This window comes from Thunnus maccoyii, chromosome 14, assembly GCF_910596095.1.
Source record: "Thunnus maccoyii chromosome 14, fThuMac1.1, whole genome shotgun sequence".
Lineage (NCBI taxonomy): Eukaryota > Metazoa > Chordata > Actinopteri > Scombriformes > Scombridae > Thunnus > Thunnus maccoyii.
The window spans coordinates 7,713,683-8,002,040 of record NC_056546.1 but is presented as its reverse complement, the minus strand read 5'-3'; the positions used below and the strand labels follow the sequence as shown (position 1 = coordinate 8,002,040).

The following is a 288,358-nucleotide window of genomic DNA, read 5'->3' as shown; positions in this document are numbered from 1 at the left end:
TGCATCTCCCAAGTTTTTCCCTCTTTTGTGGCTCGGTGACAGATGCCTAATTGAATGATGAATGTCCCTTTATTATTCTCTAATTGAACTGCAGGCTCTTGGATTGGCTGGCGCTCATGCCGCTGGGCTTGTCTGATTGGTCGGACGGATCGTATCGAGGTTTCAGGGGTAGGGTGCCGGTTGGATGAGTGCGAGTGGCGGCTGGCAGCAGTGGCAGCCCTACTCTCCATCTGGCTTCTAACACACACGCACACACACACACACATACACACACTCTTACTAGTGATGAGCAACCTACCCCCCATCACCCCAGCCTTTCTTCTCACCTCTCACACAAGGGAATGATGTGGGTGTTACAGAGTGCACATGCTCTTGTGAATCTTAATAAATTATGCAAATGCCTACTGTTGAAGGGCCAAATATTAATTATAAGCATTTGTGGTATTTTAGTGTTTTCTCCAGTAATGGCTGACGTTTTGCCCTTGTGTTCATGCCTTTGTACTTTTGTCCAGCCTGATGTTACTCGACTACTTCAATTCAAACACCTCCCCCTCTCGTTTCTCCTCTTCCTCCCACATGCACTAGAACACACACACACACGTGCATTTAATCTCACACACAAGCAAGGACACATACATGCACTTACGCACGCGGGAACACATGCAACCTGCATCGCAACACACACAGACACGCATTAAATGCACAAACATACGGATACACACTGGTGGGTGTCTTGGACCGGCCCTGACCTGACAAGCAGGCGATGAAGATTAATGCGTCCTCTCTGAGTGACAGGCTGGGGAATTGAAGGGCAGAGGGCCTCGTTAATCAAGAGCCTGACAGGTGCCATTCAGGCCCTCTGAACAATCGCAGCTCCCACCACCCACCCACACACACACACACACACACACACTTAAGAGCACACACACACACACACACAGACACCCATTAAGACACAAACATAAGGCCTCACCAAAGCAAACCTACACACATTCCTCACTATCACAACTCTCACTTTCTCCTCCTTTTCCTACCGCATCCACTTTTCCAGTCGAGCAGGTCGGTGTTAAGCACAAGCAGACTTAATCATGCACCGCCAGAATTAAAACTCATTCCTCAGAGCCAGGCTGCCGGCAGGAAAATAAGAAAATCAATCGGGCGCTTGGCAGGACTGCCCATACTCACTGACTATGGGTCTTTTCTGCTGTCATTTGTAGGGGCCTTGGAGCTGAAGGGGCCTGAATGGGGCCAGGCTTTATGATGATTCATTATAATTTACCAATAACGCCAAGTCCCAGGATCGTTACTGGCCAACCATTAATGATTAATTTGCTAATTTGCCCTGTATTTCATCTTGGAGTCCTGTCCAGAGACGTAGCAGGGAAGAATGCATCTGTATTATCTTTGGTTAAATGAGCTGATTTGTTTGATTTGATATTGTTCGAGCAGAGAACGGTTCCTAATCAGTTTCACCTGTTAGGTCAAATTCTTTGGTAAAGATAAGGGTAAAGAAGGAGTTTCAACCTATGAGGTAATTGAGACAAATTGTGCAAAAAGAGCATACATCTCAGTATTTTGAGCCTGCTTGTGTTATTTTATAAAGTGTTCAATTTTTCATTGTAAGTTAACTGCCAGCATGCAGCATAAGGAGGAGAAGAGGATGAAGATTGCCAGGAGAAATTTAAAAAAACACCTCAGAAAAAAACAGCTCCAGCTTTTACAGTAACTACAGAATCCTCGCAGTTAAACATTAACACCTCAAACGTTATTTGGGAAATTTATGTTTTAGTAATAATGTGGGAAAAGAGTTCTGTCTCGCTCTTGATAGTTAAGTTGTAATAATGAAGAGGTGCATTTTATCATTTCTGCTCCCAGCAATAAAAACCGAGACCTTCTACTGTATCTCTTTACCTGCCTCTAAATGCTCCAGTGAGCCTGCGTTAGTTTTTGCAGTCTGCTTTTATTAGCTAATGGAACTTAATATTTCATGAGCTATTAATGGAAACCCAGCTTGTAATTAGTATTGTGTCAGAGAAATACGGGCATGTATCTTCATTAGGCATCGGAGCAAGTCTTTTCATCTTCATTACAAGCGCTCTGCATCATTTTTCACTCTCTTATTACGCCTTTGTTTTTGTTACGCGGTTGTTGCCGCATGCTCGTTATGCAGTGGGATGGCGGTCGACGACAACAGAGGGAGCCAGGAAAACATGGCCATCTTCTGCGGATGTTGAATAAGCCCCCTAATCTTTATGAGGAGTGTCACTTTCTGCTATTAAGGTGCACTAGATTCTTTTTTTTTCTGGTTTAATTTGAGCAAATACTGCTGATGACAGCAGTGAAACTACTCATTATTTTATTCAGAAAGGGCAGTGGGTGGGTGCTCAGATTTATACTCTGCTTCACATGGATTGACAAAAACTATTGTTTATTTCCATTCTCAAAAAAAAGCCTGATGGAGATGAGAGAGGTATTAAGCAAATTGTGTTCGGATCATTCAGCACATAAGCTCTCCATCTCGACGACGCAGCCGCGTAGTTAATGACAGACAAGATCATTGACCTTTGCACTCTCTACTCACTGTAATAGTATTTGAAATGTCAAACCCTCATGTAATAAACTATGGAAATGCTTGTAGATGCTGTTTTGACAGGACAAATTACTCCATGGAAGGTAGAAGAGATGTTTTAAGCTTTTTTTGACATGGAAGCATGAAGTCCCATAACAATTGTGATGGTGTTATCACTAATATTACATAAAAAAATGTAATATGCTGTCTTAAATACTAGTCTAAAGGCTCTCCATGTGCAGTAAATCCCTTAAACTTCCATATTTTACAAATGTCCTTTTCTTTCAAGCCTTCATGTGTGATTGTTAGGAGTTAATCGCTGCTCATATCTGGAAGAACACAGCCAATTTCTAGCCAAAGGCCTCAAGGGCGCACATCATTGTAAGGCGGCCATTGCTCTTTACCATGGCGATTCATGGGGCCTCTATTTCCAGTTGTATTATCTTAATTGTCCTGGCAAGTATGTTCAGTGGTTATATTATCAATTTATGGCCCCTCTTGCCACCCCATTAATCCAGCCGTTAAAACACTGTAACCAGTGGCTCAAACTCCTCTGCGAGAGGAGCATAAACCTGTCCCAGGATCGCCTGTGGCTCTGGAAGCAAGATAGTGTTCCAATAGAGGAAGGAGGGATACATTTTTCTTAAACATTTTTCTGCAGGTATCTTACTGGAGACATCCATTGGAGTTAAATTATTATACGTTGAAAAAGAGGCGATATAGAAAAGGATAATTTCTATTGTTTTCATGGCACTGGAGGAGTTCTCATCATTCCTCAAGGTTATAAATACACACATTGAATGATAAGTAAGAGGGAACAAGCTGTTTCTTATCACAAAAAATATCATAATCAGATGAATTATGTCTCATTATGTAGTAGAGCTGAACTGCAACCTCAGGAAACAAATCCAGTAAGATTGTTTTTCAGCAGCAAAAATGTTGTTATCCAAACAATTTGTTCACTCTTGATCTTGGAGCAGTAGTTTAACTCAAGGTCCACTTACTAGTTTTTTTTTTTTTTGACACATTCAATCACATCTCACGGCGATAAAGGAGGTCATTCATATACAACACCAGAGACCATGCTTGAACAGAGACAGGTTAGTAATCCCCCTAGATGGTCACATGTTATCATGACCGAAGTTGACATCTGAACTCTATCTGCTGATGAAGACTGTGAAGTGTGGTTGATAGCTCTGGAAAAAACTACTAAGCAGGAATGTATGTAATGTAATTTTTAAAAATATTTTTTTCCCTAACTTTGGTTATCTGAGAATTTGTTTGCAGTAATAAAATATTCAGCCTTTTAATGCAGCACTGACTAATCCGAACTTAGTGTACTATAAAACCATATAATAACATTGATTTCCATTTAACAGGTGGTATTGAAATAGACTGTAAATGGATGAAAGTTTCTATTGGAACAGTCCTGTATGTTTTGTGACCTTGTTGTGTGAATCTATATGGCTGCTTGTGGTTAGAACTGTGAGAGACACACATACGCAACCTCTTGGTGATGTCATATGCCAGAGGTCAAAGGTCCGATGACTGATCCAATTACAGGCTTGTCATATACTGCACATGATCCAGGTGACTGTGAATCCTCTCATCCAACAATCAGTGCAAGAAACTGCAGCTGTAGAAGCGAAACTAAAAGCATACTTTATAAAATAAGTGAAAATTCACCAAACAAAATTATTGATAGCCTATACATAAAAAAACATACTGACTGAATAGAATTACAAATATATAGAAATCGACCTGAAAACAAGTTGAAATTTTGGAGATGCAAGATTTTCATTAAATAGTGATGATACATGAATACTGAACATGCAGGCAGCCTATGTGCGCGTGTTTGTTTGTGTGTGTGTGTGTGTGTGTGTGTGTGTGTGTACTATCTGTTTCGCCTCCATCCCTCTCAAACCTCTTCGCATCTCCAGGCTGAAAACTGCACCAGCAGTAATTGCCTGACCTTTACGGCAGCAAGATAGTCTCATTAAGCCTGATGGATAATGATGGCGCCTCTCCATGCTACGTGAACCTCTGTGATAATGAAACAACAGAACAGTCCTGCTGCTCCACCGGGGGGTCACGGGAGAAGGCTGATAACCCAGAGAGAGCAGCCCATTCCTGGCTAACGACAAGACCCAGAGCCCCCTGTAGTGTCACCCTTCTCCCTTACATCCACATGGGAGATGGGCGATGTCATGGTAATGTGCTGTTCCCGTCTCCGTTTTCGCATTCCTGGATTTGATTTGAGACCTTGATATTCCTGTGTTGATGGATCTTCCCAGTGAGGAAGATGAGTCTGTGGACAGTTTGGAAGTGAGAGAGTTTATATGCAAATTAAAGGGTCTGACCGGAGTCATTTTGAGCTGTAGCTCATTTCCTGTCTCCGTACCAGTTCCTGCAGTTGTTTTGCAGTGTGCGCCATTTGCAATCCCGTTGTTTTGACATAAACACTTTGATCAAGTTTTACCAATTCAGACTTTACAGTTTATTCCTCAAAAAGCTTTAAGTTTTTGATTAAATCTTTCCTTAGTGGAGACTTCCATTTCTTCCTTTGAGTGTCACACATTTGACAGGAAGAACGCCATAACGTAATTTACACACTGGTATGAAACCACTCAACTGTGAAATAATAAGGGCAAAACAGAAATAGATAACTAAAACACTCTGATCTTTACGGTTTCTTGTGTTAAATCTGGACCGAGCTATGCTTCACATTAGCTGAGGTGATCAAACACTATGCGCTTAAAAATAATCACTGAGGTGTTAGTTTAGTTGTTCTGTTCTAAAGTATGAACACAGGAGGCATGTGTCAAGCACAGGCTGTACAATATATTGTACAGACTGTGTATAGTTCAGTGAAGAGGGTTAATCAGCTAGTGTAACTAAAATCACCTGTGTCAGTCTACAGAGCGTTTCATGATTAAAATTAGATTAAGACCCTCTTTATCGTCATTTCTCAACACTCACATACATTGAAACTAAATCCATCCTCCTGCATTTGACCGATCCAGTTCTTTATGCCAGTGCCAGTGGTCAGGGGCACTGACAGGAGTATTATCCCTAACATACATGTCTTTGATTCACGTTCATGTGTTGGATCGTCTGTTTCGTTCCATTTTAAAGTCTATGAATGATGTTTTTCATACTGTTCAAGGCTGCACCGCACTGACTGCTATTCCCCACTCACTGCAACAGAAAAGCTACACTCCCTCATAGCAGTTACAAGGTTTCAGTTGGAAAATTATGTGATGTGAAGGAATTGCTGATAAAAAAAAAAAAAATCCAAGTGGCGACTCCTGTCTCTAAATATCCGTGTACCGTCTCATTACTCACTCCGCAACATTGCTCGTAGGCCACAAAGTATGTTTACCTCTTCTTTGTCAGCTGTCAGTTGTCAGCAAGCGTCATTCATTGTCACAATGCAAACACTTTTCTTTAAATCACCTGAGGGAATTGTGGTTAACTTTTTGGCATGTCTTAGTTTTTTTGTGTGAGTGTCCAAACCACTAACACATCCTAACACATTTTTATAAAACCATCCTGGGATAAACCTAAATGATTGGAATGAACTTTAAACTGGAACACAAAACAATAACGCTGTGGTTTAGTCTTCCAGTCGTAGTCATGACACTCGAGTTTTCTTCCTGACCATGAGTGCAGACATTATGTTTATGACCACCTTGCTAAACTCATATCCCCCAATCATGAGAAACTGTAAAATGAAAGCTACAATACAACAATTTAGTAGGTTATTGACGTGTATAAACCCTGTGGGTTTTTATAGTCTGGGTTGTATTTGCGATGTTTGTTGAAAGAGAGCTGTGTAAATGGGATCGTAAGCTCTATTAATAAACAGCTTATCTTGAACATGACCTTAGTTAAGACACGAAAGAGTACCAAAGTCACACACACATGTAACATGATATATGGGAGCAAACATGTCATTTTCTATTGCAAGCTTTGTAACATCTAACATCAACAGAGGAAATATCAAACTTGTGTTATTGAACTGATGTGCACCCATAGATACACGAGCATTTGTAAAATAGAATCAATGACAAATGTACCGAAAACTTTCATTAAGTATCAGCATTTGGTCATCAAACTCAGGCCCAATACTGACCAAAAATGAACAAAGAGCAGGCACTCGTTCATCTCTTTATACGGCATTAGCTCATGATTCATGCATGTTTGTGGCAACAAAAACCTCTTATTGAATAGTGACTCGATTACATAATGAACAAGTTACTGGTCATTGGGTCTAAATTTAGTTTGTTTTGATGACAACATTGTTGTCATATTAACATGGTGAAAACCTTGTTTATTCGTGCATTTTTATTTTTATAATCAAGTTTTGAAGACGTTAAATTGTCTTAAGTATTTGCATTAGTGTGCTGAATGCGGGACTAAACACTGCTTTAAAAGATTCTTAAAAAAAAGGAAAAGACAGAAATCAAATCAGCATTTTCTGCATTTATACTCTGCTACACTGAATGTTTTTATCTGTCCTGAGGGGATCTGAGTCGCTATAAAGTCCTGTAGCAGTGGAGAGTTTGGTGGGTGGGTTGGTGGGGGGTGTGGGGGGTCGACAAGAGGGCAGATGTCCCAGTCAAGCAGCCAAAACCAGCAGGGGGTGCTGACACCCTGATAACCATGTGCTAACTCCCCTCCTCCTCCTCCTCCTTGTCCTGCTCTCTGAATGTGGCTTGTGGTCCACAGCTTCTCCTCTGGCTCTGTGAATCTGTGGATGTTGAAGCTTGCTGGATAGTCGGAGTGTAAACCGACTGCAGCGTGTTTAGTGTTGACACAGAACAGTACAAAAAGCAACAAGATCTAGAGGGAGGTAAAACTGCAGAGCACATTATTTTATTCTTTTTAACCTCTAATAAATTGTTCTCCACATGGACTAATTGGAATGAGTATAATTAGTGAGTAAAATAGATTTACAGGATCAGATCTTGCAAATTCTCATTTCATTAAGCTGCTCTGTGATTTCTGAGTTTCTTTTTTTTTTTTCAATTTTCTTTTTAGTCTGGCAGAAAAAGATGTGAGTTCATGTTTATCCGTACAATTTGTTAAATGTCATGTCTCACACTATTCTCTGTTCATGATAAAAATTATTTACAGATTACAATATAATGATGAAGTGTGTTCTCTGCACTGTACATACTGAATGTGGTAATAAGTTGAAATATCAGGTCACATATTCACCACTGAAATGTTTCATTAATTATAAAATAATAATTATTCATCTGAAATGCAACAATTATTAAAACAGTATTGCTAATCCAGCAATAATTTCCTAATTAATATTGTAATTATCATACAGTTGAGGTGTCAAATGCTCAAACATATCTGAATTATTTTAATTGTAGAATCTCCATGAGGTTTAATACAATAACATAAGATCGATGCAGCTGATTATTAAAACTGTTGTTATATATCAGAACTACAGTATAGAAAAGAATGAACAATAATATTTAAAGCAAAAACAATTATGGAAATATAGTTTATGTTTGACATTTTAATAATAAAAAAAGATTACAGACAACATGGAAAGAGTGAAATCACAGCGACATTATTAAATGTACGTGAAATTCTTTTAATTTAGTTGTCCTACATGTATAATTCCTGAAATCTGATTCATCAAAACCTATAGTTTATTGTTGTTGTTTTGGGTTTTTTTGTCTTTTAAAATATCCCTCTTGCTGAATTGATATGTAGTGATCAATGCTGCAGCAGAAATTCTAAACTTTATCTATAAGTAGAGATACACTGTATTGATTATTTCACTGTTGACAGATTTTGATGATAGATGGCTGTTACATTTAAACCACCAGACTAATAATTCCTATGCATAAGCCTTTCATAATGCAGTAATATCAATAAACTTTCATCGCTGAGTTGTTTCAGTAATTTAAAGGACCGACCTTTCCAATGAAAATGTGATAATTTCATATTTGTGAGCTTGTGTGGTAATATTAAACTATACGGTCTATTAATTGATGTATTATCACAATATTACTTTTATGAGTTAATTTGGGCTCATTTAGAGATGTAAACGTCACAGTGACTGCTGCGTTAGATGACAGATGACATATGTTTAATGTGATGTCACACTTTTAGCTGCATTATGGCGATACTGTATCAGTGAGATCATTGGAGGCCTATTGAAGCAGATTAGCTTCTGCAGTGAGAGCTACGTCATATGACAAATATATTCAGCATATGAGGAGAAAAATAGGATTGAGCACTCAAAAATGAATCTTACAGCAATTATGGCAAATCAGCAACAGGGGAATAAAATGAAGAAAACATGTTTGTTTTATCTTTTGCACCTACTGTTTCTGTACTTTTTGCCAATTGTGATTATACTCTTTTTAGAGTGAAAGAGAGGGAGAGAAAGATTATTTACAGCATCTGGTAACATTTAATAACCTTTGATTTAGTTTTTTTTTCTCTATGGCTTTGTCTTTTATTGTGTACCACACATCCTCCGAATTTCACAACATTTTTTATAATCTTTATCGTAGAATTAAATTTCCAGGATCATATGAAATCCTCAGAGAGAAAATTGCTCAGTGGTGTTTTAATGCTGCATCATAGCATGAGCTCATGAAGCGCTGCTGTAAGGCGCTGGGGCTGTACAGTGAGTGCTGTGTGCTATGTGCCAGCTGTGGGAGTGGGTGGGCAGCCCGGAGCTCGAGCCAAACCAGGCAGGCTGGAGTGGATCAGCTCTGTGATACTGCAACCCCTGGGGCCTCACGCCCCAGGGAGGGGTCACAAGTTCAACTCCCTCGTCTGCTGGTCACACAGGAACACCGGGCCTCCCTCTTTGTGTGTGTGTTAAAGCGAGAGTATGTGTGTGACTAGGTAGCAATAAAGCAAAAAAATCCAACAGCCAGGCATAGTATATTGGATTACCACAACACTTTTTGCTCATGATTAAAGACACAAGTCTGTGATGTACAATCTTTTATTTATTCATTTTATTTCAAATCGCTGGCCTCAAGGCTCAGAGTCGCTGGTCCTGTTTGCGTTTCACATCATCTCCAATCTATTTCAACATAGCTGGGGTGTGTACATCATCGCTCTGTTGAAATAGCTGCGTTACAAATACCCCCCGGTTCCCCTCGGAGGACAGCATGTAAAACATATCAGGACCTCTGTATATGTATTCAGTTTCTCCTGAGGTGCATGCAGCAGTGAAAATGCCATGCCTTTTCAAACCGTTACATCGGACTGCCCGACAAACGCTTATGGGTTCAAGGTTGTCATCTGTCGACGTCTCCGAAACGCCGCCGCTGTTTGACTTTCACATGGAGGTGCTAAAAGGAGATTTAGAGTGGGTAATCCCTCTTTGGAAAGCATCCATTTGGGAAATTGGGATATCGTAACTTGAGAGAAACACAAAGCGGTTTGCGTTACAGGGTTATCCTGACTTTAAAACACTGAATGTGGTTATGAGTTTCTCCCTGTTGACTCTTGATTAACTGATAATGATTGATTCCAACTTGTACCTTCGTCTTATAATACTGACTATTGTGTGAAATGCACCACTGGACAAAGACATTTTCATCAGTGGTCTGGTCCACTGGTTCGTCTGTGATTTGAATAAAATTTGGTCAGCTAGTATGAGTTTGCGGTTTCTGTCTCCATGGTCCAAATGCTTTGGATAAACTTTTATTCTACATTTTCTGCCCTTTAATAACAACACAGAACTTCTACCAGAATACTTATAATCCAATTTAATAGAGTTTTTACCAGATCGATAACTTATTTGAGACGTTCTAATTGTCTTTTATGTGGTAAATCCCACTGATGTGGTTACAACAAACTGACAAATATTTACAAAGTGACCCGGGCTTTTCTACAATATACTGCTAACTTTCTCGAAGATGATGCATCATTATATTAGCGGGAGTCTTTTTTAGTGTTGTCTCAGTGTGGACCGCTGCTAGAACCAGACAGCTCCAGCTATTAATCGCTCACAACTGCTCCTCCTCTTAAAGGAAGGAACATGCTTACCAGAGGCACCTCTACAGTGATAGATATCCACAATACTTCACCGGCCAGACCTTTGCAAATAGAATACCCTGCTGTGCTAAAGAAAACAATGTGTTTCTGAGGAGCAAAATACTATCCATCACCAAGTCCGTTAGGACCGAGAAATGGGAGCGAAGGAAGAAAGACAGGAGGCCACAGAGTCGGGTGGGGGGTTATGGGGCTACCTGGTTTTCACATCAGAGAAGTTTGGAGGGGTAGAAGGGTTTGTGGTGTCTCAAGGGCCCACGAGCCACGAGTCCGGCACTGAAAGGGCCGAGCCATTCACACAGCTTCTCCTGTTGGTGAAACTCTAGCCAGGTTCAGCCACTGCCACGCCAGAGACAGCTTTAATCAATCATCGGCTGTGGCTGAGGTGAGAGGAGGCATTCTGGGAGATTAATTGTAGTCCTTAATTCAGGGCCTGATGTAAACAAGGAAGGGCTCTAACACCGTGCGATTAGTATGCAGCACAGGGGGTTGTGGGTGTTTTTGTAGTTTAAGGGTTAGAGAGCAGATAAGCGAATAGCTGGAAACTTCAGATGTAATGCAAATGCACGTTGAAGGACCGTTTTATTCCAGAATGTGAAAAAAAATAAACTGCTCCTGTTATTATTTATTATTTATTATATGAAACAAAACCCTCTAACTTTTTATCATGTACAGAGGGATCAAACAGATTCAAGATTCAAGACCTTTATTGTCACATGCACAGCAACACAGTGGGTGGCAACACTGAAGGCAGTGAAATTTGGCTTCTTCGTGCTCTAGTTCCCATTAAAGTGCTAAGTAAATATTTACGACTGGAAAAAAGGAGAAAGATGAAAAGAAGTTGAGAGAGAGTCGAGAATGAAAATATGTATGTAATATACATCACATTGCACGTTGGGTAGGCAAGTGTGGTATTATGATATATAAGTGTTAAATAGTTATGGTAAAAATATTAATATAAATATAAATACAACAGATTTAAGTCTGTGTTATTTAAGTAATTATTTAACCACCTCCTGAGGTTGCTGCACATTCAAGGTCTGTGTAAGGAGGATTTCATTTGAAATGCTCAAAATATCTCCAAAAGTGTACGACTGCATCTTATGAAATGTACTTCTCTCCGATAAACTCTCTGTGGAGATGTGAAATATAGTACGTAAAGACCTCAGATGGATCTCACACTATAGTACTCTCAAGAAACTAACTTGATTCTTTACGTGTAACAAATATTTTACTGTAAAATATGAACCCACATCTTGAAATCCACATATTCTAATTTATTTTTTCATTTTGCTACACAACAGCATACAGCTGTATTGAAGGCATAAATTCAAAATGGTCACTGTTTAGTAAGTAAAGGATTCAAGATAGCTTAGAAAATTTGAATGCTGCTCTCACTATCATGCCAGCAACCATTTTATCAGAGAAGGTGTCACATTAGATTATATCGTGAACAGCACAAGGACAAAACTTTCAGTCACTGTCACTGACTTCTTTTGATTAAACCTCCTTTAGCCTACTGTGCAGAGGAATGGTATTTCTCATTCATTATCTCCCTCACCTAAAGACCTCTGTCTGGACGACAGTACCTACTCTTGTCTCCTTACATTTGCCCTGAACGACCTCCCCTCTCATTTCCTGAGGGTGACCCCCCCCCCCACCAACCCCACCAAAAACATTATGCTGAGTTTTCTTTACACCGACCTGTGGGGACAGGCAAAGACACCTCAGTCATTACCCATGATAACTAATCTATTAATGTTGAATGATGGCCTCATTAAAAGGTTCAAATATAAGTCTAAGCTTATGTGTTAATGACATGTTAATGCTTCTGTCAATTATAAGCTGGGGTAATGACACCTGCAATGAGATGATATCGCTGGTTGAAGTCAAACTTGTAATTCCATCCTCCGAGAGGTTAAGTGGAGCGTTGATCCTTGGGCGGCGAATATAAGATGAATGGTTCACTATGGTTGAGAGTATCATTCCCATGCAATCGTTGGGGAAAGTTTCAAGTTATAGTGGGAAATATTTTGGGAAAAAGCATGATGAATGGAGGGTTTTGGAATATATATGTGTGTTTATAAATGTTAAACATGAAGATCTGTATACTCGTCATGAGGAGTACTACTCAGCCTGTGAAAACAGTTGTATCTTGTCGTCTGTGGCTCTGGAGAAGCTTGTCTGGTGATGTCATAGCGATGTCTTTAGGTTATCTTGGTTTGGGTTTGAGATTTCATATTCTTGAAGCCTGCATAACAAAGTGGGGATGTAGAGTTCAAAAGATGTGGGCATTTACCAGGCAAGGAGGCTCTAATTAACTTATCTAATGAAAGATGCTACTGAGGTGCATCATGGGAAGTGTAGGATCCAGCATTTTAGAGCTTCACCCTATAGGGACTAAAATCAGACTATCTTTACTATCTTCTTGCCTCAATTTTGACCATTCCTTTTATGTCTGTTGCAGGTTCCCATTTACTATGTTAGTGCATTACTAAATCACCGGTTTTTACCTTAAATTACTTTTCTAGTCTCCATATTGTGGGATTTAAAAAAAAAATCTTCTGATAACTGAAAAACTAAATTCTCATTTGTGGATTGAGAAAATTTTCCTACGTATGCATATAAAAATCCACCGAATTATCTAAAAAAAAAAAGTTGTTACAAAGTTTAAAACAGGTTTGTTTTCTTATTTTAAATCAACATTTTGGAGATAAATAGTATCAATTGGACAGCAACAAAATGCTAGATTTGACACATGTGATACTAGAGGTCAACGAGCTCCATGTTTAGTAATATTTTTTGGGTAATATTTCAGGGAGAAATGATTTATGATGCACTACACAAATTTGAATAACTTAAGTAAATGGCTTAAGTTAAATGATGTAATATTTTGTACAGGGTTTTTACTTTATACTTTGCAAAATCTGCATACATAGCATTAAGAAAAATATTGTCCTCTCTTTTCCTGGCTTTCCCGTCAACATTCATATGCAATGTTATAAATCTGATCTCAGTGTAAAATCTGCTGCCACATTTTGACCCGACAAGACCCCACGAGTCCTGACAGCCGTGACACAGCCACTTTTCTAAAACAACGTCAGCCAAAGTTGAGCAGGTAAAGAAAAAGCACAAACTTGAGTCCATAGGGGATTTACTTTCAGGGCAATATGCAGATGTTAATGAAATGATTATTGGATTTGGATTCAGATTTATGTCGGGTGTTAAATCTTATCTGTAAAGGTATGGCACCATCCTGAGCCTCCCTGATGCAGGCCTGTCTTCATGTCATATGGCGTTCATATCATGAGCCTGTGCCAGCTGTGCGATCAGTGGGATTGATCTGTTGGCAGCAGGACCATATTCATCAGTCCCCTCTCTCTCCCCTCTCTCTGAAAACCCTCTCTTCTTTTTTCTTCTCTCTCCATCTTTTAAGCCCCTCTTCTCTCCATCTCTATCCCTCTCTCTCTCTCTCTCTCTCTCTCTCTCTCTGTCTCTCTCTCTCTCTCTCGTTGCTTTTTTTCTGGCCAGGCAGACCGTCTCAATGTGAAATCATGGTTAATGCGCCATGACAATCTGACACAACGCACAGTCCAGGCCCTGCTCCATCTGGTTTCAATTTAATTTGGTCAGAGAAGTGGGGGTGAGTGTGGTGCTGGTGAAGGGATGGAGGGGGGTGAGATGAAGGGATGGAGGACTGGGTGCTTGTTGGAAGGGGGGTGGTGGGGGGGGACAAGATGAAAGCTTGGCGTGTTATTCACCGCCGAATCGTCTCACCATCCTTCATTCTTCCCAAATTGCCCCCTCCCCTCCTCACATTTAGCATTAACTCCCCCCCAAAAAAGTTTAAAATGATAGCTGTTCGATCAAAGGTCTCCAAAAATATGTTAAAGATCTGTAAGGGGAACAGGCCATGGGTTGGCTCATTAAGACCATTAGAAAGAAGTGTGTATGTGCGTGTGTGTGTGTGGTGGTGGGGGGGGGGGGGCGGTGATGGATCAGACCATGTTGAATGGACACAGGAGGGCTTTAGCCTCGGTGCAAAGAGTTAATGGGGACATCTTCTGGCAGTTTGCTCTCGTCAGAACGAGATGGAAGAAATGAGACCATTACTAAACGGCGGACCTGTTAAGAGCAATTTTCCTAATTATGGGGATGGAGCGATGTGTCAGTTGCCACGGCAGACGTGTCAACCCATCGGGTTGGGGAGACGGAAAGTGTTAACTCTTTAATGTGACTAACTAACAGGCCCCGCTTAGGCCGAGGCTTAATGACTTAATGGAAGTAATGATCTAAGGAAAGCCATATGTGTTAATGCTGAAGGGGCATAGCGGTGGCAGCAGAATACTGTATGATGGGTTCAATGCACTCATACAGCATGGTGGCAAGTAACAGTGTGGTGTGTTCAAACAGCTTAAAATAATTTTGGGGCAAAACACTTAAAATTTGAAAATTGATACCACTGTGACTTCCTGGAATCTCCACCGGTTGCCTAGTAACATCATGGTAATGACAAGACTCCAGGAAGTCACTGCCCCCAGCCAAGAAATGGTCCAACATAGCTCTTTGTAAAACCGCAACTTTTGACTCAAGATATGACGTGTAAATTATTTAACTTTAGAGGTTCCATTGGGCACATTTTGCTACCGTTGGGCAGAGCCAGGCTAGCTGTTTCCCTCTGTTTTCAGTCTTTATGCTAAGCTAAACTCAGCAACTACTTGCTATATAGCTCATTTTGGTATTTGCAAGAGAGGTGAATAAAAAGTCCTCATACATAAACAACACTATAATAGGTCCCATTCATCACCCTGACCTAACACTACTTCTTGCTTTGCCACTGAATGTAAACAAACGTCAGTAGGTTTTAAAGATCCCATGAAATGGGCGTTTGATTCTTCATCTTGCATCTTTCTGTCAAATCCAACTGACTCTCTCTCCATAACTGAGTTTGAATAAGTATTTTTCATGGGATCTTTAGACAAACAATGGTGCAGAGAGTGGAGACAGAGGTCATGATACAAATGAAATGAATTATAAAAACAAATGATTTTTATTATTTTCATCATGATTAGACAGCAAATACATCTAGAATATGTTAGTTTTGGCCTGATTATTACCCAAAAGAGCCATAGCGACTGATTTTCAGTCTTTCCCTTTTAAAAAAAATCAGTCGCAAAATAGAGATGCAAATAGACATTTAGCACATGTGATGATACAGCGTGGGAGTATTTCTCTCTCCTCATGAGTGAACATCAGACTAGACTTCAGAGCCTTCATAATTATTTCCAGCATGTTTGATTTTTACGACTGGAATCTGGACAAAGTTGAATGTGGTCGGATGGTTTGAACTGTGATTAAATATGACGTGTGAAGTGATGCTGTCTTTTCAAGTAAGTCTTCTCGCGTGTGTGTATGTATCCGCCTGTTTAGGTAACTGCAACCAAACTCTATTCTTGGATTTATTAATCTGTGTTTCTTTCCATTAATTTGTTGACTAATTTGTTGTATCTTGCAGGCGTTGAGCCTCTTCCTAACCTTCGGCTCTTCACCTCTACATTCCACCACATGAAGCGGCTGCTCAATGATCTGTTGGCTGAGACAGAAACTCCCTAAACCTGCTACAGAGCCATGCCTGCTCCCTAAGGGTGAGGGCCTGCACAGCATGCAGCTGTAGCAACAGCGCCTTGTTTCCTTATGGAGGTCAGGAATGCATGCATGTCTCTCCTTATCCCAGTGGAAGGAGATGGAATAGGCCGCAGAGATTGAGAGTAAGAGAGAGAGAAAGGGCAGGATTCCCACCTCATCCATCACTTTTCATGCAGGGTCTGCCTCCTCACCCCGGCCCAGATTTACACACCAGCTATCCTATATGACCGTCTTTATGGACTACTCTTCACTGTCAGCCAACGATAGTGAAGGGATCAGAGAACGCACCGGAAGAAATTAGTTCACGTCAGCTCTCATTTATGATGCGTTTAACTAGTAGGCGCTACCGAGAGGAGACGGATTCGTGCAGCTCCATATTTCTGCCCGACCCATTTCTCCCACTCCTAGTCAAATACACACAGCCATTTTCATCTAAGGTTATCGGGTCAATAAAACCTGGCGACCTCGTCCAATCATAAAACGGTCAATGCAGGAGAGCACGGATTGATTAAGTTCATAACTCGATTTGAGCTGCGTGGAGCCCGGACAATAAAAATCGGAATGAGTATAAATCTAATGTGAGGACATAATCCATAGAAAATCAAAATGTAAAGTAGATGTTTTTAATGGCATCTTTTTTCATCATGAGAATGTGGCCTTTTGACTGGAAGACTATTGATATATTTGATCCTCAACCAAGGCTTTTTCATCAGTTGTACTGGATTGTTGAAGCTGGGAGTTTAACGTGGCGGTACAGTTTTACATCCTGTTAGTGGGGGTCAAGTGACCTCGTCTTATCACATGCTCTTATCAGCTCTCTGCAGCAGAGAAATCCACCAAAGTTATCAGCTAGGATAGATTGTTTATGCTTTCAGGGGGTAAAGTCGGCCAAATCAAGTCTATCCAAGCCACATGTTAGCGGTGCAGCCCCATTCTCAAAATTATGTTCACCTAACCTTGGGCTCTGACTACCTCAACTTATTCAATTAAAGAGGTCAAAAGTTGATGGCGCCAATTCTCCCTAGTAATTAAGCCTTCTTTGGGGATTTTAGATAAATATGCTTAAGTCTATGTCGCAAGGCTTTATACATAAAAATAATAATCAGATAAGCCAGTAGACACTTAGAAACACAAAGAATACTGTTTTGGGTAAATATGGTGGTTGTATTAAACAGTTTGATTAAAAACAGAAATGTGGTGAAAATAATGGTAATTATTAAGACAAGTCACTTAGATAAGTGGCACTGCACTCACAGCAGTAATGAGATGAAACACCTACCTGTATTTCAGTCAAAGGCATCTCCTGTATCTCATTACAGTTGTCTTCACTTCCATCACTCATTACCTCTACTCTCAATTAAGCACGCAGAAACAAGCAACCTCTCTAGATGAGAGTTCTTGGGGGATAATCAATAATCTTTTAGAAGAAGATATAGTGCACTGCTGTTAACATACAGAATAAGTATCTCACCTTATATTAACACATTTGATGGGGTGTTTTGGCATGGTGCACCATGGTAGCCTTGTACCCATATACCCACAATGATGGTGCCCATCATCCAACCTGGCAGATGGCTGGTAGCTTGAACAGCTTTCTGGTTTTTAATTATGATCATAATCAAGGGAAATAAAGATCAATTAAAGCGCAAGTGAAACTAATGAAACGCGAGCGCCATGAGCAGCCGGACAGTTGTCCAAAATGTTTCTCATAATAAATGCAAACTGCGTCCAGTGCTCGCCTTAAATAGCATTAGTATGAAGTGCTGGGTTGAACATAAAACACTCATGTTGATGGCTTGTGGAAGGGAATATTTGTTTGATGTGAAAGCCAGTGTATTCCAGATTCATATTACAGTTATGATCTGCAACATTCACACATAAACAATTTGCCCCTCTGTGAAGCTGATTGATATGACACAATAATGATTTCATGAATAAGACACAGAGAGGAGTTCTTTGACCTACAATTTTTTTTAACACAGAAATAAATGTACATGAATATTGCGACAACAGGTGACTTCATGGCTTTGTTCCCTCTATTAAACACTTTATGGAAGTTTTAAGATTTTCAGCTGCCCCCCACTTTGAAGGAAGTTAAAGCATATTCTGCAATTTTTGTCCATTTACTCTTCAGAGATGGAAATAGCCAGAGCAGCATGTGGCTGCTGGCAATGATTCAACTGCCTTTCACTGAGCTGTGTGTCATACTACAAGACTGCACCTTCCATCCGAGTGAGATGGAGAAGAAGGACAAAAAGAGAGGAGAGGGGGATGGGAAGAGGTGAGGTGGACGGGACAGGCGGCGGTGGGGGGAGAGAGGTGGAGGAAAAAAAGGGGGAGGCCTGAGAAGACAGATGCCACCACTGTGGCCGTGGCATTGTGGGATATTAATAGTCCAGAGCCACATTGTGCCAACCTTATTGGAAATGTGAGCGCTGTCATGCTGTGCTGCCATCACATGCTAGCATCAAAATGAAATGAGTAGGGGTGTGAAAAAAAAAATAGACCTGGTCAGAGGAGATTTCTATAACCACTGTGGGGAAGTGAAATGTTATTTTCCGATACGGGTTACACAGTAATGAAAGGTATAATCTGGTTTAGTATTTATGAATGAGTCCAATGCATGTCCAAAAATAAATTCCATTTCCAAATAACATGTAATCTGGCATTGAGGCCTCATTTTAAAGAGATGAGTGATTGAACAGCTGCCAATAAAATGTTAGTATGTTGAAAGTAAATGTGGGTTAAAACAGAACAACAATACATGCAATAATATTATATGGTGGATTAGACTTTTTTTTTTTTTAATAGCATTTTGTCTCTTCAGCTGTGGTGCACATCTGATTGGAGAATAAAACCTCAATCGCAGGAATTTAACATAATCCTAAATATCCTGGATAGTGCAGCGAGGAAAAAAAACATGCCTGTTCATAATCCCTCAGCTATAGTGGCACCCTATGCAATGATGCAAGACTTAACAATATTATCCTTTAAAAAAGGGGGTAATTAGTGGCATTTCCTTTTAAACTCAATGTAACTCTACTGTTTTCTAAGCGCACAGTGTCTTAGTTTAGAGTAGTAATGGCATAATTTATCTTTTTAGAGCCAGCAGACAACTGATTGAATCACATTGGAATGAAACCAAGTCTTCTGTGATACAAGATCAGAGGAGGTATGTATAATAGTTATAACCATTAAGCTCTAAAGCTGTATACACTGAGCATACAAAATACACTCACATATGGCATACACTGTAGGTTTTTGTGCACAACTACCATGCACTGAAGCCATATGCTGCCAACCGGGCTCACACACCTCAAAGCATCGTGTCTGCAGGCAATTCATCTTCCTTTACCAGGCTTGTGGCACAAGCCAAAAATAACATTTTGACCTCAAAGAAGTTTGCTTGAAAGACAACAAAGATAATAGCCCCAAAATGTGCCAAATAAACTCTTTTTGGGGTGATATTTTATGACTAAATAAGGGGCAGATTCACCAAGACGTGGAAAGGGGTTGTCGTCCTGTGTTTTTTGTTTGTGTTCTTTTTTTCATTTTCTTCATGAGTTTTTGGGAATTTACAGATATTGAAATGTATTGTAAGCTTTTATTGCTGCGTATGAACATAGGGGACAGGGCTGGCTTGGGTAAATTAATGTGATTCATAGTAAACCTCTCTATTATGTTATGAAATATCTGCAAAGGTGACAATAAGAACCGGAAAATGTTTTGTCTTCTTGGGAGCATTAACATGCTCACTGAATTTCATGGCAATTTGCATGAACACATGGGAATTCTGGCCTGAAGCTGGTGCTACACAAAAGAGCAAGTGGTCTCAAAAATGCATTAAGAATTATCCTTTGAAGATCCTGAATAATCATGCCAAATTTTGTGGCAATTGAGTGAGTAGTTGTGAAAATATCCTGCTTGAAAGTGTTTGATGGATTGGTCAAGAGTAGTAGTAATGGAATTAGCCTTCAAACATTCATTGATGTCTTATATAATCTTTTACTAGTCTCAAAACTCATATAAAACTCATCAAAGTGTTACTTACTTTCATCTGTATTATAAAACACTCATTTAGCCACAATATTTCAATCTCTTAAATCGCAAAAATCACTCACATGGCACAGATTGGGTCTTTTGTGAGAGCTGGACGGGACAGATTAAGAGACCCAAGTTGCTTTCTCCAGCTTCTGTTTTACTAAATAAAGCTTTCATCTGGATCTCTTTATTGTTTCTTTTCCATCTCTCAGTATGTTATAAAAGCCGGTTTACATTCTGACATGGTGATCTTCTGATGATGTCCCTCACAGGACCCCTTACAGCAGTGCAGTATAACACAGCCCTGTGCTGTTATCCCCACTACCCCTGAATAATTCAGCCATGCACCACTACCCCTCACACACTGTTTGGAAAATGCAGTAATGAGAAAAGCTATAAAATGCCTCAATGGTCTTTGCTGCTGAAAAAAAAAACCTGGACACAGTCTTAAATGAGAGACACCAAAGAAGGTAGCTTACTGGGTGCTTTTTCCCACAGATTTACAGTAAATGGGAGGGAGAGCAAACGACCACAAAGACAGAACACTTCAAAAGGATGACCTGCATTTTTTTACCCAATTAGATATTTCTAATGTTACTTTTGAGGTGTGATGTTCAGTCGAGCGTCCTCTGGCAGAACAAAGGAAGGGAATGCGTCGGAGTCTCTTCCCTCTTGATCATCCGACGATTTCCAAGGTGTAAACATGAAACTGCTCAGGGAGGAATTATCTAGATGGGGGAAAACGTTGGCAGGAGTTCAGAGGAGGCTTTGTAAAGTAAACCAGATTTGTTCAGGGGTCTGTGATCAGTTTATTTTCCCAGTCCCCCAGTCTTTACGCTAGGCCTTCTTGTAATTGTCCTCATGTTTCAGCTAATTTCACATTTCCAGAGAGAATAAGTGATGGATAAAAGGAGGGAGGAAAGGAATTTAGCAGTTTGAGGGAGTTACACCCTCAGACTTTTATATTCCTGCTGATGTCATTTTGAATGGATTTGGGAGCTTCTAGGGGCGGCTCCACCACAAAACCTCTGGGGTTTCAAGCACTTTTCTACCCCTTTTTCAAAGATCTTGTCATTGGTATTTTAGGATTTTAATGGGTAATGTCGCCTCAACTAAGCTAATCCAATCTAAAACTAGTTAGTCTATTATTTAGCCTTGTTTTTTTCTTCAGTATAAATGGATTATCCCTGCCAGTTCCTGTCGATTAAACACATACATTTTTGGTTTTGCCTCACATTTAGAGAGAGCATCTTTCTAGATTTACCAACATGTCATTGAGAAAGAGAAAATATAATACATATAAAACTTTCAAAGGAACAAACAGAATTCATAGATACATTTTTAAAAATTTTCTTCAGCAGGAGAAACTTTCCATTTCCTCTCGACAGGACAAAAGTGACCCAACAGCCAGAAAATCAGCACCTCCTCTCAGAAACAGGCCGGCAAGCGCTTTGAAACCAGTCCAAGTGGACCAGCACACTACAATGTCGCAAAACTTTTCAAGGTCTTCCATCTAATGTTTCCTTTGATAGTCTCTGGCCGGATTAGGGCACATAATGTGAAACCCAATGAGGCGTGCTTGCAGGTCCCATGCGCAGACAGGCCAACCTAAACCAGCGTCTCACTCCACAGTCATGATGTAACTGCTGTTAGAGCTGAACTCTTCCTCAGTGTGGATGTTGTGCAGTCTTTCATGTGTGAAGAACTTGGCTCTCAATGAAAGGGCAACAGCAATTAGCAAGTTTTTGGACACAACTACCTCAGTGATGTCATGTAACGGCATCCCCAGCAAACTGCAAATATTTTGTTTCCAATGACCCCGATACGAGTCTCTAGCATTGCTGCATGCTAAGAAATAATTTGTTGTCTCCTGATGCAGTTAACAGTAGGTACATGAAGACTGCTTAGAGGTTATGGGATAAAAACATCATGTTTCCTGTGTTGCCTCACAATCAGCAGATTTGACAAGCAACATTTGATACCCATTGCACACACGGACACACCATACAGACAAAAGAAGCAGCCAATGAAAGGAAAATCCATGGAGTGAATGTGATAAAATTAGCTTATTTTTTAACGAAAGATCATAGATATGGCAAATAGACCATGGATGAGTGTCTCTGACATACTACACATCCATCCACCACCCCAACTTCCACAACCTTACTTTTTGCCTTGCTACTGTACATGAAGGGCACGCTGCTTTCTGTATTAACATTGAAAGTTGGCATTGGATGGAAATCATGAGGTGTAAAATTGTCCAATATCTACATGATTCCTACTGGGCGGTTTCTTGGAGGACTGTTCTTAGTGGTGTATCTTGACGCGGTGGTGCACATCTTGATGCTGGTGTTGTGTGGGCTTCCATAGAAAACAATAGGCATGGTGTTTTAATGCATGTCACATACTGCCGGTGTGTGTTTCCCTGTAGGTACACCAGAAAAGTTCAAATCTGTGTTCATCCAAAATGTCTTTGGTTTGTCTGTGAAGATTCTCAGTCATCCAGGTCATGGTTATCTGAGGAGGGTTGAATCCTGGGCAACATCTGTGGGGTCGTTATCAAGGTCTAACTCCAACGACTTTCATTTACACCTGGCCTCAGGTGACTCAAACAACTCTTAACGATTGTCGTTACAACAGCCAGGAGCACTAACGAACCAAGTGGTATAAATGACCTTGATAACGATCCCACGGAGGTTAAATACCCAGGCCTCCCCACCAGTCAGTTAGAACTGAAGAAGCCCATTGGATGAGAGGTGAAACGTCTTCAAGTATCTACAACCAAGTCCAGTTGCCCTCGATTCAACCCTCTTTGGATGTTTTTGGTTTAGTTTACAACAATCACATACACTTGTCATTTACCTGCTATCAACTGTAAGATCCATGATGTCCACAGTAGGGAGCTCATGATACAACCTATGAATATTATGTTATTAAAAGATATTTGGCACAGAGCTGTTGCTGTGGACCCTAGTATGGTCTGTTGTAGGCTACGCTGACTGTTCTATATTTATCTTTAGTATCACAATCCAAAATACTGTGTAATAATATTGTGTAACTGTTTTTCTTGGCTTGAAAATTAAATGTATTGCAACAATGGCTCCAAAGTAGACTTCATACTGGAGAGGCGGTTTTGAAATCAGGTCATCTCAACTCCTAGAAGAGTCATTGATAGTAAACTGTTGCACATTTCCTATGATGATTTAGCTGGAGCTGTTAAGCTGCAAGTAGATGACACGAACATAACACAAATGGATGGGAATCACATTTGCTACCTGCCAAGCTAACCGATACATGAACTACCTTCTTTAACCTGGAGCATTTACTTTGCTGGTTTTGTTGTTGAATCAAAAAAGCTCCTGTAGGGCTTTGGATAGAACTGAATGAATGTTTTATAAATACCATCACTCCTCACAATCAGTTAAATCCTTCAGGCAAACACACTTACCCTCAGTGATCTCAACTCAAACTCCAGGGATAGAAGCGAAGGAGGCGGGAGGGAGGATGCCTTTTGAAATCGAGAGGAGCTTCTCTGAACCATTACCCATCAGCCCCTCCACTCTCAGAGGGCTAATCCCAGGGGGAGAGTGGGCGTCCGCGGAGGATACGTTGTCTCGTACGCGCTAATGGGGGATTACACATGTTAACATCTATCTCACAGTGCGCTTGGCCAAAGGGGCTCTGCTATAGGGGTTTAGCATATGAATAAGGAATAAGGGGATGATTGAATAGAGGCTATGGTGAGAGTGAGAGCTGCCACTCGAGGTGGAGCGATGGGGGTAGAGTGATTAGGATGAGACACAAAGACCTAAATCTCTTGTTGAGATGGAAGAGCTTGAGGAGAGATCGCTCTCAGCTCAATGATTTTCTCTGACTTCATGGCTCCAGGGTTTCAGTCGGGAAGGTGGATTTTGTGATTGTTTGTGAAAGGTGGATTGTAAGATTGCTCCTGTGGCTCCACTATATATTAACTGACTTTAATAAAATTCTTTAAGAAAGGCTTTTATAAAACAAAATGAATAATTAACTAAGTTTACATAAAATATTTTTGTCATTGGATAAAATATACATAATTAGCTTTTCACAACATTTGTGATGATGTTCAAATGACAAGAAAAACAAATGTGAAAGACATCTTGGCAACTGATATGCTAGAAAAGTCGGCACTTTATTCAACCTTCTGTACACGTTTTAACACAGATTTGTATTCTGGCATTATTTTTTAACAGAAAAAGGGTAAACGCACAGCTTATTCTCTATCTTTATCAGTTATTCACAGTGGACTAGACCACATATTGCAGTCTAGTGTATACACTGTTTGTTGATTGTGGTCAGTAAGAAAGCCTCATTATATTGTCCATATGACAACACTGACTAGAGGATTTTAATGGCCCCAAACCAAAACATTTGCTTAAATCTGGTCAAAAGAGCGTACAAGCACCATATAACACCAGCTGTGGGTTAACTGACAAAAAACATGGAATTGTTCTGTGTTTAATTTATTATTCTGACCTAAAAAGTTTATTTTCTGAAAACTCTGTGTAATCGTTTTAGTTCTGTCCTGAGACCCAGTGATGGAATTGAAATGCAGTGCAGACATCAGCAAAGCTCTCTGGGAGAGCGAGGTGTTTATTTCCTGAAGGTCAGGCCTTTTGTGTGGAGAAACTTCTTGCCAGATGAGATAGGGGAGTAAATTGCAGATCTATCATTCCCTCCCTCCCTCTTTCGCTCTCTTCTTTCGTATTCCCTCCTTCCCACACCGTCTTTCACTCTTCTTTTCTCCTCTTTCTCTCTAAAGTGTTGTCTTTCTCCTGTACGCTTACATTTTCATCCCTCTACCGCTCATATTCGAAACCACATTCCCCATACTCTTTGTGCTCGATTCCTCTCCTCTCTCTGCCGCTTACACACTCCGTCTCTCCTTCTGTGTGTGAAATCAGTGGAGTAACCGTTGGCACTGTCTGTGATTTATGGCTCACTCTGAGCGGACCCTTATCAGGTGCAGGCAAGGCTCTCTGTGCTGCTGCCTGCGTCTGAATGACAATGGAGAACCAGTCGCATTATGCTCCGCAGCCTCGCCCCCAGCATTCTGGACACTGCAGATTACATCTAGCTTCTTGATTTATGGACGCCATTTTGTGTGTGTGTGTGTGGGGAGGGGGGGGTGGTGGATGTGGTTTCCAAGGCCAGCGTCTGCACTCGACCAAACATAATTTTGAAGGGAACCTGGTGGAGGTGTGTTTTATATGCACGTGTGTGTTTGTGTGTACAGTATTTACGTGCTTAGATATGCACGTGCGTGTATGAATAGGAAGGTTTAATTTATCATTTTGTCAGGAGTTTAGGAGTTTTTCTGCACAGATATTGACACTGTCTGTTGTTGGAAACGGTGTGCGGGCGTGTCGACATTTAAAGCTCAGGATTAGAGCAAATAAAACTGTATCTTTATTCTCCAGTGACTTCCTGTGAGACAATGATGTTCAATGAGAGAAAACAAATAAATAGAAACTGGGGTGTTCAAATATAAAAAGTGAGGCAAGAGTTAGCCAACTACATTATCACTGTTTTTCCCCCTTTTATTCCCCCTCTACTCTGTAATTGAATCATTGCCATGCGCATCTCTGGAGATAAGATATGTTATTTGGGAGAATTATTTAAATTTTAAAAAAACCTGTTAGCTAATGTAATTAACAGGGAATTATCACAGCTGCAGTTCTTCGTAGGAAAGAAGTAATTATGTAATCTAACACATTAAATGAGGGAAATGAGCATCACATCTCTGACTTAAACACAGCAGACGTTTTGCATTCATTTCATTTAACAGTCAATTTTTATTGCTCACATATTGAGAAAAGACTATGAAATGTCACTTTAGTCTTTTGAGCAGTCCTTGATTCTTTTGGGGTTTCAGCTGTATGTTTGCATCTTTAGCAAAGATGTCATTTAATATGAGGAGAGAAGCAGCAAAATGAGAAAAACTGACACCTACCCAAAATAACAGACAGCACAAAAGTAAAACAAATCTCTCCATCTGTGCTCTATCTCCCTACACGTAGACGCCTAAGCAATGGAGCCAAGCAGCTGCACACACACTATTAGACTTGGAGGAGCAAACGTGTGCTTTTGCATCCTCACTTTTTGATCATAAAATGTTGCAATTTTTAAACATTTGAGCTAGTTTGCATCAAAAACAGTTATATCTGGCCATTTCATATGTTTTATATTAATTAAAAAATGCATTTGTAGCGTCCTTACCTAGTCTCTTACAACCGGAGAACTACGTAAGATACGCTAACTACGTTACTGCGTTCTGTTGTTTTGCTGTTGGTGCAGGCTAAAAATGAAACATCAAAGTGTGTTGAATTTTTTCAAACTGCCCAGCAAGAAGGTGAGACATGATGATGCCGAAGCAATGTAGATTAGATAGCTTGTGGGATGTCAACGCTAAGACAGCCACCCAAGTCTGTTAGCTATGTAGTGTGTTATTGGAGTAGCTAGCTAGCTAACATTAGCTAACTAAACAGCTTGCTCTCTCTCATTCTTTACATGAGTAGCCAAAGTAAAGTTCATTTATTCAAACCAGTTCAGTGTATTCATATGTGTGTTGCCCTCCTTAATGTAGAATGAAGTGACAGTGAAGACTCAGGGAGGACAGAAGGAGAACTAATATTTTAATATATGGAGCAATATAAACTGAGCTTTATAGTGAAAGAGCAGCTTTATTGGTCATGATTGAAGGCTCTATATTGCAGGAAATGGCACTTTCAGGGGTTAATTAAATGACAATTTCCCTGCCATACCTCCCATTGCCTGTCACTAATCTTGCACCCCCACTTTTAACTGTAACTAGGTGCCCATGTCCCTACATATACTGTATTTATATTTGATATTTAATAGTATGTTAAAGATAAGATAAACAACTCTTACGGTCTGGAAATTGAAGGTTTGGTGGTCAAGTCATTGTATCCAGACAATGAAGTCCTGGCTGCTCCACAGTTTTCTGCTTCTTGACTGTATTCATATCTTTCAAAAGCAAGTTTAATTTTCTTTCTCATCATATTTCTGGGCGCCCACATGTCCCAGAAATAACTTTTCTTTGCTTGCTTTTGGTAAAAGACCCTGGATGTGTCTCAAACAAATCAATCCAAACTCAGAAAATTATTGCGCACTTCACTAAACGTGGCTCACAAAAAGCTACACTTTAAACAGTCTCCACTTACCTTACTGTAATATCTTTACAAAATATGTAAATCAACATATTAAATCTGTGTATAATGATACAATGTCATTTATGTAACAATAGTTTGACAGTGAGAGAAAGATTACGTTTAAAGAAGCGTCTGAGCCGGAGAAACATTTTCCCATTTGACTGTACAGGTAGATGAGGTGCTAAATGCTAAAGCTAAGCTAATAAAGTCTTAATACATGCATGTGGCTGTGACCTTTCTAGTTTTTCCACTCACGTCACCTGGGGTTGCTTCCATTCGGCAACAGCTGTGAATAAATGTAAATATACATGTAAATGTCATTCTCTTACAGTGAAGTTCTCTTTTCCTGTTTTCCCTGACCAGGCCTGTAAAATGGCCGCCAATGCGGTCTCCAGTGGCAGGCAGCTTGCTGATAAATGTCTCCCTGAATACATTTCTACAGCGATGAAAACCAAAGACTTTTAGAGGAGGAGGTCTTGGAAAGGGCGCAACTCGGCACAACCAAAAAGGGAGTGAAGGTCTGGAAAGCCCTGAGCGTGTTTCCTCTTGTTCCAAAGGCAATAAGAGCTGTGGCTTAAAGTGGGTTTTCATAAAGACTGGTTGTTATGGTTCTTGCAGTTGCCAAGTGGCGAAGGGCTAAGTGGAGATAATGTGTCCTTGTAGCTCATCAGAATGTGGAAAGGCAATGTGGGCGGCGTGCTCAGTGGACAGATGGCCAAAAATCACATGTAACACAGTACAGAGCCACCCTCCCCGTGCTGACATGCCGGAGAATCCAAACAGTAGCACAAATTATTTATAAGTTCATATTTTGGTGTCATTGCCATTGTTTTTATGTCTTTTCATTCTTCGCTCCTGTGTAGCTTCATAAAAAATGTTCTGGACATTAGTATGGAAACTTTAATAACCCGAAATGGTAAGTAAGATAAGATTTTGCATGCCTTCACTGAAGTCCCATTGTGCGTATCATATTCAGGATCTGCATCCATTTTATCCAGGCTGTTGTAAGTGGCATATGGTGTTTACCCACAAGCCAAAACATCAAATGAGTGTCTAGGAGAACATCTCTGTGAATCTAAAATAATCACTGACCAAAATGAGAAAATGCATATTATTTAAAACATTGCTTTTTATATCATGTACTGTGCATGTCTATGTGTCTGTGTGGGTGTGTGTGTGTGTGCAATAGTGGTGGCATCGTGGGTGGCTACCCATCCAAATCGGGCTGTGTGACTACTTTTTGTACAAGATGATTTCTTACATGGACAGTTGTGAGAACCCTCACTGACACATTGCAATCCCTAACCCTAACCTAAACCTAAAACCTAATTCCAACCCTAACCCTTAAAACCAAGTCTTAACCCTCAAATAGCCCTTTGAAGAAGTGAGAACCAAAATATCCTCAAATTCCAAAAACGTCCTCATTCTGAAGGTCTAACTCAAGGTCCTCAAAAAGATAGAAGTTCAACAGCACACACATTCACACATACTCACACACACAAATAACTAATTATGACATGAAGATAAAACGGACCTCTGACAGACACTTCCAAATGTGCATTAGCACATACACCTACACACAGATCCTGACACAAACAAACACTAATACAATAGATACCACATCATGTACTGTATCACACAGGCAACCAAGCTCACTGATACACACACTCTATCTATCTCACACACACACACACACACATATTAAGGGGCACCAGGCAAGACTTGGAAGGGGTCCTGGACACTGTCATGGGTCCACACGTCAAATGAGCCGGGGAGCCAAACAACAACAATAACAACAGGAGTTAGAGCATATGGGGCTCTGTACCAGCTGAGAAGGGCCACCAAGGTCTCTAGTGTGTGTGTGTGTGTGTGTGTGTGTGAGGGGGATAATAACTGAAGACTGGTGCCTAGAGACATGAGAGAAAGGAAAAAGTGTGGTTGGGAAGAGGAGGGAGAGTAAAAGCCGAATACCGCAGGGCTAAAGCCTGAATGCTCTTTTCTAAGGTGCTCTCCACATCTGATAGTTTTGGAAAACTGTTCAAATGTATTCTAGCATGGAAATCACATCCAATACTAATATATACCAACACTAATGCTGAAAAGACATGTGCATGTAGATTAACTAAAGACATCACATCTGTTTTTGTTCCTAGAGTCCTTTGCTTATTTTGAACACATTTCAGCAAAGGTTTGTTCCTTCCAGGTTTGACTGAATTCAGGCATCACGGTGGCCGTTTGTCTTTCTTTTCCTTCTTGTGACTTGTTATTTATGCTTATGCTGAATAATAACTAGCGCTGAAGCGATTTGTCAAAAAACAGATTAGTGGATCAACAGAAAATTATTTGACATTTTAGTGATTGATAAATTGTTAGACAGTGTTTTCTCTGTTTTATATCATTGCATATTGAGAACATTTAACTATTTTTCTGACAGTTTATAGAGTAATAAGTTAACTGATTAATCAATCTCAAATAATACCAGTCTCACCCTCCAAAGACAAACACCTGTTTCTTATAATTTTACATCACTGACAAAACAAAAGTCACATAGAAAGTGATTCAACAAACCTGTTGTCATTGACTAGCAATAGCAAAATTAGATTTTAAACTGTAGGTCTATCTCCACAGCCCTTAATGCCATACTGAAGGCTTTTCTGACTCATGCTTGATAAAAAATTTGATCTGTTGGTCTCTAGAAATAATCTGTAAGACAATGCTACATCACTGAATATTTCTAAGCACAAAAAGTTTGCCCCATTGAGGAAAGCTGACGAAAGGACATTAACGGTTAATGTTCTAACCTAAGTCTAATGTACAGCAGGTCAAATTTCATGAAGTCTTGAGGATTTTGTGTCAACATCTTGTCTACAAAAAGAAATGCCACAGCTATTGTTATTAGAAACCATCGGATCTCTGTGATATTGGAGGGGAAAACCTCAATTGCACATAGCCTGAGAGACAAAGTCAAAGGCAGAGAAAATGTGAGGGTGGAAGAGGAGGTGTAATGGGGCTGAACTCTGGGCAAACACTGCATGGCAGCAGATTAAGGAGGTGCAGAGCAGGGATTACCCACCATGAATAAAATAGTACCCGCTGGGCTGGTGTTTGTCTGCCTGCCTGCTCTGTACACACACCCCACAGCGAGCACTCACAGTAAACACACACACACACTGAAGCAAAAACAGGGTTTAGACACACACATGCTACATATCGTACATATAAAGAAAAAAATACAAAGAGAGAAGACGACATATAGTACATATATCATCGCCACTGAGAATTTTCTATACTGACTGGCGGGCAGGTGTCTATTAACTTCATGTATTAGACACCTTTGATGCAGCTGTTTGCCATCCTAAATTAATCAGAGAAGTGTGTCTATATCTCTGATGGAAAGATTATTTAAAGGTTACTTATTGGTGATATTGCCAAGTAGGATGCAGAGCTATTCTGTATGCTTATAAGCTAAGTGTGCTCACAATATGAGAGCAGATAATCTGTGAAATTTCTCTTAAGGATATTAAATAGTAGAAGGACAGTTGTCATTCTGAGTCGGAGATGGGAAGAATTCTGACAACTGCTATATTTCACACTTCGAAAAGAATCAGTGGCACATCACTCTTATTCCTTTCAGTCTAATTAAAGAGGAGCTGTTCACCGTTTGTGTCTGGTGAAAATATGTAACACAATAAAGATGGCTAATCTGTGATTTTCATTTATCCTGCATGACTACACTGCTAATAGTGGGGGTGACCATCTTGGACTAATATTCAAACACTCCCAAACTGGGATAGTGATCATTTTTCTCAGTATGAACACAGTACGAATGCAACATTATAACAAAAAAGGAAGTTTTGTTATATAAGTAAAAGCAATAACTGATATTTCCATTTTGAATGCTGCCAGGTATGATGTCTTGAGAAAGGTCCTTGTGACCGAAACATTGACACTTTTAAATAAATCACTGCAGAGGTTATAAGTGTGTGCGGGAATTGACTTTTTTAATTTGGAATAGTGCTAGGTGGCCGTGGTTTAAGTGGGAGGATACTCTCTGAGTTGTACTTACCAAGACTGTAATGGAGGCCAAGAACCACCCAACGCGAACACACATCTCATCGAGTATTACCCCTGAAGTAACACACAAATATACACACTTATATTCAACATATGCGGACACAATACTGAATAAATGCAACATCCAGAGGGTCTGTACAGTATATGCTTGCACAATACATTTTCAGTCACATTAATATATTTTATGTATATATAAAGACGTAGTTCTCACACAGTGCACACACACACACACACAGAGTAAGAGAGAGAGAAGGAGAGAGCTACACAGTGTTAACCAAACATGTGCCAAAACACCAGCATACAGTACACACTCAACCTCTTATTTCAGCTGAAAGGCCCACTTGTAATGCTATCACTCTCGAAGTCAATTTTTGCACTTTTGCTCCTATAATCCCAATTACGGAGCTCGTTCAAAATGATGGATAATGCCTCTCGTAGTGCCTAGCGAAAACAATTTGGCCGCTGTACTTGGGGAAACCTAAGAGGAGAGCCACGCCGCACACATCATTTTTCAGCTTACATTTACAGGGCTCATAAGAGCACGGGTTGTAAAGTGACTTCTGGGTGAGTTGATTTTGGCCAAAATGGGCTCTCGTTTTCCTGAAGAATATGGTCACACACACACGCACACACACACACACACACACACACACACAGAGGGAAAAGAGAAAAGAAAAGAAGGATGGAGTGGTGAGAGCAATGGAGAACGGGAATAAAATGATAAGATAGGAAGGAAAAAGAGAACAAGGGGGGACCAAACATTTAGAAAATAAAGGTAAGGATCAGGAGCAAACTTTGAGCAAAGATACCGAAAAGAAAGGAATGAAACAAACCAACGAGAGACTGTAAGGATGCTGAACCACAATTGCAGACTCCAGGAGTCATAACTTAGATTGAACCTTTCAGCACGAGGCTGGTGTGGTGTGTGCTACAGACAGGGCCTGTTACACCAGGTTCCTGATGACATGACTACTGGGAGTGTGTGGAGTAATTCCTGCAGCCCTGGTTAGCTACCAGGGGTTTGGGGTTTGGCACGTGGGGATGTTTCCACAGCACAAGGATGTTTTCATGTGATATACTTCTGTTCACTCTGTGGGTCTATGTATATATATATATGTGCTTTGTCTACTGTCAATTTACATCTAATTGTCAAGTGAATATTTGCTAATGTTTTAAATGTTGCAATTTATAAAATGCTGTCAGCTGGAACAAATAAATATGTTAATGAATGGAATATGAAAAAAAAATACACCCAGAGAAAAGAAATACGCACAGGTGGCAAATTACAAGTAAGAAAAAAACTAAATATTGAAAACAGTGGGAAGAAATATCTTATGTAATCAATGCAGGGAAGCTAATGTTTTTTTTGGGGGGGGGGTTTGCTTTGTGCCAGGTAGTATTACACACATTTTACACCAAGCAGCAGAAAAAAATGCACCATCCAAATGGCCGTAACAGCAAGCCTACCTAGAGTCACAACATGACTGACATTTCTGTTAGGCAGCGTTGATTTCATTCAGTAACTGAGGCAAAACTGCAAAATATGATGATATAAAGGAAAAAAGAACACAGCCTGGTGGAAAACTGAGGAACTATGATCATAATTTCATCACAGTTTGATGATTGTCCTATCATGGATTTGCAATTAAGGTTTTTATTTAACTTTTTTATTCATGGTAACTACAATTTTTCCCCAACCAAATATTTTAATTGCATAACTATACCTGATATGGTTATTATATAATCCATAATTTACTAGTGGGTGCCATAACGGTGTTCTTTAACTACCAAACCAAAGTACAAAATGATAATGATTCATACTCTTTCTTCCATACCAAATCTTAACCATAATATAGTGGCCATGTGCATATATTGTAGAAAGCAAGATATTTTAAAATGTTGGCCTTAGAGATTAAAAAAAAACATTGTGGATCATATTCCAGGGTTTTGCAGAATCATCTGATATTTACCTTTTTGTCTGGCAGTAGAGTCATAGAGATACAGTACAAAATGCACAAAGTTGATCTATTATTATTTACAATAAATTGAGTGAAAGATGTGGTTATCACAATTAGGTGCACAGCAGCAGTTAATGCTCTACACCTAGCTTGGCACTGTGGGACTGTGAAGCATCTGGACATCTAATTCAATTCATCAAATTCTGTATAACACACTTAGCGAATGCTGATTCCTCCCTTCTCTCCTCCTCACTCCTGACTCTACAAAAGCTTTCTCTGCTGCTTTCTCCTTCTACAGATTTTTTTTCCTTTCCCCATTGGCTTTTTACACCCTTGAATTCTCTCCCTCCATCCACTCTTATCTTGTTTTGCTTGTTCACTCGTCAACTTTAATCTTCTCTTTTACCCTTGCATCTCTCTGCCCTCCTGTTCCATCTCCTCCTAACCTCTTATCCTCTCGATCTGTCTGTGTCTCTCTGTTGTTCTGAAATTTGCCTTCCTCGTCCTCTCGCCAGACCCCCTTCTCACCGCTACCTTCTCTCACTTTACTGTCTCTACCGTCCCCTCCTCTCCTGTTTGCCTCAGTTGCTATGGGGATCTTCTGTCTCACCCCTGTTCCCCACTTCTGTCCCCTCTCCTTAAACATTCCTATTTCATCCTTCCTCTTCCCTCCTCTGCTCCCTTTGTCTCTCTCCCTCTCCTTTCCTCAGTTGTCCTCTTATGCATATCAGTACATTATTTTGACCCCCACCTCTTCCGCCTCTCTTCCCCTTTCTCCCATATCTACGTCTCTCCTTCAGCCTCTTATCTCTCTCCCTTCATCCTCTCTGTTCTCCCCCATCTCCGCTTGGTTCCTCACTGTCCTTTCACTCCCATATTCCAACCACTCCTCTCTTTTTTCTTTCTCCCACTGTATCCCCCAGATTTTACCCGGGCTGTTTCTTCTCTCTCTCCCCCATTATTACTCCCCCCCACTCCACCCCACCCACCACCACCCCCCCGCATCCCTGTGGCCGTTCCCCAGGCGGTTCGGTGCGGAGGGCGCTGGCTGGCGGGGTGATGGATGACCGTTAAGGCAGCTTATTGGAAACAGTCTGATTTATGGGCAAGCGCTGCCTCGGCCTAATGGCTTCATTTCTTTCTGCCGCCACATGATGTCACAGCCAAGGTCACCGCGGCAACGGCCCCCCTTTGTTGTGGTTTTGCTCGCTGATGACCTGAGAGGGATGGAGGGATGGAGAGAGAGGGAGATGAAGGAGGGGACAGAAAGGGGGTTGTGAGGTTTGTTTGTGAAAGCGGAGAGGTGATGTATGAGTGTGTGGAGGTGAAACGGGTTGCGTTTGCAGAAATGCTTTAGTACAAATTTTGTTAGCTATGGAAAATGTGTTTTTACTGCTTATCCTTCACCCCCTTTCCTAAAGTCTCCCTTTCTCTCACTCCACCTTGCTCGCACTTCCTCTCCTTTCTCCCCTTGCTCTCCTGTGCTCAGTAAATTAAAACCTCCATTTCTTTTCCTCTCCTCCGTTCTCTCTTTCTCCTTCCTCTCCTCCCTTTCCCTCCATATCCCAATGACGGGGTATGATAAAACACACACATACACACACACACACACAGCTTTACGGCCTTCCCTCAGACAGCTATTACTCACTTCTACTTTAAATGAGCGCCGTCAAATATATGGGGCCCGCCATTAAGAAGCCGATCAATAAAAATGCCATTAGAGGTGGAGTAAAAAACGCTGATATTAGTGAAGCTCAAAACAAAATATTTGATTTTCTCTCTGATAGTTAGCGAGATGGGGTTCTTGGATGAGGCTTCGAGCAGAGATTAAGTCAGGGAGATCCGGGATTGGGCGGTTTGGAGGTGTGTTGTGTGTTTTTACCCAGGCACGTTTATTCGAAGCTCTGTGTAGTATTCCCATCTGCCAGTCAGCCGGTTTCTCATCAAATTCTGTCTCGGGAGGCATCAGTCTGCTTGGAGGTTGTGGAGACTTTAAGCAGCAATTCTTCTAAACATTTAATTAGCTTAGGGAAAGTCTCAGATAAAACTTGGTTCAGAGTACAGAGAATTGATATTCTCATTTTCTCTAGTGATCTGTAGACATTCTTTACTGCAAATAAAAATATGAAGTGTCATCATCTGATAATGGAAATCTTCCAAAGAGCATCATGAACACCTGATCATTTGGTAGAGTACAGTAGCGTTGCCACAAGGAAGAGTGTACCATCTCCCCAAAATTGAAATTTACCCTTATTGGACACATCATATTTTGGTTTTGGGTGTGTTGATTTGTTGTCGTTGCATGAATCACAACTAAAAAGTAAATTACAAACGAGAAAAGTTCAGTTTTTAGAGAACACGTTTGGATTGATTCGCACCTCTCAAGCTTGTGCATGTGTGTTTTCTAAGATTAGCTCAGCGTGTCCGTGTATACGTGTGTACCTCGCAAGTACACATGTGTGTGGGAAACCTTTGCACTCATTTGTTTTGTTTAGGTTCATTTAAGCGCCTCGGCTCGTGAGTTTTAATCACTGTGTAAATACGGGAGTCTGACTTCACCGGTGATTTATTTATTGACAACAGACGTTCGGTGTGGACCACTGGGTGCTGGGAACCAGGGATCCTCAGCCTCTCCGACTCGTTTTGACTGACCATGGGTTGATGTAGTCGGGGTCGAACTCACATCAGCTTAGTTTATGTACCCTTTTATCTGAAGAATAGAGTTCCCCCACCTTGTGAAGCTGATGTACAGTATGTAAAACCAAATATGGCTCTTCACTGGTGAACTAGGAGAACTTATATAGAAGAAGCAAGAAATGAAAACTTCCCTCTGTCTACTGCACTATTCTGCTCATGCTGCCTCTAATTGTTCATGTCACAAAACTGTAAGTCTCTCATTCCTCGTACGCTGGGTATTTTAGGACTTTGGCATTTTAGGACACATATTCCTCATTATTTAGTGGAACCTGGTTGGCATGCAAAGATGAAGTCCGCTACTTATGATTTTAATCATACAAATGAACACTTACACTATGCAATTTTCAACCTTCTGGAACCAAATCAGATCCCATGTTTAACATTACATTTCCAACCCATACACTCCCTTCATATCATTCACATTCAGAGTAGATGCAACAAACACACATGCATTAAAACATACAGTAGTACATCTGGCCATTTTATCATAATATTCACATTCCCAGCAGATGTAGGCACCACACACACACACCTTACAACACAATGGGCATCTCTGCTCTCTCTCTCTTCTGCCCTGTTCCTTCTCCCTGTGCCTGTTTGTTTAGTTGCCATGATGGATGGAGTCTGTCTTCCTCTGCTTATGTTTTTGGCCACCTCTTTGTGAGTTTTACCCGCTTTTAGTCTAAAGGTGTGTCTGGCCTCTGAGAACATGCTCCAGACATGAGACATTGTCCAGAGTGGTCCCAGTGTTCCCAAAATGCAAGCAGCGGCAACACCACTGGGAAAAAGACACCATTACAAAATCCTGAATATTATGAATATCCCACTGTTGTTCGGTGTATGCACGCATCCAACTTCTAGGATTTGTGGCTGATATTGTTTTGTCCTGTGGGCTTTGTGTTGAATGTATGTATGTGTGAAGAGGGGAAGTTTAACTTTTCAGGCTACAAAATACAAAATCTTTATTGTGTTGTCATTTCTAAATACCTTTTAATGTCTTAAATACTATCACATGTATGAAGTGTATCTTCTATCCATCCTTTGTACCTCTCTGATGCTGATACAGAAACAAATTCCTTGTTTTCTGGTCTCTTTCTATTAGACACTTAATGAAGAAAATTGCTAATAGCTAATTGTGTTGACTGGTGTGATCTTAAATAGTACAAGAATGCAGTAATTTCAGTAAAATGTAATACCATATGAAGCTTTCTCAGACTATACAGAAATCTGTTGCAACAATGAAAAGTTTTCTGCACATTTCACAAATAAGTCTACATTGTGTAACTGCTTGCCACATGATTTGCAAATTGCACAATTTTATAAGAGGACAGGAAACCGTACAGTGTTGTAGAATAACAATATCATCACTGTCATTTATGATGCAAAGAAAAGAAATTCTACACATAAACTGCCCCGGTGACAAAAAAGCGCTACAGAAAAAAATAAGCAAGAATAAAGACTTTTCCTTTCAGCTAGTAGTCTGTTGAAAATAACATACATCTCACAGGAGAGTAGCTGGTAAAGGTGTGGCTGCAGGCTCCAGACTAGGCAACAACACACTCCTAAATCTCAGGCTGCTGCCCACCAAGCAATTCTCTGGGTAGGCAGCGCAGCCTGCTTATGATTTATGATGAATCCCTCTCTCAATTTGTCACTGATGGCAGGAATGTATAATTCAAAACATTTTCTATTTTGCTGTGTTGGTTCCCTCCCTCCTTCCCTCCCTCCCTCCCTCCTTCCCTCCTTCCCTCCCTCCCATCTCTCTCTAACACCCCACCACCATCACCACACACACACACACACACACACACACACACACCAACACCCCTCTTGCTTTATTAATTTGGTACATGTACACAAAAGGGTCTTAAGGCAAATTAAACAAATAGCATGTTTTTGACTAAAGATGTGTGGTGTTGGAAAATGGCTCTGATATATGAGAGAATGTCCCTGAAACATGATGATATTTGTCTTCCTGTATGTTGTGAAGTTAATTTGTCTATTACTAATGTTTCTACTGTATATGAATTTGTGTGAATGAGCTGCATGCATGTACATCTGTCTCTCCTGCAGGGACACATGTCCATGCGCGCTTATATGTGCAATAGCAAATACGCTGGGAGAAAAACATAATGCCACCTGAATACAGAAGAAATAGAAAACATTTTTAATTGAAGGTGTCTTCCAAGTTGCGACACATATCTGCAAAATGGTCACTGACAGTATATTTTGTTTCTTTTCCCTACAATATCCATAGCTAAGGCAGGATTATTATTTTTAACGTAATTTGATTAGACCGCTCCCAGCACTCGGCTGATGTTAGGGAAAAGGTGTGGTTTTGATGAAATACTGAAAAAGGCAACAGTGACTTGAAGAGTGAGACACATGTCTGCCTCATTAACATTTATCGCAACCATGATCTTTCATTATTCTCAACCAAAGTGCTTTCGCTACCCAAACCTAACCACACGCAGGACTCAGGATGCAACACCACAGCCTCCAGTATTTAGTTCCTGTGTTTGTGTGTGGTACAAGAACATAGCATTCGTTTACTGGAAAAACATGACCACTGAACCTAATCCTGGCAGCACTCATGTTTCCCTAAAAAGCTGTAATATAAACATGATTTCTTTGAGAAGGGTTAAAGGGTTGGAGAGAGTGTGTATAATAAAGAAATCGCAGCTCTTTTCTCCACTCCGCTTACGTGCAGGGTCTAATTTTCCCGTCTCTGAAGTGTGAAATTCACTTGTAAAAATGTATATAAATTCTGGTATTTATTGGCAATTTAATCATAAAACATTTTTAATGATGCATTTTATTTGTTTCTGACTTTGTCAACACACATAATCAGCAAAACTAGTTTTTCGTGTTTGTTGTTAGTGAGAAGGGGAGAGAAGGAGAAAAGCAAGGGAGGGAGGGAGGGACTTCTCTCCTACTGACCTACTGTTCTGATCACAAATACTGTGCAGCCAAATTCACAATACAGTTGTTCTCATTTGCATATTTTCCTCTTCCCATTGTCAGACAACGGAACAAGAATGAAATTTGATTGCAACGCATAAATACTATGTTGACCAGCAGTCATTACCAAGCTGCTGAGCTGCAGTTAAAATCATTATTTTATGATCACGATAGAGAAAATTAACAAAAATACAGGTTAGTGTCAGCAGCTGTTCTGACGTTTGAAATGAGCGATCAGAGAAAGTTAAAAGCAACAAAAGCTTATCATATTCAAGTACAGTCAGAAAACATCTGTTATGATATGTAAATGAGCTGCAAATGTGCATTTATGCAAAACTGTATTATACTTGCGGCTGCTGAAACGTTTCCTGTGAACATTGAAACCGCATCAAAATCATGACTGGGCTTGCACTGCTGGATCCTACATTCAGCGTTACTGTAGCTTGTGTGTGTATAATTCTTCTCTTTTTCTTTCTCTCTACAGGCACGCATGTACTGTATGTTTGTGTGTGTGTTTTATATGTGCCCTCCCATCCCCCCAGCCTGCTGATAGCAGCAGCCAAGCCTTATCCCAGTGGCGAGGTAAAGATTGATGCTGCTCATCTGCTGGAATGGGGCTATAAAAGACAGCGCTGGACTGTACACTTGCTCTCCGCCTCCTTTCCTGCTTCTTCTTCTTCCCCACTCACTGCTCATTCTTCCCATCTATCTATCTATCTATCTATCTATCTATCTATCTATCTATCTATCTATCTATCTATCTATCTGTCTGTCTGTCTGTCTATCTATCTATCTATCCCACCACCACCACCTCAGAGACACAAAGAGCTGCAGTAAAACCAGACCCTGTCATGTTCCAAGGTGAGGACTGATCTCATACTGACTTGCCCCCTTCGTTAACACTACACACCCCCACAACCTGGAACATTTCCCTGCAGTGCTAAGTGCTCCTCCGACCTCAGCCGTGGAAGAACCACCATCACCAGCCTCACTGGTCCTCATTACAGATGTCCAATAGCTTACTACAGTAAACTCAATGTTAATGCCAGCTCAGTCTAGTCTTTCATAGTGAACACCAGCACTTTCTTGTCTTTGTTTGGAACAAGGAACAAGGAACAAATGTGAAGGAACAACTCAACAACACTAAGCTGACTAAGTGGAAGAATTGGCATAATATCGCCATCACATTTCGGTGCAGGGCCTTTGTCACAGTGATTTTTGAAAAAAAAAAAAAAAAGAGATTTGTCCAGATGTTTCAAAGCTTTCAGGGACTCACAGTAAAATACTTGAATCTTGGCTGATGAAGACTTGAGACGGCCTGTAACAGACTGGAGAATTGATTTGGACTTGTCTCAAATTACAGTACTTGAAACTTGACATGGACTTGCTCCAAACCTACTTACTGTAAAACCAGCTCTGGTAGCTACTTTGCTTCACATTCATGCTGTTACAAACATTCACTCCTGAGACTTTTCCATGAGCCTCCCAAATGTTGCAACCTGAGGACTGAGATCAGTGTCCAAGAAGATTTTAAACTTTATTAAGGAAATTATTTTCAATGTGCATGTCAGCTTGGGAGGGAAAAAAATATAGAAGGATGGATAATCAGAGCAAATGCTGACGGGTGTTTTGCTGATGTTATGCTTCAGATAATTTAATGATCTAATTACTAATTACTAATCACTGCCCCAAATCCAAATCCTGATACAGTGCACTGAAGCAATGACCATTTAATGTAACACACACCCAGAGTTTGACATCCTCAGTAAATGGTAACCATGGTAATACGTTCAATATGTCGGATGTTTTGGTATCCCCTGTGGATGGCTCATGGTATAAAAGAGAATCACCATATTGGCGAAGAGTTATGTATAGATTGAGTAGTGGAAACAATATCCACTGGTCTGCTTCGCAATCACATGCCCAATCTGCTTATTTCCCATGGTGCCCTTGGTAGGTCAGTCACCAATGGTGCTCCAAGTGCATCCTCACTCACAGACTAATTTTGCATCCTTTAATATTGCATGGAGCTCATTTAGAGGATGTGCAGTTGGGATACACACATGGACGCACATACAAGCATGCAAACACACTTTCTCCATCGTAATTTTCCCTCTCACCCGCTCTCAAGGGTGTATTTTAGGATGTTGTAGAAGGTTTTGGATTGATGTGGTTACACATGGCAAATGAGCGTGTGTGTGTGTATGTGTGCATGATTGTTTTCGTATTGTTTGTAGACATGTGCGAGGATATGTGTGCGTTTGTGTACATGCATATTCCCTAGTTCTAGAAAAAAGCGATGCAAACATCCTTTCTGCTGTTCTCTGAATCATCAATCACACTGCCACTTTAATTTATGTGTCACTTCTCGTTCCATTGTCATTTTTTGGGGGGGAAGAATATCACCGTTACACAGCTCTGGGGAGAAGTTGCTTCTGTTTGCAGCATACATATTGCTTTTTAACCCTTTGTGGACCAAGAGGGAATTACTGCATTTCCTGAAAAGTAAAGTGATACATTCTGTAGAAATGCTTAAGAAACATTACACAGGCTTACACAGGTAAGAGAAGACTTACAATGGCTACTATAACAACTTTCAGTAAGCATTTTAGAAATCACTTCCAACAAAAAGAACTTATCCTTAATGTAGGTAGGCAGCTTATTATAGAAATTAACTCCTAAAATCAGATGTGAGCTAAATAAAAACAAATCCAGCTGTTCCATAATTTTGACCCACTTTTATTTATGTGTTGCAGGAACAGGCATCAAAGGTCAAGGGTTGCAAGTTGAGGGGTCATGCAAGTCATGACTAGATGAGGTCAATGTGAGGTTACTTCCGTTTGGGGATTCCAGTCCATCACATAAAGCAACCTAAAAGACCTCTTCCACCCGGAGCCTCTGCCCGAGTCCCTGCTGTCAGGGTGATGTAGAGCAGAAGGCAATAGATGCTGAGAGTGCAAGAGATTGAAGGGAGTCTGTTGGGGAAAAATGTGCATGAACAGAGACACACATGCACACAAACACACACAAAGATGTACAAGCTCACACACATATACAGCCGCCGCTCCTCTTTCAAGATTTTACACATTCCACAAAAGGTTTGCAAGGTTATTTTCAAAATGTATGTCATTGGCTGCTCAGAGTGTATTATTCGCAGGGACGTACTGATCCAAGACCTATCCGATACTAAAAGACACAGCTGCCTGGCGCACACTCATGCTACATCCTGAAAATTAGATAATACAGAGCATATTAATACAGATGAATTAATTCATCCCAAAATATTTTTTGTGCCAAAGACGCTGAGTATACTTAATAAACATAGAGTAATATCCAAGGAACAGACCATGCAGTGTTGATTAAATACATTAAAATAACAAATTGAGCCTAAATGTAGCACACCTTATTATTCACAAGCAACTTACTGGAGACCCTGTTTCAAAACTATTAGAATCAATCAGCTTAAATTATTGATAAAATATTAATGAAAGTTTAAGAGGAAGAAAGCTACTCCGGAAATTAACGTGACGTGATCACCTAGAGATGAGACATATCACTCTGATGGACTAAAACACTCTTGTGATTGTACGTTCGTGTTACAGAGTGGAGTATCTTCCCTCACAAATGATCTTTGGCTGAGTGCAGACACACAAACCCAGCAACACTTGATGTAACCTGCCACCAGCAGAAGCAACAGTCAGTGCTGACTAAAAATAAGAAAACACGGTAGAGTACAGTAAAAAAAAAAAGGATCGACATTTGATCAGATTTATTCTAGCAGATACTGATCTTTTAAAATATGCCCAGATTGGCTCTGATACCTTTCCTCAGGATCATCTCAGGACATCCCTAATTGTTCATATAAACTACTAGATAAGTCAGTTTTAGCAACACACTCATTTTTGTGGTTACACTGTCAGTTGATAGGATAAGAGTTTCTGTAGATGATGTTACTTTCCTAAATCTGTTCAGCTATTACAGCCAGCATCAAAAGCCAAACCACGGTCACAGACAGGAGCAAAACAGAACTTTATTCATGTCAAATGCTCACTAATCATTTTAAACATTTTTGTGGTGTAGACTTACATTTTTGTTATTTACAGAAAGTCTTTTTGGCTTAATATGTGGTGTAGAATTTGTTCATCTTATCTGTATTTTGCTGTATTTGTTGGCGCATTAATGTTTGCCATGAGCCCCGAGAGTAATCACCAAAGACAGGAAGCTGTTTTCACTGCAACATTCCCAAAAGAAAAACAGTTCAAAATGTGTGGAAGTGTCAGACTCTATCACACAGACATACTTAGCCATCCCAGCCTGGAAGGCACTCTTTATGAAAGCACTTGTGTTGTGTTGTGACAGTTTAACCTATGTGAACAGCGTGATGCAATAAGCCAACCTGCTTTATTGACTATGTGAATCACAGTCAGCCTTGATTCACTGTAGCTAGCAGCTAAACGCTACATGCTACGCGCTAATCTCTTGAGTATAACTTGATACAGGCATAGCAGATCTCTCCACCCTGCTCCAGGGATCTTTATCTTTGCAACACGATTGAATTATTTCTCCTTGCTCAGCTGGAGGAATTGAGTTACAGTGACCATAATGCACAACAACAGACTGCTTGTGTCATAGACCTGTGTCAAGAAAATATGAACAGAACACATACAGTAGCTAAATACTGATTTAGCAACAAGTGATGGCCTATACACTCCTTCAGAGTATATGAGGGAAATCAGAATGACACAAAAAAACAAAGCAAGAGGAAGAAAAATATTCCCCATATTCTTTGGACAAAGACATTTTCACAATGGCTTCCAAAGTTAAGAGGATTGTGTGCAGCCTTATTGATTTTTTGTAGCAGTGTCCGGGAGATGGCGCCGAGAAAATGAGGTCTGGCTCGAAGGTTTATGTCCTGCCACAGTTAGTAGGAAACGTGAGCCGAGGATTCAGCTGGCCTTTTATTGTAAATGTGCTCCCTCTAGATGGACTTAAAGTGTCTGTTTTCCTGGCTATAGGAGGGGAATTAAATATGAAGGGTATCAGTAAATGGGCAGGAAGACTCCAAACGAGTGCTTAGGGACAGTTTCCCATTATTGTCATCTATTATCTTGGACAGATAGTGATGTCGGCCGCTGAGTCGTCGATTGCAATCCACTGCACATTGGTGGCAGGCAGAAAGGTTATGGGTTATGTGAAAACAAAGTAGAACAGTTAACTGTGAAAGGGATAATTTGGGCCTACTTTGCACTGCGATCAAACAGAAAACATTCATAATTAATACAGAATATGAGACAATACACCAGAACAGCACAACAGAGCTTCCAGGTCATGATTAAATAACCAGCTCATGTTGAACTGCTGTTAGCATACTGTTTTACAATAAATTTAACCATATTCTCAGTTATGCCAAACATGCACATCCTTGTAGCTGGGATAATTTGGTCCTGTTTCAAGGAATTCTAAATTATCTGAACTCTATCTAGTGCCATGAGATTAGGTTGCTGAAAAATTAATTGAAGCCATGGCCACATATTCTTGTCAGGCATCCACCACTTTAGCACCACGTGATATGTTACTTATAGTACTCTTACTGGATGTTAAGCCTGTGTCAGATACTAGCTTAGTTCTGGGCTCACCTCTGCGTAGCTGCTGTAAAACGCTGGTCTGTACACAGACAGTCACTCTGAATAATAGGCCGGCAAGCCATAAATGTCAGCCCTTTAAATCACACACAGGCCAGCGCTGTGTCCCAGAGAGAGAATGCTTCATCACCGCTTAAACTACAGCCGCCCATTTATTATGTGTATGTTTATAAATCACTAAGGAGACCTCACATTCCTGAAGCCTGTAAAAAATAAAGAGAGAGAGAGAGAAGAGAGAGGAAGATTGGAAAGAGGGACTGAAGTGAAGATGTTTGAAGAGTGAAGAGTGGTCAGAATGAGGAGCTTATTGTTTCATATTCTCAACTATGATGAATAGTTTTGGGAAAGGTCAAAAACTCTGCATGTTGTTGGTTGCAGAATTAGAGGATTTTGTATTCGGTTACATGTGTCTGTAAAGCCTCTCTGTGATCTCAATTCTTATGTTACGTCAGAGTAACTAATGGTCAAATGGCGCCAAGGTGCGTGCAGATATGAAAAGGTTCTTACCTAAATGGACTTACAAAAAGTGAAAACATTACACTTTGACAGGTCTCAAGCTCATATTGGATGCTGGCGAGATCAAATATGTGAGTTTGCATTTACAAGAAATGACTTACAGTACAGTGCTCCTGCCAGTGTGTTTGGAGAGGCTAGAAAAGATACATTGGTGCATGACTGCTCATTGATTTGTAAAAGTTTGACCAATAATTGTGTAATGTCGGCATGCTTTTTACCTTCAGCTTGTTTAGAGTTTAGTGTGCTAATGTAACGACAAGGCCATCAACCTAAGCGCTACAGCGCAATTGTGCATTTTCATTAGGATGGTGTTCAAAGAAATGACAGCCAAAGAGGAACTACAAACAATGTTACCAATGAAAGAACATACTTGGCGTAAGGACATTTTTCTGACATTCAAGAAGTTTGTTGACAAAACCCAGCTCCCAATGTCTAAGTTAGTGTCAATCACACCAATGATGCACCTACGATGTTGGGCCGTTCTAATAAATTCATTGCCAAATGCAATGAGGAGGATTCATTTCCCGACTTCACTGTATAATACACCAACAAGCTCTACGTGCAAAAATGCTGAATATGAAAGAGGTCATGGATGTGGCAATGAAAATTGCTTGTTCTATTCGGGCAAGATCTCCTCAAAGACGGCTGTTTCTGTGTATCTGGAGGAGGCTGATTGCAACATCACTGACCTCTTGCTTCACACATCAGATGGCTGAGTAAGGGCAAATTCTTGAAGAGATTTCGAGAGCTCCAACCTGAGATAAGGATGTTTCTCCTCGACACTAAACATGCAGAATACAAACAACTTGATAACGATCGGTGGCTGCTAGATTTGGCATTTTTAACAGGTTTGACCAACACGTTGAATGAGGTTAATTTAGAGCTGCCAGGAAAAGACAAAACTGTGGTCAACATGATCAGCTGAGTTAATGCTTTCAAACGAAAACTACAACTGCCATCTTCAAAGCTGCAGCGCCACAATTAGGGAAACTTCCAAAACATTGCATCTAAGCTGGAGAAGCGAGGGAAAGAACATGTGCAACTTGACAGTGTGGGCGCCACACAGAGAAGATTAAAAATATCTGGTCAGACTTTGACAAACACTTTCAAGACTTTGCTTTACTCGAGCTGATTGCTACATTCATGTGCTGTCCATTCGGAGAAGACACTGAGGTTGGTCCCCTGGCCTCAAAAATTGCAACACTTTCACATGAACTCATCTGTGCTGGAGGGATCTTGAGATCTTGTCACTGCAGGCTGACGTTCAAATGAAGTCGCGGGCCCAAGCTCAACAGTTTTGGAACTTAGGAGGGAAAAGTGTCCAAACATGAGGAAATGTGATACCTCATTGACTGTATTTCTCGCCTCGACTTATTTATGTGTTTCAGCCCTTTTCCCACATGAAGGTTATTAAGTCCAAATACCGTTCAGCCATGACTGATGATCATTTGGAGGCCTGCTAGAGACTAGCTACGAGCTACTGTCCGGATTATGCAACCCTGGCTGTCTCCATTCAGTGCAAGTCATCAGAATAAGATAGGAACCCTAAATCTATTGAAATGTATTGTGCTGTGGAGGGTCCATTCAGTAATGCAACGTACATCTTTTATGTATTTTCAGCAAAGGGATTTTTCTTTATTTTTTATTTTTTGGTAGATCGTGTCGAGCTGGTCATTTTAAAAATAGCTCGCAAGCCAAAAAGTGTGGGCACCCGTTGTGTAAATGAACTAAAACTCCTGCACAGTCTATATAGTCTAAATGAAAGACATAACACACATTTTACTGCGTAACCTATAGCCATAGACATACACACTGTATGCTCCTTCAGCTGTGATATCATACAGGTGTGTCTGCACAGTGTCAACCTACACCACCTTTCTCTTCAGACTAACACTCTTTTGTTATGGACAGTTAATATTAACACTCGGCTGACAGTGAATTCCCAAACGTCTGCCAAAAAAAGTCAGTCCACAGGCAAAAATAACTCTTCTACCAAAGATCAGTCAAAATAAGCCAATCAGGTCTTTCATCTTGGCCCTTTTACAGTCCCAGCTCAGAGATTTATGAGTTACAGCAGCGAGATGTACAGTTATCCAATATGTGTATATACATGCTTTTTATGAAGCAGAGTGCTTTTACTCTCTCCATTCCCCCATAAAAGATGGCGCATTCCTACATTTTACTCAACCAGTGGTCCCTTTATGTGTGGCTTGAGGGTTTGGGTGAAGACTGACTCTTCTTTTGTTTGTTCCTCTCCAATCTGGTCTGATTTCTGTGTCCAAGTAAGATATAGAAAAACTGATTAGGTATAAATGCACAAAAGAACATGATTTATATAATGTATTAACGTTTGTTCTCTTGTGTTTTTGTTGGTCTATAATGCACTTAACACAGTCAAAGGTGATGTGATACAATATTTTAATAACTTCACTCAAAGGTAATGCGATTTTTACTTCTTTAGTTAATTCAATCATTTTTAAATCAAGAGGTCGACATTAGTGGAATGCTAAATATATAAAGTAGTCGATAAATGTAAAAACTAGCTGCAGCTGTGCATATTCAATTAACATACAGTATACATTTACAATGATTATTCATGTTAATCAAGACATCAGTATGTCTTTGTGAGATGTTTTCAAAGAAAAATAAAAACCTGTGGTAATGGGAGTTTTTAACTATGGCAAACACTTCAGTTTTGATAATTAATAGATACATAGATTAACATTTACACGGGTTTCACTGCTCTGGAATAGACTAAAAATCTATCAGTGCATTTTAAAACAAGGATTTCCAAAGAATGTCTTAAAAACAAACTTACACACACACGCGCACACACACTGAATAGTATTCCATTCACACTAACTATATAGTGTACCCCTCCTCTGAAAATACAATCACTGGCCCACTTTCTCTTTTCCCAGGCTGCTCTGTTTTCCCTCAGGTACTGTGGCGAGTTTGACAGCAGAGATTGAGGAAACCAGTGGGCTGCATTGGGACACACTTCTAGCTGTGCCCCCTCCAGATTCCAGATTCAGGTTTAGCTTAGTCTATTTTTGTCTGGAAGTTGTGGCTTTGACCCTTGAACTCCTCACCACTGGGTGCCTGTGAGGTTGCCAATTTAGGACTTTTCCCTCTAGACTGTCTCTAAAGTAGCCTCTGGAGAAATAGCATTAAATTACTGTGTTTGAATACAATCACCAATCCTCAAGTCCAATTCAATTTGGACACGTATTTATTTTGTCGGGGTGGTTTTGTATGAGCCAGTTTCTTTTCTCTCATATTTGTTGATTTTTACCAAGGACATGTAGTAAATGCATTATATTGCTGTCCTTGGAGGAAGAGGAGGACTGCTGAGCAGTCACTATACGAAAGGAAATTTAGAGTTAGGACATCACTACACATGAACATGCGATCAGAAGGGGAGGAGTTGAGGTTGAGGGTGGAGGGAAGAAGTGGCATGCAGCATAAATATACTTTCTCAAAGTTCTTTCTCAGATTACTGCAAATTTTGCTCCATTAGGTGCATACCATTTCAAAAGTGATAGTTTTTGAGTTATTAAATGATGAATTGCATGCTATGTTTATTTTAAAACAGAAAGCTCATTGATATTTTGAAATTAATTACTTCAAATCTTTACCAGATATTCCTTTTGAAGATTTGGGCATCATTTACTGTACAAGTTAGCACATTTTATATAAAAACAGCCTCTCTAGTTCATGCTAAACTTCTCTCTGGCAGGTTGTATTTTTTTGTTGCCCTCAGTGGTGCTCGGCTTTGAAGCCAGTCCACATACATGTCAATACAGACCGTGGCCTGCTCTTAATTGAGACGTATCTGTATCGAGCAGTCAAATCTACAAGTCACTCATTGAATATGAAAAATGGAGTATGGGAGGGAGAAGGGAGGGTGGGAGAGAGATCAATGATATGGATCTGCATGTGCAGACTGATCCTCCATCCTGTGTGTGTTTGTGTGTGTGTGTGTGTGTGTGTGTGTGTGTATGTGTGTTTATGTATGTGTGTGTGTGGGCTTGCATGTGGGTGCTGGGGGTGCTGCAGCGTTATTGGACATCTGAATGAGTAATGACGTTGTCCCAGACTGGGCAATTACCACCAGCGCTCGTTTATTAAAGAGGGGATGGAGAGATGGAGCAAGGAGGATGGTGGCTTTGGTGCCAAGGGAATGGAGGATGAATAGGTGACGGAAATGACTGAAGGAAGAAATGCAGGAAATTCTACATTTATTCCATATCATTCACTGAATATTTATTTATTTTCAGCAGTTTCAACACAAGGCCTTATTTATGTCCTATGCAGTTGGTCAAAAGTGGTTGTGTGTTTCTAAAAGATCTAAAAAGATGTGGATGATTGTTGTAGGGGAACAACTCATTTCCCCTCAATACATCTGATTGATTTTGAGTTTAGATCATTTTAGCTTGTTAGCTGACAGCTATCCATCACTGTCTTGTTATAGCATAGAAGCTAACAGATCAAGTCGAGCCAATTATTAGCACTACAGTATCAAGCAATCTCATGCTAACATCAACAATGAATGCTTTGTTAAATTAGCCTCCCAGCTAGTTAGCCAGAAAGCAGTTTTAGGAACAGAAGAGGACCAAAGGACAAGAGACGAGACATGGTGGCCTCCAATATCACTGATATTCAGTGATATTGGAGGCCACCTTTTTACTTACAGACCACCTTTTTACTTACAGTACTGGCCTGATAAAATACCAGACCTTTTCAGTTGCATCCTCTAGTAAAGCTAAACGGTTATAGATGCATTTAGTCACAATTTACACATATGCCAGTTCTCCAGCTCTGTAATGAACTATTCTCATGTTCAAACACTGACGAGGGACCTCTTGCAGTCATGCAGTGTCTCTGAGTAAAGGCGGAAGCAGTGCGGCACCGTTGTACTGTCAAAAAAAACCTCTCAGCAACTGAGGGTGGATGGTTGGGTGTACCAAAAAATTTGCATGGTTTGCATCCTGTTTCTTACCAACAGTCAACATTAGTTTCTTTTAAAAGGTGATGATTTCCTAACCGCAACCAAGTAGTTTCAGTTGCTCTAACATTACTAGACTTTAATCATAGAGCAATAAGGGCAGACAAACACATCTGAGCGATTTTTAGTTAAAACACACTGCAAAATGACCTACTTTGTCATTTGCTTTTGAATAATTGTTGACCGTAATTGCTGCTTAGAGATTTTTGATGCCATTGCAAAACCTCACATTCATTTTTCACTGCCCATATTTTCCGATTTGGTTCAGGGATTCATGACCTTTTGGTCAAATATCTGCCCCCAAAACTATCAAGCTTCAGCTGCCCCCATATTTTTTTGAATAGCAAACTACGCAGAGAAACTCTCCCCCTCCCACATACTCTCTCCCTGCCCTTTGCTTTCAATTTTGCCTTCTCCTTCCCACTTCTCACCTCCTCTCCTTTCTCACCCTGTCTGTCTGCATGTCTGAAATGCTAAGAAAACATTGTGGCTATGTTGGCTATGCTGAGAATCAGTCAGCAGCTGCTTGGTGATCAATGGGAAAGAAAACAAATCATGGCCAAAGGAATTTGGGTTTTGAACTTTCCCCACTCTTTTCATAACTCAGGAACGATGCCAGGGAGGGAAACCAGCGTTTGACAAATGATAGTCGATATAGATGGTTGTGTGCGTACATGCATCCATCTATCTATGCATGTGTGAGCATGAAGTAAATCTGTGCTTCTGTATATATACTATCTATGCATCAATGTGTGCATTCTCTGGTTTCATTGTTATTCTTCTGCAACTTTATCAGATACAGGAAGGTGTATATTTATGCATACATAGCTACTGTATATAAAAGTGTATGTATGCATTTGTATCTGAGAGAGAGAATGAAATTGTAGATAGGGCCTCATTTGCCCTTCCAATTGAACCACATCCTGCCCCAAATCCCCCACCCGCACCCCCCCCCCCCCCCCCCATCCTCACATGAGTAATCTGACAGTAGTGCACCCGCTTTGCTATGTATACACACATTCATGGATTGGCAAGACGTGCTTGACTCATGACTCAACCCCAGACGCTTGCCAATGCCACTGTGTTGGTCTAGTGGTGCCACAGCACTCGGAGCGTCCTCACTTTGTCCTCGCCGTGTCACGAACCCACATAGAGGGTATATTGTTCGCCAGGCTTGGGAAAGACCAGAGTTCAAGGACATTAATAGCTACAATGTGTAATTTCCCTCCTCCTCTTCCCCACTCCACATCCTACTCATTCAGCTTTTAGGAAATTTGCGTTTTGGAAATGGGGATATTTCATCTGGGAAAGTACCATTGACAAAACTTTTATGTACATGCTGTTGAAAAGCAACTGTTAATAATTATAATTTATGTATTAAGTGGCAAGGTTTGTATTTTTTCAACTTCACCACTTGAAAATACATAACTTAAACTGTTATATCAACAGTCCTTTAAAAAAGAAAGAAAACACTTTAAGAATGCTACTGTGTTTCTATTTTAAATAATAATTTACAACATGTGCACAGTTTAGCCTGCAATTAAGCCAGACTGACACAATCAAAATTAAGCTTAAATAAATATGTTTATTTTTTTCTTATTTTCTGAAATGTTCCTCACCTGGCTTTGTTGTATATTCTTGTCACTTCGGTAAACCTTTTACCTCCACATCCTGGTTTGTTAGAGAGATTGTGTGCAAAATGTAATGTCTCCTTCTCTTTTTGTGTCACAGAAGAAACAGATTACAGTTGTTCATTTCCCAAACAAGCTCTCATTGTCTGCTCTGGTATCTCTATGTGTTCATGTGATTGTGTGTGTGTGTGCAGGTCTTTTATGCGAGTGAAAGTAAGGAAGAGAGAGTGATAATAGCTTCTTCATTATAGTCTAAGCTACAGGACAGAAGAGCAAGACCAGCACTTACACTCATTCACTTCTAAATATATACACCCTTTCTGGATTCAAATCAACATACAAGGTTTGTCTCTGATCATAAAACAAATGTTTAACCCCCCTCCCCCCCACATCAGTATGGTGGGTGTGCTACTATGTGCCAGCATCACATCTTACGTGCCACCGAGGAGCCTGAGATGATTAGCCTGAGCTTGTCTCCTGTGCGCTAATTGCCAAACCCAGCATCACCTTCGCTATTGTCTAATTAGTCTTAACAAGATAACCGAACACCAATTAAAGTGACCGAATCAGGGCTTTGATAAAAACACCTGCAAAGAATGTTCTCTGTTGTGCGGTTCAAATATGAAAGAGGTAACTTTTTAAATAGCTTATTGTCAAAGATGCACAGATCTGTTGTTTTTTTTTTTACAAAGTGAAGTCTAATTAGAGGAATCTCATTTACTGCTTTGTTGTAAGAATGTATTTATTTGCTTGCTTGAAGTTGGTGGATAATGCAAATGTAAATTGTGGTGTCAAGAAATGAGAAGATCAATCAATCAATGTGGCTTTATTTGTATGCTGACTTTTTTACAGGTTAGTGTCGTTCAAATGTGACTGACAACCAATTTGTCAGACAGCAGAAATATAAACAGTAAAACAACAGGAGACCAATGCACACGAGATTAAAAAAAAAAGTGAATAAAGTAATATGATAAAACTGGAAATTAGATAAAAACATGAATATTAATATTTAAATATATTTAAAGTGGAATACAAAAAAAGAAAATTCAGTTATAGCATCCAAATACTCTAAGTTCATGTTTTTTTTAACATCTATTTTTAGATCCTTGAATCCCCATGCAAAAAAAAATCCATTTAAATATTGTCAGTTTTCATTTTCAAATCATTCTTCCTTTGTTAAACAATAGTGTTATTTAATTTTAAAGAGATATAAGACACAGGTAGCTACTCATACACACATGTACGGACTGTGTGTACATGCCTATAAGCTCTGAACTCCCAGATATAAAGACATACATAGACCAGAGGCCACTTTTTCATTAGAGGTGTCACAAACATGAATTATAAATCAGCATCCTCCCTCACCTCAGTCTTCAGGCTTTTACTACCCCCTTCTTTTATATTTATGTAAAACACATTGTGAAAGGTCAGCGGAGAGAGGCGGCAGAGAAAAAGTGAGAGCATGAGAGAGTCTGGTATGTGTTTCTATGAATGTGTGCGCATGCATGTATGTATATATGCGTGCCTGTGATTATGAGTGTAATTCCTTCGTGTGTGTGTGTGTGTGTGCGTATGTGTGTGTTTTCAGCAGGGGTGAAGCTCTGTCTCCTATGCACGCTGTGCTCATTGAGAAGTGGTGTCTTGTGCCTGGGGGGGGGCAAAGGAGGAGGGGGGGGGGGTGCCGACGAGAGGGCAGGCGGGCGGCCAGGCGCCAAAGAAAGAGGTCACATCCATATTCATCGCATTGGACATGCACATGTAAACCACTTTTAATATGCCGTGACAGGAGAAAGTTGTGTTGAGGCGGAAGGAGATAGAGAGAGGGAGAGCAGAAAGGCAGAGATGGTGACAAATGTGGAAGAAATAGTTGTGAGAAACGTCCACATGTGCATCTTCATTGGAACCTGAGTGACTTCCTGGTGAAACTGAATGGCCTGCAAAATGCCATGTTCAGATAGGCAGTCATGAATAATTCTTATTATTGAAAAAAAGAGATTCATTAGACCACCAAAGGATTCATTTTTTGCCAAAAAGCGTGCCTGCTCACTATATATTTATACACAACATTGCAGGCACCTATTTGAAGTTCTGAGATCACTGCATCGCTGTTATTCAACCACAGTAACAGAAAGGGTAATTAAATATTATTTCACTTACTTAAAAGGCAGTGAACCCCAACTGCCGAGTATCCAAACAAGCTACAATAAACCAGAAAAGTCTGTGGAAAGTTTGGCCCAAAATATAATAAAATGTGTTGATGAAATACAACAGAGCAGTTTCAGTCTTTCCTGAAATCATTCATTCACACATATTGACTCTGGCACACACATAGATAATCAATCAGAACATTCAAAAGACCCTGAATACTCCCAACTGACCGTTGCAAAATGGTTTCTATACTGAAAGCTGAAAATGTTGCGTTGGACTCATCAATTGTGCTAACTTTCTAAATGTATCTGATCAAAAACTCAAAGTAAGTTGTTTCATCATCCAAAGCGTAAGAGCTTGCAATCATTTGTTTTTCATTCTTCTCATAAAGTGAAATGAAATGACATTAAACAGTATGAAAAAGTATGTATGTGGTACGTGTCCAAGGAGTATGACTGATTAGGTCCTACCACATAGGCTTATGCATACACAGCTGATGTATAACATACAGCACAGTATCTACAGTACAGAGATTTTCAGCTAATTCAAACAAGAATTCAACCTGCATCGAAAGGCTGGAGAACAAAAAAGGAATGCTTGTTATAATAGGGTACTTTGAGGTCAGTGGGGGCGTATCATCTTCACATCATAACGGGGGGCCCAGGTAGCTAGTTATGACAATGTGGCATTATATGGCAGCGTTTGAAGTCGGCCAATGACAGCCTTTCACTGTAACTGTCTGCTACAGGCCCTTACTTTGAAGTCGGTAGTGATGAAAAAGAAAACAAAAAGCAAGAAAAAAAACACGATCTAATCAGTTAAGGGGTCATGTCAAAGCAGCATCTGAGAGACTTTGAGAAGGTGGTACGGTTGCTGTGTGTGTGGTGTATCTATAGAGGAAAGGAGTCTGAAGGATTGTTGCAAATGTATTAAGTGGTGGGATGGCAGTTTAGACAGAATTGGAAGAATAGGACCTTTTTGCAGGACACTTAACCTCCTGATACTCTGCTGGTCGGCCCTTTTGATGATGGCATCGCTTACTGCCTCGCTGTCATGAAGCGCCGTGTTCATTCCTTACCTGTATGGACCTACATTGGACCATCCCCGGGGGGTGGGAAGGGGTCACGGTGGGGGTCGGACTCAAGGGATAGGATTTTCTAGTAACCCTACTCCTGACTTTTCAGACAACACTAGGGTCCCCTGGGCATCCCCACCCTCTATGGGCCTTAATTCCAACAAAGCTTTAGCGGCGACAGGAGCTTCCCTAAGCGGACAAATTATGCTATCGGTTTCCCCTGCTCTTGTTAGGGAATGAGAACGCCTGGCTTCCCTTAAACTAGAAGAGAGGTTCTCCATCTGGAAATGTGTTTGGAGTCAATCAAATCAAAGTTGACCTGAATTTGCTAGCACATTTGTTGCCTCTTGAGTATTTAGATGTACTTTGATCCATTGTGCTTAATGGAAGACAGTCAGTTTTAATCCAAGCGCATATTACCACTGGCATTGTTTTTCGGGGGAATCTGGGTGACAGGTTTATCCTGTCCAGCAGAGCGGTGTACTGTGAATCTTTCTGAGTTCTAACCTCCAGCTTGCCTTGAACAGTGGGGAATCCTCCTCAATCACTATAAGGAGGTCCTCTCAGCCTCACTCATATTTTAACCACCAGCCCCACACCATGGGGCGCTGTGTAACGGCCCGTCAGTGGCTGTAACCTAAGCGCCAAAATTGCTTTTTGACGATGTACCTAGTGTTGTTTTAAGAGCCCCTGTCTGTCCTGCCCAGCCCCCACCCCCACAAAATATGATTTAATAATTTTTCTCACTTACTTTTCTCAGCATGAGAGCAAAGAGAAAGAAAGAGACGGAAACTGAGAGGGGCTGGGGGGAGGCAGAGAAGAGCATTCCAAAGTGGTGAAGAAGGGGAGACATTACGGCAGTTATTTCCGCAGCGAAGAGGAGAAAACCTCTTACAAGGCAGTTCTTAATAGGATCTGGTCGCCAAAGCCAGGCTACTCCTCTTGAGAAGTCGTCCGGGTGAAAATCTGAGCAGGCTTTTAATCAAGAGGCAGCGGACGTTAGACAAACAAGAGCCTGTGCTGATGTCATGCTGAAAAATCTGTCCCTTTAAAACTCAGAACTCTATTCCATTAGTGTGCCGGGAATGGGATACATTGCAGATCATATCTCACACAAAATATAGCTTACAAAAGTGAATTCACCCATTTGTTCCACTTAAAGTGTTACCCCAAACTGGAAACAAAAAATAACATCTTTTCATTTTACTGTATTGCGATAGAACATGACTGCAAATTACAGTATCATGCAGAGGCTTCAGTTGCATCACAGATCTCCTAAACACTATGATGGCTGCCAAGAAACCTCTCTATTTTAGCCCTGATCTTGCATGTAGCTGAAAAAGTTTTGATACACTGCCAAATTAAATGCTAAAGGCTAACATGTTAGCAAACGGTCACCTATTTACACATTCACCAGATACAGGTTTGTTTTGCATTGTAGTTGTCTCTCTCACCATCTGACAATGTAAGTCCAGTATTCATGTCTTTTAATTCTAGTTTGGAAAACCTTGTTTCCTAGAAATTATGTTTGTTTTGCCAACTACGTGTTGAGAGTAAACAAACTGCTGCCTGGATTATATCTGACATTTTTTCCAGTGTAGGAAGTGGTGTTTGTGCTTTGTATGCAGGATTTTGCATACAAAGTGCAGGACTTGGACACTGGAGATGAGGATTTGCATCCTGAGTCCCATGCGGTTAGGTTCAGGAGATAAAAGCACTTTGGTTAACGTTAGGGAAAGATTGTGGTTTCAATGAAATGTTGATAATATAAACACATCCTGTCTCGTGTTTCAAGTCACTTGTGACTTTTTTAACATATAATCTACTGACTTTCCCTACCATTAATGGAGTGCAATGTTTCTTTCAAAATGTATTCAAAAACATAATCTCTAGGAGAAAGGGTCAAGTTTGATCTGCCATCTCCTGGGAAAATCTTTTTGTCTTGCAGGATGTTCAACTTCACCGGTCACTTGTGTTCTCCTGCTCTTTGTGAGACTCATCCACCATAATCTGACTAAAACCACTTAATGTAAAATGTGTTTCCTTAATGTAATCAGTTAATGTGGGGAAATGTTTTGTTTATGGATAATATTTATAATTTAAGAGACACTGTTTATTTACAGAAACTTTAGGAGATGAGATCAGCAGGAGTTGAGCGGAGATGAGAAGGAGTGGGGTAGAACAAAACAGGGTTGATCGCAGTAGAATATGAATGAGTCAGCCTGAGCCCTGCTCCAGGCCTGCTGTGGACAACCATATTTAAAACCTCAAGTAACCTCAATCTGTTTAAAAGTTGGAATAGCTGCCGCCCTGGCCAACACCCATGTCTCTCATCTCCTTGCTCATCTCTTCCCATCCCACTCTGCTCCTTAGGAACATATTGTTCCCACACCCTGCCTGCATCAGTGGTTGACACACACTTGAGAGCTCTGAAGCACTGTGTACATATGACCACAAGTGGTGTTACTGTTACCAGGGATCACCTTACCCACTGCCATCAGTTATAAGTCTGTCAAAGACCCAGTGTGGGTTAATGTGTGGGCTGCTGTGGTAATTTTCTGCCTCATCATGATGTTGGATTTCTGTTGCATACTGTAGTTAAAACACAGTTTTTCCTAGAAAGAAAATATGCTTACATTATTGTAGATAGCCGACATAATTTCCCAATTTGTACTTTAATTGTTTTTCTAGCTTTACTGTACTTTGTCGACACTTTATTTAAAGATGAGCTAATGCAATGATTTTGGCCATTAGGGGGCATAAAAATCATTAAAACAAGGTGACAGACACATCACCATATCAGCAGCTTTAAAACGTCATCAGGGTGCCATCATGGTGGGTTTTTGGGTTGTTGTTTTTTTTTGCTTCTATGTGTATATTAATGTTTGTCTTTGTGCAACATAGGAAGATTCATCTGTCTGCAGTTCATGACAGTCAGGGGAGGTAAGTTTGACTGAAAGGTCTGCTGGGGAGATTATACTTCCTGTTTCTACCATGTTTGAGGATAGAGGTAAGATTATATGTCGATTTTTGATTAAAAAGATGTTTTTAGAAGTTGGCAGTTACAGGATTGTCTGCTTTTGTAATTTCTTGGTCATTTCTTGGTAATTTGTGACAGAAATTGTATTTTGAAGTCTCTATTTAAATCTTTTGGGCAAGTTTATATGTATATGTATATATGGATCCCCCCCCTCCCCACACTGGTGGTTTAGTCCACTTCAATCATGTGCTAGGAGAGTATATAAGGGGTGGTTGTGTGAGTTGTTGGTTGCTGCTGCTTTTTTGTTTGGTTGCTACCCACAGTGATTAAAAAAAGGCCGAGAGAAGGGCTGAACTAATCTTTAAACGTCCTTATCCTGAGGCCACTAAAGCAAACAGTTGCCTATTTACACATCAAGCAGACACGGAGCAACATTTCCAATCATTTGGAGGCGTGTTTCTGCCCACTTGACAAATGTAAGTGAAATGTTTATTCACCATTTAGGTCTATTTTGCTCTCCACCAACTCCTGAGGGAAATATCTGGCCCTTTAGCCACACCACCACCACCAGCTTCTCAGCTGATTTGTCTCTCTGCCATTTGGTGCTGGACCAGTAGTGTGCAGTGGATTTACCAAGCAACAAGGCTTTGTATGGTTTAGCTGCAGAGATGCTAGCAAGCCTTTGACAGTATAGAGCCAATATCTTACAACTTTGTGCATTGCCCTTCATGTAATAATGTGTAGCCTCCCTTGAGCTCTCTCTGTCTGTAACTATGATAAATGAACAACAGGTAAAGGTCAACACATAATAAACTGTACTGTCTTTACATTAGGTTTGCCTGACATTATCAAGATGAGATATATTTATTTTTCATTGATCTCAGGCTGATAGTTTGCCTCAACAGACTACTCTGTTTGAGGTGAGCTGTTGCCGTTTAGTCATTCACATCAGTGTTGTCCAGGAACCGAGACTTGATATTGCCAATGCTCGCTTCTTGGAAACCTCATTTGGATGAAAACCTACTCTCACTCTCTGCACGCTGGAGACACATGTATCCTCATCACTTTTATGGGTCACCACAAAAAAAAACATCATTAATGCCATTGTCCTTTCAGCATGCCCTTGCACCTTCACACTGCACAGCTCCTTCTTTCACCCCTCACAGTGCCTCCCCAACCCGTGATAATAATGACGAACATCATTTATGCAAATGTAATTAGGCCGAGAAACATGATAGCGGAGCGCAGGGCGCCAATGGAAATTTATCACTGAACACTCAGGCTCTAAACATTCAATTAAAATATTGAATTTCACCGGATTTAATTTAAACGTAATAAATTAAGCAGTGGAAGAAGGGTTTGCAGTACAGCAGGCTGACATTTGGCTGTCAGTATCACACTTGGAGACGGTCATTGATTCCACTACCAGCCTTTTACGACGTAGACTGGTAGACCAGGAGAGAAGATGATGTTTGCTCCTAATCTCTGTATCTGGGTCAGGGTTTCGTTTAGCTTGGAAAGGTGAGGTTGGGCTACCCTGCTGAGAAAAAGTAGTGCACCACCAAAAAGAATGCAATTAAAGTGCAATTAGATATGTAGTGTTAACGGTCACATGGTCTGACTGCTGTTTAAGAGGTTTTTATCTTGGAAACTGCTGTCTTAAAGGGAAACTTGGGTATTTTTCAACCTGGACCCGATTTTCCCATCTTATTGTATCTAAGTTATTAGTAGTTTGTTGAGTTGTTGTTGAAATCAGCTAAATATTCAGCCATGACAGAGTTGGAGAGAAGGGTTTTTTGTGTTGGAGCACAGAAAGCTTAGTTTGGTGTTATCTAAAAGATTTTCAACGTCATGGCTGAATACTGAGATTTCAGAACGAGACTCCCCTTGAGCAAGATTTTGATTGGTCGGATCAACCGAAAGGTAAAGAAAAATCTTTAATTTTTATTTCTCTGTATGGTCCTTTCAATAATGTTGCCAGACATTTATAATAACAATCTGAGCCTGTCGGTGGCAAAAACAAGCACTTTTAGTGGAGGTACATTGACAGGGTGCTATTGCCTCATCAAATTACATTGCAGCCAGTTTAGCACCTGCCGGCTGAAATGCTTTAGCTCAATACTTCAAAAATTGTTGTACCTATTAGTCACTTAGAAACAAAAAGATGGAAAAATAGAGTCTAGGTTGAAAAATACCTAAGTTTCCCTTTAACACTGTGTCAGGGAAGCAACATGAGGTGGGTAAAACAGATGTATGGCAATGAGGAGAACACAGAACACTATCAATGGACTGAAGAGGCGGGAGTTTGGATTTCAGGAAGTCATCCATCATGAGAGAGCAGGAATGGCAGAGCAGTTGGCAAACATGGATCCAAAACAGGTTTGGATGAGACCAAATTACAGATGGAAATGGTATTTGTGCAAACATTTGTCAGAGACAGTAATAAATTAATTCGTGTTCAACCTAAACAGGAAACCAAAAAACACAATTTGTTCTGTCTGACAACAAAGCAGGTTGAGGCTGAGGCCAAGTGCTCCTGTGCTAAAAGAAAAAAAAAAACAATCTCAACATACCTAGCATAGGAAACCTTTCATTTTCAAATCAAGTAATCACAATAATTCTGACAGCAAAACAAAAAATTGTGTGAAAATAGACAAATCCAACTTTTTATTCATATTTAAATTCAAACCTGCTTTTTTTTGGTCACTTGGGGGTCATGCAATGAGCTGGAAACACAACATTGGCATATTATCACCTTATAAAATTAATATTCCAAACACAGAGAAATGTTATTCTGGTGGAATCATGTTTCTAGCCACCTGATAAATAAACAGTAAGTCAAAAATTCCCACTCTTTTTAGCTCTGCATTTAGTCTCCACCGACTCCTGAGGGGAATATTTGGCTCTCGCTGCGTCTGGAAATGAGATTGATACGAGTGGTGAGAATGAACAAACACAGTAAAGTTTCAGGCCGGAAAAACCAAAACAATGAGCTAAAAGATTCTAAAATGCCCCATGGAGTTGTGAGCTGCAGAGTCGGGTAATAATTCTCTCTAGGTTTCTCTCTACGAGTGACAGCTTTCACATTATACTAAATCATTTGATCCATTGTTGATTAAAAAAAAAAACATATTGATGAATGCAGCTTTAAGTTTTATAAATGTTGTGTACTTTGGCCAACATTTCTTTGCACTTCTCATGAAACATGATAACAACAGATGTTTGGTAAATTAAGTTAAACCCACACTGAGAGGGCTTTACAGCGGTGATACTTTGTGGGATTTGTATGCTACTCCAAATTCTCAAACAGCATGTGTTTGTTTTCATCTAATTGGCTTTTTTTTTTTTTTTTTTTTAGAGTTGGAAGATGGTGAGGAATGAGACGTGTTGCTTGTAGATGTGTTTCCAAGGTGATAAACTTTTCACTCCAAAAGTGACGAGAGGTTGGGAAATTATTGCGGTGGCTCACACTGCTTTGTGTAAGTTCATATCCACATACAGAGTAATTTATACTAGATGTAAATGAGAAATATTTGAAAACTATACAGTAGGTACCATACCACAGTGAGGTCTGGTTGAATAGCTTCATACCTTTATAAAAACAAAAATATGCTGTATATAATTTACATTTATGCACATACAATGTCAGGTGAGGTGAACTGTGTAACCAGCTGGATGCCCTCGCCTCGTCTCTGGTTAATGTAGCGTGAGTGCTTCTTGAGAGTCGATCCTCACTCAAGACTAAAGCTGCAATTTCAGCCTCCGCTCGTACAAACAAACTTAGAAGCTGTGTGAATACAGATCCAAAGAATTGCTGCACTCTAGAGAGCTGTACTCTCAGTGCTCGCTGTGAGACAAAGTCAGAGTTTGCATCTTGTAACGTGTTCTGTTCATGTTTACATATGAAGGACATGGCCGCCTGCCTGCCTTGGCTTCATGGTAATAAGCTGCCATTGTCCCAGTTCTCTTAATATCACATTAGAATTTCATCTCAAGGGGGGGATTTACCACGACTGTGAGAACTTTGTATGTTTAATGAATAAGACTGGGGAAAGAGCCTCTTAATAGTTGCATTAATGCTCTTTTTTTGTCCTCCGTCCGTCTGTACGAATTGTGCATAATATCAAACATGACCTGATTCTTCCCCTATTTCCATAACGCCCCTCTGGATCTTGGTGGTATTTTGTCTCATTTTCATATCAGTCTATGTCTATGAATATGTGCTGAAATCTAGGGATACATTTCAAAGATGTCCTTCAAAGATGCTTTTAATGCAGACTTTGGCCACTTTAAAAGGTGTAAGTAATGTAAATGCATTTCAGACTTTTTCCACAACATTTTATCCTCGCAAAATCCAATTCTAGACGGCTTCTTTTTTCTACCCTGTGATGTTTAAAAGGATCATAATGATGATAACAATAACGTTAATGTTACCCGTGCCAACTTTACATTATATGTCTGAATACAGGGCCAAATGTATATGGACACAAGATTGTGCAGCCTGGCCGTAGGGATTTGCTCTCGTTTAGCCACATGAGCATTAGTGAGCTTAGCTGCTGGTGTTGGGTGATTAGGCCTGGCTCACAGTCAGCGTTACAGTGCATCCCAAAAGTGTTGCATTGAGGTCTGTGTAGGCCAGTCAAGTTCTTCCACACCAAACTCAAAACTTATTACTTTATGAATCCCTCTTTGTGCACTGGTGCAATGTCATATTGAAACAGAAGAGGGACTAAACTGCTGCCTCAAAGTTGTAAACACACTGTTGTCTAAGATACAATTGTATGCTGTAGCACTAAAAATAGAAAGGAGACATAAGTAAGTGGGCACTGCATCTACATACATTTGACCTTGAATATGTGCATAAAATATATTAACAAACTGTCCAACGGCAGGAACAGATACGTAACGTTGTCATGCCAGCGGGCATTAACAAAGCCCAGACGTGTTGTTTGCAATGCAGCTGGGTGTCTACTGTGTGTACTACGAGCACTTGAACCAGTACTTCTCTAAATTTAATCCATTATTAACTTTGATCTGGACCTTGCAGTGTCTTGGATCTACCAACTGACACCAAACACCAGCCCTACAGCCACCGATAGCCCGCCATGATTTATTTATCTCTAATTAGCTGCTTTTCATTCAAAATCATGAAACAATAGACCGGAATTGACATAACTCATCCCTGCATCTAGGCCAATGTTTAGTCTGGGATACCGAGGTCGATCTACCTCTCTGTATTTGATAGTGCCGCAATCCATTATTTACTAAAGATCAAGTTTTAAAGCAGGGCAGTTGAGCAGTTTTTTAATTAGATTTTTTAATGCTCTCTCTCTTTCAACCAGTCTGACAAAGGTGTCAGATTTGTGCAACTCAGAGTCAACTTTTCTTCTCATACTCATGCTATTAAGCAGACACCTCAAGAGATGATTATTTGGTGTTTCCAACCAGGCATCCCAGGTTGGTTAGTCTCAGTTTTTATTTGCCCTTCAAACATCCATAAGTGTCTATAGAGGGATTTAAATATCAAGTGATGAAGGACAGGACTCTGGACAGCACTTAAAGGGAAACTTTGCCGATTTTCAACCAGCCTGGTATCATTACAATGTGGGTAGTCTACGCAAATGAACAATGTTTAACTTCCCTCCATGTTGCCTGTACCCAGAGCTCCCCGCTCATTTGCTGGCAAGAGTCCACGGGATGAAGCAAAATGCAAGCAGACTTTGGAGATCTACATTAGACTATAAACTATATTTCCTCATTTTCAGTAGTGGTGCCTTCAAGGACAGTAAAATCTGGGTCTTCCAATAGGGACTTTAAAATACCCGTTTATTTGAGCACAATCTTGTCTTGCTCATCGTCATCCAAAATAAGTAAAAGAAACAGCGGCTAGCGTTAGAAACCAGTACGATATATCCAGACTCCATGAGGAAAAACATTTTGTAAATAAGTCTCAGTAAATATATATAATGCTGCTCATTTTGTCTTTGATAACCGGCTGGTCTCAAACACACCGTGAGTAGCTCACAGACATACGCAATGCATTCTGGATGTTGTAGGATTCCCCCTAATGAGCAGTATGAGGAATCTACAGCCTTTTTCTCAGTTTTCTCTAGTCATAGGACACAAATTGAAAAAATAATTGCACATTTATACTACATAGAGGTGACCTAGTTTTAAGAAATCATCATATTTACAGTGGTGAATTTTTCCTTTAAAACCCATGCAGGACCAGGTGCTCTTCCAACTCCCTTTAAATCTGAAAACAGTGATTATATCTGACAATCTCTTCTCATGTGAAGTCCAGCTTCTCCCAGGAATAAGAGTTACTTTCAGTGTTGTTAAATTCATTGGAATTGGCCCAAAACGTGGAATACCGTATTGCCATATTCATTTATAGTATGTACTGCTGCTTGACTGTCTATCCATACACCTATTTCTATGCATATACAAAAAATAGGTAGTTTCTCATTCTTTTAGCTCTGTTTAGGTATAAATATATTTGCTCTTGATTTTGTGTGACACTGAATACGCATTCATTCTCTCACTCATATCCCGATCCTTTATTTTCTCTGCTGGTTTGTAATCTGCATTTTTGTCTTTCATACAGTATCACCATGACAAAAAAAAAAGATCACCTAAAACTTTTAAAAAATGAAAACATAATATGACAAAAGTAACACCCGTGAGAGAGATGATGAGTATAGATAATGCGTGAAGCTGTTTTTCATGCTGTATACTTAAATAGTAAACCCTATCCTGCTAGAGAAAAATAAGTATTTTAATTGCCAAAAATTTGCAGTGTCTAATACCCTTGCAGCTGTTTTCCAGGACCAGACTTTATGACTCACTATATAAATATTTTATCTGCACCATAAATATAGCTCCAGTCTATGATGTTAGCTTTGGTCAAGTGCTTATTTTGGATCATCAAAAGAGCTACGGAGACTGAATTGGTTTTGGCTCATCTATCTTTTTCACTTTTCACCTCTCAGTCTCTGTTACTTTTCTTCAGCTGTATGAAGCGGGTGATACAACCAATTTTTATTGGCAATTCAAAGGGAAACACTCATAGCAACGATCAACAATGTGAAACAGATTATCTTTTTAAAAATGCACTGAGGTGTGTCCTCGGCACACAATGTGGCTATGCCATGAAAGTTGTAATTCTGGGCAACTTCTTAGCATCTAGATATGCTCTATGGACATTTTTTTGCTGTTAAAGTCATGTTCAATTGTGCAAACCATAGATATAAACTAATGTCTCTGGTCTTGATGAATGATTTGTAAAATCCAGTATTTTCCAGTGTTACTGTGTTTACTTTGGATGAGTAAGACTTGCAGAGGTCTGATGATAGTTAATTTATCTTTTTTGTCATTTTCAATTTTGCATCCCTTCCCATTACTTTGACTTTCTTCCAATGTGAATCCACCTCCAAAGGATTACTCTGCAGCTGTTGTAACTGTACATTCCTACTACATAAACCTAACACATGGACTACCCGGGTCTCTCATAATGGATGTCCTTATGTTTTATTTACCTGACGAGACTTTAATCAGCTCCCTGATTTCCTCTGTTGTTACACACCTTACCTTGAAACATTGCCTGTGTATATCCTCTCATCTGACACTGTCCACTGTGCTTGCCAGCCGGCTGCCAACAGGAGAGCTGGAGGTGGCAGACAGGGTTGGGGAGGATGTGTTTGTGTGTGTTTCTGCAAGTGTGTAAATGTGAGTGTTTTTGGATGGTGCTTTTGTGTAGTACTCATTTATACATTTGTGTGTTTGTGTGTTAATGTGTGTGACAGGTGCCAACTCCTATGTCAGGGGTGAGGTCACACCCTCCCTCCTCAGCCTAGGTGTCTGCAGAGGTTCATATCAACTCAGCAAGTGATAAGGTGAACACCTTTTACCCCTCAACACACACCCCTACCAACATGCGTACACACACCCAGCCCCCCAGATATCATTAGCCTTTACGCTAACAGCAGGCCCCAAGACAACTTGGAAAAATAAGGGGGTGTTATGAGCAATACTTGAGCGCACGTTTTTAGTGATGCATGCAAATGTAGTGAGCGTTGCGCATTTGCTGCTAGGATATCAGTAATGTCAACGAGGTTTAAATGCCAAGTTATGTGAGTTTATTCCCATTGGCAAAGATGTTTCAGAGGAATACATTTAGGTGATGTGTATCAGCTGCTTAGAATGAAATGTGTCACCACTTTAATTAATCAGCATTTATAACATCTAAGGCTGCAATCACACCGTTAGTGTGTGAGTGTGTGTTTGAGCAGTAGAAAAGTTTTATTTTTCTTCACTGTGTGTATAAGAGAACAAATCTTGTAAACAAAAGTGATATAAATTCATATAAAAGTACCTTTTTGCACAGTGTTTTGTCCTTCTCAGAGTTCAGAGATTTTGATAACTCAAAAGAAGAACTTGTGTCTTTGCTTTACTGACAGAATGAGTTACGAGTCACATAAAAAGTCACACTCAGTGAACAAAGCTCTTTGGTGTCAAGAGCCCAACAAATATAAAAAATAAAGAAAATTCCAAGGTGCTGCAATGGACTTATCTGTGATCTCTGAGGCTTTTACACCAGTTCAGAAAATATGAAGAGATGCGAGCATCAGTTCACACTCTAACTTTCCTTTCCAAGTATTAAGTGGACTGCTGACAATCAGATAGTTTAACTCACGTCAGCCTTTTGTGAACCTTTCCACAGTTCAGTTGGGAGAGAACAATCCTACATCTTTAGTCATCTTTGTGCAGTTTGGCTAAAAAACACATTGTTCATTTCTGCCTCAGCTGCTCCAATCCTGCTCAACGTGAGTGCAGTCACTAAGTCTCAACGTCTGGATCTCTCATATTTTACCCTTTTTCTTTTGTCGTCCCCAAAAAAGGTGCTACAATAGGTAATTTTAATCCTCTGCTGTGATCTACTCTTACACATATCCCAGTTGTAACGCCTTCTTTCTTTTCTTAATATAAACTCACTGAGCAAAGATATGTGTAAAACCCAAACACAACACTGGATTTGGCAAAGACATTTAAAGTGTGTCCCAGAAATCACACTCCATGTGGAGTATGGTTTATATATGATTTACACTAAAAGTTGTCATTTATATCATAAACAGTCAGGTGGAGAAGTGTATTTTTTAACGAGTTCCTGAACTCCACACACAGGCCACTGCACCATTCATGACCTAATTTGGGTATACGGGGCTGGCATTAAAAACTGTGAGCCTGTCACGTCCACTTCAAGTATCCATATCCTGATTTAAGTCTCATTCAGTTTAAGCTTTTATACATACACCACTGATGTCCTGTGATGGAGTAGCCCTGCTGCCATGAGTAAACCACTTAACAGAAACACCCCAACTGCAGATAAAGCGGTTCACCAGCAATAAAGTTTGCAGTATTTGACTGCTACTTTACTCCTGATTGAGCTTGGTTTAATGCAATGAAGGGTATAATGGTCCCAACACTGACTGTTATGTGTTTTGTTGACATCAGATGAAAGAAAACTTGAATTAATTCACATTTCCATCCACATGTTATGTGAATATTAGGAGTTGGATAATCAAGATAGAAGAAGAGGGCGCAACAAGATGATGTCATTAAAAGAGCATCAGTCAAACCTCAAACAATGAAAAACAATGTAGAAAGAATGATGGAAAAATGACGTTTATGTTAGTGTCATGTATTCATTTGAGGAGCATTACAGTCTCCTCTTCTCTCCGCACAGATCTAATGTTTTTGTCTGCTGCTATTTTTCATCTCCTCAGTGGACGTTAAAGTCACATGCTGCTCATGTGCATCATGAGTTGATTGCGAAGTCTGTTTCCATTGCACTTTGTCGCATTTTTATTGATATGACAACTTTTCCACCTCAGCCAAGTGTAAAAACTTTTTCGCAACATTTTTTGGCATTTCCACTCAGGTTTTTTTTTATGTACAAAATGAAAATATGAATAAAAACAGGTGAATGTAACGTGTCACTTAATACTTCACAAATGTTTTGCCTGTTTTATGTCAGGTCCACGGGGCCAAAAACCTCCTCTTAAATCTCAGGGGGGAAAAAAAATAACAAAGCAGTATGACTTGTGTTTGTCATTTATTACTTCCTGTTTTACATATTGGTTCGATCTCAGCTCTAATATATGTGATTTTAATGTGAAAATGCTATGTTAAAAGGTATTGTTAAAGTTCCCTGGTTGCCAATTACTTTTTGTATTTCACGTCTCATGTTTATATATTAGCCAAAACTCAGTTACTGAGTATGGGGGTGGTGACACTTGATGAATTTTTGGCAGTGACTCAGCTTTCTCTGAGTAGCTGTAGTGGACTTGGATTGTTTTGTTTTGCTCGCAGTACTGGATGTCATTAAGTGGTCAAAGTAAAGTGTTGAGACTGCTACAACTAGTCACAGCATTCATTCAGACTGCAACAAGGCACTGTTTATTGCTATTATCAATGTTAGGTCTAGTGATTAGAATTTATTTATTATTAATGGCAGTTATGTCTACAGTTTTGAGAGGAACCATAATTTGACTCAACTTTGTTTCTTGATTGTTACAATTGATTAAAAAATGGAAAAACAACCAGAAAAAAACCACTACGCGGATCATTTGGAATCCAGTGTTTTGCCGTTCTGTTTTCTTCTGTCTCCATTTTCACCTCCGTACGTCTCCTCTCAAACACTGAAACATCACATTCACACAACAGCTTGCTGTCTTGTTTCATGCGGAAATTACATGTCAAACAAAGCTGTGGCTTTTTTTAACCTGTTATCGGACTTATTTGTCTAACCTTCACATTTCTTGTGATGTTTTGGAAGTGAAAAAATAAAAAATAAAAAAAAATAAATGCACAAAGAACCTCATTATTGCGTTCTTGAGTATAGTTCCTATAATCAACCCATATATCAGCCTGTGTCTGTGTACAGGTTCAATTAAATATTTCTCATCAGAAGACAGAATACTCAGACTCTGAGCTCCAGCATATGTTTGATATTATTTTCTACAAATGTAATGCACACATGTGCAGGTGTATATTTAACATTTAATTTCAGTTTTGTCCATTGATCTGATATAGCTAGACTGTGTGTGTGTGTGTGTGCCCATGTCCATCTGTCTGCATGTGTGTGATAATTTATTTATATCAAGTACAAATGGTGCGTAATATCCATTTTACAAATGAAACAGGTGTCTAAAACCATTTCCAGTGTGTTCTCCAGGCGCCAAGGTCAATTTTTTAAAATTCCTTTTCTAACACTGGGGTCTCCTCTGGCTGTGCTGTCTGTTAAACCCTACAGTATTTATTTACACTGTCTTTCTCTCACACATTCCTTCCCAGTGAGCCAGGCCCTGGGCTGCCAGCGGAGGACATGAAGTCAAGCCAGGGAGCCAAGGCCACTGTCAGCTCTCAGTGGTTAGAATAACCCAGTAAAAGCTCCAGGGAACTGGGCTGGGACCGAACCAGCGCTGGCAAGGAGAGCAAGTGAGAGGTAGGACTGTAGATGAAGGAGATTTTTTTTTTTTTTAGGAGTGACTGAACCTAGGTTGAATGTGTGAAGACAAAAAGGATACAGGGCAATCAGAGATGTGCATGGGTTTAACATATATTCAAGTTGAGGTACTGGATGCTGTAGCCTATTTATGTCTGTCAGTGTGTAAAACTGTAAGTTGCATCCTTAATATATCCTTTTACTTTCCAGCAGAGTATGAAATATATAAGACACAGTATATAAGATAAGATTCACAACCCATGCACCCACTAAGCCATTTTCTTGTCATAACTTCCCTGCAGTTTGTTCTCCATTTTTGTGGTTTCAGTGTTGTGCAGAACTGTTTTATTATTTTTGGAAGCCTGTAACTTAAAATACAAATTGTCCTATTCTTGTAACCTTTAGTAGCACATTTACTTCATAAATTTTGATTTTATGAAGTAAAAGTTTGTAGGTTTGTAGTATTTCTATTTCAAACTATTAAGCATTTATGTGCAGCAGTTATATGGTACATTAATACTGCATGCTACATGTTGCCACTCTCAACCTTCCGCAAAACCACATTGTTTTCTTACAAAAAGCCGGTACTCTCCATTTACTGAGCTATATACACCATGTCATGTGCCACTGTGATCAGTACGGCTGTTTAAAAGGTGCGGAGTAAGATGACTGACCACACCCTCCGAATTTTCCACTTTACCCAACCATTTTGTATATGGCTCGCTGCACATAGCACTTTATATTCTTAAACAGTTTCTGCTTAGAATTTGCACATTATACTCCCACATGTACTGTATACATCGTATTACTGTGTTCCTACGGAGGCTATTTTTAGACATTCTTCTCCAAATCAAACACAGACACTGATAAACACATTTAAAATCACATCACTTGTTTCCAGTGAGTCAGGAATAAAAAAATCGACTGGAAACTAAATGAAAAAGGAACAAACTGGTCACTGCTGTGTTATCTGCTGCCTATGAGACTACAGTATAAAGCTTCTTCACTGATATAACTCCAGCAATAAAACATCACACATTATCTCAAATCTCTTTCCTCTTGCTCATTATTCTGAGTCTCGCTCGCCCCTCCTCCTCAGTGCCCCTGTCACAGTGTGTGCCTTTGACACGTGTGGAGGAAGGACACACTATCAGTTTTTCTAATTACTTATTGGTCATGATCAATTAGCAACATTTTAAGGCACTACGGTAACCTTGTATAAATACACTGGTGGAGTTCAACAGCCATCATGGTTGACAATTAAATTGGTCTGTCACTGCTGGGCCCTTCATTAATCTCAACTTGTCATTCTTGTTTATGCTGGTCATAGTGGCTGTGTGAAAGGAATCAGCTCCAGCGTATGTGTGCAGCGAGGAAGGGAGGTCAGATCAGACCAGTGATGTGAGAGAAGTTGGAAGTTGTGTGTATGCATGTGTCATACGCACACATGTGTGTTTATTTGCATGAATCTATACGTGTACATGTGCAGGAAGTGTATATTTTCTGTGTGTGTGCGTGGACGTGTGGTATCTGGAAATCTTTTTAATCGCAACTGTCATGTTGAAGCCAGTTGGCACCCTGAAGCGATTACCTCATGTGTCCTTGAGTATTTTCTAAATTGCTTGGAGATGTTTAGAGCCTCTCCAAATGACTTTCATAATCGTGCGGTAACGTGGCCATTTACACCATGTGAGAAAATTCCTGCTCACTTAAACCCGCCTTTACATCGATTGAATTAGACAGAAAAGCTATTGTATGTTGCATTTAGTTACAAATCCGTAATCCTCTTGCCATTTCCCCTTGGATTTCCCCGATTGTATAATTCCCTTAGTATACAAATTTAAGAGTTAAGTTAGGGCATAACTATCTAATTTAGTTTTGATTGTTGGTAATTTTATTGGCATTTTGGTTAAAGGAGCACTAATGGGATCTCTTACTGAGTGATGTAAGCACTGGGAAATGAGACGCGCACACACACACTGGTGGGAAACAATAGTTAGAACCGCATATACACAAACACACTCTTGTGCTGCTGACCTTTCACCCCTCTTCACTGTCTTCTGACCCTCCTGGTGTGACCCCCCTTTGGTAGGAGGGTGGGTTGGCATTGGTCACATACCCCGAACCCCCTCCCTCCTCCTCTCCCCCTCATTGTTTCTGGGTGAGTGTATCTGACTGGAGACGAACAAAGGAGCGTGTGGGCGCCTGTGGACGCAAGCTCGCCTTGGATCGTATTTACATATGAATGTCAACACCTATTTTGTAACTTTCCCCCTATATGCGGCTTTCAGCAGTGATATGATGAGTGTGTAGGTTTATAAGTGTGTGTGTGTGTGTGTGTGTGTGTGTGTGTGTGTGTGTGTTTGTGTGTGTGTGTGTGTGTGTGTGAGAGAGAGCGGGCAAACTTTTTGGCTTTTTAATTCAGAAGGAAGTGGTTCTAATGTGTTATTTGAGCCAACACTCTCTCTATTGATATATAGTATATGTTTTTGTAAAAAATGTCATTAATTGAATAGTTTAATTAATATTTTTTCCCTCATTAAGTGTATTTTCATTCTGTCTTGACCCGTCGATGCCTCTGAAGGAGAATAGATGTGAGGTAAACAAGGCAATTAGTTTGTAATGATCCTTTCAACCCCATTGTCAGATTTTGGCTGTATTATGGTGGTGATTACAGTAATCAGTTGTTTTTACTCCATATAACTGATTATGCTTTTTAAAAATTATTCTGAGCCCAAATCTGAGAGATTCACTTAAATTCCCCACGTTTTGAACATACCATTTAAAGTTTGAGGTATAAATTTAATTGATTTCAAAATGTAAGTCATACATGTGAGTATATCCTGTGTATATGGCTGAACATACTACTCGATTTAAATGAAATGATTGAAAAAGTCTATTTAGTCTAACTAGTTAGTTAGTTTACTGAGTTAAATATAACAATGCAAACATGTAAAACAACTTAACATGAACATGTAAAAACATCAGGTCCAAATAATTTTCTATAAAACGATAATACATTTCTATCAACACATAATAAAGAAGTAATTGTTAAAGCAATGAAAAAAAAGAAATGCATACCCAAATAGAGGTAAATGGATGTTGTTGTTTTGTTTTTTTTTAATTCGAAAGACCACAAGGACCAAAAAAGGCTTGAGTGTATATATATATATAGCTATAAATGAAATGATATAATTGAATAGACAATAGCAATATCAAGCACAGTTATTACTTTATAATCCTTTGTCCTTAATTGCTGCCAAGAACAGACCAGCCATGGTAATGAATTGAGAACATTTGCACATGGCATTTTTTTCTATATTCTTAGCAGACTGTTAGTGTCAGCCATCGAGTCATGTTCCTTTGATTGTGTGTGTGTGTTCCTACATGTCCACACACACACACACATACACACACATTAAGCCATAATTAGCAGGGTGTCCATGCTTGAGTGCTTGTGTGTTGAGCAGTGGAGTGGACAGTGAGGAGGAGGAGGGTCATGCTAATGCGGACAGACTCGTCACAACCGTGGGTGACTGGCATGTGGACCCAGAGGATGGAGACACTCCTCACTAATTAGGAATCCCTAAAATGAAGTGTTGTGTCTGTGTGTGTGTGTGTTTATGGTAATGTGTCTGCGTGACTGCAGAGTGATCTGACAGTTTGTTGGCGGGTTTACTTGCACAGATCCAAAGGAAGAATCCATCCTCGCATCTTCTTTGTCTTTCCGGTATTTTCATTCTCTAATGTCCGATACATCCTGGGGGTGTTTTTCTAGTGGACTATGCCCAAGAGACTTTTTTTCCCATGAGTCTCAGGAGGAAAGTTTTCTTATTTTATGCACAAATCCAACCTTCATTTGACAGACTTGACGGTTATTTTATCAGTGGACACACAGCATTACTCAGTTATAATTTCTGTCTGTTCACACAACAACACTGCATACAAAAATATCAAATTTTCTTCTGACAACAATCAGGATGTCCTATGCAAACGTTGGGTACATTGGACAGCGAGTAAACAGTGGCATGGTGACCCTTTCACAGCAGGTGTGAGGAAATGAGGGTCCGTAGTGACCCTACAGCCAAATCAGCTCTCCGGTTGTCTGGTGAGCACCTGGCCTGACTCTTACCAGGGCCCTAACCCTACCTTTAACCATCTATAACTGGAAGAACTTGACTGGTAAAACTCGCGTGATGGCATAAACTTGTTTCATTCAGATTTTATGTATTCATTATTACCAGAACAAGAATTCTTTCTGTCAATAAAAAGTACAAGTCCTTCTGTTGTGGTCGCAGTGCATTCTGGTGGTGTATAGAGTACTCGTCTCATCTTCTGCAGGTGGTTCAAAATGATGAATCTGTGATGCCCATGCTCTTTGATTCTGGGAGAATGGAAAAAACAACCTTTATTGTTGATCTTTTACATAACTGCAATAAAAACTCAGTTGTAGCTGCTGGAAATATTTCAACTGACATTAAAAATGAACAAATTTGGCCTGTTATCCACAGAAACCTACTGTGAGAAAACCTCTTCATTAAACATCAAAATAGGCTCATAATGAAAGCTACATTGACAACAGCTTAATTTTTATAGTCTTAAAATTTCTTGGGTACATTATACCTTTTATGAGATTTACCGGTCTCCATGCTTAAATGTATAAAACCTTCATGATACTGCAACTCACTGTGCACAAAAACAACCAAATCAGACAAGGGTTTTGTATTCTGTTATATTGTAATATGTTTACGTGTGAAGTCATGCAAAAAAGACGGTCATAGTTTTTGTATGTGTACACTGTCATTCCTGGGCTCCATCCCAACTGCAGACAGATCCTCGTCAGGGTCACTGGATGGTAATTCGAGGGAGGTGGCTGTGATTAAAATTTATATTTTACACCCCCCATCACATCTGCATAGCCACAAGACAGGCCTGCAGCTCTGTGTCTGGGCTGCTGGTGTGGCTGTGTATGTGAAGGGTGGGATGCATGAACACTACTCACACTTCAGTGCATGTCTGAACACACTAAAACACATATACATATATGTGCCTACTAATAACACACACACACACACACACACACAGTCACCCTGTGCCTTCCTCCTCTTTTTGGTTCCAGCTGAGTGAGACCAGGCCCGCGTCATTTCACCTCAGGGTGCCTGCCGGGGTCAGAGGTCAGGTGTAATGGCCCAGTGCATCTCGGAGCACAGTGAGTCTACTCCAGGAGCTGACACACTCCGCTACCCCTTCTTCCCCACCTCCAAGCCTTTTTATCAAAGCCAATAGACAGACAACGAGTGTGTATGTGTGAGCGAACGTAAGCCAGTGTGTTGTTAAAGTTAAAGATCACATTCAAAGTATCACGTTGCCAAACCAGCCCAGGACCCACTGCTGAAAATCTACTGTGTATTCAATTAGTCAGCTCAGCTTAGAGAAAGTTTAACTCAACTTAAATTAGAGTACTTCTAATAAAAACTTAATGTTTCTAATGAAGTGGCAGTAGTTTAACCTGTTTTCTCTAAGAAACATACAGCACAGTGATGCTGTGATGATTGAACCATAAAACTATTGAAATTGTGCCAAATAAGCACAATTAAGAAAAAAATGACAGTGTTCACGTCTCATACAGTATGTAGATAGATAGTAAGATAAGTAAGAAACACTTTAACTGAGTTATTTTATTCCTTAAAGGTGCAGTACGTAGAATTTAGTGGTATTTAGCAGAATGGACTGGGCAGAAATGGAATATAATGTTCATAAGTTTGTTTTAATTAGTGTATAATCCCATGAAAATAAGAATTATTGTTTTTTTCGTTACCTTAGTATGAGCCCTTTACATCTGCATAGGGAGTGGGTCCTCTTCCATGGAGGCCACCATGTTGTACAGCCATAATTCTACAGTAGCCCAGGATGGACAAACCAAACAGAGAGGGCCTTTTGCATTTTTCGCAGCCACCGTAGTTTCTCCTACATGCTTGGAAGGGGGGGGGGGCTATTCTGCAACCTCACCGCTAGATGCCACTAAATTCTTCGCATTGGACCTTTAAGTTCATGATTGGAATAAGCAGAACTTCCTTTGCAGAGAAGGGTCACTCGTCAATCTATATTGTACGAATAAAGTTGTGTTATAAAACAACTTCTGAAGAGTAATTTATCTCTCCCATTTAAACCATCTAGATCAGTCTCATTGACTCTAGAGCTACTTCACGAGCTCATCGTGAAATCAGACATGTTCAAGTTTTATCCAAAGTGACGCTCGTGATTGTAAACTTGAACAAGCTTGACATGCATCTGCCATTATTGTTTCTCACAGTAAGTTTTTTTAGGTATTTCACGATGATGTTTCTAGGCTGACAATGAGTGAACCAGTAGGAAGTTGGCGTTGTATGTTTAAAGCAGGATACAAACACTGACCGGCAGCATTAACAAGACAAATTTCCAATGATAGTGATAGAACTTCATGCAGTATAGTTTAATGTGTTATTTGCATTTGCTTAGTAATTTATTACTGTGTGTGTGCTTTTTATGAAAGTGGGTGTTATTACATTGCGGTTGATGGTGGCAGTTAAAGAGTAGGGAAACTGTCAGTGTTAAGATGAAGAGGGAATGAATAATGACCTCTGTAAGATCATGAATTATGGTTTGATAGAACATTGGTTTAGCTTCCTCTTTAGTTTTACACAAGGTCATGTCAGTATTATTTTAAATATATGATACCCCTAGAAATTTTCCAGTGTTGTTGAGATGTAGGAAAAATTAGAAACTAAATGTACTGGGATAATCTAAACAAGTGTGTGGGATTGATTTTTCTTTTTCTATTAAACCTTTCTATAGATAAAGAAATACAATAGATAACACACAAATTTATTAAACTCTATTTACTGTTGCACCTCACACATTGTTGGTATGTCAGATTTTAATAAACAGCATAATTGATGATTGTAACAATTAAAGTTTAAAGTCATACTAAGAAGTAAAACTTAAACCTAGATGGTATTATTCCACTTTGTGTAATGAAATGAAGCTGTTAATAAAAGTAACAGCAGGCCGATAGATGAGACCTACACTGACACAGGAGGGCTGTTCTGTGATAAAAATGTCCCAATTATAATTTAGAGAATAATGATTTTTGTATCAAAGCCATCATCTTTCATTCAGGACACCTTAAGAACTTTCACTACATTCAGTTCAGTTGTTCTGGGGTTTTTAGTGTTTTTCAGTTATTTTGTTCCTTGTTTCACTGTGATTGAGATGTTTAATTTTCACTGAGACTGACATGTTAGGCTGATGTTATGATTTTAAAGATATATGTTAATTACTGAATGGTAAGGTAAAGCTTTATGAATCCATTGTTTGAAGTAACTATCAGGTAGAGGTTGGATTTTACACATTTTTCCTGTAAACGTTAATTGTAACCGGTGTGAACCGCAACAACTTTTTTGGTACATGGGGACATTCAGTCAATAGTTTGGACACACTTTCTCATTCAACAGACAAACTTTTGACTGGTGCTGTACAATCCTAGTGAACATTTCTTCAAATTGATTTGTTCAGTTTAATGTACCGTAGCATTGAATTCTTTCAATTTACTACTTGTTTCAAAAGAAATTAAAAAAAGTATTAGAAGTATTAGCTGTAGCAGTAGCAAATGTTTTGGGCTTAAAAATGGTTTAATTTAAAGATGGTTAAAATTGATACAAAATATCAGTTATTGGCGACTTCAATACAAATACTGGATGTTGGTCAGTTAAAACCTCAGACACTGATTTAATTCAGTGATACTGATATACTGATACATTTTATGGAGTGTCTTTCTTCTGTATTGTGTGTTGTTAGTATGTAGAGTAAAAGTAAAATCTACAGCTGTGCAGAGGTCACATCTTTTTTTTCGCAAAACTCAGTCCAGAACAAAAGTATTTGTCAGTAGTTGGTTTCATCAAAGAACATCAAAATCTTTCCCTCATGAAAAACTGAAGTATATTCTCATGACACATTTTGATTGTTCTGGCGCCATTATGGTGACACATTTCAAGGGTACTGCATTTCCCCGAACCCCCTGGTTAGTTCAATAATGGAAGTCAGTGGAGAGTGAGGCAGACAAACGGTCTATGTAGGCCTCACATCCTTAAGACCAAGGATTAGTGTGTGTGTGTGTGTGTACATGTGTGTTTTTGGTGTGTGTGAGGTAGCTAGCTAGCTAAGTGACGCAGTGATGTCATAGTCCCTGTGTTTTCACATGGGAACCTGATAGCTCTGAACAATCCAAGGCAAGCAATTTTTGGCTCAAGCGCACTTGACATAACAGAGAGATAATTGTAGACTTTGTGTCCGCGGAACCTCCAGAGATCCAGAGGATCAAACCCTCTAGGATTTCGGACACTTTGATGACGCGTTAATGCCTGGAAAAACATTTACCACCTCAGAGATCACAGATGGAATAATGCAAATGTAATGCAGTTCAAGTTAAATGCCCTCTGATATCAGGAGATGATGTAAAGTTTAGATTTAGTCTTCAGATATTTTGTCTTAACCGTTGCCAGGGTGTTGAAAATCAAATACATTCATATTGTATTCCACTTTCACACCTTTGATCCAGAGAGTTGCCATTATAAATGACATTATGAATTATTTTGTGTAATTTAGTAATGGGAACTTCAATGTACAGTGACTAACGCTGGTGGGGTCAAGTTGAGCCCCTTCATTATAATTAAATGTGGACGACTGGAGTCTTTAGCTGACTCTCTGAACAGAAGTTGACATTAATGTAACAGTAAAGAAGATTGTATTGACTGTACTTTAGCCATGGAGATTTATTTCACGTTTATTTTTTGGGGGGGGAAATGTTAAAACACACATGCTATTCTTCAGCAGTTGCACATGTTCACACTAGGCAGCTGGCTAGTATACCGTAGTGGTGCATACCTCACAAATTCTGCACTCTTGAACTCTCACGATGCTACATTTTAGACTGTATGTAGCCTCCAAGACTCTAAACTTCATCTCGGTAACTTTGTGATAATTCACAAATTAAGAAATGTGAATACGTTTGCAGTTGGAGTTGTGATGATTTTGGACCACTTTACCCTCAATGCATAATATTTTCCATCATTTACCCGGGCTTCATGCATGAATACATTGGCTCTTGATGTACAACAGTTAAAACTGTCTTTAGGGATATAATCAAATTAACTAGAAGAATGCTTACCTACTAAAAAAGTTATGAGTGTGATGTACTGTACCATTGCTTTTTAAAGTTTCTGTCTCAACGTGTAACACACAACTGTTTCCAACTCACATTCTTTATTATTTAGATATGTATCACCAGATAATGAGATCTTACAGTATGTCCAAATTGGAATTCTACCTTTCAGACTGAGCAAAAAGGTTTTTGTGTTGTGTTGAGTGTTATCGATATTAACAAATAAATCATTAAATCTGAAGTCACTGCTTCAAAGCTAATGTAATCAGGATTTAGTAAATAAATAAATAAAAACAACAAAAACCAAAGGATATAAAGAACTAGATAAACAAGTAGCCGAGAGCAGCCATTTCTTCCTTGATGACTGATAAGAAAGACACAAACTCATCAGTTTGCTCGGTCAAACATATAAGCTCTTGGTTGTTGCCACATAGTTTCACGGCATTTACGGCAAAAATACATGCAAAAGACAGCCGTTTTTGTCTTTTCTCTTTTTGTATGCTTGTGTTGACAAAGAACTTTGGAAACTATGGTTTAATACAGTACACTGTGTGTGCCTCGGTTACCCTCAAAACTGCCAAACATCTTCTGAGTCTGAGTCCATTCAATAAATATTTATAATTGTGACAAAGCATTCTTAACCTTTTCATGCTTCTACAATTTGCCCTTGAGACACATGCCGGGAGAAAAAAAACGAAGACTTTTACAAGAAGGATAAGAAATATTTTTTAAGAAGCAGGTTGCCTTGAAGCGAAGCAGAAATACCTTCTGGGTTGTAAAATATCTTTGAAAAGTGTGAGAATGAGAGATGCGTGATTTTAAAGCTATGTTTAAAATTTAACAGTTTTCTTTATATTGCTTGACACCTGGCATTAATGACAAGCTTTGGCAGGTACCTTTTATTCTAGGACTTTCCATAAACATGATCATCAACATTTAGCCACTGTGTGTGAGTGAACATCAATATTCAGCCACCAGGTGTATTTGTTATCTTTAGCGGAAATGTCTTGTCAATTTATCTGATCTGTGTTTATAATGACTGAGGTAATAAAGAAGCATTCAGAAATGGCAAGAAGAGATAACATATTGGAACTTGTCTTGATGACAATAAGGAAAACTTGACTTCAAAGTATTGACAAGACATTATGCACAGTGTTGTGACATATATTGTGGATATCTCTAATAATAACAAACTGCAGCAGAACTGCAATACAGCTGTAGAGCTGTCTTCCTGTATCATCAGAAATTCTGTAAACAGATTTATCCCAGAATTCCACTCTTTTCCCTCCATCACACTGACATGTTCATGGTTTGGCATGCTTGTCAGTCCTGTTTGACTGTGTTTTGATCATGCAGCTTATAATGAGGATGTAAGATCATGCAGCCTATAGCCAAGAGATGTTTTCGTTTATTGCCTGGAGTGTTGCAGTGATGCTTGTACTAATGTAATTATTAGTAGCAGTTGTCATGGTACAGTAGTAACACCGGTAATAGTAATATAAATAGAGGTTGTAATATCTGCAGAAGTATGCATAAATTGTATCAGTAGTGGAGTAAAGTGAGGCATTAATGGCAGGCATAATGGTGGTGGGGGTCAAAGCATTTGTTGTAGTATTTCTACAAGTAGTGGTAGTATTGATGTTTGTTGTAGTAATTGGGGTGACACTATTGAAAATGTCATTTTACTTATCTTTAATCCTCTGTAATACTTTTTGAGTGAGCATGAAAATTCTCAGAATCAGCATGTTTGAAGAGAATAATGTCAATTCAAAGTCCACTTGCTAGCGTTTTCAAACTGTTTCAACTGATTTTATGGTCTCAACCATTACATTCACTGATGAAGACCATGAGATGGGGTTGAAAGGTCTGGAATAAACAAGTAATCCAAATTAAACGACCAAATAAGTTGTTTGACCATGTGACTCCAGAACGACACATAAGAACATTTTTTAATCTGTGCCCCTGTCGGTAGTAATCTTAAAGACGTTGTTTGTCTGTGCTTTCCAAAACTGTTATAAATCACTGTTATAACATAATGATGTTTTATGATGTGACAACGCTGTGGTTAAGGTCTGGTTAGGTTTATACACAAAATCACTTGATTAGGTTTAGGGAAAGATCATGGTTTGGGTTCAAATGATCACTTTGTTAAGGTTAGAGAAACATGGTGAGGGTTAAAGTTACTTCTTCCTTAAAGTTAGGTGACCTTTGCCATCATGGCTAAGATAATAACCAAGGGGGTTAAGGTTAGAGGAATGAGGAAAATAATCAACATATTGTGTATATGTACTTCAGCTGAACTGCTCCAGGCCATAATTACTACGACCACTAGATGGCATCTGTCACTTAAACGCAACAATAGGTCATTTTTTCCCTACTGACATTACGACATATTGTGTCATTTTTCTTGAGAGATCAGTATCAGTAGTAAGAGTAAGTAGACCTCGAGTAATGATAATTTTGTCAAACATTTGATAAAATTGTTTAACTTTCATTTAAAGGACCAGATTTAGTGGCACCTAGTGGTGACGTTGCAGATTGAAATCAAATCAATAATCCCCACCCCCCAAGCGAAAATGCGACAGGCCCTCTCTAGAGCCAGAGCGTGGTTTGTCCCTTTTGGGCTACTGTAGAAACATGCCGGTGCAACATGGCAGCCTCCGTGGAAGGGGACCCAATGCTAAGCTAACGAAAATACACTACTTATATTCAGGTGTTTATGCACTAATTAAAACATACTTGTACATACCTACATGAATATTATATTCAAGTCCATTCCACTAGATGCCACTAAATCTTACACACTGGACTTTTAAATAATGGACATTTAATTGTATTGAATTCAGTTGAATTGTAGTTACAATTGTAGTGTTTGTTGCACTAATATTAGTATCTGTACTGCAGTAGTGGTATGTCTGCTGTAGTTGTAGTGTCAATAAAACTGTTTCTTATTGTTGTATAGTTATTGTATGTGTGTGTATGATCTTGGTCATGTTTCTGTAGGTGTGTAAATGTGATATCTATTACCGTCTTTTATGTAAGCTGTGAATATGTGCTGTTGTTATTTATTCCAGCAGCCATATCATGTCTGTCTCATGCTATCTGTCCACGTAGGAGTTCAGGCTGTTCACTCTAAATTTATGACTCTGGGGTCTAACTGGGTATATTTACAGTCTCATGACCTGAAAATGACACCCGCTGGGCTGAACGAGGAGGGGAGAGAGGGGTAGAGAGGTTCACAGACTGTAACACACACACATCAAATGTTTTGGCTGATACAGTCACAGATGGGAATACACATCTACTTTGATAACAAAGATGTTTGTTAAAAAATAGTTCGCCATGAACTCGCAAAAACATGCACATCACATGTTGTGTTTTTCGTCATTTATACTCCATTTCCCATCCATTTTTGCACTAGTTATCTGTTTTTTGGATGTCTTTTATACTTCTTGACTTTTCCTCTCACTTTCCTACATGGACGGCAGCAGATTGCAAAGCTTTTTATCAGCAACTTATCTTGATAAAGTTGCAATTTTCAATGTATTTATTATTTTTTTAATAGAGTAGGCAAAGCAACTGTGATTGTTCTTTGTGATTTGACAAAAGATATTCTGGGAAATGTAGGATATACACTAATTGTAGTATACTTAGACAAAGCAATGCTGAGGAAAGTGGCTACTAAAAATGCAAATTACAACACTTTAAACACATCAACAAAATGACTCCTGGAGTTCAGACAAACATCATAGATTGAGTGGGGAGGTGGGTAAGAAAATGGCTGAGTGTTAAATAAGGTGACAGCTGCTTGTTTACAGATCCCAGCACCTCGGGGTGATGGCGGCATGGATTGACACCTCAGCTTCAGACTGTCACAGGCCCGTTTCCAGAGAGGCAAATGGTGCTTGGCAATAAGTACAGTTCACACGGGTTTGATTAAACCGCTGGTGATAGTTTGTACCTTCACAGTGTTGTGCTAAAAAGGTTGAGAGGTTGTGTGTTTGTATGATTTACATGTCTGTGTGAAACCTTACCAGGATAAATATCACAGTCTCTTTCTCTCTCTCACTTTACACCCGACTCTCTCTTTCGCTCCATTTCTCTTTTTCTATCTCCACTGCCATGACTTGACTTTAATACTCCTCTTTTATCAACGACTTCTATCCCTTTTTCTCCTTTTGCTTCTAAATTTGTTTCTTTCTGTCAGTACCTTTCTGCACCTTTCTTTGTCTTGTACCCTTCAAATTAAATCAATAGATTTGGGGAGTTATGCTTATTCGCTTTGTTTCAAAGAGTGAGATCAGAAAATAGATATCAATCTCAAGTGTATACGTTAAGTACGGAGCTGGAGTCGTCAGGGACTCGTTAACCTAGCTTAGCATAAAGATTCCAGTCTTTATGCCAAAGGAAAACAGATCTCCGAAGTTCAAAAACTCACCCACCGACACGTATCTCGTTTGTTAACGCCATACAATTTGTGGTTTCACAGGGAATAACCTGGTGGAACTATTTCTCGGCGAACAGCAGCTGGGTGTAGCGACTCTGTGCAGCATCCTGAAGTCTTATTATCACAGTCCAAATCTTGTTTCCAAGAAATTATGCTTATATACTAATTAGGTTGAGCAGTTACAGTAGATTTTGGTGATAAATGCAGGAGACCAGGGTCATGTGTGTGGTTAGATTTAGACAACAAAAACACTTTAAGGTTAGAGGAAGGTCGTGGTTTTGTTTACATGTTTTAAAAATAAACCCGTCCTATCAAGTCCCTTTTGACTTTTTCAATATTTAACTATGACCATGATCTTTCCCTAACCTTATCCAAGTGCTTAACATAAACACAGTGAGTGCCTAACACATTTTTATTTACATTTAACCCTTATTTATACTGGCTTTTACAGCAATGCCCTGATTACAGTTAAATCAAATCAAAAGGAAAGTAACAAGGATGGACAAACACATGAATAAAACAGAAATTGGAGGATATAACCATAGAAAGTTTAATCTATGAACATGTTTTTTTTATTGCAAGAGTGGATATCATAAGAAAACAAATAAAATAAGTTGTCAGAGGACATTTAGAAGATATGTTCAGTATCAACATTTCCTTATTAGAAATATGGAATCTGGACAGCATTATGTTTCTAACAAAATAGGTTAACTGTTGCAGATTTGTTATACATGAATTAAATTCTAGCAGACAGGGTTACACAGTGAGTTTGCCAGACTTTGTATCTTTATGCCTGCACGGACCAAATCAAAAACCTGTGCTGACCGACTGTGTTTGGCAACCTGTGATACATCAATAGTTAACTGTTAAACGAATGAGTTACAGCATAATAATTTTTCCTGACCCCGGTTTCATACTCTGCACATATATAAGATTGATATCTTCTCAACTCACACTCAAAAAACAAAGCTAATAAGCACATTTCCCAAACTGTTTAATTATTCCTTTAACTCTTCTCCTATTTCTCCTCTCTGTCCCACTCTCTCTCTCTCTCTCTCTCCCTCCCTGTATTTGGAGATTCAAGCAATCTGATTGGCCGACCCAGCAGGAATAAATGCTGTGAAGCTGGGCTCGGAGAAGGGGTCGCTGTGTTTTATGAGCCATTAAAGTTTTATTCATCCCTGCACTGAGGCAGCCTTCGGCCACGGGGTCACCATGCTTTAAATAAACTCCCATCATTCCTCTGCCCCCCCCCTCCCTCCCCCCCCCCTCCCCAATATCTGCCTTCCCACCCCCCCACTCCCAAACCCTTCCACCCACAGACTTAATGGACTGTTTATTGTTTGATGTTCAAGTCCGACTTCATCATTTTTTCCCTCTCTCACTCTCTCTCTGTTTTTTGCCCTCCACTTGTGTTCAGTGGTGTGGAGGTTTGAGTGATGTGGTTTTGTTCGTGTGTTTCTATATGTGTTCATTCATTTTGGCGTGTGACTGTGAGTCCCTGTGTATGTGAGAGAACTGCATAGAGTACATAGAGTATGTCGTTAAATTCCTTTGGTGTGTCGTGTTTTTATCATCATCAACGCTGCTCTCAGCTCCTCTGTTTCCATGGCTGCATACATAACTTCTAATAGATAAGTCTGGCAATATTCTATATTTTAAGTATTGTCTGTAACCTATATTTTGTGTCATGGACTTCCATTGTTGTTCTAAAAACTACTAAAATCCAAAGAGGCACACTGTCATACTGGGTGACATCTTTATCATGAACAGGGGCACTGTAGTTTATTTTGAGTCAATCCCACAAACACCGACCTGGTGTCATAAATGCTCACTAGAGCACTAAATGATTAATCTGTGTCTAAATGCAGTGTTAGTTCCTGTTTGAGTAACTTTTGCTAAAAAAAACTACAGCCCCTCCAGGTGTTTCTCATAAATTAAACTATATACCATATTGGCCCAAATATAAGACAATATTTTATTCTGGGAATAACATTTGAAAAAGTGGGGGTTGTGTGATATTCAAGGACATTTACAAAATCAGAGATCCTTTTTGAATGGAGCTGTAACACCAGCTCTACAGAGAGTGTTGCATTATGGGTTGTTTGTAGCCTTAATGTTGCTAGGCTATCAAGTGCATTCACTTACATTTACAAAAAAAGGTGTTTTGTTAGCTCAGTTTAATCCTGCAGGAGCTTTCGAAGGCTCGTCTAACACGTTTTTCTGATGCAGAGTAAATTCATAACAAGTGAAAATGCATCAAAGGCGTTTCCTGACGTCTGTGCTGCAGAAACGGACCGGGGTCCGAATCATCTGCAAAGCAGCCAAGAATTACTGCTGTCACAGATGTTGAGGAGCTCAAACAGTCAGACAGACTGAAAAATACTAACTGCAGGAGAAAATAACTTTGATGGCTTCCAAACGCCTGATGGGAGAGAGTGTGTGACTGATAGACAGGCTGCACAAATGTGGGATTTACGATTTTTTTTTCTTTTTTTCTCCATAAACAGTTGTTGGAAAAGGGGGCGTCGTCTTATGTTCAGACCAATATGGTATTTGTGACCTGCAAGATATAACTTGGGGCTTAGAAAGGGAAGGTAGGGAAGTCAGAAAGTATTAAGGGGAAAAACTGTTCAAACCTATAGCACAGTGTGGAAAAAAAAACTCTCATTCATTTCAATGAGACCAGTGAATTGGCTCAACGGGAGTGCCATCACAAAGTGCTACGTCAAGGGTCATCAAACAAAAATGTAGATCAGCTTTTTGCACAGTGCAATGTGATATTATTCGACAGAAAACTGCATTAGCCAATCAAATGTGTGTAAACGCATATCCTTGGTAGACTTACTCTGAACACTGTATTTCTACTGTTTTACCTCACAATCATTCAGAGGGAGGTTAAAACTGATTATAGTCCCTGCAATAACTTTCCTCAGTTGTAAAATCCAGTCTCAAAGTATTTATCTGATAAGGTGCAGATCTATTAATCAAGCTGAATTGTATATCAGTTTCTACATGAAGCAAGACGGCCACACCAACTTAATGGTCTGATCGCCGTGTAACCGATTGTTATTTTGTCTTTTCATGGTGTTTGTTGAGAATTAGAAAAATACACAATAATGATTAGCCTTTATCCTTTAAACACGTAATAGTTCATCACCTTTGTGCATGTAGAGCGTGTTTTTTGTGGAGGAAGAGGAAGTAATAGAGATAGAAAGAAGGAGACAGAGACAGAGTTTGCAGAGTTCTCTTGCATGTTGTGTTACAGCTGACCCTATTCTCAACTTTGACACCTGACCCCACCAGAGATCTGTCATGAGAGGGAGCTGCTTAACACAAAATGGAGCCTGGTTCAAGAGTCAGAAAGAGAGAGAGAGAGAGAGAGAGTGAGAAAGAGCAGGAGGGAGAGAGAGAGGGAGAGAGAGAGAGAGCACACAGAGGAGTCATTTATCCTCTCTCGCTTGACTTCAGTTTTTTTTCTTCCTCTCCTTTGCTTTCTCTGTTGTTTTCACTGCACAGAAACAGATCTCTGTCTCCCCGTCTTTCCTCTCTAACCATCCCCTCACCCTCTTCTGGTTGCCTTTGAGCACCAGCATGCCTCCATCAGCGGCCACAGGTATGGATTCATGGCAGCGAGGACCAGCAGGATTCTGGGAGGGAATTTTGTGAGACGAGGCTTTAATGAGAGCGAGGCCTCGTCAGCCGACAAGAAATGTATGCAAATGATATGCACACACACCAAAAGGACCCTGGGTAGGCGAGGCGAGCGCCGGCCGGGCTCCCGCTGAGCACTGAGGAAGATGAGCGGCTCAGGTCAGAAGAATGGCAACAAAAACACCTCCTCCTCCTTTTCTTCCTCTTTCTTTTTTCTTTACCCTGCCTCTACAAGTGCAGAGAAAGATGCAAACTGGTTAACACATAAGCTGAGAGATGAGGTTGTAGTGTTGCTACATAGTGCTGTTGATGTGTTTTGTGAGCTGCTGTTGCTAGGTAGATGGAGTTTTTTTTTTTTTTCTTTTATTCATCTTTGTAAGCACACTGACATTTGTGTGGTAAATTAGCTGGAGATTAAACACATCTGTGTTTTACATCCAGACTTTTCAGACTTTTAATTGCAACAAATTATGACAGTCAAAAATAAAAAAATAAAATTGAGCTCAGCAGAGAACTCAAGTTGTGTCCTCTAATTGTGCTTATGAAAGTAATTTCTGTTAATGGAGTAATTTGACATTCATTTCTTTTGACACTTCATTTGGTAATTTAAACTCACAACATGGCTATTTAATCATCAGTGCGGTGTGTGTAATAGGCCAAGATGTAAGTGAAATGACCTGTTTTAATTCTGCAATAAAAAATGTATTTATCAACAATTATGAAAGACAGTTGTGATTTGAAGTTATTTGCACATTTGATGCTAAATGAAGCCTATGTTTATTTTAGTACTTTCCCTGTAATATTATCTTGTGCATATTTAATTGTGTAAAAGTTCTTCACTTCTTTAAATTCTTCACATTTTTATCTTTGTCTTATTTAATAAATTAAATACAACATCTAATCGTGCAGCCAACCTGTTTTTAAATCTAAATGCAAATACATTTTGACTAAAGTCACTCCAAATATCTTTTTCCATCTGTATATTTAGTTTATAATTATTATCTTTAATTTTAGTATATATAATTGCTGATTATAATTACAACGTTTGTACAAAATTATGCTCATGAAAAGAGGATAATAAAATAAATATTAGCCTTCTCCTATTTCACCGATTAAAAAAATAAATACAATTTAGTTCAATTGTTGCTAGTCTGAAATAAATTATTTAAATTGTTATTTAATGTATCGGGATTTTTTTTTTTTTTTTTTTTTAACTACCGTGCGGATCCACATCAGGCGGCTCCTGCTCTCCTCTTCTCGCCTGTTTCTCCGCTCGGAGCATCGCTCCTGCAGGAATTACGCACCGTTAACCGGCCTATGTCTGTGTGTGTGTGTGTGTCTGTGTGTGTGTGTGTGTGATCTGACTGCCGCTGCAAAAAAAAAAAAAAACAGGAAAGAAAGAAAGAAAACGAATAAAGGATGAGAGAAAACGTTGGCACGACAATCTCAGTGGCGTTAACTAGTGATCGTTAAACGCGCCGCAGTCCAACTGCATCAGAAATGGAAACCTGTTTTTTTTTTTTCACCGTCGCCTTCGGGTGAGAATAAACAAGAGGAAACGGGAGGAGAAGAGGAGGGGAAAAAAAATCCATTGAGTCTTGGGAAGAAAATGAGACTGGCACCTGATGATGTCGACTTTGACACGTGTTAATTGCTGCTCAGCTCTCCTCATTAGGGAGTCTCAAATTATTTTAGCGCTCCGGGCCACAACGCCTTGTTTGCTTTGCTGAGGAGAGGAAGCAATCTGGCCCAAACTTCAACTGCAAGGCACAAAGCGTTTGGGCAGAATTAATTTGTATAATTGTTATAATAAATAAAAACGTAAAATTATTATTAAATCAAGCAGGAATTCAAATATATTAAAATTAATAAATATATATACTTATACATACCTATTTATAAGATTGGTTTATTGTTAAATATCTGATTCTGTTAAATATTGAAACAAATAGATGTTTTGTTTAATTTCACTTCTTTCTTACATCAAATTTGTCTCATTAATAATAATTATAATGAATCTGAATTTGTTCTCAATTAGGATTTTTGTTCCTCTCAGTATTCAAGACATTTAGACATTTATTTGATGCGTTCAAGTGTCATCTACTTCTCTCTGATAATCAAAGATTTACAGTGAAGTATCGCCTCTATTGCTAAATCAATAACATGCTCAAAATCAATGACGTTCTCGGATAAAATTGTCTCATCGATGGCCTGACAAAACTGCTTCACTGCACGCCGTTGCATTTAAACATCAAGCAAATGTGACTTAGACCCAATCAAATATATTCACCCACTGAAATCATTCTCTTCCTTATGTGATTATATTCAAATGTGTGTCTGCAGCCTCGACTTCAGTCCTCACCCTTCACCCACACGGCTCCTTGCAGCAAACACACACACACACACACACACACAGATCCAGTCCAGTGCCTGGGAGCACCAGCCCTCATCCTCTCAGCTAGATTACTTGTTACCTGTTGGCATGTATTTATATGGCCTTGCATGGTGAATTATAAAGCCTTTGTTATTGCCCTGGCTTGGGGTCGGCCACTTGTTTATGACACCAGTAATGGCGGTAATTGTTATTGTTGAGATTACCTGTCAAGAGGATCCGGGCGGCGAGCCTGGTGAAGGCGTCCCTCTCTTGACAAGGGGTGACAGGGGGACGGGGAAGAGGACAAGGGGGGTAGAGAGATTGGGGATTGGGGGTAGGTGGGGAGGCTTGGACGCCCTGATGACTTCTCCGCTGATAATCAGCCGCCGCGGCCTGTGGGATAATTCAGCTGTCAATGCCACCTAGCAGGGCCCAGCATCAGCCAACCGACCCCAGCTGGCGTCATTCATTTGGACCGAAGATGGGGATGGAGGCGAGAGGAGGGGTGAAGGGATGCAGGAGCAGAAGGAGACAGAGGAGTAGAGACAGTGTCTCCATCTCATGTCTGAACGTCTGAGTTGGAGCTTCAGATGCAGTAAATTAAAGACATCATGAAACATTTTGCAGTGTTAAGACGAGAAATATCTCAGCTTTCAAAATGTCTGTCCGGATCCAGTTTCTCTACAACCACCGCTGTCAGATTTTAAACATTACACAAGGAAATTGTTTTCTTCTTTGAACAAACAGCCTTCTCATATAGCCTAAAACGCACTGACTGCTCCTGCTTTAATTTAGCAATTGATCAGCAGTTTAAATCTTTCTCTGTTTAAGATTTGGAGGCGTTAATATCAGACACTATTTAGTAAGTAATATCTGAAACATCATACATATACAGACTGTGTATTTGTATCTTCAGTCTCTACTTAAATTCTGCTTGATAATAAGGTCACTGACATGATAATGCATTTCTAACTTTAAAGATCCTTTCTCTAATAATTCACCAATACAGCTCCTCTGAGTCAAATGATTTCATTTCTTTTAAGTGCTGATTGTAGTGAGATATTCACTTTAGTCCAAACTGACATGACACTGAAATAGGGTAGCTTAAAAAAAATATGATCCACTCAAACAAACTCAAATTTTAATAGTGTATAGATTAATTGCATTTAATCTTTCATGTACATAAATTGAGGAAAATATGAATACATATTTGTGGCCCTTTAAGGTCCCATCTAATTCCTCCTGTATAAGCAACCTCCTTGTCTTCCCAGACACGTGTGCATCATAAAGAGGGCAGCAGCAGCTAAAATGGCAGGCAAATCACTTTTCGAATGGTTTTGGAGCAGCTATCAGTGTCATCCCTGAAAGGTTGTCTTTATCAATGATTCTGCCTGATATGGACGGGGGGGGGTGGAGGGTTGTTGGGGGGGGTAGTGGGGGGGGGGGTAGGTGGGGTTCCCTATCTGTCGCTGGAATCTTTCATAGTTTAAGGGCCAGGAGCTGTTAAGAAACTGTCAAAGATTTGGACAGCTTAAGTCCCCGGGTAGCGAACGCTGAGCTGTTCTCTATCTGTATTCCACTGTGGCAACACGCAGGGTTGTAACACTGCGCCACTGCTATTCCAGTGGGATAATGTCACTGAGGAAATAGTGCCAGGAAATTGTCTGCACTGTTTTTTTCTTGATTTTTTTTTTTTTTTTTTTTTACGACCAAAGATCTATTATGCAGTTTTAAGGGATTTTCTGTGCCATGCAAAACATTTTGTTGAAAATACACAAATCAGACTCTAATTTCAGCAACTGTATATAACAACTGTCCACACTGTGATACATCTCTGGTGTTCAAAGTGTAGTTTAGTAAATTAAACAATATGTAGTATTTTGTCAAACACCTCACACACTGTGTGAATAATAACACATTTTGAGTCTTTTTTTAATTAAGAATTACAAAAATAATATTTCAGTTTTTGGCTACTATTTCACTACTTCTGGAATATAAATGTATTATGTAGTCCAGTAGATGATTCTAGTAAAGCTTGCTCTTTTGAAAAAGAAAATACAGATTTTGTAGTTATTTAAATGTGGTCAAAGTGAGTGACACTGAAATGTTGTAGTCCATTTAGCAATCAACACATACAATATTTCATCTAAACCGAGTGTGATATTATTTTCATAACACCTCCTGTATAATTGTGATGATGTTTGAGCTCGGTTTGCTTTCCCTCCGCCAGTTTATAACTAGAAAGCACACAGAGGATCCTGTGTTACATGCAAGACAGTTTTGCTAAATGTGTTCAGAATGGAAAATAAACTCGACAGGAGCTTTTGCACATACATCAGCGCTTGTGTGACAGAGGCATTCTTTTAAGTGGATTTAGAGAAACCTGTTTCATATTTTAAACAATGTTCACAGAGCATTTTGTTTGTTTTTGTAAATTTGTGACTCAATAAATCAATGTTCCACTTGAATGCAGTTCTCTTTGCTTTTAACCACTTTTGTTTGTATCTTATTGTCAAAGGCCATGCATCACAAACAACTGCTTCATAACTTCATTTTGAATCTTCGGTTTTATTGCTGCAGCTTAATCCTTTGGCTGGTTGACAGAATTTAACATCATCATCATCATCATCACAACTTTACCAAGGAATTTTTATTAACACAGTGTCTCCTCGATATTAAAATAAAGCACAATCTCATTTCTTATTCAAATTATAGCATTAGGCACATATGCATTTATCACCTGATACAGGGGTGAGGTTATAAACAATGCCATTCATTATCTGGCCCAGATGCAACGATTGTTGATTAAAGGGCTTTGAATATAACAGCCACACACACTTGCGCACACACACACACACACACACACACACACAGATGGGTGGACATTAGGAAAAGAGAGAGGCCATCTGAATAGGCTGGAGGGACATTAACTGCAACAATGATTGATATTTGCCGCACAGGCTTTTTAATGGTATTGTTATTCCTCAGAGTTATACCCCGTCCTCCCCACGTCTCGTCTCGCAGATAAATGGAGGTGTAATAATGAATAGAAATTATACTGATTATTTTGGTGGAGGTGGCTGGAGAGCAAGCGAGGAGGGGGGTGATTCATAATCTAACATGAGGCTTAAAGCTTAGTCAACAGTGTCTTGTGAATTTTCTTCATTGTATGGTGAGATTCCTTGCGGGAGAAAAATATAAAAAGCTCTAAAATGCTGCATATTTATGCCACAACAAATTCTGTTGATGGCTCAATATTTTAAAACAATCTCTTGATTTTCATTGTCATGAATGTTAATGTAGAGTAATGATAATGTAAGTAATGGTAGAAGAAGAACAGATATAGATGCTTTATTTAGAAAAATGTGTAGTTAAGAGACTTTTGCCATTATTCTATATTAACTTCTGCTTCAAAATGTAATCATAAATGTAAGGAAGGCATGTGATACTGAAATCATTTTTCTGCATTTTGTATAATTTTATCAAATTATCAGAAGGTGGAAATCTCATTTTGAAATGAAAGTATTCACTTACCAGAGTTGACATACTGGTTTACAGGTACTACACAGAACTAATATCGCCAGAACCGAAACAGAATTTGACTTTTATCTCCCGGTAAAGCCCTGCCTCTCTGTGAGAAACTGTTATATTAATTGGTTGTGTTTTCTTGAGAGGCTTCACTGCTGCTGAGTGTTGCACATATGAACAGCTGAGGTGGACATCGCCAAAACACATTATTTGATGTGAGAGGCCAGCTTGTCCAAAGCAGTTGTGTTTATTACACACTCTTCTGGCACCTGCTGCAGTGAGTCGGGCCTGCCAGGACGGACACACACACACACACACACACACACACATACACACTTCCAAAATCTCCTCTCCATCTAGCCACTTTCCACCCAAATGATGGCCATTATCACTTCTCAATTACATTTGTGGGACTCAGCTGCTGTTTCATTGTGTGCTGTTCTATATCACGGAACTTAGAATATGCAACTCAACACTTATGAGCCCAACCTCATTTAATATAACCTGACACACATTAGTCGACAGGGAAGGTTAAATCAAAATGCTTTTTTTTTTTAATGCAATTTTATTTCTGTTTCTAACAAAGCGGTTTTGCAATTCTTATTCTGCAAACTGATATTTGACAACCCTGAATGCAGTTTGATTCATGCAAGAAAACCCCCCACAAAATGCATATCCTTCTATGCGGCATCTACTGTGGGCTGTTTGCAACATATTAGAGATTACACACTACAAACAGTGAGGGTGTCGGCTCTGCTTGGACATTTATTTAGCCTTCGTCCTAGTGCCTCGTTGCCTATGGCTGTCACCTGTTGTTCTATCTTTCTCTATGTCTCTATTTTTCTCTCCCTCTTCTGTCAACCTCCTTCTTTCTGTCACTACCGTCTCTCTTGGTCACACCACAGGAAACTGACATTTTTCTTGTCTAGCTTGAAGGAACAATTCAATCGGCTCATTTCGGTCTTCGCTTTTACTGCCACAGTAAGAATGTGACACTATTTACTTTTTTTATCACTTTAAAAATCTTTTTTTTTTTTTTTTACATTTTCTCCCACCCTTGTAGTTATCCCTCATGTCACCTCCACGTTACAGCCCCTGTACTGGATGTACTCAAAAATTATATTAATTAATTAATTAATATTTATTTATCCAGACCACAATGACCTCTCTTGTCTCCAGTCTCCATTTTCCCTTCTAGTGCTCTTCCTCCTCCTCCTCTTTCTCCCCCTTCTCCTCCTCCATACCAACATGTTGTGCATCATCCACTCCCTCCATCCCTCCTTCCTCTCTCCCTATCCTCTCCTAGGGTGTAATGGTGTGATGCCTCCCTCCAACGTCTCCCCCACCCCACCCCGCCCTGCCACCCTTCCACTCTCTCAGTAATCAGGGCCAGATGGAGGCAGAGATGGAGTGATGGAGGGAGGGAGGATTGGGTTTGGTCCTAGCAGTGTCTTAGAACGTGGGGAGCTGTCAGCCCTGCAGGGAGAGAGGAATTCTCCAGCAATAAAATAGGGATTTATCACCACTCTACCACAGAGAGAGAGAGGAGAAAGACGAAAGGGAGAGGGTGTGAGGCAGAGAAAGGGACGAAAAGATCAAGAAAGTCGGATAGAGAATGGTGACGTGGGAGAGAAAAGGATAGAGAGGAGCAGAAGGGGAAACCTGCATAGAGGGATACATAGAGAGGTGGAAAAAAAACAGATAGAAGACTCTTAATCATTGTAAAGCTTCACACAGATGAGAGAGGTTGAAGGAAGGAACAAGCAAGATGACAGACTGACTTTGCCACTGAAAAAGACCTGGAAGGAAGGACAAAGCCAAAAGACAAGAGGAGGACAGAAATTGAGAGAGACAGTTGTGTGATGACACCCGTGGCTCATCTGCTCAGTTCTAGCAGCCTGACAATTTCTCTCTTACCATCTGTAGCATCCAGAGACGAGCGAACGCATCTGTCCTGAAAGTAATGCCCAGTTGCGTTCAGGGGATGGGGTGTTAAGCAAAAAGACTCGACCTCCCTACTGGGCCAAATGAACCTGCTAAAATAACCGCTCTCCACAATCGGCTGTGTAATTGAAACCAGAATGTGCAGGATTTGATAAATTGCTTGACCCTGCAGGAATGTTAAGGTCGTAAATTTTTAGTGCGTTTTGGCCGTGCTGAGGTGTGCAGAGGTGTATGTTAAAAGCATGTCTGTTGGTGTGTATGTGTGTCTGAGATTCACAGAGAAAGGCTGTGTGTGTGTGTGTGTGTGTGTGTGTGTGTGTGTGTGTGTGTGTGTATTTTATTATTTCAAAACATAATGGTCTTTCAGAGTTGTGTCCAAGTGGCAAGACACAACCGTGCAGTGTATATGCACCTACACAGGCACGCACATGTAAACGCAAGCCTACATGCATGTGCACATCAACACATACACACTGCTACAAATTATACCGCACAGTCCCACTCAGTGACCAGATAGACTATAAATTGTACCTTTGCTCCACATCTTCAGTGGTTTACACCAAAGGAGTAAATGTGAAGATCTCCCGTAAGACAAAAGCAGAGCTGCGTAGTGAAGCTCTGGACAGGGAGTGCACACATACCCGACATTGTTCAAATATTCCAGCTCAGGTAAAAGATATATTCTGATAGGTGGTTTACTAACAGCTTCAAAGAGATGCTTAACCCTGCAGTGCGGAACTTTTACATATAAATGGACATCTATTACATTCAAGCCCTTGCCAAAACAAGTTCACACAATGCTGCCAGTTAAATCTCTCTGTATTTCACAGTATACTAAGTTTTTAAATCTGGTGTTGGTAGAGACATTCCCACACTGGCCCAGATGAATGCATACCAGAGACTTCTGCCAGCCGAGCGACTGACTTCCGGTTAGCCGTCTGCTAACTTGAATGGGGATAAAATAATTTAATTGTGCAGCTCTTCTAGACTTCCCAAATTTATTGGACCAAATGAATCAGCTGGGGCTGTTTGTGCTTCAGAGAGAAAGAGAGAGAGAGAGAGAGAGAGAGAGAAAGTAATCTGCTTCCATGTTGTTTAATCAACACTGAAGACGAACACAATGGTTAGATTAATCGTATCGCCCACTGAGCTCATCCATATCAAAACTGAGTTGCAATCAATAAAAAGTTTGATTGATGATCTCCTGCAATGTCAGGCTCAGCTGTGCTCCAGATTAGCTGACATCTGAATTGACTCAACAGAACTATTGAGACCGGATGATGGTCCTGGATCTTCTCGCAGTTTTACAACCTGGTCTTCAATGGTAAAGGGAAAGAGAAGGCTCTCTATCCCCCTTTCCAGACCTGAGAATAAACTCCCCCTGAGAAACAATTTCACTCCTCTGGCTGAGCTTACAGATAGCTCATTTCCTCCACTAGCAGCTAGTAGTGCTAGCGACTAAATCACATCAACAACAAGGAAACATCCTGTCTCCACTCCTTTGTCCAGTGGGACAGGCTCTCTACCTGACGCCCCGCATGAGACCAAGTGTCCCCAGGCAGATCACTCTGCCCCTAAGCCCAGAACAACACCTCAGTGGCACTCTCCTGCACCTTTTGGGCCATTCAGATGTTGATTCTTTTGCTTGCGCAAATTCATTATTTTCAATGGAGATGTGCAACAAGTGTGCTCAAAACTGAAAGTGACACTGTCACGCCGCACATTCATTGTAACATGTCTGTTTTTTCTCAACTTTTTCAAATGCATCAAGCGCGCCGCAAGTCATGTAACAAGAATTAATCAATTAACCCCACAGCACTTGCGTCACCCTTTCTGTCAAAGGATGTCACAACATCCGGTTGAAAGGTCAGCCAATACTGGTTGCCAATTGCCATTAAAAACCATAGAGAGGTAAAGATTGCTTAGTAATGGCAGGTGCGACAGTCGTGCAACCTACCAAGCACCTTGGAGAAAGTGGCATAGCTGGCGTTTGCCGCATATTTTTAGACACAACATCTGAACAGCCCCTTTGTCCTCTTTGCCTGGATCTGCCCTATTACCCTTTCCCGTAGGCGGTGAGGGGTCTGCTATTGCTGCAAATGCAGCGACAGTTGCTGTTAATCATCCTAGCAACCTCGCCATCTACAGTGGGGGATGTTTGAATGGTCAACCTGAGATCCTTGTGATCGGCGATTCTATCATCAGGTTTGTCAAACTCCTTGTGTCATTACCTACTGTTATCTGGATTTAAAGTATCTGATGTCATTTAACAGGTCCCTGCTATCCTTGATCTTTACCCCTCTGTCCACACTGTTATTGTGCACATTGGAGCTAATAATATAATGTCTTGACAATCAATCAAACTTCAGTCTGACTTTGAGTCTCTGACAAAAACAATAGAGAGCCTCGGGGAAAACTGTATTTTTCTCTGGCCCCATTCCAACCTTAAGATATGGTTCAGAACATTTCAGTCTCCTCAGTCTGCATTGCTGGTTATAGAACTTCTGTATTGCTACTACATAAGGATTCATAAGCAACTTTTATTTGTTCTGGCCCAGGGAGGACCAGTACAAAAAGAATGTTATTCATCCAAATGGACCAGTGTTAAAGCAACTGACTTCAAACTGTATTAATTTTATAACATCACTGGCCTGACAATTACCTACAAAAATAAATGCCTACAAGACCTATAAAAATAAACTCCATTCTGTCTAAGACTATAAAAGGCTTACAGTTGATTCATTTGAATATTAGAAGTCTACTACAGCATCAGAAACTTGATCACTTGAATATATTTGTCTCTCAAGCAGATCCAGGTTTTTTAGCTCTTTCAGAAACATGGCTTAAGAATAGCATTAGTGATTCTGAGGTGGCCTTAAATGATTATAATATTTTTAGAACTTACAGAATTGGAGGGGCAGTGGGGTGGCCATTTATGTCAAATCCTGTTTTTCTGTTTCTATTCTACATGCTGTTACTGTGCCCAAATGTTCTGAATTCATTGCCCGAAAGATTAATAGTGGGTCTAATAATTCCATTGTTGTAAATGGGATTTATAGACCTCCTTCAGCTGATGCTAGGTCTATTGATTATTTGGCAGAGTTACTCTCTCTGTATACTTACTCGGAAATTATAGTTTTGGGAGATTTTAACATTGATTGGTTGACTGTTGCTTCTTATTATTTAAAAGGAGTTTTTTCCTCTAGCCTCAATTTATCTCAATTGATCAATGAAGCCATCAGGCGTAATCGGAAGAACCCTTTAAGAACTATTGTAATTGATTTTGTTTTTTCTAACAAGAGTTACAAAATCATTGCAAGTGGTGTTTTTGATTTAGGGATTAGTGATCATTGTCCTGCTGCATATATTAGGAACAAACACTCAAAGAGAACTTCATCATGAATTATAGTTAAGAGAAATTTAAATGAATGAGCTTTTCTAAATGACCTCTATGATAGTGACATTCATCTTACATCTGGAACTCCTGATGTCGAATTAGCTTTGGATTCTTCTTACAAAAACATTCCTCTCTGTTGCAAATATGCATGCACCTTTTAAAGATTAGAGTGAAAAATGGATCTAGCCCACAGTTTTCCCCTATCAACCTATTCAACAAAGTTTGGTCTCTTGCTAGAGGCACTAAAGAGGCATCCCACTGGGTTTCATTTAGAAAGATTGGAAATAAAAGCACGTCACTCATGAGAAAGGCTAAATCTGATTTATTATTTGAACTTGGTCTCTAGCTTTTATTCAAATCCTACAAAATTTTGGAAGGTGGTAAAATCTAATAAAAGCAATTCTGCTGCCTCCCTACCTACTCATGTCAAGTTTGATGATTGCTTAGTATATGATCATTGTGAGATCTGTTCTGCCTTTAATAGACACTTTGCAGCAGCTTTTCATATTTTTGAGGATGAGGATAGGGGATCCCCTCTTACTAACACCAACCATCTTTTTGTTAATCATGATTATGCACTCACTCCAATCATGCCTCTCGGTTTATTCTACATCTTGTGTCTATCAGTGTAGTTATTGAGGCTCTTAATATAGACCAGTAGACCAATATCCAAATTGTCAACTTAACGAATTTCACACCACAAACTCTGTTCTGAGCCCACATCAGTCCGGGTTCAGGCCTTTCCACAGCACTGTTTCTGCTATCACTTTGGTTGTGAATGACATCGTCAGTGCCTTGGATGAGAAAAAAAACATTGTGCTGCCATCTTTGTGGACCTCTCCAAGGCAATTGACACTGTTGATCATTGCTTGCTTGCACATATTTTAAGTAATGTTGGTTTTAGTTCAAGTGCTTATGCATGGTTCCTGAATTACCTGTTTGATCAGCAGTAGTCAATGAACTAGGGAACTATTCATTCAGAGTTTTTATAATTTATATATATATATATTTATGTAACTAAGGGTGTTCCACAGGGTTCAATTCTGGGTCCAGTTCTTTTTACAATTTATATTAAGAACAGTTTTTCATCTTTAACTAACTGCCATGCACATTTATACGCAGATGACAAGATATTGTATTGCATTGTCGACTCTGCTCAGCTGTGAGGAACCTGCAACATTTCTTTGATGTTCTCCAAGCTGCACTTAATGATCTTAAACTTTTATTGAGTGCACATAAAACTAAGTTTATGTTATTTTCTAGAGCTAGAGGTAACCGTAGCAAAATCTTTCATATTTCCACTGTACAAGGATCCATTATTGAGAGAGTTACAAAATAGAAATACCTTGTTATTTGGATAGATGACAAATTCACATTCAAATTTCATGAAGACAATCTTGTCAACAAATTTTGGCAAATAATTGTCTTTTTGTATAGAAATAGAATAGAAGTTTTCTGTGCTCTGTAGGAAAAAGATTGTTAAAGCTGTTTTTTTCTCTGTTATGGATTATGGTGATGTGATTTATTGGCATGCCTCTGCTTCTATTCTTAAGCCCTTGGATGCTGTTTACCATTCTGCCCTCGGGTTTATTACTGGTGATGTTTATAGCACTCATCATTGCATCCTGTATCAAAAAGTTGGGTGGTCTTCTCTGTCTGTGATACGTGATAGGCATATGTATTTGTTTATCTACAAGGCTCTTATTGGGAAGCTGCCATATTATATCACATCTATGCTACATTGGTCCTCTGGACCACATCAAACATGGTCTAATGACTGGCTTTTGCTGCAAGTCCCTCAAGTTTGTACTGAGCTTGGAAGATCTGCTTTTGGTTTCTATGCTCCGACCACCTGGAACTCTTTACAAAGCACCCTAAAAATTAATACTTAAGTAACCCTCGGTCAGTTTAAATCTATGATCACAAACCATTCAGCTTCTCTTTGTACCTGATTTAATTGATTTGTTTTTTATATCTTTATAAATCTTTTTATATCTTTTTTATCTTTATTAGTCGACATCATTGTAAATGAGGGCCAGCCCTCAATGATTTTTCAAGATTAAGACATTTTTAAGTGTTTATTTATGTACAGTATTTGACTCCTATTATGACTTCTCCTATGAAGACATATTTTATATTACAACTGTGTTTTACTTTATTGTCCTCCTGGTCACAGGAGGAGTTGTAGACAAATATGTTAATAAACACTTATATCTGCTTACAACTACACTATAATGTGTTATAATCCATTTATTAACTGTTTATATGCTTCCTATAAATTCTAAATAGGGGGACATCAAGTAAAGTGTTACCAAACTCTGCTATTCTGATGATCATTTAAAAGATTTATATCCTTCTCTAGAATCCTCGACATGTTTAACAGGCTGAATGTTATTGTCCTTAAAATATTTTCTTAAAATAGCTGCTTTTTTCTATGGTTCAAATAATCTTCCTTATTTATTTCTTGAGTGAATGGTGATAATGAGTGTCTTTCATATGAATCGACTTTATGACTGCTTCTCACATGCGGCTCCAACTCTTCAAAATACTCCATAGCTGGCAAAGCATTTTATTTACTCAATAAGCTTGTGTTCATAAAGCTGTTTGGAATGATTCCTCAAAATTTGTATCGGGCTGTAACTATTCTACACTGAAAGTGATGACTTAGCTGTTAACAGCACCTTGTTGGCGCAAGTCTTGAACATCAGTAGTATTCAAAGTGTGAATGTCAAGTGAAATTCAAACTCAGCATCTTTAACTTGTATTCACTTGCAATTTTGTGCAATTTGTTTGTAAATGTTCAGCATCAGAGGCAGCTGTTAGCCCATCAGTACAGTAAGTAGCTTGTGAGCTAAGATGCTCACAGCAGACAAGCGTAGTTTGCACTTGTTTCCTTAAATATTAATGCAATGCAAGAAGGCAGGCCGGAAGTCTAAAACACATTTGCAGTGTAGTATGAGCATCAAAACTGCCAGTTCTACTATTTTACATGTAGCCCTACACACTAGCACATGCAGGGCTGGACTCCATGTGGTGCAATGTAGGCTTGTTCTTAGTACACAATGTCTAGCTATGACTAAAAATAAAAGTATTTGTACCTGTTCCAAAGGGCCACACTCAAAGGCGGGGCAGAGAGAGGGGAAGGACACGATAATCATTCATATGAGGTTAAAGGCACATACTTTCGGGGAGTCTCGCTTTTAATGCATTCATGGTGTTGCCCTCATTTGCTCATACAAAAAGTGATAGAAGTAAGAATGTGAAGACTGAAAAAAGGGAAGCTTGAAAGAAAAGTTCAACTACTGCATAATTTCTCACTTCAGCACGGCTGGCTAATCGCTGCATGGCGTGGGCGTGCTTGCAGAATTGTTAGTTTCGGAAAGTTACAAAAATTGTTGGACTCCCCCCCACATTTATATGTCAAAAAAGTATGAGGGAGTGTGTTTCGGAGACTTTGATGATCCAACAAGCCGTTTAGTTCAAGCACACTGATGCCAGAATTATACTTTCTCAGCTCTCTTACTGGTGCCACTCAAAAACCTGGGAACTGGGGGAAAGGCCAAGCTGGTCACCCATTGGTCAGACCACACCCCACCTATTCAAACTGCTGAGCTCCAGGTGGAGGACACCAAAGACAACGCAATGTGGTCCACAAGCCAAAGTCCGTCACACGTACAGATTCATCTTGCTACTTCTGATACAAGAAGCAACCTGCACCAACAAACATCAAAACAAGACTATGAGTAATGTTCTTAAATGGTGGAGAATGAGACGTGTTGAGTGCTGTGTGAGTCATCGTCACTGAAAAGATTTTAGATGAGGATTATGAAGAGCATGGCCTTTATATGGGAAACAAATATTGACTAATCGTGATTAGTTGAGTATAAAATTTCAGTGCACAGATGCACCACATTGGTTGACAGCGCTACAGCAAAGCCTGGGAGAAAACTTCATGTTAAAGGTATGACATGTCTTTACTTGATTACAAAAACATAAGTGAAGCGATAAAATAACATTTCCACATTGCAAAGACAATTAGACAACAAAACCTGAATGGAAACCTAAAATGGTGTAAAGTCAAACCAAATGGGGACATGACAAGAAGTTCTGGAAATTTGAAAAACTCATATATACAGTTTATGTATATATGAACCAGCCTCCATGTGTATGTATGTCAACAGTGCTGAGGGCATGGAGAGCCCAGCCAGGACTAGAGGGCATAGAGAGGTCAACACAATGTAAACAGAGACCGCCACACGATTTACGATGTTTGCTGGCTGCTAAGACGAGGGGTCTGCACATTCTCACAATCATAATTGCTTTTTGCAGCTTTTCAATCAACCCGACTTGGTGGACATTGTTTTTGTATTTTTTTCACCACTCATTTTCCCCCCTTGTCGTCAGGGAGGCTGCTCTGTGTGTCAGTAGCTACCCCTGCGTAGCTGTGATTCGAGTCTAAACGTAAGCAAAAGTCTAAAGCTCAAAGATTCTTTCTTGTTTTTCTCTTCTCTTTTTCGTAATTAGGAGCAGACGTTGGTTCTCTTTCTCTTGCTCTTTTGAAACCCCGACATTGGCCACTCTGGCCGACTGAAAGGGGGAAACCCAGTCACACATGTGGACATCTGGTTGGACACAGAGAGCATGCAGCTCCACAGTGTTTCACCCCCTTCCCTCGCCTGTTGACAGTCGTTACCTGTGCCTCGGCAGGCCCTCGCTGCCCCAAGATAAAACGACCTCTATCCAGAGCCAGACGCATAAATATTTCTCTTTCTATTTTCCAAAATAGCTTTTAATTTTACAAGTTTTATGGCCCTAATATTAAGTGCATATGTTTTACAAGACATCGTGTCCTCTGCCTCACCCCTCGGGTTCACTGTTGGAGTTTTTTTCTTCAGTCTTCCAAAGGAAGAAGGGAAGAAAAGTAAAAAGCATAAATAGGGGAAAAGGTGAGCCAGAGAAGGATTTCTCTGTATATCGTTCCAAGCATCCACATGTTCCACCTGAATCCTTTCAGGGTACAGATAACTACTAGCAATGCTACAAGTGTCTCTCACCTGTTAGCATTACAAATGTAGCAATTCTAATGACTTTACACCACACAGACAGCAAACAGCCAAGCAAATAAATAAAGGCAGACATGCTCATCACCACAACAAGGGGATGAAAATCTTACAAGGATGTTTACATTTATCCGCCATCAAAAAATGGCAATCAGCGTGCATGTCTAAACAGCAACAAACACAGCTAGTGCACGTGGGGAACTTGAATATCCCACATGTTGGTTGCTATTTTAACTTCTTAGAGTTTTCTTCGTAACTGTTTTCCATGTGCATCTGTGCTCTTAGCCTCCCCGTGACCTCTTTCTCTCTGTCCATCTTCTAAACATCACCAACATGTGTTTCGGTGACCAGTTACAGCATAAAATCCTACAACGAGTTGACTCATCTTTCATGCAACCGATTTTATAAAATTCATCAACATATGTGACCAAACGGCATGAACTCAGGCTCATTTAACTTGAAAAGAGCCATCTGAGAAAATAAGGGTAATAAGGGTATTTATTGTCCTCATATAATATACTTCAAAGCTCTGAGTACACATTGTTCTGCCAGTCAATGTTGTATTACAGATTTATTACTCTAAACACAGAATAATGTTGCCTAACAAATGGATAATATCCCAAAGATAACTGTCTTTCAAGTGAAGGAAAAGGTTTACCAAAGAAAAATGCTTCAACTGTGAGATTTAGTCAAGCATTCAGGCCTCAAATATAAAGAAAGCCCAAAGCAAGATTCAGTGTGTGACTGTGTTTTAATTTTGCTCATGTTTTATGACTCAGTGTTTCATTTACCCTATAATTCAGTGTATCTGGAACTGTTGTTGTTATTTACCTCTGGAAAGTAGAATCGCACACATTTTACGCATTTAGCATTTATTCAGACTGATTTTTAAAAGTAGAACAAAATATCACAAGTTTCAGTTAGTGCTGAAATAATATTCCTGTAAAAGAAGGTATATATAGAAACAATATGGCGATAATATTACAGCCAATGAAATAAGAGAACACTATAAATTGAGGGGATTTTCTCACTCTATACCTTGTTCATACTGTTTATCATTGCACTGACAGTAAACAGCACTGTCTACATGTGCCTCTCTGCAAGACATCCCAGTTCACAAGTGCAAAACAGACATCAGAACAGGCCCAGCATTGCCTCAGATGAAATACGCCACAATAAATCCCCCTGCGTATATCTCCAGCTTGTTTGCATCACGCTGTCCGCTGAGCTCAGATTTAGCTCCAGTGGTGACATGAGTTACGGCACACTGTCTGAAACCACCTTCTGAGGATTTATTACTGTGGCATACAACTCTGAATGGGGGGATATTTGGATGGGGAGGGAGAGAATGGAGGAGAAAAGGAGAAAAGCAGGAAAATTGATCCATTTTGCTTTGGGTTGAGACAGAAGCATTTGGATGAAGGACAGAGGCAGGATTGTGGCAAAGGAAAAAAGGAGAACAAATAGAGTCATGTTCCAAAATGAGATATTCACCATTTGATCAAGGTAACACGTACCACAAAAAGATTGATAGTTAAATGAAAACAAAGTAATGGTATTTTCTTAAAGGATAATAAATGTCTGTGATTGACAAAATGATAAAACTTTAATGGCATTGATTCTCTGTCTTTTAGATATATTGAATGATGAACTTTTAGGATTTTTGTCTGCAACAGATGTTTTAAAATGTGTTTGATAAATGGGAGATGTTTTGAAGGGAGCAATGGAAAAGTCATTGGTTTTGTTTTATAGCTTCCACTCTACAGATGGTGGAGACAGGGGATGATGAGAGAAAGAAGAATCAAGCAAAAAAAAAAAAAAAAAAAGTCCCTTCGTCCTTTATATTATTTGTCCCTTTTGCTACTTTCTACAACCAGCTGATAGAAAACAACAGTGATTCAGCCAAATGGTTCATGTGAGTTTCTACATCTGCTGTTCCAGCCGCCAGATGCTTGGTAGTTCTTTTCTGGGAAATATCTCTGACAAACAGGAAGTTAGGCATTTTAGTTTTTCTGCAACAACACATTATTTGGGATAAACAAAAGAAGGACTGTGTAGTTAGTTTGAGTGAGTTAGAAAGCAAAAAAAGCAAAGAGCATTTACCTGCTGAAACTGATGAACAGCTTTTTCCACAACAGGAAGCTTCTTTAAGATACTTTCTAGGAACTCAGGAACTTTTACTGTGTTTCAACAAGATCAACCAGATCAAAAGTTAGACTTAGTTTCTAGGCCCTGCTTCAGGAGTAGTTCTCTCCGATGGCCCAGATTTTGCAGTTGATGACCATTGATGGGTAAAATGCAGGCGTTGCAGCTGCTTAAAGTCCATGTAAAGCGATAATAAATATGTTCTGAGTTTGTCACACCACAGATGTTTAATTAACCACCCAGCCAAATTTGAATGATTAAAAAAAAAAAATCAGCAAGTATATAAAATTAGCGTAACATTACTCACTTCTCTGCTGAAAAGTGGCTCCATTGTGGCTGTCACCCTTGGAGCAACTGCCTCTCATGCCCTGCTTTTTGGTGAAGTGCTGCCCGGCAAATGCTCTCCTACTGGCTGGAGACTTCCCAGCCACACAGCCGGTCGGCGCTGAATCCAAAGCCGCTGCCGGCTCCACCTGTCAACGGACACTTCAGCTGGGTGTGAAATAACTCCTTGAGCGCTAACGTTGACTGAAAAATGGCCCCATTCACTAGTAACGGTGGATAATCCAAAGTGAATCCAAGTTGTCTCTGATGAAAGTTTGTAAAACTACCCAGTGTAAAAATAGTAACTATGACTACATACACTAGTGTTTATATAGTGGGGGAGGGGTCATGCTAGTAACCCCTCTATGTCATTGAGTCACCATTTCAGGCTCGCCCAAAAAATCCTGAACACAGAAACACTCTAACTCCATAATTCAATAATTCAGTACTATTCTCTTCACATGTTTTCAGCAATTATTTTCTAACATGTATAATGTGTTTAAAAAGAAATCTCTGAGTTTTTTTTTACATGGACTTTAAGCATCTGTTCACACAGTAAGCAACCCTAGCAAGCTTGGGAGGGGAATTTATTTTCATGTTTATTGAAAATAAACTTATGTAGTCTACTTCCCAACTACTGTAAAAAAAAAAAAAAAAAAAAAAAAAAGTTGGATAAGGAGAGTGATAAAGCGAATAAGAGAGCAAGCAGCAATCAAAAGAGTAGAGAACTTAAATTTATTTGCTAATTTTTTCAATGTCTGAAAAAGAGACCTTTAGCTCCTGATTTAATTTGTGGGTTCAGTTCTTGAGGCGCCTCGGTTCCTGGGACTGTTTGGTCAAAAACGGCCAAAGTGGTCATAGAATAACACAGTAATTTTCAAAGTTGCTTGCTATTGGTTTTCACAGCTTGTGTCCCTTTGCAATCCAGCGCTAACAGAACAAAATCCCTCGGATTTAACCTGGAAGAAATCCATTCTTCTATGTAAGATCAGGCTACCTCCTACACCACGGTTCTAGTGTCATTTATTTTGACATTTATCTGCAGGCTTTAACTGTAAAAAAAAAAAAAAAAAAAAAGATATGACCCAAGCAGCCAGATGTTTTCCTAAATTAGTTGGTAAGTGCCCTCTCATTATCTCAAGTGGTGAGAATCTGACAAAACAGCTGGAGGAAATGGTGAGATCTGATCTGGAACAAGGTTTGAGTGCAAAACTCTTTTTGTGTTTAAAGTAAGCACAAGCGCTCATATTTTGACATGCAGTTCACTCACAGCTTGAATTTGTTTTATTCTCAGTTCAACTGTTTTGTCATTAATGAACTTCCATACAGGGAGGAGTGCAAAACCCTCCATGAACTCTTATCACCATGGAACTCGCCAAAATACAAAGACAACAATCTCTTAGATTATCACAAGGCAGTTCACTAGGCTATTTAAAGGGAAACACAGTTTAATTTACAGTAACAAAGTGACAAAGACGTTTCCAGAATAGTGGGATGCTGACTCATGGAAAGCTGCCCATTATAACCACAGTCCTCTTCATACCACTCAGCAGCAATTTGGGGTGTTAAGCGCTTTGCTCAAGGACACTTTGACGGTAGTTCTGAAAGAGAGGAGAAAGTCCAGATGTCCAGACAGAGACCATTCAAAACAAAGACAAGGACATTTCGGCCAGGGAACAGAGAGAGGAGTGGCACCTCCCCTGCAGGAACAAACTGATGTCAATCTGTGCATCCAGGAGGATTAAGTGTATGTTTACTTTGCGTCCACATGTGGTTCTGAGGACAAAACGGTGTGAGTCCTCACAACTCACAAAGACACCTATGTTTAAGCTCGGACAGGGAGGAGACATCTAATCTTTTCACCTAATCTGCTGTGTAAATACACAAATGCATGCAGTGTTCGAAGACATTTAAATGAATAAAAGCCAGAGCTACTGTCCCCTAACTGCAGTTAAATACAATGTTAGAGTTTAATAATGACAAAAGTCATAAAAGGGAGAAATTTAGAAGCTTTGTAGAAATGATTTTACCTCCATGCTTGATAATAGAGCATTTGATGGTTATTTCATCCACCCTCTGCTGATCATAATATTTGATTTGCTGTTGAATTTCAGTACATTAACCACAACAGCCTTATCATTATGCAGAGAATATGACTTCTGCCCCCAATATACAGCACATTGTCTTATCAACCCATCCACAACTCACCTCCATGTACTAAAAGTTAAGTTTAAGGTTCTACCCCATTAGAGCTATTTTGACCAGAAGTCAATTGAGAGAAGCACTTTTTAATTTTTAAGAATTGTATCCTTTTTTTTAACAAGAAAGATTAAATAAAAGTATGACTTAATTAGAAGTGTACACTCCAGTATTTTAGTGCGGAGGCTTCAAGGGCTCCCCTTCAGTTGGTGCCTTTGGTTTCTCTCTGTTATGATGATTGAAAGTGCCTAGACTTTGGATGTGGACTCTGTAGCTATATATTTACATTATATTAGCACCAGGCACCTGTGCTATACATGTAGCATCTACCTATTAAGCACTCTTAACAAATTAGACTAAGCTAAGTGCTTTACTGACAAATTTACTCCAGGATTGATTTGACAGTACTTCATAAACGGTCTATATCTCCTTTACTTTGGCCTCTTTGTTTCTTATTTCCCACTAGATTGTCCCAACCCAAACACAACATCAAACCAGCTTTTCTGTTCAACATTTCGCCTCCAACTGACGCTTCATTTTTCTCCGATGCTCAACGGACCATAAACCCCCTCGTCTTGGACCGCACTCCTCCAGCCTGTGTGTTTTAGAGAGCCTCCTTGTCCATAATGCCATATAACATAAACACATTGCGTTTGATTGGTAGACATAAACATTGACTGTGGCTGGAGCACAGTTTAACGCAAGGCCACAACTTACAGCCGCTGTTAACAGGCTCGCTGCCATAACAGAGAGAAGCCAAGGTCGACCGCTGCCCCGCGTACTCAGGGTCACAGAGGAAGATGAGAGCGGAGAACAACACTGGAAAAAAAGGATTTGTAAAAAGTTGCACCTGCTTTTCCAAGATACTTATGTAGATAGATCATGGATGGAAGACAGGAAAGTTTAGACAGCTTTCAGGTAATGTGAGGATCAGGATATACTTGCTTTTTACCAGTGAAATGAGCAGCATTGTTCAGAGCATCATTTGTTCTAAAATTGTGGCAAGTTCAAGACAAGTAAGACACAGATCACAAATCACTCATTGTTTTTCCATAGAAAACAATGTGTGCTGGTGTTTTGTCATGTGTCATAATAGATCAAATGATCGATCGATTATCGAGAATAATGAAGATACTTTATACTTTGCTGGGCAGAAGAAAAAGCCGCAGAGGCTGTGCAAACTCTTTAGTCAACCTGCCTCAACCACTTAATTTCATCTTGTAGTTATAGTGTTATTTCTTAATGAATGCAAGATATGTGATGTAGCTATCATGCGAAAAAACTCAAACATGGAGTTGAGAGCAATGTCGCCACAATGCGAAGCTTCACAACATTTGCTACTTTCCTAACATGTTGACACACATCACAACACTGTTGATTTGCAGGCATATGTAGAAAAAACACCGGATGCTGGTGTTTTTTTTGACATGTCAACATTCGATCATGTCTCTGAATAATTTTGTATTTATGTGGTTGTCAGCAAATAATAGCAAATAATAATGTGTTGAGCTGTCTGTGTCTTGTAAATACAAATTAAGACACACAAGCTAATATGAAGCGAGCATTACTGGTGGTCGGCAATTGCATGTTAATACTGACGCTTCATTTTTTTTGTGAAATTAACCTGATACCTCAAGCCTCAAACCAAGGAATCAAGCCTAATGGTAAGACTGTGTACTGTGTGCTGAAGCATACCAGTCAGATAATTCAGCTTTACTTTTACCATTACTCTAACAGTGTGATGCCAATCTATGTACATACAAGGAATCCAAGGTTCCTGGTAGTTGTCTATATTTAGTCACCTGCACTGCCTCCGGATGATTTGCTAAGTCATCTGTAACACACCTACAAGATAATTATTGAACCATTACCTTCAAGTAAGAATAGTAACGTTTAGGAATTTAGCTCATACTTGATTAATCATCCAGTCATTGCAAGTGTGAAACCAGATGTTATGATCTGTCAGTATATATTTAGAATATACAACGTAGAGTGTAACATAATATGCCTTGTTTACAAAGTCTTGTGTTTTTCTTCGTTCTTTCAATTTTTACCCAGTGCAGGAACTGACTGTCGACCTGTCCACATGGAAATTTGTTTTGTGTTTGTTTAGCTGCAAAGGCTGAATGTTGTATTTTAATAAGAATTCAGCAACAGAAAAACACAGAGTAAATGTACCATACTTTCATTTGTGCCAGTGTCTTTTGCTTTGATTTTCAGAAAAGGGAGACGTTTTATCCACGAAAAACATGGGAATTAAGCCTACATTGTTTATTTCTGCTTTTATTAGTATATTGTGCATAAATGCAGTGAAATGCATGAATGTATTTAGTTTAAACATTTCAGCATTTATATGCTCTATACTCTCACTAACATACACATACAATATATTACCTCCATCATTTTGCTTTGGTTTCATTAGTTATGACGTCCCAGTGCTCGTATTACCGTAGAAGACTCGTTTCAATACAAACCAATTTAAGTGACACATTAATCATTAATTTAATTGATATGCTATAAAAAAAGAATGATTGTAGCAACATTAAGTGAAAGGCTTCATTGAGAGTACTGCTGAATTTAGCAATATTATTTAAAAGTCATACATTATTATTTCCTCAAAAAATATTAACTACTTTGTAAGCAAATAAGACTGCTCACTCACTTCACTGTAAACCTTAATGTTCATGCCAGCAATCAATTTACGAGAGTGGGTGCCATTTTTTAAAGTAGTGGATATCATAGTTGGAAATATTTCAACCTCAGGTTACCTTCCCACACAAGTGCTTCTTATTTACCTCAAAATGGTATTTTGTTCCTGGGCATTCCTTCTGGAGGTGACGACCCAGCTTATCCCGAGTCTAATAAATTGCGCTCTGTTTTAGTCAGCTAACACTAACATACCTCCGCTTCATCCATCATGAAGCTTAACAATAGCCATGTCCTCCGCTGCTTCTACGCTGCTAAAAGCTTTTCATGTGGAACCCACAGACCTGCTGCGTGTGTGCGTGTGTTCATGCATGTGTGCTTGTGCATATAGTATATGTGTGTGGGTGTGTGTGTGTGTGTGTGTTTCCTGGGGCTTATAGCTTCCTCTGAAACCTCTTATCAGATGAATGTGTTTGATATCCCTGCTGTCAAGGATTTCTCACATATACATAAACAACCCCTGAACCACCGGCAGGTTGCACTGATGGAGGCACATCATTGAAACTCTTATATGTTTAGGAGTTATGTTTCAGTGCTCTTATGTCACCCACTTTCTAGTTCAGTCTTTCCCCTAAGCTACATTAAACAACATAAACCCAGCTGATGAAAAATGGCCTCATGTTCGATTTTTCTCTCTCACTGACAACAGCGCTGGTTTATTTAAAAGCCACATGACAGGTGAACGGAGGAGTGTGTGTGCGCAACGACGCACCGCCCAACCAGACGAGTGACATCTTCATTGATGTCAAGCTAGCTCACGGTTTGGTCTGTCGGTGTCTCATGGGGCTGCATCACCCATTTGCATAACAAGCCGTCCTCATGACGCTAACGCCTTGACAGATGTCAGGCTTATGAGGGAAGTTGGCCATGTCTTTCCATCATTTCTAAGCTTCTGTCACTTTTTGTTCTGCTCTTTCTCTGCTTTTGCAACACACATTGTTATTTCGGGGGTGAGTCACATCTCATCAAGGCCTTGCTGGAGTCGTCAGTGTTTGAGGAGTCACTTGACAGTCATAAACATCATGTGGTGACATAATAAAAGTGGATCATTTTTCAGGGGGAACATTTAAAGTTTCATGCTACATTTTATTGGAATGAAGGAACTTTTATTTTGGTTGCAGCTCACAAGTCAATGGGGGTATAATAAATTCTATATGACCTATTATAAACTGTAATAACTGTTTTCCTTTTACTGTCTAAATCTGAGAAGTTATGTCTAGGTGAAGCTTGTTCTTAGGCTATTATCAGTAGAACTACAAACCATCTACATCTTAGCAAGTAACTTCTGAGTAAAACCTGAGTAAATATTTTTTGCCGTACAAGTTTTCTAACCTGATCTTAAACATACTTCAAGAATTGAAGGTAAATCAGTGTCTTTATCTTGAATATAAGACAGATTGCTACACTTGAAAACAGAAGAATACAACTTTAAAAAAGTTGATTTGCATTAGAAGGAGATTATTTTTGCAGTGTTACAGTGGCAAATATAGTGATGCTATACTGTAGCAAATGTTACTGTTGTTATAATACCTAGTCCTCCAAATATGTTGTTGGTTCATGCACTCCGGGGCAGCACACGTAAGCGTTTCCTGATCTGACGCTCCTATTTATTGTAAATAAATTGCAGTACGGTAATACCTTCTGCTGTTTTTTAACTATAGAGTGCTGCCTTTTCCCAGACTTTATTCTGGAGTATTCCTGACGCCCCTATTGGCAGCGATTGGCAAGATGACATCATTACATTTTGTGATTTATGATGTGACAACACTATGGTTAAGATTTGTTTGAGTTAAGGCACAAAAACTACTTGGTTAGGTTTCGGGAAAGATCATGGTTTGGGTTATAATAAGTACTTTGTTGTCATGGCTATAATAACCGCGTGGTTAAGGTTAGGGGACGATTGTGGTCATGGTTTAAGAAAACATTGTTGACTTGTGGTTAGAAACAGGAAACAAACAGTGCTTTCCCATTAAAGTCAGATGTTTTCTTGACCCATCCATCCAACCCAACTCCCTATGCACACTTTGTTGCTTTGTAATAATGTCACCTGACTTTGTCTTTTGCTCCCATAATAGTTACTACGGCTGCTAGATGGCTTTATGATTTGAATGTAATTATATGTCGTTTTGGGGCTGAAGTGACTGATTCTGTCATTGTTCCTGGGAGAACAGTCTCTACAGCACAAGTAGAAGACATGTAGCAGATCTGGTAGCAGTTGTATTGAATAGCAGCACTATTGGTTTTTGTTTAGTTTTTTGTGGCTAAATTGGCATTAGACAAACGTCCTCACTCGACTACTGCATGATAAATATACTTGATGTCATGCTTTTTTAATAATTATCCTTTACATCCAGGCTCAAATGCAACCAAAAATTACTTTTGGAAACTAAACTGAGGGATAAAGCAGCCAAAAGAACCACAGTCTCCACATCTCAACATTTCACACAAGACTCATAAGAGGAAAAAAACAGTATGGCAGCTCAAAGACTCTCCTTCATATTTGGTTGGAATAGTAAGTGGCCGTTGGTGCTCCCTGCTGTTTTACGTCACAGGGGAAACATCTTTATCACAGCGTATATTATTCCAAAACACAGCTTCCTGCATGGAAACGATCCCTCCTGTCCTCAATTCGTCTGCCTCTCTGATAGACTACATTGCTTCTTATAAACTGTCCATGGTCCATAAATTGTGCAGCGCCGAGCATAACACTGCACAGTGTCGGCCTGCAGGGACACGCACATTCAGGGCCCCCGCCTCTTCCCTCTCCCCTGTCTGAGATTTGCTTAGTAAATTGTGCGATGAGATCCCCGGGTTTAGAGAAAAGACAGAGAAAAATTGGTGTGGAGAAAAGTTTTAAACATGCCATCTCTCTGTGAGTGAGTGTGCTTATCTTACAGCTCTGCAGATGTGACATTTATTCACTTTTTATATTAAAAACATGTCTATAATGTTGGTGACGACGGGAAAAGATATGACAGTCCAGACCATGTGGACAGTCTCAGGGTACACCTTACCTCTAGTGACAGTACTTTTTGTGCTCTATGTACTTTATTATCAACTAACATATTAGCAAGTCAAAAACCTTGAATAAACTACACTCAACACCATTCAAAGGAAGTCGAACAAAATAATTTGAAAGATGCTATAAATACACAAATATTCTACATAGCAGCTTAAAGAAACATGGCATGTTTAATGTAAGGTACATAGTAGAAATCAATATCTATCAGTAAAGTAAAAACTGTGTTCTGATTATTTTTGGGAAGCATAACTTTGGGCACAGTGAAGTTAAAGGTGTCCTGTGGAGTTTTTAACCACTAGTAGCACTATGGAGTAATGTTTTGTTTGTATTGTGCACAAACACGAGCACTACACATTCCTGCAGCTTCACAATTTAATGTTTCATCAGGAAGGAAATTCATTCAATGCATTTATTAGACCACAAGAATACACACAATGTATGTTTTTAGTATCACCTTTAAATTGCAGGGTACCTTTAAATAAATAAGGAAGTGGAATGATTAGAGCTCTTAAATACTGCAGTACCACTAATAGAATAATAAGAAATAATTATAACCAAAAGCACCTTTAAGGATTAGAACAAAATGCGTACACAGCAGTGAACCCCAAATCTGACACCAAGAATAACTTCTGTGTTACACTGAACATGATTATTCCTTTGATCCACAAAGATCAACATGCAGCCAGAACTGGCAAGACTAGGTTTGAATGATTGAGTACACAGGGATTAGTACAACTAAATCACTAATAAAACTATACAGAAGAAGATAGTTTATCTTTAAGAGACGATAACTGGATAAAAAAAGAACTGTGAGAAACTGTAATAAAGAAGAAACTGTACATAGAGTGAAACTTATGTCTGTAAACTTGAGCACAAGAGTCTGAACATGCCACTGAAACTCTCACAGTAATCAAACTGTTACTTAATTAGAGAAAAGTGTAAGGAAAGTTGAATCACAGGGGAAGAATAGAAAATACCCTCCAGGAGAATATTGCATATTTTTGCTGAAGATACTGATAGACTAAGTCCTATTACTCTCACCACCTCCACAAATTAAACTTAACTAAGGTGATGCTTAAATGACAAGGTCAAATCTGCTTTCATTGTTACAGTCACCCCTGCTCTCTCTCTCTCTCTCCCTCACACACAAACACACACGCACACACACACACGCACACACATTTGAGGCTACATTTCTAGCAGGCCTAGAGAAGCAGAGACAAAGCAACAGCAGAGATGCGTGATGAAGACGCACATTGTCATGGTTGGAGGGTGGAAACCGGCTGACAGGGTGACAGCGCGCGTGGAGCTGACATTTTTCTTTACCCATCACTGTTGTGAGCTGATGAATATGCGAGATGGGTAGCACATCCACACACAGCAGCCTCCCTTCCATCAGTTACTACAGTGAGAGTGTGGAGGAGAGATTTTTGCACAAATGATGTTGCTCTCCGGCTTTGTTTCGACTAAAATGTTGTTCTCTCTACAACAATATGACTCCAGTATAAAGATAAGAGAAGACATGGGGGTTTTTTTGTTTGTTTTTAATGAAAAACACCTCTTGTGCCTCCTTTGGAATTGTGACAAATATGCATTTGGAGAGAGGTCTTTGCCAGCTCTGACTGAGGTAGAAACATTTCAGAAATGTCAAATATTTCTGTGCAATAATCTCCTATGACAGCTTCACATGCACTTGTTTATAATAAATGTTGCATTTAGGGTCCACTTTACGAACAATTATCACCATCTACAATGACATGATAATCCCTTTTAGTGAATAATAAAGATTCTTTTTATTACAGCCCTACAAGTTTCTAAAAAAAAACAAAAAAAAACGCTCCCCATCACCAGCACCACCACCCAAAACACATTTTGAGATTAGAGCAGTAGATTGGATTGTATGATGAATGGTGAAGTAGCCTCAACATATAAATAAACTAATGAAAGACGTGGCTCGGGGCCAGTACTTTATCAGTATTGTGCTGTGGCTGGAATTCAGCCCCTCTGTCCCGTCTCAACTTGCTTCCTCGCTGTTTACTTTTGGAGGCCAAGCAGTCAGTCCCTGCAGCCGCTCAATGGCGCGACTGTGCTGAAAGTGAAGGCGGCACTTTGAGTGAAGCCGGGAGACAGCAGAATTAAAACTCATCCATGCAGTTATAATACTACTACTAATAATAATAAAAATAATAATAATAATAAATCCCAAATTGGGAATCGACTCTTAATCGACTGAATAATTTCTTAAACTTCCTGAAAATATTAGGGAAAATAAAGATATCTCCAATAGTCCAATAGATTTTCTTTTTACACATAACCACAAACAATGGCGCCATTCTACTGTCACCCCAGTCTCATATCTAATGGCTGGAGGTTTTACTGCGTCCATAGCTCTTCTTCTGGGACCTTTAACAGCTGTGCTGAGTCACTGTTCAAGCTCGAGTGGATCAAAGCTCCGGGAGAAACTGTGAATTGAGTAATTTAATTCTTTAAAGAGGAAAACGGGGAGGGTGGTTGTAAATAAGTGTTTAAGGTATACGTATCACTTCATAAGCAAATAGAAGAGGAGTTGCAACGCTGTTCTACTCCGTGCCAAAGCTGTCGTTATTATTATATCCACTAGCAGGTGGGAGGCAAGTGGGGAAGGGGGATACAGGCTGTGGTGAGTGTGTGTTTGGAAGGAGGGGGAGGTCGCTATTATTGGATTCGGCCTCACCAGGTGAGCTGAGGAGCCGACCCCCCCGATCCTCTTGCTCTCCCTGCCCTGCCTATACCGGTGCCAAGGTGACCTTCCAAGAAGAGAGAGAGAAAGAGAGAGGGAGAGAGAAAGAGAGAGAGAGGGAGAGAGGTGATATTCAGGAAGGTGCTGACAGAAACATCTCTGGTTATGAACCAGCCGCGGTTTGCTTCTCTGCCTTGGAAAGGTGCGCTGCCAGCGGCGTCTCCCTCTCTGCAACAGGAGCAGCTAGCAGGGACACACCGAGGCCAAAAACATGTTATCCCAAGCACCGGATGTCTCTGGTCATAAGCTGGAAAGTGGAGAAACACACCACGCGCCCACAAAACATCCCGAGCTGAAGATTCCTGCTCTGAACGAGCTGTGCGTAATTCTCCACAAACCAGTCACGGGGGTGTTTACCTGTAGGATCTGTCTGAGCCGGGCTCTCTGTCACTGCCTGTGTCTGGCACACACTAGTACGCATGTCTCCGGTCCTTGGCCCACATATCCACACTCATACCTGCTGACAGGCCCCCCTTGTGCGCCATGACGCGTAGCGCATTTGCTGTAATATTGCAGAACGTCACCCAGCAGCCGCAGCCGTCGCCTCTCCCACAGAAACTAAATAAGAAAGTTTACACAGCGTCAGAAAATGCTTTTTTTGTATCACAGAACAGCTTTAGTGCTGTAAAGAAGCTTTTGAAATATTCCAAAGTAGCAAAGGACCCTTTAAATTCATATTGAATCTTTTGATGTCATCCAGATTAGTTTTTATTTTTGCAAAAGCAGCGTTTACTTTAACGGTTTGTTTGAGTGGTTGTACGCTTTTTTTTGCATATTATGTACGATTTATTTCTGAGCACATCTGTCAGCTCAAATAATAAAAGTTTATTTAAAAGATGAAAATGAGTTTTCGATATTTATATTGAGTCTATCCGTTCAAAACGTCGCCACCGTGGCCTTTACCTATATTAAATGTGACAGAGAAATGTTTGTGATAAGAGTTTTGCTACGTGTGTGTGCGTGAAGTTGGGGGTCGCTTGGAGTTACTCATGTCAGAGTAATTACGTCGGTGTTCCTTATGGTCTTTTTGAGAGGGAGAGTATCGCATTTTGTTTGGCGCGGGGGCCTCAGTCGGCCTCTGAAACTGGATCTCATGACTTCATCTCCCCAACACGAACTTCTGCAAACAGCATCGTCTGACCCCGCAGCTCCTGATCGCTGAGTTTGAAACTTTACAATCTAAATTCTCAATATCTCTCTATTTCTATCCACGGAGCGAGCAAAAAAACTACCTGAATCCTAGTCTAAAATAATTTCTCCCCATATTCGCTTGGTGTTTCTTTCTCTTTATATGCATAAGGTCAATTTGACCGCTTAAACCGCTAAGGCACGTTGTTATAGATATGTTTAATCATCGCAAGTTCTATGACCACTACAAGACTGATGCCCAAGAGCCTAAAGCTGTGCGCTTTAATTCAGAATCTCGTTTTTCAGACTTAATGGAACTAATAACACAACACTTAATCACGTTACTTTCACTCTCCCCTTTGCATTTCTATTTTTTTTTTTATCTGCAGTGGCTTGGGGTTAAACAAATGAAACGAGCTTTTCCCCTCCTCCTCCTCCTTTTCTTCCTCTCCTCTCTGTGAAACCTCAGAGGAGAGCAGACCAAACGTTACTTAGCCTGAACGCAGAGAGGCTGCAGATAATGAGAGCCTGGTTGCATTAAATGGACAAACAGCAATCCGGCATCTCCTGACCCCTCGATGCTCCTCTCGGCTCCATTGATCATCCCCCCTTATGAGATAATGCAATTACAAACATCAATAAGGAGCTGCGAGGGGAATCATTATGTGGTGACAGTGATAAATGATGCTGCAGAAAATAGCGGGCTCCTCTCAAACAATCCGTGCGCCCAAGGGGCTTTTGAGGGCCGGGGCCCCGTCGCCAAGGAGACAGATGACATCCAAAATGGCCCCCGCTCAACAGTCCTCCTCTCTTCTCTTTCTCTCTCTCTCTCTCTCTCTCTCCCCACCAACAGATTTTTGTTTTTCTCTCCCTCCCTTTTTTTTTTCCTCCTTTTGTTTCAAAACCAGCTGCCGCGCGACCTTTGAAGATGGAGGTTTTTTTTTTGAGGGGGGGAGAGAGAGTTGGAAAGTTTGTCCTGCGAGGCGTTTGTAGGCTACAGTTTAATTTGTGTTTGTATGTGTATTGATTTCATAAAGTAGCTCAGATATTAACATGTCATCTCGGCCACATGTGCATTTCCTGTCTAATGATTTTCGCTTTGGAAAATATGGGGCATTGATTGGTTTTGGCATTGATTGGTCGAGTATTGTCTTATCGCGCGCTCATGTCAAATCTTTAATATTATTTTTGCATCTATTTTTCCCTCGAGTTGGACCTTGTAGTTATGAAGGCTGAAAGCAGTAGGAGCTGGTTTAGTTAATCTACATAATCTGCAAATTTTATGGCCAACATTTAACTCCTGGCTCTCTGGAGGAGAATAAGATAATTTATAGTGCTTCGATTTGTGGCCACTCAGGTTTAGTCATATGAAATTTAAGGCCTAACCTGTGATTTTTATTTGATTCAAATTTTTAAAAGCTAATAAAAAATCTCTCAAACATTATTTTTTATACTAAAATATAACCAAGATCAACTGCCTTAAAAACGGGAGGGGAAGACACAAAATGCTGTGCGTGCGCGCTTCAACTGCCAAAAACTGCGCATTAAATATAATTTTAAGCTCCAAATTCAGCTCAGTCAAATTGTTGCTTTCAGTGTGTATTAACAGGCCCCGGCGTTCAGCAACCAGTAACAACCCGGTGATTTGAATTAATAAGCCTACGCAAATTATTGCCGTTGAGATTTGTCGTGGCTTGTAGGGTAGCAGAGAACATGAGGCGCACGGTTACATGTCCAAGTTCCCTGTTTCAACCATAAAGGCGCATAAATATCTGCGTTGTTGTGGGAGGAAGACAGGCCTGTCCGGGCACCTCCACTGCTCTGGAACACATTTCTGCTTCATTCATTACTTTGACAGTTCACTCTGCGGTCAGTGTGTGTTTGTGCGTGTGTGTGTGTGTGTGGAGGAGAGAGACAGAGAGAGAGAGAGAGAGACAGTGAGAGTGTAGTCCTAACCGTCATCATTAACTTCAAATTACGTTTTGACTTTCAGCTTTTGAAATTAGCACGAGTCAAACTTAAGCGTGGTGCATCAGAGCTTAAACTGAGAGGAAAAAGTCAAAAGACATTCACATCTCGCCAGTTTGAAATGTAGGTCAGCTGTGACAGAAATGTCTGTAAATATGAAAAATAACAGTCATGCAAAAGTTTGTACATCTGATAAAATACAATAGAAGTTTCACTTATAATAAAAAAAACCCTTCAAATCAATTATTATTATTATTTAATCAAGTATCGAGTCTTACAAATATATATTAAAAAAGAAAATGTCACTGAAATGAAACAAATCAAATCAAGTTATTTCAATAGCCTAATTTAATTTAATGAAACAAATGGGACAAATTCCTGTGATGAAAGTGCAGTAAAAACAACAATTATTTCACTCCAATGGCATATTTTGTTTAATAATTATACAAAGAAAAATCTGTTTTTATATTAAATATAAGGTCATATAAAGGAATATACATGAGATGTAAAGACAAGATTTTATTTTGCATTAATATTTGCAGTGCGCTTATTTATTGCAGCCACACACTGGTTGTGTTTCGTCTTAGATTTTTCACTTTTATCAAACTTCCAAACGCATTTTTTTTGCGGTTTACGTCCGTGCGTAAAAGGATAGTTGGTGCCGTGCGCCATCTCCAAACGTCCCTGCCCCGGACAGTTTCCAGGCCTCCCTAAAGAGGGCAGTCAAGCATGGGCTTTCTCCTCTGTCTCCACAGCTCCCAGCGGCCACAGGCTCAGGAATTCACATTTCACAGCCTCGGATTTTCCAGCCATGGTGGAGAGGCGAAGCAATTAAAACGTCGCCTGGGTTTTTTAAGAGCGCGTATTTTTCCTTATTCTTTAGTGTAAATAGCATTCACTTCGGCAAAGGCAGTAAAAACACAATAGTTGCGCGGAGGAGAGATAGAGAGGGAGTAGGGGGGAGAGTATTGATTTATACGCGCATATTGTTATGGATAAAACAGTCTCTCTCTTGTTCGCTTGTTTGAAAAAACAAGACGCTGACTTTGGGATTCAGGGGCTGCGCTCCGAAATGTATCAATTAGACAAGACTCGCTGGGCTCTTCTCCGCAGTCGGCTCAGTCTCTGCCTCCTGAAGTGAAGTGTATCCCGGAGACAACATCGGCTGCAGAGTGCTGAGCTTCAAGCGGAGCCCTTTGACTGCGGGCAACAAGGCGTGAGGGAGAACTAATCTTCCCATTTACATGTTTGTAGCAATTTTACCTAAATGAATTTTAATGCTAAATGAAGGATAATTCGCTTTCTTGCCGAACCCCTCTTTCCTCGCCTCTCCTCTCCATGTGTGAGAAAATTACAGCATAACGCATGCATTAGCTGCACATTATCCACAGCAGTGGGAGGAAGGTTGACTTAAGTGCATGTTCCTTTAAAGTATAAATGGACCTCTGCTTTCTTCAATGGGCATTTGTTGACATGTAAACACGTCTGTGCCTGATTTATCTTTAGAACATCACATGTGGGGTTATTTGGTTTTTGTTAAAAATGTAATAATAATGTCTCTGTTTCATATCTGCATATAGGAAGATAATGTGAGACTGTTGTGAGTTCTGTTATTTGAACAAAAAGTATTTATTTACAACACAGATGTACATATATACCCTTCAAAAGCATAAGAAACATGACTTGTCTTCAAAGGAATCTTAAAGATGTGCGTAATACATGTTTGAAGCAATGGATAATGGATGCATTGATAACCCACACAAGCACATATGCACACACACACACACACACACTCACAAGTTCCCCCTCACATGCATACTGCATCACACACACACACACACACACACACACACTCAAACACACACATGTACAGAGTGACTTTTACATTCTCTCCTGTCTGTTGATCAGCATTACATCATCTGGTTAAATCAAAATGAATGGACTGTGGTATAAATGGTGTTTTCCCATAACCTCTGCCTCTCCGTTATCAGGCCGCATCAAACACTGAGGGGAAGACAATCCATTGGCCATGCGAGTGCTCAGCCTTGTGACATAAAACATATCAATAGGACACTGAAAGAGACTTTCAGCAGTCCTCAGCCATAGACACACACGGAGGAAAAAAACAGGAAGCATGTTTGCGGGGCAGACACTTGTAGTTTCCCATCCGATGTGTTTTTTTTTAGATTGTTTGTGAGCATTTACTGAAACCCCACATCATGTTTGTTAGCCTGTCGTGATTTTATCCATGTTTTCCATTGTGTGTTTGCCTTCATGTGAACAGAGTATAAAATGGATAAAATGAAAAACTGAACAATGGCGATAGGATTAAAAAACCTTGTATATCCAAAATGTTAGCTTCTCAAAAACTGTTTAGCTTGTCATGTGTTTGGAGTTAATCCAATGAGTTATAAGAGTTTCATGACTCTAAAAGGTCAGATCATTTTCTATACCAATAAAAACTTTCTACCAGTAGAGGAACATATAATCAACTGATATGAAATCATTTAAAAAAAAAAAAAAAAAAAAGCACCAAAATTGGAGTTACAAGGTTTAGACACAGCAACAGTAATACAAGTTAGCTGCACCCTGCATGTGCGTGGATGTAGGCTGTGTGTATGTAAAAAAAAAAACAGGACATCTGAATCACCATCACACTCTCTCTCTTACCATCCAAATAAAGGCTTGCGAGAAATGACAGACTGATCGAATTGTCCGTTTATTCACTTTTTTTTTCTTTTAAAAATGCATCGTGATTCAATGGGAGGGAGGGGGGGGGGCAGGAGGTCAAATTTTATGGAGAGACGGCACACACATAGTGTGGAAAGAAACCAGAAAAAAAGAGAAAAAAGTTCACATCCTTTTTTTAAAAAATCTATTAGAAACAACATAATATGCAGAACAATACAATAGCATTTACAATACTTAAATTCCCAGTTCTTGTGAGAGTCCAGCGTAGTTTTACAACAGTATACAGTATATTTTCTTTCTCCACTCGTTTCCCAAACTAGGGTTTGATATAGTTATACTTTTAATTTCTTTTCTCTTGCTTTCCCGCCTTCCATGTTTCAATCCACTATATTTTTTATAGGGCACCTCTTTTGTTTTGTTAGTGTCCTGTCAGATACAGACATTGGCTTCTCCTTGGTCCAATTCCATCGTCCCAAAGAGTGGAGTGCTCTTCACAGGAAGTCTCTTTTGTTTGCCAAAGAGTCTAGAATATATCACCAGGTGCCGCATTCGCCAAAGGTACAGGCAAAGGACCCAGTGTGTCTCTCGCATGTCATTAATGCTCGCAATCGCAATCAGTATTAATGGAGGAATCCATGTGAACCTGGTGGGCAGCGGCGAGGGGACGAAGTCAGGTGCCCACCAGAGAAGAAGCAGGGGTCTGTCAGGACAGGGGGTCATCTGGGTTGAGTGAGGTTTGATCTTCTGTGCTTCACCGTCGCTGGATACATAGACGAGGATTATCAGCCGTTTAAAATGTTGTTGGGTCTTTGATGTGGACAGAGAGGTTGTTGTTATTGTCGTCAGGAAGTCAGGGAATCCTGTTCCCGTGATCCGTAGGCCTCTGTGTGACAGGTGATCCCCTGGTATGCCCTGCAGTTCTGAGGAAAGAGGAAGAAAATGGTTAATCAGTTATCAATTTTGCGCAGGCAAATGAAAGACTTTGAACTCTACTATAAATATGCTCATCAGAGACGTGATTCATTTTAGTGTTTCTAGTGTATTTCACTAGAAAACCTTTAATTTTGGGATTGTCAAGATTTTAACTTCAGTCCAGGAATCACACTATTAGTTGAACCCCATTCAAAGTCACATGATCAGTGCTGATGTTGTGGAGATAACAAGGCTTCACCCGGCAGCAGTAATATATAAACTTGGTCAACACATGACGTTGAACGCACTAAAATCTCCACTGAATGTGCAAACATAGTTAAGCTCCCAGCAAGTTGGCATATCGTCTCCACCACTGGGACAGAGAGCATTTAACAGCAAAATTAAACCGCTGAATGAGTTAGATGTCATTAATCATTCATTAAATAGGACAATAGATCACACTAGACTTCTGAACACAGACTCTCGTGTTACATTTTCAGGCTGATAACACATAAACATGCTGATAAGACTCCGGAGGAGAGAGATTGTACAGGATGTGGCAACTACTGCAAACCCAACATTGCGCTAATCTGGGTCAGAATACAGACCCAAGCCTGCCCTTCACTAAGACTGTGCGGATGTATGAAAGAGAGCGGGTTTAGTGAGTTAATCCTACACCCTCAGTAATGCTACTTTAACAGTAGGAGAGGACTTAGAGACCAAACACACATGATCGACTTTAAGTGATACCAAGGTCCAGTACTTAACATTTCCTGGATAATCTGTTTAACTGGACTACAAGGAAACTCAAAATTAGCCTTTGATCTATCATTTGATTGTTCACAGTCAGACTATAAAAAGCAGACTGCTTGAGGAAAACTATTTCAGGTTAGTATTAATGTGACATATGATTCAATCCTGTTTAAAGGTAATACAGATGAAAAAGGCTTGAAACACAGAATTTAACAGTTATATATTACAACTACCTTATTTCAGATAACAACCAAAACCCCTTAAACTGATGAAACCTGCTGCATGCCATCAAGCCTCCCCATACAATGAAATATGAGGTAAAGAAATCCATCTTCTTCCACCCTCTTCTCTCCCTACACTCCTCTCTTTAAAGCTAACAATAGCCGCCATCCATCTATGCAGGTTGGAAAGTCACCGCTGAGGAGCCACAGCCATTGTTGTCGAAACCAAAGAGAAGAGGTGAAGCTCACAGCCGCCCGTCACCTGAGAGTGCCCGGGGCACGTCCACGTGTTCGCCACACACACACACAAGAGGGCCACTACGGACAACACAAAGGCAGGCAGGGAAAAGGACAACAAGGTGCAGCAGGAGGAGGACAATAGAGGAGTGTACACGAGGGCCGTCAATTTGTTATCCCCCTCATCCATCAGTTTTCACCTGGGCTGCTGAGGAGAATAGGTGCAACTCGTGTAAGAGAGGGGGTGAGCTATTGTGAGAGCGGTGCTAGCTGCAATTAGCGTCTTAATGGCATCAAACTTTGACCTAATGGCATCAAACTTGTGACCTTTCTGTTGTGGGATGTAATCTGTGGCCTCACAACAAGCCGAGGCATTAGTGATGCTAGCTTAAATAAAGTACAGAGCATGTTTGTGCTTAAAGTAATCATCCATTTAATTTCCATCCAATTAAATTTCTGTTTTTCAAGTTTCTAAAAACTTTGATGTCTGTCTGTAGTGAAGCATTAGCATGTGCAGTGGCAGCCACTGTAGCTGAACAGACATGAAACAAAACTTCAAAACTACAAAAGAAAAAAAAAAATCAAGAATCTGTTAGATTGCTACTTTAAGTTGTTTCTGGTTCTTGCATATGTATCCCTGGTTAACAAGAGCGTCCTGACGACAAGAATAAATCCATGTCAAGGTTCTAATAAACGCTATGCATGCTTGAAAGAGCACACATTGCTAATAAGGTTTTTCACTTAATAAGCCAATCAATACATTGAGCTGTAGGCCTCCTTTCTTAGACTCCAAGGGGGATTCCAGAGGGGCCAAATCAACAGGGACACACATTCACATGGACAATACGAGGGGGCACAAAATCCCCATCGGGACCTGTTTTTTCCAGTGTTCGTTAATAGTAAAAGTTCATCCACCAGAAAGAGAAGTTGAGGGTGGGGGGTGACAGTGGGAGGGTGTGTGGTAGTAGTGAGGGGTAAGGGGGAGGGAGGGAGGGGGGGGTATCTTGACCCCTCAGCAGAAGGTTAACAAATTTGTGCTTAATGATTGGAGCAATGAATCCTGGGACAAAGGGTCTCCAGCCGAGCCTGGCAGCAAAGGGGTTACAGGCAGCGTTCACTCAAGCGTTCTGCCCGACATTTTGGGAAGAGCTCTGAGTAGGGAGGGCCAGAAAAAATTCCATACGCTCTGCGCCATAATTAATTCTTCCACCCTGTGATAACTATTGTCCTGAAACTGAAAATTACAGTTTTCAGGGGCCACCCCTGGCTAATTTCGTGGAAAAGGGAAAGCAGGGGAGAGGAAGAAGGGAAAGGGGGTAAGGGTCATACGAGAGTCATTCTCGTCGCTATCAAAGGCTCTGCTCACTTCTGCTTCACTTGCTGGGCTTCATCTCTGCTGACAGGTGTATTGTTTCGCAAGGGGATATAAGCTCTGTAATCATCATTGGGTGGAAAGCATAACGCTCTTCACTAAGCAGGACTAATTGGCTTTAGTTTTAACTAATGTTGCAGTGTGACTGCTAGGCACACCTTCTGTATCAAGGCTCAGCACTCCCCAGCACAATAACCGCTCAATTTAGCCCCGCGGTAACAAAACCTCAACTCTGCTAATGAAAATTGCTTATAAAATATAATGAACCTGTGCTCTCTTAATCAAATAAGATAACCGTTTCCCCCTCCTTCCCATAATAACCTATTAATTTAATTGGTCATGAAAGAATATAACACATCACTTACATTTAATTGACCTAGAAAGGAAAGTAGAAATATTTGACGGAGACAAGCTAGCAACAGCTAACTGATGAAGCTGTAAAGAAACGACTAGTAGTGAGGAGAAGGAGTAGACATATTTCTGTCACTATCTCTCTCCCAGCTTCCATCCTCATCGCTCCCTCCTCCTCCTTCCTTCCTTCGGTCTTTCCCTCCTTCTACACCTCCCTCTTGTCGTTTACTCTACTCTCGCTCGCCATCTCTTCACCCGCCCCTCCCTCTTTCTGTCTACCCCTCTCTCTCTCTCTCTCTCTCTGTCTTTTTTCTTCCGCTGTCTACTTGTCTTCTCTGTGCTTTGCCCGTCTCGCAGAGGATTCCTCTGGTGGCCCAATTACGAGATTCAGCAGGCAAATTGAGGCTGTTTAAAGCAATGTCTGCTGGGAAGGCTAGCAGCTGCTGGAAAGAGGCTGCTTGGACACGGCGAACCAGCCCTAATGTTTACACGCTTGCACACATAAACACACACACACACACACACATACACACTCACACACGTACATCTCATTCTGAAAGCACAGTGTTTCTATTACCATGTCTCCCTGCATTTCAAACCTGAAAGATGCCACTCGATGTGAGATTTTCTGTCTTTGTTTTGGTCGTGGACATTTGTGACGGAAACAAGGGCGGCATATTTTCACAGTGGCACGCACACACACGCACGCACATTCTGTGGAGGGTTAATGGTCTCTATTTTTGTAAACTGAATAAGTCAAATCCATTGGTCACACCTCTGGTGATGGCATATTTAATTTGGATCTAGTCAATTAGGCCCAGCTAAGCTCCATACCCTGCTGGCTACCTCCTCCATTTTGCACTAGTTTGTGTCCCCTCCCTGTGCCAGGAGTAATCCTATTACCATACACACACATGCACATACATACGCATACATGCACAGTTGCACTGACATGCACGATTGTGCACGTGCACACACCCACACACACACACAGGCACATGCATGTATTTCACATATGAATTTTTGTATGTGGTATACACGCACCCACACAGGTATACACACACAAACACGCACAGGTGCACACACATATGGTGTATAAACAAAGACCCGTAGCCACTTTATATACACTCTGCACTGTGACAACATCAAGCCTGTATACGTCCAGAATTATGTGGGAGTCTATTTGGCCCTGGGGCGAGAGAGAGGGAGAGAGGAGGTGAGAGAGAGAGAGAGAGAAAAAGGCAGAGAATAAGAGATTTAAAGAAAACAGGAAAAAAAAGGTGTTTGTGTGAAAGAAATAGAAGAGGGAAATTGACAGAGTGAGAAAAACCACAAAGAGGGAGTGAGACAGAGCGAGCATTAGACAGACAGAGAGAGGGGGTGGGGTGTGTTGGGGTGGGGGGGGGGGGGGGGGGGGGGGGGGGGGGGGGGGTGACTTCTCTAGCTGGTTAGTGTGTGTATTAATGTGGCTCATGCATCAACAGCAACCCGGCAGATTTATGACACTTAAGGGGCACTCACTTCTCTCTCTCTCCTTCTCCTTGCACCACCGACAACTGCTTACATTTTTTGCCAATCAGTCTGTTGCCATGGCAACGCTATACCTGCCCCCCCCCGCCCCCCCCCCCCCCCCCACCCCCTAGTTCTCCATCCCACCCCATCTCACCACCCACCCCGTCCCAACCCATCCCCTCGTCTTTCCTTCTCATCATCCCTCTCCTCCTATCTCCCCCCTTTTGCCCCATTCGCCTTCTTCCTCCTTCTATCTGCTTGGCCCTCACACACACACACACACACACACACACACACACACAAACACACCATACACTCAAAAGATATAGCTATCATGAATTATGATCATAAATTGCTATCAGAAAATATGTGTAAACTATTGTGTGTGAGTATAAATACATTCCACATAGATATGTTCTCTCTCCCCTACGTCTTTCTTCCTCTCTTTCCCTTGTTTTTTATCCTTTAAACCTTGTTTCCTCTTTTCCCTGATATGAAGGATGTTTAGTCCTGTAGCTATTGGATATGTGAGAGAGTGAAACAGCTACACACACACACACACACACACACACACTACATACACAAAGAGTTACAAGGTTGTGATCAAAGGCTCTTATCACCAGACTGAGGGTGGGAGAGTTAGAGAGAGAGTAACAGAGAAAAATCCGCCTCGGAAGAAAAAGAGCCTGTTTGTAACAAAAAAACCCACTTAAACTCAGAGAAAAAAAATTACAAATGAATTATTCCCAAATATATCCGTCTGGAGAATAACCGGTTGCCAAACAAGGACTTACGCAATCTAAAACTCCCATAACTTTAAAAATTTTTGCTATTTCGTACAAAATGTCAGATGTCGTTTTTAAACCCGACACCTTATTTTTGTAGCCTAAAAGCAGATCTGCCACTCCTGATCGGCAGTAAATGTACTTATGAATAATAACAGTACTGTACACCTGAGTCAGTGATCCCAATTCAAAATATAATATATCTCTGCTGATATGGAAATAGATCTGTAAGTGTTAGTCAGCGTGTGTCAATGTGTACTTACATCCCCCTTTGTGTTGCGATTGGTTGTACCGGGGCGGGGCTACATGTAGTGCCACTGACCTTCCATGCCCATGTTCATGCCCATTCCACCCATTGGTCCTGAGAAACAGAGAGGGACAGACATTTTTTTAAATGCAGATAAAGATGTAATATGTCTATGCAATCTACCTACAGTTATTGATGTCACGGTTGATTTAAAATGGACAACAAATGTTTATGCCTTTATTAAGTTATTGCAACCAAGTGGAAAATGTTAAACTGAAAGGGCAAACATTGAGTTAAATACCAAAGATGGTTCCTCTGTAAAACTAACTTGACTGACAACATAGCAGAGGAACATACTGGCTTAAATCTGGCAGAGCGAGGTGTGGTGAGGGAGGGGGGGGGGTTAAGTAGCCTGGCAGTTTATCCAAACCTGCTGACTTTGAGTGGAGGGTGAGATAGGGTTAGAGACTTGAGAGAATCCCAGAAAACAGGGGATAGAGGAGGAGGAGAGGAGCTTAAGGACAAACTCTGGGATTAGACCTGATGGCGTGAGAGAGAGGGACTGAGAGCGAGGGAGTGGGAGCCAAGGAAGGAGATGGTTGTGTAATGTGATTAACCACACCTGTTCTGGTTTGTGTGCTGAGGGAGGGGGGAAGGTAGCAGTGTTTGTGTACAGTATGTGTGTCTTGATCACTGTGTTTGAGGGTGCACATACTGCACGGCTTACATTTAAACCACCACGCAGCTACCATATACTACCATTAAGTATTTGTGTGTGAGGAAAGACTAGGAGCATGCCGGTAGAGTAAACCACAAACAGTCAGATACTGTGAAACACACTAACACCCAGAGATAATGTTGGAGACTAAATAAGAGAGATGAAAGAGATGAATCAGAGGAGATGCGAGTAAAAATATATGAGAAAAGAGAAAGCAGGAGCAAGACTCAGGGAAGAGGGGAAAAAAAGGAGGGCAAAGGCATGAAAATGAGTGAACGACAGCGAGGAAAGAAAGGAGAAAGATGGGAAGAGTGAGGGAAGAAAGAAAGGGACAGACACGCAGAGAAAGCCTTACCAGGTGGTCTGATTCCCATGTGCTGCTGGCCGTCCATGACGAAGCCCCCCATCGGCTGGCCATCTGGATTGTAGGGAGCTCCTTGACTTACTGTGGATGGAGGAGGAGACAGAGGGAGGGAGGGATAGAGGGATTGGAGGGAGGGGACGGAGTGGTCAATTAGTGCTTTTAATTAAGGCTCAGTGGCCGAAGCGGGATCATCTGTTGGCCGGTGCACGCACAGGGAGCCGCCGTTGTCTTTTAACGTCATTCTGCTGTGTGTCTGTGCAGCCGGCTCTCCACCGTAAGTCGCTGGTAGACTTTAATACATCTAAATGCTTTAATAGGGATCGGCCTGAGAGAGTTCAACGCACACTATGGTAAGCTTACTGTAAGTCACACAAGGACTTTTGTTTTAAAATGAGATTTGAACCATCTGGAAGAGGTGACAACTGTTCTTTAAAGAATGACTGATAGTAAACCAATATAGCATGTTAGTATGACTGGAGTCCTTGTTTACATAAAACTATTTCTATTTTACCCCTTAACATACAGTTTTTCCACTCCCCCTCCCCCTTTGCTTCAAATCACCTTATTCCACACTGTTTGACAGTATCATATGTGTATAGTATCAGCCAGTTTCAGCTCTTCATTGAAGTCATTTAATGTTTAGACTGCGTGAAAAATTTAAATCCTGGTCTTGTTTTCATGGGAACATCATTCAATCAAATGGAAACACTCTAGATGTGATGTTCATCATTTTATACATGTTTCCCCAAAATTCAACCTGATATATTTGGTATTGTTGGAAACTCCGCTGTGGGTTTGAACAATGTTTGGCTGCACAGTATGAGTTTGTAATGACTGGCACACCAGCAGGTCAGTGAGGTTTAAAGGGTGAAAAATTTATGGTAGGAATTTTTCTCACCCAAAAGAAGACACACAGCGTTTTGAAAATATGCCTGAAATTTTAGGAATATATTAATTTCAGTCCAAAATACTGTCGCTGTATTGTAAAGGTCTTGAAATGTTTACATTTCAAACCGAACTCTGTGTTTTAAAATAAAAGAATTTTAAAATATTTGCTGCTTCTATCAATGTCTGATTGTACACATGATCAAAAAGAACAAAATCAACTCCAGGCTAAACGTCTGATCAGTTTTCCTTTTTGTCAACAATAAGTCATTCATGCTGAACGGCCTCAGAATCTGCTCCTACCTAAATGCTTTATCTAATAAATACTGCCTATAACTGAGCAGCTACGATAAGTGAAACCTGATAGGGTTCCTATTTTTTGCTCGCCTCCATTGTTCTCTCGTAGAAATCCACTTACCTTCGATTTAGGCTGTTTGGGGGTCAGTCAAGCAAAAGCAAGAACTCAGCCCCACTGAATGCCTTTGAACTTTACTGCGCCCCTAATGCCACCCTGACCTCTGACCCCTATTACAGGTAATAAAGTTTACGGCAGTCCAAACCAAGCCATGCACCAGGGGGACCGCTCACTCACTCACTCCCCTCGCTCCCCTCGCTCCCTGAAACAGCCGCAAATGGGGACGAGTTGGGGGGGGGAGTTTAAAAGAGTGAGAGGGGGTGGGGGGGGTAAAAACAGGTCTGGAGCCAAAAAGCCAAACAACGGTCACCCAAAAAAAGAAACGGGTGTAGTTCTCTTTATGTTTTGGTTTGAGCCAGGGAGGAAGGGTTGAGTGTTTTTTTCCCTTTGCCTGGTTGGCAAAGGGGGGGAGGAAGGGGTTAAGAGCAAACTTTACTGAGAACACAGCTAGTTTTGTTTACAGGCTAAGAAAAATAAATCCACTCATCGTTAACTCATTTTCAGCCAAATTATTATATCTTAAAATTAATAAATAGTTTCTCACCCCAAGTAGTACATCAAAGTTGATTAATGGTTGCTGTTAATGTTGTAATGTTTTGGTCCTTAATTTTAGTGGTCAGTCACGACAGTGAAGGGGAAAGCCCCTGGAGGTTTTGGACATTCCAGGATGGGGGATCAGGCCTGTATTTACCAGCTGAGGGGCCTCCGGGTGCATGGAGCGTGGATGGCTTTCGCCTGCGTGACTTGAATACAGTAACTATAGGAGACTTGCCTGCACGGTTTGACTGGTCGATCATGGGCTGGACTATTCTCCTCCTCGCGTTAATGAACCTGAAGGAGAAGGAGGAGAAGGAGGAAGAGGATGGATGGAGCGAGAGAGGAGGAGGAGAAGGAGGTGGAGGAAACAGAAGGGGGACAAAGACATAGAAACACAGTCAGTGTATTTCTCAAAACAAGATTAGACAAAAATTGCTGACTAAGACCTTGAAAAGCTTGTCACACAGCACGAAAACAAATACATTGCCAAACCTGCTTCTTTCTCTTTGCTAACCATAATAGTGATATGGTGAAATTGTTTTCCCCTAAGCAACCCTGAACCCTGGTAAAGCCCCGGAGAAACCACGGCGAAAGTCACATCTTAACAACCTTAACAACCGAGGCAGTTGTCTTTCAAAACGCAGAACTCCATGACTTGTACAAACTTGCACTGCCTCAGTGTATACACAGTCACATCAGCCTGAACACTGGGGTCTTTGTGGGGCGAGGCTTAAACGGGATTTTCTCTCTGCCTGTTTGAAACATGTCGACCCATCTCACTTTGTTGGAGACGTTCCATCTCACGACGAGTCGCGTTTGCTGACTGTTTAACACACTTGGCTTTGAGCGCGCTTGTGTGGGAAGTGTTGCTGACAGTGACATGTCATGTTGCCACTGGTGAGACTCATTGTTTTGGGTGATACTATGTTAAGACAGGTGACCATGTGTTACTCTGTGACAGCAGGAGCTTTTTTTAGTGTGAGTGTGTGTGTGTGGGGGTGTTTTCACAGGAGCAGGGATTGGTAAATATAGTCTCGGACCAACCCCTTTACCCCATGACCTCCAATAAAAGCACACGGTGGGACCATTTATTGTGCACGCTCACACACACCTTTACTCATATTTAAATCACACATTCTCAATTGCACACACAGTCTTTCTCTCTCTCTACTACTTTCATTCACGCACATTCACGCTCTCGCACACACTCACATAAGCAATGCTCTGGCCTTGCTCAGCCTAACCCCTTGTGAAGTGACCCTTTGACCTGTAATGACCCGAAGGAGAGAGGGCTCTTGGGGCTTCTGACTTGATTTATGTGTTCCTGCTGTTGCCCCACCGGACACTTCTATTTCATCACTAAAAGGGGAGCATTAGCTAAACTTAAAGGAAACAATAGTGCCATGTTTGAAGCTGAGAAAAGAAGCATTTAAGGCCTCGAGGAAAGGAGGGAAGGCGGAACAGTGGAGGGAGAGAGGTGAAAAACAAAAGGACGCTTGCCTGTGCATCTGTTTGACCCCTAATTAGTGAATAGAACCCTCTTGTTTTATATATCTTTAATATTCCCTCTCTAACTGCTTTATGGTGCTCTTCCTATCTATCTCGATTCACCCTCTAAAGACAGAGCTGCAGGGGAAATGACGATACAGAAAGTAGCAGATAGATAGCAAGAGAAAAGGAGATTTGGAGCCTAATTATTTCTCTGTATTGTTTTTGTATAAATGCTCTTCTATATCTTGTAAGCTGCTTTAGAAAAAGTGTAAATTTTTGACAAGGGTGTAAGTAGAGCCTTCTGTTAGGTGAAACGATCTGAGAAAAAGAAAGACAGTGAGCGATGGGAATCTCGTCAGTCTTTGAGCTTGAGGCTTTCGCAATTTTGTTCACTATTTGTTACAATAAAGTATGGTGAATTGGAATTTGGGGGGAGAGAGAAACAGAAAGAGCAAGGGAGGAATGCAAGAATGCACTGACATGGCAGAGCACCATCAAATGAGGGAACGTCTGGATTTTTATCACCGACACCCCCTCCCTCCCTTCCTCCCTCGCTACCCTGTTTTGCTGGGGGAGATATGAGAGGAGGAGCGAGGGGAGAGAGGGCAAGGAGTGTTGAGGAGGCCTGAGCATTCCTTTAACTCCTCTCCTCTTCTCTCCAGGCCCTTTACAGAAGGTCAACTTCAGGCCAGCGCTGGCTAACAGTTGACCTCTGCTTCTCTTCACCTCCTTCCCTTCATCTCTTTCATTAATGTCTCCTTGCAACTGCTCTTCCTCTCTCTCGCTTCTATTTCCCTCCTCTTTATTTCTGTCCTGCCAAACTTTGAACCTTTGTCCTCCCTCAAAAATATACTGATGCAACAAAGGAGGTTGTTTTGGCAATAGGTGTTCACTTCTTAGAAAGTTAGGCATTTGTTCCTGGTACAATGAGGCTCAGGGAGGAATGTAATGGACTTGTAACTTGTTGTGACCTTGAGAAATTAGGCACCAGTGCTTTTAAGGACTTAAAAGACTGTGTATCAATGATCCTATTATCACTGCTACTGTTACTACCATTACTACTCCTACAAAGAAAATTACACTCTACTAACTAAACTCTACAAATGCTGTTGATAGTAATAGCTGGTTTTTGCCTGTGATTCTGCCTCTCATACCTCCCTCTCTGTCCCGTACTGTATCTGTTTCCTTCTCCTGTCTGCTCCCTCCTTATCATTCCTTCCCTGTATGGTGGAAACTGGCGTTCCACCTCCCAGCAACGAACCCACACTCTAACCCACTGACCCCCTCCTCCTCGCAAAAACTCTCGCCAGTTTCCTGTCCCCGTCGTCCCCATATCTGAGGCCAGATGCACCATGGGGGCTGGAACAAAGGATAAAATGCCTCTCATAATAGCAGCCAGGGGAACAGAGCGATGGAGAGCGGGAGAATGGGAGGGAAGGAGGAGTGAGAGAGTGGGAAAAAAAAAAAAGGCAAGGGGCTCTGGTCTGCAAACCAGACACTCTTGCTGTGACCGTTAATAAGCTGACAGTGAGAAAGACTGTGAGAGAGGGAGAGGTAGGGGTGAGGGACAGAAAAAACGAGGGGAATCGAGGAAGAGAAAATAAAAAAGGGAGGAGAGTCAGATAAAGAGTCAATAAAGAGTGATGGAGAGACAGAAAGGAAAGGCAGAAAGGGAGAGAAGAGAAAAGCAGAGCTCCTCTATTAGGGGGAGTAAGGCTTCACCTTTGCACGACCCCTGGGTGCTATAGGGCCAGTGTTTATGGCCTGTTCATTCCCCTGCCTCCCATCACAACACAATGAGCTGCACTATTCAGCTCCACTCAGTGCAACAATAGCTGGGCTATTTTGGCGTGACACACCACTGGTGGTACGCCTAAAGTTGGTCAAAAACACTAAAAGACAAGAAGGAGGAAGAAATGTGACTCAAAATAAAATTTTGCTTTGTGTAGGTCAGGGAGTCCAACATGGAGCGAACACTGCCGAGGGTACAAGTTTGATTCCCAACGGGGCACACGTGCTTGACATATGCATGCGTCCATGGTACAGTGGATCGAAAAACATGTCTGCCATATGTTATGCCAGAACTGAAGACTCTTAAAAGTCATATAAGGGGACTGGGTGAATTTTATTCTTTGTTGATTTGCCTCCAATCTATTTCTCTCTCAGAGATTGCTAATGTCTGGATTAATCCTCCCGCCCCTCTCCCTCCTTCTCTGGGAAGACTGGAACTGATTGCGACGGCGTCTGCCAAGCCCTTGCTAATGTCCTATTCTCATTACACCCGAGATTCACACACACACATACAAAGACACACGGAGCTGAAGGCAGTCGCACACAGGTGTACACGAAGCACACGTGAAATGCCCAATTAAAAGCAAGAAATTGTCTTTTTCATCAGCTGCCTTTGTTGCGTGACCAATTAGGGGATAATTTAATAACTAGCGGTGGAAAGATGCAGATTGGATATACAAAAGGTTACTCTCCGAGCTCGTTGATTTAAATTCATGTGGAGTTCTCAATTTCTGTGCCACACATACTCACACATACACACACATCTCCTGAACCTACTACCAATATTATATTAGTAATATGAGATACACAAATGTACACATACACACACACATACACATACGTCCTCTGCACTCACTACCAATATTACATTAGTAATCTGAGAGAACAGGCACACACATGAACAGGCCTGCGCACACCTCACATTTATACACAGCTGGATATTCCAGCATCGCACACACACACACACACACATTAGGACCCGGCGGTGTATTTCAGTGCACGCCGACAGAGGTTTACATGCATATTCAAATCTAAGAGCCGCTTAAAATAACTGTGTAACCACACACTCCTCCTGGCTGCCAATCAATGTGATTTAAAAGCACTAAAAAGAAAGCGAGCTCTGACGGGTAGAATCATGCAGCTTATCATCAGGTTGTCACTGCGCGGCTAGCATCGATTGTCTGCTGCTCAACCACAATTAACGCCTAGCCCATATATCCTTCCTTCTCACTGGTTGAACACACACTCACACACACACACACACACACACACATTCATGCAAACCTTTTCTGTTATTTTATCAGCACTTATTCCATTTGTTTTTTGTCTTTTTAACAAATCCTTTTAACAAATCCCATTTCAATAAAAGTGAAAAAAAACAAAAACTACACTTGGTTTGCACTTTGCACACCCACACAAATACAAGTTACCAGTCATAAATCTCAAGATAAGCAATCATGGAGCGAACACACACTATTCCCACTATCTCCATTTTTATGTCACACCTTGTGTCCCTGCAGAACTTTATTATCTCCATCATGTGTCCCAGGACATCTCCATCTTCTTAAGTAATTAGTTATTTTATTATGGAGCTCACATATTCTCTTATGTGCAGCAGGAGGTGGCGGTGCATTAGTGCACATGTACATGCATATATTTGTGTATATGTATGCGAGCGTGCTGTATGTGGGTGTGCGAGGGAATTACGGTTATGAGTTTCTCCTCTTGTTCTCCTGAGTTGACGAGTTAACTCATAAATCACCTCCTTCTGTTTTCCCCACATCCCTCCTGCTCTCTTTTTTTTTTTCATCCTCCTTGGTGTTGCTCCCAGGTCAGATACTTGGATTAGATACTTCAGATTAGTTTAAATAAACTAACGCAGCTGCTTGCAGGGACTCCATTTGCAACAGACGCACACAAATCCACAAACAGTTGAGAGATGGGGCAGGCACTCAAACTGACCACAAAGCAAATGCAAACACATACTTCACATTTAAACTGTATGAAGCAAAATGCTGAGCGTCAGTAGTTTTCCAATTGGCGTACATTATACTGAAGTTCAGTTTGAGTTTTCAACAATGATTGCATGATTTGTATTTTAGCCAAAGTTACAGAAACGATTCAGAAACAATTCAAACATTGAACAATAAATTAACACGCACTGTTCTTCCCAATGACTTAATCTTGCAACCTCTTCAAATCCTTGTGACTACTTGTGAACCCTCGTCTTAGGTTATTGCCATACTGTTATCTTAGAATGAGTTGAAAAGGTGAAAATTAGAAAAAAAAAGACAGAAAAAACTGAATTATATCTAAGAGAAAAACACATAAATTTCTCTTTCTTATTGCTTTCATCAACTTGTGACTCACCCTCACCTTGGTCCAGGTTGGGAACCACCGATTTTCAGGGATTTTAAGCTTTGAACTTCAGATTGTGCAAAGAAGGCTGCAACTAAGGCGTATCTAATATTGTGCAAAGAGGCTCTATTGTCCTTCATTTGTCTGTGCAGCTTTCAACACGTAAAAACACCTACATGCATATACACAGTTAACCTCCAGCAACATGCGCTCACTTGTCAGCATGTAGCATCACTCTCGCTGTTTTCCCTAAAGCTGCTCAGACCAATCAAACAACTATAAATGGCTACATGTCACCGCTCAGTAACACTCCACATAAATAGACACCCCGTTCAGTACCATGATCCAAGCTTCTCCTACAGAAAAGCAGGCTATGTGCATTGTGGTGGAGACGGTTAACTGTGGCACTGTGACAGACATAAACACACATAGACACATATGAACAATATGCAACACACACACACACATATATATTTGACAAGTGAGGTTGAAGTGAGGTCATGTAAGAGTCACGTGACCAAGTCTGAGTGCTGTTGGGCAGCAGCTAGGTTGTTATTAGACAGCAGGCCTGTGTTTTGAGTCAGCAATACATCTAAGTCTTTATTGGCAAGCGAACGGTTCCTGAACCATCTCCAAATGCATGCATAGCTATGCAAAGACACACCCACTGACACACATCCACACTGGGTACATGCAGGGCTGCTGATCCAGCTCCTAATAACATGAGGTGGATTAGTTGGATCCAGTGCCTCATATGGAGGGAAACATAAGAAAACAGTGTGAAATTTAAAAGGAGCTTTAGACTGAGAGCAGCCATGGGGTCACTTAATCCCCATTACTGCACACACATAAAACACACACACACTCCCTGTTGCTCCACTACGCAAGAGCCCAGTGTCCATTAAGAGAGCCATGAATCTACCACTAAAGCTGGTTTTACAGAGTGGAGTGACAGGCTGGGTAACCACGCACACACTCGCACGTACACACACAAACTAGAGCAAGAGAGTGCAGAGGAGCTCAGTGTGTATGTGTTTTTTGGTGTATATATATGTGTCCATGACAACCAGGTGCCTCTCAGAGTTACAGAAATGAAATGTTGGCCATTTGAAAACCATACATGAACTCATTGGCTCTGACTAGGCTGGCTTTGCAACATTCACAGACTTCTAAATAGGACTTGCCAAAAGGCAAAATATAAACAGAGGGTGGGAGAGAGGGAGGCGAGAAAGGGGGGTGAGAAACAGACAGAAAAATGAGTTGAGAAAACAAGAGACAGAGATGAAGAAGAATTTAAAAAAAAAAAATAAAGACACAGAATAAGACATCAGAAGGGAGTGTGTAGCTGTCACATGTGACTTCTGTTACTCTCTTTATCTTTGTTCCTGCTTCCCTTCACACACATTCAGAGAGTCTTGGACTCCGTTTGCCAGTCATCCATCAATGCCAGAGGGAGGGTATGGCTTGAAGCCTGGCTTTACCCAGTAACAACATGGCTGTCCTTTGCTGCCCACTCCACAAACACAGCATTGGACAGAGACTGTGTCCTTTAGCCTTTGGGTTTGGATCGAAATGTATGTGCGCCTGTGTGACTGTGTGTACAACTGAGTGACTCTGTGCTGCTCTGTGTGTGTGTGTGTGTGTGTGTGTGTGTGTGTGTGTGTGTGTGTGTGTGTGTGTGTGTGTGTGTGTGTGTGCACGTATAGAAACTCTGTCAGTAGTAACAGCCTTGTGTGCGTTTCTGCATTCACTGTGCACATCTGTTTAGGTTTTGGTTGCTGTTGTGTTATTTTTGCATATGTATTTGCATGTAAATACATACAGTGTGTGTTTCTGTCCAGCATGTTCACAAATAAAAACAGAAATGTAGCCACTAAAAAGTAAAAAATCTCAGTTTACACACACATACACACACACACACACACACACACACACACACATACACACACACACACATACACACACACAGATGACCACAATGTCACACAGAGCCATTATTGCTGACAGGGCTTGCAGTGCGGACTGTGGCAAACACACAGTGGTTGACCTAAATCCCCCCATACTGCCCGTGTCATATCCTGTCTCTGTGCGTGTCACTTCCCCCCGCTGGCTCACAGCAGCCATCACTATGGGGTTCCCTCAGAATGCCCAGAAACTGGCAAAGGCAGTTTTAGGCAGTCGACACTTAAGAGTCAGCAAACGCCAAGAAGAGGAAGAGAGGAAAAGAGGATAATACCTATAATCAAAAAGTGATATTATTGTTTTCCATTGATTTACATGCTCACATTAAAATATTAGCTTGTTCTACTCAAAGATTAGTATATCAATATATATCAGATTCACTAAGACTTTTAGAAATAATGGATAAATCTTTAGGATTGGATTCTCAGTGGCAGCTAACAGTCACCACATGTGCATCAGTGCCAGCAGAAACAGTCTGTTAGCCTCATCATTTTATGCTTTCTACAAATCCTTGACATAGAACCATCACTTATGTTAATTGCATGAAATCAATGTCAGTTGTCTGCCTGTTAATTGTGGGAGTAGGTGTCCTATTTTTTCCTAGATATTTAATTTTGGCACAAAACACTTGCTCCGTATCCCTGCTGATTCACCTCTCAACAGCGTTTGATCAACACAAGAAAACATCAGCGTGAGAACAACAACTGACTGATGGCGGCGAGGGCGACAGCGGCCATGTGTGCTTCAACACAGACCCTGGCATTCACGTTCTGCCGCCTTTCATGTTTTGGCCCCCCCCCCCCCCCCCCTCACCCTTCTCCTACTACAAAAGGAGGTTGAAAAGCGAGGGAGAGGAGCGGGGCAAAAAGAAGAGGGAATAAAAAAGACAGAGAGAGAGAGAGAGAGAGAGAGAGAGAGAGAGGCGAGTGAAGAGAAATGCAGGTTTGGCCTCGGGCGGCGTGCTGTGATGTAAGAGAAACAGAGAGAGTAAGATGGAGGGAGGGGGAGGAGTGGTGGTGTTCGGTTCACAGTGTCTTTGCACATGGACACCTATATGTGTATAAGCATACGCACGCACACACGGCTACACGTATTTCTGTTGACATAATACAGTAAAGACAGAGTCGTGTCTGCACAAGCTAGAGATTCCTGTAAAAGGCTATTGGTAGCAACACACTTCAAACTGGGAGAAGAAAATATTGTTTTTGAAATGATTCTCACATTTTAACTCAGTGTTGAAATCTGAGGGTGAGGTCATAACTAGTGTGAAGTGTGAGTTCATGTTTGTGTGTGTGTGAATGCGTGTTTCTGTGTGTGTGTGTGTGTGTGTGTGTGTGTGGTATTTGCTGTAATGTCAGGGAGTTTCAGGCTGAAGCAACTTGACAGAGCTGCAGTGTATGAACCAAGCTTCAGGGCACAGTCTGAAACTGGGCCTGCTAATTCCAAAACACACACACACACAAACACACACACACACACCTCAGATGTCTTTCTGTGAACAAGTTCCAGCATCTCTCTCTCTCTGTCTCTCCAGCCTGTCAACATACTGAACCATGCAACTCATCTCACTTAACCTGTTTGTCTTTCTCTCATATTATTTAAAGTCTGGTTTATTACAACTTGAGTCCTATTTTTATAGTTTCATAGTCATTTCTGTTGTTCGTAATAGGATTGTACTCTGCAGTTTTGTCAGACTCCAATCAGGAAATTAGATAAACAAGCCACTAGTTTAACCAAATTATCTGAAAACTTCTTTAACTGGCAGTAAAACCAAAAGCGAGTGCACACAAGATGTCGGTAATGATTCGTTGCACAGAGAAACTACACATACACAACTATGACAAGTACGGTCAAAGTTGAAGCAGGGTTTGGGTCAGTAAACTGTAAGGACAGTCTGGGTAATGACTTTACAGTTTGCTTTTGTTTCCTCTTTTAAATAAGTTTGTCTAACCAGGGGGTTTGTTTCAAACCTCTTTGGACAACCCAAATAAAGAACTATCCCACAATTTTGATTCTGTTTGCTTCATTAGCATGTTCATTGCATGTGCAAATTTGTCAAACTGTCTATACACAATTGCAATTAACTTAAAAGGAAACCAACAGTCGGTATATTCTTCTTCTCGATCCGTGTTGTTTTTTCTCTCACCCCCTCGCCAGTCTCTCTTTCCTCCCCCTCTCACTTGCTCTCCGTCCCCTTCCCCTCACCTCTTCCTCTCCTCTGCTCTCCCTCTGCTCGTCCTTTCAGAAACCCGATAAGCGGTGTATGTACGTGCCACGCTGCTCCTTCCTAAGTAGCCTCCACCTCCGTCCACTCTTCCCTCTTAAATACTACCCCTCTCTCTCTCTCTCTCTCTCTCTCTCTCTCTCTCCTTCTCTCTCCCTCGCTCTCTCCCTGTCTATGCTTTTAAGACGTTCGTAAAAGGAGGTCTTATTGACAAAACAATCGCTCGGCAGGGCTTAAACACTGCCTTTAAAGGGGCATTATTAAATTGCAGGCAGGAAGGGGAGGGGCAGCCAACAAGGGAAACCTGATGACCTCGCCATCGATTTTTACATCACCGGAGCGTTAGGAGAACTTAGCAGAGATACTGACTATAATCAGAGAAGGAGAAAGGAGAGAGAGAAAGAAAGACATTTTATATATTACACTTTGAGCTTTCGGGCTTCTGCTCGTGTTCAGAGTGGTTTACAACGTGTGAGGAGGTAGAGAGTTGTATTGCTCAAGGACACTTTCAGCATTGATAGACCTAAATCTGGAACAACCTGATCTGATGACCTCTTCACTTCCTTCTTTACTGACCTATATTTTTATTTTACACACAATGTGGAATGTTCAATTACGGTTTTGCCTCTCATCTACAAATAGCAGTAAGACTGGTTTGATCTGCTTCAAGCTGCTTGAAACTGCTTCTATTACGGCCAATGTGTGACAATATCCCGGTTGGATGAAATAAAATTAAAATGTTCTAAAATGTCACTGATTTTGCAAAAATAAAGACAAGTTTATCCCTCATAAACTCTCTGAGGTCCAGAGTTTCACTTGTTTCTGAACTGGACGTACAGTATTAGTGGTTTGGTTTGCATTGCAACAAACAAATTGTGTTTTTGTTGTTGTTTTTGGACAGCAAACCATAATGAGGTGTTAACAGTTAAAAAAACCACATGTCTCATGACCACTTGGTGTCTTCAAAATCTGATCAGTAAAATAGTCTTTTTCTCTGTGTATTTAATTTATGACTTTGGATTTGACATTTTACATTTGTATCCCAGTATGTTTAATGAAAATGAATCCATCAAGATATCTTTGGCATGTACACTATGTTGTATGTGTAACAGCAGATATTATGACATGTCGAAGCAGGAAAAGCACAGGTGCCATTGATTACATTAACAGGGGGGCTGAATCCCATTTAGTTTTTTCCACATTCATGACCCTGGTGATGATTCAGCTTCCTTGGACGCCTGAATGGAACTGGACCATCTTTAACATGATCAGTTCCACCTGTGCTTTTCCTGCTATAACCAGTCAAAATGTGTGCTGCTAAAAAGATCTACTGTGTGCCTATCATTAAAAACCATTGTCGAACATTTAATTGCGTGTTTGTTAGTGTCATGTGGTGACTTATCTGTGTGTGCCTGCTGTATAGGTGTCGTACACTGTGTGTAAATACTCTTGTCTAGGAAGTGTGACTTTGCATAATGTGTGTGTACAGTATATACTGTTTAGGCTACTATGTAGGGATGTGTCGTATTTGCATTTGGGTGTGTACAGTATGTGTCTAAACTTCTGTATATGATTTTGCTTTGTAAATGTGCCACATGCATTACAGCACACACACACACACACACACACACTTACTTTCTCCATTCAAATTGAGATTCCCTGGTGCAGCGTATTTCTGCCAATAATTCATGAGTGATCTGCGCCCCTTGCCGGCCTTTAGCATTTTTATTTAATCTGCTGAGCCCTACCGCGTGCTCGCTCATCAATAATACACACCAACATGTGTGTTAACACATCTATGGTGTGCGTGAGTGCGTGAGTGCATGAGAGAGAGAGAGAGAGAGAGAGAGAAAGAGAGAGAGAGAGAGAGAGAGACAGGCAGTAGGTGGGTGTATGCGTATTATGTGAAGAAAAGCACATTGCACATGTGTATAAAGAGATGTGTGTACACTATAAGACAGAGAAAGAAAAGGAGAGTGTGTGTTCTTAATGTTCTGCACTCAAACATGTGACGTGAGGATCGAACTGTGCATTTTATTTGTCACTTGTCCGTGTTTTTCATCATCTGCTGGGACAACATACATGGATGACCCACAGTTCATCTGCGGCCATTCAACATGAATCCAACACCGATCACCCGCGTATGACCGTGAAACAGACTCCCACTAAGTGTTTTATGCTTTCTGAAGTCCTCTTTGGCTTGATTTCACACTTGTAGACCTGATTTGGTGCAAGTGAATGCTTGATAAAAAATGTGTGTATGTGCGCGTACTGTATGTGTGTGTGTGCAACACGGAGAATTTAGACATACACGCATTTGTGTTTGTGTGTGTGTTCTTCAACAGCACTGACAAACAGAATCACAGCTAGGGAAATTGACTTCACCAAATCAGTGGGTCAGGAGGTAACATCACCAGGGGTTGCTATGGAGACACCCAATGACAGGGCTTCCCAACCAGCACAACAACATGCCTGCGAAATGGCAGTTCCCCTAACGTAACCTCTCTCTCTTTCTCTCTCTCTCTGTGATTGTCTTTTTCCTCTTTCTTTCTCCTCTGTTGTCTTCTCTTTACCTCTCCACTATCTTTACCTCTCTTCTTCTCCTTCTCTTCATTCTATCTTTCTCTCCATTTCTTTGTCTTTATCTCTCTGTCACCCTGTGTCTTTTCACTATATTGTTTTCCCACTCGATCAAGCTTCCATGCTACAATGTACTGCTCGCTCGCTCAAAGAACCGTGCATGGAAATACGCCTGTGGACAAGCGTGCGCGCACACACACACACACAAACACAAACACACACACATGTACACACACACTTGAATACAACAAAATGTGAGGGGGCAGCGGGATCCCAGCATGCAGGGTTTAACAGCTAATACCCCTTAGATTAACCACCCCCGGTTCCCCTCTCTTACACACTCATACACACACACACACACACACATCTTCCACAAACCGAGATTAACCTCCCACGATTTACACAGTGTGTGTTGGTCTTGCACAAATACATACACGCACACACACCTTCAGGGTGTGTTGCTATCCCCCTACCAATAAAAATAACAAACAAAATGAGAGCACACAGTCAGCCTTAAGTGACCAAGCTACTGTTCATGTGACTCTCTGTCTGACTCTCTCTCTCTCTCTCACACACACACACATACACACACACACACACACACACAGATACACACAGCTTGGCTTTATCTCAGCTGTAGGAATTGATCCCCAATGGATTTCAGGGGGGGTCACGTGATTTGATAACCTCTACAGGATTCCCTCTGGTCAGGAGGCCCAGTGTGTGTGTGTGTGTGTGTGCGTATGTGTGTCCGTATGTGTGTGTGTGTGTGTGTGTGTGTGTGTATTGTTTTTGGCCCGGTATAAAATGAATTCTCCATAGACTGATACACCATACCCTAATCTAACGTCTGTCTCTGAGGTCTCAGATTGAACAATGGCTGGGAATAATGTTAACATCATTAGACTGCTGGTAATGGGGATTTATCATGTCTCATCTCTTTCTCTCCCTCTCTCCTTATCTTTCTCTCTTCATCTATTTTTCACTCCGTTTGGCTCTTTAACTCTCTCTCTCTCTCTCTCTCTCTCTCTCTATCTCTCTCTCCTTCTGCTGCTCTTTGCCTTTCTGCAGTCTCCACTTTCATGCTCGTACCTAGCAACTGACTGATACTTTCAAGGATTATTTTAAGGGCCGCTCAGATCAAACACCCTCTGCCTGGGCCCTGCCTCAGTTACCCAGACTCCAGCCCCTTTAATTAGACATGGCTAATAACACTAAGCATGTGCTGATAGCCATCTCTCTGATAAGACTAGCCGCACAAGGACATAGGGCCCCTTTCTACCTTTTACAGTGCAACCTAAGGTTAAAACGGCTAGTTAGCAGCCTTATTTTATGGCCCCAGCAAGTCATGCTTGTGCCCAATTAACAGGCTAGTTGGCACTTACAGGGCATTAATTTGCAAAGGCAGGTTAGCAATCAGGCGGTGCACTTCTAAGCTAAGCTCCTTCCTAACAAGGACAACTTAAAATGCTAAATGCATCATGAAGAAGTACTAAATAGTAATGTATAAAATGATATACGGTCAGTGGACACCCAATAAAATGATTTTAATAGAATAATGATCAGAGGATAATAAGCAGCTGCTGCTACAAAGACAAAAATCACTTTTTTGTTTCTTAATTTAAGTTTACAGTGTTGCAATCTTTTCAAATATTATTTGGAATATAAATTTGTTGTTGTCATCTGTAGAAATAACTACAGTGTGTGTCAAACTATCACTGAAAAAAAGCTGGTTTCAATAATAATATGGTGCATAAACTGGGAATAAATGTTAATGTTTTATCGAGAGAGAATAAATGTTAAATGAGATGTTCACCAGCTGATTAAAACAAATGTTAATCACAGTGAAAGATAATGGTAGAAAAAGCCAGAAACCCCAAAATAAGTCAGTCAAAGTAAAAACCCTATAATTAGTCTCAGAGCTACCACTTTTCCAGTAATCATTCTTGTATAACTTGTGCATGTTGGATGATTTTATTGGATGTTTTCAGATGGTAGTTTGACTCTTAATTAACATGGATGCTCATGTTTGGGCTGAGTTAGGCTGTTGGTTTGGAAAATCACTCCAGGCCATATCTCTTTAGATGGATTGATCTAGGTGAGGATGATTCAGTAAGTGGTGTGTGTGTGTGTGTGTATGTGTGTGTGTGTATGTGTGAAAAAAGGGGTGGAGTGGAGGCATTAATTCCAATCATTAAGAACTGGGATAGCCTGGGGGAGCAAACCCCTGAAATCGACTGCATGTAAACTCTGAAATGACTTACCAGTTGTTCACTTGTAGGATGGTGAGGCCTGTGTCTTGCGCCAGCTGTTTCTTCTGTTCTTCTGAAGGGTAGGGATGCTGCAGGAGAGAAAGACAACATGTATGAAAAAAGGCTGACCATGGATTGTTTAATGAAGCCTCTTGTTTCAAGAAACTTCTTGTTTCTTGTTTCAAGCCCCTTGCTTGAAAAAAAGGGGTTTGATTTGCACAGTTTATACACACTCAGAAACACACACAGAGCCATACTGCATAATGAGAGGTAGAAAATGAGACGTGTGCTCATGTTCATTGGTGCGTAGGTGTCAGTATGTGTCTGTGTGTGCATGTCTATCTGGATGTATACTGTAAATACTATGTGTGAGTATGTGCACGCTAACGTGCCTCTCTCCCTCGATCATTAATGGAATATGAAATCTTGTAATTAATGGCAGCCAAAAAGGCAAGCCAATTAGAAAGTTAAGTGAAGTGGAGAACCAGCTCTGGTAATTAGGCAGCCTCTTACACAAATATATTCACGTCGACGGCCCCCCTTTCACCCCTCTGCATATGTAATCAGAGAACGGGGAATATGTAACGTTGACCTGATGGAATACAGACAACAGAATGTAAAATCTCTTGTCTTTATTGCTGCTGGTTGCTTTTATCCTTATTGCAGTTGATACAATAACATGACTCTGTTAAGTTTGCCACTTCGCTGGAGTCATTTCTGCTGTTTAACTGCAGTGATGGTAAGAAAGTACAGAAAGCCTTCCAGGTTTCATCCTTTTGAGTACCAGTTAACACAGGAGTATGAATTTCCCCCAAAGTCACACATTGTCATTTAATGTCATTTTGATTCTTTAAATCTTAAATATGAAAATATCTGCCAGCGGGAGGGTGAAACAATATTAAGTCCCTTCAATGTAAAAACATTTTCACACAAAAATAATTCAACTTTCTTTTTTTTTTTTTTTAAATCTTGTCTTAACTCTCAACATTTTTTAATCAAGCCTCATCATCTTGACATTAGAGGCTGTCACTTTTGGAAGAATTTGTTTAAACGAGATGTTTTGAACTGCTGCAAGATAACTTATTTCACCTCACTCTGAGATTATCTTTTGTTTATTTAAAGACTCATAAATATGACACATGAATGCATGATAAACATCAGTTCAATTGCTAGAAAGACAACCCAAACTGACTTCAAGTCCCAGTCTTTAAATAAAACTACTGACTGCACTCCCCCCCCCCCCACCCCCCCTCCAGAAGCCAGCTGAGAACAGTTAAAGTCGAGCCACCTGTTTAAATATATAGAATGAATAAATTGGATAAATGTGAACTCGGGGACTGTGTTGATTTATATTAGAGAGGGGGGGTATCACAGTTGCACAGAGTCTTGTTCGTGGAGGACAATGTGCTGTTCATGACGGAGACAAGACATGGACTGTGCTGAACACCATAGGCAGGCCATAAAAGAGGAGGAGAAGAGGGAGGAGAAGGGGAGCGAGGGAGAGGGTAGATTGTTGAAGGGACTGCACAAACTGGAGAAATATGTAGATTCAAAAACGGTATGTATACATTTAGGAAAGAAAGAACAGATACATAAATAAGGAGGATCATAAAATATTACTAAATGATCCATTCTGCAAAAGTCTTATTTTTGCCAACCTACGGTGCAAATTATGTACTAACCAGTAGAGTGAAATAAAAAAAATACATTAGAAAATTCTCTATATATTCTCTGCATCATTTCAAACAATAAATTTAAAAAAGAAAATATTTTAGGTAACTTTTACTTTCTTTAAAATAGAAAAAGAGCACAATTGAAGTGGTTACTTATAGCAGTTGCCATACGCAGAAATTTAAAACATTACCAAAACTTGCAAATCCACAACAAAATAAGGGAGCGGCTAAATGTGTGTTTTGGGCTACACATATCCCCTTACAGTGAACAACAGTATACATATGACTACTGTATAATATATACTGTATGTCCAACAAGAACACACACACTTAATAGTCAATCAGACGTGCAAAATCAGTGCGGCGCCAGCATTTTCATTTTTTCATTACAGTTTTTTCAGTGCATAATGAACATGATTGTGTTTAAGGCTGGGACGACCCGGCAGAGAGAAAGAGAGGAGACTGATTTTTTCCCAGCCGTTCCTTGTCCATGTGATTGGTTGTGGGGAATGGGAACACAAGGAGGCTAATTTCATGCGCTAAGTTATAAATGCATTGTCGCCTCCGGCCAAATTTGTGTCCACTCCATTTTTATGTGCCTTTATGTGTGTGTGTGTGTGTGTGTGTGTTGGGCGTGCGCGTGCGAGTATCTTCCATACTGTAGACGGATCAGATAATATCAGCATTAAAATAACTGAAAATCTGTGGAGCCACTCGCCTGTCTGTGTGTGTGTACAGTGTGTGTGTTGAAAGTGAGAAAACGTTATTCTTTAGGGCTTGAGTCATCTGATGTCTTGATATTGCACTTTACATATAGGCACCACACACACAGACACACACACACACATACACTCCTGATGCATTAAAGCTAATCATGTGAGTAACATGTCTTTTAAGTCTTTCTTCTCAACAAACAAAGATGATTGAGGATGAAGAGACAAATGTGTCCATTCTACACGTCGTAGATCTGTGGAAGCAGGAGTGTCTGCCTCGTGATATCGGGGGGCTGCGGCCACGCCAGGGGCCACAGTACAGCACAAATACACCCTGTTTCGATGCTTCCCTCCCTCTAGCTTCCCAGTACACAGACGCAGACAGAAAGATATACACAACTAGTCACACACAGACAGACACGCACGCAATCTCAATCTCAGACAGTAGCACTAGGAGAAAAATATGCATGCTGGCATGAGTGTACTCTCTACAACAGACATCCTGCCAGTGGTGGAAGGTAACTGAGTTTATTTACGCTTTGAGGTTCTTGTCCTTATAATATGATTATGTCACAGATTAAATGACCCAACAGTGTATAAACTTGTTAAAATGAGTTCCAGCTACAACATGAAAATGCTGCTTAAGCATAAATTGCATCAGTAATAACAGTCTAATATATAATAATATAAAGCTGGCAGGGTCCATTCTGATGCAGTACTTTTACTTTTGTACACTTTTTAGTAGTATTTTGCTGATACTTTTACTTTGAGTTGTGCTGGCAGGACTTACAGTACATAAAAAGTATCTTTACATTGTGTTACTGCTACTTTAGCTCAAGTAAAGGATCTGAAAACATCTCTCACCACTGCATACTGCCCTGATTACAACCTTAAAAGTGCTACATGTACCGGAGTTTTCACATACAAAATGATACACACGTAGTGGAAGAGTGCCAGAGAGCCAGTACATCAAAACTGTTTTCGTCCTCCTTCTTTCTAAACCGCCAAATTAGCTCCTATCTGTCAAAACACTGTGATTTAGCCTCTCGCTCAGCAACAAGTCGCCCAGTTTTAATATTGTCTGTGAGTGATTCTGGTCTTTTAACGGCCTTTGGCTGTGATTCAGCGGGTTGAGAGAGAGAGAGAGAGAGAGAGAAAGGCCTTTAGTGAGAAAAGCAATAACATGTTCTTTAAAAGAGCAGATGGAAAGTTTCTGCGCATCCTTCCCTCCCTTCCCTCTTCCCTCCGCCTATCTTAATGATATGTCTTCTCCAAATATACAACTCCTTTCATGAGAATTTCCACCCTGCTCGCTGCTCTCTGCTGAGCATGTGGGTGCCAGGAGGGGTGTGTGGTTTTGCTTCTCTCTCTTCTGCGAGTCTTATCAATCCAAGTGTGTGTGTATGTGCGCGTGCGTGTGTGTGAGTGTGCATGCGTGGGAGTGCGCATGAATGTCTGTTGTCTTATATGTGACCATTTGAGTCGAATCGTTTCTTTGCGTGTGTTCATATTAGCAAGTTTGTCTGTGCACGGACATGAGACTGTGTGTTTATGTGTGTGTTTGTTCTCATTTGAACCACTGAGCTTGCTGGGGCTTCGAGTAAGTTCAGCCGTGCATGGTCATGAGTGTGTGTGTGTGTGTGTGTGTGTGTGTGTGTGGGTGAGTAACAGAGCATCAGTAACATCCCCTCCCTGTCTGACCGCCTTCCTCTCTGACCCCTCAGACAAGAACAAGAGAGGGATAGATAGAGGGAGAAAAGAGGGAGAGAGAGGGAGAAGGAAGAAGGAGGCAGGGGAGGAGACATGGAAATGGATATCTGGAGCCCCAGGGGTTTAACAAAGAGATAAGAGCATAAATATTCTGCAAGACCCCTCTTTACTCCCTCTGTCCCATGTCTAACCCAGGAGAAAACTATTCCAGGCAGCCCAATAAAACAACTAAAAATCGCTTGGAATAAAGCTTTATCAGGTTTAGATGATGAGAGAATACGCTCTCTTTGTGTGGATAAAATATAAAGACAGTAATTAGAAATCTTACTTTAAATTTTGAGTTACAGACCTCACATGAGAGACTGATTTTCTGCATTTCTATTTATGCTTGAGAAACCTGAAACTAGAGTGGCTTCCAATATGGGAGCGGCTATTTGCTTGGTGCCATGCTCAAGGTCACTTTGTCGAGACACACGGCTATTGTGCGAATTGAACCTTTGACCTTTACGGAACAAACTGTCCTACCAAAATCTTAATCTCATTTGAAAGGGCCATAACTCACCAAAAAATTTTATAGCCAAAGAAAAAATGAACTTCCTAAGGGTCATAGCTCCCTAATTCTTATTTTTGAAACGGTTACACTGTGTAAAGCCTCGTCTTAGCCTCCTTGTAGCAATAAAAGGAAGAAGGAAAAGAAAAAAGCCAGAAAGAACAAGAGCCTGAGTCACACTTTTGTCGGGGATGCTCCAGTTCACCACGAGGGGAGGGCTATTTCAGATACTTCTTTTATCTTGCTGCTGTTCTCCCTTCTCTTCATCTTGCCTCCTCAGCAAAACCATCTCTCTCCTTCTCTCTCTTTCTTTCCAGCTGTCTCTCCTCACTGCTCAAAATATTTTTTACTTTCAATTTGACTTTTGATTTTTAAAAAAAACAAAAAAAAACACTTAATAGTGAAATTCACTTTGGAAAAACCTTTACACACCTCACAGTTTTGCAGTATTTGACTAGTGAACACACACATTTCAGTAGAATGAATTGAGAAATTGTGTAAATATTTCAAAATATATATACACTGCATTTTAAATGAAAACCTGCATTTTACTAATACATCTCCATCTTTATGTGTGTGACTCCATCCTTGGCAACCAATTCAGTACAGCCACAGTCTACTCCATCCCTTTCCTTCCTTAGCCATTAGTGTTATGGTGTTATCGTTGCATATATTTCTATTTAAAGCCACGCTTCCCAAGCCTGTGCGCATCCCATTAAAAAAGGCTTGACACGCCACATTACCTTTATAAAACAGCAACCATGAAACAGGATGGAGAGAGGAATAAGAGAGAGGAAATCATATGTTGTCACAGTCATGTGATGTTCCTCAAAAAGAGGCCATGACACTGCACAATCTGTGGATAACAGACATGGGTCAATGGTGTTTTGAGTTAGCTTACTTTACTGCCAGATGGTTGGGATTTGCCACAAGGCAACGGATGCCAGAAAATGCAATGAATCTCAGTAAACAATTTGTTAATGTGCAACAACTTTCTTTCGTATACTTTTCCGTTATTAATAAGATACTTTGGGTTAATTATTTTTATTTAGCACACTTAAAACAGAGACTTAACTGTCCTGACACTGTAAACAACAACTACCTGAAACACTGTACAGGCTATAGCAAACACCAACATTCATGGTTGTTGACTGGGGCATGGCAGTTGAGGTAAAAGTGAACAACGTTGACTTGGCCAGGTCTCTTCCCCTCACTGTTCCCAGGTCAAATCTCCTTGGAAACCGAGCTGCCCATCAGGAATGCCTGACGGCTAATCCGGGGGCCTTTTTGGCTAGAAGGGCATCATACCAAACTCTCTTACACACGCATTGACACACACAGTCAGGAACACACAGTTTACTGGAAGTGTAGCCTTGCTCCTGCCAGACGTGTATGAGATTACCTTAAATATTTGGGGAGGCAAGCACATTGTTATGCTAACAACAAATGCCCAGAACCCTGAGCATGTGCAGACTTTAAAACAAGCGTTCCAATCTGTAAGCCTGCTGTATCTCATACAACAAGCTTCCAATTTCCAAAATTTCTTGCTCATTCAGTGGAAGTTTCATCCTCTGTGTGTGTTCACGCTGCACTGTGAGAGCTACGCCATTTGAAATTCCTTTCTGTGTAGGTGGCATCGACTGACATCCCTTTGACTTCATTAGGGAGCAGGGACCCAGCAACAAACCTGGCTCTGGGAGAAAGGGGGGATTAAAGAAAAAAAGAAAAGGGAGTGAGAGCGAACAAAACAACAACAGAAAAAAAACAAAGCACCCCTAACCTAATTTCCTCTGATTCGGGCTGCTCCAATGCAAAATAACAAAACAGAGCAAAAACAGATCTTTTGAGAGACTCAATATGAACCAACTACAGGATGAGAGTTTCAGAGTGCCCTCTGCAAAGTCTGAGCAAAATAAACACCCCCTGACTCAGTGATGTAAAGCACAAAAAAAGCAGAAACAACCCTTTTCATGGCATTGGGCTACACTAAACTATCTCAAAGCTTGTATCATGAATAATTCACCACCACTTTTTTTTCTTTTTTTTTTTTTTTTTTAAATCTCGATGTACACACCAGAAATGGCAAAGAGACCCCCTTTCAAAAATTTTTTGTCATCAAATCTCTCCATCTCTTCTGGAGATAAAGAAAATGGAGGAAAAAAAAAAACAGATGTTCTTAGGCTTTTCATTCATTAATGAGCATTTTCCCTCTTGAAAAACAGCTTTTGTTGATTTAGGGAAATCTCACAGCGCTCTTGCCTATGGGAATGAGATAAATCTAGTTAGCTGGTGAGGAAAAGGGTGAAAAGTATGTCATTAAAGCTCTAGTACAAACTGGATTAGACAATGTAGGCTACAGCATTACCAGCTTCTCCACTATGATAATTGATGATTAGCATCATTCGCTTTTCTAAAACTCTAAGGGCACATAACACAATGCAGGGCAACAGCCACTGCTGTAGCAGTCAGTCCTGTGCTACAGGGTGTGGACAATCATCCGTGTGCTTTACAGTTGGGTGGGTCTCTTGCCAATGTGTATACTGAAGCTAATGGCATGTATGCACATGAATATCAAGTCTCAAGTCTTAACAAAGTGCTGTATTGTTGTGTTTAACAGTATGTAAAGGGTGAGGTCTGTTGATACTGAGGGAAAGCATTTCATGTTGTCTGCTGAATTTGTGGTGTCTGTACTCTCCGCTTGCTTTCACTAAGAGCGAGGGCGTGCTTCATTAGTCCTCCCTATTCCAGCTCAGGGGAGGCTAAATTTATTAAGGGGGCCGGATGTTGCACAACACCTGCTGCTGTGCTTCCCTCTGTGCAATAAAGAGGGGGTGCAGCATGCTAGCTAGTGCTAGTGGTAAGCGCTGCTCGTTGGACTGAGGCTGATGAGCTGGGGCTAATTCAGGGGGTGATTATGTAGTTTGCTGGACCACTAAACCTCTTTAAGCCCGTAATTACCGCCTATTTGAGCGAGGGGAGGCACTCCAAAGCAATCGGTACTTGCACCAAGCGGCGCAGTGAACGGCAGCCACAGCTGGAGGTGGGCTGCCTTAGGGCTGCCTGGGATGGAGGGGGTGTATAAATGTGGAGTAGGAGGGATCCACAAAGCCTCATCCCAGTCAGGTACCACAGAAAGCTGAGAGAAAACAGCGGGATGCCCCTCGGTGCATCAGCATGCTAGCTCCAAGCTCTGTAGCTTGGAGCTAGCATTCTAGCAGTGATCTCTAAGCTTAAAAACAAATGTTCTCTTGTTGCGCACACACCTACGATACACGGAGCTTGTTACACAAGGCTGCGGCGAAACAAAGTGCCATTACAGGAGAGTTTAAAGCAACAAAACAAAAACTATTAAACAAACAGGTAGACTTCCTAACCACTGCAACCCTTTGGACTAAATTGAGCTTGTAAGTAAGCGAGGAGAGCGGTTGGATATGTCATTGTGGTGAGAAACTGAAGGGCTTTTTTTAGACTCAATGTCTATGACATACAGGAGGGAATCAGATTCTCAGATTGCACCTCGACCAAAGGGAATCCATTTCATTTCACCTGACTTTCAAGGAAATTCGACTTTACATAATGCCACTGAAATCTGATCTCTCTGAGGAAGCAATTTGGGGACCACAGAACATTCTAATAACCCTGGTGATATTATTATGTTATTATCATAATTACCCTTTTGCCCCCGACGTTTTAATTAGAAACTCACCGTTGGCCCCTAGGGGGGTAAAAAGAACCTGGGTTGGGGGAATGCTGAAACTAGGTAAAGGTATTTCACAATTGCTCCCTTATGCTCTTTGGAGCGGCAAGTACAAGAGGGAAGGAGGACGCAGGCTATGCTATTGAAAGATGAAGCTCCTTCACTCTACCTCCCTCCTCTGTCTTTTTCTGACATCTCTGTCATTCAAAGTACACCTACGCCCCTCCCTCCTTCGTCTCATCCCTCTATCTCTCTATCTTTATAACCCGCCCTCTCCATCCCTCTGTTCTATATTTAGCATTTTGCTAAACTATCTCATGCTGTCTCCTTTTCTCCCCTCTTTTCTTCCACCTCCACTTAATACCTCTCTTTACTGTTAGCTCTCATCTTTTCACCTCACTTTCAATATCCTCGCCTTGTTCTCTCCTCAACCAAATGCTTCCCTCCGTCTCCTGCTTACTCTCTCCCTCCTCATCTTCAGCAGCAGAGGGCCTTCTCCATCAGTGCACCGCTTTTACAAATCAATGACTTAATCTGTCGTAACAAACAAGTGAGCAGCACCCTCAGCCCTGCTCACTTCCCCCCCGCCATCGCTAACACTGAAACAGCGTGCCACAGAAAAGATTGGAAGAAGAGGAAAAAGAAGAAAGCTGAAAAATACACAATGTAAAATACATGTGCTGTGTTGGAAGACAAAGTACTGAAAAGGAAAGATGTGAGGGTACCAGGAAGGCAAACATGTTCATGTTCATGTTCATGAAAGAAGTAAAGAAGTAAAAGAAACACAGGACAGTGAAAAATGAGAAAAATCCAAGTGTGTGTGTGTGTGTTGACGTGGGTTTTCCCACCACATCCTCTCTCCTTCCTCTCCTTAGCTCTGCCCAACTCCTCTACCATGAGTTATTGCCTTTCTGCATTCACCACCTGGTTCACTAGCTATGATTTCTCTCACTCCACTGGACACACACACACACAAACACACATCCTGACACACAAACATGCTTACTTGTGTGTGTGTGTGTGTGTGTGTGTATGTGTCACAAATGCCCTTACTGATCATCCCCCTCCACAGTGGCACCTTGGGTCAGCAGGTCCAAGTGTAAACACACTACCAGCCTATGGTCATACCTTCCATGCTGCCTGCCTCCAGTGCATCATTAGCCTTACAGTGTTTTATGCAGAAAACTTCAATAGTAAAATGATGAGTTATGAATAGATGTCACATGATACCTCATCTATAAATCATAGATCCCTTTCCGATGCATATGACACAGTGTAAGTGCACCGATATCGCTATGATATCATGGTTCAAGGCCATTCAAATGTTAGGCAACACAGCTGTATGTTACAGAAAAATTTAGTAAGAGGGAGTCATGGAAGAAAGGAGAGAAAGAGAAGTCAGAGAGGCAGAAGGCATGCATAAAAGATAGGAGACCCTTATGGTGTTTCAGAAAGAAGTGTTTTGTCTGAGCCAGAGACAGAGTGTAGGGGAAAGAGAGAGAGGGTTCACGCATGGGAGAGAATACAAGTGGGAGGAACTGAATTGATAAATTAGTTCAGCCAACGCGCAAACTGATTACCACGACGGCAAAGCCACAGGATCCATCGAGCACACGCATGGAATGAGACACAAAGGCACGCACACACTCACACTTAGCACTTACAAAAGAGACATGAAGCTGACACATACAAATAATAGCACAACTGAATATGCAATCACACACAGATGCGCGCACGCGCACACACACACACACACACACACACACACACACACACACACACACACCAAATGTATCTAGGGCAGGCTGCTGCAGTTATAAGTAAAAGGTATTGAGCTGCTGACTCCAGCCAGAAAAGATCCCACAATCCTCTGGATCACCAAACACAGCCTAATGGATAATGGCTAACAGCTAGCGCTAATGTGATTTCACACTTAGCAGAGTTAATATATCACTGGCTGAACAAAATCATGCTACACAGAGAAGCTATGCTAAACTCTGTTTCTTGAAAGGTGGTAAAAAAAAAAAAATACTGTCAAAGCTTCATTTGAGGAGTTTTAAACGAAAAAAGGAAGTGTTTTGGAGGATATGTATTTGCTTACAGTGAGAATGAGTGGCTAAACTACTAAGATTGAAGTGTTGGATAGAAGCATTCCATCAAGCTAACCACAGACTTGTGACAATATTTTTCCCTGACTCTTCCCCACTCCAACTTGCCACTCACTCTCCAATAAATACCACAGTGATGGTGGGGAACTCCACACCCCACCCAGGCACTAACGTCACTGCTGTGGGCCCTATGTAAAAGTGTGTGTATGGATGTATGTGTTTGCATCTGGGGTGTGGGTTTGTGTGTGTCTGAGGGATGAGAGAGTGAGCCTCTTCTTCGGATTTGCAGATCATTGTAAACTGATTAGAGGGTACCAAACCAAGAAGGATTTCACATATCTGAGTTATTGGGCCTTTGTCCACCCTGCAGTCACACACATGCATGCATGCACATACACACTTAGGCTATAACATACAGCTGATAATGAAAAATAGGACTAGTGTGAAACACAGCTTCAGCATGAAGCCATCAATCACTCTGACGTACAACAATGAAACCACACACTGGACTGTTTCATAGTTTCCCAACTATGAAATTATATGAGGGTTGGGGGAAGGGGGACATGGGAAGAAGAAGAAGAAGGATGAGAGAGAGAAAATAAGAAGAAGGTGGTAATGACAGTGAGAAGGTAATTGAGAAATTAAGAGTGAGATTAAATATTTCCTCACCTTGGTGTTTAATCTTTATGATTTAAACACATTTCATGTCAAAAAGAGGTTTTACTGAGCCAAAATGAGATTCTGTGTACAACATTTTCTCACTAGACTAGTAACATCTAAGAACAATTTGTAAAAATGTAAAAAGATAAAAAGCTCTCCCAGTTCGAACATGAACTGATCCGTGTGTGTGTATATGTGTGTGTGCATTTTAGAAAGCCATGTTAGATCTCTTGCAACTGGTGATCCCCTCCAGTGCTACTGACCGACCTTGAGGGTCTGTAAAGTTCTCACGTTCTCAAGGAAACACACTGACCCACCCCTTGACTAAGGCCAGATCAACACACATACACACACACACACACACACACATACATACACACACATGTGCTTGCTTTTCGTCTAGATCTATGGCAGACATTTTGCAAAAGTTCAAAGGTGACATGAATTAAAAGTTAACTGCCCTTGAGGGCTTTTAAATGGAGGAGTAAAACGATACAAGGGGCAGAGAGGAGAGAATGGGAGAAAAATGCCGAATTAAAGGGCTTAAAGAAATGTAAAGGGATAAAGGAAAAATACTATCTAGCATGTCTGTCCACAGACATAATTTCGTACAAGACCACCTGGACTGTCTGCAATGAGATTAGTGTGAATTTCCTCATATGACAAAAATCTGACAAGAAAAAACAATCACCAACTAAGCACACATAAAATGGTTTTAGGGTGTTGGGTGAACTGCTTTCTTCTTTGGTATAATATGTTCATATCACCTTTCTGAGATTTTTGAAGCCAAGGAACATTCTTCTTCTGTGGTATATACTAAATGGCAATTTCATTTAGATTTTTCTGTGATTGACATGTGATGTGATAAAAACCCAACCAACTGAAATTTCAAACAAATTACAGGAATTATTTCCATGTAACATGTAACCCAGATTCAACCAATAGGAGTTCCACACGGACAGATTTTGATGGAGACGTTCCAAAACTCAACATATTTAAATTTGATATTTATACAAGAGCTATTTTGAAAAATTCAAAGTATGCAATGTTTTTACCAGAATCAGAGTCTTGGCAGGTTGGAAACACCTCTTAAACTGTCACTGAACACCATGGAAACCCAAACTTATGAAATGCATTAAGGTGAGTTGGCAGAGAGTAGGGTACGTAAACCACATCCATACCAAGGTAGGGGAACCTCTGAGATATTGATTTTAAGTAAAGAAACTAAATCACAAAAGCAAATAGGTGGTTTGATTTTCTAAGCAACATTCAAGGAATTAATCCAATATCATAAATGACAACAAAAATGCCAATTTCACCTTGATATTCCTGCAAACTGATAGATATCCTCCAAACTGCCTTCATCTGCCATGTGTCAGCCTACTGTATCCCTTTCTTCATCTACTCATCCATCCATCATTCCATCCATCAATCATGAAACAGATGGCCTTTCAGGGGTCCATGTCAGGACTGATGGCTTCCCTCTGCCCCGACCGTACCGTTACCCCACCCCCCCACTGCCATCAAAACCCCCAGTACCCCACATACACACACACAGATACATTCACACATACAGACACACTTCCTGCCCCCTACACTTCCACCAGATGGACCGGTCTTACTATCTACCATCCACTCCCATGGATCACTATCTACCCTGATGGAAAAGATGGGTCATCAGCCAATCAGCTTTTAATACACACACACACACACACACACACAAACACGCATGCCCTCGTGGTATGGTTGCAAGTGTGTGAGTAGTACGTCTGTGTGTCTGTGAGGGTCAGTCCACAAAGAGAAGCCCCCAAAGAGAGCTGTCTGCCTTTGGTCTCTGGGGCCTGTCAAGAGGGGTAATTGATGATGTTTTCATTACAAGGTGTGGGGCAATGTGGGGGTTGGGGCACAGTATGAGCGTGTGTGCATGTGTGTGTGTGTTTGTGTGTGCGCGTGTAGTGGGGGTCGGCAGGTTGACTCAGCTGCCTCCTCTTTGACACCAACCACTCCTGCTATTGGTACGTACAAGTCATTGCTTCCAAATGCCCTTGTACAAGCACACACACACACCCAGCCGCAGACATGCACTAAAGCAATCACACATACATCTACACAAACACAAGGCCTTACACACACACACACACACACACACACACACACAGCCCAAAGCCAATTCCATTCCCAGAGATAAAGTATCTGAAACAGAGTAAAAATGCTGAGAATAAGAATAACTTGTTCTCTTGTTTTCCACTGCCGCTCTGTCTCGTCACAGTGTCACGCCAGGCCTTTGGCAGATCTGTCCGTCTGTCTGTCGTCTCTTAGGACCTCTTTGAAATCCTAATGCAGTGGCGCCTAAGATTCTGACTGCCACTTAGATTGAATTAAGACCTAATCGGAGACACCAGGCCACATAGGCCACTATATTACTTTACAGTATCAAGATGGACATCGTGCCTTTGTTGTCGTTTATGAATAAATGAATGAAAACACATATAAAAAGTCAGCTGATGTTCTCCTTTTAAGCTCGCTTCCTGATATCTTTTCAAAGCTATTACTGAGGCGTCCTGGTGGCTTGGAAGGTCAATTGAAATTATTTTTCATGAGAAACTTAATTTGTACAGCGGATAACTAAGACAAACAAGTCTAACAACAATCACAGGACAACCGTAGTCATACACATGAACACAAATACATGTAACGTCTCCGTGTTCTGGATTCAATTCAAGTATGGTAGCTTTATCATATGTCATCCTCCCTCTCTCTTCCCCAATCAACCTAACTGTGTAATAAAGGCAAAAATGGCCAAAAGTAACCTTGAGATAAACACTGACTATTTTAAGAATGAAGACAGGGACAATTTTGCATCTGCAAAATTGGATGGACCAGTGCAATAACATAACATCCTTCCAAGTCAGGGTTGCCGCGGGTGACCAGGGTGCTGACATGTCCAGGCTCCAGCAATAAACAGCCGAAGACTAATGGCATCTGAGGCAATGGTGAACTCTGACCTCAAAAGTTTTTTTTACCTCCCTTCTGTTGTTCAGATGAGGCTTTACAGATCTCCTTGCTGAGAAGTTCAGGGACTGATAAGTTTTTTCTTTATACTGTCCTGCGGTAACAACGGCAATTTTTCATATTAATAAATACTCCCTATGTTTTTTTTAAAATTACAGTTAAAATACAATAGTAATTCACTCTATGACCATCAAAAGAACACTGTTTAAATGATTCCTGTTATGTTTTTCTAGTTGTACTGTAGCAACACAAATTTGTCACAAAAAATGACTGTATGTGGCAAAGACCTTCTTCCCACATAAAGAAAGCATGTCTTGTTCTTCTCTGTTATGTTCTGCTCAATCCCAACCTAAACCACTAAGATACCATGGATATCTTGCCTTTATTGAGCAGTGCACCTATCCATCCATCTATCCATTCAACCATCCATCCATCACCTCCTCTCACCCCCCTCCCGCCCACCCTGCACACCCTGTGTGGATTCCTCCACCACCCAGGGCCCACGACAGCAAGGCTCCTGGCCTCCTCTGCCAGCGCAGAAATGAATTATATCGCTTTTCACACCTGTTTCTGCTCAAAACCCCTGCTGCACGCTGCTGTGTTGAAGAAAAAAAACATTTCCAAGCGGGGGGAACAGCGCTCCCCCAGCTCGGCTACATCTGCGTACATGAGCGGTTAAATTAGACTCTAATTGTATTAACGGGGGATTATGCCTTCCAGTTGGATTTTTTATACTCTCTCTCTCTGTGCATTTTACACGTTTTAAGGGGAGAAAGGAGGAGGGGAAGAAAAGCAGCTCATTGAGGGTTTGCGGGTTGGCTTCTTTTATGAGCTGCGATCACGGCTGCCCCTCGTTACACTGAGTCTGTGTACAAATAGGAGGGGAGGAGAGCCAGAATGAGGGAGTGTTAGTGATAATGTGTATGAGAGTGTGTGTCCCAGTCTGCCAGGCTAATATACTGATGCTAACGCTCTGAATGCCAAACCCCCCTGCCTTTCCTTTCTACATACACACACACACCTACTTCAGTTTAGCAAAGCAACAATCTAAACAGGGATAACGGTGGTGTGTGTAGTGGGGAAGGGGAGGGGGGGCGGGGGGGTGAATTCCATCTAATTACTCTATCACATAATTTCACAAATTGCCTTTTCATAGGGGAGTGCAGAGCAGAGCACGGGGCGCGTTGGGGATTGGAGGCCTGAGCTTTCATTTACTACTCATTTCTTGTTAAATTAAACAAGAAAATACCATTTGTGAGGAGGGGAGGGGGGGGGTCGGGTGGATTCCAAGTGCACAATAGGACTGTTAGAGGAAACAGAGATCGGGTACCAGCTATTTCTTCATCTCAAGCCTTGTCTCTTTGGCTGTAACACAAAGCAGTAAGGCAGCTCAGTTATGCAATTCCTGCAGAACTGATTCCACAATTTATATTATTTTGTTAAATAAATACCGTTGTGGTTATTTGTGGTTAAAAATCATTGGCACATCTCATCAGAAATGTAAGTCAGTAAAACAGAATGACTGCTAGAAGTCTAAACATGTGTGTAATTGAGGGTATCAATAGAAAACAAACATCAAAATGAGATAAGGACACAAGTGGAAAAGCCCCCCCCCCCCTACTTTATATTGTATCCCACCAAGTTTACAGCTGCATGTCAAGCTGGCAGCGAGCTGTGTGGCTCGGTCATCGGTGACAGGCGGTAAACGCTAATGTTTTGTAGTCGCTCCAAGTCAGAGCAGCCAAATTCTTCCGATGAACGTGTCCCACAAGCGCTGTCAACAACGTATGAGCTCATTGGGCGTGTTGAAGTGAACTCAGCGAGCTGTGACTGTTGTCATCGTCAAAAATTCAATACCACTTCTCTATCTGTCACTCTATCCATCACACAGCTGATAGAAGCTCCGTTTAACCTTTCTTTCCAATACCCATTTCTTTACCTATTACTTCTCCTTTTTTACATCGTCACTCTAAGCAAATTGTAATATTCTATAACACCCTTGGCACTGTGGCTTTGACCCTGGCACTCATAATCAGAAGTTTTTCAGTTGGACAGCTGGTGTCCAAGAAAAAAAATGGAATCCCCTGCTTTAAAATGTTTACCCTTTCCCTGCCAGAACAAGACGCTGGCAATTTGCATCCTTGATGGATATGCAGAAATGTCTTCAAAAGAACCCTAAAAAAACAGCTGTATGAATGCAACCTACCACCTACCCTGGTGGTGCACTCGCAGCCTCAGTTTGCCACCCACCTTCCCCTTCCGCTTCGGTACAATAGGAACTCCCCTGAGGGTCTAAGTGTGAGGGCGAATAACACAAAATACACCAAGATGGGTATCCAGACTTCTACTTGAATTTGCTCTATTCTATTTTACTGTTTCTGTCCAATTATCTCTGCATTAGGGTCACATTGTTGAATATGTATTATGTTTGAGAAATAATGGGATCCTTACTCAGTTTCTTAGGTTTGTGTGGTGCCAAAGCCCTCTGCTATGAGTTTGTGCGTGCATACGTGTGTGCATCCATGCATCTGTGTGTGTCTAATTGGCATTGTGTCTATCTCTAAGAGGCCAGACTCACATCCTGCATCCCTCTGTGAAACAAAGGCAGGCCAGCTGATGATGCTGTGGATGAGCCTGGATCAGCTGCCCGTGCTTATGTTCATACCAGCAGAGGCAGAGAAACATACTGCCAGTGTAAGAGATACTGTAAATGTTTTTACATTGGAGGTGCTACAGTATGTGTGGCATTTATACCGACATATGGTGATTGAATTAATGGTGACACTGAAGAATGATTAGGGTAAACAAATGAGACAACTGCAAGCATTTATCTGACACCAGTGGTATTGTTAATGCCAGTGTTTCTCAAAATTAAGACCACATTTCCCATAAACAAAGACGATGCTGCACCTCTGCGCCTGGGTTTCATTTCTATTTGGCTTCTCTGACAAAGATAAACATATTGGAAGTGATTTTTCCATCAACCTTTCAGTTTACTTCAGAGTTTTAAAAGCTGTTTGCACTGACAAAAACAGCAGCTTCTTTCTGTTTTGTGCCATATAGCAATATACCCTATGTGGCATTGTGTGCCTGTATTAGTGCATGTTTTAGTTCCTCTTTCTCTTTTGCCTAGGAGAAGAAAAAAGCTGATGGATCATCCTTATCCCCCTGTTCACCTCCTCGCCTTCTCCTCCGCTTCTTCTTCTCTTCTCCCTTGCTCCCTTGACACTCACTTATATCCTTCCCACTGTTTGAGATCAAACAGTGTAGAAGCCTCCCATAAGCCCAACTCATGGTGTAATATGACACAGTAGGTGTGTTGCTCTGTGTGTGTGTGTGTGTGTTTCACTGAATGTGTGTGCTGAACTGTATTTCCACAGACAGGATGTGTGTATGTTTCAAACACCTTTCCTCTGTGGCCCCGAAGGTTTCAGGGGTGTATGGGTTGAGGTCAAAGAGTTGGAGGAGAGGTTAGTGTGTATATGTGTGATGATGATTGTGTGTGTGTGTGTGTGTGTGTGTGTGTGTGTGTGCTGGGTGATGGAGAGCTGGTGGTTTGTGAGGGAGGTATGGTGGGGGTCAGATGGAAAGGGGAGAGCACAAAGAGAAACAAAAAATCTAAAAGGGCTTGTGAGATGTAAGTGTGTAGATATATACTATGTACACAAATACAGTATATCTCAGCCTACACGCCACACTACACTGTGCACAAGACAAAAAGTTCCTCCAATTTGCTATTACCACCGTCGGAAACAGGGGAAGACACTGTACAATGCAGAGCATCAACATCAAAGACAGACTACAATAAATAAATAAAAAAGTTGAGCCCATCCAATATCCATAATCCAACAACCAAATTACTTTCCCCAGCATCCTCCCTGTTGGCTTGTGCAATCCAAACCAACACCCACTCAGCCAAACTGTATCGTGTTCTCCACAAACTCCTGACATGGGCAGAATTTGTGTGACGCAAGGCTGCATGGTTGAAGTTAGTTTTGAAACATATTTCCTTAACATAGCACTAGATTTAAATTATAATCAGGAATCTGACTCGGTGTAAACACAATATACAGTAGATGTCACAGTTTAAAGCTTTTTTTGGACTGCTTTACACATAAACTCCAGTTAAGCTGCTTTTTACTTTTGTAAGTTAAAGTTCTGTCAGCGTCTAGTTCATATTTCCCCCGTCTTCCTGCTGTGCGCTCTTTTGACTGTTTTCAATCATTTTTATGAAAGGAAACTTTGTTTGCTACTGTAGTCCTACAAACTACAGTAAACTTGTTATTTAATTAAACATGGGTACACACTTCTATTTATTATCCTCTTCCTCTCTTTGATAAGTATTAAGAGATGTTGGCATAATGTCACGTAATGCTAACTGCGGCTGGTGAACGGATCGTGTTCGAAATCAAAAGAAATTTGCGTTAAATAACACAACATTGTATTTACTGATGTCTTTAGCAATCACATTGGCATCTTCCTTTGTCAAAATCATTTTTTCCCACTCTCTCTCTCTCACACAATTTGTGATCCTGACAGCTGGTGCTAACGGCATTGGTATTCCCTGCTATAATCGGGTGAAAATGAAGCAAAACCACAGGCCTTTCAGTATCCCAGGCATCTGTTAAATAATGACAGATTTGTTTTTAATAAGGTTCATCTATGTATCTGCGGCAGCTATGGCCAGGGGCGTCTCTCCTTGGCTTCAACCTTATTCAGTTTCAGCAGATGAGGAGCGAGAGCGCAGGCTGGTGAGATTGCCGGCAGATTACACAGGCCTGTGTCTTTGAAGTGTTCACCGTACGAACCGGGATACATTGTGGAGAAGAGGGGGGGGGTCTGGTGGTGTGCATGTCAGTGTCAATGAGTGTGTCAGTGTCTGAGGATATGTGTTCGTTTGTTCGCAAGTGTATGGGTGTCAAATAAGACAGCGGCAGAGTTATAAAGATAGAAAATGTGTGTGAAAATGTGTGTGTGTAAGAGCAAGAAAGCCTGTGGCTGTGAAGTGAGGTTCACTTTGCACACGTGATGTGAAACTTAGAGCTATCGAGAACAAACGCTGTTTCATTCAACTCACTGTTAGGTGCTGGAAGAGCCATGCTCTCATGATGTTGGTGGCCACCTTAGGGAAGATCCCTCTCTTCTTGTTGCGTTTCTTTTCTTTATCTGGGTCATCGTCATCCCCTGTGCTCGGTGAAGCCACGCTGTTGTCCAGGCCATCACCTGTCACATGATAAGGAAACAGGAAGAGACAGCAGAGATCAGACACACAGTTTGTTTACTTCCTGCATTCGCTGTGCCTCTGCGTTCAAAGGGAATAAATACGATTTCGAAGGAATTCTGGAGGGCTTTGTATGCACAGACGGAGGGGTATAGAGACACAACAATGGCAAGCAGAGAATGGCTGGAAAACAGCACCTCATAAATGCATTCATTTTTAATACATTTATAAATAACCCTGCCTTTCATTTTTCTCCACCCGCCACTTGAAAACACAGCGAGCGCACGGATCTTTCTGTGAGAAAGAGAGGGAGAAGGGGAGCACAAAGGACTTGTAAGGTCGCATTTCCCCACTCTCCCATCCAAGCCCGCGCAGAATTGAAAATGACAGAGAGATTTAGTCTTTATTATCCTGAGGGGAAAATAGTTATTGAAGCGTCGCCCCGGCGCATTCTGCCATTTTACCTGAGGTGGAAAGAGTAACACGGCACTACAAAAGGGGAGGTTGCGAGGAGGGGGAAGGCAGCAAATAAAAGGAAAATAGGTGGAAAAAAGGAAGTCAGAGGCACAAACAGCGCTAACAAAGCTAGCTGCTTTTCATAACAATGGCGTCATGGCTGCTTACAGCAACCTGTAGGGCTTCGATAAGGCTCTATTAAGGCCAGTTAACCTCACCTAAGGGGAACACTGAGACAGCTTAGAGTATTTGAGCACTGAGAGGAAAAGTGAAAGGAAGGCACTCCGTTGGCCTTTTCTCTGCTTTCAGACTCAACAACATGAACTCACACACACACACACACAAACACATACACACACACTGCACATATTCAAAACTACCCAATTACTGTACGCATTCTATACAGCTCCGGTGGAGAGAAAGAGGCTCTCCCCATCTGTGGCTGTGAAAAGCCTAATTGTTATTATCATTATTCAAAAATGCAAGCCATCCTCAATGAAGACGATAATCATAAAAGAAACATGAGGCGAGGTAAACAAGTGGCACCCTCACTCCTTTCCTCACTGCAAGAAATTTCAGTGGCTGATAACTGACTTTTGTCCCATGCTGCCTCTCTTGACTGGAAATGAGGGGAAGGAAAGAAGAAAAAATAAAAACACTAAAGCAGTGCACAGAATTGGATCCAGTTATTTATTGATTACACACAAAGCACTTCTAAAGCTTCTAGGTCTTTTCACTGTGGTGGGAGTAGATAACTGCATTCGAGCGGGCCCGCGCACCGCTAGCTTGCAGAAGGCGTCACCCAGTACCTAGCTAAACCCTAAGACCCCGATTCATCGATAATTAATGGGGATGTTGGCGCTAATCCGGTTGGAGATGACTTTTTTCCAGCCTGCCACATCAATGGAATAATCAAGGGCCTAAAACCCAGGCCTTTGCTCCCCATTACCTCAGGCAAAAGAATTCCTGAAAGCATGCCTGGAGGGCACCTGAATTATATACACCATTAGGAGAGAGAAGCTCTGAACGATCCATACGCAACAACACTCTTGGCTAGCTTTCACTCTCTCTCCGACTGTTCTGGCAGAAGGAGATACATATGCACACATATTGAAGGCTTTTTAATGAACCTCGTGTGGAAGTGGAGGTGATGCTATGGAGGTTGGGGGGAGGGATAAAACAAGGACTTGCTTTTCATAGATGGTGCGATACAGATGCAAATGCCACCCACTGCACATTAATAATGCACATATGCATGTAAAGCTGGTGGCAGGGCTGGGTAGGTAGGTTTCATCACCAAAAAGTTCAAAAGTTGGATTCGGCCAATAGCCACATGGCAGGTTGAAGTGCCTTTAAGCAAGTCAGTGACTTCTGCCAGTTTACTCCAAGTCGCTGGATAATGCTTGAAATGTAAATGTCTATGTGCAGCATATGTAGTCTCACACTTTCAATCTACTCTCAACCATGCAAGAATAAAGGATTAAACGCAAGGATTATTTTCATTAACAATTCATCTGTTGATTATTTTTTAGATTATTCAAATGAGGCTTTAAAGTCACAGAAAATAGTGAAAATCGGTCATCACTTTTTAAGAGCCTGAGGTGATGTTGTTAAATTCCTTTTTCTCCCCACTAACAGTCCAAAGATATTCAATTAACAAGGACATAAAACAGAAAAAAGCAGCAAATCCTCACATCTGAGAGCAGGAAGTGGTGAAGCTTTATGTTTGCTTAAGGATGAATCAATTATGGTTGTCGATTTACTGATCCATTAATTGATTAATCAACCAACTTTCAGCATTACACTCATACAAACACACCCATACACACACACACACACAATGTAGCCCTTCCACCCAGCTCACAGACCTCTCTCTGTCTAAAACCACACTCACATTGCAAGCTTCAGTTACATCATTAGCTCGGGACAAATGCAGCCTGAGCTTAACAAGTGAGATTTTTTTCTGCCCACTGTTTCAGGGCTAAAATACACCCACCCCTCTGTCTCTCTCTTTCCCCGTCTCCCTCTACGTCTCTCTGCCTGGTGGAAAAGAGGGGTGAGCCGAGCTGAAGCCTTGTAATCTAAGACCAGATTTTCATTGGAAGCAAATGCTTTCAATCCGTTGTAAAGACCGGCTCATGTTCAGCAAAGCCTACAATAACAAACCTAGGGGCTTGTCCCATGCGAGTTGGGAAAACAGAAGCAAACGGCTGGAGTACCAGCTCAGAGTGAGTGAGTGAGCGAGTGAGCGAGTATGCATGCAAGTGAGCAAATGGGAGAAAGTGGGCGAGCAGGAGGGCTCAGGAAGAGGTGAGAAATCGTGAGAAGCATGGAGAGAAGGGGAAGGAGAAAAGGGGGGAAACAGGAGAGAGGAAACAACAATGGGAGCAGAGAAAGAACAGAATGAGTAATAAAAGTGTGGATGTTCAGAGAAAACTGTCACGAGAAACTGCATGATTGTTGCCTGCGCTCCCTCGCTACTGTTAAATCACAACAGCCCATCTAAACTGAACCCACTTTGATCATTAAGACTTCTTCTTAACATTGTATCATGTGGTACTTTATTATATACTACTGTATGTCTTAGATATTTTTTTAATTGAACTTTTATTTAACAAGAAAGTATCACTAAGAGCAATTCTCTCCTTTTCAAGTGCTCTTTCCAGTCCGGTAATCGAACCAGTAATCTTCCAGTCACAAGCCTGCAGTCTAACCTTTAGGCCACCAATGCCCCATATAGCACAGTATTATACTGCACTATATCAGCCACATTTACAGTACTACGTCTTAACTATTGATTTATGGCGAATAAATTGTTAATGCAAGCAGCAACTATAATTTTCAAAACCCTTAATAATGACCCTACAGACTATCAAAATCACTCCAAAGACCCCCGGCTAATCAATAATTTCGTACAAACCAAAATGATGCATACAGCAATGTGAAATGATGTATAATGTGAGGGAGGCAGCCTGCGTTACATCTCTCCCCACATTTTTCTGTCTCCTACCATGTGAGAAGAACATAGAAACACTATTTGTCGTACAGGATCTTCTCAATACATTTACACAAAATGTTAAATGACAATAATGACCCTGATTCAACAGATTGTAGGCAGAGTATGACCGTTCGTGTCACCCATATTTCAAGCCTTAAGTCGGAGAGGGAAACTCTAACCCCTCCCAATATTCCCTTCTTTCCTCTCCCTTCCCAATACTTCTCCTTAAGTCTGACCCATAGGCACTTACTTTACCTAGAAGGGGAAAAGGAAGGAGGAGGGCTGGGGAAGGGCCGTCAATTTTATTGGCATTTCCATTTTCACTGCAATTTGATACCAATCACCTCTGCGAGGTCTGGGGCTAATTTCTGCTTTTCTTTAACCCCAGCGAGCGAAGAAAGAGTGGGAGGTGGAAGGAGAGAAAAGAGAAAGACTGAGGAAGGGTGAAGCAGGAAAGGTGTTGAAGCTGTGTCTGGCAGCCATGTTGGGGAAATGTCAACGGTGTTACCTCAGCCTGTGAGTGAGTCAGAGGGAGGGCAAGAACAGGGGAAGAAATGAATGGTAAAGGGATGGTTAAGAGAAAGAGAGAGAGCGAATAAAAGAAAAAGAGGGCGCTGAAACTCAAGCCACTGACGAAAGTGATGGAGAAGGAGAAAATGATGGATAAGAGAGGAAAGAACTATTGTGTGACACACTGGAGTTCACTGTAGTTACCATTAGCAGATATTGTACCGCAAGATCAGATATTTTGGTGGGGAAAAAAAAGGACTATGTTGTCACTGAACATTCACATCCAGTACCAACATTTTTGCAACTTTCCAAAATACGTTATTTAACAACATTTTCTCATTATGTTGAGAGAAAACGTAATTCAGCCATTATTACATTTCTAGCAAAACTTATTTGCTGTCTTTAGTACTATATGTAGCACCATAGAGACAGAAGAAGTAGTCAAGTGGCTCGGATGTCCAATCTGGGGAGTAAATATGATAAAATTGCTGCTTTTCTGGAGCGCTGATGCACACCGATGTCAGGAAATAAGACAGGGAGCACGAGTGTTTTGTACTCAACAGACCAGATTTAAACATTTTTGTATTCTTTTGTGGTTTTTAAAGTAGATCACTAGATATTTAAGCAGCGATTTCAAAATCTAAGTGACTTAGTTGTGATTTAAGTGACTTAATTAGGCCTCAGTCATGTCACCTAATCAGTTGGTCGGTCAGGCATCTATTGTTTTTCCAACCCAGTTTAGATTAAATGTCTGTATCCCATGGAAACTGCGCTCATGCGGGTCCCACAAAATTTGACAGCTACGGTAGCTTAGAATATAGCGCTTTTCAAAGATGACTGACGAACACAGTTACACAGAGCTGAAGTAATGTATGGTATGAGCATGCAGCTATTATGTTAACATTAATAGCCGAGTATTGTTCCTAGCTAATGAATTAATTATGTAGCTTCTCTGTCCACTTTGTTTTCAGTCAGTCAGGTCTTGTGTGTCTGTGTGTATCTGTGTGTGTGTGTTGTGGCATGTTGATACATATTAGGCAGAAAGATATACCCTGTCTCCTTCTCCAAGGAGTATTTTTTATTTTTGAGAGGTCACTAAGCTCGTTGAAATCTGAAATTACAGAGTTGAACTCGTTAAAGTAAATATTTCACTTATTTCATTGAATGTTTTACATTGTAGGAGGAAGTGCATCACTGTCTCAATGTCACCTGTCAAACAGTGGCCACATACTCTGTTTTCATTTGGTTGCCATGATTTTTTGTGTTTTCCTTTTTTGATTTCCAATTTGTGGTCGTTGAGCCTGTACTTGGTTAGGATCTGTCTCTGCTTTCTATCTCTGACAGTAAAGAGATATTCTGCCAATTCATAATTTCTTTTCAGGGCCAGATAATATTCTGATCTATGTTGGCTTTTAGTTTCTTCTTTCCAATGTTCTGAATAGGTTTCTTTACATTGCGTTATAATTTGGTTTACTCTGATTGGTGTTTGGAAAGCAGTGATGGCGTGAGAATGGTCAAAGTGTGTCTGAGAAGGGGGAGTTAGTCTCAGCACCAACTAATATAACGTTTCTGGACTCTTTTCTGGGCTCGGCTCAGCTCTCTCTCACACACACACCATTCTAAACATCTTATTAATTTATGTATTTCCTTATTAATTTATTAACTGACTACATTCCATAGTTAGAAAATAGCACGCTAGCTAGCTAATTCTTGTCTCATTTGTGGTCTGATAAACAGTAAATTCATCAAATCCAGTGCCCCATATCGCTGTTTTCCAAGCTACTGTAGCGGTCATATTTCGCGGGACCCGCATGAACACGGCTTTCATCGAACCATCGAGCCTATCACCATATGGAAGTGGGTGTGGTTTCATCTAAACTGGGTTGGAAAACCGATAACCGCATCAGTCAGTTGTCTTCTCGTCAACTAACGTCCTATCTAGTAAGCCAGTAAGCTAGTCAGTCTATAAAGCCAACAAGTCACCTTGTCAGTCACCTGGTTAGCCCATCAGTCAATCAGCCAGTGAGGCAGCTCATAAGCCAGTCAGCCAATGAACCAGTCAGTCACTCTTGTCCATAGACAGGCTGCCAGGCTCATTAAGAGCATCAACAGCCTGTAAGCCTGAGCTGCATACATACAGTGTGAAGCGGCCAGGCTAGCAAGCTCCAGTCTCCCCATGAGGAAAAGCCACAGGCACAACTCTGGGCATGGCCCACTGATCGGCCATGACAATGTCTTTGCAACTAGTTGGAGGAGGGGCTGGGAGGGAAGGGGTGAATCAATGCAGGACGGTGGGGGTGCAAGTTCGTGTGTGAAGAATGCATGCATGCATGGATGTGCATTCGTCTGTATGTGTGCGTCTATCTCTGTATTTCTTTATGCATGTGTTTCCAGCCACAGAAGCTCTGAATGTCGTACGTGTGTGTGCATGTGTGCACGCGAGTGTGCATGTGTGTGTATGTGTATGTGTGTGTGTGTAGCAATTAGGGAGCAGGCCAGTGACTGGAAGGAGCCAGGGGCAGTTGAAATGCCCCGGGGCCAACCGAGGGAAGGAATATTTTATCAATCCCCTCACATGCCGTATACACTCTTACACACAAACACACACACACACACACACACCGTGAACAAACAGTTAATGACGTAAAAACTAGGTTAGCTTTCGCCATGCATTTCCACTAGCTTCGTTAGCATTAGCTAAACAGACACTTATTTCTATGCTCATTCAGCTTGGGTGGCTTTTATTTAAGCCTTTTCCGCTACTTCATGTTTCATTCCTGCCTTGCCCTCCTTCCTACTTCATTACTTTTCTCTCTCCTCTCTCTCGCTCTCTCTCTCTCTCTCGCTCTCTCTCTCTCTCTCTCTCTCTGTCTGCTGGAGTGTGGGGTTGGGATGGAGGATATTTGCACAGGCATTGTTATCTTTCTTCACTGTAGGTTTGAAGTTTTGTAAGTCAAACAGCAGCAAATGATATTTCACTTATAAAATCTGGCTAAAACTGAGGTAAAACCGGCTTAACATTGCTCATTAGCCTCAGTGTTGACGTTTTCAATCTACCTCTTTAACTACTGCACACTAATGACGCTTCCTCTCTTCTGTCTGTTCGTCTCCCTCTCCTGTGTGTTGATCACTTCCATACATCTCTCTGTCTCAAGGCATACCCTGACATTATCAAGCAGTATCTAGGCTAATCTGTTATGATCTGATTATGAACCATCTCACAGCCATTGGTACTACCTGCCCCCTCTGTGCGGGCACATGTGCCATTCCAAGGTGTCAGCCATTTTTCTGCTGCCTGGCGAATTAACAGCTACGGATTCACCAGTCAGTCATCTGCGAACAGCGATCATGTCAGGCACGTCGCTTCTAGCGCAACATGAGAGAATTATGACATTTAGCTTTCTAATCTTTTTTTTTTTTTCTTCATAGGAGCACTGCCGAGATGAGGAATAAGGTTATGAATATTAGCTTTGTGCCAGATGTCATGAGTGGGATCCTGTGTGAGGAATCGTTCACAGATGGCCAAACGTTTTTGGAGGATACAGTGAGATGTTTTTGCAAGGTTTTATAGGCCGTGGATGGACTGAGAGGGAGAAAGAGTGGAGACAGGTCTTTTGAGTTTATGACAGTGCATTTAGTCTATGGGCAATTTGTTGCAAGAAAGAGAGAGAGTGTGTCTTTCACTGTGAGTGCGAGTGACCTGGAGCTGATCTCTCATGGGCCACTCCTAGAGTTTCACACCCCAGAAAGCTCACATGACCCTGGGTTGGCTGCCCAGGCAAGGCCCAGGCCTCAGGGGCCTGCTATCCTGTTCCACATGGGATACACACATCTCATATTGGCAGGCGAGAAATTCATACACACACACACACACACACATACACACACAAAACATGATACACAAAGCACACACACATGCTGGTGTATATTCACTAAAGTGCTCTCCCTCTCAATCTTTCTTTCTGGCACTCACACACAAGCACACGCACCCTCGCACACATAGACACACATTACATTCCCAGAAATCCTCAGAGGGGTAAAGAAGGGCTCGCAAGAGGGAGGGAGAAAAGAAAAAAGTGGCGTTTATTGTATTCAGGCCATTCATAAGCTCTAGACTTGGGGAGGGGGGGTAGCAGGAGGGTAGCAGGCAGTGGGGGGTTCCCTTTGCATGGCTCTGGAGGCCCCTCCCATCTCCAAATATTCTGAACATGCAGGAATTCCTCGCAACGCAATTCCCAAGTAGGGGCACATTTTCAAAAGCGTCTCTCCTTTTAAAGCACCGAAAACAGACACAAACTTGAACACACTCACATGCACCCTTTTCCTAGGATCTTTCAATAAGGCAACTTTCCAATAATGACTACTAAAGTATACTAAACCAACATACACACACACACTGACACACACACACACACACACTTCAATACAAAACACTCTCTGTGACCAATGCTGTTTCGCCTCCCTTTTATTCCCGAGGAGGAGGAGAGACAGAGAGAAATCCCCTCGACTATTCTGCGGATAATGACATGCGCTGTCGACAAAACAATATGGCTAGTCTAGACTTCCCTTCCTGCCTTTGCCAGATAGAAACTCCACTATTTTCAGATCTTTTGCTCAAAACTTCCGCCAACGCATTTGGATCATGTGATTCTGAAGCGTAGATTAATCTTTGTAGAACATACAGCAGCTACAGCATAATGAACAGAAAGATTAGGTAGACAGATAAAGTTGTCATTATTACAAGAGAAAGGAAAACAGGGCTTGCCAGGTAAACAATCAGGGGAGACCTAAGTAATTGCTTCCTGTAATCAAAGACAATTCTATTGAAGTAATTACAGTAAATAATGGGTGCTACGCAATAACAAAGCAGGTTACTTTGAATGATGACAGTTTTGTGGATCAGCACTGACAGATTCAATAATGACAGTAACTGGTGAGTCATTTACAAGGGTTATTTGTAATTAAAGCACACTGGAGACTTCTTGTTGTGAAAATCTGAGCCAAGTTTGGAGCAATTATTTCATTTGGGGTGATCTGATGAGGAGGAGATCAGAAAGCCAGTGACAGGGAATGTGTTTAACTAACAACAGTAAAAGAAAAAAAAAACTGAGCATATTAAGGAGTTAATTAAAAGTGTTCCTCAAAGCTTGAGGTTTAGGGGAGAGAGATATAGGGCTTTTGCTCCAGTAAGCAGACATTTGCTTCTCCATTAGTGTCATATGAACATGTGTGCACATGTGTACAGCTGCACATGCAAGAGTGAGACACCTTGGGCTGTAGGAAATTGAGCTGGGTATTTCTTACTGTTGACATTTTATAGACTAAATGCTTAATCAGACTAGACAGGTATAAATATGTATTATTGCAGCTGTAGTGGATTAATCAGGTCACCTTTTAGAAAATAGTGAATATCAGACCTGTGTTGTTGCGGTCATTTTCTCTTTGTGAATGTGTTCCTGTGCTTCTGTGTGTTATGGTGGAGGCCCATCCACTGTTGGCTGTGAGGGGGGGGAGGGATCAGGCTTGTTGACATAGCCATAGGTGATGGCAAAAATGTCAGTGTAAATGTGACTGCTCTCTCTGTGCCATTTTCCCGTAAAGGGTCATCACCACAGGCTGCCTGACACGCTGGAAACTGCCTCAAGCGCGGGGTACCGGCACGACATTAAACTGCAGTATGCCCCCACACACAGATACACACACACACACACACACACACACACACATACACATACACACTGCCTTTTATTCCCACTTCCAGATCAGTCGAGAGAGAAAGAATGAGGGAGAAAGAGACAGACGGTACAAGCTAAAATGAAAGTGTAGGGCGATGAATTCACCCTTTCATGTTGAGCACTTTTGCTGTGTAACTATTGATTTTTGCCCTCTTGCCTTTGTGTTGCCGTTTTTCTTTTTTTTCTAACCTGAAGATAGAAGGCCAGAGCCAGTTCAAATGGGAGCACTTGTGAGGGGGGCCCACGGATTCTTCGCCTCAGTGAAGGGAAGTCCTCACACTACACTTACACACCAACACACACACACACACACAACGGTAAGATTCCTGAAATCGTGCCTCTTTTGCTGCTTTCTCACTCTTAACGCTCACTCTCTTGCGCTGCCTCTCAGATGGCTTTTGACACCTTTGACTCGCCAAGCTCGAGTCAAACCCAGCACACGGCGAACGGGAGCGAGAGAGAGGGAGAGAGAGTCAAATGGACTATGGAAGAAGGGAAGGGGGGGAAGGGATGGTAGAGGACAAGGACTATAACAAAAGCTAAGAGCACTTAACAGCACAATGGCACGGCGGTCCTTTCCAAAAGTCAGCTGATGTGCTGAAGGGCGTTCCAAAGTCCTTCAATGTAGACATGGGACAAAGAGAGGGAACCTTCAGCTAAACTAAAGGAAAAACATCCTATTTTAACTTTGTTGTGGACTAACATGTGGTGAAAAATATATTTTTAGCACCAGAAAACTAGATTTACTCATGGAAGGCTTTTCAGAAGCTATCAAAATATCCTCGTCAATCAAGTTAAACTGACTATAAATTAATCTTTCTTTGCACGAAGACACTCAGGAGCCCGCTACTAAGCAACAGCATCAAGGTAACATTTTTAGCCAAGATGAATTTACTGAAAATACATCCTTTCAAATGATCTGTGCACACACTTTTAGATGAGTTAAATTTAGTGAAATTATATCTTGCAGCACTAACTTGTTTAATTTCAACCAGTCTATCAAAGCAACCAGTTTAATGAACTAAAATTAAAGATCCCCTCCAGACATGTATTAAAACATATAAAAAGACTCTGTTTGGAATAATATTGTGCGTCTGATATGGTTTTTCCACAAAAAAAGTGTAATTACCATGTTAAAATCCTTAAATTATATCTCTTCCTTCTCCCTCATTAAAAATTCCAGAGTCTATGAATATGCAAATATATTTCATTTCAAAAGTTTATTACTTCACAGAAGATCTCTCCTACTTCACTGTAAAGTCTATTCTCAGTGTATGTGCACTGGAGGCTTCGAGTTTCCATATCACACTTGTGTGAGTTGAATATAGGATCAGGATTGGCTCCAAACTATTTGTGATGTCACAAATCATACTTGTAGGTCCGCCCCTTACAAGTGGATTTTCAGTGAGCTCAGAGAAACTTTCTACTTTCAGCAGATGAATGTGAAAACTGCTTTCCAGTGTCAAACTGCACATATATCATTCTGCACAGTGACGCTTAAACATTCAACTGAAGGAACTAGAAGAAAAACATTTTGAGTTGAGGGAGACTTTAAGTAAAAATGTATAATTTTTGTACCAACAAATTGTCTGTAATCACTTCTTCATATTTGGGGTGTAGGTTCCATTAACCAAAATTAAGTTTCCCAGGAAGTTTATTTTTCAGAGCTAACGTGTGCAGCACTCGTCCGTGTGTGCATTTTTCCACATGGTAACTATCTGAGTGACACAGCTTCTGATAAACACTTACAATACACAAGGATTTTCCCACTCATGCTAACCTATCGGCGCCAGCCAAACTGCAGTATGTAGTTAGATAATACAGGCATGCCAGCCCTGCAAGCTAATAATAGCACATTAGCTTCCAGTAAGTTTTTTTTGGAATAACAGAAGGTTTTAGTATCGTGAAGGAGTAAAATATAGTCTGCACCCACAAGCTCAAGTTACTGAAGGGGTGGTTAGAAAACAGGATAAGTCCTTATCTGAGCGACAACCTACTCTCTTTAAATAGTTTTGGTTGTTGAGCTTTTCCATTTACATTTTAGGGTTTTAGCTGATTTTTAATGAGTAAACAGATCAAGTGTGTGTGGCAATTTCTTTTTTTTATTGGATGACTTTTTAAAGACTATTAAATGAACATTATAGATTCTGCCTCCAAAGTAATGTTGCATCTCCACTTCCTCCTCCTTGTCAGCGTGTCCTTGATAGGCACAGGATGTGGTGTTGTGGGGATGTGGGGGATTTGTAGTCCTATCAGCCTCCCCATACGCAGCCCAGATAAGGCTTTCGGGACAGGGGCAGAGGAAGAGGAAGTGAGTGGGTTTACAGCAGACCTACTTCCTGTGGACCATGGGCCCATGTGGACGGGAGTGATATGCCCCCCGTGGCTGCCGGCACTCTCGTCACACAGTCCCACCAAGTCACTTCCTAAAAGAGGCAGCCCTCTCTGAGGGTGACTTCCTGTAAGAGTATGACCTCTCTACCACTAAACAGAACCTCAGCGGAACAAAGACCTGGGACTACCCATGGGAGCTTGTGTGTACAATTCATATATGCGATGTGTGTGTTTGTGTGTGTGTGTTTAACACTGCCACTCAGGCCTTTACTCCAAAGGTTATCACCAGTGAGAATCTCTGCCCCCAGTCCCTGCTCATCTCTTTGAGTTTCACTGGCTCGGAGCGAGAGGGGATGATCAGGTTACATCCAAATGTGTGTGAGTGTGTGTACCGCAAGTGGCATGCCTTGTGTTGCTTTGCAAACACACAAAGTAAACGCCCTTGCTGCCCTCCAGCCCACCCTGCTGCTCTTGTGTTTACCTACAGGTATTTGTTATCTAGCTTCTCTTTCCTCTCTCTCTTTCTAAACTCTTAAAAAAGCTTGAGGTCTTTATCTCTCACTTGAATCCCTAAAGCAGGTATCCATGTCAAAAGGACCAAGGGGAGGGGGCCTCAGGAGGCAGCATGTTTGGTCTGGGTCAGCCCTGGGTCAAGCTTTGGCCCAGTTGACACACATAAAATCAACCCTCCAACCTCCCGCATCCAAGGTTACTCAGACTCACAACGCGCCCAGTTACCTCAAACACGGTATTTCACATCTTCGGGCTTTGAAGTGACATTATTGCCTAGACTGAAACAGAATATTTGAACAGGTAGATGTTCAGAGTCACCTGAAGCAGCAGAAACGGTTGTAAATGGACACATTGATTATTGCAGGGATCAAATCTGTGACTACATCATACAAGAAAAAAAACTACACAAGGGATGTGATATTATATGCACTTGCACTATTAAGCAAGCGCACATATGCAGAAGCCAGGTTTGAATGTTAGAAGCTAAGGGAATCCTGACAAAAATTAAAGTGGCATCGACCCATATTCAATGATTTAAAAAAAAAAAAAATCCGCAGGGATACAGGTTTTGACCAAAAATGGCACTTCTGCTGGTGTTTTCCTGGCATGAAATTGGCTTTGTGCGAGTGTCGTTTGGAGAGCCGGCTGGTAAATTCTCCCGTTCTTTTGTTAGAAAAGGGGGGGCTCCATGCATAATGGTCTTAGCCAGGGAGGTCTGGAACTGTGTCCATAAATTGAATTATTTCAATTTGAGGGAGAGAGAGTGAGAGAATAATGGAGAGTGGCTGTGAGTGAGTGTGTGTGTGTGTGTGTGTGTGTGTGTGCGTGTTGCATTTACATGTGAACATATGCATGTGTGTTGATGGAGAGGGAGACTCATTTTTATTCTTCTACGGGGCTCACATTTACAAGTGAGAATATAAACCAAGTTGCAGGAGATTACAGAGGAGGCCAAATGTTACCTTGCAGCTGGAAGCTATAGTGGATAAAAAAGACCGCTGGTCGAGGCCGCCGCCGCCACAACTACAATTTCCTGTCTGAAAATTACAGTTTCACTATGACATATCTTTCTATTCTTACAAAAGAGATTAACAGCACAAAATAAAAACAAATTCAGTGACTCTTTGAGGGACAGTAAAGCAAATTTAGAGGCTAGACAATTTGTCCTAATTGTGTTTAATCATGAAAACTGTATTTCTTCTAAAAACCTTTTGAAGATGAACTCTTCAGTCATATCTACATGTTGAGATAAAGCCATCTTCCAGCTTTGTAAACGCTGAAACAACAGATATGTGAGTGTGATTGTATGTATATGTTTGTGTGCTGAGGTGGGGGTGGGGTGAAAATATTCCTGACACAATATAATCGGCAGGGGACCATATGGCAAACTGGCAGCAAGCTATTTATCCTTATCCTCTTTGGAGGCTAAAATTAGCACTTTGCTGTTTGTAGCTTTAAGCTGGACTCCAACTACTGTGATAGGGCTAATAATAAAGAAAAAAAAAACAGCCCAGCTGGCATAACTACTCCGCCTCCTCTACCTTCTGTTTCCATCCTTTTCTCCCTCTTGCTAACTTTCTAACTCCCTCTGTGTCTCATTTTCATCTCCTTTTTTTCAATCTCATGCAGAAATAACCCTTCCTGGCAAAACCGCCCTTCATTTTAAGACCAAATTGTGTTAATCTGACCATTAGGAACTGTATCAATATCATATAAGTGTTGCTAGAGCCAGGTTCCCTTATAAGCCCGTATGTCAGGAAAGCCAGGATTTCCTGAACACGGACCCCCTCGGCTAGCTTAAGACCGTAGGATGATGGGGCTAATCTCTTTATCAAAAGCTTAAATAAACGTTGCTGCTCTGTGCATGTGTGTGTGTTTAAGTGAGTTGCTTGTTTGTGTGTGTGTTCGTTGTGTGTGCCAAGGGGCCAAACAATGCTTCTCCACTGAACAAAGTGCTAATACTCTGTCTGTTTGCTCTCCCCCTCCTGCCTCCTCCATTCCTCCTCTCTCTCTCATTCTCCCACCGCACAAGCCAATGCCCAAAGTATGTCTCTTTCATATTCATCTAAAATTGATAACTCTATAAAAAAAGTGGTTTAATTTTTGAAAAGTGAAATGCATAAACAGGCGGAAAAAGCTCATCTGGCCCCAGACTCCTGTCATCCACTAGCAGAGGTGGATCAGGGTCTTCCCTGAAAAGTTAACATCTCTCTGATCAGGGGCCTCCTGGGTCCTGAGCTCAGCTCCTCTTCAAGGGATGATTTTCTGTCTGTGAGAGCTTGCATGCGTGTCCCAGTGTAATTCCAGCAATTTGGAGCTGAATTGAAAGCAGACAAAATAAGGAGAGTGCAAAATTTGTCACAGCGTAGCATGGTGACAATTTGTCACCATGCTACGCTGTGACTAGTTTCCCATGGCAAGATCTTCCACAGACACACACACACGCAAATAATTTCACAAGTGAATGAGCCTGCTTAAACTTTTTTATCCCATTCATTTGCATGACAAGCGCATTACCACATTTAAACTTGTTACTTGTCTACATTTGCAAATCACAGTTAAAGAATTGCATTCCAGAAGGAGATATCCAGTAATTTGACAAAAGTGGCATCTTCTTTTTGGAGATGATTACACGAGAACGATGCAAATTATGGTGCTTCATACAGAAATAAACCTGAATTGAGTCCTTGGTTGACACTTTTCAAACAAGATCTTGAATTTAGAGGTACTGAATGAAAACAGCTTCATGTTTAAATGTACAAATCATGTGTGGAAAATAACTCCTCTGTTCCTAATTTTCATTTCCTGCATACACACACACACACACAGAAAAAAAAACTGCTCCAGATAAAAATCAAAAAAAAAAAAATTCCACGTTTACACATTTAACTTTCTTGTCATAATCTCCCCACCATGAAACACAAGAGACCTCTACAAGGCAAAAAGTGTGTGTAAATAGTATCTTTTAGCAAACACCAGTAATTAGATATAGGCATTTGGCATTCACGCCAGTCGCAAATTAAAGAAGAGCGCTTCCTGTAAACAAACAGCGAGAATGTGTCTACATCATTAGCGTGCCACAATTATAACATGGGAGCTAAAGATACATTTCCCTCCCGCTTGCACTCCCTCACTGGAGCAAATGAAGTAGAACCTCTTCTTTTTTTTTTTTTTAAATGAATGGCTGTTGTACCCTTTCTTGGAACTGCAGTCAACTACATGGTCTGATCCAAGTGAATTTATGAGTAAAATAAGGAAGATAAAAGGCAACTTGGTAAGAAATAAGCAACATAAATGATACCGATGTTTTCATTTGAAAGGCTCTCTGAACAGGACACATCCTAAGCGAGCAGAAAGGTTGAGTAAAAGCATATGAGAGATAAGGGGAAAAAAAGGAGAGAGGAGCTATTTCGTGTGCATGCATGTCACGAATGAATATGTATTTCATGTAAATTGTGCACACAAGGCATATTGTAATGGTCTGGGCTAGACTTTGCATTTCTTTGGTCATGCAAACATGCCCACATGTAACCAACAGACGGAGAGAGAGAGAGAGAGACAGAATGGATGCAGGAGTGCTATAAAGTAACAGAGAGAGATGGGGAAATCGATTCCTCTGAATATCATCAGAGAAAGTGAAAAACAAGCACATAGTGAGATTAGAAGCCATGGCGAGAAAAAAAAAGGAGACAGAGACACAGACGTATGTGAGAAAATAAAGACACGGACGTGTGCAAATATAAGGGCTCACATGATGATGTGTGCACATGCTCAGCAACACGTACAGCACATAAATCCCAAAGTCAAACAGTCAAATAGCCCCTGACACCTTATCAAACTGTTTTATGACTATTACCTTCCCACAGAAGATATGTTCACTCAAGCCAATAAAACATGAGTTAGTGGACCTGATTGACAAAGCAGAAGATGGTTTCACATGTGAAAGGAGAGGAGAGGAGAGGAGAGGAGAGGAGAGGAGAGGAGAGGAGAGGAGAGGAGAGGAGAGCTTGAAAGATGCCAATAGAGATGGTTGAAGAGGGTAGGAAGTCACTTTGTTTACCTATATTTTAGACTCTTTTCTTCCACATGACCCCAGCGGCCGGGTGACACCAGCCCTAATCCTAAAAGCAAACTGGCCCCCCACTGTGAGAACTTGATACAATTTCCTCTTTTTCGAGAGGGGCAAACTCAGGCCACTCTGAGTTTGGTTATTGCCTAGGAGGCAATAAAAAGTAATCGAGGGCTATCGTTTTCCGGGAGGCGAGTCGCTACATGTTAGTTGATGCGTCGACCGCCGTGATAGAGCGGGGTCGTAAAGATCTCAGTGAATCTGGGAGAGCGAGGTCGTGATTGGACACTGAAAGGCCAAACATCTCTTTTTCCCATGTAACCACAGATAATAATGTTTGAGATGCAGTAAATCCAGTTGAGCCTGAATAAACTTTGCTACCGGCAACAGTGAGTTGTTGTGGGGTGTTTTCTCAAGGTATTTTGAGGTGTAATTACCCTTTATGGCTTTCACATATTGATTTTCATAAACAGCATGTGAACAGAAAGTTAGGTTTATGTTCCTGTGACCCTGCAGATACTAAACAGTTGTTTTTTTAATGCATGGACACACTTTTCTTTAACCCTCAAGGGGACGTAGCGTAAGTTTAAGTTGGCCTGGCCGCTACTCTTTCACCTCTGAACTGGCAGAGAAGATATTGCTGTTTGCTAGCACCGGTGTATACGCCTCAATAGACTCCCAAACAACACTCAGCAGCACTTAACACACTCATCAGGGATAACTGCTCTCTCTCTTTCTCTTTTCCTCACTCACTATAGAATTTTCACACACACACACACACACACACGCTGCTCCAAAATGCTTTCACAGCATTCACTCCGAGATTCTCTCCTTTCCTCCTCATTTTGCTCCGTTTCTTTCATTTTGTCTGCTTCCTCTCTCTCTCTCTTTCTCTTTCTTCCCGTGTTCACACTCTGAGGAAATCAAGGAGAGAATCGTGTTTGTATCTGCCAGCTACTGTACTTACACACACACACACACACGCACACACCTCCAGTAGTACAGACTGCAGACTAATCAAGGGAGCTGCACACCTTTTATCTATACCACAGAGCCTCACATTTAAAGAGATTACCAGGAAAGCTGGACACCAGTAAGACAATTACCGGACAGAGGATCTTCCTCAATAACGTCTAGACAATGTCTAGACAACCTGCACGCAAAACTGAGTACTGTTTCTCTGAATTTCTATCTTTCTATTTGCGGATGTAAAAAATAATAATTAACGCTTTTGTTATGTGCATAGCTGGATAAAAGCAGAAATTAATGCTTTTGAAAATGTCTTTATTTTATATTAGTGTCTGGTTACAAGCTGAAATTTCACCAACCTTTCAATTGAACGTTAAATCGAACTGCTTTGTAAGAAATTAAACTGCAAGAGTATATTCATACTCTCAAAGTTGTCATTGTATACGTGCCAATGCAACCAATACGTGTTTTTATGTCTTTACAGTTCCTGTTAATTAAATTGCATCTAATTCTCCTCCACAGAAAAATTTTCAAGAGCAGCTACAGGCTACTGAGAGAGAAAAGCTAGTCGGGGAGGGGGATACATACAGAGAGACACACACAGTTCTCTCTTCCAGTCTACTGGACAATCGGACCAATTAATCGGTGACTTTGAGGGGGCCACGTGAAGCCAAGTGATTGGACGAGCCAAATCTGGCTTCTGATTGCCTGGCACCCCTGTCCATGTCCCAGTTTGCCCGCCCCAGCCCTGGAGACAGGCCAATGAGGAGCCAGAAAGCAACAGCTCCTCTGTGGCCTGACCTTGTTGGAGGGCACAGAAGTCGGAGGGTGGATGGATGGATCACAACATCGGGAATATTCTAGCCTGATCGATGAGAATTCACAGCCGATGGAGGTTTTATACAGTGATTCAGAATGAACGGGATGATGCTGTGTCAAGACATGATATTAAAATACATATTAAACCAGGAAAGCTGACTATCCAAATGTCTTTTAGAGCCACATCCTGGAGACGAGGGAAGCCAAGTGCCACATCCTCCACCAAGATGATCCCAGCTGCAATTCGAACTGGCAACTGTTCGGGGCAAAGATTTCCTTTTCAACCATTACCACAGGTCTTTGCATTTGAGTGATACTTTACAGTGACTTCCTGAGCTTATTTGTTTTCTTCCATTTGTTACAGGGCTTGTTTTCATTCAGTCTCACATCAAAGTGGAATTCACTCTAATTATCAAGTGCAATGCAGGAGATTAGTCCAGGACAAGGAAAAATTAACATATAAGACTTACACATATGCACATTTAGGTCCGCCAAATAGCAAATATCAGCATAAATTTAGTGTTCAGCATTCTTGCAGCTACACCAGCCAAAAAAAAAAAAAAAAAAAGCCTTGGAGCTAGATATCCGACCAACAACCAGAAATCTCAAGCCACTACTCAGACACTAGAAATGTATGCAGACAATAACACATAGCCTTACAGGGAGCTATTTGCCTTGGCGCGGCGCACTGTACTCTTTACAAACGGTCTGGGTAATTGGTGATACATATCTAATATCGCCAGTCATCGCCTCACTCCCTGGATGTTTCTGACAAGCGGAGAGGGAAACCCTGTAGCTTTCAAAAACAGAGCAAACACTTTGCTCCGCTCCTCTGCTCGACTCACATGCAGCTGCCCGATTCAGTGCCTGAATGTTATTCTGTTTCCCTCGCACGCCAGGCCCTCGGAGAAGCCAAGGGGTGTCCTTACAAATTCACACAGGCAAAGAGGAGTACTTTATACTGGGAGAAAAAGAGACAGCCCGGTCATGTCCGTGAGGGACCCCCTTCCATCGCAGGCATATATGATCTGTTAGCTTTCCCTCTGCCCTTCAAGCATTACTGTTCACAGAAAAGCATGATCCAAGGCACAACAGCTACAATGAGGTTTCTCCAGAGGGCTTCTGGGTATTAAACAAAGGGGCCTGTTGGCAGGAAGCTAGCTAGCAAACAGCTGGGCTAATAGAGTGGGACTAATTAACTACAGGGCCGCTCTCCGACTCTCCCTGTCGAAGCTTGCTGGATGTTTACAAAGATCTCCCAGAGAAAAGGAGGAGAAAAATAAGAGGCTTTCTTCTTTGTCTGCTCTTTAGGGAGAGAGGAGACACCCAGGACCGATTTTAATGACATGTGTGAAGCAAATGTGATCCTCCCTCCATTTGTTTTTTTCTGAATGCCAATGGAATTTAGTACTGAAAAATACCATCGGCATTGTGGTCAAAGCATAAACACCCATAACTAAGAACTCAGCATGAGCATTGTCACCACATGCAAAATTTAAAAAAGTAATTTTTTAAATTGCTCTCGCTGTCACTGTGACACTGACAAAGCACTGCAAAACATCTGCTGATGAATAAAAGGTCTGAGGTTTATCATTAAATATGTGACTTTAAAAAAAATGACATTATCATGTTATGAATTTGCATTGGAAAGAGTATCTTCTCTTGCAAACGGGTTCAACAACATGCACAAGGAGATCTCTGATCTTACATAACGCCGAGACCTCCTAACAATTCCTGCAGCTCTTGGATTTGAGAGTGTGAGTGAGTGCTACGTTTCCGGGTAGGCATGAGGATTTTTTATACCAGTGGGCAGTGAACCGTTCAGAGAAGAGGGCAGAACGGAGCATGTGTTTGTCTCAGGAATAGCCTCAGAAAAAAGGCTGAGAGCGAGGAGACTGGAGTTCACTAGTTAAAGGCCCTCGACCATCCAGCATCCTTCCTCTGAGCTGTTTCGCTCTGCTGGAGGGGGAGGATGGGAGGGAATAAGGGGGCAAACACAGAGCAGGACGATGGTGAGACAAGCTGGGAGGAATTAGAGGAAAGATTGAGCGCAAGAGGAGGTGTAGAAAGAGAGTAAGAGGGTGGATTGATAGACTGAGGAGAAGGAGTGCAGGGGGTGGATTGAAGGATGGATGAGAGGGAGAATGGGTAAAGGCGAGAAAGATAGACATTAGCCGGGCGGCTCTACAGGCAGAGGGGAAGAAAATGAAGAAAGTGGAAGAGAGAGACAGAGAGGGAAAGGTCAGTGAGAAAGCAATCTGTGAAAGGTAGAAGAGAGAAAGTGGTTGGGGAAAATACAAGAGAAAACATGAAGAAATCGTTAGAGAGAAAGAGAAATAAGAAAAGAGGGTGAGAGAGAAAGAAAGAGCAGGAGGAGGGGTGAAGATAGAGAGAAATAAAGAAGTCCAACTGAGAAAGAAAGATGAGAGAGAAGAGGAAAAAAAACAGATGATAAAGTGGGAAGTGGAAAGAGTGCAAGAATAGCAGAGAGACAAAGATGACATAAACACATAAAGAGGGTAAAAGGAGGAGGAAGAACAGTGAGAGCAAGATGGAGAGAGTAAAAGGAACAAAGAGAGGTGAGAAAGGGAAAAGGAGGATAAACAAAGGTAGTGTTTTAGAGTGAGTGGGAGGCATGGAAGTAAAAAAAAAAAAAAAAAAGGGGGGAGGAGAGAGAAAAGCACGGGGATACATAAGGAGAGAGAAACCGACTGAGAGCGAAATGAAAGAGAGAGATGCAAAGAGTAGGTGGGAGACAAGGGAAAACAGGAGAAGACAGGGAGGATGCAAAGATGAAAGAGCTAGAGAGAGAGAGAGAGGGAGGAGAGACGGCGGGGTGAAGCTGTCGGGGAGAGAGCGAGCAAAGTGCCAAACAGATAAATAACCAGCTTACTGGGATTACCAAGTGACTGACACACAATTTGCCAGAGCCGATATGACGTGGCAGTGATAGCTCTTAACCCATATAAACCTGAAACCAGTCCAAGATGTCCCCCGGTATTTGCTGTTGTCACTGTGTCCTGATGTGTGTGTGTGTATGTGTGTGTATGTGTGTGTGCACCCACATAAACACCACATAAACAAAGCAATCACACACACATATACAGACATCAATGCATCTGCAAGTTTCAGAGAGAGGTTGAAAGAAATGTTTATTGCTACCTAGTTTTAAAAGCCTAAATTAAGAAAAATACACGACATGGCCAAATGTATGTGGACAGATCAGAAACTCTCACTCCAAATCCATGGGTATAAACATGCTGCCTGCACTCTTCTGTTAAGGCTTTCCAACAGATTTTACCTTTGGCCATAGTGCAAGTGAAAATATAAGTTCATTAAAGTTATGAAACTATAACAACAGTGAATTAATAAAGTGGCAGTAAATCCAGCTGTGTTTACAGATAATAAAGCTACCACAGCCACTTTGTACAGTCTTACATTTACCTAATTTAGCAGATGTGTTTCAGGAGTTGCAGATACCAACATGCACGCATCATGTTTAGCTCCCAACTCTCCTGTAACACGAATCAAAGCGCTTCATTCATTAAACTGACACATGCAGAATGTGCACATTCATACACACACACACTAACCCACATTTTACCCTCTAATGAACTTCCACAACAAACAGAAACCTACAATAACCCGGGGAGAGTCGGAGAGGAGAGAGAGTGAGATATGAGGAGATAGAGAGAGAGAGAGAGAGATGATGGCAGAGAGAGAGGGAGAGAGAGAGATGATGGCAGAGGGAGGGAGAGAGAGAGAGGAGGCGGGCCAACATAAGGAGTGGGCCTATAATTGGAAAGATGTGAAAAATGAAGTGTCAGTTTGGTCAATAGAGGGCAAAGGTCACAGAAGCAGGAGCCCAAACTCGGCACAGACCACGCTCATTAGAGTGACCAATCAGATCGTGCCTGGCTGCCCAAGACCATTAGTCATCAAAGGTAGAGGCGTGCACACACAAACACACACAATGTTGCTTTGTCTTCCCCTGTTTCCCTGTAATTTGACTCTATTTTTATCAGTCTGGATTCCTCTTCCATATCGTCTGTCTATCTTTTATTTTACCTCAACTAATGTCTCACCTCTTAGTCCCTCAGCTCCTCACTGTTTCTTTGCTAGAGAGAGCATTACTGAGTGAGAAAGCAAGACAAACAGAATGTGATAGAGTGCGAGAGAGAGAGAGAGAGAGAGAGAGAGAGAGAGAGAGAGAGAGAGAGAGTGTGTGTGTTTGTGTGTGTGTGTGTGTGTGTGTGTGTGTGTGTGTGAAAGACACAGAAAGAGAGAGGATGAGACAGAGTGTGAGACGGACAAAGAGACAAAGAGAGAGACAGAGTGTGTGTGTTGACTATATAAATGGCTGCTCGTTGGAGTGGAAGGCATGGCGGCGCTCTCTGCTCCCACCCAGGCTCTGCCTCCTGGCACTGGCAACCCTGCAAACTGCTCGCCTTGACATCGCCTTCAATAATATATGAAGTTGCTTTTTTGCCTACAGTTTGTTTGCAACGCCGCCCCCCCCCACCACCGCCAACCCATTCTCCCACTGCTGCCTCTCTCTCTCTCTCTCACACACACATGCGCGCACACACACACAGATATTCTTTGAGTGTACACACATCCAGCAGAGTAGTCTGGTCAATGAGGGATTACAGACTATATATTGGACTCTTTAAATTTTAGGTTTAACACAATATTAATTACAAAAAATATAGCTAAATTCTGTGCACATGTTACATCTTGCACATTTAGTTATAGTTCATATCCAGGAAATTTTAGTCTAAGTTCAAGTGCATATATTGTCAACCTGGAGTGAGGGTTACAAGCTTCAAAGCCAACACTTCTTGATGGGAGATGTAACTAATCATTAATGTCAGAAAAAACCTCTCCAACATGCCAGCTTTTCGTGTTCTGCAAATTACAGCCTTGTTTTTAGCCTAACTGCTATGTATTTAATATCCACTAAGGATCTGAACTGGTTTTTTATGGGCCTGGATTTCCTCAAAGAGGCGCATGCAATCCTCCAAACAATACTAAAACATGAAAATCACCATCTTGTGACAAGGTTTTCTTATGAAAACATCAAAATATTCCTGAATGCTCAGAAATATCCTTCCAGAGACTTAATTGGTAGGGAGTTATACAAACTAAATATTGAAATATATCATTTAATACCAGCAAATGCACACAAACCTAATATGTTTGGGATGTAAAGCTAACAGCACACTGAGGGACTGTAACTTAAAACAAACACAAGTCACAGCATGGCACAGGAAGTCAGAAACTGCTCTCTGATGACAGGACCTGGGTACGAGCCATCTACCACACCATGTCTGCTCTTCCAACGTGTCCCTATGCAAGACAATCCAGACGCACTCCTCTCTAACTGACAGCAACCTCTGACCTCTCTGTGAGTTATTAGCAGCAACTGCATGCTGTTGCAAAAGCTCGTTCCCTCTGCAAACAGTGTAAACACGCCTGTCAAACCTTATCTGACTCCATACTGAAGTTTACTATTATGTACTCGATGTATATGTTATATCTGATAAATATACTCAGCACCTCGTTCTACATGTTTACCGTGTTCCTGTCCTCCCCTTCACCTCCACCTGATGGATAGTAAAAAAGATGCAGACAAACAAACTTACCCTGTTCACTGCTGTTGTCGCCGCTGTGTGATGTGTGTCCGCCGCTGGACGGTCCCGGTGTGCCTCCAGAGCGTGTGGACGCCGTGTCATCATGATCTCTGTTCCAGGACGTCTGTCGTAGCAAGAGAGAGGACAGACAGTTAATCTAATGTCTTTTCATCTTTAGTTGTGTTGATTTTATTTGTAATTTCTTTTTTTTAGAAAGCCTTAAGCTTGCATATTTTATTGTCTTCTTTTGAAATTTTATGTCTATATTTACTGTACATTATGTGCAATGAAGCGTACACACACACACACACACACACACACACACACACACACACAAACTCACAACTAAATTCATCATTTGCCAACTCTCAGCCCAGTCACGCAGTATGTGTGTGTGAGCCACTGCAACAATCTTATGGAATGAGGATTATTGGAGGCTCGATGAAGAGAAAGGCCCAGACGAATAGCAAGCGAACATGTTGTATTAGTTCCCAGCTTTCTGAGGCATGCAATCCACGGCTGCCTCCATTTGGCTCAAACCACTAGCAGATGAAAATACAAAACAGCTACAACTTAAGATAGGCCGCAGCAAGCGCCAGGGAGTGATGTCATCGACACAGAGCAGACCAGAGAGACGGAGAGAGAGGTAAATAACTCACAGTATTGCTGCTGAAGTATAAATCCTCTGTTTTGTCCAAAAATTAAACAAAATATAGATCCATCTAATGTAGATTTAAATTTCATAACAGAGCCGAGTCAGAGACATAACCAAATAAGCTGAAAAGTTGTCCCACAGGGTTTTTCCTCGAGTAAAAATGAAACCAGAATAATGAATGACCAACTGAACTGAAACTGACATTATATAGACGAATAAAAAAAAAGTTTCAGTATTACCACAGAGAGGGAGTTCATTCTTTTCTCCAGAAGTCCGAGAAAAATTCATAACGACTCAACAAAGACTAGTTACTTCCTCCTGGTTAGTGTCTTCAAACACAAGCAGCTGACTAGACAGGAGAGACTCAGAAGACCTGGATTTATATATAGCGGTGTGAGTGTGTGTGTGTCTGAGGCTAGATGAGTGTCAGCTGTATGGCAGGGAGCGAATGGTCCATACAAACACACACACACACACACACACACACAAATGTGTCCAGACACACACAAGTAAGCAGACATCAAATGCAAACACACAGACAGACATAAACATATTAACACACCTATAGATTTGGTGCGCATACATTTATGCACACATACACACTGCATAAACTGTTCAACAAACACACACTCATATCACACTCTGCCCCATACAAAGCCGCTACGTGCTATTGAAACTAAACCAGATGTTACCTCTTATCTCTCGGTGCCTCTGAAAAGCAACATTAGCGCTGAGGACAGGAGAGAAAAGAGACTTCAAATAGAAGGAAATGGAATCTAATGTCTTATCACATGCGGCTAGCTATCACAAACAAACACGCAACAACAAAAAAACACACACACACACACATACACACACAAACACTTACTCAAGCCTACTCTGCCGCCCGCGTGAGCCTATCTTTGCTCTGTCAAATCAAATGAAGCAGATATCAAGGGGCAATGTGGTGTTTGCATCACGCTTTTAGGTCTACGTGACGAAATGAGTGATAGAAACCCGCATGGAGGAAGAGAGGAGGGAGAGGAGAGAAACACACTGGGGAACAACTGGTTTCAATTGGGATACTAGCGGCGTTGCCTTTCTGAGGAGGATTTGGAGTTGAGTTTAGCATTATGAAAAAAAAGTAGGCATTAATTCATGACACAGGGTTTGTTTTAAACAAAATGTAGATGGAATAAAATAACAGAAAAGAATATACAAGTCAGCAAATTCAACACATTTGGGGTCTATTAGAGCTCGTTTGATGTTCCTGGGCTATGAAATTATAATCCAGTGCTTACATGGACGATATAATCGTTGTTTTCCAAATTAGGCTTTGAGGCTTTGCAATAAAGAGGAAAGTCACTGCACAAAGGCATGACTGGGATAGTGATTGGGTAGATAAATGTTGATTTAAAGTGGGATAAGATACCAAGAGGATCTTTTTTTCCACCTCTTACAAATTCTTTTTTGCTGACCGTGGAACACTGAAAAATGAAACACCCGTGCATGACCGAGTAACTCCAGAGAACATCAGAAGTGAGGTAATCCAGACCACATGCTCGGCACGCAAACAGTTAACGCTGGCTTTTGCCAGCTCCTCCAAAAGTGCAGTTTTTAAAAATGAGCAGAACTTGTTTATACAGAGCTATGTGAAAAAGAATAGCTCAGTACCCAAGGGACCCGGCACGGCAAGTATTAAAAAACCCAAGAGCCTCTACTTGCAAAAAGGATATGTTTTTTTTTTTTTTTTCATTTTCTTTTTGTTTTAATTCTGTTACAAATTCCACTTGAAAATATAATTAGAAAGTGGAGGGGGAAATGGCAAACTACTGCATTAGCTGTAATTGAACAAAAGAGCGCTTTGCCTGCTGGGAGGTGGCCGCTGAGGCCCCATGGGAAAGGGGGCGGGGCTGAGACAGGGCCTGGTGGCATCTCCGCAGGGACGGGGAGTTTATTTATAATCACAGGCCGCCCTTGGACGGAACAGGCCCGGCACTGATCTAACACGCAATTAATACACACACGGCTGAGATCACACAACCCACACACACACACACACACACCAGTACACACAGGTCACGCAGCATGTGTGCACACACCCATGCACAAATATACTAATACAGTTTTTTTGGTCACTCGGCTTTTACACACACATAAATACTTTTCATCTGCCTTTTATGCAAACATATCACAGAACCGCCATATTCAGTCCCTATTTAACAAAAGCACACACCTTGACCACAAGACACACAGAGACAAAAAACACACACACACACACACACACACACACACACCCTGCGCCAACAAGACTACAACACACAATGGAGAGGCCCACCTTCAGAATATGGGACATGTAAATTCTCAAGATGAATAGACGCATAAACAGAAAGCTCGAGGAAACAGAGAGAAAAAGAGAGCTGTCCCTCTGCACACATAGCTACACACTTGATTTATTCTATGTCCCCTTAATGAGCCGCCATGGTCTCTCTCTCTCTCTCCCTCTCCCCTTCTCTCTCTCTCTCTCTCTCTCTCTCCCTCTCTCCTGTGCAGGATGTAGATTAATTCAATGCTTAATTGTTTAGTAAATTCAATTTTCCACATTCTATTCTGCCTAGCTTTAGCTAAAGTTCTTAAATCTGCCGCGCCAAGCCGAGGGAACCCTGTTTGTGAGCTATGCATACCTTTTTTTTTTTTTTTTTTTTTTTTTTTTTCCTTTTTTCTTTTTTTTTTTTCATTACCATTTTTCTTCCCTCAACCACCCTAATTCGCCATGAAAAGATTTTCCTTGCTGGAAATTCTGATTCCGCTATGATCGGTGAGGCATTCCAATCCAATGCATTCTCATTGTGCCGCGTCTAAGATGCAAGGGGGCTTCCCATTCTCGCTGTGCCAGGCCCCATATCATACAAGCGCTCATGCAAGAAATGTTGCCTTGCCAATTCATTTGCAATAATAAAGAAAATGGTTAAGGTTGTTGTTTTGCCCCCCTCCGCTCCCTCCCCTTCTTTCCTCGACTCTGAAATATCTTTTTGTGATGATATGGATATTTACTTTTCACTCCGTGCCAGCGAGTGTGCAGGAATAATCATATGTGCATACTTAACGGCACAGACATAATAACCCCCCACACATACACTCTTCAGTGGTGGTACATCTGAATCAAAGATGACAGTTGGGCTACTCCATCCCCCAGAATGCTTTGGTGCATCTGTTCTCTGCGGTTGTTTTCTTTAACACCATTTTTGACCTTTGCAACAGCGCTGCTTCCTCAAGTCGAAATCTGCGAGAATGCCATGTGTTGCAGCAGCGAGATGGCCTGCAATAACTCCGGACACATTCTCCCACTCAGCTGAACGCTGGTGGGGAAGCTGTTAGTGAAAGGGGCTGAAAGGCCAGCTATTGTAAACTCTTGTTTACTTTGCTTTCCACTGTGACTAGATAAAGCAGGATCTGCCTCTCTGATAACCGGCCAGGCAAGTGCTTGCCCGACTACCTCCGCTTTCTCTGCTCTCTCCACCCCTCTCCTCCCCTCGCTGCAATATTTGTGCTTCCAAAATGAAAAGAAGGGGTGATAATGGTATGCGTGGTGCAAAAAAAAAAAAAAAAAAAAGAGTGAGGGAGCAAAAGACCCCCCCCCCCCCACCCTCTCCCTTCCATTCTGCTCTGCACTCCCCTTCCTCCCTAACTCTTCACAATAGACAAAGAAAGAAGAAACAACCTTATAATTGCTGAAGGGGGTGAGGGAGAAAACTGGATTTGGTCTCTTGAGTAAGTAAAGTATGCTACATTGAATAGCCGTCAGGTACTCTTCAATCGGCTCTTTAAAACCAGTGGGTTAACCTCATAGAGACAACCAAAGATAATTACATGTTTGAGATAATTACCAGAGCTTTCAAAGTCCATTTAGATGACACTCGTGGAAACTGACAAACTGATTTTCTTTTTGTCTGAGGCCTCCTCCACTTCAGCTCTCGCTACAGACTCCTTGTTTACTCTCTGCGAGTTGAAATCCAAACAAAAACATTAACTCGAGTGCTCTCCCCTTCCACGCCATCTAACCCAAAACAAAGCATATTTTTTTTCTTTTTTTTTTTTCAGTTGTGAATGAAAAGGCCGGGGCGTAATTTCTTAATGACAAGGTTTGCTGCGGTTTCTTCATTAGCTTAGCGTAGCTCGACTCGCAGCCGCTGCGCTGGGATGTTCTCGGCGGATCCCTTGGAGACGGGCTGTTTGTGACGGTGGCCATTGTCAGAGGCTCGCGGGGGGTTAAAGGGGGGAGAGGAACTTTCCATTAGCTAAGTACACATGTGTTAAGCCAGGTTATTGTTTACTTAGCCAAAGAAACCACAGCAGGCCTCGGGGACAGACATGGCCGCCCATCATAAGTAACACGAGACACAAGCCAAGAACTTTATTTGCAATTGGGATCTTGTGGCTATCACAACAGAGTATCTGTGACACAGTGTGGCTCCACTAAGCATTAGTTTCCAGCAATAATGCATGATTTACAAACAGCTAATAAATCAACCAAAAATTCAGAGCTCAGTACAAAACAACAAATTGAGTGTGGATGTCGGAATATATATGAAGCTTTAAGAAGCTCCTGGCGTTCCTATTCTTTGAAGTCACTCTGGCCTTGATTTGCTTAATCAGAATCACCCCTACTTGCTATTCCACCACAATAATGAAGAGGCTAAGAAACACACAAGTCACGTGGTCGCCTCTTTGTATCACTTGTTGAATCCTTAACAGCCGCCTCGCATTCACTCCCCAAAGGGAAAAAAAAGGGGAGTTCAGGGGAAGGGAGGGAGGAGGAGGTGTAGAGAAGGGAGGGGGCGAGTGGGGGTCAAACCTCTCCTCTATTCAACTACAAAAGCTGCTATTACCAACAATCACCACGATGATTCAAAAGTTTGTATTAAGAACAGCAGCGTGCCACTGTAGGAGAGAGAGGGAGAGAAAAAAAGAGAGCGAGAGAGAGAGTGTGCGCGCCTGGTAAGTCAGTGTAACTCGATCCATACTTCAACGAGAAGCGGATAGATTAGCGATAGCGGTGTACTGATTAGGAAAATAGTGGCTGACCCCGGCGCTCAGGGTTTCCATTGAGTTAGGAGAGAGGGCCAGGGGTCACTCTTTGACCGCCAGAGTTACCTAAACTAACACTGCTGGGTCTCACTGACCTGGAAACCAGCACTTGTATGGCATAACAGTGCCAATTGTTAGGAAAAGATACCGCGATAGCACTATCAAGAGTAAATTCTTACACAGTGACCACAACACTAAGCACACACAAGCAGGGTTTGTTTAAGAAAGATTGTGTGGGACATAAGCAAAACAGCAACGGATCCCAAATGTATAGATGTTATTTCAGATTGTAGGCTATTTGACATTCTTTTAACATGATTTCAACAGCAAAAAAAAAAAAAAAAACACACACTCTCAAAATGTCAGTTCCACAAAGCCCCTCTAATGTAAAAATACCTCTCCACTAAATTAACTCAACACATCAACTGCTGAGCATTCATAATCGTTTAAGACCCTCTCACGTCCACAAAAAGTCAGGCGGAGAATATTTTTTAAGGGAAGTTTCAATCATTTCCAGCCCCACTTCAGCCTGCATGGCTCAATCAAGTAGAGGAGCTCTTGAGACTTGGAGTGAGTCCTCAGCACTATTAGTAGTGTTCTGCTCTACAGTGGAGAGCCCAGGCCCTCTGAGTTCATTAGCAAATTGCTGCGCCCCTCCCCATGCTCCCTGTGCAATTAAAGGCAACTGTGCAAATGACGTACAGCGGCGTGGAAATACCTCCCCGCTTCTTTGGACTGGGTGAACATGTGTGCCAGGCAAATAGGCAACACAACAACAAGAGGACTGAGACAGTCCCCACCATATACAGCGGTGGACACAAGTCTTTCCACATGAAAGGCCTCTGCAAAAATAGCACAGGATAAAATAATTTCATTTTGTCTTTTATGTGTTTTCAGCTGAGCTGAAAGCAGGATGTATAAGTATTATTGGGCAACTGGAAATGTGCTGCTTCAAGTGAAGAAAATGTGGTGGGAAGCTCTCCGGGGAACGGCAGGGAAAGGGTTAAGAAAGTCCAACTGGTGCTAACCAGTCACTCCACTCACATAGCACCTGAGGGGGGTGCTGCATTTATCAGGCCAGTCTGAACACACACATGCACACAGCAGCATACACACAAACACACACATATGCATACACTCATATGCACACAGCTTATGCACATTCGCACACACCTTCACAGAGACACACACACACACACACACAAACACAGAAGGGTGAGCCCAAACTGGCTGGGCTGCATTCACAAGCCAGCGCAGAGCCTCTCTGACTTTTTCACCTCTCAGCTATGCTCTGCTTTCTTTTGAAAGGGGCGCTCAGCGTCCCTCCAAACTCGCCTGACAACAAAATGCCTCGCCTAACAAAACAATGTAAAGACATGTAAAGAATATTCAGAATATTAGTGTGATGACGCAAGGGTGCATAATTCAGCAAGAAAGTCAGCGTTGTTGGATTGTTGAGTTTAATAAATTCAAAGTATTTTTTTTCCTCTGACATTTTATTTTCTCCTCTGCTACAGTCGCCTCACTGGAATAAATTGGTTTATGAATAAATGAGCCTTCTTTCTCCATCTTGTTAACATTGTTCTTTTGTGCAAATTCTCAGCATTTTTTTCCAGTCCACTTCAACTTTATGCCCGAGGGCATATATTAAAAATACATATGGAAAGAGATAATGCACACACAACGCAAATTCGTTAAGGATGTCACCGCCTAACAACTGCAGATAAGATGTTACACAAAAATAGCCCACAAAATCCAAAAAATATATATTCAGCCGCAAGTAAGTCATGAAGAGCAGTGCCATTAGATTGACAATATAAGTATTCAGCAGTGAGAGGCATGCACCCTCTGCCTCTGCCTGTTTGGATATGCCCATTTACACACAGCCTGCTGCTGTGGACAGTCTCCATGCTATCCTACTGGAACATCAGCTCATCCTTCAATATTACACATCTGTCAAAAAGTTTTCCCTGCGTTTTAATGCAAGCTATGCCTGTAGGTCATTTATATTATTCTGTCAGCGTAAACATAAGCTTATGTGGTTTTGCCCTGAATTGGCTATATGTAGAGACCATCATTAGATTAAAATAGGCCATGTCTTCATCTTACAGTCAATTAAAGATCTGCATCAGTGCCCCAAGCACAACATAATTTTCTTCATATACCTAGAAACCCAAGGGTTTTAACACACTCAATTTCCATATACCATAAGGCTTCATTCCATGTCTTGACCTATCTATAAAAAAAATTAAAAAAAAAAAACTTCTGACAACTGAATCCCCGAGAGAATACAACAAACCGTTCAAAGAGACACTTAAATGCACAAGTGGCGTCTGTGTTATTTAATTCTGTTTCTGGATTAAATGAAGTATTATCTTCCGGGTGATCTTTCTCATTTCCATAATCAGACATAAGGGCCCGGGATGGAGGAGTGCATGCGCGGCGGGGTGGGGGTCTTCCCAGTCGGGCCCCAGTCCTGCCATTCAGCCCAGAACATAAAAGCCGGTGGCCGTCTCTCTCTCTCTCTCTCTCTGGAGCCCTCCACTCAGACCAGCCACTCAACCATATGGAAGTCCGCGGATTTAAATTATTTAGCCTAATCGCTTCATTACTTTTTATGTCCGACTATCCAACTAATCCCTTTAATTTGGACACTTGATTCCCCCCCTCGTCGTTATCCATAGGTTATAGCCGCTACTCTTCCATGCCATTCCACAAAACTCTGTGCGACACTTTAACTTTTTGAAACATGGTCTCATAGCCTGCAAGCCTGTCTCCTGCACAAATGAATCGTGCTATTAATGGCTGAAAATCCAGATTTGCATAATTCTAATCATCGTTGCTGTTATCATTATTTAACGGCAGTGTATGGACCATTAGGGTCATGCCTGTGCGCGCACTACAATGTCCCCGGAGTGCCAACAGTCAGTGGAGCACATAATGAAGGCTGTGGTTATCTGTGATATCTGCACAAAAGGAAACACTCCCTAATCTACCTTTAATACCCGCTGCTTCTATAGCTTTCAAAAATAAACCTTCTTATTGGTGCTGAATCTCTGCACTCTGAGCGAAATAAAGGAGGAGGAGAGGAGGGGTCTCGATAAGCAATGTGCACTCATGTCTAAGGAAAAATACTGACAAGACGCGTAATGAACCGTGAACTCCACAGTGGAGAAACCAAGGCACCTAAACCACAGTCTGCAGCCCATCCTGCTGCAGCCCTCTCCTGGGCTATAGACAACAGAGAGGCGCTGATAACGTTTCGTTTTGGTTCAAAAAGAGACACAGAGGAAAGAAAAATGGAGAGAGGCGCTAAATTAAAATCGACATGAAACAGGTCAAGTTTATGGCGATGCTTTTTCGAGCTAATCTCCCCAGGTCGGTTCCGGGTTCAAGTCTTAATGGGCCAATAATAGCAACATTATTCAGAAAATTTTTCATTCCGATGGATGGAATGTAAAACGGCTTTAATCATATGCAAATAACAGCGCAGCGGAGTAGTGACCCAGAATAGCTGAATAGCCAGCAGGGAGAACACACACACACACACACGTAGACACACACACACACACACACACACAGGGAGAGAGAGAGAGCGAGAGAGAGAGAGAGAGATGTACCTGATCAAGGGCCACAGAAGATCTTGTGATTTCCTCGCTGTCTGATTTGGACCCGCCCTCTCTGTCGTCTATGACCAAGTCGATGGGCATCTTGCCTTTCAAGCAGCTGATGTACCGGTGACAGAAATTATCACACAGCTCGTGTACCTACAGAGAGAGAGGAGGCAGAGGCGTCACACACTTACCCAAAAGGGAAATCACCACACAAGAGTGACATGTGCAACCACAACACCGCCCCAACGCACACAAACACACACATGACAGCCTTTGACATGCAAAAGAGTCCCGAGGACTTTTTTGCGCAATTTGGCACAAATTACACTACAGTTGTTGCATTTGAAATAAATTAATATTTGAAAGGGGCTGATATAAAACGATGACTGATCACTGACACTGTTTCATTTTGGCACTGTGATAAATTATTGAAAAGTCATCATACTACTACAGTGAAAATTTTATTTATTTATTTGGCCTCCAAAAAAAGTTTTAATACTTGCTTCATCTTTGCTCTGAAATGATAAAACCTGAAATAAAATCATTCAGACTAAGGTGTGCCCAGCTCTGGTGCCGTGCCGTGCCGTGCCATGCATGGCACAGTGCGCTCCATCCGGACTGTGATAGTAACTTTATTTTTTTTCTCCTCTCAAAATAGAGATATCGTTGAAAATTGACAGTGACACGAGGGCTCAGGGGCTACAACGCACTCAACACCCGTGTTAAATTCATCATCGGTGCCCCGGGTAGTGGCCATTAGAGGAGGGTGACCCGCTTGACTGACATTTAAGGTAAACTGTTTAATTTCGTCTACTTATTACATTATCACTGGCAATGTGGCGCATCCTGTCGCACGAGAGACAGAAATGTTACACGTGCAGAGAATATAGAGAACTGCAATCCACCTTAAAGATGATTAACTGTTTGTTTTTTTAATAGTTGCGCAACATACAGCTGATTATCTTTATTCACAAGTTGAGTTACAGGCTGTAAGATCTGCCAGAAAAAAAACAACAGTGCGTGCACAGAGATAAGTTTAAAAACTAAAACTTGAACAGCCTTGATAATGTTTCACAATGTTAAAGTTTGTACCTTAATGTTAAAGTTGACTGTATAGGTTACTGTAGTCCATCTGATACGGAGACAAATCAGAGTTTTACACCCACTACTCCCTCTATCCACAGATGGCTGCCTGGGGCCTTTTGCCCTCCACAAAGAATCATTTCTGAAACCCGCAAAGTTCGCCTTTATGTTTCACCTTGCGTGCAATTTCTGCCAACATTAAACTTCATTAAAACATGCGGGGAGATTTGGGCACAGAGATATCCGTTCCAGTTGTAACAGCTTGCGTCGTGATTAAACGCGGAAGAGAAATGGCCCCATGATTGATTTTGACGCTAATTATAACCGACTAGCAAAAATACATTTATGCAAATACAGCCCATAGGTCTGAAGTGGCACAGTGGACAGAAATGGTGAGAGAATATTACCTTCTCCAGCTCCAGAAGATGAAATCGTAAAACTTGAATGGCTTGAATCATCTGAAAATTTAAAATAACAATAAAAAAAATGAGCTGCTCACATCTCTTGATATTAAACAGGCACGTTTTTCTCAATACATGTAACTGTAGACGGGGAAAATATTCATATGAATGGATTTTATGTGGAACTGATATTAAACTTGGACGTTATTGCAATATGGAGAACAGGCATACAGTGCAGATTGGCGCTGCAATAAGCCTCAGAGTCAGAGATCTATTAACCACCAACTAGTCGTGAGGAAAATGTTACTCTGATATCACATTCAGAGTAGCAAACAGTGAAAAGCATGAATAGAATAACTTTCCAGGCAGAGTTCAAAGGTTTGTGACAGCTGTCTAATAGCGGCCCTTCATCTGCAGATGCAACCGGGGGCCATCGTGATATCAAACAGCCCAAAAAGAGGAACATCACCTCCAATCGTGCTTTAACTTTTCAGCACCACATGGCTCTCTGACCCAGATGTACAAGCCGCGAACAGACACTCAAACAACAGCTGGGATATTCAAAAGAGAAAATATAGACTCTATTTTGTCATATTAAAAAAAAATATAATGTATCTTACCAGATTATCCAATTCTGGATTCGATGAAAATAAAGGTTTTTCTGCCCGAATCTAAAAGCAAGAACATTGTCATAAAATGTATTAATATAAAATATTACAGAGTTGTAAATAATATATACAATGCACGTATTGAAATAAAGCAACATTAATTCTCACTTGTCGCACAGCAAACCATATGAAATTAAAAATATCTTTAAATAACTTGTTGTGTTTGTGAATGCCATTTAATTTTCTCTCATGCATGAATTCACTCAACGCACAAAAAAAAAAAGTCAGAGCTCCACACTTTGTGCATGCAGGTGAGAGCTCAACCAGCCCGAGCATGCAGATTGAAAAAGTCAAACTTTCCTGACCTGTTTTGCAAACACTGCTATGTCTTCATTGAAAGATTCCGATGAACAGACGTCTCCTCCCGCCACCCCGGGCTCTCTGGGGGTGCAAGTCGCTAATTCACATTTCTCAAAAATCAGTGCAAGCAAGGGGAACAGGGGGTGCCTGGGAACACACACAATAGCAAATGTCACCAGAGAGAACAGCGCCGGGGTCAAGACTACTCCAGGCTAGATTTAGCCAGCCATGCTACTCTTCAACAACTCGCTCATGGGGACTGCTGCTGCAGCCCATGCTATTATATTATGCAGAGGCTCGGAGAAAGGCTGCAAACAGCGGGCAGACTTCTGTGATTAAATCTAGGCGCGCCTAATAGCATAAAAGCTTTGGAGTCAGTCAAACAATTTCTTGCACAGGTCTCCGGTTGGACCAGAGGGGTTTGTGTGTTTGGCAAAGAGAGAAAAAAAAATCTCTGAGGTTGTCGGCGACTAAATGTTCGCACATTTGATGGTTATTTATTGTTTAAGTCATCAAAGTAAATATGTGCAGCCTGAGGACAATAAGTCCCCTAAAGTTGAGTCAGTTTGGCGTAAAACGGTGAAACTGCTACTGACATGTTTAGCCACCGTGAAAACATTACGCTTAGAATTTTTAATTAACTCCTGTAAATTAATAAATGACATGCATACATGGGGTTTCCTCTGAACATTATATATGTTTAATTTGCTGAAGCCTGGAACATTGCGCACAATTAATTAAAATGGTTTTCTGTAAAAAGAGAGAGGGTAATTATTCAGCTCATAATAAAAGATGAAACCTATCAGGATATTAAATAAGTTAAAGTCTAAAAAAATATATTTAATGTCCTAATTTAAGTGGACTTTGTCTCCTAATTATTCCTTAGAATGGAAATATATTTTTCAGCATGAGTAGGGGAAAAAAACTACAGTAAGTGACTTTTTCCTGCTCTAAAATATAATCAGTTGTTTACTCAGTAAGGACACGTGGTAAACAAGACTGACTGCAAAAGAATGAAACTCAAACTATGCGAAAAATAAAAGAAGAACAGAAAAACATGAAGCTACTCTCTCTCTCAGCGCCCCTGTAGCAGTTTAGGCTCCTGTGTTTAGCTGAAACACTTCACCGGGACTCACGGTTATCCCGGACATTGAGTCGGTGTTTCTACTCTTAAGGGACTGACTTTGCACCCACTAACCCACCCCGGACGGCCACTCCGGGGCAGGACGCACGTCTCCCCGCCAGAGAGTGACTTTCCCCACGGATCGGAGGCTCGCACATACCCGTATATAGCGTCTTTATCTCTCTTGAGAGCGTCGTTAACGGAGGAGCCCATACTGGGAGGCATGGTGTTGGTGTGGGCGGTGTGCGGGTACTGGTGGGAGTGCAGCTGGGGCCCGTGGTTGAGGTGCACCGCCTGCATGGACCGGGCGCCGTGCGGGTCTCCGTACATGGTGGTCGGGATACCCACCCCGTCCATCCCGTAGTGGGGCAAGTCTTCGTACTGCACACAACAGACACACAGGTCCACTGTTAATATACATGCACAAGAATATATCAAACTCTGGCTACAACTTTGCTTTAAAAAATAAGTCTGGAAAATCTGTGGAAGTTTTTTAAAGTAGGAGAAGTGAGACCTAAAGTCTTGCTTTTATTTTTTTTTAAAGGAAAATGTCGAGTAAAACAGGACGAAACAGTTTCATTACACTTGTTTTTTTTTTTCAAAGCAAGTCGACATGTTTCAACATTTCTCTTGATTCAAAGTGCACACTAGACTGAACTGCTCACTTTCAAAATACGGACACTTGAAAAACATGCAAAACAAGACAAATAATTCACTTCACTTTGGTTTAATATTTCTACTCGTTTTAAAGAAACTAAGATTTAAAGACTGAAATCTGAGTTGAGCAGGATATTGTTTACAGTCAGAAAGCTACAGCTTTTATTATTCTGAAGTGAAAACTAGTTTTGTTCTCAACTTATTCACAGGGAGCCTTATAGCTCACAACTAAATCAGAGGTAAAATAATTATGAGCTTTATATTCAAAAATACTGATAAGACAAAAAAGTTGAACTATAGTAAGATGTCTCAGTTATTGTTCTTCTGTTATTATTAAGCAGGCAGTAATAAGCTTTGAACAGAACCAGCCTGGTGTCCTGTGTTTTCACCGTGTACAACAACAAATGTCTTAAACTTGTTAATTGCAGTGTTTTCTCTTTTTAAAGGCTCATAATTGTGCAGCAAGTTATCACCCATCAAGCACACTGTCATTAGTGCACGCAACAAATGCAAGTCAACGCGTGTTGTGTGTGTGTGTGTGTGTGTGTTTTTTTTTTTTTTTTTTAGTTTTTTTTTTTTTTAAGACGATGTTAAACCTGAGCTGGGTTTTCAAACTTTTTTCACGTGTCACTTGTGAGTTAAATAATGTAGTCTCGTCTTTACACTTAAGTCTGGGAGTTATTAAACAAGCTGCTGCTTTGTTAAAACGCAGAAATGGTGATTCAGCTCTGCGAAAAAGCCTCATTAAAAATCTTTATTTGAGGTTTTGCTTCTTTAACTGATGAACAAGAGGCTTGAATTATAGAGTTCTCTGGAAGTGACAAACAAGTGCCGGGGTAAGAGTAAAAAGCATTATCACTTAAAGCCGAACATTTCGACCCTAAAGGCAAAGAGGTGCAAACCCCAGCGTGGTGCAGCTCCGGTGCCAAACTAAGCAGCTAAATGTGTCCAGTGGCTCCCTAACATCTCTGCTTTTACACTGTTTACTATCCGTGCGAAAATCCCAGCCGCTGTTATGGAGCAGTCCTGGAGTGTATGAATCAAAGCGTTTGTCATCACCTCATTACTAAAAACTGCCTCACTGGCTTTATGCTAATATTGCATGTTTTAGCACATTTTGCGGGTGATGAAGCAGAACTGACGATTTTTGTTTGTTCATAAATGCTCCACTCGATATGAAATCTTGACGAAAACAGTCAAGAGGAGAAATGTGGAGATTTGTTTTGCCTCTCTGCCCTCCCCCATTTCGCTTCCAGTAACTGCCCTGTCATAACTAATCTAAAAAACATAGCCGATGTGAGATATGATCACGCTTCCAATGTCCCTCAGTGGGCCGGTTTGGGGAGCAAACGAGTGCGGCCGTGCGTAATACCGTGCCAAAAGACGCCAAACATGAAATTGTGTCTCCATGTGTCAGGAAGACGACAGAAACTTTCGCCGCGAGTGTGAGTCCGTGCGGGTATGTGTGTCATTAAGCCACGTTACAGTGCAGGATTGCATTCAAGCACAGTAGACTTAGAGAAACTTTTTAGGGGGGATTGCCCTACGTACCCGTTGCGCCATAACCCTCCTCTCTCCCTGGTCGTCCTTTCAGTTTAGATAAATCCCCTCTGAGGCCAGGGTGGAGACGAAATGAAGAAAGAAAATCCAAATAAATGGGAAGACGTTTCAGCCAAAATCCCGTATGCCTGTTTTTCCACGGAACGGTGAAGCCAGCCCCCGCTTTCTGCGCAAGTTTAGCCCAGGCGCGGCGAATAGGTCCTCGGCTATCCTCGGGGCAGCGGCACCAGGCTCCTTTTCCAAAACCAGGATGAAAATAAAATAGCCCCTCAAACAAAACTGGCGACTCTCATGGCTTTTTGCCACTCCGCCTGTCAGTCAAAACGCGAGGGCTTGTCAAAAGTACCGGATGAATGATGGTCTGACGCGCGTCTCCACGGGATCGGCACCACCTAAATGTTAATGGTCACAATCACAGTTAAAAAATGAAGCAGCTCTCCTCTCGTTTTCTTTGATCACTCTCGGCTCCCGGCTTGATTTTCTTATGCAAAAGCGTCTAGAGGAGATCAAGAGGAGGTGGGGTGATAATTCTGGCTTAGGCTTTCTTAAAGGAGCCACGATCGATGCTGTGCGTGTGTGCGTATATATGTGTGTGTATGTGTCTGTATGTGTGTGAGTGCGTGTGTATGCGTGAGCCGCCTGCCCGTTTGTGTACAATGGATGTGTGTGTTGAGCTGAGGAGGAGCGGAGGATCTGGACCAGACTGCTGAAACCCGGAAGTAGTGGTGGCCATAACAGGTCGCGTCTTACACAACGCACCGGGCTGCAGCAAGTCGTGCGGAGAGGAGGGGGGGTGGGAGGACCCTGCGAGCCCAGCCAGCCGCACTGCGAGCTGGAACAACACAGGGATAAACAGAATATCCACCTATGACTCCAGCTTCATGTCTCATCCTCATAAAATGACTTTATTCGGCAGTCTGGACTGATATATAAACATTGAAACCTCTGAATTACGTGATTTTCGGGATACACTTCTCTGCCTGTAAACAGTTTAAACGACTTATTGAACCAGCTTTCAACCCTGGTGTTGTCAGGTATGTTGTCAAGAGCCCATACAGTCTGAATTGTAGATTAAGTTTGTACTGGATATTACTTTATAGTGAATAATTTAACTCATATCACCAAAAAATACGTTATAGGTCTAAAACTAGGTAATTATAACAGCTTTATAATCAGCTAGGCTTCTGTTAGACTGTCAACATCATGTCTGCATGATATCCACAGTGTATGTTGTAGCCAAACGGTCCAGTCTTGTAGGTTTTAGGGCCTCTTGCAGCTCACAGCTAACGTCTATACAATCTATATACCTGTCACCTTTACAGTAGTTTAAGTAAGATTTAAGAATGGAAACGCTCAGTCTATAAAATGCATAGAAAGTGTCTGCTGCTGATAAATAGAATAATAAATACAACTTTTTTTTCCAAGTTAATTGGCAGCATTGTTCATATATTCATTTTTTGAGCATTGCTTGTTGTTGATGCAAAAGTACCTTCATTGGTCTTCAGATTTACACTTATGTTGTGGTCTGAACGCTGAATTATGAAATAAGTCGTGAAAACGTTACAGCAGCTTTTCAACGCATCTTATATGTGTAAATAACAGTTCATATGTCGTCCGTCCCCTCTCCCCCACAGCAGCTCTGAATGGGTCGCTCCAGTCAGCCCGGGCTGTCCAATGGCAGAGAGGCACAGGGATGGGAGCCCCCTATTGGCTCCCCACATGATCGATCCGGGGCTGATTGATCGGTTTTAGGCCACATTTGCGAGGAGGCGCAACACAAAACATCATCCGCGAATAGAAAACACACACTTTGCGTTTTCTGTCAGCTTCTAACCGGCTGTAAATCCACCAAAAACACTGAATATTTGACCGAGACATCTCTCCCTGTCTCTCTCTCTCACCACCAATTTACACCTCTCTGAATTAGTTAGTTCTAAATAATCTTACACTTTGACTAAACTTTGGAAAACCAAACATAAGTGAAGATATTGCCAGCTGTCTTCTCTTGCACTGTGTAGGCTGGTGATTAATGCAACTTTTCCCTCTTTATAAAGATCCGTTCAAGAGTTTCAAGGTTTGAAATGCTGTAAAAGTTTGAGCAAATATTGATGAACCCTAATTGAAGGAGAAGAAAGTTAAATTCACGAGTCATTTCTGGGAAAGTAATGATATCACTGAGTAATGAGTGGATGTAAATTAACAAAACAGTTTGAATTTAACACCTTATCTCGTTATATTTCATTCCTCACCAGGATGTGAAAAAAGGGGGATTATTCTTCTTTAACTTACTTTATCAAAGTTTTTTAATTAAGAAAGGAGTTTATCTAACTGAAGATTTTCATAAAAGATTTATGAGATATTTCATAGTATATAAAGTAATATTAAAACGGGATAAGTTACTGGTCAGGATTAGTTTTAAGGGAAGACGCATACGCAGACGATTTCCTAAAATTCTAATTGATTTTTCTTTATGTGAGTCGTTCTTTTCCACATGGTGAGCACCGACTAGAGGTTTACCTGAGATTTTATTTATTTCTCACCCCATCACACATGAACGACGAGTGTGTAAAAGAGCCACATTATCTCCTGATTATGCTCATAAGGTGTTGCTGGTCTGTGACAGCCTGTTTGAAGTTTTTTTTTTTTTTTTTTTATCCCCTGTGCAGTGCGTCCAGTCATCGATCATCTGCCCCCGGTGCCAGAAACGGTGTCATAACATAATAATGCGGCTTCACACATTCAGCGGTGATTCCTGCGGTAATACCCGAGCGGTGGGATCCGATGGGACAAATTTACAAGCATGAAATGACTATCAAAGCTTCCTGCAGTCCGGCCGGCGAGGCTCCGGGTCGCGGACAAGCAGAGAAGCCTCGAAGCCGCGCAGGACGCACGGACTTTTACGCACAGAGATACCGGATCAAATAAGAAACTGTGCTGACTTGTGCTCGTGGGGTTTGTTAATTCATTAATTTGTTGGTGAGTAGAAGCTCTCATTCTCTTCTTTTTATTTTTTGTAGGCATATCAAATAATTTAAACGGATTATCATTGCCACTGAGATATTTTGTTGAAATGAAGCCTTTAATTAAAGGCAACTGTTGTTTAAATCCACTTTCGGCGAAATTTGTGGGTTTAGTGAAACCCAAACAGGATAATATAGCTCCCTGAACCACAAGGTACACTAAATTTTAGTGGGTCATTGAGAAGAAGTAAGGCTAAATTAACATGAAAGGAGATCACATCAGCGCCTGACCACTGTAAAAATAACTACAATGGCATTATAAAGCAATTATGTTACTTCAATTAGCGTCTATAAAAGCAAACTGGAGCTCCACTTTCTCTCCTGCAGTTGCTCTTTCGTGAGGGTCAGCGCATTTTGGCATCCTGAAAGAGAGCAGGGGGGCAAATACCGTCATTTCTGTTTAATCCGCTTTGCGATGACGGTAATGCTCTGAGCCGTTTCAATAAAATCAGCAGGTATTACTTTCAAACGGCTGAATGTAAATTGACAGCATGTTTGACTGCCGAAACTAATGAAAGCGTTACTGGACGGCCTGTGCGCCGTGACTTGTGCTGTGTGGAGACAAAGAAGTTCCAGCCTTTAATGTTAGTTTAAAAAAAAAAAAACACATTCACATTATGTTGAATTCTATTGTAGATGTTTTTCTTTTATTCCTCACTGTGTTACATATTATTATTTCAAGTCACTAGCGGTTATTTTTAGTTCGCAGACATGTTGTAATAAATAATGCAAATTAGAATATGAATTTTAATATGTGCAGTTTGAGTAAAAAGATTCTTTTTTTTTAAAAAAACAAAAAAAAAAACAGCTCCAGGTCAGAGATGTGAATCAGTGGCCGAGCCTTTGTGATCCTCTGTATCTCTTACTGCTTGTCTGTAGCTGTTTGAAGAAACAAGGAGCAACTGGCAGCCTGAGGAGTCAAACTGAGGTCAAACTTTTTGCAGCCCCGCAGCTCTGCGCCCAAACGTGTTGGGATCTGCAAAAAAAGGCCACCGAGTCTCTCTGCTTTGTGTCACTGCAGCAGCACACAGGCAGACCTGCTGCAAAGTTTTCACAGCTTATCTAATTATATGAAACTACTAGTTGTATTATCGCCTGTCAGAATATCCAGCACGATTCATTAGGGTGCATTTAGTCGCTGTGAGCTCCGGTAGGGAATTATTCAGACAGGAAAAAAGGGCGATTGAAAGTGCACAATAAAATGTTTCTCTAGCGTTGGAGATTTATTTTAAAGAGTGAGTGTAAATGCGAGGTAGCATGCGGTGCCATATAAGAACAGCATACATGATTCTCCATCATCGTTTACAAATTGTTACTAATTTATTAAAGTGTAGTGGTTAAATTATTTTAACATAAAGTTTGTCTCATATTATTGCACGATAATTTATTTAAATCAATGAATATATTGATACACTTCCTACACTAATATCTGGGGAGTGAGTAACCTATAATTATGGCTCCGAAACCATCATAGTTAATAGTTTGGGTTGTGTTTTATGGTGTAAAATCACAATTTTGGTTTAATGGCAAGGCTCTTATTATCACAATTCTCATTTTAAAACATGAAATTTTTCATTTCAACAGTATCTTTTTTTCCTCAGAGTGTTCACTTCTGCTGGATCCTGCAGTTTGGCCCAAATGTTAATGTGAGGCTCCTCTTGCCTCTCACACACATGAATGCTTAATCATTTGCGCCTTCTACCGGAGCTGCTGGAAATTACATGTACTGCAGGAGAGGCAGGAGAGAGGAGATCTGTGTAGATAATTAGAAATAAAAAAAAGTTAATCCTGTGCAATATAAATCCACTGTTAAACTTTTTGTGTACTTTTGTAGCACTGTCAGTATTTTTTAATAATCTACACTTCATTGAGTACAGAATATATTGTTTCAATCTATAAAGAAATTGTTTTATTTCTCTTGATCTTTGTTCATATAAATCATTTTACATGCTAATAAAATATATAATAAAGCCAGTTGTCTGGTGGTGTGTTGCCTTTTATTGCAAATATCAATTTATGTGTTTTTTTTTCTATTTGAAACTGGCTTGAAAACTGTTGATATTGCATGAAGCACAACAAAATCTGCCCGTTTCTATTTGCTGTATTTACTGTGAAAGTAACATTTTAGAAATTACCTTTGAGCTTTTTTGTTGAGCTCCATGTGATGGTCAAAGACATCTGCAATTATAAACAAATTAGGAATAAAGGCATGAAAAAGCGGGAAAACTTTGATGCACAAATTGACACTCAGCAAGCTTTTAAAGAACATCACCTTCTCATGTTACTATGTGCAAAACTATAACTTGAATCTGTATGTTTAAAACCCAAAAAAAGACATTAAAAGCTTCATTTAGCTCTGCTGCAGCCTAAAATAAAAAGAAAAAAAGAAAATCTATGTTGTCAATGTGGCTGCTTTCTCACTAAAAACCTGATACGTAGGTGTTGCATTCATTTGAACATATGATGAAGAACTGCAAGCGACTGAACAATGAACGGACACAAATGCTGCTTGGATGTGACAGTCACACTGACATCATTCATCACACCTATAGATACATACGTGATTAACATCTGCTTTCCTATATGGTGAGAACTGTGTGAAATTAGATACACACGTAGCCAACAGACACACACAGATATGTAGACCTATAAACATATAGATTCAAGCACACACACGCGCACACACACTCACACACTACAGCAGAGGCCTGTAATAATAGCTGCACTGAATGCTGCAAGTCAATTTTCACATTGTGCCACCGGCCACCGGGTCAGCAGCTCCACTTTTACCCTGAAAGGCTGCTGAGTCTGAATTAATCCCGCAGACAGATAGAGAGCTCATCACTCCATCACACACACCTCCCTCCCTCCTCTCCTTCTCTCTCTTTCTAAATGTCTCTCGCCCTCCCCTTCCAGCAGCATTTGTCACCGCCGCTATTATTTCAGGTGTGCTAATGGCGTCGCAGACACTTTTGCTGAGAGAGGAGGAGAGGACGGAGTGAAAAGAGGAGGACAGAAGGAGGGAAGGAGGAGAGTATCATCTTCATCTTCATCATAACTCTTGTCTCCCCCAGAAATCCAGGGGTGAAGGATTCGGGTGAGGGAGGTAAAGGGTGTCACGTGTCGGCCAGTCTCACCGTTCAGGGTGAAGGGGGGGGAAGGGTGGTAGTGGGTGGATGGGTGAGGACGGGGAGGGGAGGGGAGGGAGCGAGGGGGTTCTCACACCTCCCAGGGAGACTGTGAATTGATCAGCACCTTAGAGAGAGAGAGAAAGAGAGGGAGGGAGGGAGGGAGGGAAGGAGAGAAAGTGAGAAAAGGGGAGAGCAGCAAAGCAGAGAGAGATGAAGGATGACGATGAGGAGAGAACGAGTGGAAAAAGCTGGGTGTTGGAGCCGAGTTATAAAAGCAGGAGGGGGAAAAAAAACACAGCGATAGGAAGGGAGGAGTGAGGGAAGGCTGCAGAAGAGGTGTGAAGACTCATCTTTTCCTGGATGGGTGTGAGTAGTCTGGAGTGGAGAGTGGTCTGGGAGCACAGCATAGCCTAGTGGTAATAAACCAGCAAACCCCAGTAGAGAAACAGCCAGCATCAGCTATAAGGAAGCCATATGAAGGGCTTTAATTCAAAATGTAACACGCAGTCTGTGTTTTTTGAAGTTCATAGATCAATATTTCAATAATACAGCTGTTACATCCTCATATATAGTATCTTACTGTTTTGAAAGTCGGTGTCAAGAGAATGTTTTAATTTGATGATTTTGTAGCTTAATGTATGAAAAAATATTCCATGAAGAAAAATGAAGGCAAGTTCAAGCCCAAAACGAATAATGTGCGGAAGTAATAATTGTAATTTTTTAAAATGTAAGCATCATGTACTCTGAGATTACACAGGTTTTTAACACACTATGTCCAAAATATAACTGTTACTTATATATAATACAGATGAGGGACTCTTGTGTAGACATCCAAGGATTCAAAGCACCTCCTACATGTTGTCTAGAGAGCAGATATGTCTTTAATTCCAATTATAGATATTCAATTTCAGGAAAAGTCTCCAATAACTTACATATTTCTCAGGCTTTACGGCTGAAGTGTGCCACATGGACTCTTTTCATTTTCAGGGTGAAACTGTTCCCCCAGATGATGGCTGCTTCCTTGCCCAAGCAGCTGGTAGAATATATAAACCTTTACCACCAGTAGCGTTTGGCTTGTGGCTGATCTGTACCTCCCAGCCTGCAGTAAACACATGGTCACCAGTTAAAAGTACAGTCGCAACACACGCTCACACACCACATAACCACTACGTAGCATTCGTATGTAGATGCACGTGATAAAAGCTGGAGGTTTTCAGTTGCTGTTGTGAAAAAGGAATTGCTAATAAATGAATTAATTTATGATAGAAGTAAAATGTAAACAGTTTCAGATTTAACTTTTACAGGATTTGTTAATTCCTCTTGTGTAGTTATTAAATTAGTGTGTAAAAGATTGTAATATAAATACTTATAATCCCTAAACATATCAAATAAACACTGTAGAAATATAGGTATAAATAATAAAAACATCAATAACAGAAATTATAGCAATAAAATAAAGTAGAGAATATGATATGAGAGAACAGGTAATAACAAGTATTGCATAATATATATATAAACAGCATTAAAATAAGCGACTGTCAGAAAAAATTGGACCAAATGAACCAGCTAAAATATCAGTTTTTTTAAAGCCTGGAAACTATGTAAATGCTAAGCTAAAAAGATATTTGTTTCACTTCATATTATCACATTCAGGTGGACTGTCAGGACCATAAAAGCTGCTAAACTACTGGTTTTACTGGGAGTAACTAAAAGTCCCGTCCGAGAGGACCAGAGGTACGACGTCTGATGTATTCAGATACGAGTCTGCTGCTGATTTGAAAACCAACAACAGATTCTGAAAATCTTTTCTAAATCAAACATAGCACCAGTGATAGGACTGTGTGCTGTTCAGCATTATGTGCTGCTGCAGTCTGAATAATCTGCAGATCTTCTAAACATTTCTTGGTTTCTCCTGCCTCTGAGAGAAACACTTTGACAATATGCTTAAAATAAAAAGGAAGGTTTGCCGATAGTTATGATGTGGGGTTCCAAATAAATTCAAATCAGTTACTAAGATGTTGCAGTGAGATTGAGCAAATATTTGGCATTATATATACACACCAGGTCAGATACTTGTACACCAGTTCAGCAGCGGGGCGCCCGTCCATCCTGGCAGCAGTGAATCAGATTACCAAACATACTGATTGACTGCAGTGGTTGCTAGTGAACCTACTGCCATCTCTCCTAAACAAAGTTATCTCTACCGAAGTTCATGAAGAGGTCAGTGGTCACATCATCTCGTCTAAGATCCCTCGTATACTGTACGTCCCTGCAGGATCCCAATAAAGAAGCTTTCAAAGCATAAATTCCTGTCATAACAACAAATGTCAGAGATGCGGTGAAATACAGCAGATTGGCTCTGCTCTGCACTAACTGTGGCTTTGCTGCAATAAATGGAAGCAATTATTCTACTCCTGTGTAACAAAAAAAAAAAAAAATCCACCAAGGCTTTTCAAACAATGAGACACAAACGTGTTTTCTGTGAAAAGTTCTTCTAAACCCACATGCAAACTGTCAAAGAATCAAGGTAGCGTGATTTGTTGAAATTTATTCCACTTAGCTTTTGTTAATTATCCAGCATCGCAAGTGTCATAATCATCAAAAGACAACAACAGACGACTTGGCGCGCGTCAATGTTTGACACCTCTATCTTTATACCCTTTGTTCTGTCGCTCTTTCTTTCCTCTTTGTTTATCACACATTATACCACACCTGCCTCCATTAATTATTCTTCCCTCTCACTTTTTTTGCTTTGTCCTTGAATTTCCACATGCAGACAGAAACTGTAAATTTGAAGATTTCTATTCCAAAGAGCAACATACAACAAATGAAAAGTCATTACATCATCATTAAGATACCTTCAAGAAGATCTTTACCTGCAATCTTTGACATATAAAGTGTTTTGTTTTATTCAGGAATGAAACTCCTCATCTGAGATACTCAATGCATGTGTTATGTGTTTTTTTTTTAAATGTAAAAGTTCAGTCTTTTATGAGAGTTAAACTGTCTCCAGGAATGTAAAAGTTTAAAGTGGCAATCTGTACTAAACCACTTTTTAAAAAATAAAAAAAATAAAAAATTAGGACTCAAAAATACACTTAATGAATAAAAAAAAGATTGTTTTTTCTCTGTCCATGAAAACTCTCAGTGATATGAAGTTTTCACTCAGGAAGTCGTTTAACGTCATTCATTTTAGATTAGCTGTTTTTGAATAAACATAACTGAACTGGAAAACAGTCTCTAAATATTTCTAAAATTCAACAAAGAGAGAGAGAGCAGAGAGCAGCTGCGGCTGACCACTTGTGCTTTTCAAACGGGGGAAAAATGCTGTTTCCAACTAGAAACTATGACAGAGTTAATCAGTCTGATTTGACATGTTTGCAGTGATTACATTTTGCCTGAATTTGCTCCTCACCACCAAACCACCAGAACTTCCACTGCAGCAGGAGTTTATATTCCTGGTTCCTGTTATTTTCACCAAATCCTGGAATATAACTTACAAATGAATATAATTTATATCTAGAGTGTCATAATTGCACAGCATAGAATCCAGAGTGATGTAGAGTTTGTAGGAAATACTGAATAAACCAGAAGCTACGGGACAGTAATGACAAATAATTCTTGACACTAGTAGAAGTATCAGATGAGTCGGTTTTCTGCATCAGGACAACTCGCACTGTTACTCACAAGCAAGAAATGAAATAAGACAAAATTAGAAATAAGTCGGATTCACTTCACATAGTTAATTCCACTGTTGTGAAAAGTAACTGTGTACAATTATTCAAGAACTGTACTTAAGTACAATTTTCAGGTACTTTAACTTCTATTTTATGCTACTTCATACTTCAACTAATTCACTGCTTTAGTTATTACTTACTTTGCAGGTTCAGATTTTAGATAGAAAATATATATGAAAAAATAAATATATAGAAAATATATGAAAAAATATGATGTATTTGTATAGTTTAAACTGTATAAAGTTGCTAAAATTAGCCCCATTTCACAACATGAAAATGCTGCTTACACATCAATGGATCAATAACAACAATCCAACAATATAATATCTATAAGAATCAAACACTTGGAAAGGGTTAATTCTGCATAATAATACTATAATATTTTACTTCTGATTCTTGAAGTATATTTTACTGATAATACTTCTATACTTTTACTTAAGTACATTTTTGAATGCAGGATTTTTACTTGTAATGAAGTATTTTTGCACTGTGGTATTAATACTATTAATATTACTTCATTGTTCCTGCCTGTGGAAATATAAATCTACAGGTGATTTAGAAGCAGTGCGGATCAATCCAAGTCTCCCAAGGGACTCAACATCACATAAACATTTTAGAGATTGACCTTTCACCTATCGGGCACTGAAATAGAGTGCAGTGGGGTCACATGCCCAAAACCATTATGGATCACATACAATTTCCCTCAGACGTTCAGACAGGTAAATTGTGTGCATGCGTGACACATGCTCTTGGGGAAAGTCACATTGTCAGACCCCATGAACCTTAAAGCTCTTCAAAGTTACACAGGTAAATGTTCCCTCTGATACCCTGATGGCTAAACTGTATCATGAAACGCACATTAAATATACCTGCATGCAAACACACTCCATGAACGTACAAACATACTCATGGCCTGTCTGAGAGCCAGTCTCCGCCTGACAACATCAGTGCAACCTGATCTGGCTTAATAAAGGCCCTTACCTGCATTTACTGCTCCGTTAAAACGCCCTCTTGTTGTTCTACCAATTCACTACACTATAATTGCACCGAGGCTGCATATGGTCCTCATCTAGTGCCCAGTGCAAGATAAAAGCCAACAGGCTGCGTCTGTACAACGCAGGGGAGAAGTGTGTGTTTGTGCGCATGTTCATATACGTGACTTTTGTGTGTGTGCTTGTGCGTATGTATGTAAGCATTTTAGGGCAAATTGGACTCAACATAACTCCGGGGATAGTTAGGAAAACTGCATGATGTCACCGTTATTACACTGTAAACGCAGTTGATTTGGCTTTGAGGATTTCTGCACGCAGCGGCCTCAGACATGTGCGCTGAGGCTGGTTCACAGATCCCACCTCCGCATCCAGGCTTTGAACTGTTCACTGAGAACAAAGTGAAGTATTAACACATCAGGCCAAATTAGTCCACTAATAAGTTGCATTCAGTATTGTGTGTGTTTTATTACTTTCACAGGAATATTTGGGTCAGTTTTACTCCAAAATGAGATAGAAAAGTCTACTACAAAAAGCATAAAATGAAAGTTATTTTTGAATGTTAGTGGGTTACTTACACTTTGACTGACAAAACTGTACTTAAGCAGACAGTCTCCTCTATATTTTGTAAAATAGACATGACAAACTAAAGGAAATGACTTATTTTCAAAATTAGAAAACAGCACTTTGGCAAGAAACTAAATAAACAGCTCAATAACTGGATTAAGACCGACAGAAGATTGGCTTGTGGACAACCTCACAGTGCTTCTTCGTGCTAATGCCAGTGCTTTTGCCTGCTCTGCCCAGTCAGGTTTATGAAAGTCAGCCGGATTAGAGCCCAGCTGGGGCTCAGTAAACCAACACTCGGCCCTCGGACTCACACCACCATACATGACTTCCCAAACAAATCTCGACATCCACCCCACCCTCCTTTATTTTGGGCTCCTCCGTCGTTTTCCCCTCGCTGTTTTTCCCTTCTCACAGGCATCGCTAACACAGCTTTGCACTGCAACTCACACACACATAAAGCGTACACAAAGACTCCCCAAACACAACACAACACACACATGTTCTGCTCCAAATTAAAATACCAAGGCTTATTGAGCAATACTCTTCTAATGGTTTCATCCACCAACGGTTTTATCTTTGCTCACATAAAAACACATGCAGCCTCTCAGCTCCGACCAAAAGAAGCTGCTCTCTTCTCTTCTTACGTAAGCTGGCAGAAAATCTCCTAAATCCCCCTCTTTTGCCGTTGTTGTGTTGCGTCTCGGCTGGCGCTCCCTCCCAAACAGCATCTGAGACCGGGGCAATTAGAACCCGAGTAGGGCCTTGGCGCATCAGACCATTTAGCATAGAGGCTAATAAGGCTGGCTATCGAAAAACCCTGACCTATTGACACTGCACCGCTGTACGGTATCGACGGTGATTCGATGACACTGAATCATATCAAAGAGCTTCAAGATGTTCCCAGCGAGAGCCAATATTTGTAGCAGTTTTCTGGAGCAAATGTGAAGAACTCTATTTCCTAACAGACTGCCAATATTTGTTTTTCTTCTTTAATATATTTTCAAAAGAACAACATTTTGAAGTTGGCTACTTGTTACATACAGAAGAACTTTTAGAGAAGTAGAATCAGCTGCAGAAATAAATATTTTTGAAGGATATTGCCTCCTCTGTCATGTCATAAAATCAGGCATTAATAAAAATTAAATAAAGAGAAATTAATTTAGATGCAGACTCATTGTAACACCAAAACTGGTAGACTGCTAGCAGGCACAGCGATGTGGTTCAGGGTCTTAAACTTCAAATATGATACCAAAGTCTCTGCCCCTTAAAACCAGAATCTCCTAATTCCACAATTCTTTTGAATGCTTATTCATGTACGTACAAATGTTGAGCATCACTTTGACAGGTGCATAAGTGCACAAATATGTCAGATGACCAGAGGGAGAGATTTGGAGGAAAAGCATTAGAGTGTTACAAGAGATCCAGAGACAAAGTGTATGCAAGAGACAATGAGAGGAAAGGTCATAAAGAAAGGAAGAGAGGGAGAGAAGGAGTGAACGAGGCGGCAGAAAAGCAAAAAAAGAGAGAAAGAAAGAGCAATGGAAGGTTGCTGCTAATTCTTCCATATCTAAGCCTCTTTGCAGAAACTCCCTTTGTCTTCCAAGTCCCAGTCATTAGAGCCTAATCCTATCAACCAGGGGCTAATCTGAGGGCAGAGGGTTCAGCCCCCTCAGCTCCACAGGCCAACAACACACACTCACGCACGCATACACACACACACACACACACACAGGTACACACATAAGCGTAAGGCATGTAAACACACTCATGCACTAGCACATGTTCACAATGCACAGATGTTTGAACATGCACACACACTTGCAGACACACACACACACACAAACGTAATGAGAAGCCCATTTTTATGAAACTAATTAAATCCAAACTATTATACCATTACACAAAATCAATCATTTCCCTCCAAAAAAGTACACCAGCCCAAACTTTTTAGGCTGTGCAATGATTTACTTTATGGTTGGAAGAACAGAAGACGTGTGTACGTGCCGGTGTGTGTGTGTGTGTGTGTGTGTGTGTGTGAGATGGGAGGTGGGGTGCATCAGTTTCCCACACATTCCAGGAGAGCCTCTCCCCCTGCCATCATCATTCTCCTCTTTATTTCAGCACTGACTATGCCCAAGATTAGTTATTGATCAGCAAGGATATAAATTATTCTAAAGTGAAAGCCAACAACACAGTCATTATAGATCGACTATTGACCAGCTCCGATATATCATTCCATTTCCACCGCACTGCACCCCTGCCACCGGCTGGAGAAATGCACAAATAATGAGATGGGGGATTTTTATGACTTGGGCACACTCTGCTTGACCTTTCGGGGAAGGTAGATGGATAATATCAGCATTGGGTTCTCAAATGTGATGCCATTTGGAGACTTTGGCCAGAGTGACCTGGTAAATTAAGACAGAGACAGATTTCGATGGAGATGAATGGCCGGATTGAGAGGTTGTCTGAGGTTACTTCTCACTTTCAAGTCAGTGATCAAATATAAAGATTTTGCTACAAAAGGAATTATGAACAGCTTGTTTGAGGCTTTGTCTTACAAAGTGAATGACAGCATTTGAAAGTCCTTTGTTGAAAAAAATAGTTACCATTAAATATTTTACACACAGAATTTAACTTATAAATAGTATTAAATAATGAATTTCATGTACTATTTTTCAAAATAGGCTCGTGTGTCCATTTCCACTGACTCAATTTAATGTGCTTAATCTGTAGGGTTTTTTGTCAATTAACTGTACTTGTTTGGCTTCTAAAATGTCATAAAAAAAGTGAAATTTGTCCATCATAGTTTCCCAGAGCCCTTTCAAGAGACTTTTTCAAATTGCTTGTTGTTGGGCCAACAGTCCACGAACCAAAACATATTATATATATGTTATAATATTCAACTTACAACTCTATAAAACAGAGAAAAGCAACAAATGCTTACATCTAAGAGGCTGGAATTAGCATATAATTGGCATTTTTGCTATTGATGACAAATTGTTTTAGCTCTAAATTCATACACTCCCAACTTTACCAGGACATTATGCTGCTCTGTCACACAGTAGTTTTGTACTTTATTGTCTAGGAGTATGATGAAACCAATGCATCATTATTTCCTGTATATTTGACTGTGAAAGCAGTTTGTGAACCGCCCCGTGTCTCCTTGTTCCATCGATGTTCAATCACGGTTTTGTTTTGTTGTTGCTTTGTGTGGACTTGTGAGCAGGCGGAGATGGGGCTGGTTCAAATGGGGGGATTTTATCCATGAAGGTGTCAGAGAGTTTATCAAAGTGTAAAATACTTAAACCATCAGGGCAACACAATCCCCTGCTGGTCACAGTATAAATCACCATATATTCTTATTGGCCTAAGCCCTTGTTATGAGTAAATACATCCACAGGCAAGCGAGGCTGGCAAGGTTCATGGGAGATTCATCCAGCAATAGCGGAGGAAAAGTCACTGTCTGTGTGTGCGCGTGTGTGTGTGAGTGTGTGTGTGTGTGTGTACCGCTTAGGGAGGCTAAGGAGAGGATAAGGAGATCAGCAGAGGGGGAATATCACGCCTCTTAAGCATGTATACACTTTCTAACTTTTACTTTTTCACCCAAAACCTAAATAAATCCCCACTCATCTAAGCATGATAGACTCTCCTCACCCCTCTGTATTTTTCCTCTAAATAATCAAACCCTCCTTATTTACAGACTTTGGCACAGCCACAATACCCCAACCCAATAAATTTCAAAGAAAACCAAATATATTTAACGACTGCGTATTATTTCCAATCAGTGATGCTTGTTTACAACATTTCCTACTCACTGTGTTGGAAAACCTCACTGTATATTAACCAAAACCACACAATATCAAGTCATTTTCCATCCCCGGCCCAAATTATTTATTGCTTTCAGTTCCTTGTCTATTTAATGGATGAATTGGGTTAACGGACAGAGGGGTGGGGGGGTGGGGTGGGGGTGTGGGGGGGGTCCGGGGGAGGAGAGGAGAGGAGAGGGAAGGGAAGGAGGAGGGGGTGTAGGGGGGGGGGGGGGAGAAAAACAGTTTCATATTTCTGTAAGCCTCAAACTTTTGGCAAACAGAAGAAAAGAGAACTTGGCCCTAATTCCATCTCACGCTGGCGTTTGTGCATTCTAAGTTCTCGGGGGCTGCTCTGGCGGAGGGCCTGAGCCCGTAAATTGGATATTAGGGGGCGATATAAAGGAGCCTGTGTGTGCTCCCGTCCTGGGGAATTATTGCCTCCAATATCCCTGCGTATGCGTCTAGGGCTTCCGAAGCCAGGCCAGATAGATCCTCATCTCATAAGGGGGCCAAGACTATATCCATCGCTCCTTAACTTTTATGAAGCTTCCAAGCTCTACAATGGGATTTGCCAGGGTGTCTTTTCCCCTTATCCAAGCAGGGGGGGGGGGGTGGGTGTGACAATGCAGATATAGCTGCATTCTTCGGGCTCCAAAGCTCCGACCTTCTATTTGAATACAAGCATTCCAAATTGTAAAGTGGCATTCTTCTTTTTCTCTGTGAAGCCAGCTCCGTGGCGAGATTTCTCCCCCCCGGTTTTAGAAATGCTTTTTTTCCCCCCCTCTCTCTCTCACTTCTCCCTCTTTTCTTCCTGACTCTCACTTTTTTCTCTGCCTGGATATCGTTTTGTTGGCTCTTTCTCGCATCTTTTCTATATTCCATCGCTTCCACTCTCATTCCTTACCTTTTCCTTGTACAGCTTGAATCTCTTGATTGCCTCTCTCTCTCTCTCTCTCCCTCCCTCTGTCTTTCTTAAGTCTTGTTCTCTCCTACGAAGGGCTTCAGTGACTGCCCCCCCCCCCACCCCACCCCTCTCCTGCCATGCCCTTGTGCCCCCACCCCCACCCCTCTTCTTCCCTTGGGTAATCCTAAGAAGGGGCAACACCATCAGAGGGTGTGAAATTAAATACATTACAGCATTGCGGATTAAAGTGTTTCATAGGCAGTTGCTCATCCACATCAAACTTTAGCTTTTTAAAGCCTAACATTTGATCTAGGTTAGAAACCGCGGCCAGAGGAAGGGATTGGGACACTTGTGGGCCCCAGAGAGCAGAGAGAGCCATACTCACTCAAGGAAAGCGCAGTGTTTAGACGCAGGCAGAGGGAAGCAGACGGTGGCTCAGCACTTATCCTGCTGCCGGTGTAGGAAAAAAAACACACATCTAAATGGAGGAAGTTGCAGTGAGAAGAGGAGTTGGACTAAAAATTTACAGCATTTACTGGAAGTGCCAGCAAGCAGGAAAATAAAACGGCCGTGTGTTCTGTTTCACAAGGCTTATATATACGAGGATAGCGTAATCTGGGAATTAAAGTGCCCGCTCAACCGATGCAAAAGCAGGTAATCATACCTCTTTCAAAAGTAATAAATGTTAATGTGCCATTCCCCAGTTAATGAGAATTACTCACATCATCCATCACATCATCACAATCTGGGCCACACATGGCTGCCATCTTACACTGGATCAATGCTGCATGCTGAAGATGGACGAAGTATGAGTTCAGACTCATACATGTGCTCTCAGTGTGTGAGAAGTGTTGTCTTTATACTGCGAACATACAGAAAACAAACTGTAAATGCCACTAAAGATGAAACATTACGAGGAATATAATTCAAAACTGCTGCAGCACTTTCCTCTATGTCACCTTATTCAATAAGACTGAGTTTTCCCACACTTATACTTAATAATACCATACTGAAAACTGTATATTATGATGCTTATAAATATATTATATTCAAATAGTACATTATATACAAAAAGATGCCTGATGTTTGTGCATTATTTGTCTAGTTTCTAACAAAGCACCTTTAAAGACAATGGCTTTCTTGTTTCAATATATGTAAATGTTATAATGTAATTATGACACACTGTTGATATATGTTATATTACAGAGTAACATAATGTGGAATCTACTTCCTGTTTCAGGGGTAGCATTAGGCTAGAGGTTAGAAAAATGGGCTTTTTGCTTTGAATCATGACATGTAAAATCATCTTCCTTCACCCTACGGTCACTGCCGAGGTGCTTTTGTGCAAGGCCCCCCAATACTAGAGCTGCTCAGTGGCCAATAATCGTTTACTGTTTAATAAGCGTGACCAATTGATTGTTTAAGATGTGTATGCCTTCTCAAATGTGAGGATTTGTAGCCCTTCTTTGTGTAAAAAGTGTAAATTAGGTTTGGGGACTATTGGTTGGACAAAACAAGCAATTTAAAGATGTCACCTTTGGCTCTGGGAAACTTTGATGGGTGGTTTTCACTATTCCCAAAGAACTGATAAAGTGATTAATAGGAAAAACAGATTAATCAATAAGAAAAATATTTTTTTGTTGCCACCTCATTTGCCAGTACTTTCACGAACAGAATTGGTTGACTGGAGAATTGTTTATCCGCTCGTAGAGACGGTACCACTGCTCAAAACTAATCTAAATCAAGTGTAAAATTAACTCTTATATAAACCTGCCACAGTGTCGTTTTACACTTGAATTAACAGTGATGATTTTACTGCGTCTTCAGCACAGCTTCTTCAGTCTTTTGCGGTGGATACCTGACCAGATGGATGTCCATGAGATCTTTCCCGGTGATGAGGTCAGATGCGAGGGGAAGTCGGTCCAGCTGGGATCGGTCCTTTTCTCTCTCTCTCCTCTTATTCCTGTCCTATTCTAATGAGTCTCCAGGGACTCTGGCTCTCACTTAATCCACTCATCTATTTTGACTTCCTCTGCTTGAGAACAGTAACCTCAGAACTCCGGTAAAGGTCATGTTCTGTCAGCTTTGCTCAATGACATCTATTGATGCGACTCCCATATAGAAAAGCCCGAGTTAGGGTTACACAGCATCAATGAATCCGTGGAGAAAAGAGATATTCCACGGTGACAAGACCTCAACATCAAAGACATGAAATAGAGAGAAGTTTGTTATGTACAAATGTGAACATTAAGTATTAAAGGTAGGTCTAACTTTTTGTTCATCTTTATTTATCCTGGTTAGTCTGACTGAGTGCAAGGATCTTTTCTTCAAGACAGACGTGACCAAAGCAGCAGAAAATCTAACAGCAGCTGTCATTAAGACTAAACACAACAACTACTTAAAGATGTAACAGACACAACAGAAACATCTGTTGGTGTCTAGACACAGCAACTTATTAAGAGAGGCTGAGAACAGGACAAGGTGGCAGCGTCTCCTCTGAGAATGAAAATAGCTGTATTTTTATGTGCTTTATTATAGAGGTGCTTGCAGCATTGGAAACCAGTGACACAGTACAGTATGAAAGGCTTTGTTCCAGTAAAAAACAGATGATTTTTGAATAGATTTCCCACTTAAAAGTGTGTTGTGCTTCTTTCCGTTCATTCGAAAATGAAAAATTCACAATGACACTCCAGTTTACTTCCAAAATGACCTACCTGCTAATTTTCTGAAGCAGACTAGGACTAACAACTTTAAGACAGCTAAACTTTTACAAATATCATCAAAGAATCATCCGTAAATCTGTAACCAATCTTTTTTTCCAGGTATGTCCCATTTTTTTAAATATTACAGCGAGCTTTCTACTGGACTTCAATGGTGGTGCCAGACCTGACTGACTGGGTTAACTGCAAATCCTCTATCAACATTTGAGTCATCTCGAGATTGTTGCTCACAAAACAGGCCTTCTGAGAGACGGATCATCTACGGTTTTTAAATATTGATTGAAGGATTTCAGATCACTCCCTAAATTGGGTTCATAATTTAAAAAAAAAAAACCTTTATATAATCTCCAATCTCTCCGTCATAGGTTGAGAAAGGCAGTAAACATGCACCAAAAATGAAAGCAATCCAACAATATCTCCTACTTATCTGAGCATGAATGACCAAAATGACATACGCTAAGTTCCCAATGAAGCTAACCTGACAAATGTATTTACATCTCCACCTCCTAAACGAAAGCAGGCTAGGCCTTTGTGTACGGGCTAACTGAAACATCTAGGTTGATGCTCCTGTCAGCCTACATCGACTGTACGAACAAGCTTTCGCCAGCGACAAGTCAATCATCTTCAACATCGCTCCGGTAAACAAGGAGCGCTGAAAGAGCTGCCACGTGCTAACAAGCCGGCACGCCAGGACACTCGCTGACAATAACACCAAAGGAAAAACAGATTAATGAAGAGAGAAAAGGGGAGTAAAATAAAGATAAACACAAACAGAAAAGGAGAGCAGTTGGAGGTGGTTGGAGGGGAGGATTGGGGGGTTAAGAACGCTGGCTGGCTGTGTCTCTTTGGTGAAATCTAAATGAGAGTGTATAATATGGGCCCTTCATAGGATTGATCCAGAACATTCCCCCCTTCACTGGGCTTTTCTTCCTGCTCAAATTGAGGGATTACCCCAGGAGGAAGTGCTTTGATTAGGCACAATAGGCATCTATCCTCTGTTGATTTGTGGGATTGAGGAGGCAAATCCCTGACAAAAAGCTGATACAGAGAGCGAGGGCCGCTGGATGATGCCTGGCTGAGGGGTGGGGGGGTTTGGGGGTAGGATATTTTCATAGAGAAACAGCCAGGGATGGCCTCTTCCAAAAAAATTTTTGGCAAACGGTGAAAAAGGAAGAATCAAGGTTGGGTCGGAGGTCACGTGTGAGGAAGGGGGAAGGGATGTCTTATGAAGTTCACGCTGAACAAAGACAAGAGAGTGAAAAAAAAAAAAAAATCAGATAGAGACGCAGATTCTTTACTCGCTGCTTGTTGCATCTTGTGTAACTCTTTCAAACTTTATCCAGAGATGTTTTGCAGCATTTCCATGTACATCAGAAAAGCAAAAAGAATTCTGCATAAACTGAGGAAAAGGCTATGGTGATTTACATCAAGGTATGATAGAAAGACATAGAAATCCAAAAATCACATTAGCAGAGATGATTTTTACATTTCTGCTGGGGACTACTGCTCACTTGTGTCTTCTTCGATTACTTTTACAGCTGTGAAACTACCAGGAAGTGCAGTGAAAACTTCAGGGAAGTCGTTTCATTGACAAAAATCCACAGATAAAGACTTTTGATTCATTTCCTCTACATAGCAGTATAACTGGAGTAAAATAAGTAAAAAAGAGTTTAGATTTGTACACTGAATTTTCTATTGACTCTCATGAAACTCAGAAAAAGGGGTGTGACCAGGTTTCTGTTACCTGAGGGTCAAGATATTGATTCCACACACGAAATCAAGCACTTGCAGTTGTGTGTTTTTTTACCCAGCAGAGGCAGTGAGGTAAATAAGACGATCGCCCTCTTTTGCAAAACAGTTACCTCAAAGTCCTCATTGAAGGTCTCTAATCTCTTTCACTCTCTTGTTACTGTTGCAAGAGGCCTTGGCCCGTCAGGCAAGCCCTGTTATCCCGAATGAATCCCGAGCTCCTCTAAACACTGCTGTTATCCAGTTTCCGTGGGGACCTGGAGCTACAAGGCACAGACAAACGTGGGCAGGGTGGGAGTTTTGGGCAGAAGGGGATTTTTGTCGGATTTACACATATACAATTTCAGGGTTTTAAACTAAGTTCCCCCTCCCCAAGGTCAGAGCCCAGGCTAGAGGGGCCGTCGGTGTCGCCGGCGTCGGCTCGAGCTGCCAGTGTAACGCCCAAAGGTGCAGCGGAGGCCACACACGGGACTAAATGAGGGGGCACGGAGGGATGTCAGAGTGGGCGTGTTGTACCTGTTAGAGGCTTGAAATGCAACAAGGCTACGATGAGCTGAAAGGGGCAGAACTTCAAAAGTGTGTGTGTGTGTGTGTGGGGTGGGTGGTGGGTGGGGGGGGTTCTCATTTAAATTCTTCAGTCCAGTCCCTGGGATTTGGTTTAATGAGCTGAGAAGCAGGGGTAGACAGCTGACTCCTAACTGTGTGTGTGCGCCTGTATGTGTATGTTCGTGCACACGTGTTAGAGGAGTTTTCCCACCACCGAGCTGCTATGTGCACGTAGGCAAGTTTGATTTGCCAGACTACTGTGGCCATGCACTTACACACACACACACACACACACACACACACACTTTCTCTGTTCTCTGAAGCCTCTCCAGCACTGGCGACTCCACACACACACGCATACACACACACACACGCATACACACACACACGCACACGCAAGAAAGCACACATTGTGAAGGTCCAGGGGTTTGCCAAACTGCAGCAGACTTCATTTCTAGCCACAGCTCTCTCTCTGTCACTGCTGCCACTGAAACTGGTCAAAGCTGGCTGTTTTAGTGGCTCCAGAACTGTTGGCAAGAGCTGTTGGCAGCCATGTATCTCCTTATTTTTTATTTCTCTACATGCCTGCTTCTGTGAGTGAGAGTGCATGTGTGTGTGTGTGTGTGTGTGTTTTATTCACTAAAACAAGAGGCATCTAAAATATGGAACTGCGAGCCTTCACACAAACCCTGATTGACTGACACTTTGAACGTTACGCTAATCCATCCTGTGTGTTCAGCCTTGTGACGTGACGTTGGGGGGGGAAAGTCACCATTTCTCTCAGGGGTTTGACACAGCATCAGCTGCCTTCAACCAGCGCCTTCTCTTCTCCTGTTGTTCTGTTTTTCCACAGACATCATCAGCCAGAAGGAAATTATGCTGTAGGCCCTTTGCTCTCTGGCAGAGAAGACAGACCTGGAAAAATAAGTAAGACACAGGAGGGAAGCCTTTGGTTAGGACTGTTTTTGGCTGCTCGCCTGTATCAATCAATACTTTAAATACACTTAAAGCCCCAACCCTGCACATTTCAGTACATCTTTAATTATAGATAATTCATCGAAATATATATTCAAAGTATGACAACTACATAAAACATGTTCCTGTGTGAAAAAAAAAGACTTGTCCCTCTAAATTTTATCATCGCTATCATGAATCATGAGTAAACATGGCAGTAATCTATGTAGATATTTGGTCTTGAGCGTGTGAAACGTTCAGACTTGTTAGGAAGTGTGACAGAGAGGTCCAGCTCTGGTAGACAGAGCCGAATATGACACTAGTGTTAATCTCTAACCATGCGGGGGAAGCAGGCATACAGAGGGATCCTATTACATCTTTCATTGGGCCCCAGCCGGCCCCATCCTGAACAGAGGGATTACTGGGGGCTCTCGCAGTCACTTAGCCATACGCTGCCTCCAACCCGAAAACCCACAAACCACCTCTGACATCATCAGTCGGGGACAGGGCGGAGGAGGTGTGTGTGTGTGTGTGTGTCGACAGGAAAGCAACATCACATTGATTTACAGGAGGTAAACAATTACTGTAGACGTCAAATTTTTGCCTTGGCACTGCAAATAAACGGGCTGCGGATCATTATTCATTAATGACCGGCAATTGAATGAAATTAAACTTATCATCAGCAGATGTGATGGAGGAGGCCAGGACTGTGGCATGTTGCCCAGAAGTGGGCCGATGTGGGTGGAGGGGTGGCGGTGCGGCGGGATTCTATAAGACAAAAAAATAGATAAATAAATAAATAAATAAAGGTGCAAGAAGAAAAGGAAACAAGTGAAAGGGTAGAATGAGAATGAGGGCGCATTTGTATGGGAGTGTGTGTGCAAAAGAGAGAAGTAAAGCAAAGGAGAAGAAAGAAAAGAGAGTTAGCTGTTGGCAGTAACAGCTGCTCCGGCCTCAATGCCCGAGTTTCAGATTGAACTCAAGGCTTGTGTGCTGTATGACGGCGTGTATGAGCGCGGTCGTATCCACCGCCGTCAACGTTCCGCCGTGCGCAAGGTAGATAGCGCAGATAAAAACGACAGCTCTATTGAGCGGCTCTGTTGTGCACCTGTCTTGCACTATTTTTTTTTTTTCTGGCTTCATTCAACTGGATTCCTCTGTGATTACCCAGCAACATGCCGCTCTGCCGTGACATCAGCCTGCAATTTACATCCAAATTAGAATCAGATGAATAAGGAACAGCTCTTTTATTTTCTTGTCTTCTGGCCATCTCTCGCTCTCTCTCTCTCTCTCTCTCTCTTCTCTCCTCCTCTATCCTCCATTTTTTCCCCCTTTCTTCCTTTCTGACCGTATTGAGGCTAAGTTAGCACAAATGTGACATGACTCCCACTGAAAGCAGGCTGAATGTCTCTATCAAAACAGCTCTCTGAAGTGGGCGAGTGCCTCAGTTTGGAGAGGCGCTTCGGGCAGAGAAGAAAACTTTATCTGACTCACAACAGAGTTCCTATGAGACCAGTAAACTAAAGTAATAATAACTACACTGATTAAACACTTCACAATTGAAAAATAAACTGCACACAAAACTGAGTCATAGTGAAAAGAAAATAATAAGTTCAGGATGTCTCTTTTTTTAAACTGTGTGGACGTTTTCATACCAAGTTTCAGTAAATCTTGGACAACTGCAACTATCCTAGCCCCCTCTTGTGGCAAAATATTTACAAGAGGTTTAAAATCAAACTTCACTATTGAGCCTTGTGAAGTATTGCTGGCCAAATTAAAAATACCAGTAATGATAACTACAACCACAGAACTATAAGGTCTCCTGTAACAGTAAATGTTGATCAGCAGTTATTCTCCCTCTGCTGTTTTTACAGAGTAATAGGAGCCGTATCATGGTCAGAAAAACCAGCAGTTAGTCTGTCAAAGAAAATCTGCCAACATGTAAAATCCTGATACTTATGATGATTATCAGCTTGTGGTTACAGTGGCAAGTCTAATGTGACTTTATAATTATTCAAGTACTTTCAGTGGTTCAAACACATCACCAACCATCTTGGCACTCCCCAATTTTTACTATTAAAGCTACATTTTACAAGTTTTGGGCAACCGTCACAGTATATTTTTAGTTCCTACCTCCTGTAAGACCCAAACAAAACATTGTTACTCATATCGGCTGTCTACCCTTTAAGCAACAATTCGCCTGAGCCAGAGGTAATCAGCAAAAATGAAGCCAGGGTGCAAAGCCAATGATGAACAATGATAGTCTACAAATGAATTCTACATTGGTTTTGATCAGATCTTATCCAACACCACAGTTTAGCTTTGCTGCCTCTTTTTACACAACCTTGCAACTTTGCTGTTAGCATTATTTTATCAGTAAAGCATGGCTCCCTGCTGAGCACACCAAACAGTATATATCTCCAAAAATGTGTCAAACTTAAAAGCCAACTGGAAACCTGGAATTTACACAGGAAGACGAAAATGAGACACTGACCCACGTTAGCGGTTGCTTATTTATACACGTGACAGACACAGAGCAACGTTAGCACTTATTTGGAAGTTTGTTTTTGGCCACTATACGGTTCTAATTTCAATATTCACTCTCCTTTCTCCTTCTCTGGTTTGGTTCACCAACTCCTGAGAAAAAATGTTTGGCTCTTTAGCTGCTAAATGCTCCACAGTGTTCAGCAGCTGGTCACTGCTGGGCAGGTAGTGTATAATGGGGTTTATCAGAGGTTTTTCAATGAAAACAACTGCTTTCTGTGGCAAACCGAGTCAATTAGAGCAAATGGAGTGAGCCAAAACAGTAAAGTTGTGGTTCTTAAAACCAAGCTTGAAAGATGCTGAAAGATGCTGGAAGATGCTAAAACACTCTGTAGAGCTGAAAGAAACTACAGTGATGAGTGATAATTCTCTCTGGATTTGTCATTTCATCATTTGTTCCAATAAAAATATTGATTAGAGCAGCTTTAACTGACAAATTTAATATTTAGTACCCTCTTCACAATGATCATGGATCCCTAACCCTGCTGCGATATTCACATACATCAAATTTACAGACAAATCTCCACTGAAACTACCTGCGCTGTGTTACGAGTGGAACTTAAAACCAAATGAAACTAAATAAATACATTAGCAGAAAAAATTTCCTCTCTGTCAACTTTTCCAAAAGTTCAACTTTCTTTGATGGGTTGGGTTACTATATTTTTATGCCCATTCCAGTTTGGCTTTAAGTACAGTCAGAAAAGACCCAGCTGAGTCTGACGCTGTCAGAGTCGGCTTTACGCTGGCCCGCACTATTATGGCCCATAATACAGATGCCAAAAACCAGCCAACTGTGGCAAAGACATGGCAGGTGATGATGACTTCACTACTCTGGCTCAAATACAAATGCCACAGTCAAGTCAGAAGTTACATATAAAATGCATGATATACAGTATATGTGGTCCTCGGGTGCAGTTACAACTACAAAGACAAAAAAGCACCAAAATCCTTCTTCTTTCATCTTTAAATAAAGAAGTTATTACAGGTGTTAGCTCCATGAGACTGACTAAACGTAGCTTTTTATTTCAATATAAATGAGATACATTAATTTTCAAATCCATTTTAAATTTATTGCAATACAAGGAAAACTCTGAGTGAATGAGTATACTATAAGTAGACCATATGTCAGAGAGCCAGATATCAGAGGGTAAATGTTAATCATTAACATTAGCTCATGGCTGAGGTGGCTTTTAGATTTTGTGATTTAAGCTAAACTCTGCCTACTTTTAATGTCTTTTTTTATTCCTAGGAAAGTTTCGTGAATCAGATCCCATAATTTGTTTGCCATGATGATGACTTGTTAAAGTCTGATCCAGAAATACAGCAACTGCTTTTCTGTCTAACCATCATTGTTCACATGGTCTACATTCAAATTGCAGCCCATGTAGTTGATCCCACATGATCCATAACCAAATCTGGATCATACACACTCAACTTACATGGCCCACAATTTTATGGCGGACCACCCTTTGTGGGCAGAAAGGGTGTTGTACAGAAACAGCGGCTTGGGGCTTTAAACCTCAAGCATCTACCCACTAAGTTAGAGCTGCAGCTCCTCTTTGGATGCAGATCCTCGTCTTCACTCAGACTCCACATCAGCATGTTTGCTCTCCTGGCAGTGGCAGAGTCTGAGGGGACACACACTGTGAGCTTGTATGGCTGGTGGGCCAAGAGATCACAGAGACAAACATATGTTCACTGGCAGCCTGGAACTCTAGAGAATGAAGACTGGCAACCTTTTAACCCCTACACACTCACACACACACACAAAAATAAACCTTAAAACGCATGGAATGCATGTGCACGAAAACACACATGCAAACAGATGGAGAGATCGACACGCATGCACAGATACACTGTCTTGGTTCCTTGTTCATGCTTAAGCACAGGTGCACATGTGCACGTACAACACATTAACACTCGATGCAGTCACATGGGACCACACACACACACACACACACACACACACACACACACACACACACACACACACGTACACAGTTCTGTCCAGCTAGCAATATTTTGTATTATTCATGAGGGAGAAAATATTCAAATAATCATGAGCTTCTGCTTCTGTGCCAAACACTGTTTCTGTGTTTCATACTCCGACATGAGAGAGGGAGAGTGATAGAGCGACATAGAGGAAGACTGTGTGTGTGTGAGTGAGAGAGAGAGAGAGAGAGAGAGAGAGAGAGAGAGAGAGAGAGAGAGAGAGAGAGAGAGAGAGAGAGAGAGAGAGAGAGAGAGAGAAACTCCAACCAACACTATGTTACACATTAGATACATTCTTATTAAAATTACATTTAAAATTGCATATGTTGGGAATAACTGTCTGTGGTTTAATAGAATAAAATGTAACAGAAAAGGACAGAACAGAATACAAAAGAATAGATATTTTACCAAATTATTATTATTATATTATTCATATTGAGAAGATCTTTGTTGGTGCAATAAAATTAAATACTATAGAGTAGAATAGAATAGAACAGAAAATAAACATATATTTTATGATATTCTCCATTTAGTATGTTGAGAAGGCCTTTGTCGTGGGAATAGAATAGAACAGGAAAAAAACAGAGTATAAAATAAAATAAAATCAATATATTTTGCTCTATGGTGGTATATATGGTTGTCAGCAGCTCTTACACATGAACTCACAGAGTCTGACAACATCTCCACCATTAAGTAAACTGCAGGACATCACTTCAGTAAACCAGTGTGTCTCCGAGCGTCGAGGTGTCACTCAACCTTCTTCGCCACCAAACCGACTTAAACAAACTGGCTCAGCGGACCTCGTCTTTGTTCTCTCCGTGTTAGCTGTCCGTCACTTTGATTGGCAGACAAGTGTCAGAGTAAGGGAATGTCGCGGGAAGCTGGGAAGAGAGCAAAAGCCATGGCAGCAATCTCAATATTTCATCTCGACCCCTGAAGAAGGGCTCGGCGGTCTCATAGTTTAAATTCTAATCGTGTTAGGCCACAGGGGCATGTCATTTAGAAAGCCAGCCTCCGACTCTCCGTCCCTCTGCTTTCCTCCCTGGCCCAAACAAATTATTATAAGATTCCATTATTTCTCCATTATGCATATGTGTTTGCGTGTGGCTGGCTGTAACAGGCTGGGGAGAAAGACCATGGGTAAATAGGCTTAGTTTAGCTCATCATGGGCCAATATGTCTGGTCCTGGACACAGCTGGGGTCCTCAGGGGTCCTCAAATTGGTCATCATTAGGCCCATAATGCTGCTGTTATGCTTCTACTAATGCCTCAGTGCAGCTAATCAGTGTGCAGAAAGGATGCTGCTATCTCTGTTTTTCTGTCTTTCATTGTCTTTAGTCTGATTCACATGGGGCAAATAGTATGTAAGGACCTCAGGTAATTAAGGAATTACCCTCCAACCTCTGGACTCATTTGTGAAGCGTAATTGAATTTGCTGGTCATCACCGATGCCGTGCACACATCAGCATAAGACCGGGATTTGGGGAGTGTTTTACATCTTTAATTTCCTGATTTAGCCAAGCAAAAACTGATGTTTCTGTTAAAAATGCATTTTAAAGATGCTGGACTTTGTTGTGAGATTGTTTTGCCAAGTACTGTTTCCAAGATCAAGAATGAACTGTTAATCTCATCACACAGTGGTGTACAGGTGCACTCAAGGACACTGACATCATTGTCGGGTGTGGTTACAAATGCAAAAGACCACATCTCTGACCGCACCCAAGTGGTGAAACAGACTTGAATAGTGTTACATTCTAGTAACATTTTACTCTTTAAAAACACTCAGAAAAATGGAAATTTGAACCTCTACAATTTCATGACAACTGGGCAACTCTATGTGCTGCGGCAGGATTGCGTGATACAATCAAAAGTTCCACAACACCGACTAAATGGAGCTCGTGGTGAGATTGTTTTGTCAACGTTTCTCATCTATTCCACATCTGCATTTTAATGGATTAGAAAAAAAACTGTTAGAAAAAGAAAGATATTTTCTGGCTTTTAGATTTGTGTATAGATCCCACTGCTGCCAGTATTTTAATTAATTGAGATTTTTTTTGCTAGCAAAACAAAACAAGATACTTTCTGAGAACATTAAACTTTTGCACAGGATCTGCCATTCACAAAACCACAAGTTAGTGTTATGCTGATTCATGCAGGACGTTAAATACATTCAGTTCAGCTCGGTGATGCCTTGTGTCAATAGTAGTCCCATGTGATAATATTTGTTCAGGCTTGAACACCTCCATTGACAAATAATCTCAAAGGCAGTTGAGAGAAATACACACAAACACACATAACAATAAAGCCACCCTCTGTGGATATCATCAGGATATCATAAACCACACTGTACATAAGGTGTTTCTATTCATTATAAACGAGAGCAGAGGGACTTTTCCAAATCAAGAATGATATAAAGAGAATTGTATTGCATCAGGCGATAATCCATATTTCTGCCTTGGAATGTCAGTGTTATTTTTGGCAATGTCAGCTGGCTGTTTTTAATGGCCTGCATATTTATAATGTCATGCTTTTTATATTTTACAGCCTCAAACGGATTTCTTGCAGTCGTGGGGCCATAATCATGGTCAGTTCATAACTCACCAGGGATTATTGATGCACTTTCAGCATAACATATCCCGTTTGGTGCAGTAGATGCCATTAGCCAATGCAACTCACAGAATTAGGGATAAATATATTCTTAGTGTGGGTGGCTGGAGAGGTGCAGAGGTGGTTTTTTGTATCCCTGTAAAATTTGAGGTTAATGTTGCTTAATGTCATTTAAAAAGAGTATCAGAATTGGCAATAAGTCCTGTTTTGTTCCATGTTTTTAGGTGTAATGTCTGCCTTTACTGTGGCATTGAAACACTGATACTGTACATAGAGATGTAGCTATTGTAAAAGACATGCCTTATTGCACTCATTTGCACTACTTTGGTTATTTTTTTCCCATATAACAGTTGGATGAGAAGTACAAACAGTTAAACTCATCTCATTTTTTTTTAAGGATTGGAAACACTGCAGCACCTACTGTGACTCATACTGCTGCTATGCTAACATCAAACAATTAACAAAACCCACAGGAGGAATGTTTAGACCTGTACACCCGAAACACATGACAAAGACAAGACTGAGACACAGTAAGCATGAAACTGCAGCGACTGAAGAAACTACAGCACCACCATTCAGCTCCCTCACCTTCCAGACTTGCTCCGTCCACACTTGTTACAATGTGAAGACTCCTGTCAGTAAATCAAGTCAAAGGGGATCATTTAGCCCTAATGGCTCTACTACAACTGGACCCCCTGTCTATCCAACAACAGGCTCCTCAGCGCTGCAGCCCAATGTGGCAAAATGTCACCTCTGAAAATTAGCCATCAAGCGGGGGCAATTTTCCCCCTAGCTAAATTGCTAAATAAGTAGCGGGGCTGTAATAGGTAGCAATCTGGGGCTAATCTGATGAGATCATTTGGAAAACGTTAGACTGGGGGTTGAGAGAATGGGAGGGGAGCTCTGTGTGTGTGTGTGTCAGTGTGTGTCAGTGTGTGTGCATGTCTAACAAGTTGTCTGTGGTCACACAAATCTTTGTGTATGTGTGTGTGTATGCATGAGTGTGTAGCTGCCTGCTTGTGTATTTACTGGTATGAGTGTGTGTGCTGTTACACACTAGCCTTACAAGCATCAGTGTATTTGTGTACATGCATGGGTGTAAATGCCTTTGTACTGTATATGCATGTAGGTGTGACAAAACCAAGTGTCAGCTAAGCTGTCATGTGGACACAGCTGGAGGGTCGAGACCATAGGCGTATAGGAGTGTGTGTTACTGTGCTTTTGCGTGTGTGTGTGCGTGTGTGTGTGTGTGTGTGTGTGTGTGTGTGTGTGTGTGGAGAGTGAATATTATTGTCGGCGGGCAACCAGATGCCAGCTGGCAGGGGCACAAAGGGAATAGACAGGGAGTGGGTTGAACAATTACCGTTATTCATAGCTGAGCCAACAGAGAAGGTCTTTGCCATTAAGAAGCACACAGGGCCGGATTCATGCAGATACGCGTGGATTTAGAGCCTTACAAACAGGAGAAAATAGCTGTCGATCTTCCACTGGTAGTAAACACACACACTCAAAGAGACCTACACATGCTGTAGGCAAACACACATCCTCTATCTCTGTCTCGCACACACATTCAAGAATCTTAATATGTCACCTACTCAATGCAATTACACCAGCAACAGAATCTTGTCAATCCTGCACAAACACTGTGATCACATTTTCTGCCCCTTACTGACAGCACGATAAAATTAACTTGCCTCATTATGATCGCCACATTGTTTTGATTTTGTTATAGATATTCACTCTAAATGGAAGACACTCGCTTGTGATGAATTTCTCAATCTAACACTTGGACAATAGGTTTTCCTTTGTTTCAATAGTTGAGTTGTGCGTCGCCGTACAACCTCATTTTCTCCTAACCCACTTTTGTGGAGAACTACAGTAATTGTTATTAAGTTGAATCAGAATGGGGTCAGTACTGGAAGCCACTCTGTCCTGTGTTTAGTAATTAACATTTCACAGTGAATATCTCATTAGGGGAGACAAAGGTTGCTAATGGGAGGCTGGGCTAGTGAGAACATGTAGCTGCAGCGACAAAGCCCCTCCAGTTTTAGTCTGGATGCAATCAGTCATGGAATTCACCGGCAGCTTAGATATTTTGGGACTGGGTTGTACTGCGCTTTGCTTTAAGTTCCTTAATAATGTAACAGTGTAATGTCCACACAAGAGGACACATAGTATACTGCTAAGACTTTAACAGTTATTTAAAGATTTTGATTTGGTGATACAGAGCCAAGACACTGCAAGGGAATCTGCTCCTGTTAGCCTTCATCCTGTGTTAACCTGGTGTCATTTTTAGCCACACTAGCGATAGGTTTCTAAAGAATGGCCATGTTGGTCTGTCAGTCTGTCTGAAATATCTCAACAACTATTGGATGGATTCCCAAAAATATGCGTGCGGGCATCCATGGTTCCCAGACAGTAAACTCTACTGACTGACTGGGAATCCCCTGACTTTTCCTGTAGTGCCAACAGCCTGATGGCATTTGTGGTTCACAGTGTAATATCTCATCAACAATTGGATGGGTTACTGTGCAATTTGGTGCATGATCTTTATGAACTTTGGTAACTCCCTGAATTTTTACCTAGCACCATCATCAGTTCAAAATGTTCAAATTGTCCAACACTTTGGTTTATCAAGAGTTCCATCCCGAGTCTCTGTGAACATTTTGCTAAAATCCTAGTTGGATTTAAACTTTAATTACTATATGTAACAATTAAATGATAGCATAGAACAATTAATAACAAATTTGTGTCTGTCTGTGAACTTGTGTACATTCAGTATTGACCTTTCAGACATTCTGAGATGTCATTTACTGTGGACATGGCTACAGTGGACATAATTACAGTTCAGTAACAACAAAGCAGTATGAAAACAACTAACATGCTTCTCCAGGTTGCACATGGGTGAAAATGCAAGGAAATCATTCAGAGATATTTGGCTGTTTCTATTATGCTTAAGATTTCGAGTATATGTTTATTTGTCTTTTCTTTTCCATTCTGTTTGGATCAACCAATCAGCTTTACTGACACACAGGTCTGCATGACAAGTTTTAAGGATTTGAGAAGCATCCATGTCGGCACCTTTGTGACTGAAGGTAAGCCTTAAATTCCAAAAATATCTGCAGTGGCTTCATGAACACTGGTCACCTCAGTTTAAGATTAGATGTCATTTCAAAGTAGACAGCTCTTCAAGGTGTATGGCAAATGTTGTGGCAGGAACCTGATCGTCTACGTGGGAGTAGGGCAGTACAAGGAGACACTTGACTCAAAGCAAAAAGCTGGATATGGTAGCTTTCAATCAAAAACATACCCACATCTGGATTCCTAGCAGACAGGACAGACATGAGTGTTTATCAATAATCATCTTTCTTATGAGAGTCTCTAAATGGGCGTCTTCATTATTGTACTGCAAGTTAGAAGTGATAATAAAAAGCTGATTGAAGAATGCCATTATGTATCCTTTTAATTACATTTGGAAGTTATTCTAACACTGTAAAATACTGGCATTCACGGTAGACGAGACACGGTGGGATCTAAACAGACAGCAGGCAGAAACCAGGAGAAACCGCATATGCTTCCAATATGGTGAAATACAATGTACTCACATTTTACCCCCTACCCAGTACAGGAAAATGACTGTCAGTCTCACTTTTCTTTAGCCTTATCTCTCTTTCTCCTCCGTATGAATAGAGAGAGATTGTGCATTTGGATGACTGCCTGTATTGGAAAAGCACCTTCTTTGATCTGCCAGACCTATGCTAGACCTCAGAGGCCTCATCTCCCTCGATAACAAGACAAAGAGGGTAAATGTGTTGATAGTGGCAGACGGTGCTGGAATTCTGGGCAAATGTGTCAAATTAGTTCTCACGTCTGGGCCTCATTCCTCTCCACCTTGCTGTGATCTTTTGCTCCCTTCTCTCCGCTGCTCTTTACACCCCAGTCATTCTATCCCTCATTCCTCCCACATATACAACTCCATTCCTCTTGTGACCCTGTCCCTCGTTTCTTTCTCATCCTATACATCCATGTAGATATACTCAGGGAGAGAGAGATGGGGTTAAATGGTAAGAATCAGGAAAAAGCCAGAGCTACTAGAGTGGTGTAAGCTCATCCTTCGCTCATAGATCCCCAGGAAAACCACAAGAGCCCTTTTTGGACTGCAGTCAAACCACATCTGAACATCTATTTTGTGTGTTTGTTTGCTTTTCGTGATGCTAGCAATGCTGACTTTTGCATATGAGTTTCTCTAAGACTGCCAAAAGAGTAGTTAATGAAAAGAACTTACGATTTTTTAAAGCCAGGAATCACAGAGAGTTGTAGAATTGGAAGCACTTTAGCTAACCCCAGAAAGAGCCTTATGGCCAATGCATACACCACTGTTTACAGGCAGTGGGGCAAACACAACAAGTACTTTGTCATATATCTCTTTTTGCATTTCATATCATCTGTATGGCCACTGTACTGAACACAAACTCCACCGACGTGAAGTGAAGTGGAGTGAAGTGTATCAGTTAGTGCAGTGCTGCTGTTCTTGTTGTATGGGCAACATTATTTATGGTGCATTGAGACATTATATACATAGTCCTCTATACTCCTCTCTTTCAGTATTTAAATGGTCGTGACAGCTCTGGAAATACTGCCTGCTTCACAAGAGTTCCCATATTCCCATAGAAAAACAATAGCCAATCCTGTTGCTTTTTTCCAGGCCATTGTGTAGAGGCCAGGTGGATGGTTGGCTGGTTGTCCTTTGTCCAACGTGTTGTTGGTTTTAGGTGACTGAAACACTTAAAGTCAGTGAAAGCTCAAGGATTTGGTTTAAATGTTGAAAACTGCTGCATGCATCAAACACCAGGATCTTACCATAGTGCTCTGTGTTGCAATAAATATAACCATGAAAACATTAATCATGCTTCAGTTACCACCAGCAGATTTTGCAGGAAACAACTGTACTGTATGTTGATAATGACCATTTTGACAATGCATTCAATATAATCTTTTCCTTGCAGTGTTGATGAGAAAATATAATGCAGACAGTATTATGTTTCATACAAAATATATTTGCTAATGCAGTTAAGCTGCAGAAGAATGTGATTTTTAGAAGGTAGTGTTGCAAACAGCCTATCATTAGTTCAGTGACTGTGGCTCATTAGCATAAAATGTTTGCATTATTTTCAGTCTCTGCTTCAGTTTTTTTTCTAATTTTCACTGTAACTAGTGCTGGTGCTAAAGGGGGTAAGTGCTGAATTCACATGATACCAGATGCTTTCAGTAGTGTGTGTGTGTAGCCTACATGCATTTGGGTTATCAAAGGCAAAAACAGAGATAGTCAAGACTGTGAGTGAGGGTAAACACAAGTGGGAATATGCAGAAGTGTGTTGGTGTGTATGACCCAAGGACATTCTCCTGCGTGTCCTCCCAAGTTCCTGAGTTTGCCTCAGCTGCATTCTCCTCCACTCTACCAAAGGCCCTGTTATAAAGCCTGGGCTTACAGCCTCTATACGATACCATATAAAACCTCTCAGTAATGCGCACTATGCTTCCAGCAAAACCCCTGAGCAAGGTTATAGTGCTAACATGTACTGTACGCTTTATTTATGCATGAGCCACCCTTCTCCTATCTGGGGAATTCTGATTCTTTTCCCGCGATAAAAGTTGCATGGCCTTACCCACTCCGAAGGGAGTAAATGATTTAACACCAGGGCTTACGGTATGGTAAGTAAGCAACTAATGTTAATTCAGCCCTTTTCTGATATGGTATCAAGTCAGGGGCATTGCTACATTTACCCTCCTGTCCCCTTTAAACATGTGGAGAGGCTATACCGGGGCAGAGAGAGAGAGAGGAAGCGCTGGCTGTCACGCTACATGTCATCACTTGTAGTAAATATTTAGATATAATTTTGTGATGTCAGCTTGTGCAGCTGTGAGGATTTGGAACATTTTTGGACGACACTGATTAATTATTTTTGGGTATATTTTAGTGAGCTACAATAATCAAACTAAAAAATGATGATTTCGAAATGCTACAAAGAGCACATACTAACATTTTACTTTGATATCCACCATTTGCTTTCACACCTTATGCTCTACTATTTCTGCATGTGTAAAACTGTACAGTGTTTCCATGCTCACGCACGTGTGTGTATATTTCAAAATTTATTTATTTACCACCCTCATCCCCGCTAATGTGTTCATGAGCCGACCCATCCTCCCCTGCCCCTGATCAGGACTGAGGCAAAAGAGGCCACACGTGCTACTTAGCCCCCTCCCTCGCCGCATCAGAAAGCCTCAAAAATTCAAATCAACATTAAAATAGTTTTATGTGTAAGTAAGATTCAGTGAACTCCATTATTTTCCCCACTATTTGCTTGAATAATTCAGGGAAGATAGCTGAATTATGGATAAAGTGTACAGTTTGAAGAAGGGGTTCATGTGCAGCCCGGGGCTATAGCCTAGCTTTAATGATGTCTGGAGATGGTGGACGGGCGGAGGGAGAAGTCGTTAGCTTCACAGTCATTTTCTCAAGAATTAAAAACACGCTCTTAAAGCAGCAGTGTGGACGGGTGAACTGAGGGGGACCGTGAGGATGAAAATGCTGCAAAAATTCGGAGGTTTCCCTGAATCATATTCTCGTCCGTAGGAATACAGTATGAGATCATTTCAGTATGGAATATGGTTTTCAATTTGGGTGATATCGTCATCTGAGGGAAAAGGTGGGCTTAAGTTGTCTGGTACTCACCGGGGATTAGCACCTCTCTGCTTTGTCTTTTGGCAAAACATGGCAAACAGTCTCACCACTTATCTTTTTTTTTTTTTTGTGGATCTCACAAGGATAACATTTGACATGTGTGGATAAGTTTGAATTTAGTTAGATGTTTCAGATGTGGTTTTGGTTTGCCTCTTGTTTTTTTTCTGTCTATTCCAATGGTTGTCTGTGTTTAACATCGCTGCAAATAAAAAAATATAATTACATTACTCAGCTCCTCAAAGGAAAGCCTTGACAACAACATCACAAAGCTCTTCAAATTTTGGGAAAACAAAAATAAACGTGTATGATAAAAATAAAACAATAAAACAAACATAACAGGGGCTAGTGTAAAGGAAAAAAAACAGAGGAGTTTTACTTTGTATAAAAACTAAAATTGCACATATGAACATTATGGTTTTCAGTTGTACATGCACTCCTTAAAGGTCTCTGCATCACATAACATTTGCCACACATCCAGTGTGAGCCACAGGTTCTCGTTTTCTACATCTCACCATTACTGCGTTTAAAAGTCTGGAATCTTGAACTGGCACAGTGAGGATTTATACTATTAGCCGGTAGCAATGACATCCAAAAACACACACTTACCCGCTCACACACATAAACACCCTTCAACAGCCAGCAGGGAGTCTTCCTGTTCCTACTCACTCCAACAGGGAAGCCAAGCACAGACTACTCTCCTAATTACCCACCTTCCTCTAATTATCCAATCATAAAGCCATTAGCAGTCTCACACCATATTAACATGGTCCCGCCTACATGCCAATTTGTGCAGTGCCAAGATGCAACTGGAAGGGATTTTTCAGCATGTAACCTTACCGTGCGCAGTATCACGCAGGGTAAGACTGTGCTTTTCTTGGCTCCAAACAAACAAATAATACATTTCCAAACAGGATTTAATAGCAGGTTGTTTTTTCCTCATTTCGCAATAAAAAGCCTAGCAGTTCGTTCATAATTATACTTTCAAATAATTCCTGTGCTTTTTAATAAATCTCTGTCAAAATATATACCATATGTAACAGGCAATCGTTTGAATCGTTTCACTTTTATTTATATTTTACCTTATTACTACTTACGATTACTGTTTACTAAATTACTATTTCGGCAGGAAGATAATTAGGTTGTTGATTACTTTTCCAGATGCTTCATCAAGATTTTTAGCAGCTATGAAAACTCACTTTATGATCAATGTTACTTTTAAAAAACATCCCCCTCTTATTGGTATTTTATTGGTATTTTTACTGCTGAAATACATAGTTTAACGGAGAATCCTTACTCCAGAGTTAACTTACTCTCTTGTGAAAATGTGATTTGTGTCTCTTGCTCTTCTGTTGCACTATGTGTGTGTGTGGGCAGCTAAACAAATAAATATCCAATCCAATAAAGGTTGAAGCTGTTGGCCTTTGAGGTTTTTACTGGAAGCAATTTTGAAAACAGTATTGGACAACGATATGGATTACAAATCAGAAAATGATGAGATTCCACAAACAAGAGTAAGAAAGAAGTTATCTTAATAGTAATAGTATTAAACCAAGGAAACTGGATTAACAAAAGTTTAGTAAAGCTGTAATGTCAAATTATTAACATTGTCCCTCATGCCAGGAAGAAACAAAGTATTACCAATGAAATATCTACATTAAGTACCCGTAGTAAGTATAAGAGTAAAAGTAAAAAGAGTAAAATACATAATAATTAGCTCAACAGTAAATTAACAGTTATTTAGAATGTTGTATTAGCAACACATTAGCTTCAGACCGCTAGTACAACTGCATTCACTCATTTCACTGCTCCCTATAATAGACAGTTTACTCTATGGTGAGAAGTACACTGAGACACTTATTAAAGGGGACGTATCATACATTGTGCACATTTTCCAGGTCTATATTTATATTCTGGAGCTCTAATGGAAAATCTTTGCATGATTTACAGTTCAAAGAACTCCTTATTTATTTTATACTGTCTCTTTATGCAGCTCTCAGTTCAGCCTCTGTCTGAAACAGGCCGTTTTAGCCCCTTTAAGGCCCTCCTCCCAAGTCTGCTCCATGGCAGACTTGTAGTGGCTCAGGAGGCTACGAAACAAACAGTAGAAGTAAGATTTTGTTTCTTTTTCTCATTCTTTACTCGAAATGTCAACTTCTCAAATACATCTGTACATGTTTGAACCCGAATCCAATCTGAAATATGTGAGAGGACAATAAGAACAAACCCATGTTTTGTGGGTATGCACAGACATTTGATGTCATCAGGAGGAGGAAGTAGAGGTAACTTCGTAAATGAAGCGTTCAGAGCAGGTTGAAGCCCTGCTTTTTGATTTGAAAATTTTTATATACGTTCACCTCAAGTTTAAGACCTTTGATGATGTTTAACACAGACATCTCACACCATATCAGTATAAAAATAACAGAAAATGATCTTTTAATAATTGTCACTTTGTGTCACTGACAGATGTAGAGTCACACAACAGTAATTTCCATGGACAACTTTTTTTTGTTCCATTGTGGATACTTTTCAAGACACTAAATAGAGTGAATTTTAACTATGTATGAAAAACAAAGCAGAACAATCACTCCTGCTAATGGACTGTCTCACTGTTTTAGCACTTTTCCTTAAAACAAAAACCACCCTGTCACTTTGCCAGGGTATAATGTCCCAACTCCATTGACAAAATACGATGCAAAGGAAAACTAAAGAGGAGGTGCATCCTGGTTAATGTATTATTGATATGTGCCGAGTCCCAGCGGCAGGTTGTGCAACTGAGTATCCAGATTGTTCCCTCCTTTATTCATACCCGTCAGAGGGATGGCAGGTTATTGGAGGGAATGGGGCGGACGAAGAAGACACAGAGCACAGATGTTGGCGCAGCTGCAGCGCCGAGGAGATGCTCGGGTTAACGGCTAGCGCTAGACGTGCACAGACTGTGTGAGAGGGATACTGTGGTGCTAGCTGTAGAGCTAGCTCATCCACCTGACTGATTTAGAGGTCAAAGCAGAGGTCAAATCTGCCAGAGTCAAGGAAAAAAAAACAAGAGAGAGATGCAGAACTACGGAAAAGTAAAGAAACTGAGTGCATGAAGAATATCACTCCAAAGGGAAATGTAAATTGGAGGCATTTAAAGTGCCACAAAATATGATTTTATTCGATTCTAATGTTGCCTAAATCTCAAAGTTGGGCTGCAATTTACACTGTTTTCTTAGATAAAATTCTGGTGACTTGTATGTATAATTTTCCAGGAACTGACAAATCAAAACTTTAAAAGTAGCAATACATCTTTTCTACAAAAAGCTAAACTCATCAACTAGATATTTAGATAGACAGATAGATAGATAGACTAGATAGATATTTTGCCTTTTTCCTCCATTTTGCTGTATTTTGGCATCAGTGAGTATTGTTGTGTGCAGTCAGACATTACAGGATTTCTGGGATTTTTTTTTAAATGTATCCCTTATTACCATTTGGAGTTGCAAACATGTCCATTGAAGTTTGCTAAACTAATTAATCTCCAACATTATAGACTCACAAAACATTTAAGAGCTGGAGTCACATGTTTTATGTGTAGATTAAAACTGTACTTTACAATATACTTCCTCTATTATCCTAAAAAATCCCACTTGGTTTTTCAGCATCCTACTAAGTCTAGAGATGTCTGGATCTGTGCAGTTGATGGTCGCGGGTGATAGGTCCTGCAGTGCAACGCTTTAATAGACTCCAGCAGAAGCTTTGGCAGAAAGTCGAGCCAAGGCCAGGAATGAAACTGAGCCTGTCAACATTGGCAGAGGCACAAACAACCCACAGAAAAACTGTATCACCACACAAAATGTGGAGACAAATCCATTCATTCTGCCTTCTTACAACAGCAACTCCAAACACTGGCTCCACAGTGTCATTGTTTTATTTGATGACTCTCTCAGTCTGTTTCTCTGTTCGCCTGTGAAAACATCCTCATTATCTGACCACACGAGCAAGGTGACGGCGAATAATGGCGCTTTGTCAAAACTGATCCATGCCCAAGGTATGGACTGACAATGGAGGATCTCAGTTCCTCGTTTTTATAAAGCCACACAGCTGTTCCCCCTCCCGCTATGCACACAATCAAACCTCTGCCATTCAGTGCCACAAACCAATAAACGCTTCCTTTGTTTTAAGCTTGACACCATTGTTTTGTCTTCATAAAGATTTCTCTTCTTTGGCACAGATGCTTTTTTGTTCGCTTTCCAACCAGGCTGCGTAGTTTTCCTCTTTTTCTGAACAATGACGTTCACTCATATTTGATTTTTTTTTCTTCCTTTCCTTGTGTACTCATCCAGATTCACACACATCCACTCAGTGTATATGAATATACTGTAAAACTGAATGTCGACTCTTCTTCAGCATCATCACTACAATTAAATAATCTCATTAAGGTTAACAAACTCAAACAATCACCTTCCGTGCCTAAAAGTTAAGTCTCTCATTCATTATCTGTGGAACATCACACGCTCTCTGCTCATAGTCACAAATAATAGATATAGTACAGGCATTCTCAGATTTTGTCCTTTCAAACAGATGTTGCCAGTGTCTTTGTTGATACTGTACACACTCTGCCATCAGCAACCTAATAAATGGGTAATAATATCTGAAAATGTAATCTGATTCATCTTTTAGTATAAAATCCAAGGTTAAGCTCTGAAAGAAATGCAGAAGATACCAGACACTTCAAACTGACCTCAAAACCATGTTTTGGTTCAGCACAAACACAGAGAGAGAGAGAGAGCAGGAGACAGAGAGAGAGAGAGAGAGAGGGAGAGACACACCCATCAAAAAGCCACACACACAGCAGATACACAGACAATCTAAAAATAGATAAAATGTAAAACACTTCCATATGTTAAATAACTTGTAAAATACTTGCTGTGTCGAAAATTTTCTCAAAGGCTGAAGCAGCAATCCACTGAACTGCTGTGCAGCACCCCCTGTTGACGCACTACCTCCCCGCACTGGCTTTACTTATCTTTTATTCTATCTTCAGTTAATTGATTCAAAGACACATTGAAGGTTCAGTGTCCAGATTACTGCATGAGTTAAGTTTTATAGTCAATAACAGGTTCCTACTCTGAGGTAAAACATAAGAGGTTTTTCTTTTTTAGATTAGATGATTTACAGCTAAGAAATGGGAAACAACACAAGATATCAACAAGATTCTAGTAAATTGTGAAAAATACATTTAACTAAACTGAAAACGTTAAACATTAAACATAAAAAAAAGTAAAATAAGTCGTGGAAAATATTAAAATGTCTGAATTTGAAGTTACACTCTTCAAGAATCTGTGTCAGTGCACCAAAACTGCACATAGCAAACAAAACTGTGGATTAGGGCTTTAAATGACCTCAGCTGAGCAGCCGCCACTCCTCATCCTTCCCCGCCTGCATCTCCTCCTCCTCCTCCTCTTCTCTCTCTCTCTCTCTCTCTCTCTCTCCCTCTCTCTCTCCTCTCTTTGGAGCAGTGGCGTCCCACGTCATCTTCAGGTCATAATGTAACATGACACCGGCGGTTGCAACAAGGCCGACCGGCCAACCCGAGCGTTTAAGACCAATGAATATCATTTGCTCCCGGTAGGTTCCCTGGCGCTTTCAGACGCTACCACCGCCAGACTGAATCAGCGTTCGCGCCTGTCATGTCTCTGATGTGACGGAACACACACACGGACACACACACAGACACACAACAGGCCAAAAAACACCCTCACACACCCACACAAACACACATATACTGTACAGGCACACACACACACACACAGAGCTGCACCACGGCCTGCAACGTGCACAGACACTTTCAAAGAGAAGCTCAGCTCCAAAGACAGACACTTGTATGCACACACATCAACACACACTGCTGCACACACAGGATATTGTCAGCCTCCAGAGACCACTTTGTTGTTTCTGATGCTTCTGTCATCCTCAATACACTTCACGCTGCTCTTACAAATCCAGAGATTTCTCACATCTCACACTTCTTATGCCCTTTTTAAAAAACCAATAGCTTTCAAGGGTTATCACCATGCAAACCACATTAGGACCCTTTACAGGTGAAAGCAGCCTTGGTGAGATCCCCTCCCTCATTAGGGGGATTAAAGACTGGGCTGCCCTTCTCCTGGGCTAGAAACAGCCACAACAACCCCCTCGCCTCTCACCTCAGCTCTGGTTTCCTGGCTTAGACCCCTGTTTAAATTCCCTCCTGCCTCTGAATATGTCCTCCCTGGGGATCCCCAGGGCTTTGATCAGCCACCCCCAATGGATGCACCCGTCCACCTCCACACACACCCCTAACCCCATCCACCACACCGCTGGGGGGAATAAGGGGGCTGAAGGGGGTCAGGGGTAACGCTGCTGGAGATAAGAGAGAGGAGGCAAAGAATGAAAGGGGAGGGAGGTCTTGTAAAGACCAGCTGAGGTTGGGTAAAGGGGTGGATAAGCGGGAGGGTGGGCTAATGAACCCCACTAATACCCTCTCCACACACACACACACACACACACGCACACACACACACATTTAAGTAGCCTAATTACCTGCCTGATCTGGTGCAATGACAGCACCTGTAACAAGGGGTCAAAGCGCACATTTGGGATGTGCCAACAACCTTGTTAAGGAATATCTCATGTTAATGAGAGCTAATCATGTTGCGTATTTAGTTTCATGCTAATAGGACAGCATGTGATCTTAAAAAGATCACTAGTAATGCATAGATCAGGCAATATCTTTTCATCTTGAAAGTAGCGCTTGCCTGCCCTGCACTGGACGGGTGCGCTGGCTTCACAAGTCAGGTGCTGGGTATAAGTCTTACACGACTGAATGTATATCACATGTATTCGTGCACAGCAATTATAATCAGCTTTTGACATGCAAGAAGTACTGTATAAAGCTCATTTGCATTGGCAAAGGAAAGATGTGGGCACATGAAGACAGACCTGAATTTTCTAAGACGGACCTGATTTTTACTTACCCACAGGAAAAACTCTGGGCTCTAATAGTTCAATAGTCTGAGCCACTTTCTCTAGAAAGTATACCAGGCCTGTTCAGATTTCCTCGATCAAGACCCAGGTTTGACTTCTTTACCTGTATTTAACTGTGTCGTTTAATTGAAACAAATCCCCCTCCATGCAGGGAATTATAGAGCAGCTTTCTTACACAGTAAAAGCACCGTGTATATACAGGAAATCTATTCCCAGACAGCCAGGATATCAAAGCAGATCATAGATAGAGGAGCTTCCAAACTGCTATCTCATCAAATTAACGTTTATTAAGATAAAATGATGGTCCGATAAAAACGGGAGTGTGTGACAAGAGCAAAGAAAATCCTCATCTCACTTCAAGAAAGAAAAGCAAGAACCGCCTGAGGCCCGAAGCCGTGACCAAACACAAAGTTTTCAGAGGAAGTGATGAAGTAAAACGAGGAAAATGAAGGAGACACAGAACCAGTGTCACATTGGAGCCAAACAATTTATTTTCGTGATTTGAAAATGGCAGGTGAGCCACTTATCATACATTTATTCTCCATTAAAATACAACATCATGAATAACGATACAGTGCAGCATTCTATACTAACTACCCGAGTTAAGGTTATGACAGAAACTAACCTCACGCTAACTAGGAAACACTTAACCCGAAGCAACAATCTGACAAGCTCCCATCTTGGACATACTGTAGCTTAAGTGAGTTTCTTCTGCAAATGGCCACCTGCACTTAGTGCGGCAAGTATTAATGTTCTGCTTTTAATGCTGAGTGCTCGTTAAGTTCCTTGAGGTCAATTCATTTTCGAAATGCCAAACCATCTGCATTCAAACACAGAAATCATGCCCGCATATCATTACATCGAGATAGATCAGTCGACTTAACGTATCTCATCCCTCTAGCTTTGACGATGATGCCTCGCTAAACAGCTCTAAACAAACTCTCTCAAAGCCCTGATGAATAAGTGAAGGGATAAAAGCTACATCGATACCATTCTAACGCATTAACGTGCCAAATAAATAAATAAGTGGTGATGTGCAGGAGGGGGGGGGGCGGCTTTGCACATTCTTTTGTACATTGAATCTATCTTATCAGAGCGTGTAAAAATAGCTTGACAGAGGCTAATTGTGCTTGTTGCTGAATAATGGATCACAGCGGAGAGGGCCTTCCTGGAACTGGGGCGGGTACGGCTGTTCCCTGCTGAACCTACGGGTTCCTCTGCCTGCTTTTGCCTTCAGGTAAAAAATCTGCCACAACCCCTCCTCCTCCTCCTCCTCCCTCTCTTCCTCCCCCCACCCCAACTCTCTTCTCTTCCTCCTCACTCCAGTTCCTGTTCATCTTCATCCTCCTCTGTCTTTCTCTTCCTTCTTCTTTGTTAGCAGGTGTCCAAGAGTTTTTTTTTTTAAACGTTAGAGGCTGAAGCCAAATGGGGAAATCAGGACAAAAATGTACAAAAAAGTTAAATGTAATAGTGCAGGGGCAAAAATGAATGAATTTTCTTCTGTTTTATTATTACATTTGGGTGTCTGGTATTTCTGTATCACTTATAACAACAACTATCCCCTGCAGGCCTCTTTGGAGCGGTCAGAAAACAACTGAGCATGTAGCTTGAAAGAGCAGGAAGAGTTAGCATCTTGCAGCCGACAGTGAGAGAAAATGCAGTCATCACGTGCATCAATGCAGCACTAAAATATATATCAGCCGTCGCAGTGGATAACTTACTGAATGAGGTACAGTAGAAGTAAGAGGTACAAACTGAGTGTTTATGCATTTACACCATATACACCATCAAAGTTGCTCTTTCCTAATATTTTTAGCATTCAGTCTGTACAGCATGAACCCAAATTCTTGTGTTTAAGACAACGGAACAACAATTAAATTTAAAAAGTTGTATTTTCCCTAAACCCTGACAGCAAAAGAAAAAAAAACTAATCCTCTTACTCTGCACCACCCACAAGTGAGAATAAGGCTTTGTTGGTAAATACCCGTATCAAGTTTGTTGCTTCACATCTAATATGGCATCAAAGTTGTCGTCCATGTGACTGGGAAAGTTGAAAGCGTGAGGTTGCATCTTTGCATAAACGTCTTAGCCGCTATCGTCTCATCAGAGGAATGTGTGTGCAGCTGATGGAAGAATGCTTACACTTATTCCCTTCAACAACTAAAGGCTTGTTAAAAACTGCTTTTCCCCCTATCTGTCGTTTGAGCTGTGTGCAGCTAATGAATCACGCTCTTTGGCAAGTTGAAATATTCTTTGCTGTTGATGTCAACGAAAGAAAATGTAGCTGTTTTTTACTTGAAGTTGAGACTGACACGCTCCTTTCTAGCCTGAGTAAGTTTCATGTCCTTATGGGTTTGAGAAATCTATTCAAAATCCATCCAAATTTTGTAATGAAAGGCTATCAATCTGGAATCACTTTGTAAATGAAAAGCTGATGTTTTGCGGTAATGCGACACTCGCCCGGTACTCTATTTACTGTAACTGCAGTAGCTTCTGATAAACTAGATAACAGCTGTGATAATTGCTTTGACAGACGTAACATCGCTTAGACAGATAACTTTATCTTTCATTACTCTGATTTTACACCCTTTGTAGCATAAATCAAGATAAACATCTCTGATAAGACATCTTTGTTGAGTAGTGTATATCAGTGTCTCTTAACTGAGCAAAAAAATATTGAAGGAAGTTTGGACAAAATACCAAAAGGGGCTGTTAATGTGAGTGTCCATCACTTTATCTGTGTGTGTGTGTGTGTGGATTTTGATGTGCTGCCCTGCTGCTTTGATAACAACTCATATTTTTTTCTCTGATAATTACAAACCCCATTATCTCATCTCCCTCATCCAGCTGTCCGAAACATGAGTTGTGTTCAGTGTTAATGAATTCTGTTGCTGCTTGTTTTGATTTGTGTGGCAGGACAACAACTGCTTAGAGAAAAGGAAGCATGTAATTCGATTAGGCAAGAAATGTATGATATAAAAAGAGGATCTTTAAGTGGCTTATCTGTCTATCTACCCATCTTCCTATTTTTAAGTCAAGTCAAGTCAGTGTCATTTATATAGCGCCTAATCACAACAGAAGTTATCTCAGGGCGTTTTTCACATAGAGCATGTCTAAACCATACTTTTATTCTTTTATTCTAGTTACTTATTCAATTCAGTATAATTACATCCACTCAGAGAAAAGTCAACTTGGCCTGGCAAATAAATCCAGCAATTTATATTTGATTCAGTCTTAAATAGACATTTAACACTTGTTATATAATATATTTGAGACCTAATCTGTTTTTATTTTAACACACCGGGTAGCTAAGAAAAACTTTTTCATAAGCGAGATATTATTATAATATTATTATGGTGTGAGAACGGAGCCTGTCAGCTTATGTTGGTTCTTAGCACAGTGAGAACAGCATTTAAATAAATATGTATTATTATCTAAAATAAATTTTGGATACTAAGAGAGAATATATCAGAATGATCCGCACCAGACAAGCTTTCAGCCTTGAAACTCAGCTGTATTTTCCACTGTGTTTACCTCTTATGCTCCTTGGTGCATTACACAAGCTGCTAGAGTCCAGCCAGGGCCGGTCAGTTGTCCATTTATTTGTCCATAAGGCCTGATGGGAGAGGAGACCACTCTTATCAATATTTCATATAATCATATGATGTTGTGTTTGGTCAATCTGCCTTTTATGGTCTCGTGCTATCTTAAGCTGAAGCCGTCAGTACTTAGGGCCACAGAGGAAATCAATGGGAAGGATAACATCAGTGGCCTGCTGGTTACTGTAAGTTCAGCATGACTATGTTAACATTTCCCGTAATGTTGACATCACAATGTTGTTACGACCCACTGAGGGAAAATTTTAGATAAAGCAATATGTTTTTAATGGGACCCATGTGACTGCAGAGCCTCTTAATGTTTGACAAAAGAAAAGTTCTGTCTGTCTTGTACATTTCATGTTTACATCAAGTAATTTGTAACATTATTATTGATATTTGTGTGTTTATATGTGTGTGTTAAATATTGTATAAAAATGTATTTGTATTTTCTTCACTCTATTTATTTTACTATAGAGTATTTAACAAAATCCTAAAGGAAGAGGATGAACTCTGCCTTACTTTCCCATATGACTTATATAAGCTGTTTGGGTTGCCATCAATGCATCCTAATGCTACCTGACATTTCCGAACTGTTTTAATATTCGAATATTATGATCAACGGCTCGTAATGCAGGCCGCATGAATAATTTCAGTGTATTTGGCGGAGGCCTGATTATTTGAAACAAGTTCTGTTCTGGGCTTGCGGGGAGCTGGCGGATCCAGAAACACCATTAGCCAGGTGGTATCCCATGAATTAAAAATAGCTGAACACGGTTTTCCAGTCAGGCTCCTTCACTGCCCCCCCCCCTCCCCCAAACCCACCCACCTCCTCCCACCCTAACTCCACCCCCCCACACACACAGCACACACAGTGTTTCGTGACAGAAGGCCGCCTTCCCTCCAACCTGATGAAGAAATCTGCCGGAATGAAAAAGAAAGAGAGAGAGAGAGAGGGAGAGAGAGAGAGAAAAAAAAATCTGCCAACTGATCTGGACACAGATACATGACCCACATACCCTCTCGCTCGCCCCACCCATCCCTCGCCATGGTACGTCTGTCATCCGAGGATGTTTTCACAATGTTTTACCATCCAATTTTTTAGAAGTGTACTTCGGGGACGTGTGAATTAGATGGCAAACGGGGAGAAAATGTGGCAGAGACACCTCGGTGGAGCTGCGTTAGCGAGCTGTCATGAAGCCCGAGACGGCGCCCGTACCCGCCACCACGAGAGCGTTCCATAAAAGGTTGAATTAACATCGAGGTTAGCCTCAACTCAATTCACATCAACTGCTTCCCGCCACCCACTGCCGAGGACTTGAGGACTGATTCTAATAAAACATCTCCATTTAAACCCTGTGGTGGGATTAATGTCTGATTTATGCTACATAGGTTGTCTTACATCCCAATGAGCAGCACAAGAAAGAGCAGAAAGGAAGTAGATATGAATAGCAAGGGAGATAGCTGAAAGAAAGGAAAGAAAGATACAGTAAGAATGATGGAAGGAAAAAGGAAAGAAAGATTGTCGGAAGAAATAACCAGACAGATAGAAGAAAGAAAGGACAAGACAAAGGGGAAAATAAAGCAAGGAGAGCAAGAAAGGAAAAGAAAGACAAATGATAAAGCGGAAAAAGTAAAAAAGGAGGAAAAAGTATAAAAGTTGAGGGATGAAGAGGTTGAAAGGAAAAGACAGAAAGACAGCTGGAAAGAGAGGAAAGATAGCATGAATAAAGGAGAAAAGAAAAAAATGGCTAGTAAGAGGAAACAGTACAGGAAAAATAGAAGGAAAGTCAGGAAAAGAAAGATGGAAAAAAAAAAAAACACACAAGACATTGCTGAGAAGCTACAGTACTAAAATAGAAGGAAAAGGAGAAATGAAGAGATGGAGCACTGATGCGCCACCATAATGCAAGAGCCTCCCAACAACACCCTGCATGTTCTTCGCTGCCTGCTGTATATTTAATAGCCACTCCATCATTCTGCCCCCTTTCCTCTCTCTCTCTCTCTCTCTCTCTGTCTCTCCATCCCTCCGTCATTCCCCTGCTCATCCGCGGCTTGCCCAAGCAGATGGAGATTGTAAGGCTCGGTGGCACATTCCAGCATCGCAATCTGTCTCCACGCGCTCGAATCCGGGGGAAAAAGGCCGAAGTATTTCCCCACATTGTGCACCGCATATGCGACGCTTTAGCTTGTGCTCGTGTTGGGGAAATAAAAATCAGCGGAACGGCTCGGAGTGGCAACATGTCAACACAGACAGACAGAGGGAGATAGGGGAATAATTGTTGGGGAATTAATCAGTTGGGAATGCTTTTCCCTTATGCCATCCTGCGTGGGTGAGAGTAACTGCAATGCCAAATGGAGAATTAAATTTACACCATTACAAACATGTTTATCTTTATCCCTATGCTCCGTGGTGTGGGGGTAAAGTCTGTGTGACGCCAGTTCAAAGCATTGTCACATTTAAGCGTGTCACAAACTTATCTCCTTCAGGGCTTTTTGCCATTGTCTGTCAATAGCATAAATAAACAGGGAAATAGTCTTGCTAAAAAAAAAAAAGTAGGGAGGATGTTGATACAATTTCTTTGACAACAATGCCCTCCTTAAAAAAGTGAACCACAAAGAGTCAGAGGTCACCACCGCCACAATTCAAACAACCGCCAATATGACGGTTCTTTTATTTTTGCTATTGAAGTTTTTACTTTCTCAAAACTCTCCACGTGATGAACTTGTTTTGTTAAAAGTGCTTCATAAATAAATTTGTCTTGACTTGCCCTGTGGGTAGCACCAACACATCATTTCCATATTCACCTAATTGTGTCAGTCACTCATCCTCAACAAAACAGCCTTTCCAGGTCAGAGAGATGCTTCTCTTGCAATTTTCAAAGTTCGACACAAACCAGAAGAAGGAAGGATACAGAGAGAGAGAAAGAGAGAAAGAGAGAGAGAGTGTGTATGTGTGTAGAAAAACAGCCTGTGAGGTGGCGACTCATGACACTGACAACGCCAAAAACTTGGTGGTATGAGGAGAAAAAAAAAAATTAACGACACTAGACAATAAAATTTTCATTCACTCTACACACCCAAGGTGGAATAGGCGAGTCGCAGCTGCAGCGTGACGTGTAAAATGTGTTTGGATCTGGCCTGCAAACACTGCCGAGGAACCCATGAAAGATGCATGGGGCCACTGGAGAGGTATAAAGAATTTAGAGATATAAAGGATATATGACAAATAAATCAGGATGCAAATCTCACCGGGTGCCACTGGGAGTTCTCCAATGAAAACGGCCTGAATAATTGAAGAGGAAGAGGAAACATTTCATCAATGAGAAGAGCAGTGCAAAATGCTCTTCCCTCCATTTTCTAAACCTTTCTTAGGGGGGCTTCTAGTCCTTTAAAACGACAAAGCAGAAGGGAACTCCTCTGTCAGACACCAGCGTGCGAGTACATGAAACTGTCTTTGAACTTAGACAAATGCTTGCACCAAAGCTGTCAAAATCATGGGGCCTTTTGGGGGGAAAAACAAAACATATTTAGCAATTGTGCCAAAATTGAGGAAAAAAAGAAGGATGGAAATGTGAGACAGAGAAAACAAAAAATAAACTAGAATCCAGAGAGGCTTTTTCCCAGTGTGACACCACTACTCAGACTCTGAAAGACATCTTCATTTTTAAAATTCTTCCTCACCTCTACTAGTAATTTAGCAGATGGGATCACTGGGCAATTTTCCTAAAGAAAATGCTGCTTTGTTGCTATCTTTCACTCACTATAAAGGTGAAATGATACTGAAAGTCTATCACTTTCCTTCCTGGTCATCCCATCTCATACTGCCCTTTCTCTCACTTTTGTTTTTCAGTTTATGTCATCACTACTGCCAAAGCAATAAACTAAATATAAAATTTCCAAACAAACAAGTTACATATTTAAACTTTGTTGTTCTCGCCATAAAAAGAGCAGACATGGTGAATGAGGGGGAGAAAACTTTACATAATGACTCTTTTCTTGCCAGTTCAGCCAGACGCTCCACATCGAGGGAGGGGAAAAAAAAAAAAAAACGATCCTAACGGGAACTCATCACCATGGTGAACCTGGGTTGCCAAGCGCGACTGTCTTGGCAACAGCGTCACCAGGGATACTGGCTCCCCGTAGATGGGGTTCATTGATTAGAGTTGGAGCTCACCCCAGAGTCCTTGGAATCATTAAACACTGTAGGTTTTTTTTGGAGAGGGGGGGAATGAGAGCCCAGGGAATTGTGGGAAGGACTCAGAGGTCATATTCATTAAGAGGTTGGAGGCCCTGTTCTGAGTCCAAACTGTATTTCTCTCCCTTTCATCCACCTTCATGACATCATTGGTGAGATAATTATTGGATAACCTTCATTATAGAGATCTCAGTTTAAGTCTGGTCTTATGTTGTTATTGCTGTATAAACTTTACTGCTGCTTTGCTGCAGGAACTGACTTCACTAAGAAGATGAAGGTCAGCCTTGAATTTTGGTGATTGTCTGGCGTCTTCCGTTTTTAGCCGACCAAACTGATTAATGAATTGATTTATGAATGACACCACACATCCAGCAACCCTTAAATCCCCTAAAAACTTGGTTTCAAGTCTTAAAGGGGCAGCTGTGGCTCAGGAGGTAGAGCGGGTCGTCCGCTAATCGGAAGATCGGCGTTTCGATCCTCAGCTCCTCCAATCCACGTGTCGAAATGTCTTTGGGCAAGATGCTGAACCGCAAATTGCTCCCAATGGCTGCACCAGTGGTGTGTGAGTGTGCATTAGATTAGATCTTGATTAGCAGGTTGACACCTTGCATGGCAGCTTCTGACATCAGAGTATGAATGTGTGTGTGAACGGGTGAATGTTGACATGTACTGTAAAGCACTTTGAGTGGTCGGAAGACTAGAAAGGTGCTATATAAGTGCAATCCATTTACCATTTAAATAATTCATTGCAACATTAAATATTCATGATTCAAATAAGCAACAATCAATGTTAAAAAACACCCTTAGGTATAATATACTGAGAGTTTAACTTAAAAAAAACTAATCTACTTCATCAGGACTGTGTGGGTGTGGTTTAATTAGATTTGACTGACAGCGACCAAACAACCCACCGACTGTCATCAAGTTTCAAATGTTGCTAAATCCTGACTGGTGCACAGAAAGTACGTCACGTGCCCTTTTTCCAACTGAGCCCAACCCACTTCAAACCAGTGAGAGGAGCACAGAGGAAAACAGAAACACAGAAATCCCTCATGTGCATAAACCACAACTATTCTAACTTTGGCAGTAATAATAATAATGTGCTCATGTATGATGCTATCGCTCCACTCATAGTAAGAAACAGATTGAGAAAAAGGTTTTGTTTGATGTAGCTATCTTAATGTAATGAATAATTGATCAAACTTAAGAGTCCTGGCATCACATTATTATATTAAGTATGACGTAACAACAGAATATGATTGGAGAAAACTATTCAGCTATCTAAAACTGGATTGTATTTAAACTGATTCATCAATGAACAAGCACACTTTTGACGTTGTGTGTGTTGCTGTCCGTCAAAGGCAATTCTAACATTGTATTATCAGAAGACAACAAAAGAAAATTCAGATGATGACAACTCTGAAACATATATCCCAGCTTTGAAATTCTTCAGTGTCTTTAAACCTTTCTACCCTTTATCAGCCCAATCGAAATACCAATTACACAACAATTAAATTAAAAATAAACATTATCTATAATGCTTCAACACAAAATAGCACCTGGAGCACTAATAGGGTGTCTTTTTTTCCTTTTATCAGTTGTAATTTCAGACTAATTATACTTCCTTTTAAGGTATTTCACTGACCTGACAAACCATCTTTACATCAAAGAAAGCAGCAGCGTGAGGGGGGAAAAGAAGCAGCAGCTCTAAAAAAGAAAACCTCACTTGAGATTCACACTTTTCTTTGGTTTTCCTCTGCCTGAGTGGTCACAACAGAAGTTGGCTCGACACAGAGTCCTGAATGATCTGTCATCCTGAGTTACATACAGGTATGCATATGAGCTGACATGGCACTGTTGTGACAAATGCACAGGCTCAGTGTCACATCTCATACTATAGAGTGACTGACATACCAAAGAACATATACTCACCACTTGACACAGCCTGTCTACACTCTTTACATTTTAAATGCAGCTCACTTGACAGATCTAGTGTGTCCCTGGATGTGGAACAGTTTCTGCACTTGTAAGTCCTATTGATGTGAGTGAGGAATCTGTATTTTACTGCCCCGATTCTACACATCAAGATCAGTTTACTAGTCATAATCACTGAGTCAGCCTGTGAAAACAGGTGTATAATGTGGCTCTGAAGGAGCTGTGTCAAGTCTGAGAAAACAACGCCGGTGATGTCATCTGGGTAGTCTTCGCTTGGGCTTGGATACAGCTTTTTTTGTCAGAATAGTCTATATATAAAATGAAGGCTACCAAGACACTACCAAGAGTCACGAAAGTCTCATCTTGGCATCACTTTTGGTCATTTTAATCATTCATTCAGTCATTTTTTGATGGGTTTTTGCATAGTGTGTAGTGGAGACAGTAGAGAAGCAAAAAAAACTGCCTTTGTGTGTTTTAAAATTAGACGAAAGTTCACTTGGTAGGGATGACTCTCCTGTTGTGATGCAAAAAATAGTGCATGTCTATTCCAAAGTTGCACAATGTCAGCGTGAAGCTTGCCTGGAAAACCGAAAAATGTGAGTGTATTTGCATGTTTTCCAGTGTGTGAGAAAAATGTCTGGGTGTGTCTTTCCAATGAAAACCAACTTATGAACAGTCTTAGCTTGAAGAGTGTGTCCATTTCCGATCTTTCTGTTTTGTGCGTGTGTGTGTGTGTGTGTGTGTGTGTGTGTGTCTACCCATTCGACTCTGCCTGTGTGAAAGAGGGGCATGTGTGTCAGGGCTACCTTGAAAAGGAGATGAGAGGAACTTCCTCTTCTTGGATCAGGCACAAAGCAGCAGGCAGCGGTGTGTGGGAGGGGCAGGATAGCGGGTAGACGGGGTGACGGCCAGTGCCAGGGACGAGGGTCTTTGTGTGTTTTGTTAGCGGTGGCGGCACCCCTCAGGTCCGGTGGACACACGCCTGGTTCATTCGACGACAGCTTTGTCTGGGCTTGGAGGGCAGCCATGAGCCAGGCGCGCAGGTTGTCGTGACAACTGTGCAGCGAGACAAACACACACTTTGACCCACGCACGCAAAGAATAGATAAAGATGAAAACTGGTGAAGACAATCAGCACAGTTCATGTAGTGATCCAAAAAAAGCACTCGTATGTTTCACAATAATGCGTGTGAGTGTTAATAAAAGAAAAGTAAAAGCTCGAACTATGACATTATCGTTGATGTCAAAAATGTTTTTTTCTAATGTCAGAGTCCGAAATAAAGCTGAAAGCGCAAAGTTATTTATTGGTTTAAGTCTTTGTGGGTTCATATATTATTATAGATTTGTGAGCGTTTGTCTGCCGGTGTCTGTTTAACCACTTGTCTCTGAACCCCGTTCACCTGCAGCAGCCGGACAAAGGAATGTGTTCGGCTGCGCTCCTCTCCAACCCTTGTGCATCTTTCAACCCTAAACTATGCAAGGATCTTGGAGAAACAGAGCATCCGTTGACAGCAGGCGCTCCTCCAAAGACATGCTTCTCATGCCCTGTGGAGGCCCCCTGTACAGGAGACTCCGTCCCCCCCCCATCCAACCCTCATTCTCCCCTGCAATCAAAGACAGCTTCATTATCTGCTGACTAATTTTGCGCCTGCCCCCAAGACGACTCCCAGGTAATGGCGGTGCAGGTTTGGCCTCCTCCCCTGTACCTCTCTAGAACAGCCGCTCTGAGACTTTGAGGCCACAAGGCTGCACCCCCACCCCCCCAACAATGGGCCCTCTCAGGGGCCTGGGCCTGCTTTGCGTCCCCCCCCCTTCCACCAACCTGCATGGGGAGGAGGGGGAGAGATCTAGGAGAAGGGGAGCAGGGGGAGATGAATCTTGAATCTCCGCAGCAGGAGAGGAGCCAGCACTGGGACAGGCGGTGATACAACATTTGAATGCCCCGACCGGGGACACACCGTCGTGCCTCTCCAATTAAATTATCCAGTCCACAATGGCGAGGCCTCGAGAATTGACACCTCCATTGAGAGTGTGTCAGCAGCTTTGTGGGGACCGACAATTTCCATCTCTGCAGAAATAGATTTGCTCCCAAGGGGAGCAACAATAGCAGGGCAATCCTTCTAATGCTCGTTTTTGGGAGGAAAATAGGGATGAGAGCTGGGGATTTGGAAGGTTTACTTACAGGGACCGAGGGAATTGTCTGTACTGTGGAAATGATAATATATTTGAAGAGTCTGACAAAATACAACGTGGGAAGAACGTGTTGTTTTTCAGGTGTAAGCAGAAATCACTCTCGACAGTGTAACACGTTCCAATAAATTTAATCAAATGCACTTTAGCGTGCATGCAAGAGCAGTGATTTTAGTTATTTAGCAGGGTTTCCCTTGGCTAGGGTTAGTGAAATTTAGAATTCACTCAATTCTAGTTACAATATGTCTTTAAGTAGTAGAAAATGTGTCAAACAGCATTCCCCCATTTGTCAAATGAATGTGTCTATCCTTGCACAACATACAAATTTGATAGGCTATAATTTCTTTCCAGAGGCTCGCTCATCACTTGGGAACAATTTAAATTTACAAAGCAGTACTTCCTTCAGTAATCGCCATATCTTTTGTCAGTTTAGTCTTTACAGAGATAGACAAAAGAAAATTAATTCAGGTTACAAATCCAAAGATGAGAAGTCTACTAATGGAAAACAATGAACCTCTTTATAACCTCAACAACTGCTGGTTTAAGTTTCGTTTAATGTTTTTGGCACATTCACCATTATTTCAAAGTAGAGAGTGACAGGAAAGATTGTGAAAAATAAGGGAGTAAGTGCAACATGTACTGTATTAACACTGGACACACCTTAGCCCACTGAGCTGCCAGAACACCCACATTATGTGTATTACAGTGCTGTTGACATGAGGCGTCTACAAAATCAAAAACCTGTCTGACACATAACAGCTCAGTTGGGACACCACACACGTCTCCAACTGAAGACACAGGCATTGCATTGACTGCCAATTCCCCCAGGCAAAGTTTGGAAAACACACAACCTGACACCTCCAAAGTGAGCGTAACCAACTGACACGTCTGCATACTGTAGTTTTCCTCTTTTCAGCGTGGAGAAGTAGAGTGCATGCCAGGAGCAACTGGGCGTCCAACACTGGTTTCTTTTAACAATGACTATAATATATCCCTAAACTTAACCAAGTCATTTTAGTTGTCTAAGCTTAACCACATATTATCCATAAAGGTGACACATCAGAAAACACTGAAAGAAAATTACAGGCAAAAGTATATCGTCTGAAATGTTCTGTTTGGTACTGCAAACGTCAGTAAACAGAAGACGCCTGAATCAAATCAATACTTATTGTGGGCAGCTTTGCCTTTAAAACAGCAGCAGTTCTCCTCAGTTCACCTGCACATAATTTTTCAGGGTACTTGGCAGGTCGGTTGTTCCTGCATCTTGGAGAGGTTGCCACAGTTGTGCTGTGGATTTCGGCGTCTCAGCTGCTTCTGTCTCTTCATGTAATCCCAGACAGACTCCATGATGTTGAGATCAGGGCTCTGTGGGGGCCAAACCATCTGTTGCAGGACTCTTTGTTCTTCCTGTTGCTGAAGATAGTTCTTTATGACTCTGGCTGCATGTTAGATCATTGTCCTGCCGTAGAATAAATCTGGGACCGATTGGACGCCTTTCTGATGGTATTGCATAATACATAAGAATCTAAACATCTAAAAGTGCCTAAAACTTTTTGCACTGTACTGTATTTTGGCTGACACGTAACGAGGACTTGCAATAGAGCAATGAAACAGTGTGCCACTAAGTAAATTTATTTTTCAACTGTAAAACTCAGTACACAACTTGGTCACAACCAAATTTAAAGGATTCTTACTGAAAAAGTTGTAAACAAAAATGTACTAGCTGATATACTATTTTTTAAACCCTAAAATATAGATATCAGTATCGCCCTAAAATATCCATTATCAATCAGGCTTTACTAGAAACTGATTCTGCCATCCCCTGTGCGTGGCAAGTCAGACGGATTGAACGACAATCTATGACCAATCGGCTTCCATGGCTGAAACAAACCGTTGTTTACACTACATTTGAACTCCCCTCCCCTCTCTTCTCTTTTATCAATCTTCAGAGAAATCTTAGCAAGACTTATTCCTCTGCCCACATAAAGACACAGTTGTTCTGTTTGAATCAGTCAATACAAAGTGAATATGATGGACAAAGCTACATGGATAATACGTCTGTCTTCCTTCTCAACACTAAGTGGATGCTGCTGAAAAGGCGAGCCTTTATGTCTGACCCCCAGAGGTCAGACTGATACGAGTTAGTGTGTCTGCGTGTGTGCATAGGGGATAGTCTCTATCACTGCACCCCACCCAGCTGTTTTTCCACAGCCTGAGGTACCTGGCAGAGACGTGGCTGTTGATCTCGTTGTCTACCTGGACACATAAACCAGGAAAATCCCATAATTTAGGTATTAAGTGGCCGTTGATGTGATTAAAAACTATCATGAATAATTTCACGAATGCAGTGTGACATTTGCGGGAGTTAATCACGGAGGAACAAAGAAGAACAAGGAAAGCCTCGATTCCCAAGATAATATTTTTACAGATTGGATTCCTCCACAGACGTTGACTGACAAAGTTCACTTTTTTTTTTCCATAATTGCATAAATAGCAATTTGTTAACTACCCGCAGAGTGGAAGTAATTTTCTGAATCAAAGAAAAATATCTGTTATGTTAGTTATATATTAATCAAATAGCAATCTGAATAGATGAAGTAATATATTAGAATTATAGTTGTACATATTATTCTTGCTACAGGTCACATTTGATAAATAGATCAATTTATAGTAATAAAACATAAGTTGTTTCCTGATGTACTCTGTTAAGAGAAACCTCTGAAAGCCCAGAGGATTTTCTTTGTCCAATCAGAGACATCAGAGGGTCCAAGACAAGACAAGAAAGAGCCAGAGGAAAGAAACGAAGAAAATAATTCTCTTCTTTTGTCTCCGTTTCTGGGTCAAGGCCTAATTGATTTCCTGATTAGTCGTCCATCAACCTAAATCACAACCTGCTTTCACACCTGCGATGGGAGTGTGATTTCATAGTTGAGGAATTCATTAATGTTAAGCAGCCTATTTATCGTGCAGTAAAATGAAGAAGAAAAAAAAAAGTAAAATTGAAAAATGAAAATTATGGAAATTACATTTTCTCTTAAAGTTAATTTTGACTGTTGTTTTCCCGTGAGGAATTTGACATGCATGATTATTCATCTCTTGACAACAGCTCAATTAGCACAATAATTTTGTTTTTCGTTTGTTATCATCAGGGGAAATATGCCATAACAGAGGAACTTACACAATGTAATACAAGAACTACTGGAAATATACATAGTCTGTCAGTGACATTCATGCATTTAATTTGTGGAATGAGGCTCGATCCTCATGTGATACATACTGTATGTTTCAGCACTGCAATTATCTCCTCAAGAGCACAATGTAGGCATAATTTCCCCAGACTGCATAATTATCTTTGAGTAGGATGACAAACTCATCACAGAAGTTTGTGAAACAAGCAGTTTCACTTCAACCCAGAAGGTTCTGCACCTGAATCGGGAAGAATCTATTCTTAACACTTTTGTAATCAGGTAGGTCTTTACAAATTACAAATGCAGCCTGGGGGAGTGCACATAGTTTGCCCAGAGTACAGTGGTCTTCACAGTGCCAAAGCACACTGAGCAGCAGTCCAGAGGGCCAGCTAGGGGTTAAAGCCTCACTCCAGCATCACTGATTGACTTCTACCAACTAAGGAATCAAACTGGTAAACTTCTGAGTACAGACATGCTTGTTTTCTCAATAGTTGCCCCCTAAATCAAAAACACAGTCACCTCCGCATGTCTTGAATGAAGTTTGACTGGTGGAAAAAATAATTCCTCCTCATCAGGCCAGAGAAGAGGGACTTCTGCAAAGTAAACACGGTGGTTTCGGCCTCGGTTTCAAAAACACTGAATGTTTTCATCTTGATTCAGAGCCAGGTTTGGTTAATCGAGTCGGGGTTGCGGCGACATGCAAGATCTTTTGTTGGCATAACTTGGGCTGCTTTTTTTAAAATTCACATGTAGCAGCATGAGCTAGGAATGACCCAGATGTAACGTTGGATTCACTCTTTATTGCACCCGATGACAAAATAATTCCTCGTCAAGTTTGTCCCTGTCGGAAACTTAATGCATCAGGTTGTCATATTCTGACACTTTGCTGGACCGACATCAGACGTGAAAATAACACAAGTGTCTCTTTTACAACTTTCTACTTTACTTGCTAACTTTACAACTTGAAAAACATCCATCTTTCCTTTCAACAAGCCAACATCAAAGCACACATCCACATTCACACTTTTTTTGCTTTCCAACCCTAGAAGTTCTGACTATTCTAATGAATCGGATGATTAATCTGATACTTTGATGTATTTTTGTAACAGTTACATTAAATGTGAGACGGATTAATGCAAGGTCTCTTCGAATAAAGGTTACTTGCTAAGAATATGTCTATGTGAAGTTACTGGTGAATAAACACACAGTTAGGAAGAAAACTGCAAGCCATTATGTCAGTGACAAAGGTGTCTGGCTTTGTGTTTTTCTGTCTACGTCTCACAAGGCCATATGAGGACCATCTATACATGCCTCACCATGTAAAGAAATATTGTCTCATGTTTGGTCTCAGCTCAGGTCAATGCTTTTCCTTCAATTTGGCCATCATTAAGGGAGTATTTTGGTGTGCTCATAGTAACCTGATACCACTGACTGATGCTGATCGCTCCCCACAGGGCCCCACTCTCCTCCAGCAGGCCAAGGCGAACCCAGCTGCAATTATAATACTTAAAATAATTCCACAAAAGTGGAGCCATCATTAAATAATTCAGCTTTCTAGTCTTGTCAGGGCTTTGCTAGACTTATGACATCATTCAAGCTGAATATCCTTTAGCAGACGTGTAAGCCAAAAAATACTCACATTCAAACAGGTATCGCATTTCTAGAGCATTTGAATGTTTTTAAAATGGAGTTTTTCAAACTGCTGTTTCCAAACGGCCTGTGTGAGCTCCAGAAAGTGTCTCACAACTAATTGAAATCGGTGCTTGCAGCCCTGATCAGGCTTTGCAACAAAGCCCCAGAGTGGTCTGATTTGCACGGCTATGTAAACAAATCGTGTTTAATTTTACATGAGTATTTGCTTGGCGCCCAACACCCTAAGAGCACGGCCATATCATTAATAAGCCAGACTTGCTCATCAGACTGTAAATGGCTTGCTTCATGTATAAAATATCAGAGGAATAAAGTGGGCCTGCATTTCTAAAGAGGCCTGAATGGACCTCTACATTCTTAGCTGGAATTTATGGAGCACGTCAACACCTGGACTTGGCGATGTTTACAGCACCACTGCCACACCACCTAATGGATGAGGAAGGGCCAGAAGGAACCAGTTCTTTTGTTGATCCCTGGACAGTTCTGAGCTTAACTGTCTTTTGGAAGTCTATCTGTTTTTCTATACACAAGGCTGTTCACAGAGTTTCTCTACCAGAACTTCTGGACACAAATTTGGGATGCAAATAGTCATGTGTATGAGCCAGTGCTAAGCTTACTTTATAGCTAATAATGTTCAAAATTCAGGGATACACTGGACTCTAAACTTCAATATACAATTGGCTAAACCCACAGAAAATGCTACTGAGCACTGTTAACTATTAACTAGGTTTGAGGGAAAATCTGCTGTTGTCCTTTTTGTACAAAGAAAGTTAAGAATTAGGTTTAGGGAAACATAGTGGTTGGGGGTCTTCATCGTCATGGTCACAATAATACAATTTTTCCTCAATTGCTTCATCTTCAAAAACTTCAAACTTCCATGTCAAAACCAAACTCTGCACTCAAAACCATGTAATCTTACATCTAAACTAAACTTTGCCTTCAGACATCACACAAAAGCCTTCAAATACACACACACATGACAAAATAGCCATTACACACCGGTGAGATCATTTCAAAACAATACCGTAAAAAAACTGTTACTGCAATAAATAATGGCGCTTATGGTTTTCCCCCAGAACAACCTCTTTACATGATGAATACAATATAAAGACATGTATAAACTTTCAAAATTTCTAATTCCTCAGTGTATTGTAGTAAAATAAACTGAAATTGAGTGAAAAACTAAATATACTGTAAAAATGTTCAAATGATAAAGAGCATAGTATACAGTAAAATAATTTCCAATATTACCAATATTTATATTACCAATATAAACCAATGACAAAAACAGTTTATACATGAAGAAAGAAATCACATTTATTCTGCCTCAGGTCTTTGTGGATCCATTGATCCAAAACAAGTGAACTGACCTACAGCCCTTTCATCTATCCTGAGATTCTGATTGGTGTGTGAACAAATTTGACTTGTTTCCACCAGGGGAATTGTTTGTTAACTGGTTTCCAGCTGTGATGACTTGAGTTAATGATATTGAATGCTGGTGCTTTCTAAATAAGCACAAGTGAAAACAAGGGGAATAGTGTTTAAAGTTGTTGGGAAATGGGTCGGTCTTTGGGTAGATGGCGTCATGGTTTGGGATGTTTAGCTAATAGGCCCAGTTATAGTGTGTAAGCAATCAAGAAAAACTCTAATCACATCGTGGTCATGATTTTTTTTAAAAACAGCTTTGACGCCAGGTTAGAAACAGGAAACAAACAGCCGCGTCCCACCTAAAAGTCAGATGTTTCCTTGACCTATCCATCCACCCAACCTCCTCACAAGCCTCCTTTGCTCCTGTCATAATTACGTCGGCCACTAGAGGGCTTTGTCCAAACCACAGGGTTGATGTGTCATTTTGGGGCACTTACTGAAACAACTCTTTTCAGTCTCATTTTTATGTGAAGACAAAATTAGTCATTTTTGTTGTCTGGATTCTAACACTAGTACAATACAGTTCATACGTCCATTAGCTTAATAAATAACAGTGTTTGATTGTTTTCAAAATTAAAGTGTTGAGATTGTAGTGTCCTTACGCTGAAAAGTCTGTAGAAAGCTGCTTTTTAAACTATAGATAGACACCTAAAATGGATGGTGGGAAACTAGTGTTCAATAAGACATGAGTCCCACAATGATGCTGCATTGGCTCAGTTAAGCTGAAAAAGCTCCAGAGGTTCTGTCTTTGTAAGGGATTTGTTCGGTGTATATGTCCAGACTTCCTGGCAGTCGATATTAACTATTAAGCATGACGAGTCTCGGGCCCACAAGTTGCAGAGGATATTGCAGCAAGTTATACAGTACATGTGTGTTTTTCTATTCCCTCGATCTTCTGCAGAGTGTATCACACAAGCTTTTCTAGCTCAGCACCCCATTTGTCTGCACTGCGGTGTGTAATTGTAAATAAAGAAGAAGCCACTCATGAATGCTCCCTCTGCATAGATGATGTCCTAATTGAGAGATGCAGTGAAATGGTTGTAGGGTGTTTTCATTTCATGGTTCACTCCACACTCACCATGCACTTGCACGCACACACACACACACATCAACCCTGTGGTTTGGATCATGAATAAATTGAATATCCTCTTACTAAGCTACTAAATACATCTGCAGCGTCACGCTACAGTGGGTTGGGCGATGCCTGTTCTATACAGATCGTTGCCTCCCACCAACAAATACAGTAAGAATATAAACATTTAGGTCATACGATGTTACCAAGACACACAGGCTTTATGGATTAGAGGTCCATGTTTTTTTTAAGTAAATTCGGTCAATGTGTGACGCGGAGGCACACAGTTGGAGTCCATGGTAATAAAATCCGTTAGAGTCACACTAGTATGATTAAAAAAGTGAAGTGAATAACACTTACTAATCAAAGCACATAAATATGAGCTGGAGGTGGGGACTGCAGTGACTAAAGCTGGATTTATAGTAGACACAAGGGGTTCCACCATGATATCACTGACGCAACCCTAGACACATGTATGAAACATGATCTGGCTGTATAGTGTCTTAATTACAGCATATTCCCCACGGTAACTGTGTTTACACTCTGTGATTCAATTTATGATACAGAGCTAAGGTGGGCTACACGCATACTTATAGAACTGGAGTTGCATTATTGCGGCATGTCTCACTAGTGAACTGAAGAAGACTACCGCTATGCAATCTGTGTTTATTTTCATTCATTCCTTCAGAGCGGTGACTGTGGTGAACAGAAGGTTTGCATTGTAATGTGTTTGTTATTGAAGAGGAGAAGATGACTGAGTCTTTCTTCAACTTCCTTATTGTTGTCTTCAACAGCCAATCACAGCTCTTGCGGGCTCCACATGGTAACTCCATTGCCACTATAGCCTCAACATGTAGATACCATAGACTGTGTATAAGGACGGATGTAGCGAGGTGTGACATCACCCATTGATTTTGAAGTGGAGTCAGTTTGAAGCCCAGAATTGCTTCTTATGGTCAGCGCCATCTTTTCCGTTTGGAGTCAGGACCTTATAAATAAGGAGTGCAGGTTGTTGTCTTTCACGCTCTGGAAGCATGACCCGCTACCTCGAACATTGAGTGTTTCACACTTTGGCTAACATTAGCTACTTTAGCTCAATTGTGCAAACAGGGCAGGTATCATAATCAAGTAACATTGAACTTACTGAAGAAAAGCAACAACAGTCTGACTCAGAATGAGTCCCGGAGCCAGGGAGAGCAGCAGGTGAGCCAACTGTCAATCATAGCTGTCAATCAACAGACCACACGGCAGACATCAAAGCTATACTATAAGTCTTCATCTTATTAACAGAGCAATAATTTCCAAAATGAACATCAGCACACTTATTAGAGGGCCTGGATTAAGTAATTAAGACCATAACTACTGACTACTTGAAAGAAATTATTGACTCAGTATTTCCAGAGAGGAGAAGATGCTTTTTGAATGAGTCACTTGAAACCAGGGATTTTTTTCAGAGTCAGCATCTAGCAGCTTTGAAGCGGTGGACGTTACCTATGGCCTAAGCATAACCCCCTAATGTAGAGGTATAAGGACATCACCACCTCCAAGTTGTAGTCACATCTAGTATTTTAGCATAATTTGATATGATGTGAATGCAACATTAGACTAAACTAAATCCACATCAGAGGAGTCTGAAAGTCAGTTTAGCATGTTTTTGTGACTGACAACACAGCTGCCAACGTGTATTAAGCTCTTGCACTAAATGCTCCCATCAAATTATGCCTTGTGCTAAAATATGCAGCCTTCAATATACTGTAGAGTAGAGAATTTGCAGATTTTAAAATGTTCTTCATACACAAACCCGAGAACAGGAAGTGTGTTCGAAGAAGCCTGACATCTCCGGGTCTGCGAATTGGATGCAGCCAAGCGAAAAAGACACAAACACACCATTTTGGAATTTCTGAATTTCCATGTAGGCCGCCCTAAATCTGTGGGTTAATCGAGTGAATATTTTAACAGACATCCATTAATTTGGTTGTTACAATGCCTTATGTATAAGTTGCCTCACATAACCCTTTCTCCTGTTTCTACCATACTTTACTGCATTTCTTCGGGTATTCTGAACCACTGGAGGAGAAACGCACTTAAACAGGAAGAATGGGAGTAGGAGTTCATTGGCTATGCAGCTTGTTCTGTACATCACTGGCCAAAAGAGTGCTCATTGTTCTGTGTATTAGTGCAATGTTCATTCTCTCAGTTCTCCAAGGACAACATTCTTTATGCATCATGGCCAAAGCTAAAAAAAAAAAAAAAAAAAGATACTAAAACACCAGCAAATGAACTGCATGGAGCAAGAAACTTCCCTAACCAAGCTTTATGAGAATTTACTACTATGTGTGCAAGGTTGATTTTATGTGTGTGTGTGCGTGTGTGTGTTACAGTAGTCACTGCAGCACACAGCCAGAGGGCTCAGTGTTTGATCCCTGGCTGTAAAATTGATTATCTGGTGGCAGGAGGGTGAAAGGATAGCAGTGTGTTAGCTTTGAAAAAAAGAAACGCAAGTCAGTCTGTGCGTGTATGTGTGTGTCTGTGTATGCGCGGCGGACAGCCCAGGGGACTGGGCTGCCCCTGAGGAAACGTGTCTTAAGAAGCTCTCTATGGTTCCAGCTAATGCTCACTTTGTCACCCAAACAGGGCGGGAAAGATAATCAATAGCCTTTGATAGCTACTATTAGGGTTTTAACAAGCTTTTCCTCACGCTGGGCTGCTCTACTGAGGAGAAACGAGGAGAGCCAAACAAGCCTTCATCATCCTGTCCCTTGCAACCTTCCTCTCACTGCACACCACACGCTCTATTTCATCTTCTGCTGGCATACGGATTGGCAAAGTTTTATAATACCAGGGAAACCCAAAGAGATCCACGTTGAGCCTTTGATGGCTCAATGCCATACAAGATGGGATAAATTTCAAAAGAACAAAATCTGTGATCAAAAGACCCACCCTTATACATCTTCTAATCATTCAAACTTTATTAGAATAGAATTATAATAATAATAATAATAAATAGAATAATTGTTGCTGTTTTCTATTAGTTTCCACCCCTCAAAACCAAATGATCTGTTCATTTCAGAGGCTCATGTGGGTTTTTTTTGTTAAATCTCAAGGCACTTTTTTTTCAAAATTAGCCCCTCACTTAGAACGCATAATGCTAATGACCATAATTAACCCAAAATGGAACTTAAATAATTATGGACCGCGTGGATTGCTCATTCAGGAGAAGAGTAAATTAATCTTCCATTTGAGCGCCTGATCAAGGTGTATTGTGTGTTATCCCTGCTAACACTTCATTTACTAACAAGATGTATCAAGTGTAGCGGAGTGTCAATGTAGCCGCAGTCACCGTGACACAACGCAAACAGGTCGTAACCAAACCGATTAGATGCTGTGGAAGGAGGGAAGGAATAATTCTTTCTTCTATTTTTAAAAATATTGTCAAGGGCCCCTTGAACAAGAATAAATATAAAACATTAGCATCGTAATAGCCCGTGTGTGAGTGTGTGTGAGCAAAGTGTTGCTATGAAAGTAAACATGTGATCATGGATTCCCGGTTTTGGCACATAAATTGCAGAGTGGGAGGGGTGCCGGTGTGTTTCTCCACTCTGTAGTTTAAAGTTCTTTAATGTTATATCTCATTACATAAGTATAAGAGAGTAAAAATCTTTAGTTTCAGCTCCTCAACAATGCAGTAAGGAAAAAAAGAAATACTTAAAATAGTAAAAGCAACAGTAATACATAAGAGCATAAACAATAAGAAGAGTGTAAAACATGAGTGTATGTATGTAAGTATGTAAAGTGCAGTGTGCATGTGTCCTCCCCATAACTTATAAATAAATATCCATATGTGTATATCATATGTGTGTGTACAAATATATGTGCTTATGTATGTGTGTGTGTGACATCAGGCAGCCTGCAGGCCGTTAGTGTTCATAAGCCTGGTGGCCTTGCTGTTCTCGAGCCTGCTAGTCCAGGCCTTGAGGCTGTGATACCGCTTGCTAGACGATAGCAGCTGAAACAGTCCGTGGTTGGGGTGGCTGGGGTCTTTAATAATCCTACGGGCCTTCCTGGCACATTGCCTGGTGTGTATCCTGGATGGAGCAAAGCTCACATCCGCTGATGTCCTGGGATGACCGCAAAACCCTCTGCAGTGTTTTGCAATGTAGTGCAGTGCAGTCACTATACCAGGCAGTGATACACTGAGGATGCTTTCAGTGGTGCCTTAAACATTTACATAGAAACACGGGACTCTCCTGGTTAATGTCAAAATCTTTAAGTTTTATATTATGACCACCAGTTTCAATTATTTCAACTTTGTTTCTGAGAAATCACGTTTTGTCTGTGATTTTGGCATGGGAGACAGCTAAGAATACAACAATACCCATGAGCCTCAGCTGCTATGGAGAAGAAGCCAGTCAGAGACTCGAATCACAGCAGTAATGAATTTTCTTTGTTGTTGAAGTTTCACCGTATTTGCTGAATTCACTCAAGTCAACCAGAAATTAAAGCTGAACTGACTCACTCACCAGATTGTAAATCAGTTTTGTCAACACTGTGACCTTTAGCTCCCGTCCACAGTTAGTGGCACACATGACCGAATTTTAAGCTCGGTGATTGGCTGTTCTTGCCAATATGCACCTTAACTTCTATCCAGAAATGTTTGTGTACACAGTCTTGAAACTTCGACTTTTTATCAAAGAACCAGATATTTTCTACATTTTTTGTACTGATGATTCAACCGGGAGAGCTTCATGCCATTCCAAGCAGTAGAAATGCTCAGACTGTGAGTCATATAATGTTGTCTGTGGTGAAAAATGAATGAGATTTTTCCTTTCAGAAACAGGGGAGCCCAAAATGGTTCCTTTCACTTCACAACTCTATTGTTGTTGTGTCGATCAGTGGTCTCGTACAGCCAGACTTAATCTCACGAGCTGAATTTTTGCTACAAGTGTTCAGTCTGGAAACAACCACACAAGACCAGATTGAACCAAACCTATCTGATAAACTAGTAAAAGCATGAAGCACTCAAACATGCACAATTTCTATTCAATAATCTAAAATATATAAACTGATATACTCTTTCTATTACCGTTACTGTTATATGTCAAATAAAAAATTGGCAGCTATTTCTCTATCCAAGCATCTTTGTTTTTACGAATGACCTTGGTGAAGGCATGAAGAGGCTTTTGTGTCATCGAGGCAGGCATGATGGGTAAGGGATGCAGTGGCGGTAACCCAGGTGGGGCCAATCTTCCCTCCCAGCTAGATCCAATAAGAGCCATTAGAGGAGTCTGGTCTGGTTCATTTGAGCGTCACAGTTAACAACCTTACACAGGGTGGGACAGTGTACAAGGAGCAACAAATCTATGAGCAGCACAAAGCAACAGACTTCTTCATTCATTACACACTGATGCAACTTCTCTATTAGATGTCTGTGTCCTCTGGCACAGAAAAGAAATTTGTAGAGTTGTTTCGCTAAAGTTTAAGCGTATTCAGTGTCAGTTAGCGTTGCCTCACACTGAAACCCACAGAGGTTATGGACATCATGCTGGATGACGGTGATGCAGTAGTGGAATACTGGGTGAGAGGAACCTGCTGAAAGGCTGGAGGGAAAACAGAGGCTGAGTAAATGAAATCTCATCTGTCTATCTACGTTCCTGGTTTCCTCTTTATCTCATCCTGCAAAGGAGGGAGGAGAGGATGGTTTTGTTTTTTTATGGGGTTTACAGTAATGCTCAGAGGGTGAAATTATTCCTGGAGCCCAGAGTTTAATTATTTCCTCTCGTATCAATACAGTCCACCGACGTAATTTCCGTGTTGATCTGATTAAAGAAATATTACATTCTGCCAGGGCACGGGCAAATTGACTTTGGTGGCAAGGTCTTGACAAGAACCAGACACGCAGCTTTATGCATCAGTAACGGCGTAACCATATTATCCATGCACTGCTTCCTTCAGTGAAAAGCAAGACGCAGGCTGTTTCCAATGAAGACAAAAGATGAGAGGAAGGAAATTCAGGATGGAAGAGATGTGCAGACGTGCAAGTATACACCTTCTCCAAGAATACTAATGCCTTGTCATGAAGAGCCTGATGTTACATCACTAACATCAACTACGGTGCATGCATTAAGAACTGTGTAGATATAAAATACAACCCATGTGCTGCTGGGAAGTCACATCCTAACATGCTCTTTGCTGATCTTGTTTTTTTTCCAAATATATAGAGTCACTTTTAGATATTAACCGTAAGTTTGAATCAGACACCAAAACTTTATTATTCCTTTTTATTTTGATAAATAAAGGTAGAAAAACACACCAGTGATCAATATTGGCTATTGATTTTAACAGTTTTATGAAGGATCGCCCTGATCCACAGTGAAATAATTTGTTGTTTCTTAAATTGAACTTCATTTTTACACATTTATGCATTTTGTGAGACCATTTCCTCTAGATTTTTATTGCTGCTTTTATCTACCTTTAATGTTTTTATGCCTTACAGAAGAAGAAACCTTTTTAAGTTGCACATTTAGAGCTATTAAGTGCTACTTAAATGTATTTTAGTATTATAGTTTCACTATCCTTAGTTTATTATTAGTCAGGAATTTTACCATTTCACTTTGGGATAATTGTCCAGAACATCATGTAATGACCTTAATGTATATGTTACATTTACAGGTATAAATCTTACAATTAAATGTGTTTAAACTAGTAAGTAGAGCAGGTTTAGCCACAGTTTGCCAAGTCATCTGTTTTTGAGTCATCGCCTTTTAAGATCATTGTTGGGTCATAATAACTTGGATTAACTCGTAATAAGAAACCATTTAAGATGACTGACTTAGTCTCATATTACACATGCTTCTGTGACAGGGACACATCTTTCAACTTTTGCTGTTTTTCGTTTTTATTTCTGAACTTAGAGATAAATGTTGATTAAAATAACACAATGACTACAGCGATGACCCCTGTGAGAGCATTATGTGAGGGTTTAATGAGACATCACTGGCTGCAGAAATTGGTATCTCTTGATCTCTTCCAAAACCTAATGACAGGCCTGTCACTTTTTTTTCCTTGACCACTTTTTCCTCAACCACTTCTCTCCATCTCTCTCTCTCTCTGACCATTTGATGATATCTTGCAGTGAAACTCTACTGACCGCATCACGTAGCATTGCTTCAGACAGAAAGAAGAAGTCAGGGTACAGTAAGCTGAGATATGTTGATCTGCAGAATTTGATGTTATTGCTGCTTTTCTGAAGCGTTTACATGCATCGACACACCACAGGTATGTGGCATTTTACATAGAAAGTGTCAGACTGCCATATTTTTTAGTGAAAACATCAAGTTTGCAGGTCTGTAATAATTACTGTTGGTGTTTACATTGCTTAATATTTACTCCTATCAATTCTGGTATAAATATCACAGCATGAGGTCACATTGTGTAAATTATCAGGTCAGTTATCAACCAGAATAAGAAAAGCACCACTAAATAGTTGAGATTGGCTCCAAAAACTGTGCATTTAAAAGAAGCTATGCAGAAAATGAGTACAAAGGAAAACTGAGTCAAACAGAGTGCAGGAATGCGAGTCAGCAATCGTGTAAAAGGAGAAGGAGAGTGAAAGAGAGCTGGGAGGAGGTAAGTGGAGGAGGGAGAGGGGGCAGAAGAGTGCAGCCATGTGCTAGGGTGTACACCTGTACTCAGAACAGGTGTTTTCCGCCCCACTTGCAGGCCCCCTGATTAGGAACCGCCACGCTTGCCTTACCCCGTCAAAGGCTAGCTTATCCCCCATCAGTGCAGCTCAGGCCCTGGGTAAAATGATGGTTAATTAGCCAGCAGAGAGCTACAGGCTGGAGGTTGATGGAACCGCCTCCTTCCCAGCCTTCCACCCTTTGTTACACACATCTGTGTGTACTGTACACAGAGAAGAAGCAGAACTAATTCAAACGCTGAAGATCAACCAGCATATGTAGAAAAGACTGCGCTTTATAATTTATTGTGTTTTCCATGCTTTAACTGAATTCTTATGAAGCACGAGAAGTTTCACTGGCTTTTAATACCTTTATCATATGCACTATTGTCGGAGTGGAAGATGTCAATTCCAGCTCTCTTGAATAACAAACTACTGTCATACAGGTTTATTATGAATGATAATGACTTAAAATAATAGGGATTCTTTGATTAGCTATTACAAAAAAAGACAATGATGGCTGCAGTGAAGTTGGAGTGAAGGGATTAATAAAGCACACTGTACTTTATACTGTATAATATGTCCTTTTCCTGGCTAATCTGCACCTACATAGGGAAGCAATCAAAAAAGAGAGAGGGAGAGAGAGAGAGAGAGAGAGAGACTATAATTATGCGCAGCTGCAAAAGCGGGGGGCCAAGAGAGGTTGCATTACCCAGCACTAAACACTTTCACCTGCGCCGCTATGCTACCCAGCGTTAAACACTTTCACCTGGACGGAGCAACGTTTTCAAATTTTAATCATATTTCCACAAGGGAGCTGAGTTACTGTGCAGAAATGACTTTGTACTAGTGGTGATATGGAAGGAGGTTCGGGGATTGAGAACTATCAGGTCAATAATCGGTTTTAATAGTTTTGTGGCAACTGTTTAGTCTTAAGACTGGGACACACTGCCTACCTGAGCAGCACGTGTGCTGCGGCTCGCACACGTGTGGTGTCCACACAGACATAGGGTTTGACTTTGATAATGGCCGTCAATAACAGAATGTTTCATATCATTTCATTATAAATTTCATTTATATTTAGTTTAGACAGAAACAGGTTAAGAAGCGTGTGCTCAATTGAGAAAAATAAATGAATAATAAAAATAAAATAAATAAATAAATAATAAATGAAAAATAATACGCGAGGTGGAAGCAGCTTTCTTTCTGACGGGCATGGTGGGATCTGGTTGGGGCTACTTTTGTATCAGCCACATACACTCCTCAAACAGAATTTTTTTTTTAATTGATTATATTGATTATTCCGCCAGTTAAACCCCCGCTGTCAACACTCCAAGTGAAGAAAATCCCTCCTGACGATACCAAGCCAAACACACTCTGACAAACTAACTGTCAGGATGGAAACTGACAACAAATAAGGAAAATAACAACACCAAATCTCCATCTGGAAGCAGGTTAAACAACAGGCAGGAGTCCCGGTTTGAACTAATATCACAGAAAGCGAGCAGGAGTCAAGAAAAGAAGCTCCGTGTGTCACTGGTTCTCCGCGCTGGAGTTCCCCGCCAGAGAGGCTCCCTGCCTCGGCGTGCCCCGCACAGGTTGACCTGCACTGGAAGCACTTTATATTTATTTTTTTCATTTCTGTGACATATTCTACAGATATAGACATTGAGACTATAGTGAAAGGTGTAATATTGCTGTTATGATCAATATGGCTATCAACAGATCATTTTCACTGTCTATTTTTGCTGAGAACCGCGTGCATCACATAGTAAAAATAGGCGAGACGTGGAATCTTTAGAGCGCTGCTGTGTGGCTGCTCTAATCTGTTAACATCATGCCAAAATGAAAAGCAAGAGGTTCCATGACGCACATGCGCTGCTAACGCAGGCAGTGTGTCCCAGGACCAAAGCAACAACCTTGATGCAACCTGAACTCTGTTGCCTGTTAGAATCGCCAAACAGAAAAGCCTGTATATGTTAATGGGACTGTTTGGAGTGCACATGTTCTTTTTACCAAACCTCCACAATCTTGACTTGCACTCTTCTGCAGAGAAGCACCATGAAACTTAAATGCACTTCAATCAATGCCAATCAGCAAGAGTCCAGTCTTTTAGCATGGTGCTGGGCCTCATCAGAGGAGCAAACATGTGGACTAGCTCCAACACAAACCCTTTCCATTTCATCAGAAACTTAAGCCAATCATGGAGCTAAAAATATAAAGTTTGTCCCGAGGTTGGCACTGTAGGGGAAAGGCCATGGGGTCATTAAAATCGCACAGACATGCTCAGAATCTTTCATTTTATTCTCAGATTTTTATATATTTTTTTTATATTTCTTCTGCAAGAGGGGATTAGGGCTGAAGAGTGGCAGTTCTAAAGTTTAAGTGGACAACAAGCAGAATACAATGTAAACTCATGGCAGAAAAAGTTGTGGTTAAGGGAAAATACTGAGCTGAAAGTGATCATCATCATTATGGGGATTTGCCCACTGTGGACAATGAACATCCATTCCATAGTAATCTGGTCATCAGGCCTTGCCTTGCCGCTTTTAGAGGAAAAAAATCCCAGCAGCAAGTATGTCTTTTAAGGTCATATACTGACTCATATGCTTCATTAGACCCTGATAGGTATTTTACAGTGTTACAGCAGTACAACACTGAATGCAATATACAATTACAAATTTCTCACCTTGAGGCAGAAGGTGTATTGCTTTCATCTCAGCTGGTCATGCTCCTGCACAGATAACTGTCACTCATCCTCATGAGGTTCATCCATTCTGTCCATCCATTTTCTGCCTCTTATTCAAGTCAGGGTCATGGTTGCAGCACGTTAAGCAATGCAGCCTATGAGCATGTCTTGCTCCCCAGCCCTTCCCTAGGACTCCCCACTTTCCAGAGTCCAGCCATTATCAACGAGTTTGGTTCCAGGCCTGGCTACAGGAGGGGGCATCTCCAGTGAGGTTCCTCATTCTCATATACACCATTTCATAGAGATCTTTTTTGCCCTTTTAAATGTGCCTTGGGAGACCCTAATTATAAAGTCAGGTGTACCAGTGTCTGGCAATTTGGGGGATTTATACTTGTGCGCACAGAGGCACAGACAAAAACTGACACAGAAAGTGATAAAAACATTTGCAGGTTTAAAATGTGAACAACTTAGCATCCGGCTCATAATGCAAAAAAATGGGATAATTGCTCCAAAGATGAGAAAAAAGCAAGATAAATGAGGTTGCGAAGATACTGTGTCACATTAAAATACTGAAAATGCAAAGCAGTATATTACAGATGGTTCAGTGGACAAAAAACAACTAAAGACTCACCATTTGAGAGAAAGGGAGTACAGACTGATGCTTTCTACTGCAGAGAAGATCATGTTCAGGGAGGGGGAAACTCCCCCGTATAGTGAGCGTCAGACTGTTCAAGGGAATTTGGATTTTGGCATGCATGACTCTCTGTGGAGCTACTGCTGCTCACAGATCAGAGCTCCACTTCCTCCAGGCACACCAAGCAATACACAGAGGTGATAGAAATACATGTATACAGACCTATACACACATTCACAAGCTTGTATGCATACATGCATACACACACATAGATATGCATACACACACTCACAGAATTACTGTATGTAACACGTGTTCCCTCCAGCTCCAGCTCTGCCACCTAATTAAGAGAACAATTAAGTTTGAGGCGATGAGGATTGAAGATGAGGGCTGTCCCATGTGTGTGTGTGTGTGTGTTTGCAATCATCAAGATCATGTATGTGAAAATAAACTGCCAGAATATCAGTTGCCTCTTTACCCTAACCTAAGGTCTGCTCCAACTCTCACTTGTTTTAAATCAAGGCCTACAACTTTTCTTTTTGCAACTTCCTTTCATTAAATTAAATTTGGGACTTTTAATTCACATCTTGCATTGCAAAGTCATTTTATCCTAATGTTTAATCTGTTTTATTTCAATTTAGCTTAGCTTTCTCTTCTATTTCTTTCTTTTTTTATCCTACTTGCATGTGGTTTTTTATATTACCTCATGTTGCTCTTATATTTTGAGTTAAGACACTTTGAATTGCCTTGTTGTTGAAAGGTGCAATAAAAATAAACTTGCCTTGCTTTGCCTCACCTCCATTACTCGTTTAAGACACCTCACAAATATGCCTCAGAAAAATATGCTCATAAACAAGACGATGTCCTGTAACCGAAAATCCACAGGTACAGTACCTGTGTTGACAGCCGAATGGTAGGTCATAATAATTGCGCATCTACCTACGTAAATAAGCACTTATTAAGAGACAAGTTACAGGAGCCTTGCACATCTTAGTTTTTGAATACTTTCCTAATATCTGCCAGCATATCACCACTGATGCCAGAAAGAAAATCCTCATTACTTCATATTTGTTTAGGTGATCATTTCTACTTTAGGGAACTTTCATGAACCTACCATAGGGTCCTGTCAAAACAATTCAAACCTATTGTAAACTCACGCTGAATAGGCGGCTGTTTTTTTTCTATAAAATCTTGAGCATACATGATGTTCATCTGACAGAAGTGATATTCCATCTGAGCTTATACCATACTGTAGGTCTGTGCTGGCAGCACAAATAGGATTCTGCAGCCAGGACACCAAGAAGCAGGGAAATATTAAACAAAGGAGGAGAGAGCAGACGCTGCAAAATACCTGCTGGCCCAATACCGAGGCTCCATATGCCCAGCTCTACTCTGACTGCTGGCTGACTGCTGGCTGGCCAGCCTGTATGCCCACTCTCTCCCAGGCCTGAACACACACCTACTCACACAAACACACAGACAGACGCAGACACAGACACACAAACACATGCACACATGCACACATGCACACACGCTTCACTGGGGACAAGCCAGCAAGAGTAATCCTGGCCTACTTTTCTGCCCGGAGCGTACAGCAGCACCATCTACACACACTACTGCTACAGAGGAGGAGATGGGAGGTGCAGGAGGGGTGGATGAAGAATGAGAAGAGATGGAGGGGAAGTAAGAAGGAGAGTAGAAGGGTGAAGGAAGATGGAGAGAGCGGTTGGAAATTGGAAAGAGTGGTGGAAAGGAAAAGGTTGACAGTCAAGGATTGGTAGTCTCATTCACAGTTTAGGGGGGGCAATTACTGTGTAGACGATGAGATAATGACAGAAAGTAGAAGAAAGGGAGGGATGTGAGAGGGAAGGAAATCAAGATATATGACAGAAAGAGGGAAAAATGAGAAAAGTAGCTAGAAAGAATGAGAGAGACCAAAAGAAACCGGGTTGGAGAGTGTCAGTGAATCCTAATAGAAACCAGTGCAACAGCAGAGTCTCCTGCCAAATGAGAGGAGGGGGGGGGGGGGGGACGACTGCTGGCTGCTCTTTTCCAAATAAGCGCATTAGTTAGTGCCACTTCCTCTTGCCGGGAGTTCCTGTTACATATTCTGAGAAGCCCCAAACCACACCGGGGAATACTCTGCTCCCATTGACGAGATGAAAAATGATACCTGGAATATGTAAATAAATGATTACATCACATACAACTGCCATGAATGCATACATGTCTTTTACTTATTACCTCAGAACATGTGTTAAGACAGAAAATAATAAAACACATGTTTATTTATATATGCATGCAGGATATACTGTATGTTTGTAAATAATCTAATAAGTCATATATTCAGGGACTCTGGTGATTCATGTGCGGCCCCTCAGGGGTTACACGTGCCCAAGTTGTTGTTTGCTTTGACTCAGAGGGTAATTACTGTGTTTTTCCAGAGACTGTTTGAAATAATTTTATGAATCATGTTCCTATACATATGTGGTCTTGTTTTTCCTGAATCCAAATTAGTTGCCATGGCAAGTAGCATGTTGTTACACGCAATGAAAAAAAAGTTTTATATAGTAAATGTGTAGGGAAACATAATCATTATTAAGCTGAGAGCACAACTACCCAGATCAAGGACAAACGAGCAGCGACGACATACATTATATTATATATCACTCTGAAATGTTGTGCATCTGTTCTGGAAGGGGAAAAAAGTCATTAATTAAATTAAAATTAATTAATTAAGTGAAGATGGTAATTAGTGACAATTACACAGGTCTAAAAGTCATAACGGTTACTTTTAGAAGTCATACTTAGCAATCAAAACCTATATTACATGAGTCAAAAAAAGTGCTGGAATCCGTTCAAAACAGCAGTCAGCTAAAATTTACTTGGCCGTTCATTTGCTGAACACCAACATAAAAGGTTTTTATTGTGACTGATAATGTACTTTATAACTTTTTTTTGTTTGTTTGTTTGTTTTTTCAAAAGACACATCACCTCAGAACAAATGTACCTACATACAGTACATACAGTACACAGAGCCTGGACAAAATAACTGCGATACCATAGAATATATTGTAATGTGATACAATACCACCACAAACTATGGTCTCCAAAATTACTATAGAAGAAAAAAATTGAGTATATGTATAGCTTTGCAAGGGAAGTATATGTTGCAACATAAGATAAGGTATTAGATTATACAAGCCTATCACCATACAAGAAGGTCAATGACATTTCTGTAGAACTTTACATCTAGGCCTAATGTCAATATGGCCAAAATTCATGTTTTCTACAATATCTGCACGACTATGGTTAAAAGATAGGTTTCCCAATTTTTTGTGCCTGTCTTAAAACAACATTTAAGTGCCCAAATGAACATTGAAACAGGTTTTGCTGGCTGTAATCATTCCTCCTCTTCATACTGACCATTATAAAATCCCCTCCAAATGTGTTAACAACCTAGGTGATATGGGACAAAATCCACAATGCTCGTTTTGAGCAAAATAATATGATACAGTATATATAATGAGAGGTTTCAGCTGTCTGAGTTAATCAAATAAAGTTGATATCTTCCACAGTTACAGTCTTTTTAGTAAAATATTCCCTCTTTGTGTCTCGACGGACAGTGTTTTCCTGTTCAGCTGCAGTGGAAAGATCGTAAAAAAAGGAGAGAATTTGGCACTAAAAAGACTGTAACTTTGAAAGATATTTACTTGATTTGACTAACTTGGACAGCTGAAGCCTCATATCAGCTTCAAATACACTTTTAAATACATTTTTTGCGCCAGAAGACTGTGGATTTTGTCCTCCCATCACTTACATTGAAAGAGCTTTATGAAGGAAATCTTTTAAAGGCCAGTATGAACAGGAGGAACGATTGCAGCAAGAAAAAAAAAGCATCACTGTTCAATTGGGCACCTGACTGTTGTTTTAGGACAGACGTGAAAAGCTATGAACCTATCCTTTAATATTAGGGAAACGCTGGTTATGGCAAATAAACTATGTTTGAAGTATGATTAGGGCTAAGTAGCTAATACACTTGGTTCCACCGTCTTGTCCTCCACATCCTTATTTTCTGCCTCGCAACATATAAAGCACACTAACCCCTGCAATGGCATGGGACATAAATCTAAAGGTGCAAAATCATCCAATACAAATTGAGTCCTTGAGAATCTATTGCCTTACCAGGTGTTTCTGTTATTTTGTCCATCACCTGTGTTCTTTTTGCATACATGTCAGGCCAGTCCCATGAAAGTACAGTTAATTGTCTGCATCCCTCTTATGTTTCTGTTCCTACAGTACAGGAGCGATATAATGAGGGCTTGTGCTGTATGAATCACTGTTACTGTGCTCTTAAACTAGACAGAGGTGTCTGATTACATTTTTGTCAGCAGGGAGCATGAAAATGGCCTGAGCAAACCCAAGGCCTCTCTGCCTTCAAGAAAAAGGAAAAAATGGATTGTAGGGGAAGGGGGAAGGGTATTTAAAGGGTCAGGTCAGATACACACACTACTGCCTCAATAGACACAGACAAACACACACACACACACACACACACACACAGTTGTCCCATTGCTCCCATCGCTCTCACTGATGAAAGGTGTGTCTCTGCTCATGGGTCGTTTGTCGCGGGCATCTCCACGGACGGCTCATTGGAGAGTGCAAGGACCCCTTCATCTTTCACCATGACAGGTCTCGGACACCGGGCCCCTGTGACAGATGACCCATAACTCACTGAAGGGGGAGTGGAGCTAATGGCCTTGACTCCAGGCCTTGGTAATGATCACGTCCAGATTTCCAGTGTCGCACATCGATGTCAGACCCCCACCCACAAAAGCAGGTTGTTGTCATCGCGTGCGCATCAGACGTCACGCTCATACCATCAATTCCAATTCAAAACTGGGGCAGTAGGGTAAGAACATGCTGATGGACTAAGTTCTAACTTCCACCATCAGTCGTCAATATATTGAGTCGATTGTGTCCTTTTGTTTAACGTAAGACATCAGCCAGTCATGTCGTCCACCTCCAACATAATGAGACTGTACATAAAACAGCTTTGATTTCTTTAATTTGGTCAGTTATATTTTTAAAGTTAATTCTTCACTCTGAGGTGAAGTCTTGCCAATCATAACCACACGATGTAAAGTATTTTAGCAAATGTAAAACCTGCTGTGAACTGTACTGTGTATAAGTGTATAGAGCAACTGCTGTATTGGGTAAAAAAATGGAAGTAAAAAGGCATTTAACAGTTGTTTTGTGTTACTTTGGTGACTGAGGGTTTCTACTGTCTCTACTGTCAAGAGAGTGGAGGGGAGAGACCATAGCAAGTTCGCTACATCCCACAGATACCCATGTGTCCTTGATGTATCCATACTGTACATGGTGTTGATAGCCAACCACCAAAAAATCCCAAAGACTCTTGCCGTTTGTGAGAAATTTGAGGTGCAGGATAACCTTAATTATTCCTTCTGGAAATAACTGAAACAATAAAACAATGAATTAATATCATAGTAATTCAGTAATGTGATCACTCACTTGTCCCAGATACACTCATCCATGAAAGCATTCAACACACCTCCTGTAAGCAGATGAAACACACCTAAGTGTTTACATCAGAGCAATACTGAATGGGTGTGGATCAACAGACAACGCTCCATACAGTACATACAGTACCGTCTTTCTTGCACATGTTGTAGTTTTGAGCAGACCATAAACTCTGTCCTTCCTCCTCAATCTCTCTACCAATTTTCCTGTCATTCTGTGCTATTTGATAAAGCAGAAATCCCTTTAAATCATCCTTTAAGGAAATGTTTTGAAGTAACACTTGAGTGTTAAAATGAAATTCAACAAGATGTCCCCCCCCCCCCCCCCCCGCGTCCTCTCGTATCCACCTACATGCTCTCCACGAGTGAAAAGATCTAACGACTCCCCACGGTTGTCTGCACTGTGTAAGTTTGACATGCCTTGTCTTCACATGTAACTGTATCCCTTCAAGCGATGAGGGCCTACCCAGCAGCTTCTCATCACTCGGTGGAGAAGACGCTAACTATGATTAGTAATAGCGCCATCGATTTTCACTGAGTAGTGAACGCTTGCTCCAATCCTCCACGCTCAACTAAAACATGTCAGAGATATTAAAGCGTTGCCTTGTTCTTTTTTTTTTTTTTTTTTTTTTTAAATGGGTACATTTCACATTCAGTGAGAAAGATCAGGTTCTATTAGGGTGTTCATGATTGCACCGAGCATGAGTGCTGACAAGAAAGTGAGGACTCCCTGTGCCAGACAGCGTGGGATATGGTCTCTCACAATTTAACTACAGAGACGAGTTCAGGGGAAATAATATCATATTGACCTCATGAAAAACTGAGCAGTTAAGTACTTTTGTCTCTCCGAAGCCCACTGAGACTCACCTCGTGGTATCAACCCACACATGTTCAATCCCCAGAAATAATCATCCGATACTAATCACAGAATCACATAGGCAAAGGATGTAATTATAATTTTTTTTTTCCTTTTCCTACCATTGCAAAACCTTTAGGGGTGTGACACAATAACCTTTCATATGCCGAACGCCTTATTTAGAATTGAAAATGAGATGGAAGGACATTATAAAAAGATGAATAAAGAGGGTTGGGGAGGGGTTGTGGGGGGCTATGAAAACTGAACTCTTTCTTATGAATATGCATATTCATATTTGGACCCTGGTCGGTGTGAAAGACAATGGGGACTCCGAAGTTTGCTGGCACCTCTGAGTGTATTCAGCCCGTCCCATACAAAGACACAAATTTTCCGCTGAGGCCTCGTCAGGGATGGCGTGGAGGGAAGCTCAAGCACCCCTTAGTGTCCCTGAATCAGACAGACAGGAAGTGGTCCTGCGAGAACCCCCGTCCCCACGGCGATTCCCATGAATTCCCACAATTCCACTGGTCCGTTGGTTGGTTACGTATTCAGTGATGCACCACCGTGCTCCCCTTGAACGCAGTCATAAAGGGACAAGAGGGGGGCAAAGAGCGAGACGGAGAGAGACGAAAAAAATCATATTTCATTCACCATCACAACATGACCCAGATAACAGTAGATTGCCCTTTTTAGTCAGGACAAAATTGCCTTTGTGTTCAAAGTTACAAGAGCAAAAGAGAAACAAAAAGCCAAACGAAAAGAGGGTTCTTCAAAGGTTAATCCGTTACAAGCGAGATCAGAGCAACCCTTCTTTAAGGAACAGAAGAAAATCTATCTCTTTTCTCTTTCCCTCCTTTCTCTTTTATGTCTGGCCATAAAGAGCGGGTTTTATGTACACTCGAATGGCTCAGGCTCACAGAACATGCATGCGAATGAGAGAGATCCACAGGGGACCGATATATCTTTACAAACATATACTGTATGCACATAGAGCGAGAGAGACAAGGGAGATATAGGGTAAGAAAAAAGAAGAGGAAAATATATAAAGACAGAGATAAAGAGAAACAAAAAGGTAAGCAAGATGGAAAAGGAAAAGATGCAGAAATGGAAAAGGGATTGAAAGAAGGTTATGATGGAGAGAGGAAGAGACAGAGAGAGACAGAGACAGTCTGGAGGAAAAAACTAGAAGAAAAGCAGTCTGGTGCCTTAATCGCAAAATCAGAGCTGAAGGAGCGAGGCAGGCATGCAGTCATCATAACGGATCCCATCTGAGAATGCTATTACAGGCCTGGCTCTAGTTGCTAACGCTACTGGGCTTACAGCACCAGTACTGAGGCTTTCTACTTCAGCCATGACCTGCCTTTAGTACCTGCTGAAAAAATGGGCCTGGTTAATATCAGAGCATTCATTGCTTCCCAGGCTGCTACAGTGTAGGGCAAATAAAACACCTGCCTCAAAACAGCATGTGTGCTTTTCTCACCTCTTCTGAACACTTTAAAACATTTGAATTCGGAAAGAATTCCACTGAAATTTCAGGGCACAGATGTTTTGTTTAGTTTATGCTGCACAAATCAGTATTATTATCCACATACACACAATATTGCCAATGCAGGTAAGAAATAAGTAGGACAGTCTCCTCCATCAAACTGGGTTGTATTTGTAATTCTCACTTTTTGATCAAGAAAACGATCCAAAGTAGAGAAGGCAGAAAGTTAAAATTAATGCCTCATTGCACTGACTCAATATTTTTATTTCGGTCTGTGAATTCCTCCAGCTTGTTATATCGTTGTGCATATTGTGAAGTATGTAATCTAATAACTAAAATGTTCCAAAAGCGTTATGAAGGCTAGAATCAGATTTTTTGGTTTATTTTTTTGTGATGAAATAAGTTTGATTTTTATAACACTGCTAAACAACCTGGTTTGCACTTAGTTTCCACCAGGCACTCAACCTCTCTGCATCCTGCATCCAACTTCTAAAAATTCTGAAATAAGAGTACCATACTCAGCATCCCCATAACATATTTACAGTATGGGTCTGTTGAGCATAAGCCAACTTACCTGCAGGACTGGCGGATGGAGTGATGGATGGAGAGAGAAGGAAGGTGGTATGAACAGAGGGGGAGGAAGGAGAGATGCTAGAGGGAAGCAGGAGTCTGGAGTTAAATATTAATCCGTGGTGATTCATCTGCTGTGGAAGCCTCCAGGCTCCTTCTGCACACCGCCAGCTGTTGGCCCCTGTCTCTTGGCCCTGGACCTGGATGTGAAAGGCTGGGTTGCTGCCCAGAGTGCCCAGGCATGAGTTTCCTTGGCTGGCAGAGAGGCGGCGCAGGCCAGGGCAGGTGGTGGACCTGGCTGGGATGACAGTGTGTGAAAGTGAGTTTGTGTTTGTGTGTATATATGTGTTATGGGGTGTTACACATACTGTATAACCACAACTCTAGGGTCTAACAGCCTTGTGCTGGACTCACCGCGCTTTGTCACACCCATGGAGGGCAACGAGGCTTGACATTGTCAGGTTGTGAGGGATGGAGATGCTTTAGGGGTGCAAGGATGGAGGAGTGGATGGATGCAGGGAAGATGGAGGAATAGGAGGGCAAACTGAGTGAAGTGTATGTTCAGCTTTTGTGTTGCAGAAATATGTGCTCAGAAGTAATAATGTAATAATCCACAAAATTTACTGCATCTTGGGCATCCATCTTGTTTGAACATGTGACCTGGCGTGTCAATGGCAGACGGAAGCAACCGGATGGTCACATACAGCTGCTGCTCTGGCAATCGCTCAAAAGCTAATGTACCTTGGGTGATTCCACTACTCCAAGAAAGCCAGTCTCACCACTGGAAGAAGGGAAAATACGGGTGCAAGGAAGTAAGAACTAGTCTCTGAACTTAGTATGAACTTTTAAACATATTAACTGCTGTGAACACAAATAATGTCACTAGTGACAAACATCATGATCACAGGTTATCATTTATGTGTTTATTGGTTGACAGCCTCAAGAAGACAGGTCTTATGTAATATGAGTCAGCCTGAGGAGGAGTGGGGCCAGGAAAGAGAGAGTACAGAAAGAGGAGTGGAAAGTGGCAGGTTACTGTTTTCTTGAGTCCGTGTTGGACAATAAATGATAACCAACACCCCTGAAGTATTCTGATGTAGTTTCTGTCTGCATCTATCAGTAGAAAAGCTTTTCCTGCCTTTGCTGGTGCACTGCTGCATTCATTAATTTTATTGTTTTTATTTTTTGCCGTATTACAGCCACTGTGATATCTTCAATATGTTTGTTGTAACAGTCCAAAACATTGACTGTCATACATGACAAAGCCAGAGCATGGTTCCCATTTATGCTTGAAAAATGACTTAAATAAGTAATCGATTATCAAAATAGTTGCCAATTAATTTTCTTTCAATCAACTAATCGATTAATCGAGAAACCATTGGCAGGACCATATTGCTTCACCCACATGAATGTGCATATGCATGTGCATATCCATGCTGCACTACAAGACAAAAAAAACAGGGACCCACTCATAAAAAAAAAACAAAAAAACAACTGCTCCATAGCACTACTAGAGGTCAGAAACGCCACAAGGTACCTTTAAGTTGCTAATTATGATATCATGCATATCTGCTTATTATTTTGTCTTCCGCATTTTATTTTATAAAAACACAGCTTGTGAATACAGTGATTTTCAGTGTACAAAACAGATGTCTGCTGCAGTATTTACAATACCTTTATACGTTTGTTCTCTCACTGTGTCATATAGCCATGGCAGTACATAATGAAGGGATCACAAAGGAAAAAAATATTATGCAATCCCAATTCTTTCACACAGAACAATAATAGAGCTCAATCCAGTGCAATAGGGTTGTTGCAAATTGTTACCACTCAGGTTCACAAGGAAGTACAGGAAAAGAAGAGAACAGCAGTATG

At 41.0% G+C, this 288,358-nt stretch overlaps 1 protein-coding gene and 2 long non-coding RNA genes across 14 annotated transcripts; 2 read left to right on the top strand and 1 right to left on the bottom strand.

Moving 5' to 3' along the window:
* The first annotated feature begins 58,504 nt into the window (after positions 1–58,504).
* On the top strand, positions 58,505–125,315 carry LOC121912205. Of its 3 annotated transcripts, XR_006100028.1 has the most exons (6): positions 58,505–58,676; positions 61,559–61,679; positions 66,006–66,095; positions 69,556–69,706; positions 124,180–124,253; positions 124,339–125,315. It is a non-coding gene; the product is annotated as an uncharacterized LOC121912205 (long non-coding RNA). The 3 variants fall into 3 exon arrangements; XR_006100027.1 differs by lacking the exon at positions 61,559–61,679; XR_006100026.1 differs by lacking the exons at positions 61,559–61,679; positions 124,180–124,253; positions 124,339–125,315 and adding an exon at positions 86,872–87,725.
* On the bottom strand, positions 121,186–287,929 carry LOC121912203 (homeobox protein Meis1). 10 transcript variants are annotated; one of them, XM_042434336.1, is made up of 21 exons: positions 286,898–287,929; positions 286,488–286,781; positions 258,306–258,555; positions 257,210–257,271; positions 251,305–251,386; positions 226,613–227,646; positions 211,830–211,996; positions 209,902–209,944; positions 209,488–209,519; positions 202,690–202,910; positions 201,412–201,553; positions 201,059–201,109; positions 200,445–200,495; positions 198,961–199,107; positions 189,631–189,742; positions 165,439–165,584; positions 146,251–146,327; positions 131,816–131,874; positions 129,735–129,824; positions 128,678–128,775; positions 121,186–123,191 (listed from the first exon to the last, which is right to left on the bottom strand). In XM_042434336.1, exons 7-20 carry the CDS (start codon positions 211,863–211,865, stop codon positions 128,717–128,719), a joined length of 1,266 nt encoding a protein of 421 aa, XP_042290270.1. In that variant the 5' UTR covers positions 211,866–211,996; positions 226,613–227,646; positions 251,305–251,386; positions 257,210–257,271; positions 258,306–258,555; positions 286,488–286,781; positions 286,898–287,929; the 3' UTR covers positions 121,186–123,191; positions 128,678–128,716. The 10 variants fall into 10 exon arrangements, with proteins under 10 accessions (XP_042290270.1, XP_042290271.1, XP_042290272.1 ...); XM_042434337.1 differs by lacking the exons at positions 226,613–227,646; positions 251,305–251,386; positions 257,210–257,271; ... (1 more) ...; positions 286,488–286,781; positions 286,898–287,929 and adding an exon at positions 212,959–213,952; XM_042434338.1 differs by lacking the exons at positions 226,613–227,646; positions 251,305–251,386; positions 257,210–257,271; ... (1 more) ...; positions 286,488–286,781; positions 286,898–287,929 and having other exon boundaries at positions 209,902–211,356.
* LOC121912206 lies at positions 205,556–209,518 on the top strand. Its single transcript, XR_006100029.1, has 3 exons — positions 205,556–205,780; positions 207,413–207,722; positions 208,646–209,518. It is a non-coding gene; the product is annotated as an uncharacterized LOC121912206 (long non-coding RNA).
* Positions 287,930–288,358: the final 429 nt, after the last annotated feature.

Excerpts from the sequence above, each read along its gene's own strand:
- LOC121912203 (XM_042434336.1), bottom strand. The coding sequence starts at position 211,865 with ATGTGGCACACTTCAGCCGTAAAGCCTGAGAAATAT. Across the intron at positions 209,945-211,829 it reads CCGTAAAGCCTGAGAAATAT|ATGTCTTTGACCATCACATG; the intron begins GTAAGTTATTGG and ends TTATAATTGCAG. Across the intron at positions 146,328-165,438 it reads GGCTCTTCCAGCACCTAACA|CATCCCTACCCTTCAGAAGA; the intron begins GTGAGTTGAATG and ends TCTCTCCTGCAG.